This window comes from Hemitrygon akajei, chromosome 6, assembly GCF_048418815.1.
Source record: "Hemitrygon akajei chromosome 6, sHemAka1.3, whole genome shotgun sequence".
Classification (NCBI taxonomy): Eukaryota; Metazoa; Chordata; class Chondrichthyes; order Myliobatiformes; family Dasyatidae; genus Hemitrygon; species Hemitrygon akajei.
The window spans coordinates 102,409,362-102,697,719 of NC_133129.1; the positions used below are offsets into that span (position 1 = coordinate 102,409,362).

The 288,358-nt window shown below is 43.1% G+C and overlaps 2 protein-coding genes across 4 annotated transcripts; one reads left to right on the forward strand and one right to left on the reverse strand.

The window, feature by feature from the left end:
- Positions 1 to 1,673: 1,673 nt before the first annotated feature.
- LOC140729363 (profilin-1-like) lies at positions 1,674 to 15,481 on the forward strand. Its single transcript, XM_073049021.1, has 3 exons — positions 1,674 to 1,886; positions 10,108 to 10,294; positions 15,144 to 15,481. The coding sequence occupies exons 1-3, from the start codon at positions 1,755 to 1,757 to the stop codon at positions 15,242 to 15,244; spliced, it is 420 nt and encodes a 139-aa protein (XP_072905122.1). The 5' UTR covers positions 1,674 to 1,754; the 3' UTR covers positions 15,245 to 15,481.
- Positions 15,482 to 27,325: 11,844 nt separating this feature from the next.
- Positions 27,326 to 230,717, reverse strand: LOC140729367 (E3 ubiquitin-protein ligase RNF167-like). Of its 3 annotated transcripts, XM_073049027.1 has the most exons (12): positions 230,582 to 230,689; positions 212,310 to 212,354; positions 191,050 to 191,125; positions 190,071 to 190,186; positions 177,096 to 177,182; positions 171,011 to 171,133; positions 159,810 to 159,897; positions 155,904 to 155,994; positions 146,386 to 146,491; positions 115,248 to 115,341; positions 49,928 to 50,008; positions 27,326 to 35,173 (listed from the first exon to the last, which is right to left on the reverse strand). In XM_073049027.1, the coding sequence occupies exons 4-12, from the start codon at positions 190,167 to 190,169 to the stop codon at positions 34,791 to 34,793; spliced, it is 1,152 nt and encodes a 383-aa protein (XP_072905128.1). In that variant the 5' UTR covers positions 190,170 to 190,186; positions 191,050 to 191,125; positions 212,310 to 212,354; positions 230,582 to 230,689; the 3' UTR covers positions 27,326 to 34,790. The 3 variants fall into 3 exon arrangements, with proteins under 3 accessions (XP_072905128.1, XP_072905127.1, XP_072905129.1); XM_073049026.1 differs by lacking the exon at positions 212,310 to 212,354 and having other exon boundaries at positions 230,582 to 230,717; XM_073049028.1 differs by lacking the exons at positions 190,071 to 190,186; positions 191,050 to 191,125; positions 212,310 to 212,354 and having other exon boundaries at positions 230,582 to 230,685.
- Positions 230,718 to 288,358: the final 57,641 nt, after the last annotated feature.

Below are 288,358 nucleotides of genomic sequence, written 5' to 3' on the forward strand. Positions count from 1 at the left end.
TCACACTAAATTGCAAGTACCTGAAGAGTATTGTTGATTAAGGATACAGGTACATAGCCCTGAGAATACTGATACAGCAAGACAGGGTGGAGACACGGGTAGAGGGGGTGGTGAAGAAGACCCTCATCAGGTTTGCTTACATTTATCCAGGCACTGAGTATACAGAATCAGGGATGTCACGTTGCAACTGAATAAGTATTTGAAGTATTGTGGACAGTTCTGGTTGACCAGCTACACAAAGGATTGTTTTAACCTGAAAAAAGTGTTGAAAAGATTCACAATGGTGTTACTGGGACTAGAGAAATGTCTTAGAGACATACAACACAGGAACATGTCCTTCAGCTCCTCTTGTTCATGCCAAACTACTATTGTGCCTAGTCCCATTGCCCTGCACCTGGGGCACAGCCCTCTGTACCCCTCCCATCATGTACCTACTTAATGAAGTTTCCCTTGAATGTTGTAATTGAACCTGTGTCCACCACTTCAGCTGGCAACCCGTAGCACACTTGCACCAGCCTGGGTGAAGAAGTTCCCCCTCAGATTACCTTAAATATTTCACCCTTAACTTATGACCTCCAGCTTCAATCTCATCCAACCACAATGAAAAAAATAACTGCTTGCATTTATCCTATCTATAGCCCTCATAATTTTGTATTCCTCTTTCAAACCTCCCCTTATTCTCCTACACTCCAGCAAATACAGTCCTAATCTATTCAATCTTTCCCTGTAACTTGGACCCTCAAGACCCAGCAACATCTTTAGAAGAGGTCCTTAGAAGGCTAAGGGGTGACCTTACAGAGGTTTATAAAGTCATGAGGGTCATATATAATGTGAATGGACGCATGTTTTCCCCTGACTAAGGGCGTGTATAACTAGAAGGGTAAATTTTGAGAAGGGACAGATTTAAGAGGGCCTGAGGGGCAACCTTTTCACACAGAGAGTGGAATAAGCTGTTAGAGAAAGTTCAAAGCATTATCGTGTATGTGCTACCATTTACTACCCCGAGATTTTACAGGGGGAGAAAAAGAAATGCAATAGAATTTACGAAAGAACTATACATAAACCAAGCCAGGCAAACACTCAATATGTAGCAGCCAAACTACAAATAATAGACTACGAGTTGTAAAATGATACAGGTAGAAGTGGTAGAGATATATTAGACGGATACGCGGATTGAAAATGATTAAGAGGGAAAGGGATAAACGTGCCCAAATAGAATTAGTTTACACATCTTGGACAGCGCGCACTAGTTGGGCCGAAGAGCCTGTTTCTGAGCTGTATTACTGTCTGACTCTGTCATTAACGGGCTCCTCCCCCACCAAAAAATCAAACAATAGGAAGAATTTGGAGGGAGTTTATTGGAAGTTGAAAAAAGTCAAATTCCCTTTTAAGGTAAAACAAACAGGAACTTTTACAGCGAAAAAAGTTGTCTGCAAACTCTTCCGCATCACTACATGTGCCTCCGCCTTGGCAAATAGTGCGCCGATGTGTGAGCTGTGGGAGAGCGGACGGGGGCAGGAGCCGCTGAGCCGGGGGGTGTAGGGGAGATAGTAAGCCCCGGGGAAGGTGTGTGGGGTCGGCGGTGCGGTGTGCAGGGGGCAGGGTGTGGGTGCCGTCCCGCGGTGGATGGATACAGGCGGGGTGCGAGGCCCTTCCTGTGTGCAGTCTCCTTTAAGTAGGCGCGGCGGGCGGGCTGCAGTCGCGACGCCGCTTCAGAGTAGTTGCACGCAGAACGCTCGTCGGGTCTCCACACAATGGCTTCCGGCTGGGACATGTACATTAACGAACTCATGCAGGCTGAGGGCGCCAAGGATGCCGTTATCGTGGGCACCGACCCTTTCAAAGTGTGGGGCGCGTATGAGGGCGGCAACCTCAAAAACATCCAGGTGCGAACCGTAGCGCGCCGCGCGACTTCCGCCGTGCTCTCGTTAACCGGCCCGGGACTCTGAATTGGTTCATGCGGTCGCTAGAGTCCCCGGCCCGGCGCAACGGCGGCTGAGTGAGTTAGGCATGGTTTGGGGAGGGGTGGCCGCTGGCTGGCGGGGAGGCGCTTCCTCCCCCGGTTAACGCTACCTGCCCGGATCCACTTCCGCATCTCGACCCACGTCCTGACGAAGGGTCTCGGCCCGAAACGTCAGCGGCGCTTCTCCTTTACAGATGCTGCCTGGCCTGCTGCGTTCCACCAGCATTTTGTGTGTGTTTCTCGACCCACGTGTCGGCCGAGGTTAGGTGAGTAGGAGGGTAGTGGTGCGGAGTGGAGATGATTGAGAAGGTCTGGGGAAGCCGTGCGGCTTGGGGGGTGAATGTTGGGCCCGAGGGAGATGGTGAATCGGCTTGGGGCATGGGTGTGGCCCAGCTTCCGGTTGGGCGCCGGGGAAGAAGTGGGGGTGGGCGGGTGTGGGTGACACGGCTTCGGGTTCACGCGGGTCCCAGTCTCTTCCCTCTCCCCGGTCCCGCGGAGGAAGGTCGAGCTCCGGTAGGGTGGGCGAGCCACTGCTGTTGGACAAGAGCTGGCCGCACCCTGCCTGCGTGTAGAGATGTGTGGTTTGGGGTGGTGGGGGGAGAGACAGAGAAGGAATTCCGCTGTAGCTCTCAACAACTGATCGAATGCTACGGTGGCACACGAGTGAATCTGCAGATGCTGGAAATAAATAAAAACACAAAATGCTGGCAGAGCTCAGCAGGTCAGACAGCATCTATGGGAGGAGGTAGTGACGACCTGGGCGGAAACCCTTCATCAGGAGTGAAGTAACATGGGATGGTGGAGAAGTGGGGGGAGGGATGAAGTAGAGAGCTAGGAAGTGATAGGCTGGAGGGAAATGGGCTGGGGGAAGGTGTAGAATTATGGGAAATAAAAGAGAAAGAAAGGTAGGGCTGGGGGGAGATTATAGTGAGGGGGGAAAGAGAGAGAAAGAAAACCAGACTAAAATAATAGATGGGGGGGGGGGCAGCGGTATCTGACAGGCATTTGCTATCTTTTTCTGATTTGCGGACCAAAGACCGTTGGGTTGGTTTGGTTAGAGATCTATATTAAAATATTGTGAACATTTGGGTGTAGTCATAGAGTACTACAGCATGGAAACGGGTGCTTCTGTCCATTTGGAGTTTATATATTTTATTACAGTGCGGAACGGGCCCTTCCGGCCCAACCAGCCACACCGCCTGGCAGTCCACTGAATTAGCTCTAGGTTAATCACGGGACAATTTGCAACGACCAATTTAGACCTTAAAAAAAAAAGGAGCAGAATTAGACCATTTGGCCCATCGAGTTGAGTGTACATGGTGATCGATCTATTTTCCCTCTTGGCCCCAATCCCTGTATCCTGTCATGCCCTGAATAAACAAGAATCTTATCAGCCTCTGTCTTAATGACCTGATCCCCACAGCTGCTTTGTGGCAACAAATTCCACAGATTCACTGCTCCCTGGCTAAAGAAATTCCTCCTCATCTCTGTTCTAAATGGACATCTCTCTAGTCTGAGACTCTGCTCTCTGGTCCAAAAATCCCTTACTACTCTATCTAGGCCTTTCCCTATTTGATGTGTTTCAATGAGGACCCCCACCCCCTCATTCTCCTGAATTCCAGTGAGTACAAGCCCAGAGCCATTCAACATATCTCATATGATAAGCCTTTCAATCCCAGAATTAACCTAGTAACAGATATGTCTTTGGACTGTGGGAGGAAACTGGAGCACCTGAGGGAGATCCACTTGATGAACACACAAGCTTCCTTGCAGAGGGTGCTGGTATTGAACTCGAAACTCTGTCCCATCCTGTGGTAGCGTTGCACTAACTGCTATGGTACCATGCAGGTTTTGTGTTGAAGTGAGTTTTCAGCTGGACTAAATGCAGGCAAATGGGTCTGGCTTGTTAGGTCAACATGAATAAAGTGGGCTGAAGGGCCTGTTTCAATATTGTAAATACCAAAACTTGTCCCTCAAATCTTGTTAATGCTACGCTGTGTCCTGGTCTGAAAATCACACGCTGATTCGGTTACTAACGACTGAATATCTCCAAAAAAGGAAATAGTGTGCCAATGCTGCTGAGCAAATTAAGGTCTGAACTTTGACAAGGTTGTTGGGTGGAAGCAGTGTCAAACTGTCACAGTGAGACTGTCCCTCCCCTTCCCCAATGCAGTGAACATACCACTTTATGGTAGGAGGGTTGAATGTGCTTCCTCTATTTGCAGAATTGCTGCACAAGAAAAGCCCGTTTAAGATGGAAGCTTCATTTTGCAGATCTTTGAGAGCAGCAGGTATCTGGCAGAAAGATTTCTGTGGATATTGGGGCCCTCTATCCCCTTCTGAAAGACCTCCCTTAACTGAGGATATCCATCCTGCTGACCATAGTCTGTAGATTTAAACATTGCAGATTTTATTAACATCATTTTGTTCTGCTTGATTGAGTTAGGTGATCAGTCTCTGAACGTTTCCTGTCTGCATCCTGCACTGCCGTAAATCTGATCTTGAACCAAAGAAAGCAGCGCTTGAAGTTACGCTGTGCATGTCTGTATTCTCGATCAGTGATGTATTAGCTGATGGAATGGTCCCTAAAACATTCCCAGACTTGCCTGCTTGGGCAAGGCAAACTAACCCCTATTAATGTTGTAATTTCTCTGCCCAGATCAAATTTGCCAATACTGAGAATTTATTGAAAGCTGAACTAGAGCTTGTCTTCCTGCATAATCTACAACACAATAGTATGGGCACTGAATTCTCCAATTCCAGGTAATCTCCTCCCTGTTCTCCAGCTCTTCTCATATACGTCCTTCTCTCCGCACATTGGTATTTCCTTCTCTTCCTGCTTACATCTCAAAGGTTCAAAAGTTAATTTTATTGTCAAAGTATGACTCTGATATTTGTCTTCTAGGTAGCCATGAAATACTACGGAACTATTGATAGAAAAGGCATCAACGCCTCCCCATGGCATGACAGAAACAAAACTTGCAAACCCCAAACCCACCCCCTCCCTCGCAGGAAAATTAAGGGGACAATAGCATCAAGACCTTCAATACCACCCACCCCCAAGACAAAAAAAATCAACAGTTCACCCATCTATTTGGTTCCATGTTTCTGTCATCTGTAACCCTGGGCCCCTACTCATCAGCTACCTCAGTTCTTGTTGTTTCCACTCATCCTTTCTCTACTTGAATCCATGTCTCAACCAACCCCTCCTTACTTGGATCCGTAAGTCTGATCCTGCCCTGCCCATTTCCCTCAACTCTTTATATACTCTTTAACTCTGAAGTGTCTCAATCCAAAATATCAGTCAACCATTTCCCTCAGCAGATGCTGCAAGGCTTCTGAGTTCTTACACTGTGTGCTTTTTGCTTGGTTTGTCTTGTGGTCCTTTGAACAAACATGGCTGAATTAATGTGTGAACTAATGGCCATAAAATGGAGGTGCCAATTTTAAAATTTGCTTGCTCATTGGGCGGAAAGAGAAAATCTGTAAGAAGTTGTTTCAAGTATTGGCAATTTTAGATTTCTTAATTCTATAAGATTTCAATTACTGGGATAAAGATGTGGCTTTTGCTCATCCAGTTTGAGTTGTTCTGCCTGATTCCTGATCATGGCAGAGGAGCACATGCCCAGTGTTTCTTGGGAAGGTAAAGTGGACACCCAGGATTTTAGCAGCTTAAATTTGAGAATAACATCTATCTCCTGTCAGTGTGTCTGCACAGCTGGGTGTTGGCATTCAGTGAAGATGCTGAGGCAGAGCTAGGTGTGGGTAAATATTTGCAAAACAAGGTAAGTTTGTGCAGGGAGGGAACAGTTCCATTCAGATTTCAAAGTCCAGCCAGGAGAGTGTTATCCAGTGAATGGCTATACAGAAGACTTGTCTGCAAACTTCTCCATGAAGTGCTCTCTTCTGATGGCAAGAACCAGTTGCCAGCAAGATTGGAGAGTGTGATCATGCTTTGCAGGATGGTGCCTCAGTTATCCCAAGTGCTCCCAAAGCATCATAGTGGGATGTTGCAGTTTGGGTGTGGTCAAGTTAAGTTTTTTGTATGTTGGCTGAAACATCAAAGGTGAATCCTAATTGACCTATTTGCAACAGAGCAGTGCCATAGGAAAGTGCCAGACATTAATGAGGATCCCCACCACACCCAGGACATGCCCTGTTCACACTGTTACCATCGGGAAGAAGGTACATGCTCAGCAATTCAGGAACAGCTTCTTCCCCTCTGCCATCTGCTTTCTAAATGCATATACCTCATTGCATTTTTTGCACTACTTATTTAACTTGTTTGATAGACATGTATACTTTCTGTATACAAGTTTCTGTATAAATATCATGTATTTCCTTGTGCTGCTGCCATAAAGTTAACAAATTTCACAACGTATGCGAGTGATATTAAACCTGATTCTGAGCTGGACAGAGAATGCTCAGGGTAGGCGGGCGCTCATCTTGAGTGCGGCCAGAAATGTATTTAGCAGTTTGGTTCAAGAACCTGCCAATGATGTTTCACCATCTTGTCCGGGTGAAAGTATGTGTTGTTGGGTGTGGGGATTTGGATACAATCAGGGCTGGTGTTGGACTTTCAGCTGTTGGTGTCATTTGTGCTATGGGATACCGTTGGCATGCCTTGTGTAACTGCACTGTTTTCTGGGCTTCTGACTTTAAAGTTAGTCACCTAAAGCAAGTGAAGGTGGCTGGAGCTGAGATGACAGGCCTCCAACACCCCCAGTCATCTTCCTTTGGTGGTGGTGTACTGATTGGAATGCATTTCAGTTTTACTGGAGCTGCTTGATGTTGATTATGATCTTGCCTCTGGAATGTAGCTCTAGTCTGCAGTGGGACTGGGGCTGTTGCACTAAGCAGGTTATTAGTGCCCCATCCCTCGTGTTCAATCACTATGCTGCCTGTGAGCAGACAATTGCATTTTTCCTGTTTTATTTTAATGGTCGCGACATAATCTGGGCATTTTCCCACATCTGGCTTGAAGCCAGTGTTGTAAGTACACCAGCTAGGCTAGAGACAGCTAGTTCTAAAGAGCACATCTTCAGTAGCTGGCATGTGTTGGCTTTGCTATACCTGGTGACTTCAGTTCTTTGATCTTGTATGGAGTGAATGGTACTGGCTGAAGGCTAGCTTCTGCAATTGCAATTCCGTATGACCTCCAGCTGAGTCACTAATACTGACACCCTGCTCAGTTGTCCATCACCAGGTCTGGTAGAGCTGTTCCACAGATTGAGTTCAGTTAGTACCATTCTCTGTAGATCTGTGAACCACTGCTGACCACTTGGCATCTTTAAAGTTATGATTCACAATACAAAATGCTGGAGCAACTCAGTAAGTCAGGCAGCATCTGTGGAGGGCAATAAACAGTTGATGTTTTGGGCTGGGACTTTCATCAGGACTGGAGAGGAAGGGGACATGAGAAGTACAAGCTGGCAGGTGATAAGGTGAGGGGGGGGGGGGGGTCCCCAAGCAGTCCTTCCAGGTGAGGTTGTACTTCACCTGTGAGCCTGTTGGGGTGGTCATCTGCTTCTAGCACTTGTGGTGTAGGCTCGGTGAGACATGACATAGATTGGGAAACAGCTTTGTTGAACACGTTTGCTCAGACTACCACAAACTGCAAGATTTCCCAGAGGCTACCCATTTTATTTCTACTTCCAAATCCCATTCCTGCATGTCAGTTTTGGTCTCCTCTATTGCAAAGATGAGGCCGCTCTCAGGTTGGAGGCGCAGTACCTCATACTTCATCTGCGTGGTTTCCAACCTGATGAAGTGAATGTGGATTTCTCCCCTTCCACCTTCTTGCTTTCTATTCCCCATTCTGGTTCCCCTCACCCCTTCTCATCTGCCTGTCAATTTCCTCCTGTTCCCCTCCTATCCTATCTTCCACAGTCCTCTCTCCTCTCCTATATAGATTCCTTCTTTAGCCTGCTACCCCTCTTATCGCCTCCTAGCTTCTGAAGCAAGAAGCTGGGAGGTATTAGATGGAAGAGGTAAAGAGCTGAAGAAGGAAGCCCTTTCCATCTCCCACCAACCACCTTGTACTTTTCCCCCCGCCTCTGGCTTCTTTCTCCTTCCCATCTCCCACCAACCACCTTGTACTTTTCCCCCCGCCTCTGGCTTCTTTCTCCTTCCCATCTCCCACCAACCACCTTGTACTTTTCCCCTGCCTCTGGTTTCTTTCTCCTTTCCCATGCTGGTGAAAGGTTTGACCTGAAATATTGACTGTTTATTACCCTCCCTAGATGCTGTCTGACGTGCTGTTGTTGGTCAGTATTTCCAGCATCTGCAGAATCTTTCTTGTTTGTTACTGGATTTGTCTCCTTTAAGAGTAGACTGAGTGGGGATAGAGGCCCAGCAGCACTTTCTTGTAACAATGAAATGCTTCTGAAGAGCTCCTCATTAAGAGAAGATTTAATATTACTCAAGCTTGTGGAGAGTTTAAAGGAGATTTGCAAAGGAAGCTAGAACATGGCTGGTACATGCTTATGTGGAGTTGATGGAAGCGAATGCAATAGGATTGCACAAGGCATTTAGACACGTGAACAGTTGGGGAATGGAGGGATGTACAGAAGATGCCTCCTGTCAAGGGAGAGTCTGATTCATAGGAGAGGGCTTGGCCTCAAAGGGATGGTGCTTTAAAAGAGATGAGTAATTCATCACCACAGATGGCTGTGGAGGCTGTCATTGGGACTTAGAGCTGAGATTAGTAAGAGGGTTAAGGTTTATGGGGGAGAAAGCAGGAGAATGGGATTGAGAATAATCAGCTAGAAATGAAGGGCAGAGCAGACTCAATGGGCTGAATTTTGCTCTTGTATTTGGTCTTGTGGAGACGGCCAGGTGGGATCATGGTCAGTGTAGTCTCAGTAGGCTGATGAACCTGTTCATGTAATGCTCTGGATCTATGACCAACCTGTCTGAGCTGTGGCTCGGTGTGCAGGTTTCAACTGTGAGACTGTCTCAGAAAGTTGGCCTTTAGTAAGTGGAGTTCTGGTTGCTGCGAAAATAGTGGCAGAATCGTCTAAGTGGATCAAGTATACAGGCAGTTCCTGGGTTACGAACGAATTCCGTTCCTGAGTCCGTCTTTAAGTCGGATTTGTACGTAAGTCGGAATAAGTACATCCTGTATTATTTAGCGTCAGTTAGTCAAACGTTTGTCTTAGTATATATAAAACACTTAAAAAAGGTATGTATTCCAATAATTAAACCACTGCATTGCTTAGTAATAATTGTAGTTTTCATTGGGGCAGGGCCTTTCACATGCTCCATTATTCTCACTTTATCCTTTAAAATTGTTCCAATTGTTGACTGACTGTAGCCTAACACTTTTCCAATGACCAATGGCGTTTCAACTTTAGCTTTATTTCCACTTTATTTTCAATTGTGATGGCTTCCCATCAATGGAACAGAAACACTGCAGGCGGCGGGTCCCGACCTCCGCCGGCTCCCGAGGTCCACTGGGTCCTAAGGACCACCTCTCTGAATTCCCTGGGTCTGAAAGTCCACCGCACTGAGACAGGTTAAATGGGACAAGTGGGGCTGTGCTGTGTTTGGGTACTGTATTTGATCCTCCACAATATTCCGTGTGGGAATTTAAACTGGAAGTGGCAGTGTTTTTTTTTAACAGTGTTGAGTTGCGCACTCGACATCATCCGAGGCACGGGAGTCACTGGATTGACATCGACCCGGCGCAGGAGCGATCTGTCACTGGATTGAACTCGGGAAACTCGGTTCTCCAGCCTGGTGCTGATCTCACTGCGCTACCAGCTGACCGGAATGGTGGGGGTGGGGGGGTGTATCCAGGGTGAATCTTGCTAAGAAAAATTTAAGCCAAATACAAAGTTACACACTCCACACAGTGTCAGCGGCAGTGACGTAAAATGGTGGATGGCGTTCTCCTTCCTTGGTTCGTAAGTACGAGTTGTCTGTAAGTCGGACGTTTGTAAATCGGGGACTTCCTGTAGTGTATATTTTAATTGGCCTTCGGTATACAGACACTTAAAATGTATATTTCCTTAGTTGTATCCACATTTATTTTGCAGCTTTTTTATAACTAGAGAAATTAAGATCAAATGCTTATTAACCTAAAGTTCTAACAGGATTTTGGCTTTGCTCAAATCTTTATAACTGTTGCATTTGTTTTGCAGCAAGAACAGGTCAAAGCACTGCTGGCAGACGATACAACCAGCGTTTTCACTCATGGATTAACCTTAGGAACCAAGAAGTGTGCCGTCATAAGAAGTGATCTCTGTCACACTGGCTATGCAGATTTAAAGGTCAAGTCCACATGCGATGACGAAAAACATTGTATTGCTGTGGCCAAGACTCATAAGGGTCAGTTTTAACCACATGCATGGCCTAATTCTGCTCCTATATCTTATGGCCCAAAGTTTTGAAAAGGACTGGTATTGCAGCATTTGTAACTATCATTGTTCTGTGCAGAGACAGGGCAGAGGTGTGTGTCGGGTGGGGAATGCACTAAAAATGTTTTGGGCAAAGTAATTATCTAATTAGTGTTGGGCTTCCACAAACTACTGTTGACTAACAACTACAGTTAGTGGGTGTACAATGGCTATTGGTCATGAACTAGTCTTTGAAGGAAATGTGTCCAATGTGGACCATGTGAGTGCAGGGACGAATGTGTGGCCGAAACAATAAACGTGGAGTTCTATATGCATGCAGGAAGCAGTATGGGAGAGTTCAGGTAGGAGGCTGGGTTAGTGACTATTGTATGTATCTGACATTCTGAGTTGCCAGTTACCCCTGAGTAGAAGTTCAGTAGGAGAATGGGTTGAGCTGTGTGAAGGAGACAGGTGGAGACAAATTGGTTTCTGTTCAAGGAAGATGTGAAGGGCCCTCAGATTGCAGGCGGGCTCTTGGTGAAGATGACTGATTGGAACCAGCAAAGAGTCAGTGGTGTAGGGTCTGAAGGGTTTAACAGATCCAAGAAAAAAAAGTAGAATCAGGTTCATTATCATTGATGTACGTTGTGAAATTTGTTGCTTTGCAGGACAGTGCAATACATCGATTACAGTAAATTACAAGCTAAAAGCGAGTTGGTGTCCGTGGTGCATTCAGGAATCTGATGGCGAGGGGGAGAAGCTGTTTATAAAACTAAGTGTGTTTCTTCAGATTCCTACACCTCTTCCCTAATGGTCATAATGAGGAGAGAACATGTCCTGGATGGTCCTTTGAGGCATGGCCATTTGAAGTCTTGTGATTATAGTCATGATTGGAAATTGAGCAAAATCACATGAAAAATTCTTCTGGTTGGTCATACTTTTGAATCTTGGGGATTGGGTAGAAGTTGATTGTGTGGGTCTGGCTGCTGAAAGCTGCAAAAGGAAGATTTAATGAAATGATCTGTGGGGTGATGACCTGAGATCATGATCCATAGGGAAGGAGGAGGTAGACATCAGTTTGCTAATCCTTGCAGTCCTTGTCAGCAGGATCAGTGACTAGTGTTTGTCCTCGTGAATGAAGTGCTGCGTGTTTGGGTGTGGGTAAGTTTGAGTTGAGGTGTTGGGAAGCAGACTGCTGTCAGCAGCTACAAGAGAAGGTACAAGTACAGAAGACATGGAGATGGTGAGGACAGAGAATTCATTATAGGTTTGCAATCCATTAGATCAGGCCATGGGGATAAAGTTGATGGTTCAAAATAGAAGGGAAGGAAAGATCCAGTGAAACATTAGAGTTGTGGAAATTTGATGTCTGAATGTTTTTAGAGGTCAGAATGTGTTTGTGCTAAAATATAGATCTTGTGGATGTTCATTGTGTTCTTGGTTTCCTCACTGGGTTGTGTCAAAAATCCAACTTGCAAAGGTGCCCAGCTACCTCACATGCTTAATTGTTGAAATGACGTGTGATTTGGCAGTGAACCTATAGGGCTTTGACTTCACAAGTAACTGACCTGTAGTTCATTTTGGGGAGGGGGGGGGGTGGAGGAAAATATTACAACCAGTTCAAAACATTGCAAATCTGTTGTACAGAAGTGATGTGTAAATGCAGCTGCCAAATTAGATTATTGTGCTTGAGAAACTTGAGCTGTGTTCACAAAAACTGAGATGAAAGTGGGCCAGTGCAGACTATAGAGCTGTTAAGTTTGAACTCTCAGTACTTTCCAGTGCCTGCTTTTCTGAAGATCATTACCAGATCATCTTGGCTAAGGGGCAAGGTGTAAAGTTGTGTGATGGATTAATTGAACAGTCTGGTCATGAGACCATAGGCATTCAAGCAAAACTAGGCCACTTGGCCCATTGAGTGCTCTGCCATTCCATCATGGCTTATTAATTATCCCTCTCAGCCCCAATCTTTTGCTTTCTCCCTGTAACCTTTGCCCTGATTAATCAGAACCTAACAACCTCTGCCTCAAATATGTCCAATGAACTGGCCTGTGCAGCTGTCAATGGCAGTGAGTTCCAGATTCACTAACCCAGGCTTAAAACTTTTTTGTAAAGTTCCCCAGTCCTCTACCTTTTTTTTTAAGGTGCTCTTTTTACTTTTTGTTCTCTTCGACTTGTTAGCCACACTGGCCTAATCCTTCCTTCATCCCTTCACCTTTGGGATGTATCACTTCAGTTCAAGTTTAATTGTTGTTTAACCATACACGAATACAACCAAACAAAATGATGTTACTCAATACAGTCACACAGCACAAGGCACATGACACATAAAATAGTTACCAAAAATAAATAGACCAAGACTCTTGAGTCCATGAACTGCAGTCTGCAGTTGAACACAATACAACTTGTCTTCTGTGTGAACACTGGAGGGCAGAATTAACTCCAACTTGGATGCTGTGCCAAACCGCCTCCTGCGCTTCTGTCCTGGGCAGCTGAAAACAGGAGGCTCTGGCTTGAGGCCTAGTCCTCGCTACAACAGGCCTTACAGCTTTCCCACTGTCCACCAATGAATCAGATCTGCATTGTGTCCGACAGGGTCTTGCAATCACATGAAAAGTGACCAAGGCAATCACTCACTGTTAGAGTGTACACCACCTTTGGGCATCGTCGCCTCTGATAATCTGCAGAAGTCCAGCTCCAGTTTCTCTACCAAAGAGCAACTGGACGATGGGGTAGATCTGTAGTACAAGTAGTAATGTACTGGTAAACAACCAGGTCTTGTTTCTTTCCCTGTGCCTTCCAAATTCTTAATCAAATCTGTGTCATTACACAACACCCAATCCAAAATTGCCATTCCCCTGGTGGGCTCAACCACAAGCTGCTCTAAGGCGGCTTTCTATAAATTCCCTTTCTTGGGATTCACTCTATCCACAAGAGTCACCTCTTTCTAAGGATTTAATTTTTATTTATTACCAGTAGAGCCATGCCATCCTCTGTCTGCCTGTCCTTTTGATCCAATGTGTGTCCTTGGATGTTAAGCTCTCATCTATGATCTTTTTTCAGTCATATCTCAGATGTCCACAGCATCTACTTCATTCTGTATACTGTGTCAGTGGCAAGGTTTGTGAAAAGAGATCAAAGGGTTTTAAATGTGGATAGTGTCTATAACCCTAAGGCTAAAGGATGTCCAGGGTTGCCACTGAATTTCTTGTCTGGATGAATTTAGAGCATTTCAAATGTAACTCCCCTTTTTGTAAAGAAAGAAGGCAGAGTTTTGTGTTGTTGGTTTCAGGCTGGGAAGTACTGACACAAGTGTATTTGGTGTGGGAAGGGAACTCGGCTGGTGAAGGGGAACTGATGGATGTGCTTGTTAGGTGGCACACAATGACAGCACGTGTTTTCACCACATTGAGTATACTAGCATGGATGAAGAGTTAATAACTTCAAAGCAATTGTGTTAAGTCATCATTAGGTACAACTGATGTGATGGTTAGTCTGAGTATACTGTAGCCAGACCTGCTGATACAGAGGCAGGCACACGAGCAATGAAGGAAAGTGGTATCTCGAGTTGGTGCCATTTCTCATCCCTTTCCTGCAGGACATTAGATTAAATGGGGGTGGGGGGGAGCACTTACATAAATTGGAGAACTGTATGGACTGACCAGGGTGCTAGCAATTAGACAGGAGTGTTCAGAACAAGTCCTGGATTGCAACAGTTTATTGAAGATGGTCTATTCTGGGTCACTTGATCAGTTTAAACTTGGTGTTAAGGATCATGGAATTAAAGTGCTTTGATTTGAAAGGGTTGGAGTATTTCCCAATGACAACAGTGCTTAGGTTGTTGATCTTGCTTGTATAACACAAACAGGTTCTGTGACTTGCCCTGTAGGGACAGATGGTTTTATAACCAGGCCCAGCACAAATGATGGTGCGATATCTGCCTGGCCTAGCCTTGCTGATTGAGTGCCAGCCCTGCCAGTCTTTAGTGATTTGGGTGAGACTGACTTTCAATTCCTGCAAATGAGATTGAGGCTCTGGCTGTCCTAACTTTCTCTATTTTAGAGTCATGGTTGGGCCAGAGGGCCTTTTCACACACTGGGTAACTAAGCTGCCTAGCTGAGCTAGTCCCATCTGCCTGTGTTTTGCCCACATCCCTCTAAATTTACTCCCATCTACGTACTTGTCCAAATGCCATTTAGACATTGTAACTGTACTTGCCTTAGACACTTCTGGCAACTTATTTCATATCTCCAGAACCAGCTGTTTTGGGGAAACTCGATCACTAAGGTCTTTCCCCTTTTGCCAACAATCTTTACCCTTTAGTTTTAAACCACCCAAGGTATCATCAACCTTCATTCCAGAGAAATGTCCCAGCTTGTCCATTCTCACCTTAATTCAATCGTAACAGCTTCCTTTGAAATCTTTTGTTTCCTCTCCTGTTTAATGATATCCTTTCTATGGTATGGTGACCAGTGCTACAAATGTAGTCTAACTAACAACTTGTTTGGGTGTAATGTCCCAATTCCTGTACACAGTGTCCTGACTGATGGTGAATGTGCTGCCTTGCACTTGTAGTTGAATAATGCTGGTTGCTGCCAGAGTTCGACATGTTTATCTTGCATATAGACTGTAAACAGCTGCACCCTACAAATGATTATCCTACCAGTGTATCTAATAGTGAATTGACCCAATTGTTTGTTATTAACCCCCCATCCATACTTGTACCTTGTTTTTGTGCTCTTCGGCATGTAATCTGTGACTCTCTTACTGACATTTGCTTTGCAATGGTGGATGCTATCAGGGCTGTTATTAACCTGTTTTCTCTTTTTTTTCTCCCCCAGCAATAATTATACTGGAGGGCTCAAGTGGGCCAAGTTCAGGTGGCAAAGTAAATATGAAGACATTCAAGTTGGCTGAGTACTTGAAGGAGACTGGTTTCTGATGGCTTTGCTACAACCTGACTCTGCTGCTTGTATCTTCATGAGCTTGTCTACTGCAGTTACCCTTTTTATACTACACTGAAATGAAAGCAACATCTTGTTCAGCTTTAATGCAATGTTACTCAATGATTCCTGGAGTTTATTTCCAATGATTGCAAATCTAATGAGAACCACAAGTCAAATGATCTTTTATGCCAAGTGCAGCTAGTGTCAATAAATCTCTTATCACCCACAGACAACTGGTTTAATTTTTCTTTTGCCAAGAAAATGCCCAATGTCGACTGCACCCATGATTGCTGGGGTTGAGCCACTAGTAACCAACATAATGTTTGCAGGCCATGATCTGTAGAAATTGGGGAATGAGTTCAAGGGCTGAGTGGTAATGTTGCCACTTCGATGGGGCCACTTGCAGACTATTGTGTTCAGTTCTGGTTGCCTCATTACGTGAAGGATGTTGAAGGTTTGAGAGAATGCAGAGGAGATTTACTGAGATACTGCCTGCATTAGAGAACAAGTTTACTGAAGATGGGTTGAATTGGCTAGGGCATTTTCTCATTGGGCAAGAGAGGATGAAAGGTGGTCTGATGGGGGTGTGGAAGATCAGAAATAGGTTTAATATCACAGGCATATGTCAAGAAATTCAACTTTATGACAGCAGTACAATGCAATACATGATAGAGAAATAGAAACAATTGCAGTAAGTATTACAGTACCTATAAAAAGTGTTCACCTCAAGTTTTCATTTTTTATTTTACAACTTTGAATCAAAGTGCATTTAATTTGACTTTTTTGATGCCAATCAACAGAAAAGACTCATTTCAAGGTGAAAATGATTTCTACAAATTGGTAAATTTATTACAATTAGTAAACAAAATAACTGATTTGCATAATTACTTGCCCCTTTCAAGTTAGTATTTAGTAGATGCACCTTTGCTAGCAATTACAGCCTGAATCTGTGGAGAGGTCTTTACCAACTTTGCACATCTGGACACTGTAATTTTTCTTGAATTCTACACAAAACTGCTCAAGCTCTATTAGATTACATGGGGATTGTGAGTGAATAGCCCTCTTCAAATCCAGCCTCAAATTCTCAATTGGATTGAGTTTTGGACCCTTGACTTGGCCACTCCAGGATATTCACTTTGTTTTCAAACCATTCCTGTGTGGCTTTGGCTTCATGCTTGGGGTCATTGTCTTTCTGGAAAACAAATCTCTACTCCCAAGTAGTAGTTCTCTTGCAGACTGCATCAGGTTTACCTCCAGGATTTCCCTGTATGTTGCTGCATTCATTTTGCCTTCCAGAGCCTGCTGCAGTGAAACATCCTCATGGCATGATGCAGCCGCCACCACCGTGCTTCACAGTAGGGATGGTGTATTTTTGATGATATGCAGTGTTTTGCTTATGCCAAGCATAGTGTTTAGTTTGATGGCCAAAAAGCTCAATTTTGGTTTCATCAGACCATAGAATCTTCTGGCAGACTAGTTGAGATTTCATGTGAGTAGTTTCTCTTCAACAGTGGCTTTCTCTTGAAACACTTAAATTTGTGACTGGTTAAGTACCCAGGCAACAGATGTATGTGCACTCTCCCATTCTAGCCACTGAAGCTTGTAACTCAGTAGTCGGGTTTCTTGGTGGCCTCCCTCAGTAATCCCCTTTTTGCACAGTTTTTTAGGATAGCCTGCTTGATGCAGATTCACAGGGTGCCATATTCTTTCCCTTTCTGGATGGTTGACTTAACTATTCCAAGGGATATTCAGAGACTTGGACACTTTCTTGTATCCACCTCCTGATTTGTGCTTATCAATAACCTTTTCACAATTGCTTGGAGTATTCTTTTCATGGTATGTTTTTGCCAGGATACTGACTCACCAGCAGTTGAACCTTCCAGACACAGGTGCATACTTGTGCGATCAATTTATTTTCGTTTGATATTTGTAATTCATTTATATCACTGTAGAGATCTGTTTTCACTTTGACACAGGTTTTTTTTCTGTTGATTAGTGCCAAAAAAGCCAAATTGAATCACACTGGATTTAATGTTGTAAAGCAATTTAAAGAAAAAAAAACTTGAACTTCTGAGGGTGTGGGTAGGCACTATGTTAAATAGTAGTGCAAAAAATATAAATTAGTGAAGTGTTCATGGGTTCAATGTTCATTCAGAAATTGGATACAGAGGGCAAGCTGTTCCTGAAGTGTTGAGTGTGTGTCTTTACTTGTGTCTCCTTTGCTGATGATAGCATTGAGACGGGTGTGGTGGGGGTCTGGATACTACAGAGGCTAGTGCCCATGATGGAGCTAACTACTTTTAAGATTCTTTAGCTTACTTTCTTCCTGTGCAATAGACCGCCCTACCCCATAACAGATGGTGATGCAGCTAGTTAGAATGCTCCACTGAAGATGCCAGCAAACAATTGCTGAAGTGTCATCTTGTAGATAGTCAATCATTTCAGCTTTTGTCATCTTATTCTTTTTATATTTGGTTTTGTAAGTCTGTAGTTTGATCAAGTGAGCATAGGCTGAGACAAGACGAGGAGCCATGAGCAACTACATTTCTTGACATTTAAAGCATTGTAGTAGATTGAAATATGGAGGCAAATGTGGGGAGTGAATGGTTCTGGGAGAGGCTGCTGTTTCATTTCACTTCCTGAGGGGCCACTGATTTGAGTTGCTGCCTTGGGGGGGGGGGGGGGGGGTTGCTGCAGGGTCCTGATGCTTTCAGATGTTATCAAAATTCTTAGATTTATGGGTTGAAATGCAGTTCACATTGGCCTCTTTCAGTTCTGTTCCTTGTGTTCTTGCTCATTCTTGCTGATTTGGGGGTTGGGGGTGTTTGACTTTTTTTTTCTGTGGGGAGATTAATTCTTAGAACTGCTTGTATGGTTTTCTGTATGGCTACCTGGAGGAGACATATTTCAGAGTTGTATTCTGCATATATACTTTGATAATAAAATAAACCTTGAACCCCTCACGATACATCTGTAGAAATTTGCAAGTTTTTTAGGTCACATATCAAATCTCAGACCAATGATCTACAGTCGCTGTCTTTGTAGCTGCATTGGTATGTCTAGGTTGGGTCCTGACACCCAGGAACCTGAAATTGCTCGCTCACTCACTTCTGATCCCTTTAGGAGAACTGGTGGGTATTCCTCGAATTACCCTTCCTGAAGTCCACAATCAGTTTTTTTGGTCGTACTGATGTTAGTGCAAAGTTGTTGCTGTAACACCACTTATCGCAGGTATATCTTGCTCTTCTATTCCCTCTCATCACTATCTGAGGTTTTGTCAGTTTTATAGATGGCACTGATCAAGTCAGTCACTAGGACTTTCTCTCGGCAGAAATGACTAACACAAATAGGCATGATTTTAAGGTAATTGGAAGAAAGTATAAGGAGGATGTCAAGAGTTAAGTTCTTACCATGGAGTGCTGGGTGATGGAACACCCTGCCAGGGGCGGTGGTAGAGGCAGATACATTGAGACATTTAAGAGACTTGAATAGGCACATGGGTGAGAGAAAAACATGGTTCTGTTTGAGCGAAGGGTTAGATTGAGTAGGTTAAAAGGATAGTACATCTTGTGCCGCACCATTTTGTTTTAAGTTCACTTGTAATTTCTACAATTTAGCCTTTTAGAAACGCCTTGTAATGTTGCATTAATTTACTGGGGGAGGGGGGACAGAGATCCTAATGTTAGTGCAGAAAGGAAATGTTTAGGATTACTGTATTCCTGAGTTGCTCCTTCACAGCACTGGCTACTTGGTATTACTGAATGTCCCTGCTATTAACTATTGCCAGTAGGTTAAAACTTGTTCTGACTTGCAAAAGTAGTGAATTAGGAAACAACATCAAACCAACTCATTTCAAAATAAGTTCAAAGATTCAAAGTACATTTATTATCAAAGAATGTATAAATTATACAACCTTGAGATTTGTTTGCTTACAGGCAAAAAAAAAGCTAAAATATTGTACTAAGTGATTGTAAATTTCCACTTCCCTGTTACGTAGAAAGAAACATAGAAAATAGGTTCAGGAGTAGGCCATTCGGCCCTTCGAGCCTGCACCGCCATTCAGTATGATCATGGCTGATCATCCAACTCAGAACCCTGTACCTGCTTTCACTCCATACCCCCTGATCCCTTTAGCCACAAGGGCCATATCTAACTTCCTCTTAAATATAGCCAATGAACCGGCCTCAACTGTTTCCTGTGGCAGAGAATTCCACAGATTCACCACTCTCTGTGTGAAGAAGTTTTTCCTCATCTCGGTCCTAAAAGGCTTCCCCTTTATCCTCAAACTGTGACCCCTCACTCTGGACTTTACCAACATCGGAAACAATCTTTCTGCATCCAGCCTGTCCAATCCCTTTAGAATTTTATACGTTTCAATAAGATTCCCCCCTCAATATTCTAAATTCCAGTGAGTATAAGCCTAGTCGATCCAGTCTTTCTTCATATGAAAGTCCTGCCATCCCAGGAATCAATCTGACGAACCTTCTCTGTACTCCCTCTAAGGCAAGAATGTCTTTCCTCAGATTAGGGGACCAAAACTGCACACAATATTCTAGGTGCGGTCTCACCAAGGCCTTGTACAACTGCAGTAGAACCTTCCTGCTCCTGTACTCAAATCCTTTTGCTATGAATGCCAACATACCATTTGCCTTTTTCACCGCCTGCTGTACCTGCATGCCCACCTTCAATGACTGGTGTACAATGACACCCAGGTCTTGTTGCATCTCCCCTTTTCCTAATCGGCCACCGTTCAGATAATAATCTGTTTCCCTGTTCTTGCAACCAAAGTGGATAACCTCACATTTATCCACATTAAATTGCATCTGCCATGAATTTGCCCACTCAACTAACCTATCCAAGTCACCCTGCATCCTCCTCACAGTTAACACCGCCGCCCAGCTTCATGTCATCCGCAAACTTGGAGATGCTGCATTTAATTCCCTCGTCTAAATCATTAATATATATTGTAAACAACTGGGGTCCCAGCACCGAGCCTTGCGGTACCCCACTAGTCACTGCCTGCCATTCTGAAAAGGTCCCATTTACTCCCACTCTTTGCTTCCTGTCTGCCAACCAATTCTCTATCCACATCAATACCATACCCCCAATACCGTGTGCTTTAAGTTTGCACACTAATCTCCTGTGTGGGACCTTGTCAAAAGCCTTTTGAAAAACCTAAATATACCACATCCACTGGCTCTCCCCTATCCACTCTACTAGTTACATCTTCAAAAAATTCTATAAGATTCGTCAGACATGATTTTCCTTTCACAAATCCATGCTGACTTTGTCCGATGATTTCACCTCTTTCCAAATGTGCTGTTATCACATCTTTGATAACCGACTCTAGCATCTTCCCCACCACCGATGTCGGACTAACCAGTCTATAATTCCCCGGTTTCTCTCTCCCTCTTTTTTTAAAAAGTGGGGTTACATTAGCCACCCTCCAATCCTCAGGAACTAATCCAGAATCTAAGGAGTTTTGAAAAATTATCACTAATGCATCCACTATTTCTTGGGCTACTTCCTTAAGCACTCTGGGATGCAGACTATCTGGCCCTGGGGATTTATCTGCCTTTAATCCCTTCAATTTACCCAACACCACTTCCCTACTAACATGTATTTCCCTCAGTTCCTCCATCTCACTAGACCCTCGGTCCCTTACTATTTCCGGAAGATTATTTATGTCCTCCTTAGTGAAGACAGAACCAAAGTAGTTATTCAATTGGTCTGCCATGCCTTTGTTACTTACGATGTTCTTGGCTGGAAGCTCTAAATTGCAAACTTGGGTAAGGAATTCTTTTCTCATAATCCTACCTGTTGCCATTCAATATCATAACAACTGCAAATAATAATAATATTAGTTTCAATATAATTATGGAGAAGGATAGGTCTGGACCCAGGGTTGAGATTTTTGATTGAAGAAAAGCTAACTTTGAGGAGATGCGAAAGGATTTAGAAGGAGTGGATTGGGACAATTTGTTTTATGGGAAGGATGTAATAGAGAAATGGAGGTCATTTAAAGGTGAAATTTTGAGGGTGCAGTATCTTTATGTTCCTGTTAGGTTGAAAGGAAAGGTTAAAAGTTTAAGAGAGCCATAGTTTTCAAGGGATATTCGAAACTTGGTTCAGAAAAAGAGAGATCTACAATAAATAATAGGCAGCATGGAGTAAATGAGGTGCTCAAGGAATATAAAGAATGTAAAAAGAATCTTAAAAAAGAAAATAGAAAAGCTATAAGAAGATATGAGGTTGCTTTTGCAAGTAAGGTGAAAATAAATCCAAAGGGTTTATACAGTTATATTAATAGCAAAAGGATAGTGAGGAATAAAATTGGTCCCTTAGAGAATCAAAGTGGACAGCTATATGTGGAGCCAAAAGAGATGGGGGAGATTTTGAACAATTTCTTCAGTATTCACTAAGGAGAAGGATATTGAATTGTGTAAGATAAGGGAAACGAGTAGGGTAGTTATGGAAACTATGATGATTAAAGAAGTGGAAGTACTGGTGTTTTTGAAGAATATAAAAGAGGATAATTCTCCGGGTCCTGACAGGGTATTCCCTAGGACCTTCAGGGAAGTTAGTGTAGAAATAGTGGGGGCTCTTGACAGAAATATTTTAAATGTCATTAGAAACGGGGATGGTGCCGGAGGATTGGTGTATTGCTCATGTAGTTCCATTGTTTAAAAAGGGCTCTAAGAGTAAACCTAGCAATCATTGGCCTGTAAGTTTGACATCAGTGGTGGGTAAATTAATGGAAAGTATTCTTAGAGATGGTATATATAATTATCCAGATAGACAGGGTCTGATTAGGATTTATGCGTGGAAGGTCACATTTGACAAATCTTACTGAATTTTTTGAAGAGGTTACTGGGAAAGTTGACAAGGGTAAAGCAGTGGATATTCTCTATATGGACTTCAGTAAGGCCTTTGTCAAGGTTCCACACGGAAGGTTAGTTAGGAAGGTTCAATCATTAGGTATTAATATTGAAGTAGTAAAATGGATTCAACTGTGGCTGGATGGGAGATGCCAGAGAGTAGTGGTGGATAACTGTTTGTCAGGTTGGAGGTCGGTGACTAGAGGTGTGCCTCAGGGATCTGTACTGGGTCCAGTGTTGTTTGTCATATACATTAATGATCTGGATGATGGGGTGGTAAATTGGATTAGTAAGTATGCAGGTGATACTAAGATAGGTGGTGTTGTGGATAATGAAGTAGGTTTTCAAAGCTTGCAGAGATTTAGGCCAGTTAGAAGAGTGGGCTGAAAGATGGCAGATGGAGTTTAATGCTGATAAGTGTGAGGTGCTACATTTTGGTAGGACTAATCAAAATAGGACATACATGGTAAATGGTAGGGCATTGAGGAATGCAGAAGAACAGAGTTATCTAGGAATAATGGTGCATAGTTCCCTGAAGGTGGAATCTCATGTGGATAGGGTGGTGAAGAAAGCTTTTGGTATGCTGGCCTTTATAAATCAGAGCATTGAGTATAGGAGTTGGGATGATGTTAAAATTGTACAAGGCATTGGTGAGGCCAGATTTGGAGTATTGTGTACAGTTCTGGTCACCAAATTATAGGAAAGATGTCAACAAAATACAGAGGAGATTTACTAGAATGTTACCTGGGTTTCAGCACCTAATTTACAGAGAAAGGTTGAACAAATTAGGTCTTTATTCTTTGGCGCGTAGAAGGTTGAGGGGGGACTTGAAAGAGGTATTTAAAATTATGACTGGGATAGATAGAATTGACGTGGATAGGCTTTTTCCATTGAGTAGGGGAGATTCAAACAAGAGGACATGATTTGAGAGTTAGGGGGCAAAAGTTTAGGGGTAACATGAGGGGGAACTTCTTTACTCAGAGAGTGGTAGCTGTGTGGAATGACCTTCCAGTAGAAGTGGTAGAGGCAAGTTTGATATTGTCATTAAAAAAAAAATCGGATAGGTATATGGACAGGAAAGGAATGGAGGGTTATGGGCTGAGTGCAGGTCGGTGGGACTAGGTGAGAGTAAGTGTTCGGCACGGACTAGAAGGGCTGAGATGGCCTGTTCTCGTGCTGTAATTGTTATATGGTTATAATGGCACTGGGGTTGGGTACAACATTGTCTACTGCTGAAGATGTCTCCTTTGCATCTTAATGTATGAATGCAGATAACCATCCTACCTTAAATATTGCTTCATCTACCACCAACCTTGTTGGTTAGTCTACCTTCTACAGAACACTGCATCTGCTCCCAAGTAAGGATTTATTTGTGAGGGTCATCCAGAGTCAGGTAATATGGTAGTAGTGAGATTACTCAAGTATGATGTTTTCATAAAAGACCTATGCATGACTTTGTTTAATGTGGGGAGGCTGACGCATAGGCAATCACCACATGGTCTTTGACATATTGTAGTTAGGGTCCAGTGGCATAGAATCCAAGATGACCAGGGATCCTTCGCTGCCATTTTGAGGTCTTGGGTGGATCGTTTGGTTCTTCTCTCTTGACCTCACCACCATGGGTGAGTTTCAGACAGCATCACTCTTACTATCTCAGGAACTCCCAGGCCTCTCCAGCATAACAAGGTGACAATCCTCAGAGAAAAGTAATACGCTAACCTGGATCTGTAACCCTCTCAGCTCCAATTTCCTGCCATCTCCCTAACCAAGAATCTCTCAACTTCTGCTTGAATTCCACAGATCTACCACTCTGGCTAAAGAAATTCCTCATCTCTGTTCTAAAAAGGAAACCCCTCCATTCAGAGGCTGTCCCCTCTGATCTTCAGACTCTCCCACCATGGGAAGCATCCCCTCCACATTCACTCTATCTAGAGCTTTCAATATTTGATCAGTCTATCAGGAGAAGTGAGTGTCTGAAGTTGGCTCATTGGTCAAGACTTAAGTGACCAGCAGATGAGAGGCAGTACTCGTATATAAACCTCAGCCCCACCAACCTCCTTCCCACCACCCCCCAACACACACACACACACAAGTTCCTGGGTGTCAATATCTCTGAGTACCTAGCCTAGACCCAAATATCGATGCAGCTATAAAGGAGGCAGGACTGCAGCTGTATTTCATTGGCAGTTTGAGGAGAATTGGTATGTGACCTAAAACACTTGCAAATTTCTACAGATTTATCATGGAGAACATACTGCACAGGACTGAAGCAAGCTGCACAGTTGTAAAGTTAGTTAGCTTGATCATGGGCACTAGTCTCCAAAGTATCTTCGAGAAGCAATGCCTCAAAAAGTCAGCGTCCGTCTTTAAGGACCTCCACCGCCCAGGTGTTCTTGCCATCATCCCATCATTACCACCAGGAAGGAGATACAGGAGCCTGAAGACACACACTCAACGATTCAGGAACAGCTTCTTCCCCTCTGCCATCCGATTTCTGAATGGACAATGAACCCATGACTTCTTATTTCTGATTTTTTGCATTAATCTAATTATGTAATATATACTGTAAATCAGATTTTTTCTATATGCAATGTGCTACCACAAAGTTAGCATATTTTTTGATATATGCCAATGATATTAAACCTGATTCTGATTCAGATTTTTCCAATGATTGGAACTACTATAAACTTCCTGTAGTTTATTCTGACAGGAAGATATGGGGTTTGGGTGGTGAATGAAAATTATACTCATCTGAAGTTTACATTTAAAAGAATTGAATTGTCATCATTGTGGCCATCCCTCGAGGTCGAGGATGATGGTCTTCATTCTGTTGATCTATTTATGGGTTCTCAAGTGAATTATGAGTCCAATCTTGGCTTTGAAGGAATTGAATAGTAATTAAAGGTGTACAAGAGGCATAGATCGAGTGGATATTCAAAGACTTTTCCAGGGTAGAAATAGTCAATACAAGGCCACATCATTTTCAGGTGATTGACATCTCCCTATGGCTTCCAGCAGAGGTAAGTTCTTTACAGGTAGTGGTGGATATTTGGAAGCGCTGCCAGGTATGGTGTAGAATCAGATATATTAGGTACATTTAAGAAACTCTTAGGCAGATGGATAGAAAAATGGAGGGTTATGAATGGTTAAATAATTGAGTAGGTTGAAAGCTTGGCACAACAATGTGGGCTGTAGGGCCTGTACTGTGCTGTAATGTTCTTGTTCTTGTTTGTAAGTGCTTTGTAGAAATTTCAGATCAGAAATATCACCAGCATATGTTGTGAAATTTGTTAACTTTGCAGCAGCTGTATCCAGCAACTGATAGAGAAATAAACCTGAATTACAGTACAGTAAATATATAAAATACTTAAATTAAGTAAGTAGTGCAGAAAAATAGGAAATACAAAAGTAGTGAGGCAGTCTCAGGATTCAATGTCCATTCAGAAATAAGATGGCAGAGGGGAAGAAGCTGTTTCTGAACCATTGAGTGTGTGCCTTCAGGCTCCTGCACCTCCTTCCTAATGGTAGCAATGAAAAGAAGACACATCCTGGGTAGTGGGATGGGTACCTTTTTGAGGCATTGCTCCTTGAAGATGACCTGGATACTACGGAGGCTAGTGCCCATAACCAAGTTTACAACTCTTTGCAACTTGCTTTAATCCTGTGCAGCAGCCTGCCCCCCATACCAAACGGTGATGCAGCCAGTTAGAATGCTCTCCATAGTACATCTGTAGAAATTTGTTAAGTGTTTTTGGTGATATACACGATCTCCTCAGACTCCTGATGCAATGTAGCCACTGTCTTGTCTTTATAAGCTGCATCAATATGTTGGGTCCAGGTCAGGTTCTGAGATATTGACACCCAGGAACTTGAAACTCCTCACTCTCTCCACTTCTGATCCCTTTCAGTCCATTCCCACAGATGGAGGTGGCACATTGTACCTTAAAAAATTTTTTTCCACTTGTAGTGAATAATCTCCATCCCAGATGGCTGCAGCAGTTAAGTAATTGAGGCAGATCAAGAGATTACTGAATATTAAGGAGACTGGAAAATGAGGGCAGTCTTAAAAGAGATGGTACTATGTTGAACTTAGTGGTGAAGACTCATGGATGTGTTGAATCGCCTTCTCTGATGTATGCTTTGAATAGAAAATAGAAATAGAGTTTGATCCAAATGTTGAAATCTCTAATACCAGAAGGCACGTATTGAAGGTGAGAGGGGTTAGGTTCAAGGGGGATGTGAGGGGTTCCTTTGACTTAAGAGAGTGGCAGATGCCTGGTTTGGTGGTAAAGGCAAATACATTAGAGGCTTTTAAGAGACATTTGGATGGGCACATGGATGTAAGGAAGATGGAGGAATATGGACATGGTGTAAATAGGAGGGATTAGTGTTTGGGTGTTTTTGATTTGCTTTTTAGCTGGCTCAGCTAATTGTGAGCTAAATAGCCTGTTGCTGTGCTATACCGTTCTATGTCTTCACTGAAGAGACAGACACACGTAATCAGGAGGATGAACTGAAAACTGGGTTCACTACAAAACGGATAAATGACGAGAGATCCCTTGCTGCAGGAATTTATTGAAATCACTGCTGGTAGGTACAATGCATACGGTTTTGATCAGTTTAAGGAGGGTATTACTCGCACTGAATGTTCACTATTAGTTGACCCTGGATTGAAGGAAGTTGTTGATGAAATGGTGAGGTTAGTCAGTCACTGGGGGTTTGAACCAGAGGTATTTCACCAGAACATACGAGTTAAAGGGCTTGATATGGAGAAACTGTTAAGTGGGAAAATCAAAAATAGGCAGCATCATTTTAGAATATAAGCTTATAAATAGAGATGCAGGCTCTTTTTTTTCTCTATAGACAGGAGTTAAAGATATATCAATAACCATGAAGACTGGCTGAGGAACTACATAGCTAATGGTGACCCCTTCCCCCCACCCAGCACTTCCTCAGCACCACATTCACCATCAAAGTCGGTGGCATCACCCTTAAACTCCCTCCATACTTCCCATAGTGCACAATCTTCCCAATAATGTGGTGGTTCTTTTGCCCGGTCCCTGCCACTGAAAGCCCTCTGGAACTAGTCATCCTCCATGCTAGGATCCATACACTGTACAATGGGATCCAGAATGCAAGGGTTAAGTGACAGATTACCAGCTGGAAAATTCTAACACCCAAATAAATGATCAGGCTAGGTCCTTATCCAGTCTTTTATTTGAAGTTAAAGATCCCTTAAAAATTACACGATAGAAAATGAAGTTAAGCATTTCATGGCATGCATTTAAATTTAAGAAAATGAGTGAACAGAGATCATTAGAATTCAGAACTACTTCAGCAGCAACATTACCCTAATGTGCAGCTTCCGGCAGCATTCCTTTCAGATGTAATGGGGTAAATCCACACAAGGTATGAAAGCAAATGTCCAACTGAATGTTCTGCATCCATGGGGAGCGCTACTCACTCCTACGGAATGGCTCCATCCTTGTTCAATGTTACTAGTGTTGGCAGACAACACTCAGTGGCCACTTCATGAGACACACCTGTACACCTGTTTGTTAATGCAAATATCTAATCAGCCAATTACTCAATGCATAAAAGCAGGCAGGTTTCAGTTGTTGTTCAGACCAAACATCAGAATGGGAAAGAAATGTGACCGTGGAATGATTGTTGGTGCCAGACAGGGTGATTTGAGTACCTCAGAAACTGCTGATCTCCTGGGATTTTCACACACAACAGTCTTAGGAGTTTTCAGAAAATGGTGTGAAAAAACAAAAAAAAACAGACTAAGCGGCAGTTCTGCAGGTGAAAACATCTTATTAATGGGAGAGGTCAGAGGAGAATGATCAAGTTGACTTAGGAGACTGGTTCAAGTTGACAGGAAGGTGACAGTAACTCAAATAACTACGCGTTACAACAATGGTGTGCAGAAGAGCATCTCTGAATGAACAACACATCGAACCTTGAAGTGGATGGGCTGCAGCAGCAGAAGACCATGAGCATACACACAGTGGCCAATTTATGAGGTAAATAAAGTGGCCACTGTGTGTATTTCACCCCCAAGCCATCACCCACTGTCCCCCTGGAGATGATTGTTTTTCTAACTGGAGAAAGACCATTGAAATCCAATCACTGTTTTAGGAGTGGCCTCTCAGTAAATCTTTGGAAATGGATAGAGCCAGTATTGGAGGGAGAGGATGTTATCTTTAGTAGGTGATTCCTACTCTAAAAAGAGAGTGCTACATTACCTTTCCCCCAAGTCATGGTAAGTGTGTTTTCCTGACAACCAGTTTCAATACACAGCCATGTCTCAGCAAACCAGTTCTGTGAGTTCTGGGCATATCGGTTACTTAGATACAACAGATTACCTTTTCTAAATTTCTATGAATACTAACAAAACAATTCTCGACAAGTTTTTATCTTTCTATTCCAACAGGTATGTAGAGTACATACACATCCTTAAACAATGCAGTCAGAGGTGTGCAGAGTCATGCAGCGTCAATCTTCAACATGAACCCCTTGCCCCAGAGAATATATACAGTATTACAGTACAAGGGTGATAATGACGCTTTCTATGTATCACAAGTCAAACTCCACCACATTTTATCAACACGCGTCTGCTTTAGCTATTACACTAACACGAGACAATCTGTGGATGTTGGAAATCCAAAGCAACAACACAAAATGCTGAAGGAACTCAGCAGGCCAGGCAGCATCGATGGAAAAGAGTAAACAGTTGACATTTTAGACTGAGACCCTTCACCAGGACTCTGACTGCATTGTTTAAGGATGGATGTGTATGTACTCTACATATCCATTGGAACAGAACTTGTCAAGAATTGTTTTGTTCATGTTAATAAAAGGATAATAAATTTGAATGCGTTGTTAGGGATGAAAAGAGAGGAGGAGGTGGAGAGTATCTTAAATGTATCTATTTTAATGTTAGGAGCATTGTAAGAAAGGTGGATGAGCTTAAAGCGTGGATTGATACCTGGAATTAGTTGCTTCAGGTGTGATAGAGTAGGAGGGGCCAGAGGAGGAGGTGTTGCATTGCTTGTCCGAGAAAATCTTATGGTGGTGCTTTGGAAGGATAGATTAGAGAGCTCCTCTAGGGAGGCTATTTGGGTGGAATTGAGGAATGGGAAAGGTGTAGTAACACTGATAGGAGTGTATTATAGGCCACCTAATGGGGAGCGTGAGTTGGAAGAGCAAATGTGTAAGGAGATAGCAGATATTTGTAGTAAACACAAGGTGGTGATTGTGGGAGATTTTAATTTTCCACACATAGATCGGGAAGCTCATTCTGTAAAAGGGCTGGATGGTTTAGAGTTTGTGAAATGTGTGCAGGATAGTTTTTTGCAACAATACATAGAAGTACCGACTAGAGATGGGGCAGTGTTGGATCCCCTGTTAGGGAATGCGATAGGTCAGCTGACAGATGTATGTGTTGGGGAGCACTTCGGGTCCAGTGATCACAATAGCATTAGCTTCAATATAATTATGGAGAAGGACAGGACTGGACCTAGAGTTGAGATTTTTGATTGGAGAAAGGCTAACTTTGAGGAGATACGAAGGGATTTAGAGAGAGTGGATTGGGTCAAGTTGTTTTATGGGAAGGATGTCATAGAGAAATGGAGGTTATTTAAGGGTGAAATTATGAGGGTACAGAATCTTTATGTTCCTGTTAGGTTGAAAGGAAAGGTTAAAGGTTTGAAAGCGCTATGGTTTTCAAGGGATATTAGAAACTTGGTTCGGAAAAAGAGGGATGTCTACAATAGATATAGGCAGCATGGAGTAAAGGAATTGCTCGAGGAATATAAAGAATGTAAAAGGAATCTTAAGAAAGAGATTAGAAAAGCTAAAAGAAGATATGAGTTTGGTTTGGCAAATAAGGTGGAAGTAAATCCGAAAGGTTTCTACAGTTATATTAAAAGCAAGAAGATAGTGAGGGATAAAATTGGTCCCTTAGAGAATCAGGGTGGTCAGCTATGTGTGGAGCCGAGGGAGATGGGAGAGATTTTGAACGATTTCTTCTCTTCGGTATTCACTAAGGAGAAGGATATTGAATTGTGTAAGGTGTGGGAAACAAGTAAGGAAGTTATGGAACCTGTGACAATTAAAGAGGTGGAAGTACTGGCGCTTTTAAGAAATTTAAAAGTGGATAAATCTCCGGGTCCTGACAGGATATTCCCCAGGACCTTGAGGGAAGTTTGTGTAGAGATAGCAGGAGCTCTGACGGAGATCTTTCAGATGTCATTAGAAACGGGGATTGTGCCGGAGGATTGGCGTATTGCTCATGTGGTTCCATTGTTTAAAAAGGGTTCTAGAAGTAAGCCTAGCAATTATAGACCTGTCAGTTTGACATCAGTGGTGGGTAAATTAATGGAAAGTATTCTTAGAGATAGTATTTATAATTATCTGGATAGACAAGATCTGATTAGGAGTAGCCAGCATAGATTTGTGCGTGGAAGGTCATGTTTGACAAACCTTATTGAATTTTTTGAAGAAGTTACGAGGAATGTTGACGAGGGTAAGGCAGTGGATGTAGTCTATATGGACTTCAGCAAGGCCTTTGACAAAGTTCCACATGGAAGGTTAGTTAAGAAGGTTCAGTCGTCAGGTATTAATGCTGGAGTAATAAAATGGATTCAACAGTAGCTAGATGGGAGATGCCAGAGAGTAGTGGTGGATAATTGTTTATCGGGATGGAGGCCGGTGACTAGCGGGGTGCCTCAGGGATCTGTTTTGGGCCCAATATTGTTTGTAATATACATAAATGATCTGGATGATGGGATGGTAAATTGGATTAGTAAGTATGCCGATGATACTAAGGTAGGAGGTGTTGTGGATAATGAGGTGGGTTTTCAAAGCTTGCAGGGAGATTTATGCCGGTTAGAAGAATGGGCTGAACGTTGGCAGATGGAGTTTAATGCTGAGAAGTGTGAGGTTCTACATTTTGGCGGGAATAATCCAAACAGAACATACAGGGTAAATGGTAGGGCATTGAGGAATGCAGTGGAACAGAGAGATCTAGGAATAACAGTGCATAGTTCCCTGAAGGTGGAGTCTCATGTAGATAGGGTGGTGAAGAAGGCTTTTGGAACGCTGGCCTTTATAAATCAGAGCATTGAGTACAGAAGTTGGGATGTAATGTTAAAATTGTACAAGGCATTGGTAAGGCCAAATTTGGAATATTGTGTACAGTTCTGGTCACCGAATTATAGGAAAGATATCAATAAATTAGAGAAAGTGCAGAGACGATTTACTAGGATGTTACCTGGGTTTCAGCACTTAAGTTACAGAGAAAGGTTGAACAAGTTAGGTCTCTATTCATTGGAGCGTAGAAGGTTGAGGGGGGATTTGATCGAGGTATTTAAAACTTTGAGAAGGATAGATAGAGTTGACGTGAATAGGCTGTTTCCATTGAGAGTAGGGGAGATTCAAACGAGAGGACATGATTTGAGAGTTAGGGGGCAAAAGTTTAAGGGAAACACGAGGGGGTATTTCTTTACTCAGAGAGTGATAGCTGTGTGGAATGAGCTTCCTGTAGAAGTAGTAGAGGCCAGTTCAGTTGTGTCATTTAAGGTAAAATTGGATAGGTATATGGACAGGAAAGGAGTGGAGGGTTATGGGCTGAGTGCGGGTAGGTGGGACTAGGTGAGATTAAGAGTTCGGCACGGACTAGGAGGGCCGAGATGGCCTGTTTCCGTGCTGTGATTGTTATATGGTTATTTACTCTAAATCTATCAATGCAGGTATTTATATTTATGTTCAGGTAGAAATTTAAGATCCTATTTACTCTTTTCCATAGAAGCGAACTGATCTGCTGAGTTGCTCCAGCATTTTGTGTGTGTTACACTGCTGCTATTCTTATTTTGTTGATTTCAGATGCAGCACGGTACAAACCCTTCAAGCCACACCACCCAGCAACCCGATTTAACACTAGCCTAATTACAGGACAATTAACCTCCTAACTAGTTTATCTTCAGACTGTGGGAGGAAACCTATGAGGAGCACATAGAAATTCCTCACAGACAGTAGCGGGAAGTGAACCCAGGCCATTGGTACTGTAAGGTGTTATGCTAACCACTATGCTACCATGCCGCCCCAATGTTTAGCTATTTATCCAAAAATGACATTCCAGTTTTATTCTTTCTGAACCTTTTACAGACCATTTGCGTCCACCTTCAGGCCTTTTTGTAACTTTGCACAATGCTCTGGGATTGTTTCAGCAGCTGGTTAATGCTGTTTGGAGGTTGTTGGAAGGTGAGCATCACAGGACGGACAAGGCTGTTCGTACCTTCACATTCAGATTTTGACAGGTCTAGCTTTGTAGTGCTCAAAGGGCAAAGCTAATGCTACAGTTCAACATATTAACAAGGAAAAGTTAGTGTTTTCTGACTGAGCCAACAGTTTTTGGCAGGTGGTAGGCTCCCAATTCTGCATGCTCAAACAGTACAAGAGCCAACCCGTTGTGTTAAACTTCCTCTGTTTAAATCACTAATCAAAAAGATTCATGATTTCACTGTGACAGTGACCAGTGTGTGTCAGCATTAATTGGATGGAGGGTAATTGGAGAGTGATTTACAGCAGCTGATCCCACCAGCTTCACTGCGTTTAAATTACCAGACAGCTGAGTTCATCAAACGCTCAGAATTAAACACATTTTGTTGTATTATAATTTAGGTAGTAGAAGGGAAGGGAACAAACCAGAGATCAACAAGGTAAGAAACAAAGTTAATCAGAATACCAGTGATAATAATAACCGAGTGAGTGCCAATGAACAATCAGCGAGACATTACTTTCTCAGCACAATCTCTAGTGAAACTTGCTGCCCATAGTAAATTCCTGTTAGGAATACTCCTGCGTTTTATGTGTTTTGAACAGGTATGAAATGAGGAGACAGATTGAAAAGTAATCTTGTAAATAGATGTTATTCAATATTAAGTCTTAAGGCTCATTAACAAAAAGGGCTTCAGAATTTGTCTGACTGAGCGAAGCCTCCATCTGAAGCCCCTTTGCAGACAATGAAACACAAAGGAGCAGCAGCAATTTCAGTTCTGATCAGAAGCTCAGTCAGTCTCACAAGAGCTGTAGCTGACAAGGACAATGTTGTAACATGGGCCAGGGTGCAGATATTCCCCAGCTATCTGTACTCTGGCATGGTACAGTCCAACAGTTGAGCAAACACAGGTACAGGTTCAGGTATAGGTATCGGTGTAGGTACAAACACAGATGTAGGTGTAGGTACAAACACAGACACAGGCGTGGGTGCAAACACAGGTACAGGTGAAGTTGCGGGTGTAAACACAGATACACTAGAGCAAAGAGCCAGGTTCGTCCATCTCCATCAACATCTACATCATTTATTTTTATACTGAAATTTGTCCTCTACTGTGCCTATTGTCTTGCTTATTATTTATTTATTAATTTATTAATTGTTATACTGCCCTGCACTGTTTTCTGCACTTTATGTAGTCCTATAGTCTAGTGTGGTTTTTATGTTGTTTTACGTAGTCTAGTGTAGCCTTGTGCTGTCTCACAGAGTCTAGTGTAGTTTTGTGTTGTTTCATGTAGCACCAGGGTCCTGGAGGAGTGTTGTTTGGTTTTTACTGTGTACTGTACCAGCAGTTTATGGTCGAAATGACAATAAAAAGCCACTTGACTTGACAACATACAATCAAATGGCCCCTGAACTGGCATTAGCATAAAGCCAAGCTCTTCCTGCAGCTGGTCACAATTGCCAGGAATTGAGACAAATTCTCCAATCACTGATCTATTTCTGCACATCAAGTGCTTGTGAAGCAGGGTGAAAGAACAGGAATTAGTTACACTCCCAGGACTTACTGCTATTACACACCCACGTTACACAACATGATTCATGTTACACACCCATGACTCATTACTGTTATTACTCATTGACACTCTGAACTGGGCCAAGAGAGATAGTACCAGGCCACACCTCAGGCTGGTTTTCCTGCCCCCTGTACCTCTAGCTTTCCTTTCATAACTCACACTTAATGCTATCATCAATTCTAACAGCTACCTTCTCAATTAGATGCCTATAACAAACAAGGAAATTTTGGTGAATGTGCTTTTAAAATGTAGTATAAAAGTGAGGGAGCTTATTAAGCAGAGATATCAGTAGGCATAGAGAGATCAGTTGGGGGCTCCAGTTCACAGGCCTCAGACACTTGGAGCCTCGCGGTTCCCTTTGTTTCAGCCCCTTTCTGTGAGCTCTAGCAGCAGCCCACAGTGCAAAGGCTACACCCATTAAGCTGTCGTCTCTAGAACAGCAAGGGGCTGGGTCCTTGTTTGCTACGGTGCTGGGGGGAAGAGGAAATTCACACTAATCAGGAATCCCCAGCCCCATTCAATATCCTTCTCTCAGAAATTTGGTTCATTTTGTATTGTTGGCACTGAGTGAGATTTCTGTAAAGCTGCAGAAGCAGTTGGGTGATGGACTATCGCTGTTGGGTGACAACTAATCCAGACCACTGCCAACTGCCAATGCACCAACAGCACAACCAACTATATACACACACATGCATTTCTTCAAAAGGAGTCTGAAACAAATTCTAAGTACAGTCCCATCAGAGGTTGAGTCGGAAGTGAATGATTGCAGGATAACAGAAGAAAGGTCAGTATAAAGTCAGACTGCTGTTTATACGTTGAAAACATTTCCAGAATAGAGGTTTGACTCAGACCCAGGTGAGGTACTGTTTGAAGTATTACTCTGTCCCTCCTGTTTGTGGTCCTCTGCTGGGTTTTCCTCAGAGTGAGCCCCCCTGGAATCGGACTCAAACCTGTCGTCGGTGCCCTGATGGCCAAGGGAGTGAGCCATGGCGCCGAAGGACTGCGGGCTGGTAGATGATGACGCCTGGAGAAGTGGCGTCCGCTCCGACTGCTGCTCCCCCTCCTCTGTCTGAAATTCCCCCTCGGAATCTGACTCAGAGTCATTGGCTGAGCGAAGAACTCGTTGCTTGCACACTGGGCATGTCTTCCGGGTTTGCGTCAGCCACGTGTCCACACATTTACAATGGTAAGCTGGAGAAGCAACACAGCTCATTAACAAAACAATGTCTCCAATTAAATCCCAAGGTACACAGCATTCATAAACCACAAAGCCTTGACTTTCGCTGTACTTTTTAAGAAAACCATTGGGCAATTCTTTAGAAATAATAAAACAAATAAATTTGCATTAATTAAAGAAAAAACATTCTCTGAACAGGAAGAATCGACTGCTTTGCATGTGTTTTAAGAATGGCCTGAACATACAGACCCAGCAATGCCAGTAAACTTTGGTTTAAGGTGGCTTTGGTAAGACACAAACAAATCTACAACTCTATTAATCATGCTCTTTCTGAACAACGATCACTGCAATCAATAGCCTGTAACTTCCCTTCTGGTGCTGTGCCTTTGAACCGACTGTACAACCTGGTATTTTTGTGGTGTTCTGGGGGATTTGTTGAACTGAAGACTCAAATCCTGTGGTGACGTAGCAAAGGTGATGGTGCCCAGGCCTGAGAGTGAGGAAACAGTCGATGTTTGGCCATTACTTGAGGCTGAAACAAAACAGCGGTGCCTGGGCTGAAGAGCAAGCAACAAGCCAATGCTTGGCTCATTTAAGCACTGGACCAGATCGAAAGGATCAGGTATGGGGCAAATTGAAGAGGCAGGGCCGGATTCAAGAGCAAGGAACTAGCCAGTATTTGGCTGATTTAAGTGCAAGGCCAGGTTAAAAAGGTTGAGGTGTTTAGAATGGAGGTGAGGGACAGGCCAATTCTGTGTGAAGTTTACTGAGGCTGGCAACTAACAGCTGCAGCGCTGAAATGACTTTGTGGCTGTGAGCTCACTTTCGTGAACATTACCGTAGTTCTGAGTGTTATGTGTTTACTTTTTATTGTTTGCATGGTCTGTTCTTTTTTCTGCACACTGGAGTCGATAGGATTTCTTTGTTTTTGTGGCTGCCTGTAAGAAAACAAATTTCAAGGTTGTATATAGCATACATGCTTTGATAATAAATGGGATCAACCTGAAATGTTAACCTGGCTTCTTGCTCTCTTCACAGATGTTGCCAGACCTGCTATACATTCAGCTATTTTCAACCATAAAGCCATTAGACATAGGAGCAGAATTAGGCCATTTGGCCCATCAAGTCTGCTCTGCCATTTCATCATGGCTAATCCATTCCCCTGCCTTAAATACACCCAATCACATCTTTAAAGAAATCCTTCCTCATCTTCACTCCAAATGGACGCCCTCTACTTTGAGGGTGTCCTCTGGTCTTAAGACTTCCCCACCAAAAGAAACCTCCTTTCCACGTCCACTCTATCAAGGCCTTTCAAAATGCAACATCCTCCCTCATTGTTCAAAATTCCAGTAAGTACAACCCCAGAGCCATTAAATGCCCCTCATGTTAACTCTTTCAATCCCAAAATCATGTTTGCGAATCTCCTTTGATCCCTCTCCAATGTCAGCACATCCATTCTTAGACCAAAACTGCTTGCAATACTCCAAGTCAGGCCTCACCATAGCCTTAAAAAACCTCAACATTACATCCTTGCTAATTATTCTAGTCATTCTGTTGCTCTTTATCTTAGCATCATCTATACAGCTGTGGGGAACTGTCTCCAATGCTGCCGAATCTGAACTCTGCCCTCCTGACCTCCAGGCAAACTGACTGAGGCACAGGGCACTGATTACAAGATGCAATCCCGTCTGTGAAGAATCTATCAACCTCTGCCTTAAAAATACATAAAGACTTGGCCTCCACAGCTGCCCGTGGCAACAAGCTCCACAGATTCACCACACTCTGGCTAAAGTTGTTCCTCCTCTCTATTCTAAAAGGATGCCCCTTTATTTTGAGGCTGTGTCCTCTAGTCTTATACACTCCCACCATAGCAAACATCCTCTCCATATCTATTCTATCAATGCCTTTCACCATTCCATAGTTTCAATTAGGTCACCCCTCAATCTTCTAAATTCCAGTGAATACAGGTCCAAAGCCATATGACAAACCATTTAATCCTGGAATCATTTTTATGAGCCTTCTCTGAATGATCTCCAGTTTCAGCACATCATTTCTAAGATAAGGGGACCAACACTGCACACAGAACTCCAAGTGAGGCCTCACCAGTGCTTTATAAAGTCTCAACATTACATCTTTGCTTTTATATTCTCATCCTCTTGAAATTAATTGCACTTTGGTCTTCCTCACCACAGACTCAACCTGCAAATTAATATTTAATTTGCACAAGCACTCCTAAACAAATCTCTTTTGGCCTCAGATATTTGTATTTTCTCTCCATTTAGAAAATACTCAACTCTTTCAATTATTCTACCTAAGTGCATGGCCATACACTTCCCAACACTGTATTCCATCTGCCATTTTGTTGCCCAATCTCCTAAGTCCTTCTGTAACCTACCTGCCCCTCCACCTATCTTCACATCATTGGCATATGATGTAAAAAGAATCAGTCCCAGCACAGACCCCTGTGGAACACCACTAGTCACCAGCAGCCAACCAGAAAAGGCTCCCTTTATTCCCACTCTTTGTCTCCTGCCAATAAGCCATTGCTTTATCTCTGCTAGACTGTTTCTTGTAATACCACAGACCCCAAGATCCCTCTGATCCTCCACACTGCAAAGAGTCTTACCATCATTCTGCCATCATAGCTGACCTACCAAAATGACCCACCTCACACTTTAACTCCATCTGCCACTTCTCAGTCCAGTTTTGCATCCTATCAATGTCCCGCTGTAACCTCTGACAGCCCTCCACACTATCCACAATACCCCCAACCTTTGTGTCATCAGCAAATTAACTAACCTATCCCTCCACTCCTTCATCCAGGTCATTTATAAAAATCACAAAGAGTAGGGGTCCTAGAACAGATCCCTGAGGCACACCACTGGTGACCAACATCCATGCAGAATATGACCCGTCTACAACGACTCTTTGCCTTCTGTGGGCAAGCCAGTTCTGGATCCACAAAGCAAGGTCCCCTTGGATCCCATGACTCCTTACTTTCTCAATAAGCCTTATCAAATGCCTTGCTGAAATCCATATACACTGCTCTACCTTCATCAATGTGTTTAGTCACATCCTCAAAAAATTCCAATCAGGCTCATAGATACGACCTACCTTTCAAAAAGCCATGCCGACTATTCCTAATCATATTATACCTCTCCATATGTTCATAAACCTTGCCTCTCAGGATCTTCTCCATCAACTTACCAACCACTGAAGTAAGACTCACCGGTCTATAATTTCCTGGGCTATCTCTAACTCCCTTTTTTTTGTAATTTATTTTTTATTGAAGTTCATCATCGAACAAACATTTCAATGGAACAACCTCTGCAACCCTTCAATCCTCTGGAACCTTTCCCGTCCCCATTGATGATGAAAGAATTATCGCCAGAGGCTCAGCAATCTTCTCCCTCACCTCCTGGGGTACATCTCGTCTGGTCCCGGCGACTTATCCAACTTGATGCTTTCTAAAAGCTCTTTCTTAATATCTAAATGCTTAAGCCTTTCAGTCCGCTCTAAGTCATCCCTACAATCGCCAAGATCCTATTCGTAGTGAATACTGAAGCAATGTACTCATTAAGTACCACACACAAAATGCTGGTGGAACGCAGCAGGCCAGGCAGCATCTATAGGGAGAAGCGCTGTCGATGTTTTGGGCCAAGACCCTTCGTCAGGACTAACTGAAAGGAAAGATAGTAAGAGATTTGAAAGTAGGAGGGAGAGGGGAAAATGCATAATGATAGGAGAAGACCAGAGGGGATGGGGTGAAGCTGAGAGCCAGACAGGTGATTGGCAAAAGGGATACAGAGCTGGAGAAGGGAAAGGATCATGGGACGGGAGGCCTAGGGAGAAAGAAAGGGGGAGGGGAGCACCAGAGGAAGATGGAGAACAGGCAGAGTGATGAGCAGTGAGAGAGGAAAAAAAAACAAATTAAATATATCAGGGATGGGGTAAGAAGGGGAGGGGCATTAACAGAAGTTAGAGAAGTCAATGTTCATGCCATCAGGTTGGAGGCTACCCAGCCAGTATATAAGGTGTTGTTCCTCCAACCTGAGTGTGGCTTCATCTTGACAGTAGAGGAGGCCATGGATAGACATATCAGAATGGAAATGGGATGTGGAATTAAAATGTGTGGCTACTGGGAGATCCTGCTTTCTCTGATGGACAGAGCGTAGGTGTTCAGCGGAAACGAGGTACTCATTAAGTACCTCTGCTGTCTCCTCTAGTTCCATACACACTTTTCCACTGTCACACTGGCCTTATTCTCTCATGTCTTATCCTCTTGCTCTTCACATACTTGTAGAATGCCTTGAGGTTTTCCTTAATCCTGTCTGCCAAGGCCTTCTCATGGCCCCTTCTGGCTCTCCTAATTTCTTTCTTGAGCTCCTTCCTGCTAGCCTTATAATCTTCTAGATCTCTATCACTGCCTAGTTTTTTTGAACCTTTTGAAAGTTCTTCTTGACTAGATTTACAAGTCTTTGTACACCATGGTTCCTGTACCCCACCATCCTTTCCGTCTCGTTGGAACGTACCCATGCAGAGCTCCACGCAAATATCCCCTGAACATTTGCCACATTTCTTCTGTACATTTCCCTGAGAACATCTGTTCCCAATTTATGCTTCCAAGTTCCTGCCTGATAGCTTCATATTTCCCCTTACTCCAATTAAACGCTTTCCTAACTTGTCTGTTCCTATCCCTCGCCAATGCTATTGTAAAGGAGATAGAATTATGATCACTATCTCCAAAATGCTCTCTCACTGACAGATCTGACACCTGACCAGGTTCATTTCCCAATACCAGATCAAGTACAGCCTCTCCTCTTGTAGACTTATCTATATATTGTGTCAAGAAACCTTCCTGAACACACCTAACAAACTCCACCCCATCTAAACCTCTTGCTCTAGGGACATGCCAATCAATAGTTGGGAAATGACAACCCTGTTGTTATTACACCTTTCCAGAATCTGTCTCCCTATCTGCTCCTCGATGCCCCTGTTACTATTGGGTGGTCTATAAAAAATACCCAGTAGAGTTATCGACGCCTTCCTGTTCCTAACTTCCACCCTCAGAGACTCCATGGACAATCCCTTGATGTCTTCCTCTTTTTCTGCAGCTGTGACACTATCTCTGATCAACAGTGCCAAACCCCCACCTCTTTTGCCTCCCTCCCTGTCCTTTCTGAAACATCTAAAGCCTGGCACTCGAAGTAACCATTCCTGCCCCTGAGCCATCTAAGTCTCTGTAATAGCCACAACATCATAGTTCCAAGTATTGATCGACGCTCTAAGCTCATCCGGTTTGTTCATAATACTCCTTGCATTAAAATAGACATCGCAAACCATTGGTCTGAGTTCGTCCCTTCCCTATCGCGTGCCTATCCTCCCTCTTGCACTTGTCTCCAAGCTTTCTCTCTTAGTGAGCCAACTGCCTCTTCCTCCATCTCTTCAGTTTGGTTCCCACCCCCACCTCCAGCAATCATAGCTTAAACTCTCCCCAAAAGCCTTAGCAAACTTCTCCGCCAGGATATTGGTCCCCCTGGGATTCAAGTGCAACCCGTTGTTTTTGTATAGGCCACTCCTGCTTCAAAAGAGGTCCCAATGATCCAGAAATCTAAATCCCTGCCCCCTGCTCCAATCCCTCAGCCACGCATTTATTTTCCACCTCACTCCATTCCTATACTCACTATCATGTGGCACAGGCAGTAATCTCAAGGTCACTACCTTTGTGGTCCTGCTTCTCAACTTCCTTCCTAACTCCCTGTAGTCTGCTTTCAGGACCTCTTCCCTTTTCCTGCCTATGTTGTTGATACCAATATGTGCCACGACCTCTGGCTGTTCTCCTTCCCACAGCAGGATATCTTGGACACGATCCTGGCACCTGGGAAGCAAACTACCATCTGAGTTTCTTTCCTGCGTCTACAGAATCACCTGTCTGACCCCCTAACTAGAGTCCCCTATCACTACTGCCTTCCTCTTCCCTTCCCAACCCTTCTGAGCCACAGGGCCAGACTCTGTGCCAGAGGCATGGCCACTGTTGCTTCTCCCAGGAAGGCTGTCCCCCCCCAACAGTACTCAAGCAGGAGTACTTATTGTTAAGGGGTACAACCACAGGGGTTCTCTCTAGCGTCTGACTCCTGCCCTTCCCTCTCCGACTGTTACCCACTTAACTGACTCCTCAGGCCCTGGTGTGACTACCTGCCTATAGCTCGTCTCTCTCACCTCCTCGCTCTCCCTGACCAGATGAAAGTCATCGAGCTGCAACTCCAGTTCCCTAACCAGATCCCTAATGAGCTGCAGCTCGACCCACCTGGCACAGATGTGGCCTTCCGGGAGGCTGAGAGTCTCCCGGACTTCCCACATCTGACACCGAGTACAGAACACAGGCCTCACACATATACTTCCCTATCTGTAATTTACACAGATAACCTACCTCGCCTTGACCCATTATTGCCTAAGCCCCATTGAGCCAAAGCCTTCCTACTCTGTCTCCCTCTACTCCAACGTCTGCTCCCCTTACACCCACTCTATAAAGCTGTCTCCTTTTAAATTCCTCGGCGAAATCTCACATCTATCCAGTACTGAATGCTGACAATTTTTTGGCTCAGTCAGTAGGTTTCAAAACTGTGTGTAGACATTTCTCCTTCCCCCGACTGTTCATTCATTATGTGCCATGTCATACGACCAGGGCCATCATGGTCTTTCCATGATCATGATTATTCTTGGCAATCTTTTTTCTACAGAAATGATTTGTCATTGCCTTCTTCTGGGCAATGTTCTTACAAGGCAGGTGACCCCTGCCATTATCAATTCAATTCAGAGATTGTCTGTCTGGCGTAACCAGGGCTTGTGATATGCAGCAGCTGCTCATCTGACCATCCACCACCTACTCCTATGAGTTCACGTGATCCTGATCGGGGTCTAAGCAGTGCTACGCCTTGCCCAAGGGTGACCTGCAGGCTAGCAGAGGGAAGGAGCACCTGACACCTCCTTTGGTAGAGACTTGTCCACACCCTGCCATCCCCAATAACCCTATTATGAGATTATTACTAGTTTTCCTTTAGTTTTGAATACCAGCATATCACCTGCAGTCTGTATTGTGTGAATATAATAGTCATTACAGCTTTTCTTTGAGGAGAAGGTTCCTTGGACGTGTAAGGAACCTCATGAATGCGAGTTGCACCCTCTGTAAAGATCCAATACCTTTCTACTCCAATTAAAAGCTATTGTCCAAAAGGGAGAGGCACAAATAAAGCATTTAATTAAAAGGAGAGCGTAAATGGACTGCATTACATGTTGCACTGCCTTCTCAAATTCCAGTCCGCTGGGACGTGTCTATTTTTCTCATTAACCAATCCTAGGCATGTTTATGCTGATTCCATGGATCCAGTTCTCTTTTACACTAGTGTACTGGAAATGACATCAAACAATCAGGAATCTTGAATCTTAATCCCAGTGCTGCTCACTCACAGTCACTTAATGTTATTAGCTGTTAAAGTTCTCAGGGTAATCTGAGCCTCCACTTTCAATGTGGCAAGAAAACAACTTCATGACTACCAAGAGAAGGAAGTAATACTAAATGTTTCCAAAGCAGAGACAGTTAAGAGGTTGTTTAACAGGGTTGCTCAAAACCCTGAGAGGTTTAAAGAAAATGAGGGTTACTGACAGAGAACAAGGTTGAAAGGAATCGGTGAGGAATCACAGAGGGATTGCCACAGGTGCATGTGGAGGACAAGTTAGTGGGTATATTTAAGGTAGAGGTTGATAGATTAGTCAGGGCATGCAGGGATATGGGTAGAAGGCATGAGATTGGGGCTGAGAGGTGAATGGATCAGCCATGACTTAATGATGGAGCAGACTCGAGGGTCCAAATAGGCTAATTCTGTTCCTATCTTTAAAGGTCTTAAGGAAGAGGAGTTTCTTTATGCGCAGCTGTGATCTGCAATGCCCTGAAAGTTGGAAAGAAGGAGATTGAACAGGTGTGTTCAGAAGAGAATTGGATAACAAGTACACAGGGGTGTGGGGCGAGGGTCCAGTTGAAGAGCACACTCAGAGCCATAACATAGACATGAAGAATGAAATGCACTCTATCCTTGGACAATCGATGATTTTCTAAGTCAGTTCCTTGATTCTCACGAGCTCAAGTGAATACAGTTGTTGCCTTTTAATGATACCATCACCCATCTTCAACATTTCATCAGAACTCATTCAGAACAAGCATACAAAGACACTATCATGGAACTGTTTTTTAAATCATATTAACATGTGCACGTCTCCCAAGATACAGTCGTTGAACTTGGGCCACATGCTTGCTCAAAGCCAAAACACTAAAACTCATCTGCGATGTGGCACCATCTCTGGCCACTCACAAAGTCACAACTAAGCGATGTACCATCACTGCTACTTTTACTTGATGTACAGACTAAGCTAATGGATGCAAGAATGCATTCTTCATCCTGGGTTAGTGATCAGGAGCTGTAAACCAAATCCCATTATAGTAAGTTTCTAAGGACAACTACCATGTCGCAACTAGCTAACAAGAATGTTTCAACGAGTCCTCAGTATTCGTAAATGAGAGGCTGACAGCCAGAGGTTGTGGTCAATGTATAGTGTCTATAAAAAGTATTAATCCCACTCCCCGGAAGTTATCATGTTTTATTCTTTCACAACATTGAATCACAGTGGATTTAATTTGGCTTTTTTGACACTTATCAAAGTATTGAGTGTAAGAGTTGGAATGTTATGGTGAGGTTGTATAAGGCATTGGTGAGGCCGAATTTGGAGTACTGTGTGCAGTTTTGGTCACCAAATTACAGGAAGGATATTAATAAGGTTGAAAGAGTGCAGAGAAGATTTACGAGGATGTTGCCAGGACTTGCGAAACGAAGTTACAGAGAAAGGTTGAATAGGTTAGGACTTTATTCCCTGGAGCGTAGAAGAATGAGGGGAGATTTGATAGAGGTATATAAAATTATGATGGGTATAGATAGAGTGAATGCAAGCAGGCTTTTTCCACTGAGGCTAGGGGAGAAATAAACCAGAGGACATGGGTTAAGGGTGAAAAGTTTAAAGGGAACATGGGGAGGGGGCTTCTTCACACAGAGTGGTGGGAGTGTGGAATGAGTTGCCAGATGAAGTGGTAAATGCAGGCTCACTTTTAACATTTAAGAAAAACTTGGACATGGATGAGAGGGGTATAGAGGGACAGAGAGAGAGATCTAGGTGCAGGTCAGTGGGACTAGGCAGAAAAATGGTTCGGCACAGCCAAGAAGGGCCAAAAGGCCTGTTTCTGTGCTGTAATGTTCTATAGTGCTATGATCAACAGAAAAAGACTCTTTCATGTCAGTGAAAACATTTCTACAAAGTGATCGAAAATAATTACATAAATTGAAATTCACCCCCTTTAATTTCAATTGGTTCTAGTGAAAATACACCTGTATCTGGAAGGTCCAACAGCTGGTGAGTCAGTATCCTGGCAAAAACTACACCATGAAGACAAAAGAACACCACAAGCAACTCTGCCAAAAGGTTATTGAAAAGCACAAGTCAGGAGATGGATACAAGAAAAATTTCCAAGTCACTGAACATCCCTTGGAGTACAGTTAAGTCAATCATCAGGAAATGGAAAGAATATGGAAGTTGTAAATCTGCCCTGAGCAGGCCATCCTCAAAAACTGAGTGACTGTGCATAGACTAATGAGAGAGACCACCAACAGGTTTTAATGGCTAAGATGGGAGAGACTGTGCATACAAGAACTGCTGCTTCACCAGTCACAGCTTTATGGGAGAGAGGCAAAGAGAAAGCCACTGTTGAAAAGAACTCGCATGAAATCTTGGCTAGAGTTTGCCAGAAGGCAAGTGGGAGACTCTGAAGTCAGCTGGAAGAAGGCTCTATGCTCTGATGAAACCAAAATTGAGTTTTTTGGCCATCAGACTATGTTAGACAGAAGCCAAACATCACACATCCTCAAAAACACCCTGTCCCTACCAAGAAGAATGGTGGTGGCTGCATCATTCTGTGGGGATGCTTCACTGCAGTGGGCCTGGAAGGTTTGTGAAGGTAGAGGGTAAAATGAATGCAGCAAAATACAGGGAAATCCTGGAGGAAAACCTGATGAAGTCTGCAAGAGAACTGCAATTTGGCAGAAGATTTGTTTCCTAGCAAGACAATGACCCCAAGCATAAAGCCAAAGCTACACAGAAATGGCTCAAAAACAACAAAGTTAATGTCCTGGAGTGGCCAAGTCAGAGTCCAGACCTCAATCCAATTGAGAATTTGTGGCTAGACTTGAAAAGTGCTGTTCACTCACAATCCCCTTCAATCTGACAGAGCTTGAGCAGTTTTGTAAAGAATGTGGAAAAATTGCAGTGTCCAGATGTGCTAAGCTTTTAGAGACTTGTCCCCACAAACTCAAACTGTAATTGCTGCCAAAGGTGCATCTACTAAACACTAATGTGAAAGGGGTGAATACTTATGCAATCAATTATTCTGTGTTTTATATTTGTGATTAATTTAGATTATTTTGTAGAGATCTGTTTTTTGTAGAGACACAAAAGATTTTTTTGTCAAAAAAGCCAAATTAAATCTACTTTGATTCAATGGAGGTGTGCCATTTAGGTACAGGCAGGAAGGTTGTGCAAAGGGAGTTCAGGGAGTTAGGTGCTAAGTTAAGGGGCAGGACCTCCAGGGTTGCTATATACATGCAATGTGCTAGTGAGGTCAGAAGTAAAAACACTATACAGTTTAACACGTGGCTAAGGTGTTGGTGAAGGAAGGACAAATTTATGGATCACTGGCCCTCTTCCAGAGAAGGCTTGCACCTGAACTGGAAGGGGACAAAGATCCTAGCAGGAAGGTTTGATAATGCTGCACAGTGGGTTTAAACTAGAGTTGCAGGGAAAGGGAGCCAGAGTACCAGAACAGATAGTGGAGAGGTTTTGGAGACAGATATTGGTAAGATCTCAAAGTCACAAATCAAAAGGTTAAGCATGGTGTGAGCTACATATATTTCAATGCATGATGTATTGTAGGAAAGGCAGATAAGCTTGACATTGATCAATAATTGGAATTAAGAAGAGGGACGCCTCACGTCTTAATAAGCTGGTAAGGAAGGCGGGCTCTGTCGTGGGCAAAGTACTGGAGAGTTTAACATCGGTAGCTGAGCGAAGGGCGCTGAGTAGGCTACGGTCAATTATGGATAACTCTGAACATCCTCTACATAGCACCATCCTGAGACAGAGAAGCAGTTTCAGCGACAGGTTACTATCGATGCAATGCTCCTCAGACAGGATGAAGAGGTCAATACTCCCCAATGCCATTAGGCTTTACAATTCTACCGCCAGGACTTAAGAACTTTTTAAAGCTATTATTAATGCTTTTTGAGATGGTGATTTAGATGCATATCACTTTTTTTTTTACTGAGTTAAGTATTGTATGTAATTAGTTTTGCTACAACAAGTGTATGGGACATTGGAAAAAAGTTGAATTTCCCCATGGGGATGAATAAAGTATCTATCTATCTATCTTATGGTATTGTGATTAGTGAGACTTGATTGCAGGAGGAGCAGAACTGGCAACTCAATATTCCATTGTTTTAAACACAGCAGAGAGGTAAAGATTAAAGGCAGAGGAGTGGCACTACTAGTCAGAGAAAATGCCACAGCAGTGCTCAGTCAGGACAGACTGGAGAACTCATTTAGTGAGGCATAATGGGTGGAACTGAGAAATAAGAAAGGTATGATTTCATTAATGGGGCTATATTACAGGCTACTGAACAGTCTGCAGGAATTATAGGAACAAATTTGTAGAGATATAGCAGACTGTTGCAAGGAACATAAGGTTGTTATAGTAGGTGATTTTAAACTTTGCGCATATTGACTAGGTCTCCCATACTGTAAAAGGACTAGATGGAATAGAGTCTGTCAAACTTGTTCAGCAACGTTTCCTTAATCAGTACGTAGAAGTCCCAGTGAGAGAGTTTGCGATACTTGTTCAGCTATTAGGGAATGAGGAAGGGCAGGGGACAGATGGGAACACTTTGCATTTTGTGATCACAATGCCAATAATTTCAAAATATATATGCAAAAAGATAGGTCTGGTCTGCGGGTTGAGATGCTAAATTGGAGAAAGGCCAATTTTGATGCTATCACAAATAATCTGGCAAGTACGGATTGGGACAAGCTGTTTCCTGCCAAAGGTGTACTTGGTAAGTGGGAGGTCTTCAAAAGTGGAATTTTGAGAGTACAAAACTTGCATGTGCATGTCAGAAGAAAAGGTAAAGATAATAAGTGTAAGGAACCTTAGTTTTCAAGATATTGAGGCCCTGTTTAAGAGAAAAGAGGTGCACCGAGGGTATTGGCAGGTAGGAACAAATTAGGTACTTCGAGAACACTTAAGAAAGAAATCAGGAGGGCTAAAAGAAGGCATGAGGTTACCCTAGCAAACAAGGTGAAGGAGAATCCTAAGGGATTGTACAGATATGTTAAAAGCAAAAGGACTGTAAGGGCCAAAATTGTTCCTCTGGAAGATTAGAATGGTAATCTACGTGTAGAGCCAAAAGAGATGGGGGAGATCTTCAATAATTATTTTGCATCTATAATCAGGAAGTGGACACAGAGTCCATACGAGTGAGGCAAAGCAGCATCAACTTCATGGAGCTTATACAGTTTACAGAGGAGTAAGTGTTTGCTGTCCTGGCAAATCAGGGTGGATAAATCTCCAGGGCCCAACAAGGTGTTACCTTGCACCCTACAGGAGGCAAGCGCAGAAATTGCCAGGGCCCTAGCAGAGATACTTAAATCATCCTTAGCAACAGAAGTACCAGAGAATTGGAGGATAGCCGAAGTTGTTCCACTGTTTAAGAAAGACTCTAGACAAAGAACAGGAAATTATGGGCCAGAGAGTCTGAAATCAATAGTGGGAAAATTATTGGAAGGTATTCTAAGGGACTGAATATGTAAGTACTTGGATAGACATGGACTGATTAAGAAGAGTCACCATGGCTTTGTGAGTGGTAGGTCATGTCTAACCAATCTTACACAATTTTTTGAAGAAGTTAGCAAGAAAGTGGATGTTGTCTACATGGACTTTAGTATGTCATTTCACAAGGTCCTGCATGGGAGGTTGGTCAAGAAGGTTCGGTCGTTTGGCATTCAAAATGAGATAGTTAATTGGATTAGACAATGGCTTTGAGGGAGAAGCCAGAGAGTGGTAGTAGAGGGTTGCTTCTCTGACTACAGACCTGTGACCAGTGGAGTACTGCAGGGTTTAGTGTTGGGTCCTTTGTTGCTTGTTACCCATATCAACAATCGGGATGATAATGTAGTTAACTGGATAAGCAATATGTGGGTAACATCAACATTGAGAGTGCAGTGGACAGCAAGGAAAATTATTATGGCTTGCAGAAGGATCAGAATCAGCTGGAAAAATGAGCAGAAAAATGACAAACAGAATAAAATTCAGACAAGTGCAAGGTGTTGCACTTCGGTGGGACCAACCAGACAAGGTCTTACACTGGATACTGAAGATAATAAAAAAACACAAAATGCTGGCAGAACTCAGCAGGCCAGACAGCATCTATGGGAGGAGGTAGTGACGACGTTTCGGGCCGAAACCCTTCATTAGGAGGATACTGAAGATTGTGGTAGAACAAAGAGATCTGGGAATACATCTCTATAATTCGTTATATGTGGTGTCACGGGTAGCTAGGGTCATAAAGAAAGCTTCTGGCCCACTGACGTTCATAAATCCAAGTATAAGTACAGGAGATGGGGTGTTATGTTGAAGTTATATAAGACATTGGTAGGGCCTAATTTGGAGTATTGGGTGCAGTTTTGGTCACCGGAAAAATGTAAATAAGGTTGAAAGAGTACAGAGAAATTTTACAAGGATGTTGCTGGGTCTGGAGGAGAGTTATAAGGAAAGATTGAACAGGTTAGGTCTTTATTCCTTAGAATGTAGAAGGTTGAGAGGAGATTTGACAGAGATATACAAAATTATGAGGGGTATAGATCGGGTAAATGTAAACAGGCTTTTTTCCACTGAGGTTGGGTGGGACTACAAACAAAGGTCATGGGTTAAGGCTAAAAAGTGAAAATTTTAAGGGGAACACGAGGGGGAACTTCTTCACTCAGAGGGTCAACAAAAGCGGTACATGCAAGCTCGATTTCAGCGTTTAAGTGAGATTTGTACAGATACATGGATAGTAGTGTTATGGAGGACTATGGTCCCGATACAGGTTGATGGAAGTAGTCAGTGTACATTGTTTTGGCATGGACTAGATGGGCTGAAAGGCCCGTTTCTGTTCTGTACTTTTTTATGGCTCTACAATGTTTCAAATTTAGTGCCTTCCATATAAACATGGGATTTGTTAACCCAGAATTCTTTCTGCTGGAAGTCCATTAGCAATAGCAGAAGGGGAAAGTGGAGAAGAGAACATCTATTCCTTTTAGTAAGAGAACAAAAGACTGTTGTAACCACGACAGCGTCTCCCATGGTGTGACGGTGGCCGCCAAGGACAGCGGTGCAGATACTCACTCCTCAGTGACCTACTGCACTCTTGAAACTGCATGACTTTCGCTTTCACCAGTTCCAACCAAAATCCAAACATGTCACTTTGGATAACAGACAACCGACCCCGAAAAACAGCTTATCTCCCATGCAACTGCTTCCACGTCCTGTGCTCATGATCTCGTGTACATCTCTATAACCCCTGCTTCACAGTCTCTGGGTAGAAATCACCCTCTGCCTTGGATAGATTAGAATGACTTACCATGCGAGCAGGGCAGTATTCGAAGTTTGTCGCCCTCTTCGTACTCGTCAAGACAGATTGCACAAACATCATAACCATCTCCTGCATTGAAACAAAATGTTTACATTCTGTAACAAGACACCAGCACCCAACACAATATAAAAGAAAACAACAACTAAAACCAGGTCCCCATTGCTGACAAACCCATGCCTCCAATTACCAGCTCTCAGGGGGTTGTGAAAAAAAATAATTCAGGGAGATTTGGATGTGACTTGCTCTTTCAATGTGCTGGTGCGTTGATCAAAATGCAGCGTGTAACCATTTTTTGGGATGAGGTGAACACTGGCAAGGGGACAGCAGGAGGATAAATAACAATATTTCAAGAGTATGGTAATACTTGGTATACAGTGACACCTCAACCATTAAGGGGGATACAGTGACCTCCGTCACACGTTACTGGGTATACAGTGAAACCCTCACTGAATTACTGGGTGTACGGTGAACACCTCACCAGTGACTGGGGATACAGTGAACTCCTCACCCATGACTATGGGTGCAGTGACCCCCTCACCGGTTGCTGGGTGTACAATGAACCGCTCAGTTGTTGGTGGGTGTGTCGTGAACACTTAATTCACAGGAAGTGGTTTTAGGTTCTCAGTAAGTAGCTGTTTTCAGAAGAATGAGACTGCACACAAGTGATAATACCTTTTTTAATCTCTCAGAGCAGCCTCATCCAAATGGGGCTTTGGTTGAGAACAGCAATGTCCACTTTTTAAACATTCATTTAAAACTAAAAGCTATTTTAGTTTTAGGTGCAAGTCAAGGTGCAATTATTGTATAAACGTGTAAAAGTGCAGAACAGATGACAGATCAGAGGTGGGGTACTGCGTCGTGAGTGACGCATCTCCTGACGCACCACCCCATTCAACCGTCTATAAGTCGCAACTGAAGAATAGGATGGTTTACTCTACCACAATTCGGGGCAAAGCAGCCTGCTCGCTGACACACTGAGCATTACCCCTCCACCACCAGTACACAGTGACTGCATGTATAACATTGACAAACTCGCTGCAAAAAACAATGAGGCTCCTTCGACAAAAGCAACAATGGCATTTCTTTGAAGAGTGCTGCTGAGCCACCATCTTGATCTGCTATGGACTGCTATGTTCTCACAGTCCTATGACTTGACCTAGTGTTGATGAAATTAGAAGGAAGACTGCAGAGGGTGAGGTTGCATTCTGACATTAGCCCTTCCTGACATCAGCTCTGAAATTCACATCCTGTAATACTCTACTACCATTCCATTCACCAAGGCCTTGACGTTTGTTTTTTCACAACAGTGGCAACTAATTCCCCGCTCAGAGCAGGAAATTATTACATGGCCTGAAAACTGCACAGCACTTTAAATGCTTTTTTTAAAAAAAAAAAACAATATGCATATGGTCAATATTTAGAGTGAAAATTGAAAAAAAATCACATACTTTTGATTTTATTTATCAATTGAAGTTTACAATGAAATACAGTACACTCTGACCCTGCATACTACTGACTTGTTTCAACATGGTTATTCAATTCTTTTATTGAAATTTTTAAAAATGACAAAAATTAATTCTAAACAACACTGAAAACTTCTCAAGACTGGCCGCCATTACAGTAAACATTCAATTAGATAATGAGAGTGTTCTACATACTCTCTGAGCCACTCACTGCCAATCACACATTAGTTCACATTCTGTCTCCCCCATGTGTGTAAGTTTTTGCTTCCTCACTAATTTATTCCATTTTCCCCCCACCCATAATGCCTGGAAAATGGCCTGCAAATTCCAGTGAGGGTGGTACGTCTAAGATGACTAGGAAAAGCTTTAGTATGGCTGTGAAACTGCAAGTGACACAGCGTTCGAAAGCTGCTGAACAGAGTGTGGAAGAAGCCATGGCCAGAAGCATGCAACAATATCCTAGGATTATCCAGTCATCCAAAACATCGTTGAACTGGCCAATGAAGTGGGATCAGAGGCGATGTTGAAGAGTTACAGTATTCTCATGATGAGGGCCTTAATAACAAGGAGCTTCAAGAATTGGCAGAGCAACACATAGAGGTGTACAAGATGAGAGACATTGATCGTGTGGGTCATCAGAGGCTTTTTCACAGGGCTGAAATGGTTGCCGCAAGAGGACACAGGTTTAAGATGCTGGGGAGTAGGTACAGAGGAAATGTCAGGGGTAAGTTTTTTACTCAGAGTGGTGAGTGTGTAGAATGGGCTGCCGGCAATGGTGCTGGAGGTGGATAAGAGGCTTTTAGATAGGTACATGGAGCTTAGAGAAATAGAGGGCTATAGGTAAGCCTAGTAATTTTTGAGGTAGGGACATGTTCGGCACAACTTTGTGGGCCAAAGGGCCTGTACTGTGCTGTAGGTTTTCTATGTTTTGAACACATCCTGGGTGAATTTGAGGACATGATGGAGAAAAGGAAACACCAGCAAGAAACCTCACCACAAAATTCTTCAGCACTACTATCACCATGATCACACAGATCATGGACCAGTTCGATAGTGACTCTGACAGGGAGCAAAGCAACAAGGCAAAGAGAGGTGTTCTCAACATGATTTCCTGCTACCAAGGACTGCTGCATAAGAGGAAACTTAAGAAAAGGCACACATGTCCATTTACGCAATGTTACACTGACCCGGCATAGTACTGATTTACACAGCACTCCCATCTCTGAGGAACACGTCCTCAGCATTAAGCAGGGTCTGAGTGTACGAAGAAAATCTTTTACATTTGTAAAATTTTTCTTGTGTCTTTATTACAAATCCATGTTGCTAAGTACTTTTCAGGTTAATCTTGCATCCAGATAAAAGATGCATCTTAATACACATTAGATGATCCATATGTTCCACTTCTAGTCTGTTTCTGGGTTTAAATTTGACGGAATTCATAAGATTAAATCCATATTTCCAGTCAGCACTAGGAGCTTGAAATGTTCCAACAATGTGAACAAGAATTCTTCTAAGCACGTAGTTCAATATATCAATGAACATCTTAATTGAACCAATCTTAAACACAAACCACATCTCACAACACAAGCAAATGATGTAATGCAGCCAAAACAACTGACAGGCACAGCGGCAAAAGTAAAATGTTTTGACTAGATGGCGTCGCTGTTCAGCAGGTCTTTGGTTTAACAATGAAGTACTGATTTCCATTCAGTGTTTATTGTTACAATTTGTAACTCTGTTGTAACGTGAAACACTGACAGTGTAAATACGTTAAAGCTCTAAAATGTTCCAAAGTCAAAGTTGTGGTATATGTATTTTGAAAATTTATGGATTATATTCATTAAAATAATTAATTACAGGGTATTTCACAATTCTATTACCGTAGATTCCGGACTACAGAGCGCACCTGATTAAAAGCCGCTGGCTCTAATTTTAGAAATAAAATCAATTTTTTAATTGTACAGGCCGCACCGGATTTTCGGCCGCAGGTGTCCCACGTTGTAATATGAGATATTTACACAGAAAGATATTACACGTGAGGATTTTTTTAACTTTTAATTAAATCCATATGGTAACAAAAACAAATACATATTGCAAATGCTTTTTTTCGAACCGTGCCCGTAACGCGGCTACTTTTAAATATATGTTGCGTATACTTCTTTACTGAACAACATTCCAATATCTCCTAACGACTGGTAAAAAATATATATACTGCAGCCTACCAGGAAAAGTTATTGATCGCCTTTAACTTAAAAGCAGCGTTCGCGCAGATCCAAAGCCGCTCGCGTAATGCGCTCCCTCCCTCCGTCCCGTTTTATCGCAAACGGCATTTTTCCCACAAGACGCGACGAAACCGGGTGTGACGTCATAGCATCCCGCGATGTAGTACAGAAAACAAATATAGTTAAAACTCTTCTAACTTTAACTAGAAAATGAATTACTAAGCGAAAATATTATAAACTAAATAACTGCCATAAAGGCAGCACAATGCTTTTCTTCGAGTGTTTTCCATGTTGATGAGGGTGAGTACAAATGACTGATTTACAATAATTTAATTGTGAAAGTGCGCTTGATTTATCGTACAATTTCATTGGACCTCTGTGAACTACTCATCAATTTTATTGGTCTACTGTTACGAGGCAAAATGTTTACGAGGCGGCATGAAAAAAAATCATGTATTAGCCGCTCTGGATTATAGGCCGCAAAGTTCAAAGCTGTTCAAAATGTGGGAAAAAAGTAGCGGCTTAAAATCCGGAATCTACGGTAATATAGATTTCAAGATCATATTTGCATAATTTCAAAATTATATTAACATTATATATAAGAAAATTACAGCTGTGTGGCAACAAAGGATATGTTCATGGGAGCATTTCAGTTACTCTGTGGCCTTGCACCTGCACAGCTTACAGGGAACAGCAGCCCTTTACTTTCTTCCAAATGTCTAAAATTTGCTCTTTTCCCCCTGCCCACTATTTGGAGGTCATTCAAATCCACTCAGCAGTATTGTGGCTTCTGGTGTTTATTTAATGCTCTTTTTCCAATAATCCAGCCTGGAGGAAACAACTCTGAAGCTGTAGAACTCAAATGTTCTCCTACAGTTCCTACACTGCTCAATTTAACAAGATTTCCAGCACTTTCTCAATGTTTCGCAGATTTTCAGCATCCATTATTACTGACGGCTTTGTGGACAAAGTTGTGGATAATGCAGAGCTAGGCAGAAAAGCAAATAGGGTTGAGGAGGCAGAGGTCTGCAGAAGGACTTGGACAGATTAGGAGAATGGGCAAATAAGTGTCGTCATCGTGGGAATCCCTCAAGGTCGAGGATGATGGTTTTCGTTCTGTTGATCTATTTATGGGCTTTCAAGTGGCTTATGAGTCCAACCTTGCTTTGAAAGTTCTGCTGCATTCAGGACAGGTAGTTCCAGATGGCAGATCGGGCTCTGGTTGTTGCTGCCTCTCTTTCCGTTTTCTTCTCTTTTCTCCTAATTCTCCACATCAATTGGCTTTGAAAGTTGCTGTTCCTTTTCGGATGATGGTCTGCCAGAGTTTCCTGTCCTTGGCATTGGTTTCCCAATTGTTGATGTCAACATTACATTTCTTCATGTTGGCTTTTAAGACATCTTTGAATCTCTTCTGTTGTCTGCCTCTTTTACGGTTGCCCTCTTTAAGCTGGGAATAGAAGATTTGTTTCGGCAGACGTTTGTCTTTCATCCGAACAACATGACCGTTCCATCTTAGTTGGTTCTTGATGACGAAAGCTTCAACGCTTGTTGTTTTTGCTCCATTCAGCACACTGATGTTGGTTCTTCTATCTTGCCAGCTGATATTTAAGATGTTTTGAAGACAGCGTTGATGGAACTTTTCAAGTGCCTTCAGATGTTGTCGGTATGTTGTCCAGGTTTCTGATGCATACAGGAGTGTTGGGATCACCACTGTTTGTACACTAACATTTTGGTGTCTGTTCGGAAGTCACGATCATGAAAGACTCTTGTTTGGAGACGTCCAAAAGCTGTTCCAGCGCATTTAAGACAATGTTGGATTTCGTCATTAAGGTCAACATCGGAGGAGAGGTGACTTCCAAGATACGGAAAGTGGTCCACGTTTTCTAGGGTTATTTTGCCAAGTTGAATTGATGGTTCTATCCGATTTGTCTCAGTTGGTGAAGGTTGGTAGATGATCTGAGTCCCCTTGGAATTGATGGTAGGTCCAAGTTTTGTGTATGTACAGTTTTTTAAATATATTTTTTAAATTAAAATTTTAAGAGAATTTTACATAGAATGAATAGAATAATAGAGTAATGAAAATTAATATTAGCCCTCCCCCCCTCAACATCCCTGTCTAAAGGGGGGGGGAGAGGGAAGGAGGGAAGGAAGGAAGGAAGGAAGAATTGGATATCAGAGGATCCCCACATGCTCCATGGAGTTCAAAATAACTTTAGTATATATCTTTATTTTTTTCCCCCAAATAACTAATAATTTTATCTTCAAAGGACCTATATATTTAATCCTATCTTTTGTAGATAAGGGTGCCAAATTTTCAAAAATATATCATATTCATTTCTTAAATTATAAGTAATTTTTTCAAGTGGAATGCAGCTATATATTTCATTATTCCAACAATCCATAGTTAAATATGAATCTGATTTCCAAGTAACTGCAATAGCTTTTTTGGCTACTGCCAATGCAATTTTTATAAATTTTTTCTGATATTTATTCAATTTAGTGTATGTACAGTTGAAGGCAGTCAGAATCTGAAAGAGCTGCAACACTGTTGTCATCTGCATATTGGAACTCGATGACGGAACTCGTGGATGTCTTGTTTTTGGTCTTGAGACGGTCATGCACTTCGGTAAAAGGAATAAAGGTGTAGACTATTTCCTAAACAGGGAGCAAATTCAGAAATCAGAGGTACAAAGGGACTTGAGAGTCAGCATTCAGGATTCCCTAATTATTTTGCAAGTTGACTCAGTGGTAATAAAGGGAAATGAAGTGTTAGCATTCATTTTGAGGGAACTGTAATATAAATGGAAGGATGTAATCTTGAGGCTTTAAAAGGCAGTGGTCAGACCACATGTAGAGTATTGGAAATATTTTGGCCACCATATCTAATAAAGGATACGCTAGCATTGGAGAGAGTCCAGAGGAGGTTTATAAGGATGATCCCGGAAATGAAAATGTTAACATCTGAGGAGCGTTTGATAGCTCAGGGCATATATGTCCTAGATTTAGAAGAATGAGGGGGAAACTCATTGAAACATATCTATTGTAGGAAGGCCTAGGTAGAGAGGACATGGTGAGGATGTTTCCTAAACTAGGGGAGTATAGGACCAGAGGACACAACCTCAAAATAGAAGGACGTCCCTTTAGTACAGAGATGAGGAGAAATTCCTTCAGCCAGATGTTGGTGAATTGATGGAATTTGTTACCACAGACTGCTCCCAAGGTCAAGTCATTGGGTAGATTAAAGTGGAGGCTGATAGGTTCTTGATTAGTAAGGGCATCAAAGGTTACAGAGAGCAGGCAGGAGAATGTGTTTGAGATGGATAATGAATCCACTATGAGGGAATGGAACAAATGGCCTAATTCTGCTCCTATGTCTCATGGTCTTATGGTCTAACAAATCTCTGAGCATGAAGGCATCTTTAGAGTTAGTGCTAGATGCCAACTGGGGACAACATATGGAATGTAATATGTAAAGGGCACCTGTCTGAAACATGAAGATCGATGTGTAAATGAATCTGATACTGTGTGGGCTGATGGTTGCTGTGCTCATGCAGCAGCAGAAGAAAGAGCCTGTCATACCAAACATCAACGTCCTGGGCACGTGCTGCTCAGTCAGCGGATGAGTGTTAGTGAGAGCAGGTGAAGCAAGTCCATGAAATCATGTGCATTGTCCAATCTGTCACTTCACACAAGCAAAAGGGCAAATAGGGAGAACGAGCAGATCAGGAAACAGTAAAGGGCATTTCTCGGATGAAATGAAAATATTATACATTATCGGCCGATTGCTCTCCTGGGAAAACAATGGATAGAAGAGACTTGAAAGAGAAAAGCACAAAATGATGCACTGGATGTTTGGAATGTAGAAGTTAATTCAAGAGAAGAATAACGATGTAAAACTTTGCTGAGGCCATATTAGGACTACTGTGAGTAGTTCTGACCATAAGACCATAAGCCATAGGAACAGAATTGGGGCATTTGGCCCATTGAGTTTGCTTCACCATTTCATCATGGCTGATCCATTTTTAATCTCCGCCTCAATCTCCTGCCTTCCCCCCTTGCCCAAACATGCCCTAGATTCTACCAACCTCTGCCTCCAATATACATAAAGACTTCACAACGAAGTCCACAGATTCACCACTCTCTGGCTAAAGAAATTTTCCCTCATCTCCAACCTAAAAGAAGGCCCCTCTATTCTGAGGCTGTGTCCTTTGGTCTTAGACACCCCCACCTTAGGAAACGTCCTATCCACATCCACTCTATCAGGGCCTTTCACCATTCCATAGGTTTCAATGAGGACACCCCTCATTCATCTGAATTCCAGTGAATGCAGGCCCACAGCCGTCAAACGCTCTTCATATGACAAGCTATTCAAACCTGGAATCGTTTTCTTGAACCTCCTTTGAACCCTCTTTAGTTTCAGCACATCCTTTCTAAGATAAGGGGACTAAAACTGCACACCATACTCTAAGTGATGCCTCACCAGTGCTTTATAAACACTCAACATTACACCCTTGCTGTTATAATTTAGTCCTCTGGAAATGAATGCTATCATTTCATTTGCCTTCCTCGCCACAGACTCAACCTGCAAATTAACGTTTACAGAATCCTGCACGGAGTTTTTTGTATTTTCTCTCCATTTAGAAAACAGCCAACCCTTTCATTTCTTCTACCAAAGTGTATGACCATACACTGTATTCCATCTGCCATTACTTTGCCCATTTTCCTAAACTGTCTAGGTCATTCTGTAGCCTCTCTACTTCCCGAAAACTACCTGTCCCTCCACTTATCTTCATACCATCTGCAAACATTGCAACAAGGCCATCAATTGCATCAACCAAATCATTAACAGATAACAGATAACTGGTCCCAAAACACTCTCCTATGAAGCACCACTGGTCACTGGCAACCAACCAGAAAAGGCTCCCCTTATTCCCACTCTTTGCCTCCTGCCAATCAGCCAAAGCCCTACCCATGCTAGAAATTTCCCTGTAATACCATGGGCTCATAGCTTGTAAAGCAGCCTCATGTGTGACACCTTGTCAAAGGCCTTCTGAAAATCCAAACACCCAGCATCAATTGATTCTCCTTTGTGCATCCCGCTTGTTATTTATTCAAAGTATTCAAAAAGATTTGTCAGGCAAGATTTTCCCTTGAGAAAATTATGCTGACTACGGCCTATTTTATCATGTGCCTCCAAGTACACCAAAACCACAACCTTAAGAATCGACTCCAACATCTTCCCAACTACTGAGGTCAGTCTCTCAGATAGCCACATCTGTGCCAGGTGCACTGAGATGCAACTCCTGAGTGACCACGTTAGGGATCTGGAGCTGCGGCTCGATGACCTACTGTTTATTAGGGAGAGTGAACAGGAGATAGAGAGGAGCTACAGGGAGTTAGACACCCCGAGACTGCAGGAGTTAGATAAGTGGGTGGTAAGTTAGGAAAGCAAAGGAGAAAGCTCAGATAGTAGAGAGCACCCTTGTGGCCATCACCGTCAGTAATCATGATCTCATTGGGAGCAGAGTATTCTGAAGGAAGAGGAAGTCTTGGTACACGTTAGTACCAATGACATAGGTAGAAAAACGGAGGAGGTCCTGAAGAGAGAATTCAGAGAGTAAGGTAGGAGGACCTCTAGTGCTAGCGAGTGCAAGAATAGCATGATCAGGTATATTAATGTCTGGCTGAAAGACTGGTGTAGGAGGCAAGGCTTCAGATTCCTGGATCACTGGGGCCTCTTCTGGGGGAGGTACGACCTGTACAAAAAGGATGGGTTACACCTGAACCCAAAAGGGTCCAATATCCTAGCGTGCACATTTAATACAGCTGTTAGGGAGGGTTTAAACTAATTTGGCAGGGGGATGGGAACTGGAGTGATAGGGTTGAGGAAGGGGAAAACAGAAATAAATCAAAGATAGCGTGCAAGAGAAATTATAGAAAAAACAGGCAGGAGATGAGGCTTAATCAAAGCCAGTGACATGAGTTACAGGGCAATAGAGGCGTGGTGCAGTTAAAACAGAAAGCAACAAATACTGGACTGAAAGTGTTATACTTGAATGCACACAGCATAAAAAATAAATTGGACAATCTTGAAATACAGCTACAGATTGGCAAGTATGACGTTGTGGTCATCTCTGAAACTTGGCTAATCGGGGTGGGGGGGGGGGGGTTGAATGTCCAAGGATATACGGTGTATCAGAAGGATAGGTTAGTAGGTGGGGGGGGGGGGGGGGTGGTGCTATATTTGAATGCACGCAGCATGAGGAATAATATGGACTATTTCAGAATTCAGCTACAGATTGGCAAATATGACATTGTGGCCATCTCTGAAACTTGGCTGAAGGATGGCTGCCATTGGGAGCTGAACATCCAAAGATATAGAGTGTATCAGAAAGATAGGTTAGTAGGCAGATGGGGTGGTTTGGCTCTGTGTATACAAAATAATATTAAATCATTAGAAAGGGATGACATAGGATTGGAAGGTGTAGCGTCTCTATGGGTTGAGTTAAGAAATGGCAAGGGTAAAGGGATCCTAATGGATCCTGTATACAGGCCTCCAAACAGCAGCCGGGATGTGGATTCCAAATTACAGCAGGAGATAGAAAAGGTGTGTCAGAAAGGCAATGTCACAATAATCGTTGGGGTTTTAACATGAAAGTGGTTTGGGAAATCCAGGTCAGTACTGGACCTCAAGAGAGAGAATTTGTAGAATGTCTAAGGGATGGCTTTTTAGAACAGCTTGTTGTTGAGCCCACTAGGGGATTGGGTGTGCTGGATTGGGTGTTGTGCAATAATCTGGAGATAATTATAGAGAGTTTAAGGTTAAGGAACCCTTAGGGAACAGTGATCACAATATGATCGAGTTCACTTTGAAATTTGAGAAGGAGAAACTAAATTCAAATCTGTCGGTATTTCAGTGGAATAAAGGAAATTACAATGGTATGAGAGGGGAACTGGCCAAAGTTGACTAGAAAGGGACATTTACAGGAAGGACAGCAGAGCAGCAATGGCCGGAGTTTCTGTGAAAAATGGAGGAAGTACAAGACAGATATATTTCAAAAAAGAAGAAATTTTCAAAGGGAAGAAGGACAGTACGGTGGCTGACAAGTGAAGTCAGAGCCAAAGTAAAAGCAAAAGGGAGGGCATACAAGGAAGCCAGAGCTAGTGGGAAGATAGAGGATTGGAAGCTTTTAAAAACTTGCAGTAGGAAACTAAGAAGGTTATTAGGAAGGAAAAGATGAATTATGAAAGGAAGCTGGCGACTAATATCAAAAAAGATACGAGCTTTTTTAAGTGTATAACGGGTAAATGAGAGTTGAGGGTAGATATAGGACCAATACAAAACGACTCTGGAGATATTGTAATGAGAGATGCAGAGATGGCAGAGGAACTGAATGCGTATTTTGCACCAGTCTTCACAGTGGAAGATGTCTGCAGTATACCGGACATTCAAGACTGTCAGGGAGTGAAGTTTGTGCAGTGAAAATCACAACTGAGAAGATGCCCAAGAAGCTTAATGGTCTGAGGGTGGATAAATCTCCTGGACCTGATGGAATGCACCCTCGGGTCCTGAAGGAAATAGCTGGAGAGATTGTGGGGGCATTAACAATGACCTTTCAAGAATCGATAGATTCTGGCATTGTACCAGATGACTGGAAAATTGCAAATGTTACTCCACTATTTAAAAAGGGTGGGAGGCAGCAGAAAGTAAACTATAGAGCTGTTAGCCTGACATCAGTGGTTGGGAAGTTGTTGGAATCGATTGTTAGGAATGAGATTACGGAGTAGCTGGAGGCACATGACAAGATGGGCCAAAGCCAGCATGGCTTCCTGAAAGGAAAACCCTGCCTGACAAACCTACTGCAATTCTTTGAGGAAATTACAAGCAGGGTAAACAAAAGAGGTGCAGTAGACGTGGTGTACTTGGATTTTCAGAAGGCCTTTAACAAGGTACCGCACATGAGGTTGTTTAGCAAGACAAGAGTCCATGGAATTACAGGGAAGTTACCAGCATGGGTGGAGTATTGGCCAATCGGCAGAAAACAGAGAGTGGGAATAAAGGGATCCTATTCTGGCTGGCTGCCGGTTACCAATGGAGGGTTCCACAGTGGTCAGTATTGGGACTGCTGCTTTTTATGTTTGCCAATGATTTGGGCTATGGGATTAAGGGATTTGTGGCTAAATTCAGCGATGATACAAAGATAGGTGGAGGAGCAGGTAGTGTTGAGGAAACAGAGAGCCTGCGGAGAGACTTAGGTACTGTAATTTAGAGGAATGGGCAATAAAGTGGCAAATGAAATACAATGTTGGAAAGTGTATCGTCATGCACTTTGGTGGAAGTAGTAAACGGGTAGACTATTATTTAGATGGGGAAAGAATTCAAAATGCAGAGATGCAAAGGGACTTGTGAGTCCTTGTACAAGATACCCTAAAGGTTAACCTCCAGGTTGAGTCAGTTGTGAAGAAGGCAAATGCAATGTTGGCATTCATTTCTTGAGGTATAGAATATAAGAGCAGGAATGTAAAGTTGAGGTTCTATAAGGCACTCGTGAGACAAGAGCATTGTCTGTAGTTTTGGGCTCCTTGTTTTAGGAAGAATGTACTGACATTGGAGAGGGTTCAGAGAAGATTCACAAGAATGATTCCAGGAATGAAAGAGTTACTGTATGAGGAACATCTAGCAGCTCTTGGACTGCATTCCCTGGAGTTCAGGAGAACGAGGGGAATCTCAGAGAAACAGTCCGAATGTTACAAGGCCTGAACAGATTAGATATGGCAAAGTTATTTCCCATGGTAGGGGATTCTAGGACAAGAGGGCACAACTTTAGGATTGAAGGATGTCCATTTAGAACTGAGATGTGGAGAAATTACTTTAGTCAGAGGGTGGTAAATCTGTGGAATTTGTTGCCACGAATGGCTGTGGAGGCCAAGTCATTGGGTATATTTAAGGCAGAGATAGATAGGTTCTTGATTAGCCAGGGCATCAAAGGGTATAGGGCGAAAGAAGGGGAGTGGGAATGACTGGATGAAGTGGATCAGCCCATGATTCATTGGCGGAGCAGATTCGATGGGCCGAATGGCCTACTCCTGCTCCTATATCATGGTCTTATGGACTAACTAGCCTATAATTTCCTTTCTTCTGCCTCTCTCCATTCTTGAAGAATGGTGTAACATTTGCAATTTTCCAGTATTCCGGAACCATTCCAGAATCTAATGATCCGTGAAAGATCATTACTAATGCCTCCAAGATCCCTTCAGCCACCTCTTTCAGAACCTTGAGGTGTATACCATCCAGTTCAAGTGATTTATCTACCTTCAGACCTTTCAGTTTCCCAAGAACCTCCTCTCTAGTAATTGTAACTTCACACACGTCATGACCCGACACCTGGAGCTTCCACCAGACTGCTAGTGTCTTCCACAGTGAAGACTGATGTAAAATACTTATTCAATTAGCCCACCATTTCCTTGGCCCCTATTCCTACCTCTCCAGCATTGTTTTCCAGCAGTCCAATACCCACTCTTGCTTCTCTTTTACACTTTATGTATCTCAAAAAACATTTGGTATCCTCTTCAATATTATTGGCTAGCTTACTTTTCATCTTTACCTTCTTAATGACTTTTTTATTTGCCTTCTATTGGTATTTGAAAGCTTCCCAATCTTCTAACTTTCCAACGAATTTTTGCTCTATTATTTGCCCTCTCTTTGACTTCTGTTTTTAGTCATGGCTGTGTCATCTTGCCTTTAGAACTCTGGTTGCTCCATCACAAGAAAAACATGGGAAGTTTTGGAGAAGGTACAGAAGAGGTTCACCTGGATGACATCTGGATTAGAGAGTATTAGTTGGAAGGAGAGGTTGGACAAATTTGCATGGCTTTTTCTGGAGCACTGGAGGGTAAGAGAAGACCTGACAGAATTAAATACAAATTATGATGGTTATATATTGGGTAGGTAAAGTGTTATTCCCAGTGTTCAAATGTTAAATACTGGAGGGTTCAGTTTTAAGCAAGAGAAGGTTTCTAAAAAATTAAAAAGGCAAGTGCATTTTTAACACAGGTGGGTGCCCAGAACACACTGCCTGGGGAGGTGGAGGAAGCCCACACAATAGCAACATTTAACAGGCATTTAAATTTAAGTTCAAGTTCAGTGTCATTCAACCGTACACGTGTATACCACCAAGCATTCCTCCAGTACATTTAACTCACGCACAACCCGTAAAGTAATATTCTCACACGTAAATTGTTGCTGTTCCTTTTCGGTGCATTGTTTTTGCCGCTTCCTTAGCATTTGTCTGTGTATTATGAGGCCAAGTTGCTAGCTTGATGCTCAACCCAGCACAGATGGAAAGCGTCCAGTGCTGATGCCACTACAGCTCTGGCTGGCTATTATCACAAATAATTTAACAAAATATGTGAATATACAATGCAAGTTTAAAAAGTAAACAGTATAATGCTACTGGTGCTTTATACATGACGAGACCAGGTGATGGTAGGCAGTTCAGTAGTCTTGCACCTTGGGGGAAGAAGCCGTTTTCCATCCTAATATTTCTTACCCTAATGCTACAGTACCTCCTGCCTGATGGTAGGGGGTCAAAGAGATTGATGAACAAATGGGAGAGATTACTGATATGCCAAGGGCCCTGTGTACGCAGTGCTCCAAATAAATACCTCTAATGGATGAGAAAGAGATGCTGATCATCCTCTCAACAGTCCTCAAAAAGTTTTGTAGGGTCTTATGGTCAGATGCCTTGCAATTCCCATACCAGACGGTGGTGTGACTTGTCAGGTAACTCTCGATGGTGCTGATTAAAATGGCCTTGCCACAATCTCCTCAGGGAACAGCGTCAGTGCTGTGTGTCCTTGACCAGAGAGGTGATGTTGAGGGGCGAGGTGAGATAATCCATTATGTGCACTCCCAGAAACCTCACTCCACAGAGGAGCCATATAAGTGTAGTGAGGAGTGGTCAGGTTGCATCTTCCTAAAGTCCAGAATAACCTCTTTGGTCTTGTTGTGCTCTCACCTTTACAGGCACATGAACGGCAGCGAATGGAGGGACATAGACCATGTGCAGACAGGTTGAATTACTTAGGTTGGAATCATAGCCGGAACAGACATGGTGGGCCAAAGGGCTTGTTCCCTTGTTGAACCTGTTCCTATGGTCTAAACACATCAGTCACTTTCAATAATCTGCTACAGACAGAAGCTCTCATGACAAGAAGAGTGAATGACAGTAATGTTCAGGAGAATGGGCAAGTTATGCTCCCCACCAGCAATGTGAAACTATACAAATGCAGGGAGTTCACATTTTTATCCAGTGACATCCTTCTTCAGAAACTTAGAAAACATACAGCACAATACAGGCCCTTCGGCCCACAAAGTTGTGCCGAACATGTCCTAATCTTAGAAATTACTAGGCATACCCATAGCCCTCTATTTTTCTGAGCTCCATGTACCTATCCAAAAGTCTCTTAAAAGACCCTATCATATCTGCCTCCACCACCGTTGCTGGCAGCCCATTCCACGCACTCACCACTCTCTGCGTAAAAAACTTACCCCTGACATTTCCTCTGTACCTGCTCCCCATCATCTTAAACCTGTGTCCTCTTGTGGCAACCATTTCAGCCCTGGGAAAAAGCCTCTGACTATCCACACAATTAATGCCTCTCATCATCTTGTACACCTCCATCAGGTCACCTCTCATCCTCCATCGCTCCAAGGAGAAAAGGCCGAGTTCACGCAACCTATTCTCATAAGGCATGCTCCCCAATCCGGGCAACATCCTTGTAAATCTCCTCTGTACCCTTTCTATGGCTTCCACATCCTTCTTTCTATCACACAAGATGGTGGGCACACAGTGAACCACCGTATCTACTTCAGAAAAGTGGATAGTTATTTTTCTCATCTGGTACGGTCTACCCACCTCCTACCTACTGCCTGTTATGCCATTGGCATTCAGTGTAGCAACTAGACAGAGGGTGAAGCTTACGATGATGGCACCTAATGGCAACTCCTTTACTTACATCTTTGGAAACTGCTCTATTTCTATTTTTAATATCTCTTTTTTTCCTTCTCAGGGTTCTTTTGAAGACCCTAACCTGGAGTTACATGCAGACTTTGGTTCTTTGCGAGAATGGGACCCGCTCTTAGGGCCTCATGACCGGCCACTTTTCAATATGCCAAAGTCGCGGCCTGGGAGACTAGTGTGCCCTTCGGGGTGCTGGATTTTTGTGGCTCTGGAGGCACGTGGATTCGAGGTTGGCGCCGCTGCAGAAAACAAGTGTGTCGTGGGAGACGGAAGATCAAAAGCAGCGAGCTGGCTGCATGCCCAGAGACCCGAGATCTTTGGGCACAGAGCTCGGAAAAAGCGACCCAACAGACTTTTAACACTTTTAATTGGTGTTATGGGGGGGGGGGGGGGGGGGGGAGAGGAGAGAGGAGGAAGAGACTGTGGTCTGTCTACTACCGGGCGAACAAGTGGTTTTTGGGGTAGTCTGTGTCTTTACTGATGCTTTGCTATATGCTTGAATGCTCGGTGGAGGGTGCAGATGCTTTTTTGCTGGTGGGGGAGTCATCGCTTTGCTGCTGCTTATATGTGGGAGGGGGGAGTTTGGGGGGGCTTCGGGGTTCCAACATTTAACTGTCATTCATTCTTTGGGGCACCCCTCTGTTTTTGTGCATGTTTATGAAGAAAAAGAATTTCAGGGTGTATATTGTATACATTTCTCTGACATTAAATGTACCTATTGAATTAAGGCCCTCCATCTCTGGCTGTGTTCAGGGCGTCCCACATCATGTCAGTAGCTTGGTTTTCACTACAGTCAGCCATGCAAGTTCCAGGTGGAGACTCAGGAATACCATCACACTCAGATGTAGAAAGATTCTTCATTGCTGTTTCCATTACAGTTTTGTTTTATCAGTCAGAATTGTCAACCCTGAGCTGAACCCCCAAAGCTGGAGGACCAGTGGAGCACTCTGAGTCTGGCCTCCACCCTTTGACCTGTTTGGCATGGGTGACCCTACCAAGAGCCAAAGCATAATGCCCTGACTTCAGCCAACATAAGTGCTCCAGGTCATTGAGGCACACAAGCCTCCAAACCCCATAACAAGGTTGTGATCCTCTTGGAGGATCTGGTACCTCCTGAGCTGAGCTATCTCAGGACAACTGAGAGGGTCATTTGGGAATGGCTCTGCATTGCTCTGTCAACCTGTGCTTGTGTAACAACCCTTTCAGATACTGCTCCACAGGGGTTTTGATGTTCATAAGGTTATGTCCACACAAACCTAATGAACTATGTTTCCATAGATACTGGAAGTTCCCATTGTAAAGTATCTCAGTTAGGTTTCAAATGGGATATGTTCTTTTCCCACAGACTGACATTCATCTCAGTCTCTGTAGACAACATTATATTAACTGCACAAGGCATGGTTAACCAAGCTGTATAAATTCAGATAAGAGCCTTTGCACTGACATAGTTTCAGTACAATTGCTGTGATGGTAAACATTACAAAATGCAGCAGGTAATGTGGAATTGGCTTGGCCTTACCCAACAGAGCTTGCTTGCCTAAAAGCTGCCTCATTACCACATAACTCACTGAAACTTTCAAACAGAAGACTCCCTGGCACACTGCAAACTCTGGGCTGGGTCACAGACTAGCCACAGCACCAGGGAACATTGATCAAGGACAGTACTCTGTTCTGCACCTGTAATTACATTTTTCCCAGTGACACACCACAGCTCGACAAAACTATGCACTTCAACAATCAAAGGAATCGACCTTGGCACACCGGCTGATGAAAAGGCATGTCCATGAATTGTGCCAAGTTAATATTATTTCTAGATTAGAACTGGCACTAATCAGATTGATGATTAAGACACTCTAACCCACAGGAAAAGGTAAAGAAATATAGTTCATGAGTGCTGTTTGAATATAATCATGGTTAGCATCAGAAGTGTAGATAACCGCACCTGAAGAGGTCATGCTCACAGCCACCATTTCATGCATAAACTGACAAGCAGCCACAAAATTTCAATTCTGTTTCAGCCTCCACAGATGCTTGCCAAACTCGCCAATCAATATCTGCTTCTGACTCAAATAGCCCTCTTTGGAGCAGAGAGAAAATGATAAATAAACCCCGGGAGAGAGGGGGGGGGGGGGGGGGAGAGAGAGGAGGGGAGAGGGAGGGGGAGAGAGGAGAGGAAGGGAATGGGTATAGAGAAAGAGGGATAAGGAGAGAAACAGACGGTGTTCAGAGGGAGAGGGAGAACTGAAAGAAAGAAGGTGGTAAGAAGAGAAAGGGAGAAACGGAGAGAGAAGGACAGAAGGAAAGAGGGGGAGGGCAGAGGGTGAGAGAAGGGGTTCAGGGGGAGAGGGGAATCAAACAGAAAGAAGGAGGGCAGAAAGGGGGAGACAAAAGGGGAGAGAGGGGACATGGAAAGGGGGAGCTAGAAAGGGGGGGGGGTAAAAGAGAGGGGTAGAAAGAGGGGGGCCAGAAGGAGGGTTTGGAAGGGGGGTGTGCTTGGAAGGGGGAAATTGAAGGGTGGTTTGGAACGGGGTGAATTGGAAGGGGGGTGTTTGGAAGGTGGGTGTGTGGAAGGGGGGTGTGTGGAAGGGGGTGTGTGTAAGGGGGTGTGTGTAAGGGGGTGTGTGTAAGGGTGTGTGTGGAAGGGATGTGCTTGGAAGGGGGAAATTGAAAGGTGATTTGGACGGGGGGTGTTTGGACGGGGGTGTTTGGACGGGGGTGCTGGGACGGGGGTGCTGGGACGGGGGTGCTGGGACGGGGGTGCTGGGACGGGGGTGCTGGGAAGGGGGTGCTGGGAAGGGGGTGCTGGGAAGGGGGTGCTGGGAAGGGGGTGCTGGGAAGGGGTGCTGTTCGGAAGGGGGGCTGTTCGGAAGGGGGGCTGTTCGGAAGGGGGGCTGTTCGGAAGGGGGGCTGTTCGGAAGGGGGGCTGTTCGGAAGGGAGAAATTGAAGGGTAGTTTTGGAAGGGGGTGATTTTAGAAGCGGGGGTTTAGAATGGAGTGGTGTTAGAAAGGGGTATTAAAAAGGAGGGTTATAGAGAGGGAGATTGGTATGTAGCGGGTGGGAAGCAGAGGATTATGGGAGGGACAGAGGAGGAGTAGAGAGATGGGGTGACAGGGAAGGTGGAGGGGCTGGAAGAGTGGAGTGTGTTTAAGTATTGGAGGGTTGGTGGGGCAAAAGGGTGCAGGGAGCGGGAAAGGACATGTTGTTGGGGTAGCTAACTGCAGCAAAACAATGAAACTTAAATCCTTGCCCTGTGAAGCATTGTTCAGCAGTGACTAGAGGGGAATAAAATTGTTTGTAACGGAAGGGCTGAGAAAACCAATACTAACCATGGACAGAGGCCACGTGTGAAACAAGGCTCATTTCACTGCTAAAATCAGCATTCACTAACTGCAAGAAATGTTTCTGAAGATCAGATCAACACTGACCTACAAAAGCTTTTTTTGTTTTAAAGTACTGCTGCTGTCTGGAACCACAGAGGAAGTGGAATGAAGAGCAAAAATTCACAGACAGTGCAACTTGAAAGGCTTGTCATATCCTGTTCAACTTGCGCAAACTATTCATACCTTTCAGGGACATAAACTGTAAAAACAAGTTAAAATATGCAAAACATGCAAAAAGATGACAAGTAACACATCCTGACTCCAAGGTGTGTCTTCCTCATGGTATGTCTTAAGGATTAGTGAATATATATTCTCAAATCTTTCTTTCCAACAGGTTAATCACCAACACACTGGCCCATCTGTGACCGCATGCAGCCTGAAATCCACACACAACAGTTACATTATCAGTCAGGGATCGCCATTTGTGCAAAACTCTTGTATTGGGGGTGGAAATTGCTGCTATTTCCAGACCCAATACACGAGTTTTGCACAAATGCACTGGTTAAAGATTTTAAAGATAAATATTAGTTTTATTTGTCACATGTAAATTGAAATATACAGTGTAATGCATGGTTTGCATTGATGACCAACACAGTCCAAGGATGTGCTGGGGCAGCACAGAAGTGTCGCCATGCTTCTGGAGTCAACTTGGCACGCCCACAACTCACTAACAATAACCCTCATGTCTTTGGAATGTGGCAGGAGATCCGAGCATCCAAAGGAAACCCACGCAGTCATGGTAAGGAAGTACAAACGTCTTAGAGAGAGCAGCAGAAATTGAACCCTGACCACTGGCGCTGTAGAGCGCTGCAGTAACCACTACGCTACCGTGCTGCCCCAACAGCCAGCTAAGGATCATGCAACTCAAATGTAGGCCATAAATTTACCCTTATTCAATCTGGCCAAGGTTCTGGATGGCCACTTCTATTTGTCAGCATAAAGCATGTTAAAGTGAAGCGCAGTAAAGATAATCATCACTGGGTTCATTTTCATAAACCGTGCAGGCAACATATACACCAGATGGTACTGTTGAGCTGGTCTCTGTCATGCCTGTTCCTAGAGGGTCTTGTATCATTACTGCTGACCCAACTCCATCCTCCTCCCCAGCAATGCTTTCTATAGCTGCTGGAGCAGGCTTGATGCACCACTACATCCACTTAGCACTTCTGACAATGTCCAAGCTACCTCAGCAGGTTTGAAACATGTGCCAAAATCACCAGAAAGTTAACAAGTTGAACAGCAAATTCAGCAAAGTTTGAGCAAACATCAGTGGGTGGTACAGATACAACAGACAGAAATGAAGTAGACAGAACTGTTCCAGAAATAAAAACTCAGTCTATTCATCTTTGTCAGATGAATATATCGTCAATTCTAATATCACCTTTGGAAACACTAAGGCACCTTCTCGAATGCTTCCATATTCCCTTCAGATTACAACGAGTCGGATCATGCAGGTCACTCAGTTCACTGCGGCTGAACTAAGCTTATCCTAACTTTTCATAGTCATACAGGAGTACAGCACAGAAACAGGCCCTTCAGCCCATCCATTCCTAACCTATTCAATCTTTCCTTATAACTCAGGTCCTCCAGACCCAGCAACATCCTTGTAGATTTTGTCTGTACTCTTTCTATCTTTCCTGTAGGTAGGTGACCAAAACTGCACACAATACTCCAAATTAGGCCTCACCAACGCCTTATAGAACTTCAACATAACCTCGCATCTCCTGCACTCATTTTCTCTTTTTAATGGCTGAGAATTTTGTGATGGGTACTGAAGACGATGGCTTTGGTCTTTTCCACTGGAAAACTTCTGCCCATGCGGTGTGATGTCTTGGAGATATTGTCTGTTTAGATATACTGGATTTGGATAAATCACCAAATGCGAATAAATCAGGTGAAGAAATTTAAGTGCCTTTGTCAGAACTTTCCAAAGATCTCTAGAATCAGGAATTGTTATTCCTATGGATTGGTAAAGTATAAATAAGACCATAAGATATAGGAGCAGAATTAGGCCACTTGGCCCATCTAGTCTGCTCCACCATTTCATCATGGCTGATCCATTTCCCTCTCAGCTCCAACCTCTTGACTTCTCCCCGTATCCTTTCATGCCTTGACCAATCAAGGATCTATTAACTTCTGCATTATATATATCCAATACTCCACAGCCACCTGTGGCAACGAATTCCACAGATTCGCCACTCTCTGGCTAAAGAAATTCCTCCTTATCTCTGTTCTAAATGCCCATCCCTCTATTCCGAGGCTGTGTTCTCCGGCCTTAGACTCCTCCACCATAGGAAGCTTCCTTACATCGAGGCCTTTCAACATCAATGAGATCCCACCATCATTCTTCTGAATTCCATTTAGTATAGGCCTTCAGCCACCTCATATGATGCCTTTCAATCCTGGAATTGTTTTCATGAACCTCCTCTATTCATAAAAGGAGGGAGCTCGATCAGGTCCTAGCATGAGGCATGATAGTAATTTAAATACCTGCTGATAAAAGAATTGGCTGATTATTTATGAAGTTCACTCTCCTCTAACTAACCAAATTGAAAATTTTAAACACTTCACCAAGATAATGAGCAGGGAAATGCCTATTGCTGTATATATCAACATCCAAAGAAATTCAGTAATATTTTGTGTGAGAGGGTATGCAAGTAGATAGAAATGGAGGCAGGCTTGTGAATTCTATCAGTGAAGGACTGCCAGTATGAGTCAGGGAGTAAGATAAAGAGGATATAGAGACTGGTACAATAACAAATAGCATCTCCAGAAAACATTTTGTTGACTTTTTGTCGGATACCTTCGTAAACTGAATGAACAAGCAAGACTCTAGATCCAAATCTACAGACGATCCGAAATAAGGCAGCAAATTTGAGCACACATAGGCAAGGGGGCAGATCAGGCAATCATTCCATCCTCCCACAGTAGAAGGAGGTTCCCACCATTTTATTGTCAGAGACACAACTCAGAAGACGACTCTTCAGGTCAATGAGCCTGAGCAACCTCTGCAGGGCAATCCAGTCAGTTTCATTACCTCAGTGTACATCTACAACACTACAGATTTATGTCCCATTTATTTTCCTCATTATTGTTAATCTTCATGTCCACAACTTGTGGTAGTAACTCCTGGTTAGTTTCATTTGGCACATAAAAGATCCTTTAAATCCTCGTCACATCTCGTCCCAAACCTAAAATGCCTCTCCTCGTCTCTGTACCATAACAAATGGAAAGCCACTGTGCCATATCTAACCCTACTTAATATTGTACACCTCTCCCTCAATTTCCTCAAAGGCAGGCGGAAACCATAGATTCAAGAGTTTGTACCTAAGGTTGTACTAAGGTTCAGCATAAACTGACTTTCTTTTGTGTTTTAAATACCTGTTAATGAAGTCTTTACATTTTCCTACCTGTTCTCAAAACAGGTCCTATTGTGAGAGATGGAGAGGGTTAACAACTTTAAATTCCTAGCTATTTTCATTTTGGAGGTCCTGTCCTGGGAACAGCAAATAAGTACAATTACAAAGGAAATACAAAAGCCCCTCTACTTCCTTAGGATTTTGCAGAGACTCAGCATGACATATGAAACTTTGACAAACTTCCACAGATGTGTAGTGGAGAGTATATTGACTGGCTGCATCAAAAATACCAATACCCTTGAATAGAAAATCCTACAAGTAGTATTGGCTACAGCCCAATGCATCATGGGTAAACCCCTCCTAACTACTGAGCAGACATACATGAAACGCTGTCGCAGAAAAGCAGCAACCATCATCAGGAACCCCCAACACACAGGCCATGCTCTCTTCTTACTGCTGCCATCAGGAAGGTGGTAGAGGAGCATAAGGACTCACACCACCAGGTTCAGGAACAGTTACTACTTCTCTACCATCAGGCTCTTGAAACAAAGGGAATAACTTCACTTGCCCCATCACTGAACTGGTTCCACAACCAATGGCCTCACTTTCAAGGACACTTCATTTTGTGTTCTTGATACTTACTGCTTATTTATTTATTACCATTATTTCTATTTTTTGTATTTATAACTTATTGTCTTCTGCACTCTGGGTGAACACCCTAGTTGGACGCTCTTTTATTCATGCTGTTATGGTTATTAATTTATAGATTTATTGAATACGCACACAAGAAAATGAATCTCTGCTTGTATATGGTGACATACATGCACTTCGACAATAAAGTTACTTTGAACTTTGAGGTCCTGACAGCTTCAATGACTTAAGTACATATATCCCAGGTTTCCCTACTCCTGCACAATTTCAAAAATATTTCACAACCTTTACTGCATCCTCCCAGGCTTTCTGCCAAAACACACCACCCCAGATTACTCCACATTAAATTCATATTTTGTTTATGGTTTAATCCAGAGACCTTATTCTGATGTCCTACCTGAACTCACAAGAGTCAATATGGCTTTGTGACTGGGGAGGTCTTCCCTTACAAACCTGAGTGAGTTGAGGAGGTGATGAAGGTGATAGCTGAGGGTAGGGTAGTAGATGTTGTATACATGAAAAAGCCTCCCACAGTTGCATGATCCAGGAGATTAAGAGACATGGAATCCATGGTGACTTGGTAAACAGAATCAAAGATATGCATGGTGAGGAGTGGGTGCTTTTGCTGCTGATTGTGTGTAGGAGGGAGGCATTGGGGTTCCATTGTTTCTGACATTCATTCTTTGGGGTTTTTTTGTTTCGTGGATGTCTGTGTTCTGGTTGCATACTGTACGCATTCTCTGATATTAAACTGAATTCTTGACATAAAATTCATGAGATGGTAGATAGTGAGGAAGTTTTGTAAAGGATACTTCCAGAATATCACCATCAGTTACAAATATGGACAGAGAAATAGCAGATGGAGTTTAAGCAGGACAAGTGTGAGGTGTTGCACTTTGGAAAGTCAAGTGCAAGAGGTAAAAGCACGATAAATGGCAAGACCTTTAGGAGCAATGATATACAGAGGGATATTGGTGAATTGTAAATCAATAACTTCACGAAAGTGGCAACATAATTGGATCTGTCTGTTGGTCTAGGTACCATATCCATTGCGGACATTGGTGACCATGGTTTTCCATATAGATCTATCCTTCGTTCTTTGGATGACTTCCATTTCCTCGATGTGTAGCCACCTGGCTAGGCTTTTGACGCACATAAGCCAAGGTCTTCCTCTAGGTTTGCTCCCCTCGATCTTTCCAGAGAGAGAATATGAGTTTTTCTAGTTCATCTTTCCACATGATGTGTCCTAGGAATCTGAGTTGGCTTTCTCTTATTGTTGGTATGAGTGACCTAACTGCTTGGGCTCTTCTGAGAAATTCTTTATTTGATGTGTTTACAATCTTCATTTGATGATATTTTTAACATTCTCCTACAGAACCATAATTCAGATGCTTCTAGTCTCTTTTCCATTGCTGGGGAAATGGTCCAGCATTCACTTCCATAAGTCAGGGTAGAATAAATGTAGCACTGCAGTATTCTGTTTTTAGTGTACATGCTCATCTTTCTGTCTGTTAATATGGTCTTCATTTTTTCACCAGAGTTATTCAACCTGTATAGTGAAAATATCTTGAGAAGTATCAAAGACATCAAAGGATTCACAATTGGAGGCCATAATATAAACAACATCAGATATGCTGATGACATCGTGCTAATAGCTGACTCAGAAACAAAACTTCAAGAACTACTCACCATAGTGGCAGCAGAAAGTAATCACAGAGGCCTCTCAATCAACACCAAGAAGACAGGAAGCATGGTCATCTCCAGAAAGACAAACATCCCACAATGTATGATCAAGATCGGAAATACAAATATCAAACAATTCAACAAATTCAGATATCTTGGCAGCCCGATAACAAGTGATGGCAGGTGCGACACAGATATCAAAAACAGAATAGCAATGACGAAAGAAGCTTTCCAAAAAAAATGAAGACAATAATTGGATAAGGTAGTAAATTAGGCAAATGGCAAAACTGCCTTCATAGGTTCTGGTGTTAAGTAATAAAGTCAGGAAGTATCAGCTATACAGACAGTTGGACAAGTTCTGATCATTTTGTCTGTACCACTGAAGGCTGAGTGGAGGCCACCTGATATAATTCTGGAGGCTCTTGAACAAAAGGGGACAACCACACTCATTTGCCCATCAATTGAGATGTTCCCACACCGATCATCTATTTTTAAGCACATTTCATCCTGTTATTCCATGTTCTTGTTCTTTATTGCTATTTATTTATATGTGCATTTGCACAGTTTGTTGCCTTCTGCACTCAAGTTGATCTTACATTGATCATGATATAGTTAATATTCTACAGATTTGCTGAGTATGGGCAATGAAACTCAGGTTGTATGTGGTGACATATACTAACTCTGATAATAAAATTGACTTTGAAGATTGAACTGTGGAAATTATCAGAGACATCAGTCTGGTAGATATTCAGATACTTTTCCCAGGATGGAAATGTCAAATACTAGGGGACATAGATATAAGGGGAAAGGGGGAAAGAGTAAAGGAGAATTACACAGAGTGGTAGGTGCCTGCTACGCACTACCAGGGGAGGGGTGAAAGCAGACTTGACAGTAACACGGAAGAGGCATTTTAACAGACACATTCAGGCAGGGAATGGGGTATGGACCATGTTCAGGCAATTGGGATTAGTTTTAATTGCATCTTGGTTGCAGAGACCAAGGGCTGAAGTGGCTATTCTATGTTCTCTGTTCAAATGTGAGGCAATGCACTTTGGGTCATCTAATATGGCCAGACATATACATAGATGACAAGAACTTCAGAAACGTTGGTGTACAGAGGGAGCTTGGGCTTCAACTTCATAGTTCCCTGAAAATGATGACACAGGTGGAAAAGGTAGTGAGGAAGCTGTTTAGCTTGCTTGAGTTCATAGGGGAGAGGTATTGAGAATTTTGAGTTGGGACATCATGTTGCAGTTGTAGAAGACTCTCTTGAGGCCACTCTTGGAATACTGTGTTGAGTTCTGGTCACCACACTACATGAAGGATGGGGTAATGTTAGAAAGTGTGGGGAAGAGATTCACCAGGATGTTACCTGGAAAGTGGGACTTAAGCTAGAAAGACAGACTGGATGGATTGGGTTTGCTTGCACTAGTGTTTATAAATTTATGAGGTGCAGAAGGGTTGATAATCGCAGTCCTTTTCCGAGAATAAGAAGTTCAAATCTAAAGGACATAGGTTTAAGGTGAGAGCAAAAATATTTAAAGGAAACCCGAGGGGCAGATTTCCCATGAAGAGGATGTTGCGGGTATCGAATAAACAGGCGATAGAAGCAGATACAATGATGGTGTTTAAGAAGCACTTGGACAGGTACATGACAGGAATTCTCCTCCGACCCTTCTTAATAACAAGACGTTATCGCCCACAGAACTGCCACTCATTGGATATTTTTGTTTTTTGCACCATTCTCTGTAAACAGTTGTGTGTGAAAATCCCAGATCAGCAGTTTCTGAAATACTGAAACCACCCTGTTTGACACTAACAATCGTTCTACGGTCAAAGGCACTTGGGTCACATTTCTCCTTTATTGTAATGTTTGGTCTGAACAACAAATGAACCTCTGGATGATGCCTGAATTCTATTATGCATTGAGCTGCTGCCACACGATTGGCTGATTGGATATTTGCATTAACCAGCAGGTGTGCAGGTTTTTATTTATCCATCTAACCATTTACCTATTTCTTTCAAGATACAGAGTGGAACAGGCCCTCCCGGACTGTGAGCCACACCACCCAGCAACCCACCTATTTAACCCCAGCCTGATTCACCATGACCAGTTATGCTACTAACCATAATGGCTTTGGAATCTGGGAGCAAATGGAAACGACCGGAGGAAACCCTGTACTCACAGGAAGGGTGTACGCTCGTCTTCAAGTCGCTTTTAATTGTCATTTCGACCATGAACTGCTGGTACAGTACACAGTAAAAACAAAACAACACTCCTCCAGGACCATGGTGCTACATGAAACAACACAAAACTACACTAGACTATGTCAGACAACTCAAGGCTACACGAGACTACGTAAAACAACACAACGGGCTACATGAAGTGCACAAAACAGTGCAGAATAGGCACAGTAGAGGACAAATTTCAATATAATAATAAATTATGTAAATGTCAGTCTAGACTCTGGGTAGTTCTGAGCTGTTCAGGATGCTCTTGACATATCCTCTGTAGAATGCGATGAGGATGGGGTGTGGGAGATGGACTTTTCTCAGCCTTCGCAGAAAGTAGAGATGCTGCTGGGCTTTCAGGGCTATGGAGCTGGTGTTGAGGGACCAGGTGAAATTCTCCACCAGGTGAACACCAAGAAATTGGTGCTCTTAACGATCTCAACGGAAGAGCCGTCATTCTTACAGATAGCAACGGAATTGAACACTGAACTCCAACTGCAATAGCATTGCACTAACTGTTACACCACCAAGATATCCTAATGAAGTGTTCACTGAGTGCACATCACCTTCCGTCTCTATTCACAGAATGCTTTTTATCTCCCCACCACCAGATCAACGGGCACTTGGATGACCTTTCGTCTGCACCTATAAGACATGAACTCTGCAGGAATCTCAGCTGTGTCCTAACCCATTGTTAAAAAAGTGCAGATGATCTAGTTAACCTGGCTACTAGAGCTGAAAACATGCTCAGCGTTGCAATTTCAATGCAGCAGCCAAGAATTTTTGCATGATTGAGTAAGATGCAAAGAGGTAGTTGCATCCTTGCAGATAGGGATAATTAACCAACATCACTTTTTCAGTGCACCCAAGATGAACTCCCAGAGAACACAATCAATTGCTGAAGGTCCCAGGTTGGGTGCTTTCAGTGATATACTGGTGAATTCTGGTTCGGTCTTCCATTTTACTGAGGAAGGCCATGAGGGAAGAGTTCTGTGATATCTCTCCCTCTTCAGTAAAATAAACATCCCACAAAAGCTGGTGATAAAGTTGTGGCTGCCATCAGGAGACAGGGAGGTTAAAAAACAGCTTGGACGACACCATCACCATTTAATTCTGTCTTTGTAGAGATTTCCAGTCTAACTTTGTCATGAAGTAGTGAGGAACTAAAAGACCTTCAAGCTAAACAGCCTCCCTGCACTGCACATGCAAACAGAGAGACGACCCAACCACTTCCTGACCGCCAGTAGCTACAGCACAGGAAGCAGAAGTAAGCACTTCCTGATTTTCCAAATTCAAGAGGAAGCTCATCTAAAAAAAAGTAAGTCAAAGTTTTGAAATAGCATTCCACTGGAAACTAGAAAAGAACTGAAATGCAGCAGTTCTTCAAAATTCCTCTGTTTGACCTGTATGCATCAAACTGCATGCTGAGTCCCAGTGGGATATCCAACTGCATCATTATTGAAAATATACTGAGCATCTGCTGAGTGGGTCCATTCTACTACCCCCAACCGGATGTGGTAAAGCTGTGAACACAAGCTCTTATTTGTTGGGTCATTTCAGTCAGTAACTGAATGAACTGTGTTACTCAAGCCCCAAAATGGAACACTGACTCAGACCAAGAGTAGATGTGGCCTAAAGGCCACAAAATCATAAGACATAGGAGCAGGATTAGGACATTTGGCCCATCAAGTATGTTCTGCCATTTATTATTCCTCTCAACTCCATTCCTCTGCCCCCTCCCCATAACCTGAGATCCCCAACCCGACTAAACAAGAACTGATCTACCTCTACTTTAAATATACCCAATGACTCAGCCGTCACAGCTGTCTGTGCCAATTAATTCTGCTGATTCACCACACTCTGGCTAAACAAACTCCTCCTCATCTGTCTTAAAAGGACGTCCCTGTGCCCTCTGCTCCAAGTCTCCCCCACGACAGGAAACATCCTTTCCCCATTTATTCTTTTGGGCCTTTTTAATATTTGATGAGTTTCATTGAGATCCCCCACAGTTTTCTAAACCACTGTGAGTACAGGCCCCATCAACCAAATGCTCCTCAAATGTTAATGCTTTCATTTCCCTAGATTATTCTTGTGAACCTCCTCTGAAGCCTCTCCAATGTCAGCACAGCTCTTCTTCGATAAGGGTCCCAACACTGCTCACAATGCTCCAGGTAAGGTCTGACTAATGCCTGCTAAAGCCTCAGCATTACATTCTTGCTTTTATATTCCAGTCTTCTTAAAATGAATGCTAACATTGTATTTGCCCTCCTCACCACCGACTCAACCTGCAAGATAGCCTTGAGGGAATCCTGCTCAAGGTCTCTCAAGTCCTTTTGCACCCCTGCTTTCTGAACTTTCTCCACATTTAGAAAATAAATTACACCTTTATTCCTTCTACCAAAGGAAGAAATACCTCCGTACACTGTATTCCATCTGCCACTTTGTCCCTTTTCCTAAGCTGTCTAAATCCTTCTGCAGACATCCTGCTTCCTCAATGCTACCTGCCCCTTCACCTATCTTTTTGCTGTCCGCAGACTTGGCTGCAAAGCCATCAATTCTGTCATCCAAATCACTGACATATAACGTGAAGAGTAGCAGGGTCCCAACAGCGATGATGAACTAGGTAACATTAAACTACAGCCTACATATGCTCTGTAATCACCATTTGAGAGTTGTTCAGAAATGGTAACACAAGGGAACATGAATCAATCCTCATAGAGAGATCAGAAATGGAGAGAGTGAGCAATTTTAAGTTCCTGGATGTCAATATCTCTGAGGATCTAACCTAGTCCCAACATATTGATACAGCTATAAAGAAGGCAAGACAGCAGCCATATTTCATGAGATGTTTGAGGAGATTTGGTTTGTCACCTAAGACACCTGATACCCACCACTGAGGACATGCCCTCTTCTCATTGTTACCATCAAGTAGGAGGTACAGAACCCTGAAGGCACGCACTCAGAGATTCAGGAACAACTCCTTTTCCTCCGCCATCTCATTTCTGAATGGACATTGAACCAATGAACACGACCTCACTTATTTATATTATTTCTGGTTTTGCACTATTTTTAATTTAACTATTTAATATACATACACTTACTGTAATTGATTTTTTTAATATTTATTATGTATTGCAATGTACTGCTGCAGTAAGTTAATAAATTTCATGACACATGCCAGTGATATTAAATCTGATTCTGATTTATTTGTTTGTAACAGCTTTAACAACCTCAGCTATTACCGAAGGTCTGGTTGGATAATCACAGTTCTGGCCTCTGAATCTCCCTGTTCCGTACTCACAAGCAAAAAAGCAATGACAGTGCAACAGAGAAACTTCTCAACACCTTCTCGAATGAACTACCCCTGCCTTCCCCTCCAAAGATGCCAACAGGTCAGTACCAGTTACCTTTAATTATAAACACATCTAAAGGGCCAGAAATAGGGTGGAGACTTTCTTGCATTTGGATGGCACTGTGAGGTTTCTAAGTCTAGAAGAGAGAAGTACTGCTGCGGTCAGACACATAGATTAATAGTATTTCAGCTGGCACATGAGAGATGGTGCATTAGCTGCTTTATACAGTCTGTATCTTTGAACTACTTTGCTAATTCCTGGGATAAGAGGGTTGCCCATGGCATGGGCTAATGAAATTAGAACTACGTTGATTTCAGAAGAATGAGGGTTGATCTAATTGTCACGTATGAGACCCTGGGGAGGCTTCACAGGATAGATGACAAGATGTTTCCACCAGTGCAGGGGTTCCCAACCTTTTTTATGCCATGAAGCCTTACCATTAACCAAGGGGTCCACAGACCCCAGGTTGGGAACCTTTGCACTAGTGGAAGAGTCTCATAGTCGCATGGTAAGGGAATGGTCCTTTAAAACAAAACTGAGAAGGAACTTCTTGGCTGCACAGAGAAGGGGTGAATTGCTGGAATTCTCTAGCCTGGAGGGTTGTGGAGGATGTACCTTTAAGGGTAGCTAAAGAGGAAGTAGATTATTTTTTAAAAGATCAGGAACTTGAAAGTTCTGGGGAACTAGAACAAAGAGATGAGGCCTGGGGCAGATGAAACATCATCATACTGGAAGGGAGAACAAGTCACTGGCGCCTCTCCCCTCTAATGCAGGCAGCATCTTGGTGATTCTCTTCCCCACTCTTTCCACAGCCTCATATATCTGTAATGAGATGACTAGAACTGCACACAGTACTCAAAAGTGCAGCCTAACCATGACTTTACACAGCTACAACATAACTTCCTGACTCTAAAATGCCCCGATCATACCAAATGCTTTCTTTACCACCTCCAGGGAGCTATGGACTTGGACTCCAGGATCCCTCTACATCAATGCTGTTAAGGGACATGCCTTCAGCTATATATTTACCCCATTTGGCTCCCCAGAGTGAAACACCTCAAGCTTGCCCGTATATCTGCCAGATCTGGAACTCTTTTCACACCTTTTCACCGTACCCTTTTCACTGCTCCATCAGTCTGTGTATCTACAAGCTTACTAACCTACCCAGCTACATTTTCTCTGAAGTTATTTATACATATCACAAACAACAGTGGTCCCATCACTGATCCCTGCAGAACACTGCCGGTAGTAGAGCTCCCACCAGAATATTACACTTCTGCCAGTTTTAGATGGTGCTATTGAAAGCATGCGACAAATCTCAGCTAGTTCAAAAGGCAAGGACTTCAACTAAAAACATTACTAATAACACCTTTTCTGAAGAAAATTGTTGTAAATTATCACCACTAACAATGAGGAGGCAAGTGAAGGTGAAGTGAATTCGAGGGATGAACTATGCCGGTACATTGCAGAATTGATACAGATGGAGTGAACCATTCGGAGAGGAGAAGTTGGGGCAGTTGGGATTTCCAATGCTCATGCAACTGGCCAGGATGTGAGGCTGGATCGCCCTGGGCACTGAGCCCAATTGGAATAATTGAGGACGGCTTTGGGTTTGGTGACGTGTTCGGCACCCAGCGCGAGTTGCTGGCAGCATGTTCTAGGCCCAGAGACTTTACTTGCAGCAGTGCCTGGGTCCTAGTGCAAGGTACAACACACCATTTGGACTACTTAAACAATATACTGGAAAGACAGCACATTAGGATTGGAGGTGTTAGCCGATTTTGCTCACTCTTTCTCAATGTTCACTCCTCTCTCTCTATGGCGCTCTATGAAGACTACCCTGCCTGCTGTGCTCCATGCCTGCTAACATGATGGACTGATGCACAGGCTTTGGGCCTACTTCAGGCTGCTTTGGGGTTTGGATCTAAGGACCCATTCTGGTTCAGATTATTTTTGCTCACTGCCATTGTTCGTATGATTTAAGATTTTTTTCCCTCTTTCTCTGCATATCAGGTGTTGGTCTTTCTTTTATATTTTTAATTTGGTTCTTTCGGGTTGCTTGCTTTGTGGCTGCCTGTAAGCAAACAAGTCTTAAAATTGTATAAACTCTTTGACAAGAAAAGTACTTTGAAATTCCACAGGCAAGCCAATTCTGAATCCAAACTTGCATATCACCATGGATCCCTATGAGGGACGTTGTCAAACACCGAACTAATGTTCATGTAGACAACATCCATTAACATGTCTACATCAATCATCTTCTTCAGTCTATTTTATCTGCTGAGGTTCTATCCAGGTAGTGGTGTACATTCCACCTCAGGCCAACATCAGGCAGCCGCTGGAGGAGCTGCGCGCCGTTATCAGCAGCCACAAAGCAGCCTGATTCCTTCCCAATCATTGCAGGGGATTTCAACCAGGCCAGCTTGAAGCCGTCTCTGACCAATGACCCCCAACATGTCACCTATGGATCCAGAGGAGCCAGCACACTGGGTCACTGTCACACCACCATCAAGAATGCTCACCATCCTACACCCGCACTTTGGAAAATGCATTTAGCTACCGTAGATGTCGGATTATAAGCCGCTACTTTTTTCCCACATTTTGAACAGCTTTGAACACTGCGGCTTTTAATACGGAGCGGCTAATACATGATTTTTTTCATGCCGCCAAAAACATTTTGCCTCGTAACAGTAGACCAATAAAATTGATGAGTAGTTCACAGAGGTCCAATGAAATTGTACGATAAATCAAGCGCACTTTCACAATTAAATCATTGTAAATCAGTCATTTGTACTCACCCTCATCAACATGGAAAACACTCGAAGAAAAGCATTGTGCTGCCTTTATGGCAGTTATTTAGTTTATAATATTTTCGCTTAGTAATTCATTTTCTAGTTAAAGTTAGAAGTGTTTTAACTATATTTGTTTTCTGTACTACATCGCGGGATGCTATGACGTCACACCCGGTTTCGTCGCGTCTTGTGGGAAAAATGCAGTTTGCGATAAACGGGACGGCGGGGGGCGAGCGGCGGAGTGGCATTAGATCTGAGCGAACGCTGTTTTTTAAGTTAAAGGCGATCAATAACTTTTCCTGGTAGGCTGCAGTATATATATTTTTTACCAGTCGTTAGGAGATATTGGAATGTTGTTCAGTAAAAAAGTATACACAACGTATATTTAAAAGTAGCCGCGTTACAGGCACGGTTCGAAAAAAAGCATTTGCAATATGTATTTGTTTATGTTACCATATGGATTTAATTAAAAGTTAAAAAATCCTCACGTGTAATATCTTTCTGTGTAAATATCTCATATTACAACGTGGGACACCTACAGCTGAAAATCCGGTGCGGCCTGTACAAGTAAAAAATTGATTTTCTTTCTAAAATTAGAGCCAGCGGCTTTTAATCAGGTGCACTCTGTAGTCCGGAATCTACGGTAATTGCACTTCTACTTGTGGCAGCACCAATGATGAGAGGCATGTCAAGGGAGGCAGAGGAGCTCTAACAGGGCTGCATCAGAACATCTTTCATGAGGGTGTTCTCAAGTTGCAACTAGTCAGGCCCTGATGGTGTACCTGGTAGGGCACTGAAAACCTGTACCAACCAACTAGCATGAGCTTTCAAGGACATCTTCAGTCTCTTACAACTACAGTTAGAGTACTACAGTTACCTGCTTCAAAAGGGCAACAATCATGCCAGTACCTGAGAAGAGCAAGGTGAATTGTCTTAATGACTATTGCCCAGTTGCACTCACATCTACTGTGAATGAGTGCTTTGAGAGGTTGGTCATGGTCGTAATAAACTCAATAGGTCAATAGAGGATGCAATCACACTGGCTTCCACTCAGCTATGATCACCTGGACAATACTTAACATCAGGCTACTATTTACTGATTACAGCTCACCGTTCAACAATATCATACCCTCAGTACTACTCAATAAGCTCCAAAAACTGAGCCTCTATATCTCCCTCTGCAACTAGGTCCAAGATTTCCTCTACAGGAGACCACAATCTGTGCAGATCAGAAATAACATCTCTTCCTCACTGACAATCAACACTGGTGCACCTCAAGTATGTGTACTTAGCCCACTGCTCTACACTCTCTATACCCACAACTGTATGGCTAGACACAGCTCAAATGCTATCTATAAATTTGCCAATGACATAACTATTGTTGGCAGAATTTCAGATGGCAACGAGGAAGCACAGAGGAGTGAGATAGATCAGCTGGTTGAGTGGTGTAACAGCAACAACCCTGCACTCAACATCAGTAAGATCAAGGAATTGATTGTGGACTTCAGGAAGGGGAAGTCAACGGAACACACAGTCCTCAATGAAGGCTCAGCAGTGGAAAGAGTGAGAAGTTTCAAGTTCCTGGATGACAACATCTCTGAAGATCTATCCTGGGCAGAACAGATTGATGCCATTGCAAAGAAGGCACGACAGCAGCATTAGGAGTTTGAGGAGATTTGGTTTGTCACCAAAGACTCTCACAAATTGCTACAGATGTACTGTGGAGAGCATTCTAATTGGCTGTATCACTGTCTGCTATGGAAGGGTAGCTGCACAGGATCAGAAAAGGCTACTGGAAGTTGCAAACACAACCAGCTCCATCATGGGCACTAGCTTGCCCAGCAACATGAACATCTTCAGAAGGGATGCCTCAAAAAGGTGGCATCTGTCATTAAGGACCACCATCATTCAGGGCATGGCTTCTTAACATTATCATCAAGGAGGTGGTACAGGAACTTGAAGACACACATTCAACATTTTAGGAACAGCTTCTTACCCTCTGCCCTCAGTTTCCTGAATGGACCCATGTACAGTACCTCACTATTTTCCCCATTTTTTGCTTTCTTTTTGTCCTACTTAATTTAATTATATATATATTTTTAAATTTCTTATTGTAATTTAGTTTTTTATTATGTATTACAATGCACTGCTTCTGCAAAACAACATTTTTCAGTGATGTTAAACCTGATTCTGATTCCATTTGTATAAATGACCTGCCCAATTCAAAGCCATGCTGATTGTTCCTGATCGGTGGTTAAGAAGGCGTACAGTGCATTAGCCTTCATCAATTGTGGGATTGAGTTTAAGAGCCGAGAGGTAATGTTGCAGCTATATAGGACCCTGGTCAGACCCAACTTGGGACTACTGTACTCAGTTCTGGATGCCTCACTATAGGAAGGATGTGGAAACTATAGAAAGGGTGCAGAGGAGACTTATAAGGATGCGCACTGGATTGGGGAGCATGCCTTATGAGAGTAGACTGAGTGAACTTGGCCTTTACTCCTTGGAGCAACGGAGGATGACAGATGACTTGATAAAGGTGTACAAAATAATGAGAGGCATCGATCATGTGGATAGTCAGAGACTTTTCCCCAGGGCTAAAATGGCTAGCACGAGAGGGCATAGTTTTAAGGGGCTTGGAAGTAGGTACAGAGGAGATGTCAGGAGTTAGTTTTTTTTACTCAGAGAGTGGTGAATGCGGGGAATGGGCTGCCAGTGGCGGCGGCGGTGGTGGAGGTGGAAACGATAGGGTCTTTTAAGAGACTCCTGAATGGGTACATGGAGTTTAGAAAAATAGAGGGCTATGGGTAAAGCCTAGGTAGTTCTAAGGTAGGGACATGTTCGGCACAGCTTTGTGGGCTGAAGGGCCTGTATTGTGCTGTATGTTTTCTATGTTTAAAATACACACAAATCCTACCCTAAGAGTCCTCTCCAATAGGTTTTCTACCACTAATGTGACGCTCACTAGTCTATAATTTCTTAGATTATCCCCATTTCCCTACTTAAACAAAGGAACCACACTGGCTACTCTCCAGTTTGAGACGTTGCCTGTACTGGTGAGCATACAAAGATCTTGGTCTCCTGTCTCGCCTCTATTAATAACATGGGATATGTCCCATCTACCTTGATGATCTTGAAGAAACCCAGCACCACCTCCTTTCTTCATTTCAAAATGTCCTATTCCTTCTGTTCACTTCTCTCAGAAGCCAAGCTTATGACTGCACATTAACATTAACACTGGTACAACTTTGGTCCATCATGTCTGTGTTGAACACAAAGCCAAATCACACTAAATGTCTTCTGCTAGCACATGATCCATCTCTCTCCGTTGCCCGAAGTCATATGCCTGTTGCACCATGTTCTTGATATTTATTGCTTATTAATTGATTATTATTATTTCTTTCTTCTTTTGTATTTGCACAGTTTGTAGTCATCTGCACTCTGGTTGAACGCCCAAGTTAGGTGGTCTTTCATTGATTCTGGTATGATAATTATTCTATAGATTTATTGAGTATGTCCACAAGAAAATGAACAAGTTTTATGTGGTGACATATCAGTATGTACTTTGATAATAAATTTACTTTGAATTTTGCTTCACCACCACCCCAAGCAGCTCATTTTAGGTATTACAACTCTCTGTAAATATATATTTTTAAAAAACAGCCCCCACACATCTTTAAATTATGCCCCATCACCTTAAGGCAGTGGTTCCCAGCCTGGGGTCTACGGACCTTTTGCTTAATGGTATTGGTCCATGGCATAAAGAAGTTTGCCTTATGGCCATGTCCTCTAGCATTTGACAATTGTACCTTGGCAAAAATGCTCTGACACCTATCCTATCAATGTCCCTCTCAATTTTATAAATTCCTCTCAGCCTCCAAAAGAAAACAACCCAAGTTAGTCCAAGCCTCTCCTCATAGCTCATACGCTGTAATCCAGACTGCACCCTGAACCTCTTGTCTACCCTTTCCAAAGTTTCTATTCCCTTCCTATAATGGGGTGACCAGAAATGCACGCTATACTTTTACTCCCCCTTTGCCTCTACATAAAGCATTTGATTCCTTCATCATTCACAAAGCTGTGTTTAAAAATGTAAGAAAAAAGTTCTGAGGCCAAGTGAGGAGAGAATGAGCAGAAACCAATTAGCCAAAGACGATAACAAGACGACTAGCTGGATCAATCATACATGTTGAACTCACATACTGCTTGTAAGTTAGTAGAGTTCTCCATATATATGACTTAGAATTATAAATGGTGGAAAATGAACAGTCAAACATTCACTGCTGAGCCAAAGGAGAAGCAGCGAAGATGCTTTGCAATGGCCTGGCAGTAAGTAGCAATGCTTTTGGTTTCCACATGATAACTGACCATCCTCCACCGGGAGCAGTTTCATCACAGTTTATGTTGCAAAGGGAAATTCAAACAGAACTCAGACTTGGTTACACTGGCCCTCTGATCAGAAGAGGATTAGAAAGACGCTGACAACATTTTTTCGAAAGGGGTAGGGAAGTTTCATGACCGTTCTGAAGGCAAGGTGAAGCCAGTTACAGAGACATGAATGGGCTGACAAGCAAATTCTAACCCTGGTGTTAGTTATACCTCTTTGTACAGATCACAGTTGTTGTATCTAACTACTCAAATGGATTGGTGAATGACTATCTCCTCTTTTCCCAATGTACCCTTTGACATTTGAAACATACCTGATGTAACTGTACAGCAATCTCGAAAAGACACCAAATCCAACGTGACAGGGAATGAAGAACTCCAGTAAGTACAGTGCCTATAAAAAGTATTCATTCCCCCCAGAAGTTTTCATGTTTTAATGTTTTATAACATTGAATCACAGTGGATTTAATTTGGCTTTTTTTTGACAACAAAGAATCTTTCCTGTCAAAGTGAAAACAAATCTCTACAAAGTGATCTAAATTAATTACAAATTTAAAACATAAAATAATTGATTGCATAACTATTAACCACCTTTAACGTGACACAGCAAATCATCACTGGTGCAGCCAATTGGTTTTAGAGGTCTCATCATTAGTTAAATGGAGATCACCGTGTGCAGTCAAGGTGTTTCAACTGAATGTAGTAAAAATACGCCTGTATCTGGACGGTCCAACTGCTGGTGAGTCAGTATCCTGGCAAAAACTACACCATGAAAAGCATACTCCAAGCAATTCTGCAGGGATATTGAAGAACACAAGTCAAGAGATGGATACAAGAAAATATCCAAGTCACTGAATATCAATCATCAAGAAATGGAAAGAATATGGCACAGCTGTAAATCTGCCTCGAGCAGGCTGGCTCAAAAACTGAGTGACTGTGCATGAAGACTAGTAAGGGAGGCCACCAAGAGACCTATGATAACACTGGAGTCACAAGCTTCAATAGCTGAGATGGGAGAGACTGCACATGCAAAAACTATTGCCCGGGTACTTCACCAGTCTCAGCTTTATGGGAAAGTGGCAGAGAGAAAGCCACTGTTGGGAAAATAAACTCACATGAAATCTCAGCTAGAGTTTGCCGGAAGCCATGAGGGAGACTCTGAACTCAGCTGGAAGAAGGTTCTATGGTCTGATGAAACCAAGATTAAGCTTTCTGGCCATCAGACTAAAAGCTATGTTAGGCGTAAGCCAAACACAGCACATAATCATAAACACACCATCCCTACTGTGAAGCATGGTTGTGGCTGCACTATGCTGTGAGGATGCTTTACTGCAGCAGGCTCTGGAAGGCTTGAGAAGCCTTCAAAGTACAGGGAAATCCTGGAGGGAAACTTGATGCAGTAACAGCAGCAGCAGCAGCTACTGCTACTACAACTACTGCTGCTGTTAACGCTGCTACTACAGAGGAGGAGGAGATGATGATGAAAAAGATTTTTTTCCCCAGCAAGACAATGACCTCATGCATAAAGCCAAAACTACACAAGAATGACTTAACAACAACCAAGTTAATATCCTGGAGTGGCCAAGTCAGAGCCCAGACCTCAATCCAATTGAGAATTTGTGGCTGAATTTGAAAAGAACTGTTGTTACGCCCGTGGCCCCCTCCTTTTTGAGAATGGCAGGATCGCTATTAATTCGAGTCAGGAGACCCAGGAAATGAGAGAAAGACATGCAGAATCCACAAAGAGTTTGGAATGTGTCCAGGCCTCCGAAAGGCGGAACCATTGATAACGGCTATTGTCTCTTGGAGACGGACTTGTGTATTGAATCCTGTATGATGCATCGAAGCCCCCGGGCAATGAACCGGGGGGGGGGGGGGGGGGTTGGTGGAGGAATTGCATCATCCCACCCTGATTGACATCTGAGACCCTGTGAGTCAGGATAAAAGAGGGTCTGAGGAACAGCCCCTTCAGACGCACCAGAAGAAATGCTAGAACTCCTGTAACAGCGAAAGCCAGAGGAACCAGCCCACGTGCGTCCTTTTCCATTTGCCTCGGAATTGGTGGGTCTTGCCACGGAAGCACGGCTTTAGCTAACCTCGAAGGGGAAATCAGTCCCCCAACGACTCTCGAAGGATTGACATCATAAAAGGAATGGGCAAGTTAAACCTCCGTCTTTCTCTCCAACCAAAAAGGCTGCAGCCTACAGCTTGGCTGAACTAAAGTGACTTTTATATTTCCATCGGACAATACATTATCCCCTAGACGATAGAGCTATTTCTTATTGATTATTATTATACCTGCGCTTTTAGATTTAGTATTGATGACGTATATTATCTGTGTGTGCATTGATATTATTTTTGTGTATTTTTATCAATAAATACTGTTAAAAATAGTACCATCAGACTTCAACGGACCTCTCTATCTTTGCTGGTAAGTGACCCAGTTACGGGGTACGTAACAGTGTTAACTCACAATCTCCAAATAATCTGATAAAGCTTGAGCAGTTTTGTAAAGAAGAATGGGGAAAAAAAATTGCAGAATCCAGATGTGCAGAGCTGATAGACCTATCCACACAGACTCCAAGCTATAATGCTACCGAAGGTGCATCTACTAAATACTGACTTGACATGGTGAATAATTATGAAATAAATTATTTTGTGTTTAATAATTATAATAAATTTAGACCAATTTGTAGAAATTTGTTTTCATTTTGACATGAAAGAGTCTCTTCTGTTCATTGTGTCAAAAATGCCAAATTAAATCCATCGTGATTTAATGTTGTAAAACAATTAAACATGGAAACATTCGGGGGGGGGGGGAATACTTTTTATAGGCACTGTATGTAACCCAAATCTTAGAATGGTGTCCTTCACACATCTTGAGTAGAATGCAGTGAAATGCCCTAACAATAAACAGATCCTTTAAAGAGCCATCAGTTCAATAGCACAGTGAATGCCACCAACACCAGCCTTCCTTCCGCTCCGGGGTGTGGATCAGACAAATAAATAGACTTACATTCTAAATCCCTTCATGCACACTCACACCCTAATCTGCACTTTTATCCTTCCTTCTTTGGCCATCCTAGTACCCTATTCCTGTTTATCCATCATATCCTATAAAAACCTGTATCCCTTAAGACAGCTAAAAATACCCTGACCTGTGTTCTCTCACCCATGCCCAGCAACCCTTTTAATGTGAATTCCTGCACCCCCAATTCCCTTAGATTAATTCTCATCATCTCTCTCTGTATCCCATACTTCCTGCAACTCAAAATTACATGTTCTACTGACTCCTCTTCCTGACCTTCCTCACACAATCCTGTCTGGTGTTTCCCTATCATTGTCAATGTTTGGTTTAGTGCACAGTGCTCCAGCCTTAACCTAGTCCACACAGTTTCCTCTCTTCTGTATCCACTGCCTACCCTAGTACCTATAACACTCTTTCGTATTTGATATAAATGCCTCCCTTTCTCCTCTCTGTCCCAACAACAACATCAGCCTTACTGACAGTCTTGGTCTGGATTTGTGTGTCTTTCACCAATCCATCCTTTTCCAGACAGTACAACTGCAAAGGTTGGTGCCATACCACATCTCACCAAACAGGAAACATCAGTAGTAAGACACCAAGATTTATAGACAAGCTTCTGACATCTGAAGATTTAAATAATTTTATTTGGATGTTTGGACTCCTGTTTAAGGAGGCCCCAGTGGCAAAACTAAAGTATGGTTGGTGATGATGGAAAGAAACTCAAAAAAAATCTTATTAAATGTAATAAAACAACTGCACACTATTGTGTACAGGTTAGGTCAAACTACTGCAGGACAGATGTAGTTAAATTGGAAAGAATTCAAAGAAGATTTACAAGGATGTTGATAGGACTAGAGGGCCTGAGTTTTAGCGAGAGGTTGACCCGCCTCGTCTTTATTCCTTGGGATGTAGGAAAATGAAGGGTGGCCTTACAGAAATGTTTAAAATTATCAGAGGCATAGATAAGGAGGATGATAACAGCCTTTCCCCAGGATACAGGAATCCAAAACTAGGGGCATTGTTTTAGGGTGAGGGGGTAAGATTTGAAAAGAACCTGAGAAACAACTTTTTTTTTCCACAGAAGATAGTGAGTACATGGAACGAGTGCACCAGAGGAAGTGGTTGGGCCAGTATTCTTTAAGACGAACAGGTACGGGGAGGGGGTGTTAGGATGTTGTAGAAAAGTACAGACAGAAGCAGGCTTTAGTCCATGCTGAAATCATTTAAAATACCTAGTAACTGAGACTAGCTGGGTGTGCACTGTGGATGGCTTGCACTGGTAGGGCCAGAGGACCTGTACCCGTGCTGCATTATTTTATGACTCTATTCTATTAGTAGCTATGGAATGATAAATCATTTCAATTCAGCAAGTGATCTTCACATTTCCGTGATCCATGTTTCTTAACAATGCCATTGAATCTGGATGGCTAAAGGGTGGTAAGCTCTCAAGTACATTTTGTTCTTAAGTGCTTTTAAAATTGTGCTGCAAGATCTTTGTGGGTGGATTCACCTCATCCCCAGCCATTTCAACAGAGCATTAACTAATTTAGTTTTGCTGAGAGGAACTGGAAATACTCTGCTCACATTACAGGAAATCCACTGATGGCCCTTGTCAGTGAGGGAGGCTGTTGGGGTGGGGGGGGGGGGGGTGATCAAGTCCCATTCTAATTAAAGCTGCAATTGACCATCTCATTCTCCTGACCCTTTAGGTAGAGTGCACTTAGGAATTAATTTCACACCACACACTGAAGTGCAAAGCCTCTAAAACAGATGCTGACAGAGTGCGAAAAAGCCTGAGCTGATAACTACCTTCACCACAATCACACTGATACTTCGGTTTCAAAATTACACTTTACACATCAGAAGCTGAGACTTTGAGTCAAATATGTATCAAGAAGTTTCCATGCCGGTAAAGTTTCCATTCCAAGGCCTTCTCTCCACTTCCTCTCAATTTAAATAATACTGGTCAGACATCCTTTCACAGCACCCAATATATCACTATTTCAAGTTCAAAGTGAAATACATTATTAAAGTATTTGAATGTCACCATATACCACCTTGAGATTAATTTTCTTGCAGTCATTTGCAGTAGAACAGAAAAATACAACAAAATCAATGAAAAACAACATACAAGGACTGAGAAACAACTAGTGTTCAAAAGAAGACAAACTGTGCAAACCCCTAAACAATAAATAAATAAATACTGAGGACATCAAATGTAGAGTTCGTGAAAGTTGAGGTGAGTGAAGTTACCACACCAGTTGAGGAGTCTGATGGTTGAAGAGTGATAACTGATCCTGAAACTGGTGGTGTGGGACCTAAGGCTCCTGTACCTCTTTCGCGATGGCAGCAGCAGGATGAGAGGATGGCCTGGATGGTGGACATTTAATCGATGATTCAACAAGCTTCTTTAAAAACAAAAAACACTTCTAAAGGCCATGGTATACTGGTTCTATTGAATATGTGGCATATAACTGTTGTAGCACGGGAGCCCATTCAGCTCATCAAGGCTGTGCCAGCCCTTGGTAGAACTATCCAGGTAATCCCATTCACTGTTTCTGTCATTTTCTGCAAAATATCTTCTCCAAATCTGTCCAATCTCATTTTAAAAATCAAAATTGAATTTTCACCCATCACACTTCCAAGCATTACATTCCAAACTAAACTACTTGCTGCATTTCAAAAGATTTTCTTCAATTTATCTCTTGATCTTTTGCCAGCGCTTTTAAAAACAAACCTGAACCTTCTGCTCATTAAACCATGTACTATTGAGAACAGCCGATTACTATTTATCTAAATCTGTTAAAATTTCAGCCACCTCTACCACGCAAGTGCTATTACAAAGAAGGCATGGCAGCACCTCTCCTTCTTAGAAGTGTGTGCAGATTCAGCATCTCATCTAAAACTCTGACAAACTTGCACAGCAGAGAGTATCCTGACTGGTTGCATCACGCCCGGGTATGGAAACGCCAAGAACGAAAAAGCCTACAAAAAGTAGATACAGCCCAGTCCATCACAGGAAAAGCCCTCCCCACTATGAGCACATCTACAAGGAGCATTGTCAAAAGAAAGCAGCATCCATCATCAAGCACCCCACTATCTGGGCTTGCTCTCTTCTTGCAGCTCCCATTGGGAAGGCGGTACAGGAGCCTTAGGCCCCCAGCCACTAGGTTTAGGTACAGTTATTACCCTATAATCATCTATGTTTTCATCCAGGGTGGCACGGTAGTGAAGTAGTTAGCACAACGCTTTATAGTCCAGGCAACCCGGGTTCAATTCCTGCTGCTCCCTGTAAAGAGTTTGTATGTTCTCCCCATGACTGCGTGGGTTTCCTCTGGGTGCTCTGGTTTCCTCCCACGCTCATTGTACATTGTCCCATGATTAGGCTAGGATTAAATCCAAGGGATTGCTGGGAGGCACAACTCTAAGGGTCTATTCTGCACTGTGCCCCAATAAATAAATAAATATACTTTATTTACACCACAAACAGCAGAAGTCCCAGTACAGATCTCTGTGGAACACTTAGTTACAGACCTCCAGACAGAATAAGTCCCATCAACCACTACCCTCTATCTTCCAAGTCCCAGTAGATACCATCTACAGCTTCCACCTTCATCAAGCACCCTCACCAACTGCTTGAAAACTCAATCAAGATAGCAGACAGGACTTGCCCCACACAAGACAATGCTGACTGTCCCTAATTAGTCCATAGTTTTCCAACTGCACATAAATCCTACCCCTAAGAATCCTCTCCAGTAAGTTCCCCACCACTGCTGTGAGAGTCACCAGCTTATAGTTTCATGATTATTCCTTGTTGAATAAAGGAACAACATTAGAGGAACATCTTCAAAAGAAGCACCTCAAGAAGATGGTGTCTTTCATTAAGGACCCTCAGCATCTGAGTTATGCCCGCTTCTTGTTACTACCATCACTGAGATTGTACATGAGCCTGAAGACCCACGTTCAATATCATAGGAACTGAGACTGTGCGGCTTCCTGGCCATTCGCCAATGAAACAATGAATTAGACTATTTATTTTTTGAGATTTAGCACAGAATAGGCCCTTCTGGCCCTTTGAGCTGCAGCAACCAGCAACTCCGATTTAACCACAGACTAATGAAAGGACAATTTACAACAACCAATTAACCTACTAACCTGTACGTTTTTGGACTATGGAAGGAGACTAGAGCACCCGGAGAAAACCCATGGGCTCACTGGAAGGATGTACAAACTCCTTACAGATGATGTCTAAACTCAAATGCCCCAAGATGTAATAGTGTTGTGCTAATCACAATGCTACCACAGTGCCCACACCACTCCATACCACCAATGTCCAACAGGGTCGTGCAATCACAAGAAAAGTGACTAAGACGATCACTTGCTGTTAGACTGCACACTGCCTTCGTGCACCGACACCTTTCTGTCACAAGCAGCATCACTGTGCTCACCAAGTCCAGCTCCTTCACTTTCTCCGCCAATAAGCAACTCGTGATGGGATAGGCCTACAGTATTTTCACGTTCTTAATGTCCAGTTGAGATCATAAAATATACATTTACAAAAGAAAATAACACCTTTAGTTGATCCTGCAGAAGCCACTCCATCCGAGCTTGCCACCATCTTACCATTAACCCAGTTCCGATGTAGGTCTGCAAACTGAAAGATCACCTGCTATTTATCTTTCTATAGGTTTACCTGACTTATTGACAGCCTCTCACATTTTTCATTTCTATTTCGATTTCCAGCAAATCGATTTTTAAAAATTTTCATTTGGACCCTCAGATCTTAAGGATAAGAAGGCATATAAGGCATATAATTATTACCACAAAGGTAATAATCTCTGGATTACTACCAGTGCCACATGCTAGTCAGAGTAGAAATAGGAGGATATTTCAGATGAATACGTGGCTTGAAAAATGGTGCAAGGGGGAGGGATTCAAATTTCTGGGGCATTGGAACCAGTTCTGGGGGAGGTGGGACCGGTATAAACAGGACGGTCTGCACCTGGGCTGGACTGGAACCAATGTCCTAGGGGGAGTGTTTGCTACTGCTGTTCAGGAGGCTTTAAACTAATGTGGCAGGGGGATGGGAACAAGTGCAGAGAGACAGAGGGGTGTAAAATGAGGGTAGAAGCAAAAAGTAGTAAGGTGAAAAGTAAAAGTGGCAGGCAGGCAAATCCAGGGCAAAAAACAAAGAGAGCCACTTTTCAACATAATTGTATAAGGACTAAGCGTGTTGTAAAAACAAGCCTGAAGGCTTTGTGTGTCAATGCGAGGAGCATTCGTAACAAGGTGGATGAATTGAATGTGCAGATAGTTATTAATGAATATGATATAGTTGGGATCACAGAGACATGGCTCCAGGCTGACCAAGGATGGGAGCTCAACATCCAGGGATATTCAATATTCAAGAGGGATAGACAGGAAAGAAAAGGAGGTGGGGTAGCATTGCTGGTTACAGAGGAGATTAATGCAATAGAAAGGAAGGACGTTAGCCTGGAGAATGTGGAATCGATATGGGTAGAGCTGCATAACACTAAGGGGCAGAAAACGCTGGTGGGAGTTGTGTACAGGCCACCTAACAGTAGTAGTGAGGTTGGGGATGGCATTAAACAAAAAAATTAGAAATGCGTGCAATAAAGGAACAGTAGTTATAATGGTAGCTTCAATCTACATATTGATTGGGTGAACCAAATTGGTAAGGGTGCTGAGGAAAAGGATTTCTTGGAATGTATGTGGGATGGTTTTCTGAACCAACATGTCGAGGAACCAACTAGAGAGCAGGCCATTCTAGATTTGAGTATTGAGCAATGAGGAAGGGTTAGTTAGCAATCTTGTTGTGCGAGGCCCCTTGGGTAAGAGTGACCATAATATGGTGGAATTCTTCATTAAGATGGAGAGTGACATAGTTAATTCAGAAACAAAGGTCGTGCAATCACAAGAAAAGTGACTAAGACGATCACTTGCTGTTAGACTGCACACTGCCTTCGTGCACCGACACCTTTCTGTCACAAGCAGCATCACTGTGCTTGGCATCACTTTGAAGGTATGAGACATGAATTGGTTAAGATAGACTGGCAAATGATATTTAAAGGGTTGACGGTGGATATGCAATGGCAAACAGTTAAAGATCGCATGGATGAACTACAACAATTGTTCATCCCAGTTTGGCAAAAGAATAAACCAGGGAAGGTAGTGCACCCGTGGCTGACAAGGAAATTACGGATAGTATCAAGTCCAAAGAAGAAACATATAAATTAGCAAAAAAAAGCGGCACACCCGAGGACTGGGAGAAATCCAGAGACCAGCAGAGGAGGACAAAGGGCTTAATTAGGAAAGAGAAAAAAGATTATGAGAGAAAGCTGGCAGAGAACATAAAAACTGACTGTAAAAGCTTTTATAGATACGTGAAAAGAAAAAAATTGGTCAAGACAAATGTAGGTCCTTTACAGTCAGAAACAGGTGAATTGATCATAGGGAACAAAGACACGGCAGACTAATTGAATAACTACTTTGGTTCTGTCTTCACTAAGGAGGACATAAATAATCTTCCGGAAATAGTAAGGGACCGAGGGTCTAGTGAGATGGAGGAACCGAGGGAAATACATGTTAGTAGGGAAGTGGTGTTAGGTAAATTGAAGGGATTAAAGGCAGATAAATCCCCGGGGCCAGATGGTCTGCATCCCAGAGTGCTTAAGGAAGTAGCCCAAGAAATAGTGGATGCACTAGTGATAATTTTTCAAAACTCCTTAGATTCTGGATTAGTTCCTGAGGATTGGAAGGTGGCTAATGTAACCCCACTTTTTAAAAAAGGAGGGAGAGAGAAACCGGGGAATTATAGACCAGTTAGTCTGACATCGGTGGTGGGGAAAATGCTAGAGTCGGTTATCAAAGATGTGATAACAGCACATTTGGAAAGAGGTGAAATCATCGGACAAAGTCAGCATGGATTTGTGAAAGGAAAATCATGTCTGACGAATCTTATAGAATTTTTTGAAGACGTAACTAGTAGAGTGGATAGGGGAGAGCCAGTGGATGTGGTATATTTAGATTTTTCAAAAGGCTTTTGACAAGGTCCCACACAGGAGATTAGTGTGCAAACTTAAAGCACACGGTATTGGGGGTATGGTATTGATGTGGATAGAGAATTGGTTGGCAGACAGGAAGCAAAGAGTGGGAGTAAATGGGACCTTTTCAGAATGGCAGGCAGTGACTAGTGGGGTACCGCAAGGCTCAGTGCTGGGACTCCAGTTGTTTACAATATATATTAATGATTTAGACGAGAGAATTAAATGCAGCATCTCCAAGTTTGCAGATGACACGAAGCTGGGCGGCGGTGTTAGCTGTGAGGAGGATGCTAAGAGGATGTAGGATGACTTGGATAGGTTAGGTGAGTGGGCAAATTCATGGCAGATGCAATTTAATGTGGATAAATGTAAGGTTATCCACTTTGGTTGCAAGAACAGGGAAACAGATTATTATCTGAACGGTGGCCGATTAGGAAAAGGGGAGATGCAACAAGACCTGGGTGTCATTGTACACCAGTCATTGAAGGTGGGCATGCAGGTACAGCAGGCGGTGAAAAAGGCAAATGGCATGTTGGCATTCATAGCAAAAGGATTTGAGTACAGGAGCAGGGAGGTTCTACTGCAGTTGTACAAGGCCTTGGTGAGACCGCATCTAGAATATTGTGTGCAGTTTTGGTCCCCTAATCTGAGGAAAGACATTCTTGCCATAGAGAGAGTACAGAGAAGGTTCACCAGATTGATTCCTGGGATGGCAGGACTTTCATATGAAGAAAGACTGGATCGACTAGGCTTATACTCACTGGAATTTAGAAGATTGAGGGGGGATCTTATTGAAACGTATAAAATTCTAAAGGGATTAGACAGGCTAGATGCAGGAAGATTGTTTCCGATGTTGGGGGAAGTCCAGAACGAGGGGTCACAGTTTAAGGATAAAGGGGAAGCCTTTTAGGACCGAGATGAGGAAAAACTTCTTCACACAGAGAGTGGTGAATCTGTGGAATTCTCTGCCACAGGAAACAGTTGAGACCGGTTCATTAGCTATATTTAAGAGGAAGTTAGATATGGCCCTTGTGGCTAAAGGGATCAGGGGGTATGGAGAGAAAGGAGGTACCATGATCACACTGAATGGCGGTGCAGGCTCGAAGGGCCGAATGGCCTACTCCTGGACCTATTTTCTATGTTTCTAATGTTAGTGCAGAAAAATGGCAGAGGTTGCAAACAGGGAGGGAGGTTGTCCAAGGCTACAATACGATATAGATCAGGTGAAAAGTAGGGCGGAGCATCAGCAGATGAAATTTATTCCTGTCAAATGTAAACTGATTCATTTTGGAGGGTCAGGCTCTGTGCCATAAACAGGAGGGCACCAGTAATACTGCTGAACAGAGACCCATCAGGGTCCAAGTCCATATTTCCTTGAACATGATAACCCAAATCAATGGGTCCAGGTTCGAAGTTCAAAGTAGTTATTTCAAAGTATGCATACATTATACAATCTTGAGACTCAACTCCTTACAGGCAACAACAAAACAAGAAACCCAAAAGAGCGACACACACAAAATGTTGGAGGAACTCAGCAGGCCAGGCAGCATCTATGGGAAAAAAGTACAGTCAACATTTTGGGCCGAGATCCTTCAGCAGGACCGGAGGAAAAAATGCTGAGGAGTAGATTTAAAAGATGGGGGGCAGGGGGAGGAGAGAGGTAACACAGGTGATGGATGAAACCTGGAGGGGGAGGGATAAAGTAAAGAACTGGGAAGTAAATTGGTGAAAGAGAAGGCCATGGAAGAAAGAAAAGTGGGGAGAGGGAGGCAATGGGTGGGCAAGGAGATAAGGTGAGAGAGGAAAAGGTGAAGGGAAATGGGGAGGGGGTGGGTTCAGGGCAAATTACCAGAAGTTTAAGAAATCGATGTTCATGTCATCAGTTTGGAGTCTACCCAGACGGAATACAAGGTGTTATTCCTCCAACCTAAGTGTGGCCTCATCATGACAGTGCAGGAAGCCATGGATGGACATATTGGAATGGGAATGTGAAGTGGAATAAAAATGAGTGGCCACTGGGAGATTCCGCTTGTTCTGGCGGACGGAGCGAAGATGCTGGGCGAAGTGGTCTCCCAATCTATGTCGGGTCTCACCAATGCACAGGAGGCCACACTGGGAGCCCAGCAGGCCAGGCAGCATCTATGGAAAAAAGTTCAGTTGACATTCCAGCCCGAATCCTTCGGCAGGATGTGTGTTCCTTGGATTTCTAGCATCTGCAGATTTTCTCGTTTGTGAAGAAACCCATTTTTTAAGAAAAGATAAATACCCAATGTGTAGAGTGAAAAAGAAACAAATCAAGCAAACAATTAAAGCAAGAAAATAGCATTTAGAACGAAGCGAGTCCTCAGACACGAAGCCCAGAGCAGATGGAGCAGGCCCACAGTCTCAGTTCATCACACAGCAGAGTAAAACATCACGGAGCCCTCAGACACAAAGCCCAGAGCAGATGGAGCAGGCCCACAGTCTCAGTTCATCACACAGCAGAGTAAAACATCACGGAGCCTTCAGACACAAAGCCCAGAGCAGATGGAGCAGGCCCACAGCCTCAGTTCATCACACAGCGAGGTAAAACATCACGGAGCCTTCAGACACAAAGCCCAGAGCAGATGGAGCAGGCCCACAGTCTCAGTTCATCACACAGCAGAGTAAAACATCACGGAGCCTTCAGACACAAAGCCCAGAGCAGATGGAGCAGGCCCACAGTCTCAGTTCATCACACAGCAGAGTAAAACATCACGGAGCCTTCAGACACAAAGCCCAGAGCAGATGGAGCAGGCCCACAGCCTCAGTTCATCACACAGCGAGGTAAAACATCTCGGAGCCTTCAGACACAAAGCCGAGAGCAGATGGAGCAGGCCCACAGTCTCAAGTCTCAGTTCATCACACTGCGGAGCCCTCAGACATAAAGCCCAGAGCAGGCCCACAGCTTTAGCCACAGTGTAGCATAGAGCAGAATAAATGTTGCGGAGCTGCGAGCAGAACCAGACCAATTTTCAACTTTTCAATCCATCTGGCCTGACATTTAAATCGTCCAAACATCAGATCGTTCCTCACACTAGGACCTGAGCCCTGTTGCATCAATATGTTCTGGGCCTGGACTCTGTCGCCACACTTTGGCCTATTCCCAACCTTTCCAAATCGGCTTGGTGCTTAGATCAATCAAACCTCGCCTTCAGTTTCGGTGAATAAGCTCCAAATCTACCTCTTCTCCACTCTACCTAACCCGACTCCATGGCCTCACCTGGAAGGACTGTTTGGGGCCCTGAATAGAGTTGAGGGAAGTGGTGTATCAATGATGTAATGTGGATTCATCACAATCAAAGTGGAGTTAAAAGGGATAATCTGTGAAGAATGGTTGTACTCTATTGTGTTTGCATTTACTGTTGTGGAAGTGCTTCTATCAATATTGTTTTAATGCTAAAAATAACTCAATGAATAGAAATATTTGTGGGAAAACCCAGAAAAAGAGAGAACCAACTCAAAACAATACACACAAAATGCTGGAGGAACTCAGCTGGCCGGACAGCATCTATGCAGAAGAGTAAACAGTCGACGTTTCATGCGGAGACCCCACGCCAGGGCTGGAAAGAAAGAGAAGTCAGGTAAGAAGGTGGGGTGGGGGGGGGGGGGGGGGGGAGGAGAGGAAGATGAGACACAGAGAGGGGAGGGGTGAAATTAGGAGCTGAGAAGTTGATTGGTGAAAGAGATACAGGGCTTGAGGAGGGGAAATCTGATACGACAGGATAGAAGACCACGGAAGGAAGAGAAGCAGGAGGAGCACCAGAGGGAGATGATGGGCAAGTAAGGAGATAAAGTGATCAAGTAAGGAGATCAAACCTGGCTGGGTCATCTGGGTTAGAGTGTCTGATGTTGAAAGGCTCAAAACACTCAATGACCCCGGTTTACGTCACTGATGATGTGTCCCAGTGCATCCTAGGATGCATCTCAGCATCGTAGTTTTCATAAATTCTATTGGATTTTTAAAACATTTTACTTAAATGCCTGCAAAATATGTATCTCATGTGTATATTCAATTACAAACATTGAAAAGCCTGATAAAACAACTAATAAACACAAGAGATTCTGCAGATGCTGGAGATCCAGAGTAAAACACACAAAGACTGGAGGAACTCAGCGGCTCAGACAGCATCGTTAGAGGGGAATAAATAGTTAATGTTTCAGGCTGTTAATTGGATTCATAGTTATACAGCATGGGAACAGTCCCTTCAGCCTAATTCATCCATCTCAATCAAGATACCTATCTAAGTTAATCCTATTTCTCTGTGTTTGGCCCATATCCTTCTAAACCAGGGGTTCCCAACCTGGGGTCCATGGACTCCTCAGTGATGTTCAAAGTTCAAAGTACACTTATTGTCAAAGTATGCATCAATTATATAACCTTGAGGTTTGTCTCCTTAGTCATAAAACAAGAAACCTGAAAAAAAAATTTTTTTAAAAACCAACAAACATCCCATGCGCAGAGAGAAAAAAATACAAATCACGCAAACAATAAAAGCAAGTAACAGCACAATCAGAATGAAGTGAGTCCAGAGACACGAAGCCCAGGGCAGATGGAGCAGGCCCACAGTCTCAGTTCATCACACAGCAGAGTAAAACATCACGGAGCCCTCAGACACGAAGCCCAGAGCAGCCGGAGCAGGCCCACAGTCTCAGTTCATCACACAGCAGAGTAAAACATCACGGAGCCCTCAGACACGAAGCCCAGAGCAGATGGAGCAGGCCCACAGTCTCTGTTCATCACACAGCAGAGTAAAACATCACTGAGCCTTCAGACACGAAGCCCGGGGCAGATGGAGCAGGCCCACAGTCTCAGTTCATCACACAGCAGAGTAAAACATCACGGAGCCTTCAGACACGAAGCCCAGAGCAGATGGAGCAGGCCCACAGTCTCAGTTCATCACACAGCAGAGTAAAACATCACGGAGCCCTCAGACACGAAGCCCAGAGCAGATGGAGCAGGCCCACAGCCTCAGTTCATCACACAGCAGAGTAAAACATCACGGAGCCTTCAGACACAAAGCCCAGAGCAGATGGAGCAGGCCCACAGCCTCAGTTCATCACACAGCAGAGTAAAACATCACGGAGCCCTCAGACACGAAGCCCAGAGCAGATGGAGCAGGCCCACAGTCTCAGTTCATCACACAGCAGAGTAAAACATCACTGAGCCTTCAGACACAAAGCCCAGAGCAGATGGAGCAGGCCCACAGTCTCAGTTCATCACACAGCAGAGTAAAACATCACGGAGCCTTCAGACACAAAGCCGAGAGCAGATGGAGCAGGCCCACAGTCTCAAGTCTCAGTTCATCACATTGCGGAGCCCTCAGACATAAAGCCCAGAGCAGATGGAGCAGGCCCACAGCCTCAGTTTATCACACAGCGAGGTAAAACATCTCGGAGCCTTCAGACACAAAGCCGAGAGCAGATGGAGCAGGCCCACAATCTCAAGTCTCAGTTCATCACATTGCGGAGCCCTCAGACATAAAGCCCAGAGCAGGCCCACAGCTTTAGCCACAGTGTAGCATAGAGCAGAATAAATGTTGCGGAGCTGCGAGCAGAACCAGACCAATTTTCAACTTTTCAATCCATCTGGCCTGACGTTTAAATCGTCCAAACGTCAGATCGTTCCTCACACTAGGACCTGAGCCCTGTTGCATCAATATGTTCTGGGCCTGGACTCTGTCGCCACACTTTGGCCTATTCCCAACCTTTCCAAATCGGCTTGATGCTTAGATCAATCAAACCTCGCCTTCAGTTTCGGTGAATAAGCTCCAAATCTACCTCTTCTCCACTCCACCTAACCCGACTCCATGGCCTCACCTGGAAGGACTGTTTGGGGCCCTGAATAGAGTTGAGGGAAGTGGTGTATCAATGATGTAATGTGGATTCATCACAATCAAAGTGGAGTTAAAAGGGATAATCTGTGAAGAATGGTTGTACTCTATTGTGTTTGCATTTACTGTTGTGGAAGTGCTTCTATCAATATTGTTTTAATGCTAAAAATAACTCAATGAATAGAAATATTTGTGGGAAAACCCAGAAAAAGAGAGAACCAACTCAAAACAATACACACAAAATGCTGGAGGAACTCAGCTGGCCGGACAGCATCTATGCAGAAGAGTAAACAGTCGACGTTTCATGCGGAGACCCCACGCCAGGGCTGGAAAGAAAGAGAAGTCAGGTAAGAAGGTGGGGTGGGGGGGGGGGGGGGGAGGAGAGGAAGATGAGACACAGAGAGGGGAGGGGTGAAATTAGGAGCTGAGAAGTTGATTGGTGAAAGAGATACAGGGCTTGAGGAGGGGAAATCTGATACGACAGGATAGAAGACCACGGAAGGAAGAGAAGCAGGAGGAGCACCAGAGGGAGATGATGGGCAAGTAAGGAGATAAAGTGATCAAGTAAGGAGATCAAACCTGGCTGGGTCATCTGGGTTAGAGTGTCTGATGTTGAAAGGCTCAAAACACTCAATGACCCCGGTTTACGTCACTGATGATGTGTCCCAGTGCATCCTAGGATGCATCTCAGCATCGTAGTTTTCATAAATTCTATTGGATTTTTAAAACATTTTACTTAAATGCCTGCAAAATATGTATCTCAAATGTATATTCAATTACAAACATTGAAAAGCCTGATAAAACAACTAATAAACACAAGAGATTCTGCAGATGCTGGAGATCCAGAGTAAAACACACAAAGACTGGAGGAACTCAGCAGCTCAGACAGCATCGTTAGAGGGGAATAAATAGTTAATGTTTCAGGCTGTTAATTGGATTCATAGTTATACAGCATGGGAACAGTCCCTTCAGCCTAATTCATCCATCTCAATCAAGATACCTATCTAAGTTAATCCTATTTCTCTGTGTTTGGCCCATATCCTTCTAAACCAGGGGTTCCCAACCTGGGGTCCATGGACTCCTCAGTGATGTTCAAAGTTCAAAGTACACTTATTGTCAAAGTATGCATCAATTATATAACCTTGAGGTTTGTCTCCTTAGTCATAAAACAAGAAACCTGAAAAAAAAATTTTTTAAAACCAACAAACATCCCATGTGCAGAGAGAAAAAAATACAAATCACGCAAACAATAAAAGCAAGTAACAGCACAATCAGAATGAAGTGAGTCCAGAGACACGAAGCCCAGAGCAGATGGAGCAGGCCCACAGTCTCAGTTCATCACACAGCAGAGTAAAACATCACGGAGCCTTCAGACACAAAGCCCAGTGCAGATGGAGCAGGCCCACAGTCTCAGTTCATCACACAGCAGAGTAAAACATCACGGAGCCTTCAGACACAAAGCCCAGAGCAGCCGGAGCAGGCCCACAGTCTCAGTTCATCACACAGCAGAGTAAAACATCACGGAGCCCTCAGACACGAAGCCCAGTGCGGGGCCACAGCTTCAGCCTTAGTGTAGCAAAGAGCGTAGCAAACATCACAGAGCAGCAAATAGGGATGGTAGGGATGCATGGTATAAAAAAAGGTTGGGAAATTCTGCTCTAAACCTTTTCCATGCATGTGCCTGTCCAAATGTCATTTATACATTGTAACTGTACCCACCTCTACTGCTTCCTCTAGCAGCTCGTTCCACATACCCACCATCCTCTTCCTCAAATCCCCTTTAAACCTTTCCCCTCTCACCTGAAATCTATACCCTCTAGTTTTAGATTTTCCTATCCTGAGGATTAGACTGGTTATCTATCCTATCTCTGCCCCTTCATGAGTTTAGAAACCTCTTTAAGGCCACGCGCAGCCTCCTTCATTCCAGGGGAAAATGTCCCAGTTTATCCAGTCCCTTCTTATAACTCTTCAGATCACTTTAGAGTTACTTGCAAGTCTTTTCTGCGCCCGTTCTAAATTACTGAGCTAGCTGTACAACACACGATATTCCAAGCACTGTCTCGCTAACATTTAGTACAACTGTTACACGGTACCCCAAATGTTCTAACCAATGCTAAGCAGACGAAGGCAAGCATGGTATTTGCCTTCTTCATCACCCTGTCTATTCATGCTGTCACTTTCAAGGAACTACGCTCTTGTACTCGTCTCTTTAGATGTTCAGCACTCAGTGCTGAAGAGCAGAGGGATCTTTGGGTCCAAGCTCATAGCTCACTGAAAGTGGTTACACAGTTTGATAAAGAAGACACACAGCATGCTTGCCCTTATTAGGCAAGTCACTGAGTTCAAAATTCAGGAAGTTATGTTGCTGCTTTATAAAACTCTGGTTAGGCTGCTTCTGGAGTACTGCATACAGTTCTGGTTGCCCTGTATAGGAAGGATGTCAAGGCTTTGGAGAGGGTGCTGAACAGGTTTACCAGGATGCTGCCTGGATTGGAGGGCATGTGCTATAACAAAAGGTTTGACAAGATTAGACAAAGTTTTCTCTAGAGCAGCGGAGATGAGGGGAGATCTGATAGAGGTTTATAGGATTATGAGAGGCACAGATAGAGCAGGCAGCATCTTTCTCCCAGGGTTGAAATGTCATACCAGAGGGCATCCATTGAAGATAAGAGGGCGTAATTTCAAAGGAGATGTGAGAGACAAGTTTTTGTACACAGAGAGTGGTGGTTTCCCCAGAGATGTTGTTGATTTTTTCTGCTTCAGTAATGGGCAAATGGACAGGCAAATACTTTACCCAAGAACTGGGACTTAATTTGTACATGCATTAGTTTCCCTCACTTGTTTAAATTAGAACCAGTGCAATTACTGCATGAGATTAGGTTTTGGACTCTGGCCATGTAGCTGGAACTAGACTTATAATGTTCAGCACACCGGCAAAGAGAAAACTAATGCTTTTTGGTAAATCAATAATAATTTTAAAATAATAAACAATATCACATTCCGTAGGATGCTTTAAATGAAGATATGATTAATAACCTAAATGTTTATTCCATATTCAGTCCTTTGCCACAAGATGTTAATCAGTGGGTAACAGAAGTGCTATGTGTGGGGACAGGCTTGGAAGAGCCCTGGGTGAAAACAGGCTCAGCTACAATTTTCCCATTGCTGAACAACATGCTGACATTCATCTCGTGAGTTTCATACACAAATTTCCACTGGGCTTAGATACCAAAACTAGCATGTTCAGGATGACTAGAAAAAAGGACATCAAGAAAAACATGCCAGTGTTTTCTCTACAGGTCTATGAGGAGGACAAAGTTACTTCAAACTCAGCGGACAAAGTTACTTCAAACTCAGCGGGTGTGAAGGTGGATGAAGGCTGCAAGAAATCCATCAGCTCCAATAATCGTGGTTTCCATGCCTTTGGAATCATTTGGTTGATTTGTGAAGTATCGTGTGCTTCTTGGAGTGCAACATCAAGTACATGTTAAACAAATACACGCACAGGTGTCTTCACTCTGTGGAAACGGAACGAAGACCATCATCCTCGACCTCGAGGGATAGCCATGACAACGACGATGATGAGGAATATTTACCGTATGGTAAAGTAAAGCTGTGGACTACAAGAAGTTCTAACATGGCTGATTGGGTTGCCTTACTCAGGATGGGAGCTCCACCTACTGACAGCTCTAATAGCATTCTCTCACGACAGTGGGTAAATTTAAACCCTTATACACAAAATGCTGGAGGAGACCAGCAGCTCAGGCAGCATCTATGGAGGGAAAAGGACAGTCAAAGTTTCTGGTTATGACCTACAACCAGAAGTCAGACAGATGAATTTATTTTCTAAATTTCACTCTGTACAGGAGAAAAGTCAAACTGAAATACCCAGTGCAGACTAAGTATTCAACTCTGCCACCCCAGGTGGAAAACATTCTGACTGGTTCCATCACAGTTGGTATGGAAAATCCAAAGTGCAGGAAGCAGCAGCTGACAGAGTGGTGGACCCAGCCAGTTCCACCATGGGTACAGCTCTCCCCACCCAGCAAGAATGTGCACAAGATGTGATGTCTCAGGAAAGGGACATCCATCAACAAGGACCCAACCCTCTTATCATCCGGGCTGTGCCCTCTTCTCGCTGCTGCCATCAGGCAGGAGGTATAGGAAACTGAAGATCCAACCTCAAGGTTCAACAACATCTTCTTCCACACTGCCAGCAAGTCTTGAACTAACCCAAAAAAATCCTAATTCAACCTAGGACCTCAGTTCTTTGTATTTAAATTAAAACTGCAATGTTTATTTTCTCCTGTAAGTTGCATAATTTATATTCATTTAAGTTTGCTAACTTATGTTTGCCATACTTGTAATTTATTTTCTTTACTTACATATTTAGAAATACAGCACAGAACAGACCCCTCCACCCCAACGAGCTGTGTCATCTTGCAACCTACTGTTTAACCCTACCCTAACCACAGGACAATTTACAATGACCAGTTAACCTAACCAGTACATCTTTGGACTGTGGAAGGAAATCCATGCACTCAAAAGGCTGTGTGCCTCGGCCCCTGACCTAACTGCTTTATAGTTATAACTGTGATGACAACTGTGGCTCCAAAGCCTTATTTAAGTTTGCTGATGACACCAGTGTCATTGGCTGAATCAAAGGTTGTGACCGATCAGCATTGAGAAAGGAGACTGAAAATCTGGCTGAATGGTGCCACAATAACATTCTCTCACTGAATGTCAGCAAGACCAAAGAGCTGATTATTAACTTCAGGAGGAGGAAACCAGAGGTCCATCAGCCAGTCCTCTTCATGAGATGAGAGGTGGAGAGAGTCAGCAACTTTAAATTCCTTAGTGTTATTATTTCAGATTATTTATCCTGGATCCAGCCATTATTAAGCATGGTAGTGTCTCTACTTTGAAGTTTGTGAAGATTCGGCATGTCACTTAGAACTTTGACAAATATCTATAGTTGTGTGATGCAGAATATATTGACCAGTTGCATCATGGCCAAGTATGGAAACAACAATGCTTTTGAATGGAAAAACCTACAAAAAGTAGTAGATACAGCCCAGTCCATCACAGATAAAGGCTCTGCACATCTACAAGCAGTGCTGTCACAGGAAAGATCTATCATCAAGCACACCCCTCCCCCCCACCATCCAGGCAACACTCTCTTCTCGCTGCCACCATCAGGAAGAAGGTACAGGAGCCTCAGGACTCACACCACCAGGCTTTTGAACTAGAGGGGATAACTCCACTCAAGTTCACTCATCCCATTAATAACTGTTCCCACAATCTATGGATTTACTTTCCAGGACTCTTCATCTCATGTTCCCAATATCTATTGCTTATTTATTATTATTTCTTCTTGTATTTTCAGTTTATTGTCTTTTGCACACTGGTTATCTGTCCATCCTGTTGGGTGTGGTCTTTCGTTGATCCTATTGTGTTTCTTGTCTGCACTGTGAATGCCCAAAGAAGATGAATCTTGTGGCGGCACAGTAGCTAAATGGTTTGCACAACGCTTTGCAGTACTAGCAATCCACATTTAATTCCTGCCTCTGCCTGTAAGGAGTTTGCACATTCTCCTGTAACCATGTGGGTTTCCTCAGGGTGCTCCAGTTTCCTCCCACAGTCCAAAGACATACCTGTTGGTAGGTTAATTGGTCACTGTAGATTGTCCCGTGATTAGGCTATTAAATAGAAGGACTGCTAGTCAACATGGTTCGAAGAGCTGGAAGGGCCTGTTCTGCGCTGTATCTCAGTAAACAGATCTCAGAGCTGTACGTGGCGACATATATGTACCGTGAGTGATATAAATAAACTTACTCTGAATAGGGAGAATGCACAAACTCCTTACAGAAGGCTGGCCCTGAGTTGTAATAGCACAGCTCTAACACTACGTTACCATGGTGCCCCATAATACATTATGCTGCAAAGAACAATCTGAGGTTCCCACCTGCATTAAGAAGACCGCTATCATGCCAGTACCCAAGAAAAACAAGTAATATGCCTTAATAACTACTGCCCAATGGTTCTGACATCCACCATCACGGAGTGCCTCATGGCATGCATCATCTCCAGCTTTCCAGACAACCTCAACTCACTGCAATTCACCCACCTCTACAGCAGACACCATTTCCATGGCCCTATATTCCTCTCTGGAAGATCTGGATAGTAAAGGCACCTATAATCAGGCTAGTTTTTAATTGACTCCAGGTCTGCCTTTAATACAATAATTCCAAGCAAACTCATCTCCAAACACTAGGAGCTGGGAGTTAACATTTCCCTTTGCAACTGGATTCTTGACTTTCTGGCCTACCAACTTCAAACAGTAAAGACAGGCAGCGGCAACTTCACACAATTATTCTCAACACTAGTGCTGCACAAGGCTTTGTCCTCAGCCCCCTACTCTACTCCCTGTACACCCGTGAATTTGTGGCCAGACTCTTCTGTAATTCCATCTACAAGTTTGCAGATGATACCACTGCAACGGGCCATCTCAAATAATAAGTCAGAGTACAGAAAGGCGATAGTGAAATAGTGTTATGACAACAACCTTTCCTTCAATGTCACCAAAGAATGGCTGGACACTGACTTCAAGAAGGGGGTGATGCACATACTGCTGATTACATCAATGGTACTGAAGTTGAGGGCATCAAGTTCCTCAGAGTGGCTATCTCCAACAGTATGTCCTGGTCCAATCATATTGATGCCATGGCCAAAAAAGCTCACCAACGCCTCTACTTCCTCGGGAGGCTAAAGAAATTAGGTACGTCCCCATCAACTCTTACCAATTTTTCTTAATTAATTTTTAATGAGTTTCTACAATGCAACAAAACAAAAAAAGGCCAAAAAAGAACTTTATACAGTGTAAAACAAACATATCAAATGTACAGTTCATAACAATCAAGAAAAAGCACCCATAGTAGAATCGCATAAAGTTAGTTACCACCCCACCCTCCCACTACCCAACTCCAAGCCAACCTTACGGTATATAAAAAAGTTAATCAGAACTTTTATCACCACAGAGCTATATTTATAAAAGGAAGGTATATTGCCTACTACCTAGAATATAATATGCTTACACATAAAAAAAAATCTGAACCGTAAGAAGCTGGAAGTAAGGGATTTAAATGCAAAAGAAAAAAGGGAGGTATGCACCCTTAATCTAAACAGGAATTAAGAAAATATTTAAGAAACGTTCCCCACACCTTTTGGAACTTTATGTCCGAATTAAGAAGTGAATAATGAATCTTTTCAAGGTCTAAACAGGACATAATGTCTCTGAGCCATTGAGCATGAGTGGGTGGGGCGTTACCAATTTTTATCGATGCACCACAGAAAGCATCCTGGATGCATCCCGGTTTGGTATGACGACTGCTCAGCCTGTGACAAGAAACTGAAGAGAGTTAAGGGGTCAGCTCAGTGTATCACAGAAACCAACCTCCCCTCTATAGACTCTGTCTACACTTCTCACTACTTCCAAAATGGAATCAGTACAATTAAAGACCCTTCCAATGCCAACCTTCTCTCTTCCACCCCCACCACAAGATGGGGGTGGAGTATGTACCTCCAGGTTGAAGGACAGCTGCTATCCTGCTATTATAAGACTATTTAATGGTTCTTTATTCGGTTCAATTCACTTTGTGCAGCAGTAAGGGCAACATCACAGAGCTTAAGATACACAACACCACACTACATATACGTAGTTAAACACAATACTAGATACTCACAATAGATAATAAATACTAAGACTTAATGCATGTAATTTAAACTACAAATACACATAATAGAACTGACTGTTTTTACTGTCAAATGTGCTATGCATACTATATATTCAAAGTTGGGTATTGAGGAGGTGAATGGAGAAAGGCACTAAACTGGATAAGGCTCTCCTGGTGCTGATGGATAGGGGCCTGTAGCGGTGTCCAGATGGCATGAAAGTGTAGTGTGTGTGAAGTGTATGTGTAATGTCCTCTACTATTTGTTGAGCCTTCTTTATTGTCCGTCTCTTATGGATGCTGCTGAGTGATTCTTGCTCCTGGCCAATGATTTCACTACTTATTCTTCATTGGTCTTAAAGGTAATTTTATTATCTACAGTTGTGCTGAGGTACTTGTATCCTCCAACACGCTCTATCCAGGGTTGGGATAGTGTGCTGTTGTTTTCTAAAGTCCACTACTATTTCTTTAGTTTTAATGGGGTTCAAGTCCAGATAGTTGTTTGTGCACCATTCAGCAAATGTATTGATTTCCTCATTGAAGCTGTCATCTGAGTTGGTAGTGTCAATGATGTGTGCGTCATCTGAGTACTTGATGTACTGCATGCCTGAGTGTGAGCTTCTGCAGCTGTCTGTGCACAATGTGAAGAAGACCGGTGAGATCACTGAGCCCTTTAGTACTCAAGTTGATATTTGCCTGTTGGTGCTCATATAACCACTATATCTCACCTTTTGATGTCTGTCTATGAGGTAAGGATTTACATTCATTTGCTGGAGCTTGTAGCCCATGAGATGGGGTTGCATGGTGTTAAATGTACTGGAGAAGTCCACAAAAAACATCCTAACAAATGATCTGGGCCTCTCCTGGTGTGCACAGGTATGCTGTAGTAATGTTAGTACTGCATCATCCACATTTCTTTTCAACCTATAAGCAAACTGGAGTGGGTCAGTGAGCACACTTACCATCACCTGTAGCTGTGGTAGGAGGACTTATTACCAGCGATGTTAGAGCTACAGGACGGTAGGCACAATTGCAGGTGGGATTGGTTTTCTTCGGAATTGGTCGTTTTCCAAATGGTTGGTATGGAATGTTCAGATAGAGCGGTTGAAGAGTCGACAGAAAACCTCTGACAGTTGTCTACAGCAGAGTTTCAGTAGCCATCCACTGATGTTGTCTGGACCTGGCGCTTTACTGGGGTTTGTTCTGCTGAGTACCCTCTCCACCTCTCTCGGATGAAACTCTAAATCGGTGCTGCTTATGATAGAAGAATGGAGCACTCTTCCATCTCCAGTGTGAAGCTGTACTGATCAAACCTGCAGTAAAGTCTGTTCAGTCTCTCTGCAAACTCTACATATTCCTCCCAACTTAGGTAGGATGGAGGCCAGTGATTACCAGAGACCAGCCATTGTTTTGACACCTATCTGGGTATCTCTAGCTTTGTCCTCTTGGAAAAGCTTTTCCACTTTCTCTTTATAGACCCTTTCTTTGTACAGCCTCACCTGAATGAGTTAAACCTCAGTCCTGTTGCCAGAGGTAAAGGCTCTTTTCTTCAGGTTAAGTGTGTTTTTCAGATTCTTTGTCATTCAAGATTTTTTTTAATTAGAAATACTTTGACAGTTTTTTTGGGTATGATTATGTCTTCACAGAAAAGTATATAGTCAGTGACGATGTCAGTAGCCTCCTCTAGGCTGCTTCTGCTCAGTGCATTGATAGCAGTCCAGCAGGGTTTCCACAGATTCTTTATTCTATAGTTTTGTAGCCGTGCCCTCCCTTTGAAGTACTGTTCGGTAGGCGGGCACTGGATGAATGATGTTGTGGTCAGCTGTGCTTAGTGGGGGTTTACTGTATGCTAGATAACTGTTATTTAAATTCATGCCTTGTCGCCTCTTGTGGCACATGATATATATTGTTGATATGTGGGCAGAACTTTATTTAATTCAGCAGCTGTTAAAATCTCCCAGAGTTAAGGCCGGGGGGGTGGGGTAGGGAGTATTATTCTCTATGTATTGCATGCATGTAGCAACTTCCTCTGCCACGCGAACGGTTTTGCGGAAGGTGGAATATAAACCATAACACAATTCAGCTGGCCAAATTCTCTATTCTTGGTCTAAAAGTAGTGGCCAGCAGTGCAACATCTGGTGAGCAGTGTGTCTCTCTGACTTTTACAGTTTTGCGCCAAGCTTCCTCTATATGTACACATAAACCACCTCTGTGATTTTTACCGCTTTTGTCATAATCACAGTCTAATCAAAGTGGTACTCCAAAACCATCCAGAAAAAGTTCTGAGTTCGCAGCCATACCATCAAGCCAGGTCTCTGAGATACACATGAGATTAGCTTCATTAAATGCCCACTGATATTTAATGTTCCCTAGTACAATAAGATGGATTCTTGGCCTCACGATCTACTTTATGATATTTCACCTTATTGTCCACACACAGTGTGCTTTCTCTGTAGTTGTTACACTTTGTTCTGCATTCTGTTTTCGTTTTACCTTGCAATATCTCAAATGTCTGTATTAAAGTATACAAGACAAACTTTTCACTGTACCTTGCTACATGTGACAGTAATAAGCCAATTCTAACTTTTCACGCCATTTATGACTTGGGTATGTGTACCCTTGACAACAAACTTGAACTTGAGTTGCAAAATGGTATCACGATATTCGTCAATGGTGACATGATTTTGGAAAGGCATAAAGCACAAAGCCGAGGCTTGAGAAGAAACAATGAATCAGAGGACAAGGACTTAGTTCTGCCGCCAGCCTGCAGTCTATCTGCAGAAATTCCACACTGAGTGCAGGAACTGGCCTCACAGCTCACAACCCAGCCTGTACATGTGGACCATCAAGTATATCTTTTTTTGTAGCATTTGACCTGTTGCCTTCTATATCACAGCAATTCATGTTTTACCCAAGTATTTAAATGTTGTGAAAGCCTTTGCCTTCATCGCTCACTTCCAGGATTCAGCCACCCAATTCCTTCTCAAGTTGCCTCTGAATCTTTCCCTTACTGTCAGCAAACAAAGGAGTTGGGTCTTTTGACTTCAGGGAGGATAGGGATGACACGCTCCTGTCTACATCAACATTGTTGAGGTTGAGAGGTTTGAGAGCTTCAAGCTCCTAGGAGTGAACATCTATCCTGGTCTAATTATGGCCTTCTAAAGTACCAGCGGATTTAGCTTCAACATGCTCTGGGGAGGCTGGCACCAAATATCCCCTTGAACTTAAGAGATGCTAGTCATTAGTGGAATCTTTCCCACCTGCAAGAAAGGTGGGTGACCCACTGGAGATAGATGTGGCTGGATGTGGGTAGAATGTTGTCGAAGTGTTACAGTATTATAGAGGCACATAGCTCATTTATTCTAACACAAGGGCATGGGGACTGCAAGTGGACCTGCTAGAGAGTAGTATACACAATCTGTAACCTCTTCCAGGAGGCTTACACTGCCCAGTCTTATGCAACACCTTTAAAATGATTTGATCAGCCTTTTAAATGTTCAGTGGCATTTAAAACCAAAGTCTGGGGAACAACTGAGTAGCCCATTCTTATACTGATTCTGTATGGTTTATTAAGATTAACTGGACGATCACAAGAAGGTGCTCAAGTGGAATCAAGCAAACAGATTTACAAACAAGACCTTCAACTTTCATCCATTTTAAGATTTTTCTTCTCTGAAAATGATGCGGGCTTGGATACCGACTAAGCAAACTAGCCATGATCTAACACACGTACACACAGTACTGACGTTAACAGAATTGTGCTGGGATACGCAACTCTTGCACTGTAATGTACGAATTGACCAGCTCCATGGAGACAGGCCCAAAGCCAGAGTGAGCAAAAAGAAAAGGAATCTTCAGGGTGGAAAGGGGCCATAGATCAATCGGCCACACCCTCCACCATTCTGGCTCCAAGGTCGTCTTGCCCTTCCTTACAAAGGTCATGGTCATTATGTCTGGGATTAATAAAGATGTGTTTCCTCATTCATAAATGAAACAAGCACAAGTTCCTCTCCTCTGATCAGTTACTAAGCTGTTTCCTCTATTGTATTTCTCCATTCTGAGGAATGCCATTTCAGACAGTGTCCCTACCTTTGCTGAATTTATGGACTGGAATCTTCCTGAGCTGGTCCTTAGAGAGACGGTTCCTCCGGATCCTACGTTGATACTGTACGCATCTCACTATCTGCAATGCAAAGAACAGAGGAAGATCTCATACTACAGAGTCTCATTGTTCAACAAAATGCTTCCCCTGAAAATCCACTAACAAAGTTCCCTTAAAACATTGATTTCTCTAACCCAGTAATTTTTACCTCCCTTCCTTTCTTACTTTTTCTATTCCCATTCTAATTCCCCTCTTTACCCCTTCTCTTCTCAAGCAAGCCCTTCAGCCCAATTGGTCATGCCAGCCAAGATATCCTTTTAAGGTAGTCCTATTTGCCCATTTTTGACTCATATCCTTCTAAACCTTTCCTTACTGGTGTCTAATATTGTTATTGTACTTGCCTCAACCACTTCCTCTGGCAGATTGTTCCATATAAGTCTGCCCTCCGGATGACCAATTAAAACTTTCTCCTCTCAGCTGAAACATGTTCCCTCTAGTAATCGTTTCCCCATCTCCGAGAAAACAACTGTATAGATTCAGGGTCTCGGCCCAAAACGTCCACAGTGCTTCTCCTTACAGATGCTGCCTGGCCTGCTGTGTCCCACCAGCACTTTGTGTGTGTTGTATACATTCATGCTCTCTATGCCCCTTGTGATCCTATACTGTGTAGTATGGGGGAGGGAGGGGTTGCTGCTCCACAGGATTGTCGCAAGCTGCAGAGTTTTAAAATTAGTCAACTCCATCACGAGTACTAACCTCCATAGTATCCAAGGAATGGTGCCTCAGAAAAGTGGCTTCCCACCACCCAGAATATGCCCCTTTTCTCATTGCTACTATCAGGAAGGAGTTATAGAATCCTGAAGGCAAACACTCAGTGATCCAAAAACAGCTTCTTCCCCTCTGCCACCTGATTTCTGAATGGGCATTGAACCCATGAATATTACCTCACTAATTCTTTAAAAATTTATGTTTTTTGCACTACTTACCTTAATTTAACAATTTTATTTATATATATATATATATATATATATGTATATGTATATATATATATATATGTATATATATATGTATATATGTATATATATATATATATACATATATATATAATCACTTACTGTAATTCAGGTTTATTTTGTTTATTTACCACATATTCATTGTACTGCTGTCACAAAGTTAACAAATTTCATGATACATGCTGGTGATAATAAACCAGATTCTGACACACCCGTAATAAATTCCTCCTCATTACCCTGCACAACAGTGAATAGTCTCTTGGTCAGCCTCTTTCCACAGCCAGTCCCACAAATCCCAGCATCTTTTTTGCACCCTTATACAGATTATTGGCACCTTTCTTATAATAGGATAACCAAAATTGAACACAATATTCCAAATATAGTATCAGCAATGTATTGTATAAATGTAACATTTATAATGGCGTGACCAAAGAGGACAGGCTGACAGTATATTTTTCTGCTATTGTAACTATATGTGCTATGTGTGACTATTGGTACTGTTTTGCACTTGGCCCCAGAGGAATGCTGTTTCATTCAGCTGTATACATGCATATGGTTGAATGACAATTGAACTTAAACTTGAGCTTCTGGCGATGGAAACACTGATGAGTTGATATGACAGACAAAGGAATAGCAAAATGGGATTCATCCTGTAAAATATGAGAAAAAGTGTTTTGGGAGAACTAATAAGGTTAAGACACTGATGAATAGAAGGGACCTGATGAAGGGTCTCGTCCCAAAACATTGACTTTTTAATTCCTCTCCATCAGGGGTTTTCAACCTGGGGTTCACAGCTCTCTCGGTTAATGGTAAGGATCCATGTCATAAAAAAGGTTGGGAACCCCTGCTCCATATAGATGCTGCCTGACCGGCTGAGTACCTTCAGTAGTTTGTGTGTTAGTCTGGATTTCCACCATTTGCAGAAGCTCTTGTGTTAATGGAAACATAGAAAACCTATAGCACAATACAGGTCCTTCGGTCCACAATGCTGTGCCGAACATGTACTTACTTTAGAAATTACCTAGGATTATCCATAGCCCTCTATTTTTCTAAGCTCCATGTACCTGTCCAAGAGTCTCTTAAAAGACCCTATCGTATCCGCCTCCAATTAATAGTAGGGACCTTGGAAGTACTGAAGAAGACAACAGCACTCTGCATTCACTGAGCAATTCTGTTATACAAATCCAGCGGCCTTCTAACACGGATAATAACAAGTATCCCTGATAATCCTGGAATGAGTAAGAGAGTGCAAGGCTTGCCTTAGTGTAACATGCTAACCCTACTACAGTGAATCAGATTTCAGAAAAATCCTGGGTGTCAGTACCTCTGAGGACCTAACCTGGTCCCAACATATTGATGCAGCTATAAAGAAGGCAAGACAGAGGATATATTTCATTGGGAGTTTCAGGATATTTGTTATGTCATCCAGAACAGTCATAAAATTGTACATGTAAAATTCTAAAATGTATCGTGGAGAGCATCCTGGCTGGCTTCATCACTGTCTGGGAGGGGGGAGGGGGCTACTACACAGTATTAAAGTAAACTGCAGAGTTGTAAACTTAAGACAGTTCTATCACAGGCACTAGCCTCCATAGTATCCAAGACATCCTTTATTAAGGATGCTCTTCAGCCAGGACACGCCTTATTCTCATTGTTACCATCAGGTAGGAGTACAGGAGCCTGAAAAGAGAAAGAAGGAAAAAGAGAGAGGGAGAGGGAGGGGGAGGGGGAGGGGGAGAGGGAGAGGGAGAGAGAGATGCTTCTACACAGACACATATAAACACACACACACACGATTCAGGAACAGCTTCTTCCCCTCTGCCATCTGATTTATAAATGGACATTGAACCCATGAATACTATCTCTACCGCTACAATTTTATTTGATTTTGGACTACTTACTTAACATAATTATCTAATATATAGTTACTGTAATTTAGTTTTTTTTCTCCTATATTTTCATGTAGTGCATTGTACTGCTGCCACAAAATTAACAAATTTCATGACCTATGCCATGATTCTGATTCTGAAAGGTCCATGAACCTATCAACACCATCTCTCTTTTGGCAATAGTTATTTTTTATATATTCTTATTACAAACTACAATGAATTTACAAATTACAAACACAAGGTGGTGATTGTGGGAGATTTTAATTTTCCACACATAGATTGGGAAGCTCATTCTGTAAAAGGGCTGGATGGTTTAGAGTTTGTGAAATGTGTGCAGGATAGTTTTTTGCAACAATACATAGAAGTACCGACTAGAGATGGGGCAGTGTTGGATCTCCTGTTAGGGAATGCGATAGGTCAGCTGACAGATGTATGTGTTGGGGAGCACTTCGGGTCCAGTGATCACAATAGCATTAGCTTCAATATAATTATGGAGAAGGACAGGACTGGACCTAGAGTTGAGATTTTTGATTGGAGAAAGGCTAACTTTGAGGAGATGCGCAGGGATTTAGAGAGTGGATTGGGTCAAGTTGTTTTATGGGAAGGATGTAATAGGGAAATGGAGGTCATTTAAGGGTGAAATTATGAGGGTACAGAATCTTTATGTTCCTGTTAGGTTGAAAGGAAAGGTTAAAGGTTTGAAAGCGCCATGGTTTTCAAGGGATATTAGAAACTTGGTTCGGAAAAAGAGGGATGTCTACAATAGATATAGGCAGCATGGAGTAAAGGAATTGCTCGAGGAATATAAAGAATGTAAAAGGAATCTTAGAAAGAGATTAGAAAAGCTAAAAGAAGTTACGAGTTTGGTTTGGCAAATAAGGTGGAAGTAAATCCGAAAGGTTTCTACAGTTATATTAAAAGCAAGAAGATAGTGAGGGATAAAATTGGTCCCTTAGAGAATCAGGGTGGTCAGCTATGTGTGGAGCCGAGGGAGATGGGAGAGATTTTGAACGATTTCTTCTCTTTGGTATTCACTAAGGAGAAGGATATTGAATTGTGTAAGGTGTGGGAAACAAGTAAGGAAGTTATGGAACCTATGACAATTAAAGAGGTGGAAGTACTGGCGCTTTTAAGAAATTTAAAAGTGGATAAATCTCCGAGTCCTGACAGGATATTCCCCAGGACCTTGAGGGAAGTTTGTGTAGAGATAGCAGGAGCTCTGACGGAGATCTTTCAGATGTCATTAGAAACGGGGATTGTGCCGGAGGATTGGCGTATTGCTCATGTGGTTCCATTGTTTAAAAAGGGTTCTAGAAGTAAGCCTGGCAATTATAGACCTGTCGGTTTGACACCAGTGGTGGGTAAATTAATGGAAAGTATTCTTAGAGATAGTATTTATAATTATCTGGATAGACAGGGTCTGATTAGGAGTAGCCAGCATGGATTTGTGCGTGGAAGGTCATATTTGACAAACCTTATTGAATTTTTTGAAGAAGTTACGAGGAATGTTGACGAGGGTAAGGCAGTGGATGTAGTCTATATGGACTTCAGCAAGGCCTTTGACAAAGTTCCACATGGAAGGTTAGTTAAGAAGGTTCAGTCGTTAGGTATTAATGCTGGAGTAATAAAATGGATTCAACAGTAGCTAGATGGGAGATGCCAGAGAGTAGTGGTGGATAATTGTTTATCGGGATGGAGGCCGGTGACTAGCGGGGTGCCTCAGGGATCTGTTTTGGGCCCAATGTTGTTTGTAATATACATAAATGATCTGGATGATGGGGTGGTAAATTGGATTAGTAAGTATGCTGATGATACTAAGGTAGGAGGTGGTGTGGATAATGAGGTGGGTTTTCAAAGCTTGCAGGGAGATTTATGCCGGTTAGAAGAATGGGCTGAACGTTGGCAGATGGAGTTTAATGCTGAGAAGTGTGAGGTTCTACATTTTGGCAGGAATAATCCAAATAGAACATACAGGGTAAATGGTAGGGCATTGAGGAATGCAGTGGAACAGAGAGATCTAGGAATAACAGTGCATAGTTCCCTGAAGGTGGAGTCTCATGTGGATAGGGTGGTGAAGAAGGCTTTTGGAACGCTGGCCTTTATAAATCAGAGCATTGAGTACAGAAGTTGGGATGTAATGTTAAAATTGTACAAGGCATTGGTAAGGCCAAATTTGGAATATTGTGTACAGTTCTGGTCACCGAATTATAGGAAAGATATCAATAAATTAGAGAGAGTGCAGAGACGATTTACTAGGATGTTACCTGGGTTTCAGCACTTAAGTTACAGAGAAAGGTTGAACAAGTTAGGTCTCTATTCATTGGAGCATAGAAGGTTGAGGGGGGATTTGATCGAGGTATTTAAAATGTTGAGAGGGATAGATAGAGTTGACGTGAATAGGCTGTTTCCATTGAGAGTAGGGGAGATTCAAACGAGAGGACATGATTTGAGAGTTAGGGGGCAAAAGTTTAAGGAAAACACCAGGGGGTATTTCTTTACTCAGAGAGTGATAGCTGTGTGGAATGAGCTTCCTGTAGAAGTAGTAGAGGCCAGTTCAGTTGTGTCATTTAAGGTAAAATTGGATAGGTATATGGACAGGAGAGGAGTGGAGGGTTAGGGGCTGAGTGCGGGTAGGTGGGACTAGGTGAGATTAAGAGTTCGGCACGGACTAGGAGGGCCGGAATGGCCTGTTTCCATGCTGTGATTGTTATATGGTTATATGGAATTTTATGTATTGCACTGTAATGAAGCTGCAAAACATCAAATTTCACAACACATGTCAGTGATAATAAACCTGATCCTGACCTGTAATAGCACATGCACACAGAAAAGCATAGGTCTCAGATTTATGCCAAAGACATCCAACTCTAGCCCAGAACCTCCCTTGTCTCTACATTGTCAAAGGTGATTGTTGTAGGGCAGTAGATGCTGTCTATTTACAAGGTCCACATGGTAACCCTGGGAGAGAAGGCTGTTATTCTGACTGGATATCTGTGACCAGTCATGTCCCGACAGGATCAGTGTTGTGACATCGGTTGATATATAATAGTGACTTGGATGAAAATGAAGTTGGGTTGGTTAGTAAACTCCTCCCTGGACAGTCGCAAGCCCGGCTGTGATAGGAGAAGGTTCAACATGGGGCTAGCAACCTCACCCTTTAAAAAAAGAGCTACAGGAATGTCAACCCCGGGAGAGAAGAATCTTTGCCTAGAAGACACAATGGAAGATTATATCTGTGTTAGAAGGCCACTGGATTTGTATAACAGAATTGCTCAGTGGATGCAGACAGCTGTTGTTGTCTTCAGTACTTCCAAGGTCCCTACTATTCATTAACACAAGAATGCTCTCCCAGGGTAATAAAAGCTACAAGTTTGCAGAATCCACAGGGCTGATAAGGCAGCCAAAGAACACCTGCTGGCAGTGGCCCAGTAAAGGTAATGGGCTCTAGTAAGTAAATTTGCAGATTACAGGAAAAAAATGGCAAACAATGAAAAAGGTTGTCAAAGATTATGGCAGAGTATAGATTAGACAGACATTGATGAGAAATAATAGATGGAACTTAATCCAAACAAGTGTGAAATTATGTACTTTGAGAGGTCAAATGTAAGGAGAAAGTATTCAGTTAATGACAGGGCCCTAAACAGCACTGATGTAGAGAGGGATCTGGGAGTGTAAGTCAAGCAAATGAAGTGGTAAAAAAGGCATATGGTATGCTTGCCTTCATCAGTTGCGGTTTTGAGTAGAAGCGTCAGGAAGTCATGTTGCAGCTGTATAACATTTTGGTTAGGTCATATTTAGAGTTTTTTATGCAGTTCAGCATCCCAACACAGGAAGGATGTGGAGTCTTTGGAAAAAGTGCAAGAAAGTCAGTGGGATGTGTCTCGATTAGAGGGTATTAGATATAAGGAGAAGCTGGACAACTTTGCTTATTCTGGGGCATCAGAAGTTGAGGGGAGACCTAAGCAACACATACACACACAAAATGCTGGAGGAACTCAGCAGGTCAAGTAGCATTTATGGAAATGAATAAACAGTCAACAGCTCAGGCCGAGACCCTTCTTCAGGACTGAGAAGGAAGTGGGAAGATGCCAGAATAAAAAGGTGGGGGAGGGGAAGGAGGCTATCGAGAAGGTGATAGGGTGAAGCCAGGAGGATGAGAAAGGTAAGGGGCTAGAGAAGAAGGAATCTGATAGGAGAGGTTAGTGGTCTGTACAAGAAAGGGAATGAGGAGAGGACCCAGGGGTAGTGATAGGCAGGTGAGAAGAGGTAAAGACCAGTGTGGGAAATAGAAGAGCGGAGAAGGACAGAATTTTTTTTTTAAACCAGAACGAGAAATTGATATTCATGCCATCAGGTTGGACAGAATACGTATACGATGTTGCACCTTCACCCTCAAGTGACAGGAGATGTGCAGGGCAAGTTTTTTTTAAACTTCCAGGAAGTGGTGGGTATCTGCAATGGGCTGCCAGGGGAGGAGGTACGAGCAGATACAACAATGGTGCTTAAGGGGCTTTTAGACAAAGAAATGAATATGTAGGGGGGGGGGGGCTGTTTGTTGGTATGGATCTTATGCAGCCAGAAGGGATTAGTTTAATTTTACATCGTGTTCAGCACAGACATACTGGGCCAAAGGGCCTGTGCTATACCCTATATTCTATGTACTGTATAAAATCCTTTGATGTGATTATCAGGAAGATCGGAACTGAGTCTTTCGTCTCAGTCCGAATCTCCTGATTTCATTTCTCTCTGGTATGTGCCTGAGGCTAAATCCACACTGAGCCGGTGAATTTTGAAAATGGCGGTGCTGCGAAAAAACAATAGGCATCCACACCAGGCATTTCTGAAAATATCTCCCTCTACATTAAAACGGGTATTTGGGCGAATCTCCTCCTACTGGACACGCGCGCAGGATACAGCTACAGAAAACAAGTGAAGAAGAAAGGGTATACTATTTCCGTTTCCTCCTCTTAGTTCAAGAAAACAATGAAATGCCACGTTGCTGCCACCATCTGCTTCAGCACATCATGACAGCATTTTTAAAAAGCTCTGATTACCCCGTACACACTACACCACTCAGCCGGCATTTTCAGATTTACACACTCTGGAGAGTGTTTTAGAAAAGCTCCATTTTCAGGGGAGGAAAACGCTGTTTCAGTGTGGACGGAGGGTCAAAACGAAGAGAAAAAGCTTCGGAAACACGAGGAAATTTGCAGATGCTGGAAATTCAAGTGATACATACAAAATGCTGGTGAAACGCAGCAGGCCAGGCAGCATCTCTAGGAAGAAGCACTGCCGACGTTTCGGGCCGAGACCCTTCGTCAGACAGAAAAAGCTTCGGTTACAGATTTATCCGGTCTAGTGTGGGCGAGGCCTGAGAATGAAACAGACTACTTGAAACTTTAGCAGCAGATTTGTATCACTACAAGCACCTCCTTAACAACATTCAACTCTGTCTGTTTCAATCCATCTCTTAATAAGCCTCATTGTGCCTTTAAATTCTAGACAAGTATTTTAATGCCATTCAGTTCAGTCCCTTTGATTCCTCTTTCTATAAACACCAGTTTAATCAAATATCTACAGCCTGTGCTCTCAGTCACATCTGATTCCCTCACACTCATCATCACAAAAATCTCAATGGCTTCCAATTAATTTTACTCTTATTTCCGGTCGCATCGCTACTTCTACAATTCCCGCCAGCCCTACAATTCTTCAAGATCTATAGTAACTTCTACAGATGTGTAGTACAGAAAACTGACTGCATCACGCCTAGGTATGGAAACACCAATGCCTTTGAACAGAAAATCCTCTTTCAATATTTTTATTAGCTTCTGCATAGAGGAATACAGAGTACAGGAAGATATACAGTGACATGCAAAAGTTTCAAAATTTCTGTTATTGTGAATAGCTAAGTGAGTAAGAGATTATCTGATTTCCAAAAGTTAAAGATTACACATTTATTTAATATTTTAAGCAAGATTACTTTATTTCCATCTTTTACAGTTCCAAAATACCAATAAAGGAAAAGGGCACGAAGCAAAAGTTTGGGCACCCTGTATGGTCAGTACTTAGTAACACCTGCTTTGGCAAGTATCACAGCTTGTTAACGCTTTCTGTAGCCAGCTAAGAGTCTTTCAATCTTGTTTGGGGGATTTTCGCCCATTCTTCCTTGCAAAAAGGCTTCTAGTTCTGTGAGATTCTTGGGCCGTCTTGCAGGCACTGCTGTTATGAGGTCTATCGACAGATTTTCAATGATGTTTAGGTCGGGGGACCATGAGGGCCATGGAAAAACCTTCAGCCTGCGCCTCTTGAGGTAGTCCATTGTGGATTTTGAGGTGTGTTTAGGATCACTATCCTGTTGTAGAAGCCATCCTCTTTTCATCTTCAGCTTCTTTACAGATGGTATGATGTTTGCTTCCAGAATTTGCTGGTATTTAATTGAATTCATTCTTCCCTCTACCAGTGAAGTGTTCCCCGTGCCACTGGCTGCAACACAAGCCCAAAGCATAATTGATCCACCCCGTGCTTAACAGTTGGAGAGGCATTCTTTTCATGAAATTCTGCACCCTCTTTTCTCCCAACATACCTTTGCTCATTTTGGCCAAAAGGTTCTATTTTAACTTCATCAGTCCACAGGTCTTGTTTCCAAAATGCATCAGGCTTGTTTAGCTGTTCCTTTGCAAACTTCTGATGCTGGATTTTGTGGTGAGGATGCAGGAAAGGTTTTCTTCTGATGACTCTTCCATGAAGGTTATATTTGTGAAGGTGTCACTTCACAGTAGAACAGTGCACCACCACTCCAGAGTCTGCTAAATATTCCAGAAGGACTTTTGTAGTGTTACGTACCCCGTAACTGGGTCACTTACCAGCAAAGATAGAGAGGTCCATTGAAGTCTGATGGTACTATTTTTAAAAGTCTTTATTTATAAAGGGGCACAAAAATAAGATTAATACAAACATTCAGATAATATATGTCGTCAATACTCAATCTAAAAGCGCGGGTATAATCATAATCATCAATAAGAAATAACTATCGTTTGTCTAGGGGATACTGTATTGTCCATTGAACCAATAAAAGTCAATTGTCATTAAAGATGCAGCTTTCTTGGGTTGTAGAGAGAGACAGTCTTAAACTTGCCCGTGTCTTTTATGAGGCCGATCCGTTGAGTCGGGGGAGTTGGTTCCCCGTTGTTAGTTCAAAAATCGTTTTCCGTGGTACTAGCCACCGGTCCCCCCAGGCAAGGGAACCGAACGCACGTGGCTTTCTTCAAATGGCTTCCCGCTATTATGGGATCGCTAGCGTTTCTTCTGGTGCGTCTCAGGGGCCGTCTCTACAGCCCCTCTTTTATCTTGACTCGCAGGGTAGTAGATGTCAATCAGGTTGGGGGTGATGCAATCTCTCTCTTAACCAGCCCACTTTGCCCGAGGGCTTGCACGTAGCATAGTCCCCAATCCACAAATGTGTCTCCAAGAGACAATGGCCAATGTCGCATTATTTCGCATCACCGGGGAACGAGGCATCCTGCACGTCTCTCTCCCATTTCCTAGGTCCTCTGACCCAACCCACTAGGGCCCTTGCGATTCTCACAAAGGAGGGGGCAGCGGGCATAACAGCAGTCAAACAGGGGTTTTGAATTGCCTTTCTAACAATCCTATGAGCAGTTCTCTCGGAAAGTTTTCTTGGTCTTCCAAACCTCAACTTGACCTCCACCGTTCCTGTTAACTGCCATTTCTTAATTACATTATGAACTGAGGAAATAGCTACCTGAAAACGCTTCGCTATCTTCTTATAGCCTTCTCCTGTCTTGTGGGCATCATTTATTTTAATTTTCAGAGTGCTAGGCAGCTACTTAGAGGAGCCCATAGCTGCTGATTGTTGGGACAAGATTTAAGGAGTCAGGGTATTTATAAAGCTTTGAAATTTGCATCACCTGGCCTTTCCTAGCGATGACTGTGACAAGCCATAGCCCTAACAAGCTAATTAAGGTCTGAGACCTTGGCAAAAGTTATCTGAGAGCTCAGATCTCTTGGGGTGCCTGAAATTTTGCATGATGCACCTTTCCTTTTTTTCACTCTAAAATTGTACAGGACAAAAATAATACACTAATCTTGCTTAAAATGTTGAAAAGAATGTTTCATCTTTAAAATATGACTTTTGGAGATCAGTTCATCTTCTACTCACTTAGCTTTTCACAGTAACAGAAATCTTGACCAAGGGTGCCCAAACTTTTGCATGCCTCTGTATAAGTCAAAAAACAAATAAAAGGTTTTGAAAATAACTCAAAAATGGTCCCCACAAATGTCTTGGCTAAATTCAAAAATTTAGAGAAAGTCCGTTGTTCAGTTTAAGCATGACATAACATCCCATAACCATTGAGCATGAGTAGGTGCAACAGCATCCTTCCATTTAAGCAAGAGCACCCTCCTAGCTATACGAGAAGTAAAAGCCAAAATATGCAAATTAGGTGTCTCCAAAATAATGTCTTTTCCTCCAACAATACCAAATAATGCGGTCAAAGAGTTAGGCTTAAAATTTACCTTGAAAAGTACCGGGAAAGTTTGGAATACTTCCTTCCAGTATCTTTCAAGGCTCGGACACGTCCAAAACATGTGAATTAATGAAGCTTCTCCATTATTACATCTATCATTTTATTCGGAGATAAATCCGAATAAAAACGAGATAGCTTATCTTTAGACATGTGAACTCTATGAATCACTTTAAATTGTAAGATGGAATGACGGGCACATAACAATGAAGAGTTAACCAATTTAAAAATTTAATTCCAAGTTTCCTCAGAAATTGAAGTCTGTAAATCTTGTTCCCAAAGATTTTTAATTTTGTCCATAGGAGCATTTCTCATTCCTAGCAACCTATCATAAATATTGGATATTGAACCATTATAAAAAGGTTTCAAATTAAAAATTACATCTAATAAGTCCTTATCAGAATTTAATGGAAATGTATATAGTTGAGAATGCAGAAAGTCTCTAATTTGCAAATAACAGAAAAAATGAGTTTTGGGTAAATTATATTTAGCTGACATTTGCTCAAACAAAAGAAGACTTCCTCCAACAAACGAATCCTGGAAGCATTTAATACCCAATCTAACCCATTCTTTAAAAACTGAATCTGTCATTAAGGTTTTAAAAAATAGTTAAAACAAATGGGACTAGACAAAGTAAATCTGAATAGACCAAAGAATTTCCAAAATTGCACCCAGATCCTCAAAGTATGTTTAACTATCAAATTTTCAGTTAAAGGGAGTGAGGATCCGAGAAGAGAAATAATAGAAAATTTATTAACAGAGTTAGCTTCTACAGAAACCCATACCGGACAGTCCTCACGGTTAATATGTCCAAAACATAAGATTCCGTATATTGACTGCCCAGTAATAAAACCTAAAATTTGGTAAAGCTAAACCTCCATTCTTCTTGGATTTTTAAAGATGAACTTTATTTAGTCAAGAATGTTTGTTTATCCATATATAAGACGATATATTAGAATCCAGAGAATTAAAAAAAGATTTAGGAATGAAAACAGGTAATGCCTGAAAAAGGTATATAAATTTAGGTAAAACGTTAATTTTAATAGAGTTGATTCAGCCAATCAAGGATAACGAAAAAGGCGACCAGTTTGACAGTGTCCTTTTTTACAAAATTCAGTAAGATAATTTTTATTAAATAGGTATTTATAATTCTTGGTAATTGTTACACCCAAATAGGTAAATTGATTTCTTACAATTTTAAAAGGAAGGTTAGTATTAATTGATAACAAAATAATTCAGAGGAAAGCATTCACTCTTATGTAAATTCAGTTTGTATCCTGAAAACTGGATAAAACAAGAAAGTAGAGAAAGCACAGGAGGTAATGAAGTCTCGACATCAGATATAAAAAGCAATAGGTTATCAGCTTGTAAATCGAAGCAAGAGACCAAGAGGGAAGAAGTAAAGGCATCTTGGAGAGAAGCCGTTTTTTTTAACTGATCAGGGAAAACAGGCGAGACTGCGGAGGCACGTGACGTAGCGCGCCAAAGGTTTTAAAAAAGACTGCCATATACAGCGGCCATCATCGGAGTGGACTGAGGCAGAGTGGGATGGTTTTGGCTCAATCAGGCTTCGGCAAGGACAGACAGAGGCGAGGTTTGGACGGGGCCATGACTGCGCAAACACGTGAAAGTCGGCCTCTGAGATCAGTGGGAGAATTTAAAAAGCGAGCAGAGGCTCAGGACTAGCTTCACTCCAAGCTTCACTTCACATCACTTCTACTCCAATCTAATTAGCTTAGGAGTAGGTAATGGAGGCAGCAGTTAGGGTAGTCGAGTGCTCCGTTTGCAGTATGTGGGAAGTCAAGGCGAGCACAATTGTCCCCGATGACTACACCTGCAAAAGGTGCATCCAGCTGCAGCTCCTGACAAACCGTGTTAGGGAGCTGGAGCTGGAGCTGGATGAACTTCTGATCATTCGGGAGGTAGAGGCAGAAATAAAGAGGAGTTACAGGGAGATAGTCACCCCTAAGAGTCAGGAGACAGGTAGCTGGGTGACTGTCAGGAGAGGGAAGGGGATTAGACAGAATGAGCAGAGCACCCCTGTGGCCGTTACCATCAACAATAAGTATACCGGTTTGGATACTGTTGGTGGGGACGACCTACCAGGGACAAGTTGCAGTGGTTGCGTCTCTGACACTGAGACTGGACCCTCAGCTCAGAAGGGAAGGAGGGAAAAGAGGAGAGCAGTAGTGATAGGGGATTCGGTAGTTAGGGGGACAGATAGGAGGTTCTGTGGAAGAGATCGAGAATCCCGGATGGTCTGTTGCCTCCCTGGTGCCAGGGTCCGCGATATCTCAGATCGAGTTCTCAGTATTCTCAAGAGGGAGGGTGAGCAGCCGGATGTCGTGGTCCATGTAGGGACCAATGATGTGGGTAGGAAGAGTGAGGAGGTCCTGATAGGTGAGTTTAGGGAGTAAGGCGCCAAGTTAAAGGACAGTACCTCCAGGATAGTAATTTCAAGATTGATACCAGTGGCACATGCAGGTGGGTTTAGAAATAGTAAGATAGCGCAGATCAACACGTGGCTGAAGACATGGTGCAGGAGGGAGGGCTTCAGATTTATTGATAAATGGGCAGTTTTCCAGGGAAGATGGGACCTGTTCCTGCGGGACGGTTTACATCTGAACTGGAAGGGAACAAATATTCTTGCAGGTAGGTTTGCTAGAGAGCCTCCAGTGGATTTAAACTAGATACGGGGGGGGGGGGAGGGTAACCAGAATGTAGGAACAGATGTATGGGAGAAGGAAGTAAAAGAAGATAGTGAAGTTGTTTGCACCGTTAGAGAAAAACAGAGAGGAAGATGTGGAGAATTTCTTAAATGCATTTATTTTAATGCTAGGAGCATTGTAAGAAAGGTGGATGAGCTTAGAGCATGGATTGATACCTGGAAATATGATGTTGTAGCTATTAGTGAAACATGTTTGCAGCAGCAGTGTGATTGGCAACTAAATATTCCTAGATTTTGTTGCTTCAGGTGTGATAGAATTGGAGGGACAAGAGGGGGAGGTGTTGCATTGCTTGTCAGAGAAAATATTACAGCGGTGCTCTGGCAGGATAGATTAGAGGGTTCGTCTTGGGAGACCATTTGTGTGGAATTGAGGAACGGGAAAGGTGTAGTAACACTTATAGGGGTGTATTATAGACCACCTAATGGGGAGCGAGAATTGGAGGAGCCAATTTGTAAGGAGATAGCAGATATTTGTAGTAAGCACAGGGTTGTGATTGTGGGAGATTTTAATTTTCCACACATAGACTGGGAAGCCCATACTGTAAAAGGGATGGATGGTTTGGAGTTTGTGAAATGTGTGCAGGATAGTTTTTTGCAGCAATACATAGAGGTACCAATTAGAGAAGGGGCAGTGTTGGATCTCCCGTTAGGGAATGAAATAGGTCAGGTGACGGAGGTATGTGTTGGGGAACACTTCGGGTCTAGTGATCACAATGCCATTAGTTTCAATATAATTATGGAGAAAGAGCAGAATGGACCCAGGGTTGAGATTTTTGATTGGCGAAAGGCTAACTTTGAGGAGATGCGAAAGGATTTAGAAGGAGTGTATTGAGACAATTTGTTTTATGGGAAGGATGTAATAGAGAAATGGAGGTCATTTAAAGGTGAAATTTTGAGGGTACTGAATCTTTATGTTCCTGTTAGGTTGAAAGAAAAGGTTAAAAGTTTGAGAGAGCCATGGTTTTTAAGAGATATTGGAAACTTGGTTCGGAAAAAGAGAGAGATCTACAATAAATATAGGCAGCATGGAGTAAATGAGGTGCTCGAGGAATATAAAGAATGTAAAAAGAATCTTAAGAAAGAAATTAGAAAAGCTAAAAGAAGGTGGAATCTCATGTGGATAGGGTAGTGAAGAAAGCTTTTGGTATGCTGGCCTTTATAAATCACAGCATTGAGTATAGGAGTTGGGATGTAATATTAAAATTGTACAAGGCATTGGTAAGGCCAAATTTGGAGTATTGTGTACAGTTCTGGTCATGGAATTATAGGAAAGATGTCAACAAAATAGAGAGAGTACAGAGGAGATTTACTAGAATGTTACCTGGGTTTCAGCACCTACGTTACAGAGAAAGGTTTAACAAGTTAGGTCTTTATTCTTTGGAGCGTAGAAGGTTGAGGGGGGGACTTGATGGAGGTATTTAGAATTATGAGGGGGATAGATAGAGTTGACTTGGATAGACTTTTTCCATTGAGAGTAGGGGAGATTCAGAAAAGAGGACATGAGTTGAGAGTTAAGAGGCAAAAGTTCAGGGGTAACACGAAGGGGAACTTCTTTACTCAGAGACTGGTAGCTGTGTGGAATGAGCTTCCAGTAGAAGTGGTAGAGGCAGGTTCGATATTGCCATTTGAAGTAAAATCAGATAGGTATATGGACAGGAAAGGAATGGAGGGTTATGGGCTGAGTGCAGGTCAGTGGGATTAGGTGAGAGTAAGCGTTCGGCACGGACTACAAGGGCCGAGATGGCCTGTTTCCATGCTGTAATTGTTATATGGTTATAGCATAAAGCAAAACTTTATGAACAGTCCCTCTCCTTCGAATACCAGTAATATCATTAGATTCTTGAAAAACAATGGCTAAGGGTTCTAAAGCTAAATCACAACCTTGTCTAGTTTCACGTTGAAGTTTAAAAGGTTTGGAATACTGAAAATTAGTAAGGACCCTAGCAGAAGCAGATAGATACAGCAATTTAATCTACTGAATAAAATCGGGTCCAAAATTAAATTTAGAAAGTTTTAAATAAATAATTCCATTCAACCCAATCAAAAGCCTTCTCAGCATCCAAAGAAATCACACATTCCGATATCTCCTTAGAAGTGGAATAAATAATGTTTAATAAATGACAAATATTAACGTGGGAATATCGATTTTTGATAAATCCTGTCTGATCATCAGAAATGATGGATGGTAAAATATTTTCAATTCTACGGGCCAGAACTTGAGATAGGATTTTAGTATCCACATTTAGTAAAGAAATTGGTCAGTATGAAGAGCATTCAGTTGGGTTCTTATTCTTTTTAAAAATAAGCGAAATAGAAGCTTCATAAAAGATTGTGGCAACCTAACTAACTTAAAGGAGTCCAAAAAAACTGCACATGAATGAGGTATAAACAGTGAGGAAAAAGCCTTATAACATTCTGCAGAAAATCCATCCCGATCCGGAGCCTTCCCCGAGTGCAAGGAACGTACAGCCTCAGCAACTTCCTCATACGAAATTGGTTGAAGCAACTGTTTTCAGTTATCAACAGAAAGTGTAGGAATACTTAGTTGATCTAAAAAATTATTCATTACAGTGTTATCTTTGACAGGGTCAGAACTATAAAGCTAAGAATAAAATTCTTTAAAAATATTGTTTATTTCTAAATGGTCAGTTGTCCTATCACCATTGGCTTTACAAATTTCTTTAATTTGCTGTTTAACTATAAAGATTTTTAATTGACACACACAAAATGCTGGTGGAATGCAGCAGGCCAGACAGCATCTATAGGAAGAAGTACAGTTGACGATTCGGGCCAAGGCCCTTCGTCAAGACTAACTGAAAGCTGAGATAGTAAGAGATTTGAAAGGGGGAGGGGGAAATCCAAAATGATAGGAGAAAAAAGGAGGGGGAGGGATAAAGCTAAGAGCTGGAAAGTTGACTGGCAAAAGGGATACAGAGCTGGAGAAGGGAAAGGATCATGGGACAGGAGGCTGAGGGAGAAAGAAAGGGGGAGGGGAGCACCAGAGGGAGATGGAGAGCAGGCAAGGAGTGATTGTGAGAGGGACAGAGAGAAAAAAGAGAGAAAAGGAAAAAAGGGGAAAATAATAGATAAATAAATAAATAGGGTGTGGGGTAAGAAGGGGAGGGGGCATTAATGGAAGTTAGAGAAATCAATGTTCATGCCATCAGGTTGAAGGCTACCCAGACGGAATATAAGTGTTGTTCTTCCAACCTGAGTGTGGCTTCATCTTGACAGGAGAGGAGGCCATGGATTGACATATCAGAATGGGAATGGGACGTGGAATTAAAATGTGTGGCCACTGGGAGATCCTGCTTTCTCTGGCAGACAGAGCGTAGGTGTTTAGCTAAATGATCTCCCAGTCTGCGTCGCGTCTCACCAATATATAGAAGGCTGCACCAGGAGCACCGGACGCAGTATACCACACCAGCCGACTCACAGGTGAAGTGTCGCCTCACCTGGAAGGACTGTCTGGGGCCCTGAATGGTGGTGAGGGAGGAAGTGTAAGGGCAGGTGTAACACTTGTTCCGTTTACAAGGATAAGTGCCAGGAGGGAGATCGGTGGGAAGGGATGGGGGGGACGAATGGACAAGGGAGTTGCATAGGGAGCAATCCCTGCCGAAAGCAGAAAGGTGGGGGGGGGAGGGAAAGATGTGCTTGGTAGTGGGATCCCGTTGGAGGTGGCAGAAGTTAGAGAATTATATGTTGGACCTGGAGGCTGGTGGGGTGGTAGGTGAGGACAAGGGGAACCCTATCTCTAGTGGGGTGGCAGGAGGATGGGGTGAAAGCAGATGTGTGTGAAATGGGACAGATGCCTTTGAGAGCAGAGTTGATGGTGAAGGAAGGGAACCCCCTTTCTTTAAAAAAGGAAGACATCTCCTTTATTTTGGAATGAAAAGCCTCATCTTGAGAGCAGATGAGGTGGAGACGGAGGAATTGCGAGAAGGGGATGGCATTTTTACGAGAGACAGGGTGGGAAGAGGAATAGTCCAGGTAGCTGTGAGAGTCTGTAGGCTTATAGTAGCATCAGTAGATAAGCTGTCTCCAGAGATAGACACAGAAAGATCAAGAATGGGGAGGGAGGTGTCAGAAATGGAGCAGGTAAATTTGAGGGCAAGGTAAAAGTTGGAGGCAAAGTTAATGAATTCAAAGAGCTCAGCATGCGTGCAGCAAGCAGCGCCAATGCAGTCGTCGATGTAGTGAAGGAGAAGTGGGGGACAGATATCAGTGTAGGCTTGGAACATGGACTGTTCCACAAAGCCAACAAAAAGGCAGGCATAACTGGGACCCATACGGGTGCCCATGGCTACACCTTTGGTTTGGAGGAAGTGGGAGGAGCCAAAGGAGAAATTATTGAGAGTAAGGACTAATTCCGCTAGACAGAGGACAGTGGTGGTAGAGGGGAACTGGTTAGGTCTGGAATCCAAAAAGATGCTTTGAGACCTTCCTGGTGGGGGATGGAGGTATATAAGGACTCGACATCCATGGTGAAAATAAGGCAGTGGGGGCCAGGGAACTTAAAATCATTGAAAAAATTCAAAGCGTAAGGTGTCACAAACACAGGTGGGAAGGGATGGAACAAGGGGGGAGGGGATAAAACAGTGTTGAGGTATGCAGAACTGAGTTCGGTGGGGTAGGAGCAAGTTGAGACAATAGGTCTACCTGTACAGGCAGGTTTGTGGATCATGGATAGGAGGTAGAAACAGGAAGTGCAGGGTGTGGGAACTATGAGGTTGGTGGCAGTGGATGGGAGATCCCCAAATCTGATAAGGTTGGTGATGGTGTGGGAGACAATAGCCTGGTGCTCCTTTGTGGGGTCATGATCGAGGGGTAAATAAGAGGAGGTATCAGTGAGTTGTCGCTGTGCCTCGGCAAGGTAGAGGTTAGTACACCAGACTACAACAGCACCCCCAGCAGGTTTTACAGTAAGGTTGGGATTGGTGCGGAGGGAGTGGAGAGCAGAGAGTTCGGAAGGAGTGAGGTTGGAATTGGAACAAGATGTGGTGAAGTTGAGACAGTTGATGTCCCGTCGACAGTTAGCAATAAAGAGAGCAATAAAGAGGTTGGTCGAGCCAGTGAAATCGACGACAATCCGAAATTCATGCCTGCTAATGGCAGAGTCAGCAGGCTCTGGGGTCTGCAGATGGAAGATCTTATGATCCCTGCCTAACATGACAAAGTCAAAGAAATGGCGTCTGCAGGCATGGATCCGACAGAGGATGGAATAACGGGCCGGTCCATTACAAACAGCGAAGCAAGAGTCCCGAGGGCGTGGAAGGGACTGTGATAGGGACGCCAGGTACCTCCTCATGACGGAGAGTGTCGCCCTCAGAGCTCGACAGGAGAAACAACGGGAGGCAGAGTCAATTAAATGTGAGTACCTGGGAACCTCAAAAGGTCCAAATGGAGAGGTTCGAAAACAAATTCTGAAGCCATCTGGAGTAAGTTGGCGGTGGAGACACGTTCCAAGGAACGTGGAACCAGGAATATGGCTGTAGTAACGGGTCTGGGTCAAAATGTGGTCGAAAAGTTGAAAGGCCGAAGAAATTATAAATGGGGAGCAGTGAGAGAGGGTTTCACTAAACTCCCGTCGAAGAGAAGATTTAAACTTCTTCAGTGTAGGCATCACTGGAAGTGGCTTCGCAGTAGTGAATTTAAAAGCGCAAGCACGAGAAAATCTGCAGATGCTCGAAATTCAAACAACACACACAAAATGCTGGTGGAACACAGCAGGCCAGGCAGCATCTATAGGAAGAAATACAGACGACGTTTCGGGCCAAGACCCTTCGTCGGGACTAACTGAAAGAATAGATGGTAAAGAGATTTGAAAGTGGGGGGGGGGGGAGGGATGAAGCTAAGAGCTGGAAAGTTGATTGGCAAAAGGGATACACAGCTGGAGAAGGAAGAAGATAGACAGATAGATATATACTTTATTCATCCCCATGGGGAAATTCAACATTTTTTCCAATGTCCCATACACTTATTGTAGCAAAACTAATTACATACAATACTTAACTCAGTAAAAATATGATATGCATCTAAAATCACCCTCTCAAAAAGCATTAATAAATAGCTTTTAAAAAGTTCTTAAGTAGTTTACTTAAATACATTGAGTCCTAACCCCAGCACTTTAACATATCTTATTCCTGGCGGTTGAATTGTAAAGTCAAATGGCATTGGGGAGTATTGATCTCTTCATCCTGTCTGAGGAGCATTGCATCAATAGCAATCTGTCGCTGAAACTGCTTCTCTGTCTCTGGATGGTGCTATGTAGAGGATGTTCAGGGTTTTCCATAATTGACCGTAGCCTACTTAGCGCCCTTCGCTCTGCTACCGATGTTATACTCTCCAGTACTTTGCCCATGACAGAGCCCGCCTTCCTTACCAGCTTATTAAGACGTGAGGCGTCCCTCTTCTTAATGCTACCTCCCCAACACGCCACCACAAAGAAGAGGGCGCTCTCCACAACTGACCTATAGAACATCTTCAGCATCTCACTACACACAATGAATGACGCCAACCTTCTAAGGAAGTACAGTCGACTCTGTGCCTTCCTGCACAAGGCATCTGTGTTGGCAGTCCAGTCTAGCTTCTCGTCTATCTGTACTCCCAGATACTTGTAGGTCTTAACCTGCTCCACACATTCTCCATTAATGATCACTGGCTCCATATGAGGCCTAGATCTCCTAAAGTCCACCACCATCTCCTTGGTCTTGGTGATATTGAGACGCAGGTAGTTTGAGTTGCACCATATCACAAAGTCCTGTATCAGTTTCCTATACTCTTCCTCCTGTCCATTCCTGACACACCCCACTATGGCCGTGTCATCAGCGAACTTCTGCACATGGCAGGACTCCGAGTTATATTGGAAGTCTGATGTGTACAGGGTGAACAGGGATGGAGACCATGGGATGGGAGACAAGGGAGAAAGAAAGGGGGAGGGGAGCACCAGTGGGAGATGGAGAGCAGGCAAGGAGTGATTGTGAGAGGGACAGAGAGAGAAAAAAGAGAGCAAAGAAAAAAGGGGGGGGGAAATAATAAATAAATAGATAGATAGATAAATAAGGTTTTTAATTGGTTAGCCAATAATTTACCTGTTTTGTCTCCGTGGATTTAAAATTGACTTTTATCTTTTAAAAGTTGAGTTTCAATTGGATATGTTAAAAGAAGATCATATTTAGTTTGAATTTGAACACGCGTTTTATATAAAGCAGGATCTGGAGCCAAAGCATATTTTTGGTCTAATTGTTTTAACTGACTAGCTAACTCCATTCTCTCTTTACTAGCTTTTTTCTTGACATGCAGTATAGGAAACAATTTGACCTCTAATAAAAGCCTTAAAGGCATCCCAACTAATAAGACTAGAAGTCTCTTCCAAAGTATTCTCTACAAAAAAAAAGAATAATTTGTCTCTGCAGAAATTTTAAGAAATCTTTATCAGATAACAAAGTTAAATTAAAACACCAAGATCTATTTATTTGAGGAAGACGAGGAAGATTTAAAGATAAAAGCACCAGAGCATGATCTGAAACAGCAATTTCTTTGTATTCACAGGATCTAACTAAAGGAATCATTTGACTATCAATAAAAAAGTAATCAATCCTGGAATATGTATGATGGACATGAGAAAAAAACAAATACTCCCTATCTAGTGGATGTAAGAAATACCATACATCAACAATACCGCATTTTATTTTAAAAAATTGAATAAACAAAGCTGATTTATTGTGTCGCTGTTTTAAAGGATGACCTATCTAAAACTGGATCTAACCAACAATTAAAATCTCCTCCCATTACCAATAAGTAAAGGCTCAAATCTGGCAGAAACAACAAAAAAAAACGCTTTAAAAATCCTGGATCATCTGTATTCGGAGCATACAGATTTATTATCTAATTTTCCTGACACTATGTCAAAATGCCCATTAGTATCAGACACTACTTTATGTTGGACAAAGGGAACTGTGTTATCCATAAAAATAGAAACTCCTCTAGACTTAGCCTGGAAAGAGGAGTGACAATGTAGTACTTTCTATCTACTGAAAAGATGTAAGTTGTCACAATTATGTACATGTGTTTCTTGTAAAAAAAAAATTAGGGTCTTAAGTTTTTTAATATAGGCAAAAATCTTATTCCGCTTCACAGGATGACTTAATCCTTTCATGTTAAGACTGAGTAAGTTAATACCATGACCCATTATTAATACTATTTAATAGATAAATTAAGTAATAACTAGTAAAATGAACATTAAAAAAAAACAATAAGCCTTGAAATAGGGTAATCAAACAACAGATTTGGCTAACATCCCAAAACAGCTCCCAGAAAAAGACACCCCCCTCTCCCAAATTCTGAAGGCCAGCCAAAAGAAGGCTGTCAGCTACACCTAATGGCATCACCCTCCCAAATCAACATGCAGATTGACTCCTAATTAATTCCAAGGTCAACGGTATTCCAGGCCAGAATAAATAACAGCCAAAATAAACTTAACCCTCATAACAAGAACACAAATAGATTAATTATTACAGTTGCAAAAGAATAGAATGAAAAACACCCAAACTAAGCCATATTGATTAAAAAAACCTCGAGTTTAAAAGTGAGGTTTCAAAACAGATTGGAAACAGTAAAGTACCGTAGATTCCGGACTACACAGCGCACCTGATTATTAGCCGCAGGCTCTAATTTTAGAAATAAAATCAATTTTTTAATTGTAAAGGCCGCACCGGATTTTAGGCCGCACCGCTACTTTTAAATATACATACGTATCGGTAACACAAATTACGTTGCATATACTTTTTTACTGAACAGCACGAACAACATTCCAATATCTCCTAGCGACTGGTAAAAATATATATATTGCAGCCTACCAGGAAAAGTTATTGATCGACTTTAACTTAAAAGCAGCGTTTTCGATCGGGTCTGACGCTTGCGCAATGCGATCGGGTCTAATCGGGTCTGACGCTTGCGCATTGCGATCGGGTCTAATCGGGTCTGACACGCTTGCGCAATGCGATCGGGTCTAATCGGGTCTGACGCTTGCGCAATGCGATCGGGTCTAATCGGGTCTGACGCTTGCGCATTGCGATCGGGTCTAATCGGGTCTGACACGCTTGCGCAATGCGATCGGGTCTAATCGGGTCTGACACGCTTGCGCAATGCGATCGGGTCTAATCGGGTCTGACGCTTGCGCATTGCGATCGGGTCTAATCGGGTCTGACACGCTTGCGCAATGCGATCGGGTCTAATCGGGTCTGATGCTTGCGCAATGCGATCGGGTCTAATCGGGTCTGACGCTTGCGCATTGCGATCGGGTCTAATCGGGTCTGACACGCTTGCGCAATGCGATCGGGTCTAATCGGGTCTGACACGCTTGCGCAATGCGATCGGGTCTAATCGGGTCTGACGCTTGCGCATTGCGATCGGGTCTAATCGGGTCTGACGCTTGCGCATTGCGATCGGGTCTAATCGGGTCTGACGCTTGCGCAATGCGCTCGGGTCTAATCGGGTCTGACGCTTGCGCATTGCGATCGGGTCTAATCGGGTCTGACGCTTGCGCATTGCGATCGGGTCTAATCGGGTCTGACGCTTGCGCAATGCGCTCGGGTCTAATCGGGTCTGACGCTTGCGCATTGCGATCGGGTCTAATCGGGTCTGACGCGCTCGGGTCTTGCTTCGAGTATTTTCCATGTTGATGAGGGTGAGTACAAATGACTGATTTACAATAATTTAATTGTGAAAGTGCGCTTGATTTATCGTACAATTTCATTGGACCTCTGTGAACTACTCATCAATTTTATTGGTCTACTGTTACGAGGCAAAATGTTTACGAGGCGGCATGAAAAAAAAACCATGTATTAGCCGCTCTGGGTTATAGGCCGCAGAGTTCAAAGCTGTTCAAAATGTGGGAAAAAAGTAGCGGCTTATAATCCGGAATCTACGGTAAGTGAGATAGGAGTGACTGCAAGAAGCTGTTACTCCATTCACAACCAGCAGAAGAATCCCGGAAAATCCTACACAAGGTAGTAGATTCAGTCCAACACATCGTGGGTAAAGCCCTCCCGAACAGAGCACAGCACATGATACACTGTCGTAGGAAAGCAGCATCCATCATCAGGGATGCCCACCCAGGCCAAAGTGTCTTCTCTCTGCTGCAATCAGGTAAAAGGTACAAGAGCCTCAGGACTCATACCAGCAGGTTCAGGAACAGTTACTACCCCTCAACCATCAGGCTCTTGAATAAAAGAGGATAACTGCACTCACTTGCCTCACCTTGAGTTGTTTCCCATAACCAATGATCTCTTCAAGGATTCTTTGTCTCATGTTCTTGTTATTTATTGCTATTTGTTTATATTTGCATTTGCACAGTGTTATGACCTCGGCCCCCTCCTTTGTGAGAATCGCAAGAGCCCTAGTCAAGGGGGGGGTCAACTGACCCAAGAGGGGGAGAGATGTGCTGAATAGACACAGGAAATGGGAGAGAGAGAGGGAGACGTGCGGAAGACCACGTTCTCCCGAGAAGCAGAATAAAGGCGACATTGACTATTGTCTCATGGAGACCACGTGAAAAGCCCTCGGGCAAAGTGGGCTGGTTGAGAGAGAGATCGCATCACCTGCAACCTGATTGACACCTGCAATCCCGTGAAGAAGTATAATGGAGGGTCTGAGGGGGGGGACAACCCTCAGACGCACCAAGGAGACACCAAGGAAGCACGATACCGATTCCCGTGGGAGCGGGAAGCCATTTTGAAGGAAGCCACGTGCGTTAGATTCCGACTTTTGAATCTGTGGCTGGAACCATCGGAAGATTGCTTTTAACTAACAACGGGGAAGCCTGCTCCCCTGATTCCAAGGATTTGCTCTGTAAAGACAACGGGCAAGTGTTTATCCTTTCTCAACCATCTCTCGCTCTCCACAACGTGAAACCCCAGCGGTTCCCAAAAGGGAAAAGCCTGCAGACTTCTGAGTGACTCTTTATATTTCAATTGGACTCAGTATTATCCCCTAGACAACTATAGAGCTTATTTCTGATTGATTATTATTACACCGGTGTTTTAGATTGAGTTTTGACGATGTATATGAGCTGAATGTTTTGTATTAACCATACGTTTGCGCCCCTTTTTGAATAAAACGTTTGAAAATAGTAGCATCTGACTCAGCTGATCCCGCTATCTTTGCTGGTAAGTTACCTGGTTACGAGGTTACGTAACAAGTGGGGTTCTCGTCCCGGATTTGAAACCAAAGGGGAGGGTCAGTGAATCGGGCTGTAAGTCCAAACTTAAATCTGGTTACGCAGGTAGCCAGACAGGAAACCAGCAAAGATAGATGTGGATGAATTTACGAGAAACCCGACGGTAGAGGCGCTAGGGAAGGCTACAAAATCAGACTTGATAAATGTGGCGCAGGCGTTAGACCTCACAGCGGTGAAGCCAACAATGAAAAAGCAGGAAGTGCGAAGGGTCATACAACAGTATTACGTTGGGAAGAAGGTGTTTGCAGCTGAGGATTTGGAAAATATCCCCGAAAAGAGATTAGCGAGTGGGACAGATCAGGCAGAGTTGGAGAAAGCAAGGTTGGACCATGATCTTAAAGTAAAGCAGCTAGAAGCAGCTGCAAAGGAAAAGGCTGAGGAACAGGCTGAAAAGGAAAAGGAAAGGGAGCAGGCGTTCAAACTAAAGGAATTAGAGATGAAACGGGGTCATGAGCTCCAGCTAAAGCAGCTAGAAGCAGCTGAAAAGGCTGAGGAAAGAGCTGCAAAGAAAAAGGAAAAGGCTGAGGAAAGAGCTGCAAAGAAAAAGGAAAAGGCTGAGGAAAGAGCTGCAAAGGAAAAGGCTGTGTAAAGTATGCGCCTTAGCAAAAGAAAACCTTAAAGCCTCCCAGGAAAAAATGGGTCAGTGGTATAACCGGAGAGCGAGAGAACGAGAGTTTCACGTGGGCGACCGGGTCTTGGTCCTATTCCCGGTAGCTACCCACCCCCTGGGGGCGAGGTTTCAAGGACCATATACAGTGCGTAAGAAAATAGACTCGCTGAATTACGTGATCGAAACCCCCGACTGGCGAAAGCCGACCCAGTTAGTTCACGTGAACATGATAAAAGGGTATCATGAACCCACCCCCGCGGTGGTTGGTGCGGACATGAAAGCCGATGAGGTAGAGGGGGATGGTAAGGAGGGACCAGAACGGTTTGACAAGATAGGTATAGTCCCCACCAGATTAGAGAACTCTATCGTATTGGCGAACCTTGTGGATAAAGTTGGCCACTTAAAGCCTGAACAGCGGGAGCAGGTAATACAGCTCGTTAACCGGCACGCAGACTTATGCCCAGATGTTCCCCGAAGGTGTAGTGGGACGCAACATGATATGATAGTTACCTCAACCCAACCTATTAAACAAGCCCCTTATCGGATGAATCCTGAAAAGAGCCAGCTAGTAGAGAAGGAGATAGAACATAGGCTAGCTGCTGGGATAATCCGCGAATCCTCTTCCGCATGGGCTTCTCCTTGCGTGGTTGTCCCAAAGCCGGATGGGACCATAAGATTCTGTACCGATTACCGGAAGGTCAACGTGGTTACCCAGACCGATGCTTACCCTCTTCCCCGGGTGGATGATTGCATTGATCAACTGGGGAAGGCAAGGTACATCACAAAAATTGACTTGTTAAAGGGGTACTGGTACGTTCCGTTAACGGATAGGGCTCGAGAGATTTCAGCCTTTGTCACCCCGTCCGGGTTGTACGAGTACAACGTTATGCCGTATGGGATGAAAAATGCCCTAGGGACATTTCAGCGGATGATAGACGCTGTGATAAAGGGGTTAACCCACACCAAGGCTTATCTTGACGATGTGGTAGTTTGGAATGACACCTGGGAGGAGCATCTGGGGGCTGTAGAAAGTTTGTTTACCCGAATGTTGGCAGCCCACCTTACAGTAAACCTCGCCAAGAGTGAGTTTGGTCATGCCACGATCACCTATCTGGGGTATGTGGTGGGAGACGGGCATTTGGCCCCTGTGCAGGCGAAGGTCCGGGCTATTTCCGAGGTCCCTGTACCCTACAATAAAAGGGCCCTGAGGAGGTTTCTGGGCATGGTGGGATACTATCGGAAATTCTGTAAAAATTTCACGGACATTGCGCTCCCCCTTACAAAATTACTGCAGAAGGAGGAAAAATTTGAGTGGGGTCATTCTTGTCAGAATGCCTTTGAAAAGTTAAAAGCCATATTGTGCCATGACCCTGTGTTAAAAGCGCCCGATCTGTTAACCCCCTTCTCCTTGGCCACGGACGCCAGCGATGAGGCGGCAGGAGCAGTCCTATTGCAGCAAGCGGGGGATGGAGTGGAGCACCCGGTAGCATATTTCTCTCGGAAGTTCAATAGACACCAGAGGAATTACTCTACCGTGGAAAAGGAATTGTTAGCGCTTGTGTTGGCGATACAACATTTCGAAGTGTACATTTGTCCGGCGCAAAGACCCCTAGTGGTCTATACCGATCACAACCCGCTGGTATTCTTGGACAATATGAAAAATAAAAACAGGAGGTTATTAAGCTGGAGTCTGATGCTGCAGGAATTCGATATTAAGATCCAGCACATAAAGGGGAGTGATAAAGTGCTAGCGAATTGTTTATCCAGGTGCTGAATTAAATGTAAGATGTATGGCTCTGTAGTTCAAACGAAAAGCTTGTGTGTTGTATTAGATAAAAAAAAACCCTATAAGACTCATTGAGCTGAAGTTTGATGCTACCAGACTTTAGTATGGCACGTGAGGTTAAGGTATTAAAGAAAGGGGCACTGTACTTGTTACCTGTTTAGATACTGAATTGAATGTATAACGGTAGTACTCTGTGAAGAGAAAAGCTTGTGTAGTATGTAGATTCAAAAAAAAAAGTCCTGTACCAACCTGTTTTTAACCGCTGGTAAAAAACCTGCTATGGGGGGAGGTGTTATGACCTCGGCCCCCTCCTTTGTGAGAATCGCAAGAGCCCTAGTCAAGGGGGGGGTCAACTGACCCAAGAGGGGGAGAGATGTGCTGAATAGACACAGGAAATGGGAGAGAGAGAGGGAGACGTGCGGAAGACCACGTTCTCCCGAGAAGCAGAATAAAGGTGACATTGACTATTGTCTCATGGAGACCACGTGAAAAGCCCTCGGGCAAAGTGGGCTGGTTGAGAGAGAGATCGCATCACCTGCAACCTGATTGACACCTGCGATCCCGTGAAGAAGTATAAAGGAGGGTCTGAGGGGGGGACAACCCTCAGACGCACCAAGGAGACACCAAGGAAGCACGATACCGATTCCCGTGGGAGCGGGAAGCCATTTTGAAGGAAGCCACGTGCGTTAGATTCCGACTTTTGAATCTGTGGCTGGAACCATCGGAAGATTGCTTTTAACTAACAACGGGGAAGCCTGCTCCCCTGATTCCAAGGATTTGCTCTGTAAAGACAACGGGCAAGTATTTATCCTTTCTCAACCATCTCTCGCTCTCCACAACGTGAAACCCCAGCGGTTCCCAAAAGGGAAAAGCCTGCAGACTTCTGAGTGACTCTTTATATTTCAATTGGACTCAGTATTATCCCCTAGACAACTATAGAGCTTATTTCTGATTGATTATTATTACACCGGTGTTTTAGATTGAGTTTTGACGATGTATATGATCTGAATGTTTTGTATTAACCATACGTTTGTGCCCCTTTTTGAATAAAACGTTTGAAAATAGTAGCATCCGACTCAGCTGATCCCGCTATCTTTGCTGGTAAGTTACTTGTTGTCTTTCGCATTCTGGTTGCTCTTTCATTGATCCTGTTATAGTTACTATTCTACACATCTGCTGAGTATGCCTGCAGGAAAATGAATCTCGGGCTTGTAATGTGACATATCATATATGTACTTTGATCATAAAGCAACACACACAAACTGCTGGAGGTTGGCAGCAGGGTCAGGCAGCATCTATGGAAAAGAATAAACAGTCGACATTTCGGGCTGAGGCCACTGTTGTATCAGGCCAGATAGTCTCAGAAAAGCCTAAGAGAGCTTGTAAGGGTGTTCTGCTTAGCATGAAACTGGATGTAATTAAGCGTTTTGATCATGGTGAATGAAATAAAGACATTGTGCATGCATTGAACTTGCCTGCGTCCACCATTCGTACTATTTACATGCAGAGAGAAAGAATTTTGAAAGCTGCCGATGTTACTATTGGTTCTGCTAGTAGCAAAGTGGTCTCTTTTAGTCAGCGTCCAAAAATGGATAAAATGGAAAGTCTATTGCTTGAGTGGATTGACGGGTGTAATAGTTATAGCGAACAGCAAACGGCCTAAAAGTGAAGTCGTAAGTGAAACTACACTGTACATATTATTTCTACTGTATATAGGCTGTGTATTTATCATATCATTCCTGTTTTTACTATATGTTAGTTATTCTAGGTTTTATGTGTTATTTGGTACGATTTGGTAGGTTATTTGTCAGGTCTGGGAACGCTCATTGCTTCTTCACTTTACACCATTTCGGCTTATGAAAGGTTTCATAGGAACGCTCTACTTTCGGATAGCGGGGGAAACCTATATTGTATTTTGTGTTGCACGCTTATTATGGGCAATTTGTTACATGGGTTGGGGTGTGGTAGAAGTGAAGAGAATAGTTACGATTTCATGCTGTCTTGTGTTCAGTTTTTAGTCTGTTTAGAGTTTGAGGCAGCCAGGAATGATATTTTTTCGTTGATTGCTTTTACTAAGTTACACTTTGCTTTGTTTATCATTTAAATACTTTTATACTTTGTTTAAACAGTGTTTTTGTACACTTATACTGTTTATTTCATTATTTTGCTATTTTAGTTTCATTAGTTTTATCATTACAAGAGAGTTTGTCTTTGCTAGTTTCTCAATAACGGATCAAATTGCCCTTGAGAACTCTGTCATTGTGGAAGGAGTGTCATACGTGTCAATGTCTCAGTGGGTTTGGTTTGTTTTAAAGTAACCACTATAACTTTGCTTATTATCCTTTGCTGAGTTGTTTCAAAGCTTAAAACAGAGGGCAAGGTTTGGTTTTGCAGACCAATGATTCAATTCTCAGAATATACTGTATGTACTAAAATGGGCACTGGAAGGACCTGACTGTTGTATCCCACCAGTGAACTCTGACCTGTGACCTGGAGCTAGTTTCCATCTCCTTCAATACAGCACTGAAATTTATGCCTGTCTGAGGGGAGGGGAGGGAAGTGATGTGGGCTCAGAGAAGGGTCAGAGGTCATGAAGAAGGATAGATTGATGGATGATCAGAAAGAAGAGATTTTTAACAGTAACGTGCAGATTTTTAACATCATCATCATCCAGGCCATGCTCTCTTGTCACTGCTGCCATCGGGGTGGTAGTACAGGAGCCTCAGGACTCAAACCAACAGGTTCAGGAACAATTACCCCTCAACCATCAAGTTCGTAAACCAAAGGGAATAACTTCACTTGCACAATCACTGAACTGTTCCCACAGTCAAAGGTCTCTTCATCTTATGTTCTCGATATTTATTTCTTATTTATTATTATTAGTTCTTTTTTTTGCGTTTGCATAACTTGTTGTGTTTTGCACACTGGTTAAACACACAGGTTGCTGTGGGCTTTCATTGACTCTGTTATGGTTACTATAGTATTATGGATTTATTGAGTATGCCCAAAAGAAAATGAATCTCAGCACTGTAGGCGGTGACTCTGATCATAAGTTTAATCTGAACTTTCAATCTTCCACTGCACAGACTCCAGTATTCACAGGTTATGGCTGCTTGTTCCCTTCGCTTCCAGAGTCACTCTGGACCCTAACTAGCAACACCCACAAACTGCTAGAGGAACTCAGCAAGTCAGGCAGTATCTGATTATTAGGGTTAACAATATTTCAACCGACGGGGTGAAAATTGAAAGACAATGATGCTGAAATAATTTTGATATGCAGAACTCTAACAATGACATGACCTGCATCATGCACTTACCATGACAGTGATCATGACGACAATCACAATTCCAACCACACCAGTAAATGGAATGAGGTAATATCCCAGCGGGAAGCTGAAGTCCGGCATCAATAGAACATACGCACTGTGAACAAACACAAGAAGGAACATTTGGAGGTGGAAAGACTGATGCTGGCAGATCTGAGGAAAACACACCACACCATGACAGGGACAAATGGAGCCACCATATAAAATACCATAACAGTAAAGTGGTGCAAATGATTTCTGCAACATATAAAAAATGCCGGAGTATAGTCAACATTTTGGGCCAAGACCCTTCCAGTCCTGAGGAAGGGTCTAGGCCCGAAATGTCGACTGTACTCCTTTCTATAGATGTTGCCTGGCCTGCTGAGTTCCTCCAACATTTTGTGTGTGTTGCTTGGATTTCCAGCATCTGCAGATTTTCTTGTTTGTAAATGATTTTGGCAATGCAATCAGACTAATGCACCTAAGGGAGCCAAGGGAATCTGCTGCCTCATAAAAGCAGGAGACAGGCATAACTCTGATGTCTTCTTCTGAACTATAGACAGATCATCTCTTCCTTCCTGCTCTTTCTTACAGTTAGCACCCCACCACCCAGGACATGCCCTCTTCCTATTGGTACCATCAGGAAGGAGGTACAGAAGCCTGAAAGCGCACACTCAATGATTCAGGAACAGCTTCTTCCCTTCTGCCATCCAAATAGACATTTAACCCATGAACATCACTCCACTTTTTTTTATTATTTTTGTTTTTGCCAACTTATTTTAACTGTTTAATATACAGTCAGCCCTCCTTATCCGCAAAGGACTGGTTCCAGGACCTCCTGCAGATACTAAAAAACGTGGATGCTCAAGTCCCTTACATAAAATGGCGCAGTATTTGCATATAACCTACACACATCCTTCCATATACTTTAGATCATCTCTAGATTACTTATAATACCTAATACAATGTAAATGTTATGTAAATAGTTGTTATACTGTAATGTTTAGGGAATATTGAAAAGAAAAAAAACTGTACATGTTCCTCTCGCTCACAAGTAAAACTTGTAATACCTGTACAGTAGTTGTTACACTGTCTTGTTTAGGGAATAAGGATGCTGTGGAGGAGGCTCAATAATACTAAAGTCAGGAACTGTGGAGGTTGCGGGCCGAGGATCTTCAAGCGTTGAACGTCGAGACTTCAGAATTACAGATGCTTTAGTTAGAAACATTGTTATAGGAAGCTGTCTCCTCTTTTTCTTTGCATCATCAAACAAATCTTGCAGTGGTTGTAGGCATGTTGTTATCCCTCGGGTGACACAGAGGCTTCATTCCACCGAAGGATCATAGTCGAGGATCATATCCTTTAACACTTGCACCTGGTGAAAAACATCTTCGTCCAGAACAAGTCCACTTCATCACAGTTGACGACTTGCTTTGGAAGGTAGCTTTTCTCTTCTATGAGTTTCTTGAGCTCCTCTGGGAACACTGCTGCAGACTCGGCTTTTCTCCCATGATCTTTACGTTCCTGAGGCTGTAGCACTTTACATTGCCAGCCAACCATCTTTTACTAGCCTTAAACTCTTTTCTCTCGCTCTCATCAACCCCGTCACAGTAGTGCTCATGGAGACTAACAGCTTTTTCACGTATAATTTGGCCATCGACAAGGATATGCTTCTGTGACATGTCCTCTAGCCACAAACCGAATGCTTTCTCAGTCTTCGTAAGCTCTTTATCACAAACCAGAGAGACCATTTTTGCCGTTGTAGGGGCAGCACTAACACTTGCACGAATCTCAGCTTCTTTCTGCTTTATTGTGCGAATGCTCGATTCGTTCTTACCGACCTTACAGTCCACTTCGGAAAGCGACATGCCACTTTTCAAAAGATCTAATACTTCTACTTCCTTGGCGAGAGATAGCACTTTACTCAGTGGAAACTCACTGAGGAAAACTCACAAAAAGGAAACTCAGTTGGCGTGACATCTGGGAGATGGAGGGATCTCGGCTAAGTTTTGTCATCAGAGCCACTTATGACCTCCTACCAACACCTCAAAACCTGAACCATTGGTGGGGAGAAGACCCCTCTTAGCCTTTGAGGAATTGCTTTTCAGGAGCCATTTTTTCCACAGGAACAAAGCAGCAAACGAACAAGATGCGAGGCGAACAATGCTCGAGCAACGAGTGCTGGAAGAACACTTCCAGGTTTTCTCGATTCGCAGTTGGTTGAACTCATGCATGCGGAACTCGCAGATAAGGAGGGCCGACTGTACATACACTTACAGTAATTCAGGTTTTTTCTATATTTATCAGAGTGCTAGATCTGCTCTTTACTTCAGGGATGTGGTTGGCCAAGTCCAACATGGGAGAGCCAGTCTCAGGCTCGTTCCAAAGGCTCCTCAATGGCACAAGGCAACATCAGTGCAGAAGAGACGGCTCGTGGTGGAGGAGGTGAGGAGACAGGAGGAGGCAGAGCGACATGCCAGAGCCATTTCAATGGCCAAGTAGGGCCAATGGACTAATTGGGAGAGCCTGGATAAAAGGAAACTCAGTTGGCGTGACATCTGGGAGATGGAGGGATCTCGGCTAAGTTTTGTCATCAGAGCCACTTATGACCTCCTACCAACACCTCAAAACCTGAACCAGTGGTGGGGAGAAGCCCCCACTTGCTCTCTTTGTCAAGCACCTGGATCACCAAGGCACATTTTAACAGGATGCACCATGAGCCTCAGCCAGGGGCGGTATACTTGGCGGCATAACCAAGTTCTCAGACAGTTGGCATCAATCTTGGAACAGAGGCAAACCACCGTAAACACTCTCCCACAAACATCAGCAGGAAATATCCACATTACACGATTTGTACCAGCAGGCCAACCTCCAGAGCACCAAGTAACGTCAAAAGATATAAGCATTCTGCAGGTTGCTTGTGATTGGAAAATGGACGTAGACTTGGAGGAAAAGCTTGTGTTTCCCCCAGACATTGCGGCTACAACACTCCGGCCAGACATAGTCCTGTGGTCCACAACAGCCAAGCTGGTATATGTTGTGGAATTGACGGTACCATGGGAAGATGGAGTTGAAGAAGCTTATGAGAGGAAAACGACCAAGTACTCTGAACTGGCAACTGAAGCTGCTCAGAATGGCTGGAAGACCAAGATTTTCCCTGTAGAAGTGGGATGCAGGGGATTCATTGCTATATCTACGACCAGTCTATTGAAGAAGCTGGGGGTGAGGGGTATCTCCCTCCAACAAGCAATCAAGTCCTTGTCAAATGCAGCAGAAGAAAGCAGCAATTGGATTTGGATTAAAAGGAAAGACAACAACTGGGCTGCAAGATAAAGACAGGAGGGTATGGAACTAGAGGGGGGTGTATCTGGGACACCAGGTAGCACCGTTGAGCCCTCTGGAGACGTCGTGAGTTTATCAACGAAACGTCAAAGAAAGAGGATGCCCACGTGATGACCCCGATGAAGTAGCTACCCTCCTCGTCACCACTCCAAGCCTACTGCCAACATCGAGAGCGCCGACTTTATCATTGGGATTGAAACATCAAGTCCTAGTAGCTCTACTATACATTTCTTGTTAACAAATTTCATAACATATGCCAGTGATATTAAACATGATTCTGAATCTCAACCCTTCCTGAAGTTGTGTGTTTGAATTGGAACAGGCTTCCATGCCCTACAACAGAGTTCTGAAGCCTCTGCCTGGCTAGGGGGAGAATGTGCTTTTTGAAGAAGGATATAATGGCATAATGTGCATGGTCCCAGAGAAGAGAAGATTATTATACCTGACAACAACTCCCAAACCAGGGGAACTTCAACATGTGTCAGGTCTCTTCCAAGCTGCTCACTATTTTGACCTGGAAGTATAGGTCTATGTCATCAGCATTGGAGAGTCTCAATCTTGGAATTTCTAGCAGCACTGGGAGACTATTTTACAACCAAAGGAGGAATCTGCAGAGATAGTGCTCTCATTGGGTGAAGGCTTCCAAAACTGACTGAGCTCCACAAAGGTATCAGCAAATTGGAAAATAGTGACCCTTCAAGAACAGAGGCAAACAAAAAGCACTTAACCACAGGTTAGTTGGTAAAATATCTATTGATGGCAAGTGTTAAATTCAATAGTTTAAAAACAATGTTGTGCTAAAAAGCAAATAAAACACCCAAATACTAATCCCTCCTACCTACACAATGTCCATATCCCTCCATCTTCCTTACATTCATGTGCCTATCTAACATCTTTTTAAAACCCCTCATGTATTTGGCTCTACCACCATACCAGGCATCCACAACTGTCTAAGTTTTTTGAAAAAATTATCCTCACACCCTCCTTGAATCTTCAATGCATGCCCTCTGCTATTAAGCAGTTCAACCCTAGGGGAACAGATACTCTCTGTCCACTTTATCTATGCCTTTCATAATCATGTAAACATCTATTAGATTCCCCCTCAGCCTCCGATGCGCCAGAAAAAAACAACCCAAGTTTAACCAGCCTCTCGTCATAGCACATGCCCTTTAAACCAGACAGCATCCTTTTCTGCAGCCTCAAAATCCTTCCTATAGTGGGGCGACCAGAACTGTATGCAATACTCCAGGTGTGCTCTAACCAGAACTTTATAAAGTTGTAATATAATCTCTAGTTGGTCCAAAATGTTTGTTTTTTTGCTGTAGTATTCTATGACTCTAATTAAAGTGTAAAATTTTATATATTGCTTTGCTCTACTGTGAACATCTGCATGAAGCTGAATCTCCAGTTGGTATCTGGTAACACATATGTTATTTGAGAACATATTTAATTAGAACTTTGAAGTTAGTATGAACACAAAGGCCTGACAGGATCTATTGAGAGAAACAGCACAGGAGATTGCTGGGGCTTTGGTAGAGATCTTTGTATCCTCTTCACAGGTGAGGTCCCAGACTGGAGAATAGACAGAAGGGCAATAGAAACAAACCACAAAATTATAAGCAGCTGAGCCTTACATCAGTTGTAGAGAAATTATTGGAAAATATTCTTAAAGATAGGATCTACTCAGATCTGGGAAAGCATAGACGTCTATCAGGCTTTGAGGAGGGGACGTCATGTCTCTCAAACTTGATTGTGTATTTTGACAGGATAACTGATGAGGGCATGACAAAGCTTTTGACAAGGTTCCTCATAGAAGATTAACATACATGGGATCAATGGAGACTTGTCCAGGAATGGAAAAAGCTCCTGAAAGGTGGTGAATACAGCCCAGACTATCACAAGAAAATCCCTCCCTACCATTGAGTACATGGAGCGCTGCTACAAGAAGGAAGCATCCAAATCAAGGACCTCCATCATCCAGTCTATGCCCTGTTCTCTCTCCCACTATCAGGAAAAAGGTTCAGGAGCCTTAGGTCCCACACCACCTCGCTCAGAAACAGCTACTACTTTACAACCATCAAGATCCTGAACTGGCAAGGATAGCTTCGATCAGCAGTACCCTGAACTGATAGGAACCTGTCATAACCTGGGAGGATCTTATTGAAACCCATTAAGATCCTAGGGAGTCAAGACGAGGCACATGTTGTGATGTTTTCACATGTGTTGGAATTTTCAATGAGGGAATGTAGATGCAAAATAAGCAGCCAGTCATTGGAGACTGAAGGATTTAAGAATTTCTTTTTGCAGAGGGTGTCGAAAAAGAATTTCAGGGTTGAATGTGGTGACGTGTATGTACACTGATACTAAATTTTACTTTGAGCTTAGAATTCTGATGAATCTCTATAAATTTCTTCCCCAGAGGGTTATAGAGACTGGATCACTGAAGGTATTTTAAGAAGCATACATAGTAGAGAAAGGACTTTCTTCTGATTGGAAGTCTGTGACTACTGGTGACATCGAGGACATAAGTTCTGAGACCTTTGCTGTTGGTGATATACATTAACAACCTGGTACAGATGTAGGAAAAAAGATGAGCAATGATATGGACGGCATGGAAATTGGTGGTAGTGTGGAATGCACGAGAGCTCACCCAAGCCTACATCTAGATATAAAGCGGATGAGAAGTTTGATAGACCATTGGTAGGCAGTTAATATTCATTTTATTGATGAATAGAGAGGCCTAGGAGTCAAAATCCACAGCTCCCTGAAAGTGACATGATGGATGATGAATATGACATGCTCCTATTAGAGACTGGAACACAATGTGGCTTGAGACAAAGGAGAAACAAGAGAAAATCTCCAGATGCTGGAAATCCAAGCAACACATACAAAACTCAGCAGGTAAGGGAATAAAAGGAGCCTTTTCTGGTTGGCTGCTAGTGACTAGTTGTGTTCCACAGGGGTCTGTGTTGGAACTGATGCTTTTTACATTATATGTCAATGATCTGGATGATGGAATTAATGGCTTTGTTGCAAAGTTTGTAGACAAATCAGAGATAGGTGGAGGGGCAGGTAATTTTGAGGAAGTAGAGAGGCTACAGGCTAAACCCAGAGGACACAGCCTTAGAATAGAGGGGTGTCCCTTTAGAACGAAGATGGGAGGTATTTCTTTAGACAGAGAGTGGTGGATCTGTGGAATTCATTGCCACAGGCAGCTATGGAGGCCAAATCATTATGTATATTTAAGGCAGAGATTGATGGATCCTAGGTTGGTCACAGCATGAAGGGATATTGGGGGGGGGGAGGTGGAGGCAATAGATTGGGGCTGAGAGGAAAATTGCATCAGACACGATGAAATGGCGGAACAGACTTGATGGGTCAAATGGCTTAATTCTGCTCCTATATCTATGGCCTTATTAAGTTTGCTGCTGACACAGCAGTGGTTGGCCTCATCAATAACAATGATGAGTCAGCGTACAGAGAGGAGGTAGAACAGCTTATTGATAGGTGCAAACACAACAATATGGACAAGACTGAAGAGATGATTGTGGATGTCAGGAAGGTGCAGGCTGACCACTCCCTACTGCACGTCAACAGCTCCTCTGTGGAATGAGGCAGGAGCAACAAGTGAGATCATCTGGGATGTGAACTCTATGATCTCACTTGATTCCTCAACACTACCTTTCCAGCCTAGAAAGCACAGCAGTTCTTCCACTCCCTGAGGAGAGCAAAGCTCTCCAGCCCCATTCTAAGCACATTCTACTTGAGCATCAATGCATGTCGTGACCAGCTGTATCACTGTCTGGTATAGGAATAACAAGGTATATCTGACCACAAAACCCTACAACTGATCGTGAGGACTGCTTAGGGAATCACTGAGGCCTCTCTCCCCCACATCCAGAAAAGTACTATGTGATCTCAGGCAGAAGGTACCACAGTATAAGAACAAAGACTGTTAGGCTGGGAAACAGCTTCTTCCCCCAGGCTGTGAGACTTCTGAACCCCCTGCTACCACTATTTATCACAGCACCAGTAGCATTATACCTTTGTATATTTAACTGTATGTTACATATGCACTTTATGCGAATCATATGTACATCTACAGAATTTTTTAACATCTGTTAATATTATAGTTTAAATATTATCTTATATGTTGCATGCACTGCGTTTTGCACCTTGGTTCCAGAGCAATGCTGTTTCGCTTAGCTGTATACATGTGTACAGTTGAGTGACAGTAAACTTGAACTTGAATATAAGAGCTGGGATATAGCAACTTTGTATGACACTGGTTAGGTGTCTGTCTGTCTATCAATTGAGATGCTGTACGGAATAGGCCCTTCTGGTCCTTTGAACTACATTGCACCCAGCAACCCCAAACTAACCCTAGCCTTATCATAAAACAATTTAGAATGACCAATTAACCTACTCACTGGCACATCTTTGAATGTGGAGGAAACCAGAGCACCCAGAGGAACCCATGCATTCCAGAGGAGGACGTACAGACTCCTTAAGAGACATCGCCAGAACTGAACTCCGAATTCCGGCACCCCGAGCAGTAATAGCGCAGCGTTAACCATGATACTACTGTGGCTTCAGAGTATTGTCTGTAGAATTTATCACACAATCATTGCAAGAATGTGGTTGTGCTACCAAGAGTATGCAGAGGAGATTTATCAAGGTGGTGACTGGTTTGGAGGAATTGGATAGGCCGAGGTAATTTTCCCTGTAATGAAGGAGGCTGAGGGGTGACCAGACAGAAGTCTACAAGATGGGATAAGTAGTCAGAATATTAGGCATATCAAAAACAAGATTATATCTAAGACATCTTCAAAGACAATGCCTCAAAATGGCAGCATCCATCACTAAGAACCCCCATCACCCAGGTCATGCCCTCTTCTCGTTGCAACCATCAGGAAGGATGTACACGAGCCTGAAAACACCCAATGATTTAGGAACAGCTTCCCCTCTGCCATCCGATTTCTGAATGGACATTGAACCCATGAACATTACCTCACTACTGTTTTATATATATTTTTGCACTACTTATTTAACTAATCTCAGATTATCTGAGATCCTCAAATCTCAGACCTAGATCTCAGATGTTGTTCCCAGGATTTGTTGGAGCCACTCTCCCTGTCCAGGTGTTACAACTCCAAGTGCTTCTATCACCACTGGGATTACTCTGACTTTAACCTTCCACATCCTATCTGCTCTTTCAAGCCCTGCTATTTCTCCAGCTTCTCATATTCTTTCTTCCTGATGTTACTGTCATTTGGAATTGCCGTATCTTTTACTATTGCTTTCTTCTGTTCCGTGTCCATAATTACTATGTCTAGTTGGTCAGCCAGTACCTACTCGTCAGTCTGTATTTGGAAGTCCCACAGGATCTTAGCTCTGTCCTTCTCTGCTACCTTTTCAGGTGTTTCCCATTTGGACTTGGGAGTGTCCAATCCATACTCAGCACAGATGTTCCTGTATACAATTCCCGCAACTTGGTTCAGTCATAAACAAAGGGAAATCTGCAGATGCTGGAAATCCAAGCAACACACACAAAATGCTGGAGCAACTCAGCAGGGCAGGCAACATCTATGGAAAAGAGTGAACAAACAATGTTTTGGGCCACACTATAGATCGTCTTTACCCAAGGGTAGGGGAGTCGAATGTTAGAGGGCATAGATTTAAGGTGAGAGGAAAGATTTAAAAAGGATCTGTGGCCTGGTATGGCAATGCCAATGCCCATGATCAGAAAAGCCTGGATACAGCTCAGTCCATCTTGGGTAAAGCCCTCCCCAGCACTGAGCACATCTACATGGAGTGCTGTCACAGGAAGACTCACTTCTCACTTCTGCCATCACGGAGGAAGTACGGAAGTCTCAGGACCCACACCACAAGGTTCAGGAACAGCCATCCTCAGCCATCAGGCTCCTGAACCCGACAGGATAACTTCACTCACCCCAACACTATCCCGCTATCTATGAACTCACTTTCAAGGACTCTTCATCCCATGTTCTTGTTACTTATTGCTCATTTATCATTATTATTATTATTTTGTTTTTATTTACAGTGAATGCCACAAGAAAATTAATCTCAAGGGTTGTTTATGGTGATATACATGTACTTATAATAAATTTATTTGGATTTATTCAGTGTGTGAAGTATGTTGTTAAACAAACACAATATGCACTTACCCCTTGTCGTAAGTGAACAAAGACCTCAGGTACTGAGAGGCATGGGTCCCTATGAACACCGATGGGATTGTGATCTGACGTTTGATTTCCTCTGCAAAATTAAAAACATCAGCAATGGATTCTTTAAGTTTCTTCCACAGACAGAGCTTAAGGAAACATACTTTAAGGCAGGGATTACCAACCTTTATTATGCCATGGACCCTTACCATTAATCAAGGGGTCTATGGACCACGGGTTAAGAATCCCTCCTTTAAGGCTACTTTAATTGGCATCATACCAACCAGCATCAGCTTTTGGCTGCAAAGCCGTTCCCAAACCCTGACATCATCGATTCCTGGAGTTACAAATCAATGCAAACAGGCTCTTCGGCCCATCTAGTCCATGCCAACCAAAATATCTATCTCTGCTGATCCCATTTGCTTGCATTTGGCTTATATCCCTCATTCCTATCCATGTTTCTGTCCCATTGGCTTTTAAACATTGTCTCTTCCACTTCCTCTATCAGTGCTTTCCACATAAACACCATATGTGTGTGGAAAAAAAAATTGTCCCTCAGATCCCTTTTAAATCTTTCTTCTGTCACCTTAAATTTAAACCCTCTTATACTGGATTTCCCTACCCTGAGATAAAGATCTATGCCCCTCATAACTCTATAAACTGTCATAAAGTTAACTCTCAGCCTCTGATGCTCCAGGGAAAATAGTCTCAGCCTATACAATCCAATCTTTCCTTGCAACTCAAACCCTCCAGTGCAGGCAACATTCCTGTGAACCTGTTCTGCTTCCTTTTGAGCTTAATCACATCCTCCCTATAGTGTGGTAACCTGAATTGCACACAATGGCCCAGATGATTTGCACAGCTGTCACGTGACATCTCAACTACCATACTCAATGCCTCAGCCACTGAAGGAAGAATACCAGAGTTCTTCTTCACCATACCCTCTACCCAAGTCACCACTCTTAAGGAACTATGTACTTGTCCACTCCGAGGATCGTCACCTTGTCATGGTGGAGAGGCTTGTGAGTTCCTGAGACCCCAAGGGTGATGCTGACTGGAGCTTCGCTTCAGGAGGGTCATTCATGGTGGCAAGGTCAAGGGAAAGGAATCAGACAAAGAGCAATTCAACCAAGACCTCAGCAGCGGAGGTGGCAAAAGATATTGACACATCACAATGGGAGCAAAGAAAGGCTGCAACAGTGAAGGGTCCTCAGTAGTCTTGCACTCCATGTCACTGGACCCTGACCTTGATCTGTCAAGGACAATGTAGTGGCTGCCTGAGCATCAACCTCCCCGAGCATCAACCTCCCCATGCTAAACAAAGTCATGCAGTGGCATTCTCCTTTAAGGGAATAACCCCGTATAGGAGAGCATCATACTCAATTTGAGAGATTGCACTACTTCAATGCACAGTTGCACAGTTCAATAAAACTCCACAGGAATCTTGTCAGTCAGTCTAGTTTAACTTTCCAAATGCACTATTTGGACAAGTCTGAGTTAAATTCCTTGACCCACTTTCTCAATTCATTTAGATCCTGTTGCACCCTGAAATAACCTTCACTGTCACTTTGCCACCAATTTTGGTGTCATCTGTAAAGTTTCTAATTGCACCACCTACTTTCTCTACCAACAAACAATAAAGGATTCAGCACTGATCCCCATGGCACATCACTGGTTAAAGTCTCTAATCTGAAAAGCACCCTGCTACCAAATGCTGCCTCCTGATACCAAACTAATTTGCTCTCCATCCTGGATCCCATGTATGCTAACCTCCTGTCCACCCTACCAAACTGGGCTTTATCACACAACTTGTTAAAGTCTTTGTACTACTTGAACCTTAAAGATTGAATCACAGCTCAGATTTAGTTGTTTGATAACTGTTTAATTCTTAATTATTTTTTAGCTTTGTAAAGATAGTTTTGGGGACAGAGAGGGGAGTAGTTTTAAGGTTAGGGTTTTAAGGACTGGGATGTGGGGGGATTAGAGGTCAGGCAGAGTCCAAGTCTCTGATCTGCATTTGAAGGCCAGCAACACAGACATTGGACATCTGTGGTCGGATATTGGATGCCTGGCACCCCCGGATCAGTGAGTCGTCAGCAAGTAGTTCCAGAGTTGGCGTTCCATGCGGGCAGGAGGAACCCCTGGGTTTGTGAAAAGGTGAGACTGGAGTTCAAGGCCTAGTGCTTGGGTCCCTGCCATCCGCAATTTTGGATTTTGGGGTCTGGTGTTTAGTGTGTCCTAGGACCAGCCCGTGGACGAATAACAAGTCCGGAAGTCAAGGCCCACTGGCGAGAGCTGAGCCTACGAATCTCCATGAGTCTGCTGGGAAATCAAAGCCCAATGACTGCAGGCTGAATCTGTGTTTACTGGAAGCATGTCCTGGAGCTAAAGGACTGAGTATATGTAAGGCTGGGAAGGAGGAACAGGGCTTGTTTTTTTACTGTTGCTTGCTGCATTCTGTGTTGTCTGCAGAACAATGTATGGTGATACTTACAGGGTATCCTCAGCCCATCTCCAGATGTGTTGGCTGTTCATGCAAACAATGCATTTCACTGGATGTTGCAATGTACAGTGACAAATAAATTTCAACCATGAACAATGTTCACTGGCCTCGGTAATCCTTTTCGAAAAAACTCAGTCTAATTCATTGGGCTTGATCTCCCATGAACAAAGCCAGCTGACTATCCTTAATCAGTCCCTGCCTTTTTAAATGCAAATATATCCCATCCCTCACAATCGATTCCAGTAACTTTCCCACCACAAGGCATATAGTTCTCTGTCTTGTTCTTGCAGCTCTTCCTACATAAAGTACAACATAAGCCACTCACCAGTCTTCTAGTATTGTGTGCAATTCAGATCAACACAATAATGAAAGGATATGATCAAGCTCGTGAGGATGCAGAACAGATTTGCAGGAATGTTGTCTGCACTGGAGGGTTTGAGTTACAAGAAAAGATTGCATGGAGTTCAAGGCCTCTGCCAGGGCCTCACCAATCTCCAATTTCCACAACAGATTATAGCACATGGATGAAAGAAAAATGGTGGGACATGTGGGAGGGAAGGAAGAGATTGATGTTGGAGTAGGTTAAAGGGTCAGCACAACATTGTGGGCTGAAGGGCCTGTACTGTGCTGCACTGTCCTATGCTTTAGAAGTGCTTTATCTATAGGTCAAGTCAAAAGTCCTGAGGATCTGGTGCTGAACAGCAGTGTGCAGGTGGCCACAGCTTGGGAGCTCATTGCCAGTGAGACGGCTTTATTGCCATGCAGTGATGCAGCAAGTTAGGATGCTCTTATTGGAAAATATATTATGCATTAGCAGCATTCTATATAACCACAACTACTGAGTATTTACTATGCACTTAGCTGAAATGTACTCTATATACTATACAATAGAATGGCTTATGAAGAGATAACGGTGGCAGACAGGATGATACGAACCGGCAATGGAATGTTGAGGGAGGCTAAGGGAGGCTGACTGAGAAACAACCGTGGCCAGGAATGAGGCCCAGGATGTGAACTGGAAAGAAATAATGGTGGCGAATTAAGAGCTAGTCAAGAGCGATTGATTAGTTAATGTATAGGTGATATGCAGCTATAGAATGATTGGATATGTTCATGCAATTAAGAAGATTGCTATAAAAATGCTATGTACAATGATCGGCAGGCAATCAGTGACTAGCTCAGTGATTGTCTCAGCTTGGGTTTGCAAATTAAAGCTTAAAACTTCTTGAAGAATCTTCTGCATCTCCTGGTCGTTTGCTAGAAATGGAAAACCACGACACTCTCTACTGCATGTCTGTAGAATGACATGAGTCAAAGCTATCTCCCACTCATTATGTACGTCAGTGATCATTCACTAGAAGCGGTAGTATCAGCAACATCTTGTTTCAGTTAGTGTTGAAACTCACCACTGCTCCAGCGCATGCTGAGTAGTTCATCTGAGTCCACATTGTGCACAATTGCAGCCTTGTATCCTGCCAGTTGTGCCTGCAATACCTGCAATGAAGATCCACATCGTATTTCTAAGATCGTAGATGCTTTAAAGTACAGTCCCTTATTCTTTTTTCCCCTATTTTATATTTAAATATGAAGCAGAAGTCAACTGACAGTGAAATCCCCCAAGGCCTCATAGGTCAGGAATCTCTGGAATTTGACCTGCAAAGCCATGGGTTCCCACACCCTGCGATAGTGCTGAGTCAGACAACCATTGGCATTTATTTTGCGAGGGCCAGAATACAAAACCAAAGATGTAATGCTGAAGCTTTATAAGGCATAGGCCTGGCCACACTTGGAGTATTGTGAGCAATTTTGGGCACCTTAGGATGTTCTAGCATTGGAGAGGGTCCAGAGGAAGTTCACGAGAATGATTCTGGGAATCAAACTGTTAATGTACGAGAAGCATTTGATGGCCTGTACTCACTGGAATTTAGAAAAATGAATATCGAATATTGAAAGGCCTAGATAGAGTGGATGTGGAGAGGACGTTTCCTATAGTGGGGGGGGTCTAGGACCAGAGGACACAGTCTCAGAATGGGGGATGTCCCTTTAGAACAGAGTTAAGGAAGAATTCCTTTAGCCAGAGAGTGGTGAATCTGTGGAACTCATTGCCAAAGACAACCGTGGAGGCCAAGTCATTGGATATATTTGAAGCAAAGATGGTAGATTCTTGATTAGTCAATGGTTATGGGAAGAATACAGGAGGATGGGGTGAGAGAGAAATGGATCAGCCATGATGAAATGGGAGAGCAGACTCGATGGGCCAAATGGACTATTTCTGCTCCTATGTCTTACGGTCTAAACCAAGGATCTGAGGATAATGCACCCGTTATAGGTAGTGCTCAAAGACCCAAAGAAACATCCACGCAGCACAGGAACTTTGGTTTTGCACTTAGTCCCCAGCATTTGGGAAGGTGGAAGGATTAAAGACCCATGATCCAAGTCACCTTGTGACCACTACCATGAAGTTACCTGTTTGGACAGATAAGTACATTGGCAAATCAGCTTATTATCGTACCGAGATATAGTGAAAAACTTTCCCGAGAGATCATTCCACCATAGCAGTACACTAAGGTGGCACAAGGGAAAACTATAACTGAATGCAGAATAAAGTTCATACATTTACAGAGGAAGTGCAGTGCAGGCAAGCAATAAAGTGCAAGGCCATAATGACGTAGATTCTGAGGTCAAGAGTTCACCTTATGGTACAAGGAGACCATTCAGTTCTTTTTTAACAGTAGGGCAGAAGTTGTCCTTGAGCCTGGTGGTTTTGTATCTTCAGTCCAATGGGAACAGAGAGGAGAGAGAATGTCTATGATGACTGGGGATTTAGATTATGTGTGAAACTAAGGGTTGAAATCAGAGAAAGATGTGTGCACTGGATGGTGCAGTAAATGGAACACAACCCTTTCCGTTCAGATCTCCCCAAGCAAGCAAACCTCTTCAGCTTTTCGGTGCACGAACTTCTGTGAAATGACTTCTGACAAGCTCAACTGATTAAGAGATAATTGTTACAGTCAATAGCAGAACTTTTTGGAAAGTCTTAACCTGATGAAGCAAGGTTAGAATAGTTTCATGATGGGGAAATTATGTCTGTCAAATTTGTTAGGAATTCTTTATTTATTTGTTTGTTTATTTATTGAGATTCTCCGCAGAAAAGGTCCTCCAAGCCGCCAGCAATCCCTGATTTAATCCCAGCCTAATCAGAGGACAATTTACAATGACCAGTTAACCTACCATCTGGTATGTTTTTTGACTGTAGGAGGAAACTGGAGCACCTGATGAAACTCACAGTCACAGGCAAAACGTATAAGCTCATCATAGGCAGCAATGGGAATTGAACCCAGGTCGTCAATATTGTACAGCATTGTGCTAACCTCTAGGCTACTGTGCTGCCCCACAATATGTATGGGGAATACTTTTCCCCTGAGCGGCGGACCAGTTAATTCACAGACAGACAGAGCTTTGCACAGGTTGGGGAGAAGAGTTTAAAAAAGGAACGTTTCGCGGACTTGGCGCATTAGTGACAGACCAATCAATTCATGATTCATTAGCAGGAGAAAATAAAAGTAAAGCAGAGTCAAAGCGGATTGGCCATTGAGTGAGTCGACCAGTGTAGGAGTGGGAACTTGAGAGGCTTTGGCTCAAGAGGCTTCGTTGAGGAGGCACAGGTAAGTAGCAGATAAGGCTTTAAGTGGTTCAAGTGTTTGAATAAAAAGTCACCAGATTACAGCTAACTAAATAAAGTAGGGATGATGCAGGATCAGGTGATGTGCTGTAGCTGCATGACGTGGGAGCTAGCAGACCCCACTGTGGTTCCTGGTGACCACATCTGCAGCAAGTGTTGGCCGCTCAAGGAACTCCGGCTCAAAGTTGATGACCTGGAATCTCAGCTTCAAACACTGCGGCACATCAGGAAGGGGGGAGAGTTACCCGGATTCTCTGTCTCAGGAGGTCGTCACACCCTTAGATTAGCTGTCTGAAATTCGGCCTGTGGTCAGGGTGTGACGGCAAGTGAGTTGGGTAGTGGGATCCAAGAGACAATGCTGGAGGAGCTTCAGCCCTTGAGCTTGTCCAACAGGTCTGTGATTCTTGCTCCCTGTGTGGATGAGAGTGGGGTCTGTAGGAAGGATGAGCAACCTAACTGTGGCACCGTAGTTCAGGGAGCCATTCAAGAGGGGGGAAAGAAGAGAAATGTGGAGGTAATTGGGGATAGCATAGCCAGGGGAAGAGACAGAGTTCTCTGTCGTGAGGATAGAGTGTCTTGAAGGTTGTTGCCTACCTGGTGCCCATGTTAATGACATCTTATCTGACCTGCAGAGGAATTTGCAGTGGGAGGGGAAAGATCCAGTTGTTGTGATCCATATGGGTAGAATGAGGAAAAAAGTTCTGCTGAGGGAATTTGAGCAGCTAGGAACCAAATTAAAAAGCAGAACCTAAAAGGTGGTAATCTCTGGATTACTAGCTGAGTCATGTGCAGATTGGCATAGGGTCAAGAAGATTAGAGAGTTAAATATGTGGCTCAAAGATTGGTGTGGGAGAAGTGGGTTTGAATTCATGGGAAACTGGCACCAGTACTATGGAAGGACGGAGCTGTTCCAATGGGATGGGCTCTACCTGAAACGTAATGGGACCTGGATCCTAGTGAATCGCATAACTAGGGGTGTGGATAGGGCTTTAAACTGAATAGTAGGGAGGTGGGTTCTACACATTGGAGAAGTATGGATAAAGAAAAAGAGAAAAGTGTGGATAAAGATAAAGTAAAAGATTAAAAACGAGAGTAAGAGTAAAGAAAAGTCAAGTGCAAAAGAAAAAAAAATTTACAAGATTTTAAAGGCACAATGAATGTAAGGGCACTTTATGTGAATGCCCGTTGTATTCGAAATAACTTGTGGCATAAGTCAGTACAAGGGGGTGTGATTTAGTGGCTATAACAGAAACATGATTTCAGGGTGGGCAGGATTGGGAATAGATCCAAGGATATCAGGTTATTTAGAAGGATAGGCAGGAAGGTAAGGGAGGTGGTGTGAGATCAGGATGATAGTGAGAGACGATATAAGATCTAAGGAGCAGAATGTTGAATAGAGATTAGAAAAAGCAAAGGGAAAAAAAAATCACTGGTGAGAGTTGTCTATCAGCCACCAAAGAATAACATTGCAGTGGCACAGGCAATAAGCAGAGAAAAGTTTGAGGCATGTAAGAATGGAACAGCCGTTATCATGGGCACTTTAACTTGCTCATGGATTGGGTAAATAAAGTTGGTCAAGGTAGTCGTGAGGAGGACTCATGGAATGCATCATTGATAGCTTTCTTGAACAGCATGTTCCTGAACCTACAAGGGAATGTGCTGTCTTAGTTCTGGTCCTGTGAAATGAGACAGGTAAAGTTAGTGATCTTGTAGTTAGGGATCCTCTTCGAAAGAGTGATCACAGTATGATTGAGTCTCTCATACAAATGGAGGATGCAATAGTTCAATCTAAAACCAGTGTATTATGCCTAAACAATAAAGACTACAATGGGATGAGGGAAGATTTGGCTGGTGCAGGCTGGGAACACAACCTATATGGTGGGATGGTTGAGGAACAGTGGAAGACTTTCAAAGAGATTTTTCCAAGGTGCTCAACAAAGTTAAAAGCAAGGACAGTAAGTAGTGAGAGCCAGCCTTGGCTAACTAAGGAAATAAAAGAAGGCATCAAACTAAAAGCTCATGTGTACAAGGTCACAAGAGTAGTGGGAAACTGGAAGATTGAGAAAACTTCAAAAAGCAACAAAGAACCACTAAGTGAACAATAAAGAAAGGGAAGAGAGATTATGAAAGTAAACTAGCACAAACTATAAAAATGGATAGCAAAAGCTTTTATAATTATATAAAGCGGAAAAGGGTGGCTAAAGGGAACATAGGTCTCTTGAAGGATGAGTTGGGAGAATTAATATTGAGTAATAAGGAACTGGCTGAGGCTTTGAATGACTATTTGGTGTCGGTCTTTACGATGGAGAACATGTCTAACATGCCAAAGAGAGACGTTATGGATGAGATGAGAAGTAAGGACCTCAATATAATGGCCATCACTAAAGAGCTAGTACTGAGCAAACTTGTGGGCCTGAAGATAGATAGGGCCCCTGGTCCTGATGGAATGCCTCCCAGGGTACTGAAGGAAATGGCAGAAGTTATAGCAAGACACTTTGGTGATAATTTACCAAAATTCTCTGGACTCTGAGCAAGTCCTGGTGGACTGGAAGATGCCAAATGTCATGCCACTGTTTAAAAAAGGATGTAGGTAAAAGGTAGGTAACTATTGGCAAGTTAGTTTAACATCTGTATTTGGGAAAACGCTTGAAGTTATCATTAAAGAAAAATATCTGGAAAGAAATGGATTCATTGGGCAGACGCAGCATGGATTCAGCAAAGGCAGGTCCTGTTTGACAAATTTACTGGAGTTATTTATATAAGTGCGGTGGACAGAAGGGAACAGACGGACAAGGATTTACTTGGATTTCCAGAAGGCATTCGACAAGGTGCTGCATAAAAGACTTAACCATAAGTGAAGGATGCATAGAGTTGGGGGATGAAGTATTAACATGGATAGAGGATTCGTTAACTCATGGAAAGCAAAGAGTTGGGATACATGGGTGTTACTCTGGTTGGCAATCAGTGGTGAGTGGTATGCTGCAGAGTTCGGTGCTGGGTCCGCAACTGTTCACAATATACATTAACGAACAGGAAGAGGGGACCAAGTGTAGTGTATCTAAGTTTGCTGATGACACTAAATTGGGTGGAAAAGCAAATTGTGCGGGAGCCTGCAGAGAGATATAGATAGGTTAAGAAAGTGGGCAAGGGTCTGGCTGATGGAGTACAATGTTGGTAAATGTGAAGTTATCCACTTTGGCAGGAAAACTGGATGTGCTTGTGCATGAATCACAAAAGGTTGGTTTGCAGGTGCAGCGGGCTATCAAGAAAACCAATGGAATGTTGGCCTTCATTGCTAGAGGGATTGAATTTAAGAGCAGAGAGGATATGTACAGGGTACTGGTGAGGTCGCACCTGGAGTACTGTGTGCAGTTCTGGTCTCCTTACTTGAGGAAGAATATACTCGCTTTGGAAGAGGTGCAGAGGAGGTTCACCAGGTTGATTCCAGCAATAAGGAAGTTAGACTATGAGGAGAGATTGTGTCACCTGGAACTGTACTCACTGAAATTCATAAAAATCAGAGGAGATTTGATGGAAACATATAAAATTATGAAAAGGATAGATGAAATAGAGGCAGGAAAGTTGTTTCCACTGATAGACGAGACTAGAACTAGGGGACATAGCCTCAAGATTTGGGGGAGTAGATTTAGGATGGAGATGAGGAGGAACTACTTTTCCCAGAAAGTGGTGAATGCAATGAAGTGGTGGTGGCTACATCAGTAAATATATTTAAGACAAGTTGGATAGATTTTTTCCAGTTGGGTAATTAAGGGTTCTGGGAAAAATTTATGTAGGTGGAGATGAGTCCATGGCCAGATTAGCCATGATCTTACTGAATAGCAGAGCAAGCTCGTTGGGCCAGATGGTCTACATATTTCTTATGTTCTTATATTTTTTAAAACACGGGGAGTAATGGGTAACACATAAAATGCTGGAGGAACGCAGCAAGCCATGCAGCATCTATAGGAAGAAGTACAATCGATGTTTCCGGCCGAGACCCTTCGTCAGGACTAACTGAAAGAAGAGATAGTAAGAGATTTGAAAGTAGGATGGGGAGGGGGAAATCCAAAATGATAGAAGAAGACAGGGGGGGGGGGGAGGAGAATGAAGCTAAGAGCTGGAAAATTGATTGGCAAAAGCTGGAGAAGGGAAAGGATCATGGGATGGGAGGCCTAGGGAGAAAGAACGGGGGAGAGGAGCACCAGTGGGAGATGGAGAGCAGGCAAGGAGTGATTGTGAGAGGGACAGAGAGAAAAGAGAGAGAAAAAAAGGAGGGAATTAATTAATAAAGGTTGAGATAAGATGGGGAGGAAGGGCATTAATGGAAGTCAGAGAAATCAATGTTCATGCCATCAGGTTGGAGGCTATCCAGACGGAATATAAGGTGTTGTTCCTCCAACCTGAGTGTGGCCTCATCTTGACAGTAATGGAGGCCATGGATTGACATATCAGAATGGGAACGGGACATGGAATTAAAATGTGTGGCCACCGGGAGATCCTGCTTTCTCTGGCGGACAGGGCATAGGTGTTCAGCGAAACCAGTCTGCGACCAGTTTCACCAATATACAGAAGGCCACACCGGGAGCACCAGATGCAGTATATCACACCAGCTGACTCACAGGTGAAGTGTCGCCTCACCTGGAAGGACTGTCTGAGGCCCTGAATGGTGGTGAGGAAGGAAGTGTAAGGGCAGGTGTAGCACTTGTTCCGCTTACAAGGATAAGTGCCAGGAGGGAGATCGGTGGGAAGGGATGGGGGGGGGGGGGGGAACAAGTGGACAAGGGAGTCGCATAGGGAACGATCCCTGCGGAAAGCAGAGGGGGGGGGGGGGGGAGATGTGCTTGGTAGTGGGATCCCGTTGGAGGTGACGGAAGTTATGGAGAATTACACATTGGACCCGGAGGCTGGTGGGGTGGTAGGTAAGGACAAGGGGAACCCTATCCCTAGTGGGGTGCCAGGAGGATGAGGTGAGAGCAGATGTGTGTGAAATGGGAGAGATGCGTTTGAGAGCAGAGTTGATGGTGGAGGAAGGGAAGCCCCTTTCTTTAAAAAAAGGAAGACATCTCCTTCGTCCTGGAATGAAAAGCCTCACCCTGACAGCAGATGCGGTGGAGACGGAGGAATTGTGAGAAGGGGATGTCATTTTTGCAAGAGACAGGGTGGGAAGAGGAATAGTCCAGGAAGCTGTGAGAGTCCGTGGGCTTATAGTAGACATCAGTAGATAAGCTGTTTCTAGAGATAGAGACTGAAAGATCAAGAAAGGGGAGGCAGGTGTCAGAAATGGACCAGGTAAATGTGAGGGCAGGGTAAAAGCTGGAGGCAAAGTTAATGAAGTCAACAAGCTCAGCATCCGTGCAGGAAGCAGCGCCAATGCAGTCATCGATGTAGCGAAGGAAAAGTGGGGGACCAATACCAATATAGGCTCAGAACATGGACTGTTTCACAAAGCCAACAAAAAGGCAGACATAGCTAGGACCCATATGGGTGCCCTTGGATACACCTTTGGTTTGGAGGAAGTGGGAGGAGCCAAAGGAGAAATTATTAAGAGTAAGGACTAATTCCACTAGACAGAGGAGAGTGGTGGTAGAGGGGAATTGGTTAGTTCTGGAATCCAAAAGGAAGCGGAGAGCTTTGAGACCTCCCTGGTGGGGGTTGGAGGTATACAGGGACTCCATGGTGAAAATAAGGCGCTGGGAACCAGGGTGCTTAAAATCATTGAAAAAATTCAAAGCATTAGAAGTGTCACAAACATAGGTGGGAAGGGATGGAACAAGGGGGGATAAAACAGTGTCGAGGTATGCAGAAATGAGTTTGATGGGGCAGGAGCAAGCTGAGACAATGGGTCAACCTGGACAGGCAGGTTTGTGGAGTATTGGGTGTCTGGAATACACTGCCAGGGATGGTGGTACAGAGAGATATGATAGAGGCATTTAAAAAGCTTTTGAATAGGTGATAGAATGTGTGGGAAATGGAAGAATATGGACATTGTGTAGGCAGAAGGGATAAGTTTAGTTTCAAGAGACATCAGCCAGAATGGAAATAAAGAACAGTTTGAAAAGCTAACAGTGCTTGAGTGGGCAAATCACCAGCCTGGATAGTGAGAGATATGCATTTAGAAGCTGTGGTAGTACTGCAAACAATCCTCAAGCTCACCTCAGTACAGCATGATGTCAGAACTATGGCAAATTTTAAACCATCTTGTTTGTTAATGGGAATAATGATAACCCTGGAGATTACAGGTCAGTCAGTTTAATATTGGCAGGTGAGTTTTAAAAACAATAATCCAGAGTAACTAACACCCAGTTCTACAAGGGTGGCCTGATCAAGACTCAGCACAGAGTTAAGGCACAACACTGAACTGATGCTGAGATATGTATACAAAACAACTTCAATAGAGCACTAGACAAGTGGCTTGCCAACAACAATTCAACCCAGCCCTTGGGACAAAATCATCAGTGACAGCGTATTAAGAGATAAAAATGGCAATTGTGCACTGGCTACTGTTCTGAGTTGGGTGAGAAGACAGAGCACCGCTGCTTATGACGTACATTAGAAATTTGGAGCTGAGCCTATAATCTCAAACTCTGCAAGCCAATGAAAATGAAGGAAACAATGAGGAAGAGAAAGAGAGCAAAAGACCAGGAGGGCATTACAGGCTGGTGCAATGAAATCCTGGATGCAAACGGTGAGAAAGCCAGAGTAAAGCTGTATATGTCTTGGAAATGGGCGCCACAGTAACACAGCGGTTAGCATGGCGCTATTACAGCTCAGGGCATTCCGGAGTTCAGATTTCAATTCCAGCGCTGTCTGTAAGGAGTTTGTACATTTGCCCCATGACCTGTGTGGATCTCCTCCAAGTGAGCTGGCTTCTACCCACATTCCAAAGTCATACTGGTTAGTAGGTTAATTGGTCATTATAAACTGTCCTGTGATTAGGCTAAGGTTAAATAGGTGGGTAGCTGGACGGTGTGACTCTTTGGGCGTCTTCCGCACTATATCTCCAAATAAAATAAATGGTAGCATAGGTTAACAAAGCAGCTAAAATAAATTAATAAATCATACAGTCCATGAAGTTTATGAACAGAGCCACAGATTTCAAAAGAGAGAAAAACTTGCCAGATCTACCTCAAACATTAGATTGGCCTCAGCTACGGGAATGCGTGTAAATTCAGAACTAGCTTCTGCATAGAAGTCAGAGGGTAGTGGTTGAAGGGACTGATTTGAACTGGAGGTCTGTAGTTAGTGGTATTCTGCAGAGATCTGTGCTGGGAGCTCTGCTGTTTGTGGTGTATGAAATGACCTGAATGGGTTAATAATTTTGCGGATGATACCGAGATTGGTGGAGTTGTGGATAGTGTAGAAGACTGGCAAGGAGTACAGCACGCAGATATGCACAGTGAAATGGCATATGGAGTTTAACCCAGACAAATTTGAGGTGTTGTACCTTGGTAGGGCAAATGCAAGGAGGCAGTACACATAAGAGCAAGATCCAGAGGTCTGAGCAGAGAGATGTTGGGATTCAGATTCATAGTTTCTTGAAAGTGGCTACACAGGTCAATAGGGTGATTAAGAAGCCTTATGGACTGCTTGCTTTTATTAGTCAAGGCAGTGAGTCCGTCCCCCCCCCCCACTCTGTCCAGGCAATGAAAGTCAAGTAAAGTCAGTAAAAGTCAAGACCATATGTTGCAACTTCATGAAACTCTACTTAGGCCACATCTGGAGTACCGCATACAGTTCTGGTTGTCCCACTATAGGAAGGATGTTAAGGCTTTGGAGAGGGTGCAGAAAGGTTTACCAGGATACTGCCTGGGTTAGAAGGCAGATGTTATCATAAGAAGTTGGATAAACTTGGGTTGTTTGCTCTGAAGCAACACAGGCTAAGGGGAGATCTGACAGAGGTTTATAAAGGCATAGATAGAGTACACGGTGTATCTGCTACCCAGGGTAGAAATGTCTTAATACCAGAGGACATGCATTGAAGGGTAGGTTCAAGGGGGATGTGAAGGGTAAGTTTTTTTACTCAGAGAGTGGTGGACGCCTAGAATGTGGTACCTGGAATGGTGGCAGAGGCAAATACATTAGAAGCTTTTAAGAGTTATTTCCATAGGCACCTGAACATGAGAAAGATGGAGGGAAATGGACCTCCTACGTAGCGTAGGTGGGAGGGATTAGTGTTTGGGTGTTTTTGTTTTACTCTTTACCTGGTTCGGCACAACACTGTTTGCCGAATCGCCTGTTCCTTTGCTGTATTGTTCTATGTTCTACATTCAAAGCAGAGAATATATGGGAAAGTGAAAAAAGAAAAGAATGAATTATGATCTCAAGAATAAAGGATTACAGTTAAATGGGCAAACTTGAATTACTCCCTTTAGATCAGAGAGACAACTCTTAAAGAACAAAAACTAATCAAGAAAATAGCAGGGATTCCCTGTGTTTATTTGGGACACCAGGAGACTGTTCCTATCTAGTGTCAGTTGCATGCACTTACAGTGGTAGTTAACCACTGCACCTTTCTTAGAGCAAACAGTTTTTAAACAACGTATGTTGCGTGTGCTTGTGTTATGCTATCTATATGGGCCAACAGAGGCGGATTCAAAAAGCAGAAGATGACAGTGTAAATCTGATGAATTCTCTGTTGATAATTATTAGGAACTAATACAATTTTATAGTACTTTGTGATAGTGTTCTAATTTGTTCTGTATTTCATTTAAATGCATAATTTTTTACTCAGTTAATGGTAGTCTATTTTATACCATTTTAACTATTTCCACAAAACTTCAGCTAACTGGGAGAGCCATTCATTTGGGCCAAAATGTACTGGTCCCCATGTGTCATAATTAACCAGATTCCACTGTATTCCAACTACCAGAATATATAGAAGTTTAATTAGGAAACAGTCTGAATCCAGCTTGATGTGTTATATACCTTGACATCAAAATTGCATCCATATCGGCGAATCACAACAATAAAATCCAAAATGGTGGTGTTTGAAGGAGGTGGGGCGATGGGCTCACAAGCATTCTCTGGCTTTGCAAATACCAAGTATCCCTAGAAGGGGTTAAAAAAAAACATTAAATTCACATGGGAAACTTTTATTTCCTAATCAGAAAGCTATTCATGAGAGCCAACCATGTTCACATAATTAAGGGTTAATTTTGATCAGTCTTGTAGCTTCTGATTGGAGGAAGCTCTAGATCTAGTGAACCCAGAGTCCCTGAGTTTCGCTGCACTTCATCGATTTTTTTGTCTGGCTTTCGATAATTCCATTTTACATTGACCCATTTCAGACTAACCCATGGGCACTTGTACTTGTGAGTTCATTTGCAAATGCTGTAACAGTACGGCGTGTTACGTACCCCGTAACTGGGTCACTTACCAGCAAAGATAGAGAGGTCCGTTGAAGTCTGATGGTACTATTTTTAACAGTATTTATTGATAGAAATACACAAAAATAATATCAATGCAAACACACAGATAATATACATCGTCAATACTAAATCTAAAAGCGCGGGTATAATAATAATCAATAAGAAATAAGCTGTATTGTTGTCTAGGGGATAATGAATTGTCCGATGGAAATATATAGTTTGTTCAGTTCATACAGGTTGCCGCCATTGGGGACCCTGTGTGGCAATTGTTGGAGAGAGAGAGAGAGAGACGGGTTAAAACTTGCCCATTCTGTTTATGATGTCAATCCTTCGAGAGTCCTTGAGAGTTGAGTTCCCCGTTGTTAGCTAAAAACCGTTTTTCCGTGGCAAAGGTCACCGATTCTGGGCAAATGGAAGCAGACGCACGTGGCCTTCCACCGGCTTTCGCTATTACGGGATCGCTAACATTTCTTCTGGTGCATCTGAGGGGCTGTTCCCACAGACCCTCTTTTTATCCTGACTCACAGGGTCTCAGGTGTCAATCAGGTTGGGGATGATGCAATCCCTCCACCAACCTCCCCCTCAGTTCATTGCCTGGGGCTTTGATTGCATCGTACAGGATGCAATACAGAAGTCCGTCTCCAAGAGACAATAGCCGGCATCAATGGGTCCGCCTCTCGGAGGCCAAGGCACATTCCAACGCCTTGTGGATTCTATATGTCTTTCATTTCCTGGGTCTCCTGAATTGACTCAATAGTGATCTTGCGATTCTCACAAAGGAGGGGGCTACCCCGCACCCTTCGGCCCCTTAGAGCTGTGGTACATTCATAACACCCCCTTTCTTCAAAGCGTTTTCACCAGCGGTGAAAACGGAGTAGTACAGAGTCTTACAGGATTGTAGAATCTAACACAATACAAAAGTTTTTCTTTTACAGAGTAATACAGTTATACGTTCAATTCAGTATCCAGATGGTTACCGATTACAATTGTCACTTCCTTTAATATCTTAACATCTTGTACCCTACTAAAGTCTTGTAGCATCAGACTCCAATTTAGTAACCACCTATTTTTTTTCTTCAGCAAACAAAACTAAAGAGTGGTGATCTTAAGCTTACGTGTATACTACAAAAGTTCATGCAAATACCAATCGTTATGTTGCTTTCAAACTTAACAGGCAGGCTTCCATGGGGGTTGTCCCTTAAAACTGGTTTCTGCTATTTAAAAATGGCATCCCCATTAAGCCTCGTCTCTTTTCCGGTTAGTTCCCACGTGGGGAACTCGGGTAACCTGGCAAAATAGGCTTTTGCCTGCTTCTTTCATAGGAGTTATTTTATCAACACTGTGTCCCAAACTTAGACCATCTTCTGAATTTCCACCCAATTCTTTAATTTTACGTAAGTTGCTAGCTTTCCCTTCAGGACCCTTCAGGCTATTAGTTTTCAGTTCGAACTCTTTGTTCAAGCAGCATTTCAAATTCTGCCTTTTCACACCACACTCTGGAATAACAATAGCATGGGGGGCCCCGTCATCTTCCAACTCAACCTGTAAGTGATCCGCGGGTTTTAAATTTTCTTCATTCGATTTGGGAACTACATATTTCCCGTTTTCTTCAATGATAATATTCATCTCCCCATGTTTGATCTCCGCATTAACTTTTAACACCCCTTCGAGCACAAACACCTGGGAACTCTCACTTCCCACTATTACCAAGGTTAACCCTTTCTTCACTGAACCAAGTCTATCTGACCCACAAGGACTGCATTCCTTTTCAACTGAATCAAATACCTCAGACTTTTTCTGAGCTCCATTACTAGGTTCAGTACCACGTGCATCCACATCTTGGACACACTCAAACCGGACATTTGCCTCTTCCAGGCTTTCAATACCCGTACCCAGTCCAAATTCTAAATTCCCCTGATTCTCCCAGCTGCTCTCTGGGCAACTCCCTTCTGGAGAAAATTCAACCCCGCTGGCTGCAACAACCTCATCTGCCAACCCAGCAGACTTCTTCAAAGTAAGGGCATCCTTTTCATCTAGGACTGCCCTCATTTCATTATCGGGAACACCTTTAGAATTTTCAATTTCTTCAAACAGTTCTGCCAAACCAGACAGATCATCCATGTCCACCTCTGGACCTTTTAACAGCTTTACCTGTTTCTCATCTCCATTTCGTGCCTCTAGCACTTCATTCCTCGCTAAGGGCAGGTCTATCTCCTCTCCCTTACTCTCTTTCACTTTACTACCCTCTGTTTTACCAACCTCCAAACCCTCGTGGTACAGAGTCGGTAAAAACGTCTCGGCCAAATCGATACTGGCCAGATTTAAACTGCTCTCGTTCTCAGCTGCCTTTCTCGACATGCTGCGAGTGACCGCGCATGCGGGATAGATCTTGGACTCTGGGGCGGAGCCTCAACACTCACAGGCTGTTTTGTCAGCATTATTGCCTACCAAACCTTACCACCGGCTAAATCGTTACCCAGAAGGACGTCTGCGTCAGTTCTCGGGAATTCTGATCGCACCCCCATTTCAACTGGTCCAGAGACTAGCTCACAATTCATAACGATCTTATGCAAGGGCACCATTTCCGTCCCTTTGCCTATGCCTTTCACATCTACCATTCCCGTCTTGCAACCAAAATCTAGTACCTTACTGCTGATCAATGATAGTTTCGCCCCTGTGTCTCTCCAGATCCGTACTGGAACTGGGGTGCCTCCCTCCCTCACAGACACGGTTCCGTTTGACATACAAGTCTCAGACCCTTATCATACTCTGTCTACCCGGGGCTCTCTTGTCGATTTACTGATTACCACAGAACATCCGATAGGGACTGCTGCTTTCCCTTTTCCCGTCTCTTTCCTCGGAGCAAAGCACCTAGATGCAATATGCCCCCCCTTTCCACAATTAAAACAGGTCAAGCCCGGAAATCTCTGGCCGTCTTGCCTTTCCCCCTCAACCTTACCACTAGCTCCCGGCGGGACCTCTGCCTCAGCCGGCGGGCTTTCTCGATCATTCCCACGGTCTCTCTGGGAACTTTTATTCGAGGAAAACTTTGTCTTGTGGGTTAGGGCATATTCATCTGTGAACCTAGCAAATTCTGAGATGGATTTATTCGGCTTCTCATTCAAATACATCCGGATATCCTCCGAAACACAACCTTTAAATTCCTCAATCAGAATTAACTCCGAGACGCCAATAATCCTCGTCCACTATTTCTGTGGTGCACCAACGAGCACACCCTTCTCATAGGCAAACTCGGTATACGTCTGATTCCACCCTTTCTTTAAATTTCTGAACTTTTGTCTATACACTTCAGGTACTAGCTCATAACTCCGGAGAATGGCCGCCTTTGTCATAACTCTCCTCCTCTTCCTCCTCCATGGACAACGTCGTATATGCCCGCTGTGCCTTCCCTTTTAACACACTTTGTAACAACGCCACCCACTGTTCTCTGGGCCACTTCTGATTCACTGCCACCTTTTCAAAAAGCAAGAAATAACTATCAACATCCGTCTCCTCGAACGGAGGTACTAACCTCAACTCCCGACTAACATTAAACCGCTCCTCTTGGTCTGACCCCTGAACTTGTTGTTCTTGCCTTAACTTCTCCATCTCCAAGTCATGTTTCCTCTGTTTCCCTGCCTCCCTCTCCTTCTCGGCCCTTTCCTTCTCTTTCTCAGCTGCTTCCAGCTGTTTTAACTGAAGTTCATGCTCTCTTTGCTTCTCAGCTCTGTCCCGCTCTAACTCCTTTAGCTGGAGCTCATGCTCCCTTTGTTTCTCGGCTCTTTCTTTATCCTTCTCAGCTGCTTCCAGCTGCTTTAACTTAATTGCATGTTCCAACCTTAATTTCTCCAACTCTAACTGAGCCGTCCCACTAGCTGGTACCTTTTCAGGGATATTTTCCAATACCTCAGCTGTAAACACATTCTTCACAATATAATACTGAGTTATTGCCCTTCGCACCTCCCGCTTTTTCAATGACAACCTCACCTCTGCGAGGTTTAACCCCTTCGCCAAATTTATCAAGTCTGATTTGGTGGCTGCCTCCAGCGCCTCCAGAGTCGGGTTTTCTATAAATTCCCCCACGTCCATCTTTGCTGGTTTCCCGTCTGGCTACCCGCGTAACCAGATCCAAGTTTGGACTTACAAGCCCGATTCACTGGCTCCCCAATTTGGTATCAAATCTCAAGACGAGAACCCCAATTGTTACATTCATAACAGGCGGCACAGTGGCGTAGTGGTTAGCACAATGTTTTACAGTACCAATGACCCGGGATCAATTCCCACCACTACCTGTTCTCCCGGTCAGCCCATGAGTTTCCTCCGGGTGCTCCAGTTTCCTCCCACATTCCGAAGACGTACGTACCGGTTGTTAGGTTAATTGGTCATTGTAAACTGTCCTGTGATTACGCTAGGGCTAAATCAGGGGTTGCTGGGCGGTATGGCTCGGAGGGCTGGAAGGGCCTATTCCTTACCGTTTCATCAGCTCAAGTAAGTCAGGTGCAACACCATTTATTATTACTTTCACTTAAAGACAATTAGTAAAGCAATTCTCTTGAAGCATGCAGATACTGATTAGATTTAAACAGCAGTACTTATAAGCCCCAGACTTTCCAAGGTACTTCGGTGTTAACCACATACTGTTGAAATACACTTCTCTAACAAAGGGAATGCAATCAATTTACAATGACTGGATAAGATAGATTTGGACTGACTGAGATCCAAGTATTAAGCATTATTCTAAGGAGAATGCACCTGCTCCTTTCTGAACAGTAGGACTATTTTCATTTTGAATTTGCATTAAAAGAAAGGCATCCGCTGCAGTGCAGCAGTCTATTAGCTGCCAAGCTGCTCCAGTGTCTGGAGATGAACCCGAACCCTCCATCTATTATCATTTATTGCATTGTACTGTTAATGCAAAGTTAACAAATTTCACCACATATGCCAGTGATATTAAACCTGATTCTGATCTTGTGATCCAAATGCATGCACGTTACTGTGGGCACCACTGTAGCAATGAGTCAGAGCTCAGAGTTCAACTCCAGCACTGTCTGCAAGGAGTTTGCACGTCCACCCCCCCCCCCCCCCCCGTGAATCCATGGGATTTCTTTGGGTGCTCCAATCCAAGTAAGGTGCAAGTTAGTAGGTTAATTGGTCATTGTAAATTGTCCTGTGATGAGGCTAGGGTTAAACAGGTGGGTTGCTGGATGGTGTGGCTCATTGGGCTGGAAAGGACTGTTTCATAATTTATATCTAAATAATAAAAGAAAATTAAATACATCCCATTACAATATTTTCCCACAGTGAATGTGACAGTATGCAACTTTTGAAGTAATCATAAACCAGTATCTCAGTAGTGACCTTATTTGGGAAGGGAAAAAAAAATTGAATAAGTCAGGTGATCAAAACGCTCACATTTGCCTTCTGTTCAGAATCAGGCTTATTATCACCAGCATGTGACGAGAAATTTGTTAGCTTTAGCTCAGACCCTTTTCTATGTTCTGCATACCAGCTTCTTTATTTGATCTCTCCTCTTCACTTATCGTTGGCTATGAAGTGTTTGGGGTTCCTCAAGATAGTGAAGTCACTATGAAAATACACACTTGCCCTTTGCATTCCTTTCTTCAGTAAAAGAATAAACCTACCAGCAATCCATCCTTTTGAAGCTCGTAGCCAAACATGGATGGTAGGTCATCGAAGATCATGCTGGTGTTGGGGGTGCTGTTTGTGTACTGTGGAAGCAAACATATCCATTATTCCTAACCTTTCATATTATGCTGCTGTTTCTTGTACTGGGTAATAAAACTCCATGCAGAGATGACATGGAACAAATACCAGAACAAAGTTCTTACTATTGTGACAACCCAATAGAGTTGATGGATTACAATAAAAGAGGAAACCAAAATACTATAATTTGAAAAAACAGTAAATGAAAAAGTACTCAACAGTGTAGATTAGACAGTTTTTGCTTCAACACACAATTGGAGCTTACATATCCAGGAAAATGCAGGTCTTTTAAAGGAAAAGGACCATTAGACCATTGAATTATTTATTCCCAACCAATATGGGAGGAGTTGTGTAATTTGCACATTGGTTATATTGGACATAGGACTCAATGACAACACTTGGGCAGGTTCATGGATAGAATACAAAATGTAGAGCTCAGGAACAGGCTCTTCAGCCAACAATGTTGGGGCTGAAAACATTACCAATTACATTAGAAACCAAATGGCCAACTAAACTAATACTTTCTGCCTTCAGAATGTCCATATCCTTCTATTTTCCTCACATTCAGGTGCCTATCAAAACACTTGTTCAAAGTCTATAATGTATCTGCCTCTACCACCACTCTAGGCAGCACATTCCAGGCACCCACCACTCTGTTTTAAAGAGTTTACTCCTCAAATCTCCTTTGAATTTAGCCCCTCTGGTATTAGACATTTCAATCCTGGGAAAAGATACTTTGTACACTATCAGATCTCCCCTCAACCTTATATGGATAGGAAAGGCTTAGAGCGGGGGTTCCCAATCTTGATTAATGGTATTGGTCCATGGTATAAAAAAGGCTGGGAACTCCAAGGGATACGAGCCACGCACAGGCAAATGCAACTAGCTCAGGCTAACACCTTGATCAGCATGGACAAGTTCAATTAAATGACCTGTCTCCATGAGACTATGATTCTAACTTGCCCAATGTAAACTTCCATTACTTTTTTTTTGGTCAATTATAGGATTTACCATTCCAGAATCAGAATCAGGTTTAATATCACCTGCATATGTTGTGAAATATGCTGTATTTGTGGAGCCCATAAGACCATTAGATAGAGAAGCAGAATTAGGCTGATCCAAATTTCCTCTCAGACCCAATCTTCCACCTTCTCTCCCGTATCCCTTCATGCTCTGACTAATCAAGAATCCATCATACTCTGCCTTAAATATACATAAAGACTCGGTCTCCACAGCTGGCTGTGGCAATGAATTCCACAGATTCACCACTCTCTGATTAAAGAAATTTCTCCTCATCTCCTTTCTAAACAGATGCCCCTCAATTCTGAGGCTGTGTCCTCTAGACTTAGACATTCCCACCATAGGAAACAACCTGTCCACCTCCACTCTATCATGGCCTTTCACCTTTCGATAGGTTTCAATGAAGTCACCCCTCATTCTTCTGAATTCCAGTGAATATAGGCCCAGAACCATCAATTGCTCTTCAATCCTGGAACAATTTTTTGTGAACCTCCTTTGAACCCTCTCCAGTTTCAGCACAGCCTTTCTAAGATAAAGGGCCCAAAACTGCTCACAATACTCCAAGTGAGGCCTCACCAGTGCTTAACAAATTCTCAACATTACATCCTTGCTTTTATAATCTAGTCCTCTTGAAATGAATGCTAACATTGCATTTGCCTTCCGCACTACAGACTCAACCCGCAAATTAACTTCTGGGGAATCATGCACAAGGACTCCTTAGTCCCTTTGCACCTCAGTTTTTTGTACTTTCTTTCCATTTAGGAAATAGTCAACCCTTCTATTTCTTCTACCAAAGTGTAGGACCATACACTTGCATCGTGTTGCCTGTTCTCCTAACCTGACCAAGCCCTTCTGTAGCTTCTCTACTCCCTCAAAACTACCTGCCCCTCAACCAATCTTTGTAGCGTCTGCAGACTTTGCAACAAAGCCACCAATTCTGTCATCGAAATCACTGACATACAACATAAAAAGAATTAGTCCCAACACAGAACCCTGTAGATCACCACTATTCATTGACAGCTAACCAGAAAAGGCTCCCTTTATTCCACTCTTTGCCTCCTGCCAGTCACCCACTGCTTTATCCATGCTGGAATCATTTCTGTAATACCATGGGCTTGTAGCTTCATGAAACAATGCTGACTATGGCCTATTTTATCAAGTGCCTTCAAGTATCCTGAGTCCTCATCCTTGCTGATCAACTCCAACATCTTCCCAACCACTGAGGTCAGACTAATTAGCCTGTAGTTTCCTTTCTTCTGCCTCTCTCATTTCTTGAAGAGTGGAATGGCATGTACAATTTTCCAGTCTTCCAGAACCATTCCAGAACCCAGAGATTCTTGAAAGATAATTACAATTGCCTCCACAATCTCTTCAGCCACCTCTGTTGGAACTCTGGGGTGTACTATCTGGTCCAAGTGACTTATCTACCTTCAGACCTTTCAGTTTCCCAAGAACCATCTCTCTAGTTCTGGTAACTTCACACACTTCATGACACTTGACAACTGGACCTTCCACCACAATGTCTTCCACAGTGAAGACTGATGCAAAATACTTATCAGTTCGTCCGCCATTTCCTTGTCCTCCATTGCTACCTCTCCAGCATTGCTTTCCAGTGGACCGATATCCACTCTCACCCCTCTTTTACACTTTATGTATCTGAAGAAACTTTTGGTATCCTCTTTAATATTACCGGCTAGTTTACTTTTGTATTCCATCTTTACCTCCTTAATGACGTTTTTAGTTGTATTCTGTAGGTTTTTAAAAGCTTCCCAATCCTCTAACTTCCCACTAATTTTTGCTCTATTATATGCCCTCTCTTTGGCTTTTATGTTAGTTTTGACTTCTCCTGTTAGCCATACTGTGTCATCTTTCCTTTAGAATACTTATTTGGGATGTATACAGTTGCAAGAACAAGACTGTGAACCCTTTGCAATTACCTGGGCTTTCTGCATTAATTACTCATAAAATGTGGTCTGATCTTCATCTAAGTCACAATAATAGATAAACACAGACTGCCTAACCTGATAACACACAGACAATTGCACTTTTTATGTCTTCATTGAACATATTGTTTAATCATTCACAGTCCAGGCTAGTAAACATGTGTGTATCTTTGTATTTAATAACTGGTAGAACCTCCTTTAGCAGCCATGACCTCTACCAAATGTTTCCTGCAGCTGCTGATCAGACATGCACAGTAGCGAGGAGGAATTTTAGACCATTCTTCCATATAAACTGTTTCAGTTCATCAATATCTCTGGGGTACCTTGCATAAACAGCCCTCTCCAGGTCATGCCACAGCATCTCTGTTGGGATAAAGTCTGCACTGACTTGGCCATTCTAAACCATGAATTTTCTCCATTTTAAACCATTCTGTGTTGATTTACTCCTGTTTCAGATCATTGCATCATCCAACTTCAATTAAGGTTCAGGTGACAGACTGCTACCCTGACATTCCCCTGTAAAATGTCATGATACAATTCTGAATTCATTGTTCCCTCAACTCTCTGTATACACATGACTGTATGGCTAGGCATGGCTCAAATACCATTTACAAATTTGCTGACAATACAACCATTGTTGGTAGAATCTCAGGTGGTGACGACAGGGCGTACGTACTGGAGTGAGATATGCCAACTAGTGGAGTGGTGCCGCAGCAACAACCTGGCATACAATGTCAGTAAGACGAAAGGGCTGATTGTGGACTGCAAGAAAGGTAAGACGAAGAAACACATAGCGGGATCAGAAGTAGAGAGTAAGCAGCTTCAAGTTCCTGGGCGTCAAGATCTCTGAGGATCTAACCTGGTCCCAAAATATTGATGTAGTCATAAAGGCGGCAAGACAGGGGCTATACTTTATTAGGAGTTTGAAGAGATTTGGCATGTCAACAAATACACTCAAACACTTCTATAGGTGCACCGTGGAGATCATGCTGACAGGCTGCATCACTGTCTGGTATGGAGGGGCTAATGCACAGTACCGAAAGAAGTTGCAGAAGGTTGTAAATCTAGTCAGCTCCATCTTGGGCACTAGCCTACAAAGTACCCAGGACATCTTCAGGGAGTAGTGTCTCAGAAAGGCAGCATCCATTATTAAGGGCCTCCAGCACCCAGGGCATGCCCTTTTCTCACTGTTACCATCAGGTAGGAAATACAGAAGTCTGAAGGCACACACTCAGCGATTTAGGAACAGCTTCTTCCCCTCTGCCATCCAATTCCTAAATGGACATTGAAGCTTTGGACACTACCTCACTTTGTTTAATATACAGTATTTCTGTTTTTGCACATTTTTTGAAACCATTCAATACACGTAATTGATTTACTTGTTTATTTATTATGTTTTATTTTATTTTTCTCTCTGTCTGCTAGATTATGTATTGCATTGAACTGTTGCTGCCGGTGATAATAAACCTGATTCTGATTGCAAGCTGTCCAGGCCCTGAGGCAGCAAAGCAGCCCCAAGCCATAATGCTCCTTCCATCATACTTCACAGTTGGGATGAGGTTTTGGTGTTGGTGTGCAGTGGCCTTTTTCCTCCAAACATAGCTGTGTGCATTTCTGCCAAAAAGTTCCAACTTTTGTCTCATCTGTCGATAGAAGACTGTCCCAGAAGCATTGTGGAACATCCAGGTAGTCTTTTACAAACTTGAACCTTGGACAGCACAGGTTTCCTCCTTGGTGTCCTTCCATGAACACCATTCTTGTTCGTGTTTTTCTTATAGTGGATACTTCAGCAAGTTCCAGATTTCTGCAGGTCCTTTGCTTACAATTCCAAATTGTATCAAGGCTTTTTACAGAAGAATGTCAAGGTAGTGGTCCATAAACTGAAGTTTAATAGAAGTTGGATGATACAACATGACAATGATCTGTAAAATAAAAATAAGTCAACAAAGAATGGTTAACAAAGAAGAAAATTCATGTTTTGGGATGGCCAAGTCAGAGTCCAGATGTTAAACCAATTGAGGTGTTGTGGCCTGACCTGAAGAGGGTTGTTCATGTAAAGTATCCCAGAAATATTAATGAACTGGAACAGTTTTATATGGAGGAATGGTCTTTTTCTTTCCAATATTTTTATTAATTTACATAGAATACAGAGTACAAGATAAAATATGTATATCAATACATTATACTAAATTGTATATAAAGGTTCCTTACCTTATATTCATATAGATTAATTAATTTGTAACATTGAAATATAGTAATTTTATTATATAAAAAAACTAACCCACTACCAAGACCGAAGCTGGTTAGTAAAGAGAAAAAGGAAGAAAAAAATATGTCATCATCTGTGCTTTAACAGCAAATCAAAGGTTTTGAAAATAATTCAGAAAAGGTCCCCACAATGTTTGAAAGTCTTGACTAGATTCAGAGATTGAACATCAAAATTTCTCTAAATTTAAACAAGACATCACATCACGTAACCATTGGGGGTGAATAGGAGGGGCCGCATCTTTCCACTTAAGCAAGAGCCTCCTTCCAGCCATAAGAGAAATAAAAGCCAAAATGTGCAAGTCTAAAATAATATCCTTTCCTCCAACAATACCAAATAACCTGGTCAAAGGATTAGGCTTAAAGTTTACTTTAAAAAGTATCCAGAAAGTTTGAAATATTTCTTTCCAATATTTTCCAAGACTTGAGCATGTCCAAAACACATGAATGAGTGAAGCTTCTCCATTATTACATCTATCACAATATGGAGATATATCTAAATAAAAACGAGACAACTATCCTTGGTCATATGGGCCCTATGGACCACTTTAAATTGTAGGAGAGAGTGGCGGCACATAATGATGAAGTGTTAACCAATTTAAAAATTTGATTCCAAGTTTCCTCAAAAATTGAAGTCTGTAAATGTTGATCCCAGAGATTTTTAATTTTATATAAAGGAACACTTCTCATTCCCAACAGTATATTATAAATATTAGATATAGATCCATTATAAAAAGGTTTCAAATTAAAAATTACACCTAGTAGATTCTTATCAGGACTTTTAGGAAATGTACTTATTTGAGACCATAAGAAATCTCTTAATTGCAGGTATTGAAAAAAGTGAGTTTTGGGTAAACTATATTTAGTTGACAGTTGTTCAAACAAAAAGAGACTTCCCTCTACAAAAAAGTCCTGAAAGCATTTAATACCTAATCTATCCCATTCTTTAAAAGCCACATCAATCATAGATGGTTTAAAAAAATAATTAGAAGAAATGGGATTCGAAAGAGAAAATCTCAATAAGTCAAAGTATTTTTGGAATTGTATCCAAATTCTCATCCTCACGCTGGGGCTATACGGCGTTGAGGCGCGTCCCCCGGGTGGTGGATGGGGGATCCCTCGTGTGAGGGGTGCACCGGATAATATGGAAGAAGGTGCCGCAAACCAACATAGCCTAGGAGAAGGAACTCCGATTCCAAACCCGGGTAGATAGGACTCGTTAGCCTTGGATGGCAGCCTACCTAGGAGAGGGTAAACTCTGATTTCAAAGCCGGGCAGGTGGAGCTCGTTAGCATGGAAATGCCATCGCCTGGGGAAGGTGACCCCGACAGAAAACCCCTGGTCCTCCAGGTCGGGGGTTGTGCAATGGGCTAACAACCCGTTCACGTAAAACAAGCAATTGTTACAGAAACCGTCAAGAGATTGTCAACCACTAACCCAGATCTCGGGAAAAGCAGGGCCCCATTCAGGAGGCTGATGACGCGCTGCAACCAAACTCGTCAGGAAGCTGCACGGCTGACAACCCTCCTTCACCCGAGGAAAACCATAATGGAGGTTCCAAAGCTGCTCTCACAGAAGAAATCTATCCTAATCGGAACATGGAATGTGAGATCGCTTTGGGAGACAGGTAGGTGCGCACAGGCAGTGAAGAAAATGAACCGATACCACCTCACACTCCTGGGCATGTGCGAAGCAAGGTGGAATACTTTTGGTGATACCAAACTGCAGACAGGAGAAACTCTGCTCTATTCCAGCAAAGAAAAAGAGGAAGACCTGCATGAGGCTGGTGTGGCCCTGATGTTGTCCAAAGAAGCAGCCAGAAGTTTGATAGAATGGGAACCAGTGTCCGACCGTATCATCACAGCCAGGTTCGAGTCCAAATTCCAGAAGGTATCCATTATCCTGTGCTACGCCCCAACTAACAACGCAGAGGAAGAAGAAAAAGATCTCTTCTACACCCAGCTTCAAGCAGTAGTTGGAAAGGTACCTAAGCAAGATATGTTGATCATCATGGGAGATCTGAATGCCAAAGTAGGCAGCGATAACACTGGCAGGGAGAGAGAGATGGGCCAGAATGGTTTGGGGAATATGAATGAAAATGGAGAACTCCTTACCGACTTCTGTGCCTTCAACGAACTGACCACTGGAGGTACCCTCTTTCCCCACCGACGCTGCCACAAGATAACCTGGGTCTCACCTGACCATCAAACAGAGAACCAGATTGATCATGTCATAGTCCGCCAGCGCTGGAGAAGTTCATTGCAAGATGTGAGAGCCAAAAGAGGAGCAGATATTGGATCTGACCACCATTTGGTTGTTGCAAAGCTGAAGATGAAGCTGTCAGCCAAGAAGAAGCAACAGAACACGCGAATAAAGTTTGATGTTAGAAAACTACAGACGGAAGAGAACAAGAAAGATTTCCACATCGCCTTGCAAAACCGCTTTGGGGCTCTTCAAATAGAGGAACAAGATGACAGAACAGCGGAACACACCTGGATTACCTTCAAGCAGGCCACTGTAGGAGCTTGCGAAGAAGTACTGGGAAGACCACCAGTCAACAGTAAACCTTGGATCAGGGACGAGACATGGCAGAAGGTGGAGAAGAGGAAAAAGCTCAAACAGGAGTTGAATCGGGCCAAAACCCGGCAACAGAAACAAATCATCGCCAACAGGTACAGCGTGATGGCCAAGGAGGTGAAGAAACAGCTCAGAAAGGACAAGAGGTCATACTTCAATGAAATAGCAGAGCAAGCAGAAACAGCAGCCAGTAAAGGGGACCTCAAAGCACTCTACACGACAACTAAACTTTTGAGAGGGAAGAAAAGCAATTTCAACAGACCTGTTAGAGACAAAACAGGCCATCTGCTCACTTCTGTTGAAGATCAGCTGGCGAGATGGAAGGAACACTTCCAGGAAGTATTGAATAGACCACCACCACAGAACCCACCTAACCTGGAGCCTGGAGACCCACTCAACATCAATATAGGTAAAATCACCAGGCAAGAAATTCGAAAAGCCCTGAAAAGCCTGAAGAATGGCAAGGCTGCTGGAGAAGACAACATTCCTGCAGAAGCATTGAAAGAGGGTGGAGAGGTTATGGTGGACCATTTGCACATACTGCTGAATTTGATATGGAGAACAGGAGAGATCCCATCAGATTGGAAGAAGGGCCTCCTTGTGAAGCTGCCAAAATCTGGAGATCTTTCACTGTGTAGCAAGTGGAGGGGGATCACCTTGTTGTTCATTCCTAGCAAAGTTCTCACCAGGGTCATCTTGGAGCGGATGAAAGACGCCATTGACCAGAGACTTGGAAATGAGCAGGCAGGGTTCAGGAAAGAGAGATCATGCATTGACCAGATAGCTACACTTAGAGTCATTGTGGAGCAGACAATAGAATGGCAAACTCCACTATATGTGTGTTTTATTGATTTTGAGAAGGCATTTGACAGCCTGGACAGAAAGTCAATGTGGAGCATCTTACGACACTATGGTGTACCGGAAGAGATGGTGAATATCATCAAGCAGCTTTATGATGGCCTCTCATGCAGGGTCATCCATGATGTGAGACTGTCCGAAGAGTTCCTGGTCACTACTGGAGTCAGACAGGGATGCCTGCTGTCGCCTCTACTTTTTCTTGTGGTACTCGACTGGGCTACAAGAACAGCCTATGCTGGCTCAGAGAGAGGCATCCAGTGGACGTTAATAGGGAAATTGGAAGACCTGGCATTTGCAGATGATCTCGCTCTTCTCTCACACCGGCTTCAAGATATGCAGAAGAAAGTAGATTCCTTGGGAGAGACCTCACAGCGAGTAGGCCTTAAGATCAGTCAGGAGAAGACCAAAGTTCTACGCATTAATAACACACAAGAGGAGCCATTACGGATTGAAGGACAAATAGTTGAAGATGTAGACAAATTCACCTATCTCGGAAGCAAAATCAGTAAATCAGGAGGTACAGATGAGGACATCAGAGCAAGGATCGGAAAAGCCCAACATGCCTTCACAACCCTGAGACTTGTTTGGAGATCTACGGCCATCTCTGTCAAAACTAAGCTCCGTATATTCAGCTCCAATGTGAAAGCCATCCTGCTATATGGATCCGAAACATGGAGAATCACTAACACCAGCTGCAACAAGATCCAGACCTTTCTCAACAAATGCCTCCGGCAGATCCTCCACCTCAAATGGTACGACAGAGTGTCAAACCTAGACCTATGGAAGAGAGCAAACCAAGAGCCCATTGTATTCCAGATAAGGAGGAGGAAGTGGAGATGGGTTGGCCACACCTTGAGGAAGAGCCAGTCGAATGTCACTCGACAATCACTCGAATGGAATCCACAAGGGAAGAGAAGAAGAGGTCGCCCAAAGCAAACCTGGAGGCGTAGGCTTTTGGATGAACTGAAAGCCGCTGGCCAAACTTGGGAGACTGCAAAAACATCTGTTGGAGATCGCAGAAAGTGGAGGATTTTTGTTGAGGCCCTATACTCCAAATTCTCATAGTGTGTTTAACTACCAGATTATCAGTTAACTTACTCAAAGACAAAAGAAGTGAGGATTCAAGAGGAGAAATAATAGAAAATTTATTAACAGAGTTAGCTTCTAAAAAAAAACCCCACATCAGGCAATCCTCATGATTGATGTAATATTGTGGTGACCCACTTTCCAGCGCATTCGAACTGGCTCACAAAAGGGCACCAGGCCTTCTTCACCAGCAAGGGGAAAAGCCCGCACGCGGGAAGGAACTGTGAATATGCGCCCCCCCTATAGCATTCCCGCCTGGGGAGGGCGGAAACGGGAAGGCTTATAAGCGAGGCCGCGAAGTTTGAATAAATCTTTTACACAACTGTAACTCATCGTCTGCGTGTCGTTATTCCAGCGCTGTGTGTAGCACACCACTACAATATAACCAAAATGTAAGATTTCTTATATTAACTGCCCAATAATAAAATCTAAAGTTTGGTAAGGCTAATCCTCCATTCTTTTTATCTTCCTGAAGATGAATTTTATTTAATCTAGAACGCTTATTCTTCCATATATAAGAAGATATAATACAGTCAAGAGAATCAAAAAAAGATTTAGGAATAAAAACAGGCAATGCCTGAAAAAGATATATAAATTTAGGTAATATATTCATTTTGACAGAGTTAATTCAGCCGGTCAATATTAACGAAAGAGGCAACCAATTTGATAGTATCCTTTTTACGTGATTCAATAGAGTAAGAAAGTTTTCTTTAAATAGACACTTATAGTATTTAGTGATTGTTAAACCTAAGTAGGTAAATTGGTTTCTCACAATTTTAAAAAGGAAGGTTAGAATTTGTTGGTATCAAATTATTCAAAGGGAAAAGTTCACTTTTATGTAGGTTTAATTTATAACCTGAGAACTGGCTAAAACAGGAGAGTAAAGAAAGCACATGGGGTAACGAAGTCTCAACATTAGAAATAAATAGCAGCAGATCATCAGCCTACAGCGAGACTTGGTGAATAGTGTCTCTTCTTAAAATACCAGTGATATCATTAAATTCTCGAAAGGCAATGGCTAAGGGTTCTAAGGCCAGATCAAAAAGCAAAGGGCTCAACGGACAGCCTTGCCTCGTGCCACGTTGAAGCTTAAATGGTTTGAAATTATGAGAATTAGTGATAACCTAGTGGAAAGAGCTAAATAAAGTAATTTAATCCATTGAATGAAAACGAGTCCAAATTTTGTAAAGTTTTTGTTAAAGTTTTAAATAAATAATTCCATTCAACTCTGTCGAAAGCTTTCTCAGCATCTAGGGATACCACACATTCTCTTATCATGTTAGGAGAATAAATAACATTTAATAACTGACAAATATTAAAGTGAGAATATCAATTTTTAATAAATCCAGTTTGGTTATCGGAAATAACAGATGGTAAAATATTTTCAATCCTATGGGCCAAAACTTCAGATAGGATTTTAGTATCAACAGTAAATAAAGAAATTGGTCTATAAAAAGAGCATTTAGTTGTATCCGTATTCTTTTTAAGGAAAAGGAAGCCTCATAAAAAGATTGAGGGAAATATTGATGAACTGGAACAGTTTTATATGGAGGAATGGTCTAAAATTCCTTCTTGCCATCGTGTGTGCCTGATCAGCAGCTGCAGGAGACATTTGGTGGAGGTTATTACTGCTTAAGGAGGTTCTACCAGTTATTAAATACAAAGGTTCACATTTTTTTCCAGCCTGGAATGTGAATGGTTAAACAATGTGTTCAATAAAGAAATGAAAAGTACAATTGTTTGTGTGTTATTAATTTAGGCAGACAGTAATTGTCTATTATTGTGACTTAGATCAAGATGTCCTATAAAAATTGGATGGCAGAGGGGAAGAAGCTGTTCCTCAATTGTTGAGTATGTGACTTCAGGCTTTTGTACCTCCTTCTTCATGGCAGCAATGAGGACAAGTCATGACCTGGGTGATGGGAGTCTTTAATGATAGATGTCGTCTTTTTGAGGCATCGCTCCTCAATGATGTCCTGGATACTACAGAGGCTAGTGCCTATGCTGGAGTTGACTAAGTTTACAACTCTGTGCAGCTTATTTCAAGCCTGTGCAGTAACCGGCCCTTCCATACCAGATGGTGATGCAACCAAACAGGGATCCACACCTGAGATTGGACATCCATCAGCTACTACTTTACCACTGCCTTGCTGATAATTTAGGCCCTCACAATTACCAATCAGACCTTCTATTGACTGGCTGTATCAACAGGGTTAGTAGAGACCTGAAGCTGAAAACACTCAGTTCTTACTGTACCAATAGATTGGTTTGAGGTCAGCATTGAGTTGGGTGGCATGGTAATGCAGTGGTTAGCATAATCCTATTAAAAGCGCCAACAACCCGGGTTTAATTTCTACCGAAGAAGTTAGTACAATCTTCTCAAGACTATGTGAGTTTCCTTCAGGTTCTCCAGTTTCCTCCCAAGCTCCAAAGAAGTATGGGTTAGTAGATTAATTGGTCACGTGCATCTAATTCTGTGGTGCAGGCTCGTTGGGCTGGAAGGGCCTGTTACCATGTTGTGTCTCTAAATAAACAAATAAAATGATGTATACAGTACTGTGCAATCATTGGGCACACAGGGTGCCTAAGACCTCTGCACATTACTGTGGTTATTTTATGTATTGTACTGTACTACTGAAAAATAAACAAGTTTCATGACATATGTGAGTGACGATAAACCTGATTCTAATATGGGTTTATTTTGTGGACTGAGAGTGGAAAAAGGGCAGGGAAAGGGTTGAAGTAAGGGGAAGAGAGATGGAAAGAACAGGAAGCACCAGAGACACATTCTGTAATGATCAATAAATTAACTGTTTGGAATCAAATGATGTTGCCTGATGTCTAGGGCTGGGTGTGTCTGAACCCACACCAATAACAAACACCCCTAGCACTCCTTCTCTGACACCTGTCCCTCAGCCCTACTGTGACACTCCACCCTCACCATTCCCAACATCCTTAGCTCCCTCCAGAGTTACAAACTTTCTCGCCACTTCACGTTGACCAATATAGTACCATGCAAAAGTTTTAGGCACCCTTGCTATACATGTGTGCCGAAAACCTTTGCACAGTACTGTCCATATATTCTCACCCAGTGAGGGAAGGGAAGACTTCAAAGTGCTCCTTTTTTTTTTAGGCTAGACTTACAGCGCACAAATATCCCTCCACAGCTGGGACATCCATTAGGAGGACTGGCAGAACAAAGATGGCACAGTACGGCACTGAATAGTACACCCCTGCAGGCATCTTCCACAGCAATTGCCCTGAAAAGTGAACAGATTGAGTGTTAAACATTGGACAGACTGTAGTGTGCCCAAACACAGATGGGATGCTGTTCCTCAAACTTAAGGTGGGAATGAATTGGTCATCATGAGAATGTAATGGAGGCCAGGCAATCCCACATGGTCTGCACTGTATCCCATCTGACCTTCACCATTGCCCCATCATCATTCTTGCTGTCACCATTGTCTGTCACACAATGCAAGGATGTACTGGTCGGTAGGTTAATTGTCATTGTATATTGTCCCAAGATTAGGCTAGGGTTAAATTGGGGGAGTGCTGGGCAGAAGGGCCTATTCCTTGTGGTATCTTAACATTTTTAAAAAAAATAAATGATAAAGTAGGGTTGGTTGGGGGTGTGGAGGGGTGGGCTAGTGGGTGGAGGTGTTGATCAGTCTTACTACTTGGGGGAAGTAACTGTTTTTGAGTCTGGCGGTCCTGGCATGGACGATATGTAGCCTCCTCCCTGACGGGAAATGACATTAAACAATCTTGATAGAGATTACAAACAGTCCACGAGCAGAGTGGGTGGTCATGATATCGCTGGCCTTTTTCTGGCACCTTTTATCATTATCTAAGCTCTGTGTTCATCTCTCACACTTACTCCTGCTATGCATTCTCCTTCTTCCCTCCTATGTACCCTTCTGAGCTCTCTGCTCCATGTAACATTTACCCCAATCTGCACTCTCTCTCATTCCTCCTCTGTTATCACTCTGACCAGGTCAACGTCCCCTGCTCTCAGTTACTCTTCATTGCCTCTTTTCAGTGGGCAGCTGTCATTCACCTTACAGCCTGTGTAGAACCTCACCGCCAACCCACCATGTAAGCGATCAATCCAAACACTCACCTTAGAGCGTTGCAGCTTCAGAGCACAGGAACTGAAGAGTTGTCCTTCACACCACAGATCAGGCACATGACCAGAGCTGATGGAGAAAAGGATTCAGTAGAATACTATTGCAGAATATGTGCACAAATTAGATTCGTAAAATTAAGTGAGAAGTGGAAATCACCCAAAATTCCAGATTGCACTTCTAACTGCCTAATGAAAACTCGCAAATAACATTGCAAATTTTCTCTTCTGTTAAAATGCAACCTTAGGAACTTCTGAGCTTCAAGGCCATTGTTTTATGTAATAGGTGACAAGTCAGCCTACTCTTCCTGTCCCATGCCAGCCAGGTCCCACAGCAAATGATCCTGTTACAGGTATTAACCAGTTCTCTTCCACCATTGGAAACAGTTTTTCCTTCTTGCCATATCAAAGCACACAGAAACAGAAACAGCTCCATCTTCACTAATAGTGTAATTGTTCTTAACTTTAGCTACAAAACTTTTCCCTGGGGGTTCCCATAATCCCCGATTCTTCTGTAACTCAAATATCTCACCTTTAAAAGCACTTAGTGACTCAGCATCCCAACTCAGCAGCATATTAGCATAAAGGTTAGCACAACACTTTACAGTATAGGTGACACCGGTTCAATTCCTGCTGCTGTCTCTAAGGAGTTTATACCTTCTCCCTATGTCCACACGGGTATCCTCCAGGTGCACCGGGTGGTAGGTTAGTTGGTCACTGTAAATTATCCTGTGATTAGGCTAGGATTAAATCAGGCAACTGATAGGCAGCACAGCCTGAAGCATTCCGTGCAGTATCTCAATAAAATAAAATAAAACCAATAAACCAGAGTCTTACACCAACTGTCCAAAGTACAGGTCAAATCCTCCAGAGCAGCTATGAAATTTACATTCACTCATGAGGAATACCAAGTAACTAGCCTCAGTGACAGTGAGCCAACCCCACCAGGTGGTACAGGGCCGGGACAGAACACCTGGTTGAGTCATGCCACAAAAACAACCTCATGCTGAATATTAACAAAGCCAAGGACTAACCATTCACTTTAAAAAGGGGAAGCTGAGAGACCACGTGCCAGTTCTCAGAGGTGGATCATCCTGAGTATTAAAACTTCAGATGGTCAGTCCTGGGCCCAACATCGATGCATTCATAAAGGCAGTGCACCAATGCATTTATTCTCATAAAAGATCTGCCATGTGATCAAACACCCTAGCAAACGTCTACAAATGCACTGTAGAAAATATCCAGCCTGGTACGCATTTCCAATGCACAGCAGCACAAGATATTGCAAAGAGCGGTGGACCCAGCCCAGTCCATCATGGGTGCAGTCCTCCCAGCACTCAAAGTATTTACATCAAGGATCTCCACCACCCAGGTCATGCCCACTTCTCACAGCTAGCATTGGGCAGAACAGACAGAGACCTTAAGTCCACCCTTCCATTCCTGCAAGGATTTTAGAAGTAAAGGGTTTAGGCATCAGATGAGTAAATCAAAGATAAAAGAAAATGAATGTCTAACTTTTGGATAGTAACAATGAGCCAATTGGTTGGAGAATAACCACCAAACTAATCAAGCAAGTAGGAATACTGCAAAGGTTTCCTCCATAGATAATTAAAGGGTACAAAAATGAGATGTGGAAATGATTCACTTCCTCCACATATTAACCACCCTTCAAAAATATTTCCTGTTACATCCTCTCCGCACCTTGTGGCACATTGTGCAGCAATTGCTGATTCTTTAGGATTTTTAGTCTGCTTTTTACCAAGGCCAAGTTGCTACCTCGACGCTCAACCCAGCACAGATGAAAAGCATACAAAGAGACGGCCGGATCTAAACCCAGTACTACTCACCTCAAAGTCTAGTGCTGATGCCACTACGCCACCAGCAGGCTATTGGATTTATTAGCACTTGTGAATTTGTGGCTCCTAACTATATTTCTAAGGAAACTCTCTCTCTAAATCTACTCTCTCTAACTTATTCAGAATTTTAAATTTATCAGATCATCCTGAAGTATAGATCGTAACACCTTGACTAACCAGAAAAACAAATTCTAAGTTCATTGAAAATCTTCTTTCTGCACTTTTCCAGTCTCAATATTCGCTCTGTTGCTTTCCCTCCACAGTGACAGAAAAGGGGAAGTCCACTGCTGAATGTAGACTTGAAAAAAAAGTGTACAGTACTATGCAAAAGGCTTAGATATATATATATACTCTCTCTCTCTATATATATATATATATATATATATATATATAGTGCCCAAGACTATTAAACAGTACTGTATTTGTCAATATGGAGCGGAGAGCGAGTTTGTAAATCTGGTGGGAGCAAGTGATGTTGAGAATGGCGAGGATGAAGTGCAACAGAAGGGGTGTGGAATAGCTGGCAGAGAGGTAGTTCTGGGGCAGAAGGATCGCATGGGTGCAGACATGTCTAGCCCTGAGAAACCAGGAAGGAATCATTTGATTCCAAACAACTGGTTTACTGATCATTACAGAACCTCCATCTGGTGCTTCCTGCTCCCTCCCCTCCTCTTCCTGAACATGACTTCCCCTCTCCCTGTCCACCCCTACGCTCAGTCCACAATAGTGACCCATACCAGAATCAGGTTTGTCATCGTGCACGTCATAAAATTTCTTTTTTGCAGCAGCAGTACAGTGCAATGCATAAAATTAATAGTCCAGTACTATCAAAAGTCTTAAACACCCTAGTTTTATAATAGCTTATGTGTACTTGTGTAGATGACAATAAACTTCATAAAATCAGAACTTTTCACATTGCATTCTTACTTTGCTCTGACTCAATATCAAGCAGGGGATTCTATTCTTGCAGCTCTCCCATATATTCTGTATTTCCAATTCTTCCCTAATTTCCTTTATTTCCATTATTTCCCTTTAATTTCCAGTATTTTCTGACTGCTTAGTCATGGTGGAGTCAAAATTAGCCATGATTATTCTGAATCTGCCACCCACCTTGCAGACATCTCCAATTTCTTCTGTCTTTTGATGGTTTATAGTGTTCCCCCAGTTAGGTGATCTGTTCTTCCCTTAATTTAATCCATGCACGTTCTATACATAATACTGAGCTACTCACTACTGTGTCAAGTGCTTTCCACAAAATGTGCTACATCCAGAAATTGTTCACTGCCCATCCTGCTCTCCATGTTGCCCTGTTTCAGTCATTTCTACTAAAACCTGAACCTGATCCGTAGGTAAGGGAAAAGAAGGAAGCATATATTACCTACGGAGACCCTTGTAAAGATATTTGCTTTGTTGTACCAGTACCAGTGACCCGGGTTCAATTCCCACATCTGTAAGGGGTTTGTACATTTGCCCTCTGACCATGCTCTGGGTGCTCCAGTTTCCTCCCACATTCCAAGGACAGCTGGTAGGCTCACTGGTCATTGCAAATTGCCCCATGATTAAACTCAGAGTAACTGGGAGGATTGACGGCCAGCACTGCAAAAAGAGCTGTATGTCAATAGGAAGATGGGTGGATAGGTGAGTAGGTGGATGGGTAGACAGATACTTGGGCAGCTGGATACAAATGAATCTCTTGATAAATATAAAATGTTTAAGAGTAGGCATACAAAAGAAAACAGGAGAGTCAAAAGTGGTAATGAAATGGATTTGGCAGGCAGGGTTAACAATAATCCCATGAGGCTCTTCAGTTATATTATCAGTCAAAAGGTGACTAAGTCCTCTTAAGTACCATCAGGGACACATAGATGTTGTCTCAGAGAGATGGCAGAGATTCATAATGTCTATTTCGCTTCGGAGTTTACTAAGGAGAATACCATGGAAACATGAAATGTGGGTTATAAGCAGTAAGGTTTTTGGGTCATATGAATATTATGAGGAAGAGGGCATTTGCAGCCTTGAAGGTATTAAGGTGGGTAAATCCCCAGGACTTGACTAAGTGCAGTCCCAGACCTTGTGAGAGGCCAGGGAAGAAACTGCAGAGACCCTTGTAAAGATTTGCTTTGTTGTTAGCCACTGGTGAAGTTCCAGAAGGCTAGTGCTGTATTATTGGGTGCCACCATAGCATCACAGTTAGTAGGATGCTGCTACAATTCAGGGCATTTCAGAGTTCAGTTCCTGTGCCTTTCTGTTAGAAGTCTCTATATGCCCTCCCTGTGGAACGTGTGGGTTTTCTCCGGGTGCTCCAGTTTCCTCCCACAGTCCAAAGACGTACCAGGTAATTGGTCATCATAAACGTTTTTGCGATTAGGTTAGGATTAAATCAGGATTGTTGGTAGCTGGAGTGGCATGGCAAAGGGTCAGAAAGTCCTACTCTGTGCTGTATCATAAAATAAAATTACATTGAAAAAATACTGTTCAAGAGGGTAGCAAGGACAGGCCAGGGAACTACAGGCTGGTGAGCCTGACTTCAATTATAGGGAAGTTACTGGAGGGAATTCTGAAGGATAACATGGCCCATCACTTGGATGGTTAAGACCCGATTAGAAATAATCAGTATGGTTTTATGCGTGAGAGGTCATGTCTGAAGAACCTTTTGGAGATTTTCAAAGAGGTAACTAAGGGAATAGTGAAGTTGGGACAGTAAATATGGTCTATGTGGATTTTAGTAAAGCTTTTTAAAAGGCTGATCTGGAAAGTTAGGTCATAGGGATTCAGTGGGAGCTAGCGAGGCAGATTCAGAATTGGCTCAGCAAGGGGAAGCAGAGGGTGATAACTGAAGGTTGATTCTCTGATTGGAGGCCTGTGATTAGTGGGGTCCCCCAGGGTTCGGTGTTGGGACCTCGTATATTGTAAATAATTTAGGTGTGAATATAGATGTCACAATTAGCAAGTTTGCTGATAATACTAAATTAGGAGGTCTTGTTAATAGAAAAACAGGTTATAATGAATGTCTAATAGATTTTGATCAGTCAATGACCATGGGTAAATGGACTTCAACTTAGTTAAATGATGCACTCAGAACAGTCAAAGCAGGGTTGGACCTATCATTAAATGCCAGGACACTGCTAAGTGCAGTGGAACACAGGACCAGGGAGTTCAAGTGCATAGTTTGCTGAAAGCAACCACACAAGACAGAGTGGTGAAGAATACATTAATCACCTGGCTTTCATCAGTCAGGACATCAAGTTTAGGAGTAGGGACATGATGCTGCATTTATACAAGTCATTAGTGAGGCTGCACTTGGAATATTATGTATAGTTTTATTAAAACTCTTATTGGAAAGACTTTTTCAAGCTGGAGAGGGTGTGGAACAGATTTACAAGCTACTTGGACTAGAGGGCCTGAGTTAGAGAAAGAAGTTGGCCATGCTGAATCTTTATTCTTGGGAGTGCATCAGAATTAGGGTGACTACATAGAAGTTTATAAAATCACAAAAAGTATGAATAAGGTGGCAACTCTTTTTCTCAGGGTTGGTGAAACACAAATACAAAAGGGGAGAGATTTCAGAGAGACCCGAGATGTAATTTCTTTACTCAGAGGATAATGAGGACCTGGAAAGAGCATCCAGAGGAAGTGGTCAAGGTGGGTACAAATGCAACATTTAAAAGGCATTTGGATAGGTACATTGAGGGTTATGGGCCGTATGCGGGCAACTGGGACTAGCAGGGAGGATGCTGTGGCAGCATGGGCTGGTTGGGCAAAGGGCCTGTTTCCATGCTATATTACTCTGTTACTGCTTCAATTCATTCACTGTGCTGTGTACCCAGTTTGCAGTATGCATCCAATTCAGGCACAAACTTTCTGCACATTAGCAAACTCTATAAATCTGCTTCGTACACCAATGGGTTACAGAAGTTACATTCTAGGCAGGAATGTCAAGATAGCCAAAATCTACAGATAGACTGCTGTCAAAATCCGGGGATCATCAAGATTCATTCAAATAGGTACCAGCCCTCTCAAAGCCTACCAGCTACAGAACGTTCTCTTGCAATGCAAATTTGCAATTTTTTCTGGAAAGGTTGCAAAGAAATGCTCACATTGATATAGACTTTTCACCTTGTGGGTCCTGAAAATGCTAGTCGGGCTGTGATTGATGAGGCAACCAGGAAAGGGATAGTTTTTTTTAGAAAATCACCACACTTGTTATAACCACCTACACCCATAGCTTATAAAAATACAACATAATGTCCCAACAGTCAACTTAGTTCCCTGACTGAAGAAGGCCTGTAATCTGGTCTACCTGTGACACCCCTTTCAATGTTCTATGCCAGGGGTGTCAAACTCATTTTAGGTCACGGGCTGGATTGAGCAAAATGCAGCTTCGTGCGGGCCGGATCAGTCGGACGCGTGTGAACGCAGCTTTCGTTGCCTCCGTTTTTTCAGCCTGCTCTCATGTGTCTCAGTCTCTGCTATAACTACAAAGTGTTTCACTTTACAAATTCCGTTTCTTATGAAGAAGACTGCCGAATAAACACTAAAAACCCTGAAAACCTGGTACCTGAATAAACTCAGCATTAGCCATATCATACACCATAGGCGCTTCGATTACTGGGGCCAGCTTTAATTTCCCTGCATTGAAATCCATTTTCCACTCCTCCATCCACTTCTCTAACTGATGAAAACCATGATATCTTTCTTTACTCCTGATTTTGTATCATCTGTGTGTCCTTTCTTTTATCAATCTTTTTATTAGTTAAATAAAAAAAGTACATTATACACACACACACACACACACACGAGGAGAATTATCACAAATATCTAAATCAATAACAGTTTGAATAAAAGTAAAGATAACCATTATTAAGATCATAGTATTAATCTAATAGTATATAATAGGGAAAAGTAATTGATTCTCCTCTTATCCACAAAAAGAAAAAAAGATAAAGAAACTTTTATAATTGAAAAACCCCAAAACACAAAAAAAAAATTTTTAAAAGAAAGTAGAACTAGGCAGCTCAAACTGAGAGTAACAGCAAAAAAAAGAGGGAAAACTTTCTGATCAAATCCAAAACTTCAAAAAGGTAACTGGAAGGGCCATACGTCAAAGCACATGAAAATATTGAATAAAAGGTCTCCAAGTTTCCTCAAATTTAGAGGATGTATCAAATGTCCGACTTCTTATTTTCTCTACACTTAAACAGGACATAATGGAGGTAAGCCAATGAATAACAGTAGGTGGATTAGAGTCCTTCCATTTAAGCAAAATGGCTCTCCTAGCCAATAAAGTTGTAAAAGCTATCGTCCATTGAGCAGAAACAGGAATATCTCCTGCTTCCGAAGGAATGATCCCAAAGATTGCTGTAAGTAAATTCGGTTGTAGATCCAAATTCAGAACCTTTGATAAAGTTTTAAAGACTTCTTTCCAAAAATTACCTAACTTGATTCAAGACCAGAACATACGAGTTAAAGTAGCCACCTCAATATTACATCTATCACTAATAGGATTAATATTAGAAAAATATGGGCTAATTTGTCCTTTGATATATGCGCCCAATGCACTATCTTGAACTGTATCAAGGAGTGACAGGCACAAATAGAAGAGGTATTTACCAAATGAAAGTTTTTATCCCATTGATTATCTGAAAGTGACTTTCGAAACTCGAATTCCCACGCAGCTTTAATTTTATCATTAGATAACATATGCAAATTCAATAACCATTTATAAATTATAGCTATCAGTCCTTTTTGAAATGGTTTGACCTGAAAAGGAGTATCAATAATATTTGGTGAATAAGCCGAGGGAAAATCTGGCAGTAAATTATGTAGAAAATTCCTAATTTGTAAATATCTAAAGAAGTGTATATTAGATAGGTCATATTTATCCACTAACTGAGTGAAAGACATTAGACAATTACCCATGAACAAATCTAAGGAAGTTACTATTCCTTTGGTTTTCCAAATTGAAAAGGTCTGATCAAAAATTGAAGGTTTAAAAATATTAGGATGGATTTTACTAGAAAGAACAAAGTTATTAAAGTCAAAGGATCTACGAAATTGAAACCAAATTCTTAATGTATGTTTAATAATAGGATTAAAATCTCAACTACAAATTAAAATGGCCTGGGAGCAGGATTTAAATATCTCCTTATCCGAGGAGAGCTGGGACTCAGTTCTCAAATCGGTTAACTCAACCTTTCTTTGTGCTCGCCATTGTCTCTTACAGTTTAAGATTGTTCATAGAGCCCATATGTCTAAATCTAAACTACCGTAGATTCCGGACTACAGAGCGCACCTGATTAAAAGCCGCTGGCTCTAATTTTAGAAATAAAATCAATTTTTTAATTGTAAAGGCCGCACCGGATTTTAGGCCGCACCGGATTTTCGGCCGCAGGTGTCCCACGTTGTAATATGAGATATTTACACAGAAAGATATTACACGTGAGGATTTTTTTAACTTTTAATTAAATCCATATAGTAACAAAAACAAATACATATTGCAAATGCTTTTTTTCGAACCGTGCCCGTAACGCGGCTACTTTTAAATATACGTTGCGTATACTTCTTTACTGAACAACATTCCAATATCTCCTAACGACTGGTAAAAAATATATATACTACAGCCTACCAGGAAAAGTTATTGATCACCTTTAACTTAAAAGCAGCGTTCGCTCAGATCCAAAGCCGCTCGCGTAATGCGCTCCCTCCCTCCGTCCCGTTACATCGCAAACCGGCATTTTCCCACAAGACACCGCGAAACCGGGTGTGACGTCATAGCATCCCGCGATGTAGTACAGAAAACAAATATAGTTAAAACTCTTCTAACTTTAACTAGAAAATGAATTACTAAGCGAAAATATTATAAACTAAGTAACTGCCATAAGGCAGCACAATGCTTCGAGTGTTTTCCATGTTGATGAGGGTGAGTACAAATGACTGATTTACAATAATTTAATTGTGAAAGTGCGCTTGATTTATCGTACAATTTCATTGGACCTCTGTGAACTACTCATCAATTTTATTGGTCTACTGTTATGAGGCAAAATGTTTACGAGGCGGCATGAAAAAAAACCATGTATTAGCCGCTCTGGATAATAGGCCGCAAAGTTCAAAGCTGTTCAAAATGTGGGAAAAAAGTAGCGGCTTAAAATCCGGAATCTACGGTATCTCGATTCTACCCTGGCATTAGTCCGCTCTGTGATAAATGCAAGAGGGGCGTGGCCTCTCTCATCCATATGTACTGGCTCTGTCCTAGCTTAGAGAAATTCTGGAAAGATGTCTTCACTACACTATCGGGTATTCTGAATCAGCACCTAGAACCTAACCCCTTAATTGCTCTGTTCGGTTTTTGGGGCGAGACAGATTTATGTCTGGGTCCGACCAAATGCCGAATACTATCCTTTGCCTCTCTCCTGGCGAGACGCTTGATCCTCCTTAGATGGAGAGATGTTGCCCCGCCCACTCATGCGCAATGGCTTAACGACATTATGGCCTGCTTGGACCTCGAAAAAAATCATTATTCAGTTCTCAATTCGGATTTAAAGTTCCATAAGATCTGGGGGCCTTTTATCGAGTACTTTCATAACCTTCCTCTTGACTAGGGTTTTTTTTTTCCTTTTCAGTCCCTTGCTTTCAGCTCCCTTTTTTTTTCTGGTAGTAGGCATTATTATCCTCTGTTGCTAAGTGTATTTACAGTCTGGGAGTTTGACTGTCCGGACTTATACTCTCTATATTGTGTGGTGGTTGGTCTGGAATTGTTTTTTTTTCTTGTGTTGTGGGGTTTGGGGAGGACACTAAGCTCACTTGTCTTTAATTTAGGTGCTTTTTTGTTAAATTCTCTTCCTGTGTAGCATATTGTTATTGTATGCTTAACCTTGCTCTGTATTAATGCTCCTCATTGGGATTTGGGGTTTTTAATTTTGTAAAATGTTTTGAAAAACTAATAAAAAAAATTTTTAAAAAAAATCTCAACTACAAATCTTAGAAAACAAAAAAGGAAGAGGAGCTCCCAATAAAGAGGCCAAAGAATACCCCTTCACCGAGTTTTTCTCCAAATCCACCCATAAGGGACAAACATGTATATCTGAAAAATGAATCCAAAAAGTGATATAACGAATGTTAATTGCCCAGTAGTACAATCTAAAGTTTGGCAAAGCAATACCACCATACTTGTTTTAATTTCTGCAATAAAAGTTTACTCAATCTAGGATTTTTATTATTCCAAATAAAAGACAAAATTTTAGAGTCTATTCTATCAAAAAACAGTTTAGGAACTAAAGAGGGGATTGCTTGGAATACATATAAAAACTTCGGTAACACTACCATTTTAATAGTATTAATACGGCCAATTAATGATAATGTTATAGGAGACCATTTAGAAATTACTGTACTTGCTGCGTATAATCAATTAATGGAAGAAAGTTATAGTATCATCTGTATGTCATGGTAACAAATCCAAGGGACCTGATGACTTTCATGACAGAGTTTCAAACAAGTGGTCTGGAAAAGTGCTCATGTTTTAGTTAGTTTTTCAAAGGCCTCTCAATTTAGTAACTGTAACTTCTGATTTGTTTTACTTATTCAGTTTCTGGGATTTCAGCATCACTAGCAAGGCCAGTGTGTTTTTACCCAAAAGTAACTTTGTGATTTGGTGGTGCCGTGGGGGGGTTCAGCAATGAGTGTAAGTAAGTAGGCCAGATGGACTGAACAGGCAGGGTGTTGTACTCTGGCTGCTCTGGGCTTAGTGTCTGCGTGCTTCGTGGCTACTGCCCCGCTGTTTGATGAACTGAGACTATAGGCCTGCTCCAGCTGCTCTGGGCTTCAGGTTCATGGACTCTAATTTCATTCTCAACTGATGCTTGCTTTATTGCTTGCATGATTTGTTTATTTTTCCTCTCTCTATGCATTGGGTGTTTGTCTTTTTTCTGCTTTTCTTGTTTTGTGGCTGCCTGTAGCCAGATATATCTCAAGGTTGCATAATTTATACACTCTTTGACAATAAATGTACTTCGAACTTAGACTTGACTTAGTAGTGCAAACATTATGTTCCACTGATCAGCCTATGCCCAAATGTGGCCTTGGATTTATTGCACACCAGCACAATCTGCAGTCTGAAGTCTGCTGAGCGAACACTGGGGGCAGCACCAACTCCAGCTTGGATGTTGTGCCACAGCACCTCCGGTGGAGCGCAATGCCTCCTTCCTAGGCGGCTGTAAACAGGCGGCACTGTGACTTGAAGCCTAGATCTTGCTATGACTGAGGCCACACAGTTCCCCCACCGTTCACCTATAAATCAGTGAAGTAGACTTGCAACATTCCACATTAATAACATCCAACAGGTCTTGCAATCGTAAGAAAAGCAACTAAGGCGATCACTTGCTGTTAGACTGCACACCACCTTTGCACACAGACTCCTCCAATGCCTCTCTGACACCAGCAGCAGCATGATCTACCTCAAGTCCAGCTCCGTCACTTTGTCCGCCAATGAGCAACTCAACAGCGGGATACTGCAGACCTGCAGTATCCTCATGTTCAGCAGGGTTTTGCTATTGTAAAAAATACATTTAAAAAGGACACCACCACCTTTTGTTGACCCAGTAGAAGCGGCTAATATCAAAAGCATCAGCACCTTACCAGTTGCCGAACTGTCTGCCAATTCTCACGGCTATGTAGTACGATGCAGAGCTTTGATGAAATCTGTTGGTTGAGCATGATGTTTTTTACTCCTGTGTCACCCTTTCATTGAACTGAAACCTCCATGCAAGTATGCCTGTAAGTGGTCCTTCTGCAACTTATTTGATTTTATTTTGAGATACAGTGCAGAACAATCCCCCTTCCAGCTCAATGAGCCACACTGCCCAGCAACCCACCTACTTAACCTTAGCCTAATTACAAGGCAATTTACAATGACCAATTAACCTACTAACCAGCACAGCATAGGACTATGGGAGGAAACCAGGGCACCTGCAAGAAACCTCTGCATTCACAGGCAGATCGTGCCAACTCGTTACAGATGGCGTTGAAATTGAACTCTGAACTCCAACACCCCAAGCTGTAATAACACACTCACCACTAAGCTACCATGACACCCCATGACTCTCTGAACCAGGGGGATCCCATAGTTGAACATCAGAGTGAGCATACACAAAGTTAGAGGTGGCACGATAGCATAGTGGCTGCACAACACTTTACAGTACAGGTGACTGGGGTTCAATTCCTGCCACTACCCGTAAGGAGTTAGAACGTTCTCCCCATGACTGCGTGGGTTTCTTCCAGGTGCTCCAGTTTCCTCCCACACTCCAAGATTACTTGGACATTGTAAATTGTCTCTTGATTAGGCTAGGGTTAAATCTTGGTTTGCTGGGTGGCTCGGCCAGAAGGGCCTATGTCCCACTATACCTTAATACAGAGATAAAGATTGAGCCAACCTGTGGGTTCACCTGTTGATAGGGTGGTAAAGGTGGTGCATGGTGCACTTATCTTTATTAGTCTTTATTTATCTTTCTTGACTTTAATGAGTTCAGGTCAAGAAGTTGTGTTGCAGCTTTATGTAAGTTTATTTAGATTGCACCTGGAGTATTGCATTCAGTAACGGTCACTCTATTAGACTCAGACTTAATTTATTACAGGTACAACGAAACATACAACACAACCTAAGGATATGCTAGGGGCAGCCAGCAAATGTCGCCATGCTTTCTGGCACCAACACACCAATGTTCAGCAAAACAACAAAACAAAACCAGCAAAAGAAACCACTTTGCTCCTTCCCTCACCTGCCTATCACCTCCCTCTGGTGCCCTTCATCCTTCCCTTTCTCCCATGGTCTCCCACTCTCCTCTCCTATCAGATTTGTTCTTCTCCAGTCCTTCATCATCTATCACATCCCCCTCCCCTACAAACTGGCTTCACCCATCACCTTCTAGCTTGTACTCATTCCCTCCCTCACTTTCTTACTGTGGCTACTCCTCCCTTCCTTTCCAGCCCCGATGAAGGGTCAACTGTTCATTCCCCACCGCAGACGCTGCCTGACCTGCTGACTTCCTCCAGCAGTGTGTGTGTGTGTTGCTCTGGATTTCCAACATCTGCAGAATCCCTTGTGTGTTTGTGTTCAATATTGCCACAGTTCAGTTATCTCAGATGTATCAGGAATGTATCAAGTATTCATGCAAAATACTTTTGGAAATATTTTTGGAAGCTGCAGTAGGTTGCGGCACAAACACAACAAGATCAGACCACAGAAGTGTCAGGCAAATAGGAAGCCTGAAGGGTAAGACTAACTGAAAAACAAGTTAAAGAGGCACGGAGTATTAATACTATTAAAATGAGATTAATTGCCTGTATCTTGATCCAATCCAACACTTCTATTTTTTGAAAGAGATTTGAGGAAAGCTCTGGTTAAAGATTTTGCTGTTTTGAACAGACCTGTTATTTTTGCTTCAGAGAAGCAAAGACAAAAACACTATGTAATCCAGTGAACAGTCAACGCAAGTTTATTACTTAAAGCTTTGGGAGATATTTGTGATTTGACCAAAACCCTTTTCAAACTCATGACACTCAATTTAATGGTTGTCAGCTGATTTTGCATCATTCGGGATTATAATCAAACAACCAAGCAGTTTTCCTCCTGAATCCTTCCTAATTATTCTCATGTCTTAACAGTGTCATGCGCCTTTAAAAACAAGTGCCAGAGAATGCACAAAGCAAAATCTCAATACCACAGAGGATTTAAAAGATGTTATTCAACGAACACAGGGTACTTACATGCCGATCATTTACTGCGATCAGCTGAAATATCCCACCTGATGGATCACATGCTTTGTACTTGACACAAAGTCATTGTGAACGTTTCTCCTGGCATTCTGTAGCCAAGATTCAACCACTGATACAACATTCTCATCTCATAACATTGTAATTGTAACACACTGTAGTACTGATTGAAACTAGAATACCTTCAGAAACAAGCTTCTCATCCCTAAGGCAATCTATGGCTACAAAGAGAGGGGTAGAGTCAAACATAGGTACATTCATCAAGGGTGGAATGGTTAACTTTATCATAGACAAGATTCTGCAGAAGCTGGAAATCCCAGGGTCTTGGCCAACTGTTTATTCATTTCCATAGATCCTGTCTGACTTGCTGAGATCCCCCAGCATTTTGAGTGCATTGCTCCGGTTAATTTGAGGACTACAATGCAGAAATCATGGAGGGTTACCAATCTAGGAGAGGTTTCAGACATAGATAGGCGGGACCATAATGAGGTATGAAAGCAAGGGTGAAATTCAAGGCATTACATGGCCAAAAGTCAGTCAGTGTAGGTCAGTAAGCAATAGTTCAGATTAGGACATATATTGAGACTGACCTCATGTTTATAGAGGTATTTCACCACAATAATCAAATACATGGATTAGACTTTCAACAGCAGCTGAGCTGAGACAGAAGGGTAGTTGGTGCATTCAGGATAATTAGTCAGGTTTCCACTCAGACTTTCCACTACATACCCTCAAGGGAGGGAGAGGGCGAGGGAGAGACTGTCTGTCAGGGAAAGAGGTACAGCAGGTCCCGACTCAGCAGGTGAGATTGGGCTTCAATGAAACAGCAGTGAAAGGCAGATGTAAACAAATGACTGTAATGGAGAATTAAAGTGATAGGCAACTGAAAGGTCTGGGTCACCTTGCATTCTCTATTTGGTTTCTCCAGTGTATTGGAAACCACCTGTGGCTATTGAGGGTAGTAGTGAAGAGTATTTAAACTGGTACCAATGAAAAACAAGGTAACATGCCTGAATGACTACCACCCAGTGGCTCTGACATCCACCACCATGAATGCATGAAGGGCTGATAATGCCATATCAACTCCAGCCTCCCGGAAAACCCTAACCCATGCAATTGGCCTCCAGCTAAGTCAGTTCCACAGTGGCCAAGCACTCATCTCTAGAACGCATGTATCATAAAGACACCTACATCAGACCTATCAATTGTCCAGAGCTCTGCCTTCAGTACCATAATTCTAAACGTGGCATAGATGGCTCAGCCAAGGAAGCGGCGATGTGACAGGAAGCAGAAACACGGCAAGAGAGCTGGGCACTAGTTAGGCTGAGGGCTAACCCAACCAGGCCAGCATTTTCCCTGGCTCTCTAGAAAATGGACTCACTGACACAGAGAATGAATGAACAGAAAGAGGTGAGAAACTATTGCATTCTGGTTTTCACTGAAACAAGGCTAAACAACAACATGCCAGACTTGGCATCTCAGTTCGATGCAATGACTATTCCGTAAGAACAGAAATTCTATGTCATGGAAATCCAAAGGAGGTGGACTCTCTCTCAGGTGCACAAACTCATCTGTAGTTAGCAATCAATATTCTGTGGCAATTGAACATCTTACAATTAAATGATAGCCATATTACTTGCTCAGGGAGTTTACTGCTGACTGCATCCCCCTACTCTGAGGGTCCAAACCCTAAAGATGCACTGGAAAAGCATCCCACTTTCAGGAGATTCAGTTTGGTCTGTCATCAAAAACACTCGAAAACTTCGACAGATGGAGGGCATTCTGACAGGTTACATCACTGTCTGGTAATGGGGGGGGAGGGGGGAACCGCAGCACAGGATCAAAAGAAGCTAAAGAAAGTTGTAAAATTAGTCAGCTTCATCTTGGCTACTAGTCCCTTCAAGGAGCAGTACTTCAGAAAGGTGGTGTCCACTATGAAGGATCCCCATCACCCAGGACATGCCCTCTTCACATTGTTTCCATCAGAAAGGAGGCACAGAAGCTTGAAGGCACACACTCAGTGATGTCTATACATACAATACACAGTGTAATTCATTCATTTTTCCCAAAATTTATCACTTATGACTGCTGCTGCTAAGTTACCAAACTTCATCACACGCAGGTGATATTAAACCTGTTTCTGATTCTGGAAGCTTTACAGTATCATAAGCTCTCTACAAAACAAAGATCCAGACAGTCTCTCCATAATCGTAATACAGCTTAATCATGTTATCTTGCAAGACATTTTACCCAAATTCCACCAACATATCATCATGACCACTAGGGGAACAAACAGACCAGATGACGTTTATACAAAGAGATGCTTTATTTACAAAGCCATCCCACACCTTCATTGTGGTCTCTCTGACCATATCTCCATGACGTTCAAAGTTCAAAAAAGTTCAAAGTAAAATTTATTATCAGAGTACATATATGTCACCACATACAACCCTGAGATTCTTTTTCTGCGGGCATACTCAGCAAATCTACAGAACAGTAACTATACTGTAAACATCACAAACTATAAAGACTATGCAAATGCAGATATAAATAAATAGCAATAAATAATGAGCATGAAACCACAATATAACAGAGTCCTTAAATGAGTGGTTATCGGCTTTTGTCCAACAGCCTGATGGTTGAGGGGTAGTAACTCTTCTTGAACCTGGAGATACAAGTCGTGAGGCACCTGTACCTTCTACCTGATGGCAGCAGCGAGGAAAGAGCATGGCCTGGGTGGTGAGGATCTCTGATGATGGATGCTGCTCAGTGGTTGAGAGTGTTTTACTCATGATGTACTGGGCCAAATCCATGATCTTTCATAGGATTTGCCCACTCAAAGGCATTGGTGCTCCCATACCAGACCATAATGCAGCCAGTCAGCACACTTTTCACCACACATCTACAGAAGGTTTTCATGACATGCTAAATCATGACCAAGTAGAGGCGCTGTCGTGCTTTCTTTGCAAATATATTTATATGATGGGTCCAGAACGGGTTCTCCGAGATAGTGACCCAGGAATTTAAAGTTACTAATCCTCTCCACCTCAGATCCTCCAATGATTACTGGCTCATGGACCTCTGATTTCCCTCTTCTGAAATTCACAATCAATTCCTTGTTCTTATATGACATTGAGTGAGAGGTTGTTGTTATTACACCACTCAGCCAAGTTTTCAATCTCCCTCCTGTTTTCTGATTCATCACCCCCTTTGATACAGCCCACATCAGTGCAGCCAGAGGCAAACTTGTAAACGGTGTTGGAGCTGTACTTAGCCACACAATCATAAGTGTAAAGGTAAGTACATCTCTGTGGTGCTCCTGTGCTGATGGAGAGATGAAGAGATGGAGTTGATGGAGAGATAATGAAGATGATGTTTTCCCCACTCCCAATTGACTGGGGTCTACAAGTGAGGAAATCCAGGATCCAATTGCACAAGGGGGTATTGAGGCCCAAGTCTTGGAGTTTATTGATTAGTTTTGAGGGGATAATGGTGTTAACTACTGAGCTGAATTCGATAAAGAGAATCCTGATGTATGCATCTTTGCTGTCCAGATGTTCCAGAGTTGTGTGAAGAGCCAATGAGATAGCATCTGCTGTAAACCTGTCACTTCAGTAAGTGAACTGGAGCCAATCTAAGTCACCATTCAGACAGGACTAGATATGCTTTATCACCAGCCTTTCAAAACACTTCATGTAAGTTCCACTGGGACAATAGTAATTTAAACAGGTTGCCACACAATTCTTGGGCACTGGTACGATCGAAACCTGCCGGAGTGAGAGGTTGAAGATATCCATGAATATACCAGCCAGTTGGTCAGCACAGGTCTTCAGTACTCCATCCAGACCGGATGCTTTCCTTGGATTCATTCTCTTGTAGGCAGCCTGCACATTACCTTCAGATACCAAGACCAAAGAATCAAAGGATCATCGGGAGACATGAGGGTGCATGGTGGTTCCTCCCTATTCTGGTGGTCAAAGCGAGCATAGAAGGCATTGAGCTCATCTGGAGTGAAACTTTGCTGTCCTCTATGTTGCAAGATTAAGCTTTGTTGGTTATGACATTCAAACCCTACCGCAAGTGTTGAGCATCCCTCGTTGATTTTAGTCTCATCCAGAATCTCCATCTGGCTTTCTGGAGATCATACCTACACCTCTTGTAGCATTCTTGAATCCTTCTGATCTAGATCTCAGCAGGTTCTAGATTTCATTGTTCATCCACAGCTGTTTTAATGAAGTCTGTAATGGCCCTGGTGTAGTTATTCAGGTCCCAAGACGAGTTCTTGAACACGGCCCAGTCCACTGACTCAAGACAATCCTTTAACCATTCCTCAGCCTCCCGCAAACACCTTGATCGTTGTCTTGATCCCTGAGCCTTGCACTTTAGGCTCTGTCTGCATGTGGATAGTAGAGGTACAGGTGTCCCAAAATGCGGTCTCGGGAAGGAACGATAGGCATTCCTTATCACAATGTAGCAGTAGTCTAGTGTGTTGGGACCTCTAGTGTCACAAGTTACATTATGGTGATAATTGGGCAAGGTTTTCTTCAAACAAGCTTGGTTAAAGTCACTGACTATAATTTGAAATGCTTTGGGATGGGCTGTTTCTTGTTTATAGACAGCACTGTGCAATTTTGTGAGTGCTTGCTTATAATTGGCAGCTGATGGTATGTAAATTGCAGTCAAGAACATAATGAGAACTCCCAAGGAAGTAGAATGGTCTACATCTAATCATTAGTTGTTCTAAGTCAGGAGAACAAAAAGTCAACATCTGTGTACCAACAAGAATTGACTAAAAAGCACACGCCACCACCTTTTTCCTTACCAGAATTTGCAGTTCGATTCATTCTGAAAATCGTAAAACCTTCCAGTCAGATAGCTGAATCCGGTGTTAACCAACTCTCGATGCAACAATCAATTGAGATTTGCCTCATCTGCTTCTGACACAGTATCCTTGACCTGAGATTGTCAGTCTTATACTCAAGTTTTTGGCCTTCGCCTTGGTGTTGACCCTTAAAGGCACTGCACTTAACTGCTCCATATTTAGCCATCTAACATGAGATCTGAAGTTCATTGATGCAAGTCCATAGTCCATTGCTAAGAGGAAATTTACATGCTACAGATTGCAGCAAAAATAGTTTGAAAGGAGTATATTTAAGAGGAAAACTGGTACAGAGCCCACAGAGACACACTGATGTATATGGGTGCCATCTTCCTTTTAATCCCAGTTTACCAACTGCTGCTCAAAATGGAGAAACTATTCAATGGGACCATCACTGTATGGCCAAATAAGATAATCTATAATGCTTCAGGATTGTTTTGAACACCAACTGCCAGATGTTCAACAAGACTAGCACAAATGGAGAAGACACAAACCTCAAGAAATATGCCTCATCTCTCACCGGCTCCTTTTCTAAGTGTGTAGACAATGTTAGTACCTAAAGATCAGTCACCTTACAGCTCAACCAAAGCCCTGGCTGAATGCAGAGGAGTGCTTCCTACTGAAATCCAAGGATGCTGCCTTCAAGCCTGGAGAGAGAGAATATCTCTCAGAGCAGCCAGTAGAAATCTCATCTCTGGCATCAAGAGGGCGAAGACTGACTTAACCAAAACACTCAAGAGCAAATATCCAATAACAATCCCCAGCATTTGTGACTGGGCATCAGGGGCATTACTGACTATGTAAGGAAAAACAGCATCGACTGTACTAGTGACACCCTGCTCCTTGACACTCTGAACAGCCTCAAGGCATGCAACACAGCACTAGCCATGAATCTATCCCCCTTCCAGGTGAGCAGTATTTGTCTGGTATAGCAGCATACACAAGAACGAATCTTCAACTCTTACAGGGACATTACGGGGGCAGAGATTCAACCCCTATAAGTCTATCAGGGTGAACAACATCCCAAGGCAAGTACTCAGGGAGTGCGCACACCAGCTCACTGACATGTTTCACACTACATTCATCCAGGCTGCAGTCCCCACATGCTTCAAATCAGCCACCATCATCCCTGTACCGAAGAATTCTAAATGACTACAACCCAGTGCTTTGAACAGCTGGTACGGCGTACATCACCAACTGATTCCTGCCACACTGCACACTCACCAATATACTTACCAACAGAACGGCTCCACATAGCATCTGCTATGCACCTGGCCCTGACACACTTATGTCAGAATATTGTTTCTTAATTTCAGTTCAGCATTCATAGGTCCCCTAGACCTTTGTGAACAAACCATCCAACTACACCACTGTGCAACTGGGTGTTGGACTTCCTAAACAACAGGCCTCAGACAGTCAGGATGCACAACTGCTCCTCTGTACCCCCCCCCCCAATCATCATGCTCAAAAGGGGTACTCCCCAGGACTGTGTGCACCCAATGCTGTACACCCAGCCTACACTTGACTACACAGTCAGACACCTGAGTAATCACACTGTCAAGTTTGCCAATGGCACGACAATGGTGGGGCTCACCAGCAACAACGATGAGATGTCCTACAGAGAGGAGATGGAAGAGCTCAAGGCCTGGTGCCAGGCAAATAACCTCTTTCGCAATGTCAACAAGGCAAAAGAGATAATTATCAACCTCAGGAGAATTTGCACTATTCACACCTCTCCTTACATGAGTGGAATAGCAGTGGAAAATGTGAGCACCTTCAAATTCCTGAGAGTGCACATCTCACACAACTTCTCCTTGTCACAGAACACATCCTACACAATCAAGAAAGCTCACCAATGCCTCTGCTTTCTGAGAAAGCTAAAAAGATCTGGACTACACACATCAGACCTCTACAGATATGCCGCAGACAACATCCTAAAATGCTGTATCACTGCATGGCACAGAGGCTGCACTGCTGCAAACAGGAAAGGGTAGTCAAAACTGCCCAATGGATCATCAGTAACAAGCCTACCCGCCACCAAAGGACATATATACAGAAAGGTACAAAAAAAGGCCTGCAATTTCATGAAGGATCCCGCCCACCAATCTCATGCACCGTTTGTCCCACTCCCATCAGGAAGGAGGCTATGAAGTATCCACACCAGGACCACCAGACTCAAAACCAGATACTTCCCCCAAGCAGCAAGGCTGATCAATGTCTCCACCCACTAACCCACCACACCCCCCACTACCTCCAGTTTATTTCCTGTCGGAGTCACCTTATGTACAGACACTCCTGTGCTTAGTGTCCCTTTACGTACATAAAATCTACATATAAGCTATCATATGTATTTATATTTACTATAATTTTATTATTGTATTTTTTTTGTGCTGCATCTGATCTGGTGCAACAATTATTTTGTTCTCCTTTACACTTGTGTACTGTAAATCACATTATACAATCTTGAAACAAATTCATCTACAATTTCCAACCCCCTAGGCAACACCTCCCTCTGCAACTGGATATTTAACTTCCTGACCAGTAAACATTGGCACTTTGCAGGCTGCATTCTCAGCTTCTTCCTTTACTCCCTATACACTCTGACTGTGAGGTCAGATTCTGCTCCAACCCCAAGTGCACGCTTTTAGGTTGTGATGATTACTCGCTTCCTTTTGGTTTTTTTTTTGCCAAGCTCACTTTCCAAAACAACAGCTGCCATTTGTACAATCAAGACAGTTGTAAGTAAGCTTTCAACATACATAGTTTAGCTTCTGGTCTCGCAAAGGAAGGCGAGTCTTCAGCTCCTAAAATGTAAGTGGAAAACAGTAATCAGCTTGAAGTTGAAAACACAGTTTTGCAAACAAACTCTATATGGAGCCATAGACTTACTGGCTCAAAGAAACCTGTTATATTGCTGTTTGAGAGGTGCAGTATAAGACAATGGGTTATTTAATTTGGCTTGCTTCAAAACAGACAAGCTGATCAAGTTACAAACAACAACACACACAAAATGCTGGTGGAACACAGCAGGCCAGGCAGCATCTACAAGGAGAAGTGCTGTCGACGTGTCTCGGCCTGAAACATCGACAGCGCTTCTCCCTATAGATGCTGCCTGGCCTGCTGTGTTCCACCAGTATTTTGTGTTGTTGTTTGAATTTCCAGCATCTGCAGATTTCCTCGTGTTAGCTGATCATGTTGTTTAGTTCAAGGAAGCTTGCAAAGCAGATGGATAATATCATTTAGCATATCAATTAACAATCTTATTAATGTTGGGAGTTAGATTTACATAATTAATTATAGGTAATTGAGAACTATGTCTCTAAAAAAACTTCAGACCTTTTGTGTAAAAACAGGGCAACTGAGGAAATATATGCATGTGAAGTCATCAAATTGGCAGAGAAAGGGTATAAATATAGACAGCATTTCAGGCTTCTAAGGAATGGGACAAGGAACATCAAGAAGCATGAAAGAAACACGGGGTGAACTAGAATCCATCCTCTGGCTTCAATTTCTACGACAGACAATCTGTTTGTCTGCATCATTGGTATGTCTTTTTAGTTTATAGGATTTGTACCTGTGATTTTGAAATCCTTTGAGATTTAGAAATGCTTTGTGTATTAAATGTTAGTAATTTGGAAATTTTAAGATAGAAATCCATGCATTTGAAGAATGTTGTTTGGATTTAAATGTGTATCACTGAAAGTAATGAACTGTGCTTTAAACTGCTTTTGTCAGCTGGAAATACTTGGTAAGGAGAAGGGACTCACTGTTCAAATAGTGGGTATTGGAAGCGAAGCTTTTTGTGGAGTGCCTCTACTTTGCCAGATGGCTAAGGAAATTCAACAAGTCCAATTTGTATAGATACATGATTGATCCATCCTAACCAGATGCTTTACAACTTGCTATGGTAACTGCTCCACACGAGACCACACAAAACTGTAGAGTTGTGGATACAACTCAGTCATGATGAAAACCAGACACTCCTCTATTGACTTTTCTACAATTCTGACTGCCTCAGGAAAACAGCCAACATAACCCCAGACCATATCGACCCTGGTCATTCTCCCTACTTCTCCCTTCCAGCAGGCAGATGTTACAACAGATGATCCCAACCTTTTTTATGACATGGACCAAATACTATCAAGCAAGGGGTCCATGGGGAACCCTGTGCTACATGGAAAACTTGAAAACACTTACCAATAAGCATAGGGACAGCTTCTATCCCATCATATCAAGTTCTTGAACATAGCTCTTGCACAATAAAGATGAACTCTTGATATCACAATCTACCTCATCATGACCTGCACTGTACCTTCTCTGTAACTCAACACTATATTCTGCATTCTGTTATTGCATTTCCGTTTGTACTACCTTGATGTTCTTATGCTTCTCAATCAACACAGGAATACCTCAAGGATCCGTGCTTAGTCCAGTGCTCTAGTCTCTCTACACCCATGGCTGTGTGACCAAACACAGCCTAAATACAAACAATAAATTTATCAATATAACAACTGCTGTTGGCAGAATCTCAGATAGTGATAAGGAGCCATACAGGAGTGAAATACTGTAGATCGGCTGATTGAGTAGCATCACAAAAACCCTGCACTTAATGTCAGGAAGACCAAGTAATCTGTTGCAGACTTCAGGGAGGGGAAGTCAGGATATCTTACTCCAGTCTATTGAGAGGTCAGTAGTGGAAAGGGTGAGCTCTTTGAAAGAGGAGAACATCTCATTAATTCTGAAATGAAAAGCCTCACCCTGAGAGTAGATGTGGCAAAGATGGAGGAACTGAGAGAAGGGGATGGCATTTTTACAAGTGACAGGGTGGGAAGAGGTAAAGTCCAGGTAGTTGTGAGAAACAATGGGTTTGTAAAAGATATCAGGAGATAAACTGTCTCCAGAGACAGTGACAGAGAGATCGAGAAAGGGGAGGGAGATGTTGAAAATGGACCATGTAGATTTGAGGGCAGCTGGAAGTTGAATGCAAAGTTGATGAGCTCAACATGGGTGCAGGAAGCAGCCCCAATGCAGTCGTCAATGTAGCACAGGAAAAGTTGAGGGGTGATACCGGTGTAAGCTTGGAACATAGACTGTTCCACATAGCCAACAAAAAGGCAGGCTTATCTGGGTCCCATGTGAGGAAGGGGTTGGAGGTGTATAGAAACTGGACATCCATGGTGAAAATGAGACAATCGGGGCCATGGAACTTTAAGTCATTGAAAAGATCCAGAGCATGTGAAAAGTACTTCACACTTCACAAGTTAAATTTCATCTGCCATTCCTTGGGCCCAATTTTTCAGTTGGTCTGATCCCCGATTCCTGTTGTGGGGGAAACTAAAGGTAGAGAAAGTCCTCATGGAAAGTTTCTACCCAAAATCCCAACAATTCCTTTCCTCCCAGATGTTCTTTGGCTGATTGCATTCCTCCAGCAGAACACCCATAACCAGTCCTTGCCTTTCCAAACAAGAGAAAGTCACAGATGTTGGAAATCCAAGCAACACATACAAAATCCTGGGGAGAACTCAGCAAGGCCAAGCAGCATCTATGGAAATGTTTCCACAGAGGTGGTGGTGTGTTGGCAAATAGAGAGGTTGAGAAGGATCTTAGGTAGCCACATGAATGTGCAAAGAATGAAAGAATGTGGACTATGCGCAAGCAGAAGATAACAATTTACTAGATAAACTACGACTGTGCAGTCAGACACAGCTCAAGGGCCTCCTATAAATTTGCCAATGATATTCAGATGGTGACAAAAGGGTGTGCAGGAGTGAGATGTACCAGTTAGATAACTGGTGTCACAGCAACAACCTTGCATTCGACATCAGCAAGACCAAAGCGCTGACTGTGGACTTCGGAAAGGGTAAGACAAGGAGCACAAACCAATCCTCATAGAGGGATCAGAAATGGAAAGAGTGAGCAACTTCTTGAGTATTAATATCTCCAAGGATCTAACCCAGACACAACATATTGATGCAGCTGTAAAGAAAACAAGAAATCGGCTATATTTCATTAGGAGTTTGAGGATAGTGGGTAGTGTAGAAGGTAACTTACATCGGGACACTGATAGAATGTAAAGCTGGGCTGAGAAGTGGCAGATAGAGTTCAACCCAGAAACACTGTGAAGCGATTCACTTTGGAAGATCAAATATGAAGGCAGAATACAGGGTTAATGACAAGATTCTTAGCAGCGTGGAGGACCACATCTATAAATCCCTCAAAAGTTGCCGTGCAAGTTGATAGTGTTGTTAAGAAGGCACATGATGTGTTGGCCTTCATTAGATGGGAGACTGAGTTCAAGAGCCGTGAGTATACAATCACTCTATAAAACTCTTGGAGTGTTGTATTCAGTTCTGCTTACCGCATTATAAGAAGCTTTAGTGCAGAGGAGATTAACCACGATGATACTTGGATTGGAGAGCATGCCTTATGACAGGGGTCACCAACCTTTTTTGCACCGCAGACCAGTTTAATATTGACAATATTCTTGCAGACCGGCTGACCCCGGGGGGGGGGGGGGGGCTGTTAATCACAACCAGAGTATAGGTGATAAGTCAACTATGAGTCATTTATAAGTGGCTAATACACTCAATTTTGTTTCTAAAAGGGTTTATCTAACGAATTTAATATTAAACGCACAGTGCATATTTTCCTCGTATGAATATACAGGTTGCCCCTGCTATCTGAAGGTACAGCGCTCCTATGAAACCATTTGTAAGCTGAAATGTCGTAAAGCGAAGAAGCAATTACCATTAATTTATATGGGAAAATTTTTTGAGCGCTCCCAGACCCAAAAAATAACTTACCAAATCATACCAAATAGCACATAAAGCCGAAAATAACTCGAACATATAGTAAGAGCAAGAATGATATGATAAAGACACAGCTATATAAAGTAGAAATATTTTATGTACGGTGTAGCTCATAGGTGTCAAACACAAGGCCCGCGGGCCATATCCGGCCTGGCGTACAATTATATCCGGCCCACGAGATCATTTTAGATAGATCTATTATTTTAATTATTAATGGCCCGGCGATATGAAGCGCTGATAACACACAAACTACAGATCCCATAATGCAGCGCAACAGCTGCCGATAGGCTACCCGGGAACATTCCCGCGTCAAGCGTCTGTTGCTGTATACAACGCTATTCTGAAGTCAAAGCTAACCCCTAACAATGGCGAAGAGAAAAGTTGATTCTAAAAAAAAGTCTTTCAAAACCGATGAGTATATGTTTACTGACATTGCCGGTAAACCCATGTGTCTTATTTGTGGAGCTAATGTGGTTGACATAACAACACATCTCAGCGTCTTAAACCTTCAGCTCCAGGGACGTGACCGCATGATCACTGACATGTATGATGCAGTGAAGGCATTTCAAGTGAAGCTGCTCTTATGGGAGACACAAATGCACCAGTGCAACTTGCCTCATTTTCCCTGTTGCCAAGTAATGTTGAACCAGGTCGGCGCAATGATGTTCCCAAATGCGCACTTTGCTAATAAACTGAGCGCACTTCGCACTGAGTTCGCACGGCGCTTTGGTGACTTCGAAGCACAAAAAATTAATTTCGAGCTGCTTCGCAACCCATTTGCCGTCGACGTGGAAACTGCACCTGTACAGATTCAGATGGAGCTGATAGAGCTGCAGTGTAATGGGACACTAAAGGCAAAGTACGACACTGCAGGGCCCGTACAGTTTATTCGCTCCATTCCTGAAGCAATGCCTCAGCTCCGTCTACATGCGGATCGAACCTTGTGCATGTTTGGTAGCACATATCTGTGTGAGAAGCTTTTCTCAGTGATGAAGATTAACAAAACATCACACAGGAGTCGTCTCACTGATGAACACCTGCAGTCCATCCTGAGAATCTCCACAACACAGAACCTTACACCAAACCTAAATGAACTTATTGCCAAGATGCCAAGCATCCAGCTCTGACAAAACGGCAGAAGAGCAAAGAAAACTGAGTGTTTTGATTTGTTGTTGTTTCAACTTTTGCTGAAAAGCACAAATTTTATTTATATTTTCAGGGTTTTTTTGCAGCATGCTCATATTTCTAACTTGTATAATACTGACAGATATTTTTATGGAGAGCAAAATATTTAAGTTATTTAAAGTTTTAGTTTATTTTTTCTGGAATAATATTCCTGTCTGTTTTTATTCATATTTATGTTCAAAAAATGTTTAGTTTTAGTGTGTTCAATAAATGTTTATCCTGTTCAGCCCGCGACCTAAAGTGTGCTTTGAGTTTTGGCCCCATGTGCAATTGAGTTCGACACCTCTGGTGTAGCTTCACTTATCAAAATCGGGAAGACAGCGAGCCAAAAATTGATTTGGAGGAAAAAGAATCTGCCTGCACAAGGATTCACGGTCATGGTAGTCTTTCTCGGGGTAAACACACGTATAAAGCGGGCATCTTTTATTCGTAAAAGTGAAAATCCTCTCTGGTTAGCGAAAACAGGTACTAATGTAGGTCTTTCGTAACAGCAAGCTGTCGCAAAGCGAACGTTCGAAAAACGGGGGCCACCTGTAATGATAAGTCAATTATAACTCACTTATAAGTCAATAGCATCATAACATTTTAAGTAACATTTGGATATTAAACACACAGCGCATATTTTCCTCGTATGAACACATAAAATCATTGCATCAGTAAGAGGACAAGGTAAGGGCCAGAGGTCCCTGTACCGGGGTCGCAGCAGTCGCAGTCCGGAGAGCGTGGCCGATGAAAGTTTGGCTCGAGGGATGACTTTCAGTAGATCAAGATACCTGCTCTGCTACTTATGAAACCCTGATCCCAAATTAGGTTGTCTGCAAATATTTTAGCACCAGGTTCCCCACTAACATTCGGTGCGCTAAACAGGTTTATCTGTCCGCGGTCCAGGCTATTATCAACAGCATTTCTCGCCAGCTGGTTACCCGAGGCCAACGAGTGATCCCTGGCGCAAGGGTATCACCGTGTTTAGGTGACTGATGACCTTGTGTACGTAATGACCTCGCATGCGTTCAAGTTGAACAGTGAGTGTGACAGGGAATGAGGAAAGGTGGAGCTGACTCATATCGTTTCATTCACCAAATCATACCATTTCCTCGTGGCCCAATAGCACATGCTTTGCGGCCCGGTACCGGTCCGTGGCCTGGTGGTTGGGGACCACTGCCTTATGAGGACAGGCTAAGGGCTTTTCTCTTTGGACAGAAGGATAAGAGATGACTTGATAGGGGTGTTTATGATGATAAGAGGCATAGATAGCCTGAAACATTTTTTCCCCCAGGGTGGAAATGGCTAACACAAAGGAGCATAATTTTAAGGTGTTGGCAGAAAGTATAGGGGAGGATGTCACAGCTAGTTTTTTTTGTAACTGCCGAGGGTGGTGGTAGAGGCAGATACATTAGGGACATATAAGAACTTCTTAGAAAGGTATATGGATTACAGGAAAATGAAAGGCTACGTGGGAGGGAAGGGTGAAATTGATCTTGGAGTAGGTTTAGAGGTTGGCACAACATCGTGGGCTGAAGGGTCTGTACTATGCTGCATTGGTCTTATACAGGTCACCCCTGTTCTCCGAAAAGATCCTTATCGTCCAAGAAAATTAATCTCTCCTTCTTGCACCTTCTCCAGCCAGACATTTATCTATCCATACTTTCACTAACACAGTAAAATAGAGGCTAGCATGGCACTATTACAGCTCAGGGCCTTTCGGAGTTCAGGGTTCAATTCTGGTGTCACCTGTGAGGAATTTGTTGTTCTCCTCACATCCCTGTGGGTTTCCTCCAGATGCTCCAGTTTCCTCTCACAGATCAAAGATGTACCGATTAGCAGGTTAATTATCCTGTGATTAGGCTGGGGTTAAATAGGTAGGTTGTTGGGCTGTGTGACTTGTTGGACTCTCTCGCCCTGAATCTCTAAATAAATAAAATGACACTGGGAATAATCCAAAGATTACAACAAAGATCCTGCTTTGTAACCTTCTGAATAAATTCACCCTCAGGACCTCACCTCTTTGCCTACCTTTAATAGGTTAGATCACTGGTTAGATGGGTAATGGAAAAAGAGCCTCAGGGATTACTACTTGAGCTCAGGTGGATAAACACCAACATACGACTACTTTAAACAGCTTGAGGCATGATGCAATTAGTGTGCATGTGGGCTAGCTTGAGGTCTAGTCAAACAAGGATGAGAGTCAGATGGTAAATGATCATATGGGATAACAGCACAATTTCTAGTCAAATACTCTGCAATGAGGTGTATGGGGTGTCCAAGGAGGGGTAGCACCTCTGGTTAAAGGGCTTGTCATGTTCATTCTGGGGCACCTCACTCACCTTTGGTCCCCACCAGACACTCAGCTCTCACCTGGGGCTTCAAGTAGCTGTTTGCATATGACAGCAGCCACATCCTAATATACCGCTTCAACAGGTGGGCTAAACCAGGTGAAGGAAACCACAGCCCTCATACCCCGGTGAGACAGGGACATGCCCGACCTAGCATGTAAAGTCAGTTCTAGCACACTGGACAGATGAAATCTACGGTGAGATCCAACAGCCAGGAAGGTGGTACTGCAACAGTCCATTGAAAGCAAAGGGCATGACAAGGCAAAGAAGACGCCACGGTCTTCCAAGGAACCAAGGAAGACACCAGTTTGTGACGCTTGTTCGTACCACTGGACCTGGACTTCTGAGGTCAAGAGAGTGGAACTGCCCCAGTGCAACAGCTTTTCCACTTTAAAAACTCTCCCACACAGTTTTCCTGTCATCATCGGACACGACAGACAACCACCACCGTTTTGCATTACTGCTATGCAGATTCCCTTACAGTTAAACAACTGCTATCACACTGAGTGCGTGTACACATCTGACCAAAGCTTACAATAACCTAGAAAGAGAAGGTTGGAACTTGAAGCTCAACATGTACTCCAGAATCACTTCTTACCACTTCAGAACCATTCCAGCAAGAATCATATGGCACATAAAACCCGCAAGGTTCAATATCCAGTCAGGGAAGACACTGACTGCAACGTGTTGCAAGTACTTTTCAATTAAACTTGCTCAAACGATTAGAGATCCATGGCAGAATTGGAAGGGCCACAAACTCAGCCAGCTCCATCATATGCACTGGCCTTCCCCAGCATCAAGGACCTCTTCAAAAGGTGATGCATCCAACATTAAGAACCTCCCATCACCCAGGACATGCCCTAATCTCATCACTACCACCAGGGAAATGGTACAGGAATGTGAAGACACACACTCAATGTTTTAGGAACACCTTTTTCCCCTCCATCATCAAATTTCTGAACGGACAAAGAACGCACCCTACTTACTGCTCGTTATGCTGCTTGTGTTCAGGGCAGCAATGAAGGTCCTCCATCTCTGTCTATATAGAAGGATTCTTTATTAATGTTTCTGCAACAATTTTAATTAACCAGTCAGGGTTGTTAGCTGAAACCCTGTACCTGAAGGACCAATGCACTACTCTTCAGTATGGACTCTACCCTTTGACCTGTTTGGCATGGGTGACCCTATCAAGAGCCAAAGCACAAGACCTGACTCCAGCCAACGTAGCTCTCATTGAGGCATGCAAACCTCTAAACCACAGAAAGGCTGTGGTCCTCTTGTACCCTAGCACACTATTTTCTTGTTGCAGTATTGCTGCCACAAAACAACACATATCACAACATATGCCAGTGATATTAAACCTGACTTGGATTTTAATTCTGAAATACTCCACCAACGCCCCACTGGCCCTTGTTCACCCATCCAGATTAATCTACAAATTTATGGAACTTCATTTAACTCCCCAAGTGAGGCAGAGGTAGAAAAAGTATGGACGGTACCGATCTCCACAACTGTGCAGAGCAAATGAGAAGGATGCCTGCAGGCCTGGACCAGGAGATCACTGAGCTGTCGCCTGATGAAATACTGAGGATATGCTTCTGTAAAGCAAAGATGCTTTCAAAAATAATAAATATCAAACAATTTACTATAAAGAGCAATGAACAGTAAAAAGCTAAATCAAATCAATATTTGGCATGACACCATTTGTCTATAAAATGCATCAATTCTCTGTTGTGCAGTTTTATAAGAAAATCGATTGGTAGATTGTTACAAGTATCTTGAAGAACTTGCCACAGTTCTTCTGCAGACCTTGGCAGTCCTCCTTTCAAACAGACATAGTGTGTAGACGCTATTGGAAAGGTGTGAGATCAAAGGAATGGCACATACCAGGCTGCAATTGAAGGTGACGGATTGGTGTGGCCCTAATGAATATAATTATACCTTAGCTGGCCACAAGTGAGATATCAGATGATTGGGAGACAACAAAAGTGATCCCTTTATTTAAGAAGGCCAGGAGGGATAGGTCAGTTAATCTAATGTCAGTGGTAAAGAAATTATTGGAAAAAAATCATGAGGGAAAGTTTAATCAACACTTGGAAAATCATGAGTTCATCAGAGATCAGCTCTAATTCTGCAGGAGGGGCTTGGTCCAAAGTTTCATTTCCATAGATGCTGCCAGACCTACTGAGCCCCCCTAGCATTTTGTGTGTGTTGCTCTGGATTTCCAACATCTGCAGAATCTTGTGTTTAGCTCTAATTTGTTAGTGGGAGATCCCGTCCAACTAATTTAATTGAATAGTTTGAAGAAATAACTGAATACAAGTAGTTGAGTTTATTGTCATGTAGACAAGTACGGTAAGGTACCAGTATAATGAAAAACATGTTCATAGCACGAGGAGATAGTTTACATGGACTTCAGTACGGCCTTTGACAAGGCCACATATGGAAAACTGATCCAAAAGGTTAGTCCATGGGAACAAAGCAAGTTGGCAAAATGTATCCAATACTATCCCAGTACAGGTATGCATCGCTTAACGTCCACGTTACGTTCTGTGAAATCGGACGTTATGTCATTTGGACATTGTGTGAACACCATATGATATACTCAGCAAGCCTATATGGAGTACTGTAGTGTACCTGTTTTGACTAAATCCATGTTATTAGCCATTTCCCCATATCCAATATAGGTCCCTCTCGCATTTTCGTGAGCCTTGTAGTTTTCAGTGAAGCCAATCCTTTAACAGCTACGAGAATTCTTTCATTGTTTGTCAGGATCGTCGTGATTGTCAAGTGCAACATGCCTAAATCCCGAGCAATAGCATTCACTGGTTTTCCACTTTCATATTGTTTAATAACCTTTTGTTTCACTTCTAAATCAATGCTTTTCCTTTGCCTCTTGCTGCTGCTATCACTAGGAGTGGCTTTGGTTTTGCTGTGTTTGGAAGCCATGATGCAATTTACGGTAAATATTTTCAAAAGAAAATTAAACAGAGAGATAACGCTACTACACTCAAGAGACGCGCGATACACGAGATCAGTAACGTCCGCTACGTCACGTTCTCCAATCAGGACTACAGACGTATATGCGAGCGGACGTTGTCCGAATGGACGTTAAGCAGCGCACACCTATAATAGGAAAATAAGGGTGATAGCTAGGGTGGGGGTGCCACTGTGATTAGAAGCCAGCAACTAGTAGTGTACCATTGAGGTCACTAACAGGACTCCTGCTGTTTGGCACATACTTTAACACATTAGATGCAAGATGTACAATACTATGCAAAATAATCCGAATCAGGTTGAATATCACTGGCATGTGGTGTGAAATTTGTTAACTTTCCAGTAGTACAATGCAATACGTAATAATAGAAAAAAAACTGTTTTCCTGAAAGGAAAATCCTGCCTGACTAACCTACTGCAATTTTTTGAGGAAATTACAAGCAGGGCAGACAAAGGAGATGCAGTGGATGTGGTGTACTTGGATTTTCAGAAGGCCTTTGACAAGGTGCCGCACATGAGGCCGCTTAGCAAGGTAAGAGCCCATGGAATTACAGGGAAGTTACTAGCATGGGTGGAGCATTGGCTGATCGGCAGAAAACAGAGTGGGAATAAAGGGATCCTATTCTGCTGGCTGCTGGTTACCAGTGGAGTTCCACAGGGGTCGGTGTTGGGACCGCTGCTTTTTACAATGTTTGCCAATGATTTGGACTGTGGGATTACTGGATTTGTACCTAAATTTGCCAATGATACAAAGATAGGTGGAGGAGCGTTAGTATTGAGGAAACAGAGAGCCAACAGAGAGACTTTAGGCAAAGAAGTGACAAATGAAATACAATGTTGGAAAGTGCATGGTCATTTACATTGCTGGAAGAAATAAACGGGCAGACTATTATTTAGATGGGGAGAGAATTCAAAATGCAGAAATGCAAAGGGACTTGGGAGTCCTTGTGCAGGATACCTGAAAGGTTAACCTCCAGGTAGAGTCAGCGGTTAAAAAAAAAAGGCGAATGCAATGTTGGCATTCATTTCTAGAGGCATAGAATATAAGAGCAGGGCTGTGATGTTGAGGCTCTATAAGGCACTTGTGAGACCACACAGAGTATTGTGTGCAGTTTTGGGCTCTTTATTTTAGAAAGGATATACTGACATTGGAGAGGGTTCAGAGAAGATTCACGAGAATGATTCCAGGAATGAAAGGGTTACCATATGAGGAACATCTGCCAGCTCTTGGGCTGTATTCCCTGGAGTTCAGGAGAATGAGGGCAGAATCTCATAGAAATGTTCCAAATGTTTAAAGGCCTCAACAGATTAGATATGGCAAAGTTATTTCCCATGGTAGGGGAGTCTAGGACAAGAGGGCATGACTTCAGGATTGAAGGATGTCCATTTAGAACAGAGATGCGGAGAAATTACTTTAGTCTGAGGGTGGTAAATCTGTGAAATTTGTTGCCACAAGCAGATGTGGAGGCCAAGTTATCGGGTGTAATTAAGGCAGAGATAGATAGGTTCTTGATTAGCCAGGGCAACAAAGGGTTTGGGGAGAAGGCAAGGGAGTGGGGATGACTGGAAGAATTGGATCAGCCCATGAGTGAATGGGATGAGTGCCTATTCTGCTCCTATATCTTATGGTCTTACCTCAATAAGTATATATACATATACGTTGCTGCTGTTGAGTGCCATTGAGTCATCATTGACTCATGGCAACCCTATGGACAGTGCAGTTGTCCAGAGGGTTTTTGTGGCAAGATATGGAAGTAGATTGCCAGGCCTTTCTTCTGCCCAGATACTGCTGCTGCCCAGGTTGGGACCTGGCTGGATTTGAATGCAGCCTCAAAGTCCAGTGCTGATCTCATAGATAGTACAAAAAAACAGAAATAAAAAGTAGTGAGGTAGTGTTCATAGGTTCAATGTCCATTCAGAAATCTGATGGCAGAAGGGAAGAAGCTGTTCCTGAATCATTGAGTGTGTGCCTTCAGGCTTCTGTACCTCCTTCCAAATGGTAGCAATGAGAAGAGGGGTGCTAGGGTCCTGAACGACAGATGCTGCTTTTCTGAGGCACTTCTCCTTGAAGAAGCCTTGGATACTACGAAGGCTAGTGCCCATGGTGCAGCTTACTTCAATCCTGTGCAGTAGCCCCACTCCCTCCCCTCTGGAGAGCGATGCAGCCAGTTAGAAAGCTCTCCATGGTACATCTGTAGAATTTTGCAAGCCTTTCGCACAAGTAAAGAAACTCTGTAAAGCAAAGAGGTTCTCAAAAGTAATGAAAAGTTTCTAAATATCAAAAAATGTACCATAAAGAGCAGTAAAAAGCTAAATCAAATCACTATCTGATGTGAGCACACTTTGCTTTAAAATTGCATCAATTCTCTTAAGTACACTGCTGTGCAGTTATATTAGAAAATCAACTGGTAGGTTGTTCCAAGCATCTTGGAGAACTAACCAGAGCTGTTCTGCAGACTTTGGCTGTCTAGCTTGCTTCTGACTCTCCTGGCAATCCCAGACAGGCTCGATAATGTTGAGATTAGGGCACTGTGGAGGCCAAACCACCTGCTGCAGAACTCCTTGTTCTTTTGTGCTAAAGCTTTTGTTTTTTGTTTAGCTTTTTTTCTGACCTTGGAAATGTGTCCAGGATCATTGTCTTGCTGCAGAATGCCTCCCTGATGTATTTCATGATGGATGAAAATCTGTTTGTACATTTTCAATGTTGACAGTGACTAAATCACTAACTCCATTTGCATAAATGAGGTCCCAAACCTGCAGGGAACCTCTGCCATGCTTCACTGTTGGCTGCATTCATCAAGTAGTGCTCTCCAGCTCTTCTACAGACAAACTGCCTCCTGTTTTCAGCAAAACATTTCAAATTTTGATTCCTCAGACCAGAGCCTTTGCTGCCATTGTTTAGCACCCCAGTCCTCATGTATTTTTTTGTGGGTGGGTGAGTCTCTTGGCTTTGCTTCCACTTCAGAGAAATGGTTTTTTGGCAAAAACTCTTCCACGAAGACCACTCTGGCAAGACTTCTCCAGACTACAGTGGGGTGTACTTGGGTTCTAGAGGTTCAGAGCTGATAGCACTGCAGGATTTCTTCCAATTTCAAAGTGATGTCAGTTTGATGTATCTCTCATTGGCAGCACCCAGTTTCCATGACTGATCACTGAATTTTTGGTCATCAAACTTGCCAGTTTCTTTGTGCATCTTCAGTAAAGCTTGGACAGCACATCTCAAACCTCCTGTCTCCTGCAAAATTTCTGCTTGGGAGAAACCTTGCTGATACAGGATCTTGTGTATTGTTGCTATGCTCACTCTTGCCATGGTGTAAGAGTTGATGATACGAAGGTTAAACTGCCGAATCTGTCGCATCCTCACCTTTTAGCTTGGTTGTCCTTCACACAGTTTGATTCCTTCTACAGCAGTTTGTTTCAATTAATCAATTTAGTTCATTCAACTTCATTATGTCATTGATCATTAATATCCCTGCTTGTTATCTTTGTTTAATCATGCACTGGGCTGTATACCTCCAAAGTTATCAAGATTTTATTTGAAAAGAGGTCTATTATTTAAGATGTTATTTTCTTTAATGAAACACAAACGTTCATCTGTAACATTTAATTTTTTTGGAAAATAAATGTTTAAAAATCTAAATTTTGCTCTTTTCTACTGACACTAATGCAGAAGACAGAAAAAACATCTAAAACAAAATTTATTTTAAAAGACTAGGGTGCCTAAGACTTCTGCACATTACTGTATGATCAGTTTGACGTGAAAATTGGTGATGTTGAAAGTGAGAATACTTGTGTTAAACTATAGAATGGCATTGAGCAACTGCAGCATGTTATAGGAGCACTATTAAGAGCATCCTGACAAATTACACCTCCATCTGGTATAGGAGCAGCTGAGCATCAGGCCAGAAATCCCTACAAAAGCCTATGAGAATAGCTGAGAGGATCCTAGGGGTCCCTGTACTATCTATCGAGGACACTTATCAGAGCGCTGCGTACACATGGATTATTAAGGATCCCACCCACCCATCCAGCATCCTCTTTGACTTTCTACCATCAAGCAGGAGACTCCGATGCACAAAGACAAGAATAGTCATGATGGGAAACAGCTTCTTCCGTCAGGCCATTAGGCTTCTGAACTTCTTGCCACATCACAAAGTGTCACTGGTTAACCTGTACTTTCAATGTTTAATTTATGCCTCTTACTTTATTTATTGATGTATAATCCATCTGTAGATTCCATCTTCACTGTCATGTTATTATGTGTTCTGTATACTGCATCGCTTGACCCCCCCCCCCACCCCGCTTTAGAGAAACTTTGTCTTGTTTGACAGTATACATGTATATAGTTAAATGACTATAAACTTGGCTTGATTTAGTAACTTGGGCAGATGGAATTTAATCCAGGTAAGTGAGGCTTTTTGGGGGTGGGGGAATTAAATAAGGACGGAGTATGTATCATGAACAATAGGAAGCACGAAGGAACAAAGGGACCCTGAAGGTAACAATACAAATAGTGAATGAATCCATTTGCCCCTTTTTATACCCTTCAAAACTGCTACTTTTCCATGCACTTGGTACCTACACCTGCACAATGACCTCATCTTTCCATGAAAAATGTTTTTCACCATTTTCCAGTTATGGCTATAGATGTACTCTTAACTTTCTCAAAACATCGTGTTGTGGACTGGTTCCTTTTTTTTCCCTCAGAACAATCACTCAGCACTTTGTCTTACAGACTTCTGTTTTAGTTAAGAATATACCCAAAAAGGAACCATGTTGGAACTTTTTCCTTACAGTGAAGAAGGCATACGGATAAGAGCAGAGAGGTCTCAGTTCAACTTTTTAAATACTGATTAGACCACAGCTAATTTCAATTCTGGTTGCGGACCTACAGTGGGATATCAGTGCATTCAAGATTCACCAGGATATTGCCGAGGATGGAATGGTGCAGTTTTGAGGACAGACTGGGCTTGTTTTCCTTGAAGAAGAGGAGAGGAGGAGGAGGAGATCTGATAGAATTATGAGAGGCAAATTCCTCTGTATTCCACATTCAAATTCTGAGAGGTAGATAGAAAAAGAGTAGAAGCTCATAAATTTCTACAGAGAGCATTCTAACTGGTTGCATCACTACCTGGTGGGAGGGCAGAGGCTACTGCACAGGATTGTAATAAGCTGTAGAGACTTGTAAGCAATCAGCTCCATCATTGGCACTAGCCTACATAGTATCCAGGACATCTCCAAGGAGTGATTAATCAAAAAGGCGGTGTCCGTCATTAAAGGCCCCCATCACCCAGGACATGCCCTGTTCTCATTGCTAACATTGCAAAGGAGGTTAAGAAGCCTGAAGCCACACACTCAACGTTTCAGGAACAGCTTCCTTCCCTCTATCATCCAATTTCTAAATGGACATTAAGTCCAAGAACACTACTTCACTACTTTTTTTTTAAATCTCTATTTTTGCACTATTTATTTAATTTAACTGCAGTCGGCCCTCCTTATCCGCAGGTTCCATATGCACAGATTCAACCAACCACGGATCAGGAAAACTCAGAAGTTCTCTCTCCAGCAATTGTTGTTTGAGCATGTACAGACTTTTTTTCTTGTCATTATTCCCTAAACTATACAGTACAACAACTACTTACATAGCATTTACATTGTATTAGGTATTATAAGTAATCTAGAGGAGATGATTTAAGTATACGGGAGGAAGTGCATAGGTTACCACGGATCGGGAATCAAAGAAATCCAGAAGTTCTCTAAGTCAGAACTGGTTCATCGGGTATTATTTAGCCTCAGTTAGTCAAACGTTTGTCTTAGTATATAGTGCATATTTTGCCTTTCTATGCATATAAAACACTAAAGAAACATATGTATTTCAATAATTAAACCACTGCATTGCTTAGTATAATTGTAGCATTGGGGCAGGGCTTTCACATGCTCCACTGTTCTCACTTTATCCTTTAAAATTGTTCTGATCGTTGACCAACTGTAGCCTAACACTTTTCCAATGACCAAAGGTGTTTCACCTCTTTCTGATCACTTTATTATTTCCACTTTATTTTTAATCGTGATCATTTCCGGAACAGAAACACTGCAGGCAGCGAGTCCCAAGCTCCGCCAGGTCCTAAACTCCACCGCACTGAGACCAGTTAAATAAGCTCCAGAGCTCCGCTGGATCCTAAAGTCCACCAATTTGAAAATCCGCATTGTTTGGTATCCACGGGTGGGGGGGGGTCCCGGAACCAATCCCCCGCAGATAAGGGGCGACTGTATTTAATATATATATATCTATATATATACATACTGTAATTACATTGTACTGCTGCCAAAAAGATAACAAAGTTCACAATATGTACCAGTAGTATTAAACCTGATTCTGATCTTGAGTTCTCCCAGTAGCAGGGAAGGTCACAGCGGGGGGATAATAAACCTCCTCACACAAGGCTGTGCTTACATCATTTGATTCAACGACTCAGGAATAGAGAAAGCTACAGAAGGACAAGTGTAAGCGTCTGAGCTCCTCCACAAAGGCACGCAACTTCACTCCACTGGGCTGGCAAACCTTTACTGTATGAACATATCTGCCACACATCTTCATCCTTTGTCACTTTAACCATCCTGTTTCCATTTCTCTCCAAAGTCACCCCAACCACAATCTATTCCAGCTGCTACCATCCAGGAAATGGTACCACAGCATAAAAGCCAGGACCAACAGGCTCCAGCCCAGTTTCTTCCATCAGGGTATCAGACTGATTAACTCACGCTGATTTTGAGTGTACTCTATATTACATTGACTGTTCTATTTATTATGTTATTATAAATTACTATGATTGCACATTGCACACTTAGACGGAGATGTAACATAAAGATTTTTACTCATGTTGGTGAAGGGTTTAAGAAATAAAGTCAATTCAAGTGAGCAATGCACCCCTCTAGTCCATCTACCCAAACCCATCTCTTCCCCAAGCTTCTTTCTGTCATTCAGCTGTGACTCTGCTCTACACGCACTTCACCCATGCACTCACCTCCAACTTGACCCGAGTCCCACAGGCACCCCACCCTACAATCAGGACCAGCCTCACTGTGCCCTCCCCTCCTTTCCCAGTCCTCCTCGCCACACATCCACCTTTAACAGGCCCTCACTTCACTCTGCCTCCTCCCAGACCCATGCCCACCCCGACTGACCCTGCCCCATCCACATCCCCATTCCTTCACTCCACTTCTCACATCCCCATCCTCACCCTAACCCCTCACCTCAAAACAACCGCCCATCTCCTGAACGGCCTGCCTCCAAGTCATTCCCACCCCCAAAACTGTCTTCCAAGTGGTCACTCTTCCCTGCTTCCTCACCCGATCAGCTTCCAATCACCCTGTCCCCACAACAGATCACCCCCGCCCTCCTGGCGCAACCTCCCTCCCATCCCAACTTCTCCCTCCTTCCCATCCCGTTCAGACCCTACCCCACCAAATCACCCCTCCCACCCCATGCCACTTTCTCTCCCCCTACTCGACCTCCCCATTCTGTAAACCCTCAGCCCTGCCCGATCTCCCCTATCCGTGACTTGCTCTCTCTCTCTCTCTTCATCATCGCTGCACAATAACGCCCCCTCCTCTCCGGCCAATGAACACCTTAACTGCCCCTGTTCACCCCCTCCACTCCCCCCTACCACCTCCATGTCTGTGGCCACAGGCGGGAGCTGGACTCACCGAGAAGCGCCGGCTCTGGCTAGGACTAGAGAATCACCGACTAGGCCAGCCCTCCGTCGCTGGCGTATCTGCTGAACTCCATAGTGCAGGAAAATGGCGACGCCTGCTTGCTCCGCCCCTTGTCGGTCAACAACAGTATCCCCTGTCCGTCATCCAAGGTGCCCCGCCCCCTGTCTGTCACCGACGTAGACCCGCCCTTACATAGGCGTCAATACACCGAATGAAATTAACCACCCCTCCTTTTCTGTCAACGCAAGCGGTGGGTTTCCTGTCAGTCACATCCGCGCCCCGCCCACTCTATACGCTATTACTCTACCACCATTGTCTGTCATAAACTAAGCCCCGCCCTATTTACCTAATCCGCCTGGCCGCTGAGGGGTTGCGGGTTCGCTCCTAACATGTGTTCCTGCCATTCTAATGTATATCGTATGTTCTCCCTGTGAGACGTTTCGAAAACGTGTGAATTTTATAAACGAAAGAGAAACTGCAAATCCAAGCAGCGCACACAAAATGCTGGAGGGACTCAGCATTGGTTTTTAAAAGCTTCCTAATCCTCTGACATCTCTATTTTTTTCCTCTCTTTGGCTTTTAAGTTGGCTTTTGCTTCTCTTGTCAGTCACGTTGTGTCATTTGCCCTTACAATACTTCATCTTCGTTAGGATCTACATATATCATGCGCCTTCCAAATTGCTTCCAGAAATTCCAGCCATTGCTGCTCCACTGTCATCCCTGAAAGTGTCCTTTTCCAGTCAATTCTGAACACATCCTCTCTTGTGCCTCCGTAATTCCTCTTACTCCACTGTAATATCGATACATCTGACTTTAGCTTCTCTTATTCAAATTTCAGGGTAAATTCAAACATATTATGATCTCTCTCTCTCTCTCTCTCTCTCCCAAGGGTTCTTTATAACCATATAACAATCACAGCACGGAAACAGGCCATCTCGGCCCTCCTAGTCCGTGCCGAACTCTTAATCTCACCTAGTCCCACCTACCCGCACTCAGCCCCTAACCCTCCACTCCTCTCCTGTCCATATACCTATCCAATTTTACCTTAAATGACACAACTGAACTGGCCTCTACTACTTCTACAAGAAGCTCATTCCACACAGCTATCACTCTCTGAGTAAAGAAATACCCCCTCGTGTTTCCCTTAAACTTTTGCCCCCTAACTCTCAAATCATGTCCTCTCGTTTGAATCTCCCCTACTCTCAATGGAAACAGCCTATTCATGTCAACTCTATCTATCCCTCTCAAAATTTTAAATACCTCGATCAAATCACCCCTCAACCTTCTACGCTCCAATGAATAGAGACCTAACTTGTTCAACCTTTCTCTGTAACTTAAGTGCTGAAACCCAGGTAACATCCTAGTAAATCCTCTCTGCACTCTCTCAATTTATTGATATCTTTCCTATAATTCGGTGACCAGAACTGTACACAATATTCTAAATTTGGCCTTACCAATGCCTTGTACAATTTTAACATTACATCTCAACTTCTGTACTCAATGCTCTGATTTATAAAGGCCAGCGTTCCAAAAGCCTTCTTCACCACCTACATGAGACTCCACCTTCTAAATCTCCCTGCAAGCTTTGAAAACCCACCTCATTATTCACAACACCTCCTACCTTAGTATCATCGGCATACTTACTAATCCAATTTACCACCCCATCATCCAGATCATTTATGTATATTACAAACAACATTGGGCCCAAAACAGATCCCTGAGGCACCCCGCTAGTCACCGGCCTCCATCCCGATAAACAATTATCCACCACTACTCTCTGGCATCTCCCATCTAGCCACTGTTGAATCCATTTTATTACTCCAGCATTAATACCTAACGACTGAACCTTCTTAACTAACCTTCCATGTGGAACTTTGTGGAACTTTACCTTAAGCTCGCTAATCAATTCTGGTTCTTTGCACAACACCTATTCCAGAACAGCTGATCCCTGGTGGGCTCAATCATGAGCTACTCTAAAAAGTGTAGGCATTCTAGAAATTCAACCTAATCTTCCCAATCTACCTGCATATTGAAATCCCTCATGACTATTGTAACATTGCCATTTTCACATGCATTTTCTATCTCCCATTGTGTTTGTAGACCACATCAGAATCAGAATCAGACTTTAATCGCCAAGTACCTATGCACATACAAGAAATTTACTTCCGGCAGATGTTGTCTCTCTGCTCATAACAATAATAATGATAAATATAAATGAAAATATAGATTATACACACAGGTAGTGCAATCCAAGTAATAGTTAGCCGACAGTTAACCGGCAGTTAACTGTTCAGCAAAGTGACCGCAGTAGGGAAAAAACTTCTCCAGTGCCTATTAGTCTTAGTCTGGAGGGATCTGAAGCGCCTACCATCTTTACTACTGTTTGGGGATATGTATGTACCACTCCTCGGGGTCTTTTTACTCTTGCAGTTCCTTAGCTCTACCCACAATAATTCAACACCTGATTCTGTATCACTTCTTCCTAATGATTCGACTTCATTTTTTTTAACCAACAGAGCCATGTCACCCCCCCCCCCACCAGCCTACCTGCCTGTCCTTTCGATGCAATGTGTATCCTTAAGCGCTCATCTATAATCTTCTTTCAGCCATGATTCAGTGATGCCTACATCATACCTGCCAATCTGAAACTGTGCTTAAGTTCATCTACCTTATTCCGTATACTGCTCACATTCAATCATAACACCTTCAGACCTCCACTCACATTTTTCAATTATGTCCGCCTTTTACATTGCAACTCGTTCTGTTGAACTGCAGTTTTGCCCCATCAACTTGCTAGCAGTCTCACGACATATTCCCTCTGTTTGTAAACCAACTATCTCATCTCCAGCTCCCATCCCCCTGCCAAATTAGTTTAAACCCTCCTGAACAGCTCTAGCAAACTTGCCCAGAAGGATATTGGTTTCCCTCGGGTTCAGCTGTAGCCCATCCCTTTTGTACAGGTTGTACCTCCCCCCGAAGAGATCCGAAAGATCCATAAACCTAAACCCTGATCCCTGCACCAGTTCCTCGGCCACACATTCACTTACAAATTCAAAAAGAGAAAAAAATAAAATAACAACAAATGTATACAATAAATATCAAAAACATGAGTTGTAAAGTCCTTGCAAGTGAGTCCGTTGGTTGTGGAATCAGTTCAGTGTTGAGATGAATGAAGTTGAGTGGAGTTATCCCCACTGGTTCAAGAGCCTGATGGTTGAGGGGGAATAACTGTTTGTGAGTCCTGAGGCTTCTGTGCCTCCTTCCTGCTGGCAGTAGCAAGAAGAGAGCATGGCGTGGATGGTGCAAATCCTTCATGATGGAAGGTGTTTTCCTGTGACAGCATGCCTTGTAGCTACGTTCAGTGACAGTCCTGGCATATTCATTCAGCACCAGCAGGCAGAATAGCAAATTCATTTCTTCATACTCATTGTCTTGAGTGTGTGCATCATCAGAAACGCAGCAATTAATCATCATCATCGTTATGTGCTGTGTCGTACATTGTAGGCGATCATGGTGACCATGATTGTTCTGGGCAAATTTTTTCTGCAGAAGTGGTTTGCCATTGCCTTCCTCTGGGCAGTGTCTTCACAAGACGGGTGATCCCAGCCATTATCAATACTCTTCTGAGATTGTCAGTGGTTGCATAAGCAGGATTTGTGATATGCACCAACTGCTCCCATGGTTTCACGTGACCCTGATCATGGAGGAAGGGGGTAGGGTGATGCTAAGGAGGTGTAACAATTTGCCCAGCGGTGACCTGCTGGTTAGCAGAGAGAAGGTGCTTTACGTCTCCTTTGCTGGTGACTCATCTCCAGTCCACCACCCTGTAGCAATTAATACTGATCCTTAACTGAGAGGGTGGGAGTGAGCCTCTGCAGTCCTCATGAGCTCAGAAAGCTACTGGGGCGGGAGTTCCGGAGTCTAGGCTGGTAGTGATGAAAAGGTGTGGGGTATTTGCATCAGATGATGGATCCTGTTCTTCTCTTTATCTAGGACACATGTCTAGCATTGATACTACAGCCCGAGCTTCGCACAAACCATATTTTCATTGGGTGCATGTCTGACTCAGTGTGTTAAGTGGCTTGGCCTTGTTCATTGCAGGCATTTACATTACCCACACCAACTTTTGAAGTCTACAAACTTGAAAACTCAGCACCTTTGTACCTCTACAGACATGATGAGGCTTCTGTCAGGTTGGAGGAGCACCACCTCATATTCTGTCTGAGTAGCCTGGTGGCATGAACATCAACTTGTCCAACTTCTGGTAATATTTCTCCCTCCCCTTCCCGCTTTAATTTCCCATTCTGCCCCCCATTACCCCTTCTCTTCTACTCACCTGCCTACTATCATCCACCCCTAGTGCCCCTCCTCCTTTCCTTTAGAACCATAGAACATTACAGCACAGAAACAGGCCCTTTTGGCCCTTCTTGGCTGTGCCGAACCATTTTTCTGTCAAGTCCCACTGACCTGCACCTGGACCATATCCCTCCAAACCCCTCTCATCCATGTACCTGTCCAAGTTTTTCTTAAATGTTAAAAGTGAGCCTGCATTCACCACTTCATCTGGCAGCTCATTCCACACTCCCACCACTCTCTGTGTGAAGAAGCTCCCCCTAATGTTCCCTTTTAAACGTTTCCCTTTTCACTCTTAACTCATGTCCTCTGGTTTATTTCTCCCCTAGCCTCAGTGGAAAAAGCTTGCTTGCATTCACTCTATCTATACCCATCATAATTTTATACACCTCTATCAAATCTCCCCTCATTCTTCTACGCTCCAGGGAATAAAGTCCTAACCTATTCAACCTTTCTCTGTAACTCAGTTTCTCAAGTCCCGGCAACATTCTTGTAAACCTTCTCTGCACTCTTTCAACCTTACTAATATTCTTTGTGTAATTAGGTGACCAAAATTGCACACAGTACTCCAAATTTGGCCTCACCAATGTCTTATATAACCTCACCATGACATTCCAACTCTTATACTCAATACTTTGATTTATAAAGGCCAATGTACCAAAAGCCCTCTTTACTACCCTATCTACCTGTGACATCACTTTTAAGGAATTTTGTATCTGTATTCCCAGATCCCTCTGTCCTACTGCACTCCTCAGTGCCCTACCAGTTACCTTGTATGTTCTACCTTGGTTTGTCCTTCCAAAGTGCAATACCTCACACTTGTCTCTATTAAACTCCATCTGCCATTTTTCAGCCCATTTTTCAGCTGGTCCAAATCCCTCTGCAAACTTTGAAAACCTTCCTCACTGTTCACCACACCTCCAATCTTTGTATCAACAGCAAATTTGCTGATCCAATTTAACACATTATCATCCAGATCATTGATATAGATGACAAATAACAATGGACCCAGCACTGATCCCTGTGGCACACCACTAGTCACAGGCCTCCACTCAGGGAAGCAATCCTCCACTACCACTCTCTGGCTTCTCCCATTGAGCCAATGTCTAATCTGATTTACTACCTCAGCATATATACCTAGATTTGTTAAACATGACCCACCATGCACAAAGCCATGTTGACTCTCCCTAATAAGTCCCTGGACTGGTCAAAGAACACTGAGGCTGTCTACAAGAAGGGTCAGAGCCGTCTCTATTTTCTGAGGAGACTGAGGTCCTTTAACATCTGCCGGACAATGCTAAGGATGTTCTACAAGGCTGTGGTGGCCAGTGCTATCATGTTTGCTGTTGTGTGCTGGGGCAGCAGGCTGAGGGTAGCAGACACCAACAGAATCAACAAACTTGTTCGTAAGGCCAGTGATGTTGTGGGGGTGGAACTGGACTCTCTGACGGTGGTGTCTGAAAAGAGGATGCTGTCCAAGTTGCATGCCATCTTGGACAATGACTCCCATCCACTCCATAATGTACTGGTTAGGCACAGGAGTACATTCAGCCAGAGACTCATTCAACCGAGATGTAACACTGAGCGTCATAGGAAGTCATTCTTGCCTGTGGCCATCAAACTTTACAACTCCTCCCTTGGAGTGTCAGACACCCTGAGCCAATAGGCTGGTCCTGGACTTATTTCCACTCGGCATGATTAACTTATTATTATTTAATTATTTACGGTTTTATATTGCTATATTTCTACACTATTCTTGGTTGGTGCGGCTGTAACGAAACCCAATTTCCCTCGGGATCAATAAAGTATGTCTGTCTGTCTCCCAGCTTCCTATTTTATAACCCTCCCCCACCCACCTGGTTTCACCCATCAGCTTCTTGCTTGTACACCTTCCTCACCCCTCCCTCTTATTCTGCCTTCTTCCCCTTTCCCTCCCAGTCCTGATGAAGAGTCTTGGCCTGAAACATTGACTGTTTATTCATTTCCTTAGATTACGCCCAAGTTCCTGCAGCACTTTCTGTATATTGCTCTACATTTTCAGCATTTGCAATATCTCTTGTGTTTATGACCTCTGCAAATGGATTTGTGACTTCCTTAATGGGAGACCACAGTCAGTGTGGATTGGTAATTATACCTCCTCCTCACTGACCATCAACTCGGGCATTTTTCAAGGATGTATGCTTAACCCACTGCTCTATGCTCTCTCTACACACATGGCTGTGTGGCTAAGCACAGCTCTAACAGCATCATCACCTGATGGCACAATTTCAAATTGTGACAGGGAGGCATACAGGAGTGAGACAGATGAGCCAGGTGAATGGCATAGCGACAACAACTTTGCACTCAGTGTCAGTAAGACCAAGGAATTGAAGGTGGGCTTCAGCAAGGAGACACTGGGAGAACACATCAGTCTTCATCGGGGGCTCAGCAGTGGAAAGGACGAGCAGCTTCAAATTCCTGGGTGTCAGAGAATCTATCCTGGGTCAAACATATATTTCCACAAATGCTGTGAGCAGTACTCTGACTGGTAGGACTCCATACCGCCTGGGATGGAGTCAGCAATGCACAGGATAGCAAGAGACTACAGAGACACAGCAAGCTCCATCACTGGCCCGGCACAAGCCTGTGCTGCCTCAAGAAGGCAGTATCCATCACTAGGACCCTCACCATCCATCAGATGCCCTCTTCTCATTACTACCATCAGAGACGAGGTACAGGAGCCTGAAGACCCACACTGACCATTTTAGGGAAATTTTCTTCCCCCCGCCATTAGATTTCTGAACAGTCCATGAACACTGCCTCACTAGTCCTTTTTGGCACAGATTTATTTATTGTTGTGACTCAAGTTCCTTTTTAATCTGGTGCTGTACTGCTGCCACAAAACAAGAGGTTTCACGTCGATGATAATAACGTTGGTTCTGATTCTTCTCTCTTTTCTTTTGTTGTCTATTATCATCCTGTAGGCTACTTTATCATTGGATATGTTTAAACTGGAGGTTGATAGGTTCTTGATTAGTAAGAGTGTCAAAGTTTATGAGGAGAAGGCAGGAGAATTGGACTGAGAAGGATAATACGAGGGGTGATTGATAAGTTCATGGCCTAAGATAGAGGGTGTCAATTTTAGAAAACCTAGCACATTTATTTTTCAACATAGTCCTCTCCTACATTTACACACTTAGTCCAGTGGTCTTGGAGTATACGGATCCTGGACCTCCAGAGAGTGCCCACAGCAGGGGTGAATGATAAGTTTGTGGCCTAAGGTAGAAGGAGATGAGTTATTAACTTCAAACTTTCTGCATAATCACTCAAAGAGTTGAAGTGCATGTGCATGTAACGAGAGCTGTAAACTCATCTCCTTCTACCTTAGGCCATGAAAGTATCAATCACCCATGCTGTGGACACTTTCTGGAGGTCCAAGATCCGTATGCTCCATGACCGCTGGACTAAGTGTATAACTGTAGGAGGGGACTATGTTGAAAAATAAATGTGCTAGGTTTTCTAAAATTGACTCCTTCTACCTTAGGCCATGAACTTGTCAATCACCCCTCGTAAATCAGCCACAGTTGAAAGGCTTCACCCAGTGAGACTCAAGAACCCACAGTTTGATTGTAGACAGCAAAGAAGATCCTCCAATATTCATGGCAAATATTTATCCCAAATTCAAATATTACTGAAAACAGAATACTATCCAGTTACAATACACCTGTGCGAGCTTCCTGTGGTGTCTTCCCACAGTGATCATACCACAAAAAAATTCTTATAAATCTCCTTGAAAATTTTGGACATTTAAAAAAAAATTTAATTAAATTTTTAAATAGGTTACATAGAGTAGAATAGAATAATATCAACCATCCCCCCTCCCCTTAACCCCTCCTCCTAACATATCCCTATGTATAAAAAAAAGAGAGAAAAAAAGAAAGAAGAAAAAAAAGAAAGACTGCCTGGATATCGGAAGATCCCCACATGCTCCATGGAATTCAAAATAGCTTTAATATATGTATTTATTTCTTTCCCCAGATGACCAATAACTTTATCTTTGGAGCACCTATATACTTAATCCCATCTTTTGTAAATAAGGGCACCAAATTTTCAGAAATATGTCATATTTATTTCTTAAATTATAAGTAATTTTTTTCAAATGGAATGCAGCTAAAAATTTCATTCTTCCAACGATCCATACTTAAGTATGAATCCAATTTCCAAGTAATTGCAATAACCTTTTTGGCTACTGCCAATGCAATTTTTATGAATTCTTTCTGATACTTGTTCAATTTAGGTTTCGGTTTTATCCCTTCAATATCACCTCGTAAAAATAATATTGGGTTATGTGGAAGTTGTGTTCCAATAAAACTCTTAAATTTGTCCAGAAAGGTTGAATTTTAAAACAAGACCAAGTAGAGTGTAAAAAAGTACCAATGTCTTGATTACATCGAAAAAAATTGATCAGATAAATTTGGGGTTTAATCTATTTATTTTTTGTGGTGTAATATATAATTGATGTAAAAAATTGTATTGTACTAATCTAAGTCGGATATTTGTTATATTTGTCATACTGTCAAGACATAATCTTGACCAACTTGTTTCATCAATTTTAATATTCAAATCAGTTTCCCATTTTTGTTTTGACTTATGAATTCCTTGTTTAATTGTCTGTTTTTGAATCAAATTATAAATACAAGAAGTAATTTTTAAATTTTTTTCTTTTTGAATTAAAGTTTCTATTTCATTAGGTTTCGGCATTAACATTGTTTGACCCAGTTTATCTCTTAAATAAGCCCTTAATTGGAAATAACAGAAAAGAGTGTTATTTGATATTTTATATTTATTCTTTAATTGATCAAATGATATTAATATACCTCCTTCAAAACATATCTAAACCCTTTTTGAAACCAGCTATATAAGAGTTGGTTATCCATGGTAAAAGGAATAAATCTATTCTGAATTAGAGGTCTCTTTGCTAATAAAGATTTCTTTATCTCATCATCAACATTTGTCTTATTCCATAGATCAATCAAATGTTTTAATATAAGGGATTCTTTCTTCCAATCTAAAAGATAATTCAGGCAACGAATATAATGGGTTTGTTAGATAAATCAGAACATCATCAGCAAATAGGTTAATCTGAAATCCATAATATCTGAGTCAGTTCTAATTAATTCAGCTAATGGTTCTATCGCCAATACAAATAAAGCAGGTGATAATGGACAACCTTGTCTAGTTGACCTTGTTAACTGAAATGGTGTTGAAATTTGGCCGTTTGTCACTACTTTAGCTTTGGGATTAGTATTTAAGGTTTTAATCCAATTTATAAAAGATACTCCTAATCCATATTTTTCCAATACCTTAAATAAAAAATCCCATTCCAATCTATCAAATGCTTTTTCTGCATCTAAAGCAACTGCCACACTCATTTCCTCCCTCTTTTGTGCCAGATGAATTATGCTAAGTAACCGAGTTACATTATCTGCCGATTGTCTGTTTTTAATAAATCCTGTTTGATCCATATGTATGAATTTTGGTAAGTATTTAGATAATCTATTAGATAAAATCTTTGCTATTATTTTATAGTCCATGTTCAACAAAGAAATAGGCCTATATGATGTTGGCTTTAAAAGATCTCTATCTTTTTTTGGTAATACTATTAAAATCGCTGTCGAAAAAGATTCTGGAAGTTTATGCGTTCTTTCCGCTTGACGTATTAACTCCATAAAAGGAGGAATTAATAAATCTTTAAACTTTTTATAAAATTCAGGTGGAAAACCATCTTCTCCTGGAGATTTATTACTCTGAAGTGATCCTAAAGCTTCTTCGACCTCTTTTAATGTAAAAGGCATATCTAATCCCTTCTGTTCTTCCGAATTCAATTTTGGAAGAGTTATTTGTGATAAAAACCTTTCTATCTGAACAATATCATTTTCTGATTCTGATTGATATAATTCAGAATAAAAACTTTTAAAAGTTTCATTAATTTCTAAAGGTTTATAAGTAATTTTATTTACACTTGTTCTAATTGCATTTATCGTTTTGGAAGCCTGGTCTGTTTTTAACTGCCAAGCAAGAATCTTATGTGATCTTTCACCTAGTTCGTAATATTTCTTTTTAGTTCTCATAATTGCTTTTTCTGTTCGGTATGTTTGGAGCATATTATATTGTAGCTTCTTATTAACAAGTTGTCTTCGTTTTTCTTCTGTCATATATTTTTGAGATTCTTTTTCTAATTTTGTAATCTCTTTTTCCAATTAATCTGTTTCTACCATATATTCCTTCTAAATTTTAGAAGTATAACTTATTATCTGGCCCCTCAAATATGCCTTTATCGCTTCCCATAATACAAGTTTATCATCAACTGAATGTAAATTTGTATCTAAAAAAAACTGAATCTGTTTTTTCATAAAATCACAAAAATCTTGACGTTATTGAATTAAATCTCCATCTGTAAATCGGTTCCTCTTTATCCATCATTATCATTGTCATTATCAAGGGGGAATGATCTGACAATATTCTTGCTTTATATTCCATATTTTTCACTCTATCTTGAATATTCGTTGATAATAGGAAAAAAATCTATCCTTGAGTAAGTTTTATGTCTATTTGAATAAAATGAATAATCTCTTTCTCTTGGGTTAATTTTTCTCCATATATCAATCAAATTTAAATCTTTCATCAATGATAAAGTTAATTTTACTACTTTTGATTTTGTAACAACCTTTGTTGACCTGTCTAATACTGGGTATAGACAAAAGTTAAAGTCTCCACCTATTAATATTTTATCATGTGCGTCAGCCAAATTCAAAAGGGCCTCTTGTATAAATTTTACATCATTTTCATTTGGTGCATAAATATTCATAAGAGTCCATAATTCTGAAAAGATTTGACAATGTATAATCACATATCTCCCCGCAGAATCAATTAATACATTTTATATTTTAATTGGTAAAGTTGTATTAACCAAGATTGCAACTCCCCTTGCCTTTGAATTAAATGAAACTGTAATAACATTTCCAACCCAATCACTCTTTAATTTCTGATGTTCTATCTCTGTTAAATGGGTTTCCTGTAAAAAGGCTATATCTATTTTCATTTTCTTAATGTATGTTAAAATTCTTTTTCTTTTCACCGGATCATTAAGCCCATTAACATTAAAACTTAAAAGTTCAGTAAATTAGTCATTATTTTTAACAAGGTTAGTCCAATCTATAACTATACATAATATTTCAGCTCTCGTAGTACCTTGGGGAATCTTTTTAAAATTCTCCATGTTGCTATGTGTCTCCCACCACCCCCCCCCCCCCCCGATCATCCAGGCAAAGAAGGAAAGATAGAAGAAAGGTAGATTATAAAGAAAAAGATAACAAAATATCCCCCTACTAATGCTGTGAATGAAAAAACCCACAACATTACCCCCCTTCGTTGTACGGGTCATGGCAATCGCCATGATTACACATGTGAATCCCAGAGCGATCGATCAGAAGTTCCCCCAGCTCCCCCGTAATGAAAAAAAGGTATATGTAAGAGAAGAAAAAATAATACCACTACTCTCGATTAATATTCCTCAAATTTTTACTTTTCTCCCCCTCTATCATATAATTAAGAGTATATTTGTATATTCTTCTGTCCTTAAATATCCATCAAATCCAGTCACTATCTCAGTCTTCATTTTTAATCCATTTCGCTTCCATAAATTCTTAGCTGTGTCTAGCGAATATTTGGGAGTTCTTGTGTAAACTCCTTTGCTTTCCGATAATCAGTAAAAAATCTTCTTTTCTCATCATCCAAAAAAATTATCAGTGTTGCCGGGTGGCGCAGTATAAATTTATAACCCTTTTCCCATAAGACTTTTTTCACTGGGTTAAATTCTTTCTTTCTCTTCAAAAGGTCATAACTTATGTCAGGATAGAAAAGAACTGTTTTCCCTTCTAACTTCAATGGCCCGTTTCTCTTTCTGGCACGTTGGGCAGCTGCCTTCAGGATCCTTTCTTTATCTTGATATATTAAGCATTTTATCAAGATTGGTCGTGGGTCTTGATCATGTTGAGGTTTTGGTCTTAAGGGTCTATGATCCCTTTCGATTTCAATTAACTGATTTCCCTCTTCCATTTCCAAATTTTCCAGGATCCATTTTTGAAAAAATTTTATTGGATCATGTCCCTCTATACCTTCTTTAAGACCAAAAATCTTAATATTATTTCGTCTGCTAAAATTTTCAAGCATGTCCACTTTTTCCAACAACCGCTTTCTTTCTGATGTCCAGGCAAGGATATTATCTTCCATTTTGTTCACTCTATCAATGGTGTCTCCGTTATTTCTTCCAACTTTTTAACTTCCTTATCCATTTTCTCCTGTTTTTTCACAACTTTATCAAACATAATCTTCATATTTTTAATATTTGTTTTTATTACTTTTAATGTTTTTAATTCTTTTAATTTATGCATTATTTGCAGCAAGGCTTTTCTTATGTCTCCAGGAGATCTTCCACTTCCAACCTCTTCCTGCTGTTCTTCTTCTTTTCCCTCCTCATCTTCAACTGTGTTGTCCAGAGAATCCGACTCCACTTCCGATTCACTTTCACTTTCAGTTGTAGCTGGGATTTGTAGTTTGGTTTGCCCATTTGCGCATGCCCATTTCTTCACGCATGTACAGTTCCTGCTGCTCCTTCTTAGAGACTGTTAATGTTGCCACAGTTTCCTGTTCTGCACCACCAGAGGCGAAGTGCACCTCACCAAGAAGAGGTCCAACCTGAGTACGAGGCTCCGTCATAATGGTCGGCCTTGTTTCCTTCCCAACTCGTACTGTCTTCAAAGTAGTAGTTTTCTTCTGTTTCTGTTTAGGAGACATATCTAAAGACAATCCTGAGTAGTTTATAAGTAATTTTTAGAAAGTATTTACTAACTTTTCTTCACTTAAATGTACAATGTCCTGTGTATGTTACTAAAAAGGGCTTCTTTGGTTTGTTACGAGTAGGAATGCTTCTTTGTCTGTTAAAAGTTTCTCTCACCGTTGTTTCGCTTTAGCATGGCTGATATGGTAATTGTATTCATTTGTTAATCAATGGGGAATGTTATTGTGTTTTGTGAGGCTGGGAACTTGGGGGAGGGGTTGCGCGGGCTTGGGGTGTGAGGAGTCCGGAGGGAGACGCCGAGGAAGGAGGATGTGCGCTCGGACGACCACCGGGGAGTCCGAAGTGGAAGTCGGGAGGACGACCACCGAGGAGTCGAATGGTTCGATGGTTGAGCTCCAACGAGTGCACTAAACTGACTGAACTTTGATAAGTTGGCGCCTTTTGTTTTTTTCTTGTATATATATATATATTGTATTGCCTAATACTCTTTTAATCCTAGTAAACTCTTTAAAGTGTATTTCATACCGGTATTTGTTGTGGGTTTGATACTGTTGGCGGGCGCGAGGCATAAACGCGATTCTCACAGCACCTGTGTGTACAGGAGGTGGGTTGGTGTGTGGCTGGACCTCCTTTTCCCCTCGCCATATACCAGCCTGTTGGGTAAGTGTTACATAAACATTATTTTACTGTTTTTTTACGGGAGAGCTGGATTTCCACGTCTCGATCCTACATCATCACGTGACGGCCCCCCCAAATTTTGGATATTTTTATAAAAATGGCAGAGAAATTTTGGATCTCATGGTGAAAGTTTAGTTCATGTGGCTTGTTAACTATCTCATTGAAATCTATTGAATATTATTCAAAGTTCAAAGTAAATTTATTATCAAAGTACATATATAGTATGTCACCATATACAACCCTGAGATTCATTTTCACATGGGCATATTCAGCAAATCTATAGAATAATAACCATAATAGAATCAATGAAAGAGCATCCAACTTGGATGTTCAACAGGAGAGCAGAAGACAACAAACTGTGCAAATACAAAAAGCAAGAAATAATTATAATAAATAAGCAATGAATATCAAGAATATGAGATGAAGAGTCCTTGAAAGTGAATCCATTGGTTGTGGAAATATTTCAAAGATGGGGCAAGTGAAGTTATCCTCTTTGGTTCAAGAGCCTGATGGTGGAGGGGTAATAACTGTTCCTGAACCTGGTGCTTGGGTCCTGAGGCTCCTATACCTTCTCCCTGATGGCAGAAGTGAGAAAAGAGTAGTGGGATGGTCGGGTTCCCCAATGATGGATGCTGCTTTCCTATGACAGTATTTCACATAGTGTTTCAATGCTGGGGAGGGCTTTACACATGATAGACTGGGCCATATCCACTACTTTTTTGTAGGATTTTCCATTCAATGGAATTATTGTTCCCATACCAGGCTGTGATGCAGGCAATCAATATACTCTTCACTACATCTAAAGAAGTTTGTTGAAGTTTTCGATGTTACGCTGAATTGAAAGGCTTAGACAGAGTGGACGTGGAGAGATGTTTCTTATAGTGGGAGAGTCTAAGACCATAAGGCACAGCATCAGAATAGAAGGACATCCAAATAGAGATGAAGAGAAATTTCTTTAGCCAGAGGATGGTGAATCTGTGGAATTCATTGCCACAAACAGCTGTGGAGGCCAAGTCATTGGATCTTTTTAAACTGGAGGTTGATAGGTTCTTGAATAGTAAGGGTGTCAAAGTTTATGAGGAGAGGGCAGGGGAAAATAAATCAGTCACATCTGAATGATGGAGCAGAACTCATGGGCCAAATGGCCTGATTTTCAAAGGTTCAAATATTCATTTATTATCAAAACATGCACCCATATATGACTCTGAAATTTGTCTTCTCCAGATAGCCACGGAACAAAGAAAGGACATAAAAGTCGTTTAGAGAGAAACATCAAACCCACTCCCGGCTGTACAAGAAAGAACAGTATCCCAATCATCAAACCCTCCCACGCAAAACAGAACAGGAAAAATGACCCCCAAAAATCAACCCTTCCCCTGCACAAAAAAATTAACAGAACATCAACCCCCAAAACCCCTCCCTTGCACAACAAAACGGAAAAGGAACAGGTGGCAAAAGAACACTGAATATACAAACCATCAATCTGAAAAGGTCCACAGTCCAATCCATAACCGCAGAACCACGATACCACCGACATTCATCGGAAGAGAGGGACACCACCCGAGGCAGAGAGGCCTACCCGCCTGCCACAGCGAGCCACACATCGATAGGCCACTCACAGACTCCTTCTCTGGCAGCAATCAACAGGCAGGCAGTTGGCTCTGAAACTCTCCCTTGCCTTCCTCATTCGCCTCAAAGTCTCAATCTTCCTGAACAGCTGAAATGAAAAGATGGGGAGACAGAGAGAGAAAGGACCGGAGAGAATGAGAGGAGAGAAAAGAGAGAGATGGGAATGATAAGCTCCCAGCTTTAGTCTTCTTTCAGCCACAGGAGAGCCCAAATGAAAGGGTTACTTTGTCCTGACTATTGCCAATCACTATCCAGGCAGGCCGAGGAGGCTCCAACACACTCCTGACATATCTGATAGATGCTAGAAATGTCTAGGGATGCCAGGAGGTGGGTCATTTACTGCTGGATCCATAGCCACTGACCTGGTCTCATGGTGGGTCAGTTAAGTTTCTGGTCAATGAGGACCCCAAGGATATTGATGGTGAAGGCTGAGCAATGTTGATAATATGTTATGCTGGGGGGGGGGGGGAACAGATTCCCAAATGGTGTGAATGAAAATAGGGTCAGTGTAGGATTAGTGCCAATGGTTAGTTGAGGGTCAGTACAGACTTGATGGGCTGAAGGTCCTGTTTCCCCACAAAAGCTCTTGATTATGTGAAAGATGAGAAAAGGTGTAAAAGGGATTATCAAGATGTTGGCTGGATTTGAGACTGTGAGGATCATATATGCACAAAGCCAAAACAGAAATTTAATCTGAGTTTCCCAACCTGGAGGCCGAAGGCCTCTTCATTCATCGTATTGGCTCATGTCATAAAAAAGGCTGGGAGCCTCTGTATTAAATTATTTTTTTGCTTCTGTATTTGCTCTGCCATGTATGGTCCCAAGGCCCAGCTGTGAAAGGTGGAGGGTTGGGTATGGGGGAAACCCAGATCTACAGAATCAAGCTCCAAATACCTCATCTGCGGGAGAGCAAGGATCTTCAACTAAAATGGGCTACACCTGGGGACAACTTGAAAGATATGCCCAGGACTCTGCTGAGACAGACACAGAGACTGTAGAAAAGAGTCATGAGGTCATGGATCAGATTGGGATTATGAAAGATAATCTTGATGTCTTGAGGTGAATTAAAGAGGAGAAATCTCTTGGGCCTGATAAGGTGTCCCCTCAGACCTTATCATTCCTTCAATAGAAATATATTAAAATGTCCTTCGCCATGGTGAGGAGCCAGAGGACTGGAGGATAGCAAATATCATTCAATTGTTTAAGAAAGGCTCTAAGAATAAGCCTGGAAGTTAAAGGCTAGTAAGCCAGACATCAGTTGTGGGAAATTTATCGGAAGGTGTTCCAAGGACTGGACATATAAGTATTTGGATAGACAGGGACTGATTAGGAAGTCAGCATGGCTTTACGTGTGGTAGGTCGTGCCTAACTTTCCTTTCCAAGGATGTTACCAGAAAAGTTGATGAAGGAAAGGCAGTGGACGTTGTCTACATAGACTTTAGCAAGACCTTTGACGAGTCCAACATGGGAGGATGGTCAAGAAGGTTCAGTCACTTGGCATTCCGGTTGAAGTAGCAGATTGGATTTGATACTGGCTTTGCAGGAGAAGGCAGAAAATAGTAGTAGATGATTGCCTCTCTGACCAGAGGAGTGACACAAGTACCGGTGCTGGGTCTATTGTTGTTTGTCATGTAGTGGTAAACTGGATCAGCAACTTTTGTGGATGACACCAAGCCTGGGTTGTAATGGACAGTGTGGAAGACTATCAAAGCTTGCAGCACAATCTGAACCAAATGGAAAAATAGACTGGAAAAAATGGTGTGAGGTTTTGCACTTTGGAAGGATGAACCTAGGGATATAGACAGTGAATAACAGGGCACTGATGAGTGCAGTAGAACAATGGGATCTGGAAGTGCAGAAGTGATAGTGGTATACAAAAGTATGAGGGGTATAGATAGGGTAAAAGCAAGGAGGCATTTTCCAAGATTATCATTCTTCAATACACAAGTGTGAAGAACAATGAATTGATTATTGCTCCGGATTCAATGCAGTATATAAAAACACAGAAGAAACATACAGAACACAATAAACAAAACAAATAAAATACAATAAATATAAAAACAATACTATAGGAAACCTACAGCACAATACAGGCCCTTCGGCCCACAAAGCAGTGCTGAACATGTCTTTATCTTAGAAATTACCTAGGGTTACCCATAGCCCTCTAATTTTCTGAGCTCCATATACCTGTCCAGGAGTCTCTTTAAAAAAAACCCTATGGTATCCGCCTCCACCACTGTTGCCAGCAGCCCATTCCACACACTCACTATTCTCTGCATATACACAGATTGCCAGAAAACTCCAATCCATTTCCAACTACACAATAATATCCCCTGCTCCAATCCAGTTATTCATCCCAATCCCAATAGCCAGATAAAATCTGCAGATGCTGGAAATTCAAACAACACACACAAAATGCTGGTGGAACACAGCAGGCCAGGCAGCATCAGATGCTGTTTGTTTGTTGTGTGTGTTGTCTGAATTTCCAGCATCTGCAGATTTCCTTGTGTTTGCTCTTTAAATTCACTGCTGTGAAGCCTCTGCCAGTGATGCCTACACTGAAGAAGTTTAAATCTTCTCTTCGACGGGAGTTCTCGCTGCTCCCCATCTATAATTCCTTCGGCCCTTCAACTTTTCGATCATATTTTGACCCAGACCCGTTATTACAGCCACATATCCTTCCTTGGAACGTGTCTCCACTGCCATCTGACTCCAGTTGGCTTCAGGATCTGTTTTTGAGCTTCTCAATTTGGACCTGAGATGCTGCCTGGCCTGCTGTGTTCCAGCAGCATTTTGTGTGTGTCCCAGATAAAACCCTACCTACCCACACACCCAATAATTAACCTCCAACAACTCCTCCTTTGTACCCCATAATCATCCAATTTCTCTGAAGTCTTGAGCTAGGAATGGCCCTCTACTAGTCCCTCTTCTGTTCCCCCAGCTCCAAATCCGATTCTCCTTCAAGTGTCCAGCCTTCAGCCACCCAATTGGATGGTCTGACGTCCAGGGAACACGTGCCCCGGTCTGTATAAATCCCTGATTAGCACCTTTTGACCCGGTGTTGGATGGTAGCGTAGTCAAGGGGAATTGGGCTGCTCTTTCCGGGATCTGTGTGAAAACTTTTGATTGGACAACAAGTTGATTTCCATTGCAATCGCATCAATTAGCACCCATTTCTCACCGGGTTCCCTCCCGGAAGCGTCCCTGAGGATTGCTCCCTTTAAGCTGTGAGCGGCCTGCAGCCTTCCCGATCTCGGTGTGATCCCATGGCGCAACGTTTCCTGGAATTCCAGCAGCAGATGGATCCCGGACCTCGAAAGGAAGATTACTGTTTCCCACAGCAAGAAGCTGATTCTACCAACGGTGGGCTCTGCGCCTTTCCACCCTATCACTCGGCTGCAGAGCAGCGGCAGGTCCCGGGACAACACGTGGAGGCCGAGGCTTGGCGAGCAGGTACGGCGCACCTGGGGTTAGCGGGATGGGCTACCGCTCCAACAACCTGAAGCTTGGTCTTCGTTCCCATAGGAACCTCGGTCGGGATGGAGTCCCCTACTGTTACTGTTGGAAAGGTATCATAGTTGTCTCTGGGCATCTAGACATCCAATTCTGTCACAGTCCGGGGTGATCGGCAATACTCCGAAGCCTGTGTGGTGTGGCCGTTTTGGGTACCGGAGGTGATCTTGACTGGCCGTCCGGCACAGGGGATCTACCTTTCTGTAACTTCAGTCTCCGTTTCGGAGCTGCCGCCGAATCCGATTTGACACTCGGGGAGCCGGGGGTGGGTGGCGGGGTTGGTGTGAAGACAAACTCAGGCAAAACGGAGGCCTTTCAGCCCGCCAATTCCATACTGGCAAAGGAAAGCCATCCATTCGGATTCGTCTTTCCGGGTCTTAGTCCGGATACTTTGCAAATGGGCTCCTAGTTATGGAGCACAAGAAAAGGGCCTTTGTACATGCTGACCAATGTGTCGAGGAATTGTGCCTCCAGCCTTTTACCATTGCTTGTCCTTGGTAAATAATCTCTCTGCAGAGGGTCCTGTCCGAGGCCCTCCATATTTCATATACCATTAGGTGAAATTTACCGTCTGTTGAGGTAGGACAAGATAACGTGTAATGGTTACAAGGAAAGTGCAGATAAATAAGTACAAGGACTCAGATATAAAAGCAATAAGGCTTTTTAATGCTGAGGCTTTATAAGGCACTGCTGAGGCTTTATAAGGCACTGGCGAGGCTTTGTGAGGCACTGGCGAGGCTTTGTGAGGCACTGGCGAGGCTTTGTGAGGCACTGGCGAGGCTTTGTGAGGCACTGGCGAGGCTTTGCCTGGAGTATAATGAGCAGGTTTTGCCCCCTTATTTTAGAAAGGATGTGCTGAAATTGGAGAGGGTTCAGAGGAGGGTCATGAGAATGATTCTGGGAATGAAAGGGGTTTTGAATGAGGAGTTTTTGATGGCTCTGGCTGGAATTTGGAAAATTAAGGGGTGATCTCATTGAAACCTATCAAATGTTGAAAATCCTAGACAGTGGATGTGCAGAGGATGTTTCCTAAGGCGGGTGAGTCTAGGACCAGGGGCAAAGTCTCATCCATTTAGAATAGATGAGGAATTCAGAAAGGCACTGGCCATTATTAAGGACCTCCAGCACCCAGGGGATGCCCTTTTCTCACTAGGAGGTACAATAGCCTAAAGGCACTCACTCAGTGATTCAGGAACAGCTTCTTCCCCTCTGTCATCCGATTCCTAAATGGACATTGAACCCTGGACACTACCTCACTTTTAAAAATGTATATTATTTCTGTTTTTGCACAATTTTTAATCTATTCAATATATGATTATTATAATTATTATTATTTTGCTGTTTTTTCTTCAATGGTATGTTACTGAACTGCTGCTGCTAAGTTAACAAATTTCAAGTCACATGCCAGTGATAATAAACCTGATTCTGATTCTGGAACTTGTTTAGCCAGAGAGTGGTGAATCTATGAAATTCACTGTAATAGGCAGTTGCGGAGGCTGCGTCATTAGGTGTCTTTAATGCAGAGGTTGATAGGTTCTTGATTAGTCAGGGCTTGATAGGTTATGGGGAGAAGGCAGGAGAATGTTGAGAGGGAAATAGAGCAGACTTGATGGGCTGAATAGCCTAATTCTGCTCCTACAGCTTGTGGCCTAGGATCTTTAGAGGTGAATCGTATGGACGAAAGTCCATCTTGCCATGCTAGGGGACTATATAGTAGCATTATAACAGTGGGATAGAAGCTGACCTTGAGCATGGTCTGTCTGTCTAGGTACCATGTCCGATGTGGACGTTGGTGACTATGGTTGTTGGTGACTATGGTTTTCCATATAGATCTATCCCTTGTTCTTTGGATGACTTCCATTTCCTCAATGTGTAGCCACCTGGCTAGGCTTTTGATGTACATAAGCCGAAGTCTTCCTCTAAGTTTGCTCCCCTCGATCTTTCCAGAGAGAGAATATGAGTTTTTCTAGTTCATCTTTCTGCACGATGTGTCCTAGGAATCTGAGTTGTCTTATTGTTGGTATGAGTGATCTAACTGCTCGGGCTCTTCTGAGAATTTCTTCATTTGATGTGTATGTGGTCCATGATATTTTTAACATTCTGTAGAACCACAATTCAGCTGCTTCTAGTCTCTTTTCCATTGCTGGGGAAATAGTCCAGCATTCACTTCCATAACTCCAGATAGAATAAACGTAGCACTGTTTTTGGTGTACATGGTCATCTTTCTGTCTGTTAATATGGTCGTCATTTTCTGGAAAGCTTCTTTCGCCATTGCTGTTCTGTTTTTGATATCTGTGTCGCACCTGCCATCACTTGTTATCGGGCTGCCAAGATATCTGAATTTGTTGACTTGTTTGATGTTTGTATTTCCAATCTTGATCATACATTGTGGGATGTTTGTCTTTCTGGAGATGACCATGCTTCCTGTCTTGTTTGTGTTGATTGAGAGGCCTCTGTGATTACTTTCTGCTGCCACTATAGTGAGTAGTCATCCAATTTCCCTCGGGATCAATGAAGTATGTCTGTCTGTCTAGTTCTTGAAGTTTTGTTTCTGAGTCGGCTATTAGCACGATGTCATCAGCATATCTGATGTTGTTTATATTATGGCCTCCAATTGTGAATCCTTTAATGTCTTTGATACTTAAGATATCTTCACTATACAGGTTGAATAAGTCTGGTGAAAAGACACAACCTTGCCTGACTCATCTCATGATGTTCACGTATTCACTCGCTTCTCCTTCTGTTCTGATGGATGCTATCTGGTCCCAGTATAAGTTTCTTAGGAATGTATGTCTTTCCCATCTATGTCAAGATCTTAGATAGATAGATAGATACTTTATTCATCCCCATGGGGAAATTCAACATTTTTTCCAATGTCCCATACACTTGTTGTAGCAAAAACTCATTACATACAATACTTAACTCAGTAATAATATGATATGCATCTAAATCACTAACTCAAAAAGCATTAATAATAGCTTTAAAAAAAGTTCTTAAGTCCTGGCAGTTGAATTGTAAAGCCTAATGGCATTGGGGAGTATTGACCTCTTCATCCTGTCTGAGGAGCATTGCATCGACAGTAACCTGTCGCTGAAACTGCTTCTCTGTCTCTGGATGGTGCTATGTAGAGGATGTTCAGGGTTTTCCATAATTGACCGTAGCCTACTCAGCGCCCTTCGCTCAGCTACCGATGTTAAACTCTCCAGTACTTTGCCCACGACAGAGCCCGCCTTCCTTATCAGCTTATTAAGACGTGAGGCGTCCTTCTTCTTAATGCTTCCTCCCCAACACGCCACCACAAAGAAGAGGGCGCTCTCAACAACTGACCTTGAAGCATTTCCAAAAGATCCTGGTGTCTGACAGTATCAAAAGCTTTTGTACAGTCGATGAAACATGGGTAGATGTCTTTTTGTACCTGGATGGCTTGATCACAAATCATCCGTAGCATGAAAATTGCATTTCTGGTTCCAGTGTTTTCCAAAAAGCCGCATAGTTCTTTACTGATTTCTGGTTTTATACAGCGTCTTGCTTTCATCATGATTACTCTGAGAATAATTTTTGCCACGTGGCTCATCAGGCTTATTTTACGATGTAACTCACACTAATTTACTTAAATCATCAGGTATCTCCCCATGATCATAGATTTCATTTGCTATTTCTGTTTTCTCTATTCCAAAATCTTCTATGGCCAGTATCATATCAACAGCGATGATGTCTGGACCAGTTGCTCTGTTATGTTTTGTTTTATTTATGGCTGCTTGAATTTCTGATTTTAGAATGCTAGGCCCTTCAAGATTCTTCTTTATGTTGTTTTTTCTCCTCTTTAGTCTTCAAAACGTTCTTTTATATATTCTGTCCATCTGTTTAGGATTTCCTCTTTGCTGATAATTAAGTTGCCATCTTTTGCCTTGATGCATCCACTTGCTGAGCAAGATAATTTCTCTGTTAGTTCTTTAATCTTACTGTGCATCAACTTTGTTCCAGAGTTATGGGTTTGTAGCTTTTCTATCTCTGAGCATTTCTCATTTAGCATCTGTCTTTAGCTTCTCTGCATTTTCTTTGTATTGTCTTATCAAAGTTGTTTGTATTCTTCACTGTCTCTTGGTTTGATGGTCTGTTTTTGTTGCATCAATTGTATTGTATCTTCAATTATCCATTTCTTACTTTTCCGCTCTTGTCGTGGTATAGTTCCTTTTGCAGCTTCAACTATGAATTCCTTCAGTATGTCCCAGGAAGATTTGCCTCCTTCATCCTGCGGCAAGTAAAAACTGTTTTTCACCTTGATTGTGTATTCTGTTTTCAGACGGGGGTTGTTTTGTAGTTGATAATCCAGTGGTTGTGATCTTTTTGGTTTCTTTGATTTTCTCATCTTTATTTTCATTTTGCAAATGACTGGTATGTGGTCGCTTCCACAGTCTGCTCCAGGGTAGCTTTAGGATTGAGTTATTGAGTTTTTGAATCTGTTATTGATATGTAACTGATTTGATTTTTGTTGTTCCCATCTGGGCTTCTCCATGTCCATTTCCTCCTTGGATGTTGTTTAAACCAAATGTTGGTGACTATCTGATTGATTGTTTTACACCATGATATAAGCTTTTCTCCTCTTTCATTTTGTTCTCCCAATCCCTGGTCTCCGACAATATAGTCTTCTCTTCCCTCACCAACTTTTACATTGAAGTCGCCCATGTCAATAGCTTCTTGTGATTTACGTTGTTCTAGTGCTTTGTCTAGGGACTGGTAGAAGGCATCAGTTTCTTCCTCTGAGCTTGCCATTGTGGGTGAATATAGAGATAGAGATCATCCAAGTATATTGAGCCTGGTTGTACATGCTTTCAGGGTTTTGTATCTTCTGCCCAATGGAAGGGTGGGGAGGGGAGAGAAGAGACAATATCTGGGATCTTTAATTATGTGGCTGCTTTGCTGAGGTACCAAAGTATAAACAGCGAAAAGTGAATAAAGAGGTGAAGAAGGAATTCAGCATGCTGGCCTTTATTGTTTGTTGCATTGAGAACGACAGATGGGGGTGTTGTGCTGCGACTGTACAAAACATTTCAAACTGTCCTTGGTGTGTTGTATGCAGTTCTAGTCACCACACTACAGGTAGATGTGGTAGCATTAGTGAAAATCACCGGGACGTAGCCTGGCACGGTGGGCTCTTGATATAGGAGAATTATGAAGAGGTACAGCACAGTGACAAGCCCTTGTGGCCCAATGGTCCTCAGCACCTGATTGCTCCTGTGTGACCAATTAACCCATGAGAGGAAAACCATGTGCTCACAGGGAGAACATATGAATTCCTTGCAACAGCTGCAAGAATAGAACCTGGGTCACTTCCGCTGTCTTGGCTTTGTGCTAACTGCTATGCGACTCTGCCGCCCCCAGTTGGGCAGACTAGATTGGATGGGCTAGGTTTTTTTCCCACTTAACTTCCTGGGGATTTTCAGAAGGCTTTTGACTAGGTGCCACACATGAGGCTTCTTAGCAAGGTGAGATCTCAGGGTATTAAAGGAAAGATAGTAACGTGGAAAGATGACTGGCAGGAGGCAAAGAGTGAGAAAAAAGGGGACCTTTTCTGGTTGAATGCCAATGACCAGTGGTGGACTGCAGGGTTTTTTCAAAGATTTGGATGAAGGAATTCATGGCTTTGTGGCCAAGTTTATAGACAATATGAAGATGGGTGAAAGGGTAGGTATTGTTGAGGAGGCAGTGTCTGCAGAAGGACTGGTGAATGGGATTAATTCAGGGCAGTTGCTGATGGTGTGGACCTAATCCAAAGCACAAATGTGCATCCCAGTGAGACTGGGCTGCTTCCCCAGTCATCTTCCAGCCTTTGTTCTGTGAATCGTGCATTATTTTTCTCAGGTAGTTGTCCAATTACCCCTTTGAAAACCGTGACTGATACAATTTCCGCCACCCTTCCTTCCAGTTCTGTGAAGACAATGGGGAAAAATTGGGTTCCTTGTCCTCAAAGATATGTTCAGGGGAGTTTTAAATGAGTTTGAGTAAATGGTGAAGGTGCTTCCAGAAATTGAGTCTGTGACTACGACAACTTGAAAGGATTCAATGAAAGGGTGGGGGGGGGGGGGTAAGAGAAATATTTTGGCACAAACCTCTTACACTCTCACCTCCAGCCACTAGTTAGTAGATAGATAGATAGATACTTTATTCATCCCCATGGGGAAATTCAACTTTTTTCCAATGTCCCATACACTTGTTGTAGCAAAACTAATTACATACAATACTTAACTCAGTAAAAAAAAATATGATATGCATCTAAATCACCATCTCAAAAAGCATTAATAATAGCTTTAAAAAGTTCTTAAGTCCTGGCGGTAGAATTGTAAAGCCTAATGGCATTGGGGAGTATTGACCTCTTCATCCTGTCTGAGGAGCATTGCATCGATAGTAACCTGTCGCTGAAACTGCTTCTCTGTCTCTGGATGGTGCTATGTAGAGGATGTTCAGAGTTATCCATAATTGACCGTAGCCTACTCAGCGCCCTTCGCTCAGCTACCGATGTTAAACTCTCCAGTACTTTGCCCACGACAGAGCCCGCCTTCCTTACCAGCTTATTAAGACGTGAGGCGTCCCTCTTCTTAATGCTTCCTCCCCAACAGTAGTGAAGTACAAACAGGCCATTACCAATCCACTGAAACTGCAGACCCACCTCACTTCCAGGAGGTTAGACTGAGTTATCAGAATCAGGTTTATTATCACCAGCATGTGACATGAAGTTTGTAAACTTAGCAGCAGCAGTTCAATGCAATACATAATATAGAAGAGAAAAAATAATAATAACATAATAATAAGTAAATAATTACTATCTTGAATAGATTTTTAAAAACATGCAAAAAACAGAAATATTGTATTTTTTTTATGCTAACAGTGAGAAAAGGGCATGCCCTGGGTTCTGTCGGTCCTTAATAATGGACGTTGCCTTTCTGAGACATCACTCTCTGAGGATGTTCTGGGTAGTACCCAAGATGGAGCTGACTAAATTTACAATCCTCTGCAGCTTCTTTCGGCCCTGTGCAGTAGCCCCCTCCCTCCCCCCCATACCAGTTATCTAGAATATTCTGCCTGAAAGTAGGTTTCATACTGTGTGGGGGAGGGAGGAGAATGCTGATCTGTGGGGGGAGAACAGCCGGAGGTAATGCAGAGAGCTCTTTTAAAGAGATGCCAAGGCCCAATTGATCAAATGATCACTTTGCCTTGTGCATCCCAGATTCATTGCTGACTAGTCTGATTCTGGAACTGGGGTACATTTTTCCCCCTTTTGGGCACAGCTTTACCTAGAACAGATTTATGGTACAGCTAGTGTTATGTGGACTGCTCTCTGTGATGTTCTTCATATCCCACCATCCCTTCCCCATCAACTTTATTTTTTCTCCCCATAGTTCCAGTGAAGTTTAATTGTTGTTCTCTGGCTGTGTCTAGCATTTTTGTTTCACTTTTTAAATTTCGAATGATTTCTTTCCTGGCTGGTGGTGTTTGTGACTTCACCATTTATTCTCTCAGCAGATCCGACCTTGCTGAACCCTGCTGTGGAATCCTGGCCTGAACCATACCAGAGACAACCGTCCTGTCAGGTGCTCAAGGCTGTAGTGGACCAGGCAGAGAATGGACCAGGCACCTCCTGCTCCCTGGAGAGTAAGTATGGGACTACATGAAATCCTTCAACTCAAGGGATGCAATGCCAAGAGACTGTTCAGCCCATCGTGCCTGTGACCAAAAAGCCAAGTACATCCTTCTTTGTAAAACCAGCACTTTGCTTGGATGGACTGAACTTTGAGCAAGTGTTCCCGGGGAGGGGGTGTGTGTGTGTGTGTGTGTATGTGTGTGTCTCCCCACAATCTTGTTCTGTCTTGTGTAACTACAGCAGAAAAATGGTATTAATTCCAATAGTCCTGAGGGGCCTCCTGGTACCCTGCAAAAAGTGCCTATGGCTTTGCTGGTAACATTTAAGGATTATTCTTGTGAGTGGGGTGGATAATGATCACTACTGTGTGGTGGGGCTGAATTTTTTTTTATTAATTTAAATAAACAAACAAACAAATAAATAAATAAAAGATCAGTGCTACCGTCCTCCTATCAACATTTCACTGGCTGCTTCTGTGACCATCCAAGAAGTCACTGGAAACGATGCCAACAGCTGAGTTGACCTTGGAGATGGTAAAACAAGCAAGACACATTCTCACAGTGAGCAGTTGTAGTGGTGTCATAAGGTCTGCTTGTCTCGAATGGATCTCTCATCTTACTGCCCAGCCTCATTTACTAAGTGACAGACCCACTCGAGTATGGTGGCAGTTTAGGATCCTCTAAATAAGAACATTGTTCTCTGCTGCCACTGCAAGCGATTCTGTTGGAACCAAGACCAATGCTGATCGTAATGTCAAGGTTCATACCTGCCACAACTCCTGGTATGCAGTTACAGCACAGTTAAATAAATCTCAGTTGACTGGTGAGCAAACGCTGTGGAATTAGAAGGGAAGTGTTGGCCTCAATGCAGAGGAGTGGCAAATGGTGGTCGTGCAGCCGGAGAATGGGTGAACATTCATATTTCCTTGCTGTTGATTAAGGTGTATGGATGGTTCGAATCTTAAGAGATGATGAACTGGCCAAGAGGTAATAAAGCAGCTAATCAGACAGACTAGCAGAGAGGTGTAAAGCAATTGAAAACGGTGGATATAAACTAAGTGCAGTGACAGAAACACCAGTAGCATTATACTGCTTGCTTTTAAACTTGTGTTATAAATGGACTTATTACTTGTAAACGTGTGTCCGTGTGTGTGTGTGTGTGTCCCCAATTAAGGATGTTTGCACCCCCACGATCTCGATATTAATGTTCATAATGGCCCTGCCATTTACTGTACACTTTCCTGTTTGCCCTCCTAAAGTGTAACACCTCAGTTATAGAGCCTGCATCTGTGTTGTAGTGCTCTTCAGCTCATCTAGTCAGTGCCGAACTGTTACTCTGCTGAGTCGCATTGACCTGTACCTGGACCACAGCCCTCCATATCCCTCCCACCCATGTACTTGTCTAAACTTCTCTTAAACATTCCAATTAAACCCACATCCACTACTTCCACTGGCAGCTCGTTCCACATTTGCACCATTCTGAGTGTAGAAGTTCTCTCTGGTGTTGCTCTTAAATGTTTCACCTTTCACACTTAACCTACGACCTCTAGTTCTAGTGTTACCCAACCTCTGAGAAAAAAGCCAGCTTGCATTTACTCTGTCTATGCCTGCCTCACAATTGTGTATACTTCCTGCAGCGTAGGATAAATGCAAGGATAAATCCTAACCTAGTCAATCTTTCCCGATAATTCCGACCTTCAAGTCCCAGCAACATCTTTGTAAAATTTTTTTTCTGCACTTATTTAATCTTATCTTTCCCATAGACAGGTGATCAGAACTGCACACAATGCCCTAAGTTTGGTCTCACCAACATGTAATGCAACTTCAACATAACGTCCTATCTTCTGTATTCAATACTTTGATTTATGAAGACCTCACTTCCCAATTAAACTCCACCTGCCATTTCTGACTATATTTTCAGATGATCTATACCCTGCTGCTGTCCTTTGTCAATCTTCCTCACTATCCACAATTCCACATCTTCTTTCCCTGTTTTTCCTGCAAACTTGCCAATTGGCCCACTATTGCCCGTGGAACACCATTGATCAGTAATCTCAGCGAGAATGAAACCTCTCTGTCACTGCCCTGTCTTCTAACACTAAACTAATTTTGAATCCTTTCTACTCTGTCACCATGAGTCCCATGTGCCTTAGCCTTGTGGGTCAGCCTGTCAAAGTTGAATGGTTTACTAATATCTATATAATGATCATCCATTGCCCTACCCTCAGTCAGCTTTGTCACCACCTCAAAATACAACCCAATTTTTAATGCATGAGCAGACAATTCCTAAAGTCTGTGCTTTTCCAAATTTGAATAGATCCTATTACTAAGAATCTACTCCAAAACTTGCTATTAATGTAAGGCTGACATATTAAGGACAGTTTAAAAGCTCTTGTATAGACAAAAGTATGAAAAAAATGGAACTATGTTCCATTTAAAAATTGGGCTGTGGAGGAGGGAAGGGTTAGATTGATCATGGAGTAGGATTATACATTGTAGGCTCAAGGACCTCTACTGTTCTATGTTCTAAACAGAGGAATGGTGTTGGCTGTTCTCCATTCTACCGGGAAATCACAAATGACAAAAAGATACAAAGGAGCAAAAAAGCTTTAAGTCTGCTGAGAGAAGGGCACAGTCGTGGGGTGTACAGACAAGGGAAATGGAAGGAACCTGTATCCATAGGTGGTTGGGACAAGGACTGAGGAGTACAGATTTAAAACTTTGTGCAAAAGACAGAAGGTTTTCACTTGGATAGGGTTTGGGATTAGCTGTCTGAAAGGCTGGTGGAAATGCAGACAATGGGATGGATGCTTAGGAATGGTTTGTGATCTTTGGAGAGACACAATGTTTGTTCTACTGAGAGTTGGCATGATCAATGGTCCAACTGGTGCTTCCTCAGCTGATTCTAAACTCTGATCGTTAGCCACAGTAGTGCTTCATGGCAAAACTCTTTCTGTAGCTGCGATCACTGTTTTCCCTGGAGTTTACAGCCAGGATGCCGGTGTGTAGGTGTGGGGGTCTTTCTGCAAACTAACCCTGTTGATACACCCAACACCAACTAGTCCTTGGTTCCACCCCATTCACAAGAAAGAAAGGAGATCCCTATGGAGAAAACTAAACTGTTGAGGAGCTGAGGTGCCAAAGGCAGAATTAGGCTATTTGGCCCATTGAGTCTACTCCACCACTTCATTATCTTTGATCCATTTTCCTTTGCAGTCTAAATCTCCTGCCTTCTCCCTGTATCCCTTCATGCCCCGACTAATCAAAAATATATTTACCTCTGCCTTAAACATACCCAATGACTTGGCCTCCACAGCCACCTGTGGCAATGAAGTCCACAGATACACCTCTCTGGCTAAAGGAATTGCTCCTCATCTTCATTTAAAAGGATGCCGCCTTATCCTGAGACTGCGTCCTCTGATCTTAGACTCCCCCACCACAGGAAACATCCTCCTCAAATCCACTCTATCAAGGCCTTTCAAAATTGCAAACACGAGGAAATCTGCAGATGCTGGAAATTCAAACAACAACACACACAAAATGCTGGTGGAACACAGCAGGCCAGGCAGCATCTATAGGGAGAAGCGCTGTCAACGTTTCGGGCCGAGACCCTTCATCAGGACTAACTGAAAGGAAAGATAGTAAGAGATTTGAAAGTAAGAGGGGGACGGGGAAATGCAAAGTGATAGGAGAAGACCGGAGGGGGTGGGATGAAGCTAAGAGCTGGAAAGGTGATTGGCAAAGGTGATACAGAGGTGGAGAAGGGAAAGGATCATGGGACGGGAGGCCTCAGGAGAAAGAAAGGAGTTGGGGGTAAGCACCAGAGGGAGATGGAGAACAGGCAAACAACTAAATATGTCAGGGATGGGGTAAGAAGGGGAGGAGGGGCATTAACGGAAGTTAGAGAAGTCAATGTTCATACCATCAGGTTGGAGGCTACCCATCAGGTGATGTTCCTCCAACCTGAGTTTGGATTCATTTTGACAATAGAGGAGGCCATGGATAGACATATCAGAATGGGAATGGGACGTGGAATTAAAATGTGTGGCCACTGGGAGATCCTGCTTTTTCTGGCGGACCGAGCGTAGGTGTTCCGTGAAACGGTCTCCCAGTCTGCGTCGGGTCTCACCAATATATAAAAGGCCACACCAGGAGCACCGGACGCAGTATACCACACCAGCCGACTCACAGGTGAAGTGTCGCCTCACCTGGAAGGACTGTCTGGGGCCCTGAATGGTGGTGAGGGAGGAAGTGTAAGGGCAGGTGTAGCACTTGTTCCGCTTACAAGGATAAGTGCCAGGAGGGAGATCGGTGGGAAGGGATGGGGGGGACGAGTGGACAAGGGAGTCGCGTAGGGAGCGATCCCTGCGAAAAGCAGAAGGGGGGGGGGAGGGAAAAATGGTAGTGGGATCCCGTTGGAGGTGGTGGAAGTTACGGAGAATTATATGTTGGACCTGGAGGCTGGTGGGGTGGTAGGTAAGGACAAGGGGAACCCTATCCCGAGTGGGGTGGTGGGTGGATGGGGTGAGGGCAGATGTGCGGGAAATGGGAGAGATGCCTTTGAGAGCAGAGTTGATAGTGGTCGAAGGGAAGCCCCTTTGTTTAAAAAAGGAAGACATCTCCTTCGTCCTGGAAAGAAAAGCCTCATCTTGAGAGCAGATGTGGCGGAGATGGAGGAATTGTGAGAAGGGGATAGTCTTTTTGCAAGAGACAGTGTGGGAAGAGGAATAGTCCAGGTAGCTGTGAGAGTCTGTAGGCTTACAGTAGATATCAGTAGATAGGCCGTCTCCAGAGATGGAGACAGAAAGATCAAGAAAGGGGAGGGAGGTGTCGGAAATGGACCAGGTAAATTTGAGGGCAGGGTGAAAGTTGGAGGCAAAGTTAATGAAGTCGACGAGCTCAGCACACGTGCAAGAGGCAGCGCCAATGCAGTCGTCGATGTAGCGAAGGAAAAGAGGGTTCCGGTATAGCCTTGGAACATGGACTGTTCCACAAAGCCAACAAAAAGGCAGGCATAACTGGGACCCATACGGGTGCCCATGGCTACACCCTTGGTTTGGAGGAAGTGGGAGGAGCCAAAGGAGAAATTATTGAGAGTAAGAACTAATTCCGCTAGACGGAGGAGAGTGGTGGTAGAGGGGATTTGGTTAGGTCTGGAATTCAAAAAAAACCAAAGAGCTTCAAGACCATCTCAGTGGTCAATGGAGGTATATAGGGACTGGACGTCCATGGTGAAAATAAGACGGAGGGGGCCAGGGAACTTAAAATCATTGAAAAAATTCAAAGCATGAGAAGTGTCACGAACATAGGTGGGAAAAGATTGAACAAGGGGGGATAAAACAGTGTCAAGTTATGCAGAAATGAGTTCAGTGGGGCAGGAGCAAGCTGAGACAATGGGTCTACCTGGACAGGCAGGTTTGTGGATCTTGGGTGGAGGTAGAAACGGGAAGTGCGGGGTGTGGGAACTATGAGGTTGGTGGCAGTGGATGGGAGATCCCTAGAGCTAATAAGGTTGGTGATGGTATAGGAGACAATGGCCTGGTGCTCCTTAGTGGGATCATGATCAAGGGGTAAATAGGAGGAGGTAACAGAGAGTTGTCGCTGTGCCTCGGCCAGGTAGAGGTCAGTACGCCAGACAACAACAGCTCCCCCCTTATCAGCAGGTTTTATAGTGAGGTTGGGATTGGTGCGGAGAGCAGAGCGTTCGGAAGGAGTGAGGTTGGAATTGGAACAGGGTGTGGTGAAGTCAAGACTGTTGATGTCCCGTCGGCAATTGGCAATAAAGAGATCCAGAGCAGGTACAAGACCAGAGTGGGGTGTCTATGAAGAGGAGGAGGGTTGAAGACGGGAGAAGGGGTCATCGGTGGGTGTAGGAGAGTCCTTGTCAAAGAAGTAAGCTCGGAGACAGAGCCGGCGGAAGAAGAGTTCAGCGTCATGGCGTACGCAGAACTCACTGAGGTGTGGGCGAAGGGGGACAAAGCTGAGGCCCTTACTGAGGACAGAGCGCTCTGTCTCAGAGTTGAAGGTCGGAGGGAATGGTAAAGACCCGGCACGGATGAGAGATGGGATCAGAGGGGGGAGGGAGGCTGGTGGTGTCAGTGGAGATGGAAGGGTTGGGGTGAGAGGAAGATGGAGCCTCTGAGGGCCCAGGAGCTGACAATGGGATCTGAGGGAGAGGGGATTGCATAGTGGTGGTGGGGGAAGGGGAGACGGGAGTTACAATCGCAGCATGTGAAGACCCAGCCTGGAGCTCAAGGCTGGAGTCGCAGTTGGAGGCTGCGCAATCGCTTTGAAGCTGTCCATGGTCGTTGGAACCCGCAGTGATGGTGCTGGAGTCCGGATTTTCAAAATCCCCTGGGTCGCTGGGGCAGCCGAGATCGACGGCCGAGGCCAATCCATGGCTGTTGGAACCCGCGGTGTTGGCGCTGGAGTCCGGGCTTTCAATATGCCCTGGGTCACTGAGGCAGCCGAGATCGACTACCAGGGCTGGGGACGTGATACGAAGACCATGTTCTGGGGTCTGCAGATGGAAGATCTTGCGATCCTTGCAGGACGTGATAAAGTCACTGACATCTACCTGGCCGAGGCACAGTGACAGCTCTCTGATACCTATTTACCCCTTGATCATGATCGCACTAAGGAGCACCAGGCCATTGTCTCCTATACCATCACCAACCTTATTAGCTCTGGGGATCTCCCATCCACTGCCACCAACCTCATAGTTCCCACACCCCGCACTTCCCGTTTCTACCTCCTACCCAAGATCCACAAACCTGCCTGTCCAGGTAGACCCATTGTCTCAGCTTGCTCCTGTCCCACTGAACTCATTTCTGCATACCTTGACACTGTCTTATCCCCCCTTGTTCAATCTCTTCCCACCTATGTTCGTGACACTTCTTATGCTTTGAATTTTTTCCAATGATTTTAAGTTCCCTGGCCCCCACTGTCTTATTTTCACCATGGACGTCCAGTCCCTATATACCTCCATTGACCACCGAGATGGTCTTGAAGCTCTTTGGTTTTTTTTGAATTCCAGACCTAACCAAATCCCCTCTACCACCACTCTCCTCCGTCTAGCGGAATTAGTTCTTACACTCAATAATTTCTCCTTTGGCTCTTCCCACTTCCTCCAAACCAAGGGTGTAGCCATGGGCACCCGTATGGGTCCCAGTTATGCCTGCCTTTTTGTTGGCTTTGTGGAACAGTCCATGTTCCAAGGCTATACCGGAACCCTCTTTTCCTTCGCTACATTGGCGCTGCCTCTTGCACGCATGCTGAGCTCGTCGACTTCATTAACTTTGCCTCCAACTTTCACCCTGCCCTCAAATTTACCTGGTCCATTTCCGACACCTCCCTCCCCTTTCTTGATCTTTCTGTCTCCATCTCTGGAAACGGCTTATCTACTGATATCTACTATAAGCCTACAGACTCTCACAGCTACTTGGACTATTCCTCTTCCCACCCTGTCTCTTGCAAAAAGGCTATCCCCTTCTCACAATTCCTCCGTCTCCGCCGCATCTGCTCTCAGGATGAGGCTTTTCTTTCCAGGATGAAGGAGATTTCTTCCTTTTTTAAACAAAGGGGCTTCCCTTCGTCCACCATCAACTCTGCTGTCAAACACATCTCTCCCATTTCCCGCACATCTGCCCTCACCCCATCCACCCGCCACCCCACTCGGGATAGGGTTCCCCTTGTCCTTACCTACCACCCCAGCAGCCTCCAGGTCCAACATATAATTCTCCGTAACTTCCGCCACCTCCAACGGGATCCCACTACCATTTTTCCCTCCCCCCCCTTCTGCTTTTCGCAGGGATCGCTCCCTACGCGACTCCCTTGTCCACTCGTCCCCCCCATCCCTTCCCACCGATCTCCCTCCTGGCATTTATCCTTGTAAACGGAACAAGTGCTACACCTGCCCTTACACTTCCTCCCTCACCACCATTCAGGGCTCCAGACAGTCCTTCCAGGTGAGGCGACACTTCACCTGTGAGTCGGCTGGTGTGGTATACTGCGTCCGGTGCTCCTGGTGTTGCCTTTTATATATTGGTGAGACCCGACGCAGACTGGGAGACCGTTTCGCGGAACACCTACGCTCGGTCCGCCAGAAAAAGCATGATCTCCCAGTGGCCACACATTTTAATTCCACGTCTCATTCCCATTCTGATATGTCTATCCATGGCCTCCTCTATTGTCAAAATGAATCCAAACTCAGGTTGGAGGAACAACACCTTATAGGCTGGGTAGCCTCCAACCTGATGGCATGAACATTGACTTCTCTAACTTCCGTTAATGCCCCTCCTCCCCTTCTTACCCCATCCCTGACATATTTAGTTGTTTGCCTGTTCTCCAACTCCCTCTGGTGCTTCCCTCCCAACTCCTTTCTTTCTCCTGAGGCCTCCCGTCCCATGATCCTTTCCCTTCTCCAGCTCTGTATCACTTTCGCCAATCACCTTTCCAGCTCTTAGCTTCATCCCACCCTCTCCGGTCTTCTCCTATCATTTTGCATTTCCCCCTCCCCCCACTACTTTCAAATCTCTTACTACCTTTCCTTTCGGTTAGTCCTGACGAAGGGTCTCGGCCCGAAACGTCGACAGCGCTTCTCCCTATAGATGCTGCCTAGCCTGTTGTGTTCTTTCAAAATTGGATAGGTTTCAATGAGGTCACCCTTCATTCTTATGAATTCCAGTGAGTAGAAGCCCAGAGCCATCAAAAGCTCCTCCAAGCCACTCAATAATGAACATTTTCATGAACCTCCTTTGAGCCCTCTCCAATGACAGCACATCCTTGGATAAAGGGCCCAAAACTGCTCAATAATCCAAGTGAGGCCTTTATATTTTAATCCCCTCAATGAATACTAACATTGCATTTGCCTTCCTCATCACCAACTCAACTTGCAAATTAACCTATAGGGAATCCTATAAAAGGCCTCCCAAGTCCTTTTGCGCCTCAGTTTTGAATTTCCTCACCATTTAGAACAAAGACTACACTCTTATTTCTTCTATCAAGGTGCATGACCATACACTTCCCTACACATCTGCAACTTTGCTCATTCTCCTAATCTAAGTCCTTCTGTAGCCTGTCTGCTTCCTCAAAACCACCTACCCCTCCACCTTTCTTCATATCATCCACAAAGCCATCCATTCCATCATCCAAGTCATTAACGTAATCTAAAAAGAAGCAGTCACAACGCAGACCCCTGTGGAACACCTAGTCAGCAGCAGCCAACCAGAAAAGGCTCAGTTTATTCCCACTCCCGTCTCCAGTCAACCTGCCACTGCTTCCTCTGTGCTAGAATCTTTCCTGTAATACATGGGCTCATAAGCAGCCTCGTGTGTGGCACCTTGCAAAAGGTCTTCTGAAAATCCAAATACACAGTATCCACTGATTCTTCTTTGCCTCTCCTGTTTGCTATTTCTTCAAAGAATTCCAACAGATTTGTCAGTTAAGATTATCCCCATGAGGAAACCATATTGACTATGGCCTATTTTTGTCATACGTCTCAGAGTACCCTGAAACCACATCCTTGATCAACTCCAATGTCTTCCCAACAGCTGGGGTCAGACTAACTGGCCTAAATTTCTTTCCTGAGTGGAGTGACATTTGCAATCTTCCATTCCTCTGGAAGTGTGCTGGAGTCAACTGATTCTGAAAGACCATTTCTAATACCTCAAATCTCTCCAGCAACTTCTCTCAGAACTCTGAGCTTTACACTATCTGATCCGAGTGATTTATCTGCTTTCAAACATTTGCTTCTCATGAACATTCCTCCCAGCAGTGGCAACTTCAGACTTCTGCCCCCTCGAATGTCTTGCATACTGCTCGCGTCTTCCACCGTGAAGACTAATCCAAAATCTAGGGATTGAATCCCAAATCATTAGCTACACCAGTTAACCAAGGTAAAACAGATTGCTCTAGAGGAGGGAATTGAAGAAACAAAGAGTTTTTAAGCCTCTTTGTCCAGGTAGGCTTGTGTGGTGTGTTCCTGTATCGTTAGATTCTCCAACTCTGGAAATGGTGCAGAAACTTCCCTGAATCCAGAGCTCTTGTTCTGAAGCCATCACTCATGAGTGAGTGTGTCCCTGAGGTGGGTCAGTGGAGCTCCGGCAGGGACAGGCTGGAAAAAGTATAGATGTGACACAGGTCTTGACGTGCTGATGAGCTGGATTCAGGAATATGGTATCTCAGTGACTGAGTCAGGGTCTCAGAGCAGCCACCAGGGAGAGGGGTGCAGTCAGCAGGTGGAGAGAGGAGCTTGCAGGTGATGACTGCTGCTGGTGTGAGGGTGAATATCTTTGCACTCTGGTTCTACTGGATGCGTATTAACTGCTAGTGGGGATGAGTGGGTCAGAAGTTTAATGTACTTGTGCTTTGCTGCTTACCGTTTCACTACAGTTTGACTTAGTCTCTTATTTCCTCAGCTCCCCGTGTTCTGCTGTCTGGGGCAGTCTCCCAGGGTGGTCTGGATGGGAGAGAAACCACGTGGCTGGGTCCTTTGAAGGAAGGCAGCTCGAACACATGGTCTGTGCCGAAGATGTGCAAGGGTCGCACGACTTTCACTCCAGAGCAGCTCCGGGTTTTGCTACACCGCTTCCAGCTGCAGAGATATGTGTCTGCATCAGAGCGGCAGGACCTAGCGAATGCGCTGGGGCTGAGCAGTCAACAGGTATAGGGTACGGGATTAAAGGGGATCTGCAGGGCAAGCTATTGGGTGTATATGGGATAAGCTGCCGCAGGAAGTTGTAGCAGCAGGTACAATCACAAGTTTCAAAAGGATATTTGTGTAGTTGGGTTTGGAGGGTGCTGGTCCAAATGGGATTAGTTTAGATCAGGCATCTCCAACCTGGAGTCCACGGATCCCTTGGTCCATGATAAAACTCCATGGCTTTTTAAAAAGAAAGGTTGGGAACCCCGGTTTAGTTGGCATAGACAAGTTGGGCTGAATGGCCTATTTTCCTGCTGTATGACTCCATGAATCGGGAGTAGTGTGGAGAGAAGGATTTGACCTACCCCTGAAGTACTCTGGGTATATCTCCGCTGGGTGGTGAAGGCACATGTCTTGCAGCTCAGTAGAACTGTTGCATGAGCTGTCCTTGTCCAATTCCTGACGTAGCTGGCAGATAAAACTAGTTGCATGAACCCAAAGAGCAAATCTAAAGTCTGGAAGCCAGTGAGGGTCCAGCAGTGCCAGAACTGTTACTGGAATGCTCTGCTTCCCGGGGCCTCTTGTCCTTGGCCCTTCTTGCATTCTTGGTCAGCCTTCTGTATCTGTCACTCTAGCCTTGTTCAGTAACATTGGGCACGGACCCACAGTTTGATTCTCATCCTTCACTCCAGTCCCTTCCTCTTTGTGACTCCCTTTGTAATCAAAGTTGACAATCTGGGAGTCTTCCTGGGCCACCTGGGTTACAGTTTGGCCTGGAGTCGAGAAGCTGTGGTCTTTATTCTTTGACAGATGGCACTGTATGGTCAGTTGTTCGACATCACCTCTCTATGTTCTTCATGATCGCTGAAGGTCGTGCATGTCTTCCCTGCTGTTCTGGGTCCAAGGGCAAGCATTGTGCAGTGTTCTGATCAGTCAGGAAGATAGAGTTAATTGAGAGTCCAGAGCAGACGCACAAAGTTTGGTCTGGAAGACTTTAGTAATGGGCGAGAGATTGGATGTGCTAGGCTTATTGACCTTCAGAAGGACAGTGAGGGAGAGGCACAATGAGCAGTGTATAAATGTTATAAACTCCTTTTGGGGCAATCCAAGTTGGCACTGAGCCGAAGGCTCTATTATGATAAGGACATAAGAAATAGGAGCAGGAGTTGGCCATCTGGTCAGTCGAGCCTGCTCAGCATTCAATATGATCGTGGCTGATTTGACCATGGACTCATCTCCATCTACCTGCCTTTTTCCCCCCCATAAACCTTAATTCCCCTACTCTGCACAAATATATCCAACCTTGTCTTGAAGATATCTACTGAGGTAGCCTCCATTGCTTCATTGGGGTAGAGAATTCCACAGCTTCACCACTCTTTGGGGGAAAAGCAGTTCCTCATCTTCATCCTAAATTTACTCCCCTAAATCTTGAGGCTATGTCCCCGAGTTCTAGTCTCACCTACCAGTGGAAACAATTTTCCTGCCTCTATCTTATCTATCCCTTTCATAATTTTATGTTTCTATAAGATCTCCTTTCATCTTTCTGAATTCCAGCGTGTATAGTTCCAGGCAACTCAATCTCTTTGCAGTCTAACCCCTTCAAGTTGGAGTTTTGAGTCTGATTTGTCTTTGAAGACCAGTGGTCAGAAGTCGGGCCTGCAGAAAGTAGATGAGGGCCCCTCCCCCCAGGTCAGTGAGTTGTCGGCAGGTTCCAGAGTCGAAGTTCCATGTGGTCAAGAGGAACAAATTCCAATGACCTCCTGGGCTCAAATCGGCAAGTCCAGAGTTCAAGGCCTAGTGTTTGGTGATCGATGAGACCCGCGTGCCAAATCGGAAGTCAAGGCTGGTCGGCTGGAGCCAAGTCTGCTGGGAGAGTGGAATCCCAATGTCTGGAAGTTCAGGTCCACTAGAGACCTATCTTGCGGTCAAAGGACTTTGGATGGGAGGGAAGAGTGGGGCTTGCCTTGCTGTTGTTGCTGCTTGTATTCCGCTGGACAATGTGAGCATGTTATATTGGTGCTGAAGTATGGCGACTCTTGCAGACTGCCCTCAGAACTCCGCTGTTCACACAAACAACAATGCAGCGCATCCATCATGACGACGACCAGGAGAGAAAGATTCTTACTACCCCATCTCAAGATTCAAGGTCGATTCTAATTGGTCACATGTACATCAAAACACAGTGAAATGCGTTGTCATGGTCTTTCCATGATAGCTCTTGGAAATTTCTTTTCTACAGACTCAGTTTGTCATTGCTGCCTTCTGGGCAGTGTCTTTTCAAGACGGGTGAACCCAGCCATTCACAATACTCTTCAGACATTGTTTGCTTGGTTGCATAACCAGGACTGCACAGACGACTATCCACCACCTGCTCCCGTGGCTTCACGGGACCCTGATCGGGGGGTTGGTGGGGGGCTAGGCGGATGCTATATCTTACCCAAGGGAGAACTGTAGGCTAGTGGAGGGAAGGAGCAGCTTACACTACTTTTGGCAGAGACGCATCTCCACCCTGCTACCGACATATCTCCCTGCTAGGGCTATCAAAAACAAATGGACACAAATTTAAGGTGAGACCGGAGTTTTGGTGATGAGTAAATTTCATACAGGGTGATATCTGGACCTGGCTGCCAGAAGAGGTGGTGGAAGCAGATACAGTTTAAGACACGCGCATGAATTGGCAAGGTGTTTGAACCCAACATGGGCAAAAAAGGTCAATATGGCTGGGATGGGCTGCAAGGCCTGCAGCTAGGCTGTATAATTCTAACTGTGACCCAGTGATGTTCATCTTGAAATCATCTTCACTAAACCAGACGATCTGGCTCAGAGGAGCTTTCACTCGACAACTAGCTTGCAAACTTGCAACGTTACAGCCTGGACTACATACTGGCAGGTGCAGAACTGTGGATTTGGGTGGAAGTATTTATTATCTCTGAAGGCTCTACAGATCAGTGTTGTTAGGAGAGCAGACACGAGATTCTGTAGGTGTGGAAGGCACCCAGATGATACGTTGCCTCCCAGGTGCTGGGGTCAGGGATATCTCGGTTCGGGTCCATGTGTTCTAAAGGTGGAGGGGAAAGCTGGAAGTTGTGGTACATATTGGTACCAGTGATTTGGGTAGGAAAAAAGTTAGAGGTCCTGCAGAGAGGATGTAGAGGATTGAGTAGAAAGCTGAAAAGCAGGACTTCAAGTGTAGTAATCTCTGGATTGCTGCGTGTGCCATGTGAGAATGATGAAAGATGATTTGGCAGGAGAATTTGTGGCTGAAAAATCACAGGTAGCAGTGTTTCAGATTAGTGGATAATTGGGATTGATTGTAAAGTGAAGTTTGATTAAATTATTGATCAGCAAAGGTGTTGACCGTTGCAGGGAGGAGATGAGAATGGGGTTGAGAGGGGTGGCAAATCAGCCATGGTGGAGCAGTCTTGGTGGGCCAAATGGCCTAATTCTGCTCCATGTCTTAAGTGCCACCTATCCCTGTTCATTCCCATGGTGAATACCCAACACTCCCCAACTCCCCATCCAGCTTTGATTCCATTCTTGATTCTCCCACCTGCTGAAGAATATTGTTCCTGTAATGAGTTGTAGTTGAGGCTGCAGCAGTGAAGAGTCCTCAGTAATCTTGCTCTCCATGCCACTGGACCCTGACCTTGATCTGTCAAGATCAGCCTGAGCATCAGCCTCCCCAAGTTAAATGAAGTCGCACACAAATGATGTGATTGCCTATTACACCACTGGTGTTCAGGGCAGCAATGGAAGTCCTCCATCTCTTACAGTGCTCAGGGCTTCCTTTGTCATGTCAGCAGCTTCACTGCTGTCAGTCATGGGGTGGAGACTCGGGAATTCCATCTCTCTCAGATGTGGAAGGAATCCTCATTGCTGTTTCCGTAACAATTTTGCTTTGCCAGTCAAAGAGTTGTTAGCCTTGAGCTGAACCTTCAAACCTGGTGGCCTGGTGGACCACTTGTAGGCTGGCCTCTACCCTTTGACCTATTTGGCATGGGTGACCCTACCAAGAGCCAAAGCGCAAAGCCCTGTCGCAGCCCAACATAGCTCTCTGGGTCATTGAAGCACGCAAGCCTCCAAACCCAAATACAAAGTTGTGGTTCTCTTGGAGGGCACAGATGTTATCCACTAAAGAAATCCACCCTTTACATTGTGGATTAAGTCCTGTGGTGGTCTTGGATTGGCCTGTACAGCCAGCTGAAGACCCACCAATAGAAAACCAGGTTTGGAGATCCTCATACTTGACTCGAGTGTTCGCACCTCTAATGAGTCACAATTAAAACTTGCTGCTGGTAATTCTTTATGAATTCACACAGCTCCTAGTAGCATCAGATAGAAGCATGTGAGATGCAGGAGAGCTCATCAATGCCTCTGATTCATGATAAAAGGTGGACAACGTGATTGGTTTATTTTAGGTAACCCCTCCCTCTCCTCCTCTTCCACCCCCCCCCCCCCCCCAATCCAGGGGTGGAGGACTCTTGGGATATAAGTGATAGACAGTCCTGAGCTGATGGACCAACCCCAGGTTATGGGTTTGTGTTTATAGAGAACAACAGCAGTTAAATAAAAGGGATTCTCAACACCCCTGGACATGAAAGATAGTTTGCAGTGACAGATGTATAATAAAAGACCACAGATTCTGGAATCTGGAGCAAGAAACAAGCTGCTGGAGGAACTCGGCTGGTCAGGTATCTTGTGAAGGGAATGCGAACATATCTGGGGTGCTGAATGAATGTGGAATCAAACAGGCACTTGGTCTACCGCAGGGGTTCCCAATCCCTGGTCCACAAACCCCTTGCTTAATGGTATTGGTCCATGACGGTGGGAACTCCTGGTCTAAAGGCTTCCCTGCCTTGGTGATTCCCATTCACATTCCATTGCTTCTCTGCCTCCAGAGAGTTAGCACAATGCTTTACAACAGGGATCACCGACCTTTTTTGCACTACGGACCAGTTTGATATTGACAATATTCTTGCGGACCAGCCGACTGGGGGGTGGGGGGGTGTTAATCATACTGGAATATAGGTGATAAGTCAACTCTAAGTCATTTATAAGTGGCTAATACACTCAATATCGTTTCTAAAAGGGTTTATCTAACGAATTTAATATTAAACATACAGCGCATATTTTCCTCGCATGAATATAGTGATAAGTTAATTATAAGTCAATAGCATCATAACATTTAAAGTAACGTTTGGATATTAAACACACTGCGCATATTTTCCTCGTATGAACATATAAAATCATTGCAACACACCAATATCGCTGAATCAGTGGGAGCCCTGGGCTTGTTTCCCTGCAACAAGACGGTCCCATCGAGGGGTGATGGGAGACAGTGATACTCGAAGGGGGTTCCTTATGTCCAGTCTATTCTGCAATTTAGTTTTCGTTGCATTCATTGCAGAAAACCCCGCTTCGCAGAGATGATGTTGGAAATGGAAGCAACGTTTTCAGTGCTTTCGTGACTGTCTCAGGATATTCAGCCTTGACTTTGATTCAGAATGCCGCCAAAGATGTTATGTCAAACATACTTTTCAGCCCACCGTCATTTGCAAGCTCCAGGAGTTGATCTTCTTCCCGCGCTGACATGGATGATTCACTGGGGACATTCACAAATGGGTCACGGACCCATTCCTTTGCGGTTGGGAAGTAACGCTCGAATTCTGTCGACAGCGAAGATAGGTGATCGTGCACCAGCTGTGAGAAGGACAGTGCAGCCTCAGTCGCTCCCAAAATCCCAGCTGATGTTGGGAACATGTCAAATATGCCTCTGTCCACTCGCCGTCCCCCCACAGTTCCAGTTTGGCTTTGAAAGCAGACACTTTATCTGCCAACTTGAAGACAGTTGTCATTCTCCCCTGAAGTGGCAAATTGAGTTCATTGAGCAGGTTGAAGATGTCACACAGATAAGCGAGTTTTGCTGTCCATTCCTTATCACTGAAGTGTACTGCCAGTGGTGACTTTTCCTGAAAGAAATCTCTGTAGCGGCTCTCTTAACTCAAAAACCCTGGCCAGGACTCTCCCCCTTGATAGTCACTTGACTTCAGTGTGTAAGAGAAGGTGTTTGTGCTCTGCATTTATTTCCTCGCAAAGCTGCTCAAACAAACGTGAGTAAAGGGCTTTTACTTTGATGTGATAGATAATTTCAACAACGTCACTCAATAAGCTGTTAAGATCAGGTGGCATTTTTCGGTTAACCAGCATTTCCCTGTGTATGACACAGTGTGTAGACTGGCATTCAGGAGCAACCTCTTTGACTCGGGTAGTGAAACCAGACAGCCGTCCAGTCATAGCTGCAGCCCCGTCCGTTCATATTCCAACACAGAATGACCAGTCCAGTTTGCCTGACATGTAGTCATTCAAAGACTTGAATAGTTCTGCCCCAGTTGTGTTAGTTGGCAGCGGCAGTGCACACAACATATCCTTGTGCATTTCCTCATGCACGTCGTCTTGAAATATATATCACACATAAACCAGCAGAATTGCCTTGTTAACATCGGTAGACTCGTCGACCTGGATGGCATACCATGGTGACTCGTTAAGCTGTTCCAACAGCTGTGCTTCAATGTCCTCCGTCATGTCATCGATTCTCCTTGAAACTGTGGTAGCTAAAAGAGAAACCTGTACCATCTTGTTAGCTGCAGCTTCTCCCAACAGTTCACGGCACATGTCCTTGGCAGCAGGCAGAATCAATTCTTCACCAATGGTGAAAGGCTTCTTGGCCTTAGCGATACGGCTAGCCACTAAGTACGACGCTCTCAGAGCAGCAGCATTTGTGGAGGTGGTGACTCTCAGCACTTGCTTCTGTCCCACTTGCTCACGTTTTTTTCCGCTCAAAAAAACTCAATGTGTTTGTCTTTAAGTGCAGGGTGCTTGGACTCAAGGTGCCGAAGCAGTTTTGAGGGCTTCATTGCCTCATTAGACATCTTGTCTCCACATATCACACACAGGGGGCTTGGAACGTGTGAGTCACCGGTCGCATTAAAGCCATATTTTATGTACGACTCGTATTTTCTGTTGAAGGAAGCTTCCTCGGCCTCAGCTGTCTCTGCGTTATCATCATCGATAGGCCTTTTATGTCCCCTACCACCTCTTCCAAAGAAACTCTCAAGTGACGTTTGTTTTTTACTCGAGTAGTTGTAGGTTAATGACCAACTGATGACCTCGCATGCGTTCAAGTTCAACAGTGGGCGTGACAGGGAATGAGGAAAGGTGCAGCTGACTCGTTTCGTTTCATATCGCCAAATCATATTGTTTCCTCGCGGCCTGGTAGCACGTGCTTTGCGGCCTGGTGGTTGGGGACCACTCCTTTACAATACAGGTGACCCGGGTGAATTTCCTGCTGCTGCTGCTGCCGGCTGTAAAGAGTTTGCACGTTCTCCCCATGACCGTGTATCACCCTTGGGTGCTCCAGTTTCTTCATGCAGTCCAAAGAGGTAGGTTGGTAGGTTAATTGGTCATTGTAAATTGTCCTGTGATTGGGCTGAGATTAAAATGAGGGTTGCTACTGGTGGGTCTTCAGGTGGCTGTAGAGATTGATCCGGGATCACCTCGCTGCTTAATCCAGGATTTTTGGGTGGGTTTCTTCAATAGAGAATGTCTGTGTGTGACTGTTTTAATATGGGGAAGCTGATGCACGGGCAGCCACTACGCGATCTTTGACAGATCAGGGTCAGCAGAGGAAATAAGAGACTCAGTGAAACCTTTACACAGGTCACCGAGTCACAAGTAAACTGGACATCTAACCCACTGATCCCCTCTGGCCAGTTAATGTTTTCTGACCCCCAAAGCAGTGTGCTCCACATTACAGGCTCCCTCCTTGGATCCTCTCTGAACTACTTGCTCTTTGCCCTAAACCTGTAACTTAGTTTCAGGCAGCTCAACTCTTGTGAAGACTTTTCTACTACTTACCTGATCGTGACACTCAAACCTATTTCCTCATACAATATATAGAAGAACCTACTTGGAAGGAGCAATACTGAATTTCCTCTAGTGGGACAAGGTGGGCCAAGTAACTGAATTGACAGCTGAGGAGCACTTTGGGTCCAGTGAACAGAATTCCGGCAGATTTTGGGGGGAAAAGTAGGACAGGTCTACTGGTTAATATGCTGAACTGGAGCAAAACCAACTTTGAGGGCATTAGGCAAGATCAAGCTGGGATGAACTGGTTGGTTCTACTTCAGTGCAAAGGAACGGTTGGCAAGTGGGAGGCTTTTAAAAGGGTTGTATCCAGAGCTCAGGGGCAGCCATCTTAGAGTAAAGTGTAGATGCACCAAATTCAGTGAACCCTGCTGGATTTTGGGGGGTGTTGAGAGGAATCTGGATGCTCTGGACAGGAAAAAAAGAAAGTGTACATTGTTTTGGGGCAGCTGGGTAAAAACATGTCAAAGTATATATAAAGTTTTTAAGAGAAATGAGGACAAAGAGAAGGTATGAGATGGATTTGACAGGCAAGGTTAAAGATAATTCCAAGATATTCTTCAGTTGTATTAAATTAATAAAGTGACTAGGGAGAGACTAGATCAGTGGTTCCCAAACTTTTCTATGCCCCACACCCCTAGGAAATGTTTGATTCATGTTCACACCCCCTACAAAAGTAATATCACATTTGAAGGTGAAAAAGTCTAATTTCTAATTATTGAACCACATACAATACTGTGGGTGAACAAATTGAACTTAAAAAAATAAGCTTTTAACTCAGTGCATAAAATGCAAATATAAATTGAGCAATTAGATTCTAATTTATTCAGAAAAAATTGTAAACAGTAAATTGATGAGACTCTTCAACTCTGAGGTGTAACTCCCAGGTAACACTGATGAGAATCCTCAACGCTGACTCGGGCAGCGGGAGACTGGAGTGTGCTTGGGACAAACGTTACTACCACTTCTCAAGGCACACTGGCAGCTGGCTGAGTGATGACTCGTGACTTGTCACTCAAGCACACAAGCCACTCTTTGTCGCACCCCCTGAAATTCCAGGGTGCGGGCACCCCAGGTTGGGAACCCCTGGACTAGATGCTCTTTTAAAGACAGTCAGAGATGCCGATCTATGAAGCTGCAAGAGATGTCTGAAATTTTTAATGTCTACTTCTCCTTGCTGTTTAACATGGAGACCAATGAAATGAAGGCAATAAGTAGTGAGGTCTTGGATCATGTGCATATTGCAGAGAAGTATCTGCAGCCTCAACACATGAAGGTTGGAAAATCTCCGGGGTCTGACCCAGTGCACACCCAGACCTCAAGGGAGGCCAAGGGAAAAAAATTGTGGAGACCCTGGTAGAGGTATTTGCTTTGTTGTTGGCCTCTGAAGTTCCAGAAGACTGGATGGTGACTAGTGTTCTATTGTTCGAGAAGGGTAGCAAGAACATGCCAGGGACCTACAGGCTGGCGAGTCTGACTTCAGTTGTAGGGAAGTTACTGGAGGGAATTCTGAGGGACAAGATTGACCATCACTTGGATAGTCGAGGCCTGATCAGGAATAATCAGTATGGTTTTATGCTTGGGAGATTGACAAATCTGAGGGTTTTTGAAGAGGTAACTAAGAAGATAGATGAAGGTGGGGCAGTCAATATTGTTTATATGAACTTCAGTAAGACCTTTGACAGGGTTTTATGTGACAGGCTAACCTGAAAGGTTGGGTTGCAAGGTGTTCGGGGGAGCTAGTAAGATGCATTCAGAGTTGGCTTAAGTAGAGGGTGATGGTTGAAGACTGGAAGCCTGTGACTGGTTCAGTTTTCCCCAGGGTTCCACCACTGGGACCTCTTATTTACGTAACTGAATGTCACAATTGGCAAACTTACTGATGAATATAAATCAGGAGGGGGGGGGGGGGGTTCTTGTTGGCAAAGTAGGTTGTAATGAATTGCTAATAGACCTTGATCAGTTGAGAAGATGGGCTGGGGAATGGCAAATGGCTTTCAACTTAAGTGTGAGGTGATGAATTTTTGATGTTCAAAATGGGGTGGGACCTGTACGGTAAATGGCAGGGCATTGAGTGTTGCGGAACAGAAGGACCTGGAAGCACAAATGCACAGTTTGCTAATATTGGCCATGCAAGTAGACAGGCTGGTGAAGGTGTTTAGCACATTGACCGTCATTTCAGCTCTACGTTCATCAATCACTTCTGTCACCACCTCAGACATCTGAACCAAGCAGTCTATGCTGCCCAATTACATCCACTAACCCATCTTTGGGATGTGGGCGGTAAAAGCAGAGCGTCAAGAGGAAACCCACGTGGTTATGGGAGAAGTTAAACTCCTTGCAGAGTGGTGGAATTGAACCCAAATCGCTGATGCTGCAGCAGCATTATGTAAACTGCTTATGCTACTGTACCATGCTTGCCCTGCAAAGCCAAACTTCTGCCCCTAATTTGGGCATGGTTTTCCAATTGCTCATAAACCAAATCCCTAAGAATCCTCTGAAGTAACTTCCCCAACTGCTGAATTGAGAGTCTGGTCTAGTTTCCAGGATTACTCCTACTTCCTTTGAGCAATGGAACAATATTAGCTACTCACTAGTCCTCCAGGGACATGAAGATATTTATCAAGGCCCCAGCAATATTTTGCCTCTGTTACTTATTGCCCATTATGTCACTGGTATTTAGGGCAGCAATGGACGTTGTCCATCTCAGGTGTTCAGGGCTTCCTTCGTGTCAGTAGCTTCCCCTCTGTTTTCACTACTGTCAGTCACACAAGTCCCAGGTGGAGACTTGGGAATACGGTCGCACTGAGATGTAGAAGGATTCTTCATTGCTGTTTCTGTTATGGTTTGTTTTATCACTCGGGGTTGTTAGCCCTGAGCTGAATCCCTGAACCTGGAGAACTGGTGCACACTTCATTTGGCTTCTACTCTTTGACCTGTTTGGCATGGGTGATCCTACCAAGAGCCCCGTCTCCAACCAGCATAACTCTCCGGGTCATTGAGGTATGCAAGCCTCCAAACAAAATGACAAGATTGTGGTCTTCTTGGAGGGGCCTCTCAATAAGCTGGCATCAGGCCCTGGGTTCCTGTGCACCTTGATACTCTTTAAAAGTCCCAATACTACCTTTTATATTTCTTGAAATGCCCTAGCATTTTTTGGTATGCTCCACGCTGCTCTCCCTGACCTCCACAGGTTAGATGAACCAGTAAGGGCATGGTAGATGGATTATAATGTTAACAAATGGGAGGTCATCCACTTTGGTAGAAGAAAGGAGGTTCTGTAGACTGGCAGACTGGAGGAGAAGTCATACTGGGATTGGGCAGGTGACATCTCTGTGGGTGAGTACTTCAGAGAGAGTGACCACAATTCGCTGGCCTTTACCATGTCCATGGACAGGAACAGGAGCAGACAGTTTGGGGAAGTATTTATTTAGTGGATAGTGAATTGTGATGCTTTTAGGCAGGAGCTTGGAAATGTAAGTTGTGAACAATGTTAATCGGGGAAAAGCATAATGGAAATATGGAGGTTGTTTAGGGAGTATCTGCGTTGGTCCCATTGTGACAGGGAAAGGATGGTAAGGTGAAGGAACCATGGTTCCTAAGATACGAAACATTTAGTCAAGAGGAAGAAAGAAGCTTGCTTAGGGTTTAGAAATCAAGAATCAGACAGGCTGTAGAAAGTTACAAGGGAGCCAGGGAGGAGCTTAGAGGAGCTAAAAGGGAACACAGGAGAACTTGGTGAGTAGGATCAGGGAAATCACCAAGGCATTCTACATGAACATGAAGAACAGGAGGATGATTAGCGTCAGGGTATGACTGATCAAGGATAGACCAAATGTGCTTGCAGCTGGAGGTATGCTGCGTTCCACCAGCATTTTGTGTGTGTTCCTTAATGAATGCTTGGGTATTTGCTAATGAGAGAGACCTTGACAAATGTGAGGACAACATACAGTAAACAGGCTGATGTACTGCTGGTGTTAAGAAAGGAGATGTGATGGATTTGTTTGAAAAATATTAGGCTAAACAAATCCCCAGGGCTAGGTGGGGTCTACCCCAGGTTACTATGGGAACTGAAGGAAGAGATTGTTGCACCTGATTGGGGACGTTCATGGCAGGTCAAGCCTCAGAGCCTGTGGTTTTCAGGAAAGTGACAAAGCGCATTGAAAGTAAACAGTGGATCTTTTGTGTATGAATTTTAGCAAGGCATTTGATAAGGTTCCTCATGGGCTCATTCAGAAAGTCAAAAGACATGGGATCCACCAAGGATCCCCTGTGTGGATTCATAAGACCATAAGAGGCAGAATTGGATCATTTGGCCCATCGAGTCTGCTCCGCCATTTCATCAAGCCTACCCAATTTTTACTCTCAGCCCCAATGTACCTTCTTCTTCTCTGTATCCCTCCTCTGCCTTAAATATACATGAAGACATGGCCTCCACAAGCACCTGTGGCAAAGAATTACAGATTCACCACTCCGGCCAAAAAAATTCCTCCTAGTCTCCGTTCTAAAAGGACTCCCCTCTATTCTGAGGCTGTATTCTCTTGTCTTAGACTCCCACCACAGGAAACATCCTCTCCACATCCACTCTATCTGTGTCCTCTGGTCCTCGACTCCCCCCACTATAGGAAACATCCTCTCCACATCCAATCTATCTGTGTCCTCTGGTCCTAGACTCCCTCACTGTAGGAATCATCCTTTCCACATCCACTCTTATCTCTGCCCTCTGGTCCTAGACTCCCTCACTGTACGAAACATCCTCTCTACATCCACTCTATCCGTGCCCTCTGGTCCTAGACTCTCCCACTATAGGAAACATCCTCTCCACATCCACTCTATCCGTGCCCTCTGGTCCTAGACTCCCTCACTGTAGGAAACATCCTCTCCACATCCACTCTATCTGTGTCCTCTGGTCCTAGACTCCCCCACTATAGGAAACATCCCTGCCACATCCACTCTACCAAGGCCTTTCAACATTCAATAGGATTCAATGAGGTCACCCCTCCTACTGACTTCTAGTGAATACAGGACCAGAGCCATCAAATGCTCTTCATAAGCCATTCAATCCCAGAACCAGTTTTGTGTACTTCCTTTGAACCCCCTCCAGATTTAGCACACCTTTTCTAAGCTAAAGGGCCCAAAACTGCTCACAATACTCCAAGTGTGGCCTCGCCAGTCTTAACATTATACCATTGCTTTTATGTTCTCGTCCTGGCTTTCCCACACGAAAGGCAGGGGTGGTTGTAAGTGGAGCATGATCTATCTGGAGGTCAGTAACCAGTGGTGTACTGCAGGGATCTGTTTCGCTACCCTGTCTTTGATTTTTATAAATGACTTGGAGGAGGAAGTGGAAGGCTAGTTCAGTAAGTTTGCAGAAGACATGAAAGTGTAGTGGATAGTATAGAAGGTTGTCGTAGGTTACAATACAAAGCTGATTGAGAAATGGGAGATAGAATTCAATCTGGAAAAGTATGACAGGATTCTCAATGTGGAGGAAAAGAGGGATGGTGAGGTTAATGTCTAAGTCCCTCAAAAGTTGCTATGGAAGATGACCAGGTGGTTTCTACCCATAACCATATAAAAACTACAGCACAGAAACAGGCCATCTCGGCCCTTCTAGTCCATGCCGAATGCTTACTCTCACCTCGTCCCACCGACCTGCACTCAGCCCATAACCCTCCATTCCTTTCCTGTCCATATACCTATCCAATTTTTTTTTAAATGACAATATTGAACCTGCCTCTACCACTTCTACTGGAAGCTTGTTCCACACAGCTACCACTCTCTGAGTAAAGAAGTTCCCCCTCGTGTTGCCCTTAAACTTTTGCCCCCTAACTCTCAACTCATGTCCTCTTGTTTGAATCTCCCCTACTCTCAATGGAAAAAGCCTATCCACGTCAATTCTATCTATCCCCCTCATAATTTTAAATACCTCTATCAAGTCTCCCCCTCAACCTTCTACGCTCCAAAGGATAAAGACCTAACTTGTTCAACCTTTCTCTAACTTTGGTCTGAAACCCAGGTAACATTCTAGTAAATCTCCTCTGTACTCTATTTTGTTGACATCTTTCCTGTAATTTGGTGACCAGAACTGTACACAATACTCCAAATTTGGCCTCACCAATGCCTTGTACAATTTTAATATTACATCCTGACTCCTATACTCAATGCTCTGATTTATAAAGGCCAGCACACCAAAAGCTTTCTTCACCACCCTATCCACATGAGACTCCACCTTCAGGGAACTGAGGATGTTATGTTGGCCTTCATTAGGTGGGGAACTGAGTTCAAGAACTGCGAGATAATGTTGCAGCTCTCTGAAACCCTGGTTAGACCTCACTTGGAATATTGTGTTCAGTTCTGGTCTCATTATTAGAAAGGATGTGGAAATGTTAAAGAGGGTGCAGAGGAAATTTACCAGGATGCTGCCTGGACTGCACAGCATGACTGATGAGGATAAACTGAGCAAGCTGGGGCTTTTCTCTTGTGAGTAAAGGAAGATGAGAGTTGACATGAGGGGTACAACTGTGAGCTGTTTTGGGAGCCCTTGTCTAAAGGGATGTGTTGACATTGGAGAGGGTTCAAAGGAGGCTTGAAATTATGACAGGATTGAAAGGCTTGTCACATGGAGAGTGTTTGGTTTTCGGCCTCTACTCGCTAGAATTCTGAAGAATGTGGAGTGACCTCATTGGAATGTATAGAATAGTGAAAGGCATCGACAGAATGGATGTAGCGAGGATGGTTCCTATTGTGGGAGGGTCTAAGACCAGAGGACACAGCCTCAGAATACAGGGATGCACTTTTAGAATGGAGATGAGGAATTTCTTTAGCCAGAGTGCTGAATGTGTAGAATTCATTGCCACAGGTGTCTATGAAGGCAAAGTCTGTAAGTATATTTAGAAACATAGAAAATCTACAGCACAATACAGGCCCTTTGGCCCAGAAAGCTGTGCCAAACATGTCCTTACCTTAGAAATTACTTAGGGTTACCCATAGCTCTCTATTTTTCTGAGCTCCATGTACCTATAGAGGAGTCTCTTAAAAGACCCGATCATATCCGCCTCCACCGCTGTCGCTGGGAGCCCATTCTGTGTACTCATCACTCTCTGCATTTAAAAAGAACTTGCCCCTGACATCTCCACTGTACCTACTTGCAAGCACCTTTCAACTGTGCCCTCTCGTGCTAGGCACTTCAGCTCTGGGGAAAAGCCTCTGACCTATCCACAAGATCAAGGCCTCTCATCTTGTACACCTCTATCAGATCACCTCTTATCCTCTGTCACTCCAGGGTAAAAAAGCCGAGTTCACTCAACCTATTCTCATGAAGCATACTCCCCAATCCAGGTAAATTTCCTCTGCACTCTTTCTATGGTTTCCACATCCTCCTTGTAGTGAGGCGACCAGAACTGAGCACAGTACTTCAAGTGGGGTCTGACCAGGATCCTATATAGCTGCAACATTACCTCTTGGCTTTTAAACTATGCCTTCTTAACCACAGAGTCAACCTACGCAGCAGATTTGAGTGTCCTATGGACTCGGATCCCAAGATCCCTCTGATCTCCACACTGCCAAGAATCTTAGCATTAATTCAATATTCTGTCATAATATTTGACCTACTAAAATGAACCACCTCACACTTATCTGGGTTGAACTCCATCTGCCACTTCTCAGCCCAGTTTTGCATCCTATCGATGTCCCGTTGTAACCTCTGATAGCCCTCTGCACTATCCACAACACCCCGAATTTGTCATCAGCAAATTTACTAACCCATTCCTCCACTTCCTCATCCAGGTCATTTATAAAAATCACAAAGAGTAGGGGTCCCAGAACACATCCCTGAGGCACACCACTAGTCTGCAACCTCCATGCAGAATATGACCTGTCTACAACCTCTTTGCTTTCTGTGGGCAAGCCAGTTCTGGATCCACAAAGCAATGTCCCCTTGGATCCCATGCCTCCTTACTTTCTCAATAAGCCTTGCATGGGGTACCTTATCAAATGCCTTGCTGAAATCCATATACACTACATTTACTGCTGTACCTTTATCAGTGTGTTAGTCACATAGAACCATAGAACATTACAGCACAGAAACAGTCCTTGTGGCCCTTCTTGGCTGTGCCAAACCATTTTTCTGCCTAGTCCCACTGACCTGCACCTGGACTATATCCCTCCATACACTTCTCACCCATGTACCTGTCCAAGTTTCCCTGAAATGTTAAAAGTGAGCCTGCATTCACCACTTCATCTGGTAGCTCATTCCACACTCCCACCAGTCTCTGTGTGAAGAAGCCCCCCCCCCCCCAATGTTCCCTTTAAACTTTCCCCCCTTCACCCTTAACCCATGTCCTCTGGTTTTTTTTCTCCCCTAGCCTCAGTGGAAAAAGCCTGCTTGCATTCATTCTATCTATACCCATCATAATTTTATATACCTCTATCAAATGTCCCCTCATTTTTCTACACTCCAGGGAATAAAGTCCTAACCTATTCAACCTCTCTCTGTAATTCGGGTTCTCAAGTCTCGACAACATCCTTGTAAACCTTCTCTGCACTCTTTCAACCCTATTAATATCCTTCCTATAATTTAATGACCAAAACTGCACACAATACTCTAAATTTGGCTTCACCAATGCCTTATACAGCCTCACCATAACATTCCAACTCATACTCTTATACTTGATTTATAAAGGCCATTGTACCAAAAGCTCTCTTTACGATCCTATCTACCTGTAACACCACTTTTAGGGAATTTTGTATCTGTATTCCCAGATCCCTCTGTTCTACTGCACTCCTCAGTGCCCTACCATTTACCTTGTATGTTCTACCCTGGTTTGTCCTTCCAAAGTGCAATACCTCACACTTGTCTCTATTAAACTCCATCTGCATTTTTCAGCTGGTCCAAATCCCTCTGCAAACTTTGAAAACCTTCCTCACTGTCCGCTACACCTCCAGTCTTTGTATCATCAGCAAATTTGCTGATCCAATTTACCACATTATCATCCAGATCATTGATATAGATGACAAATAACAGTGGACCCAGCACTGATCCCTGTGGCACACTGCTAGTCACAGGCCTCCACTCAGAGAAACAATCCTCACCTACCACTCTCTGGCTTCTCCCATTGAGCCAATATCTAATCCAATTTACTACCTCACCATATATACCTAGCAACTGTATCTTCCTAACTAACCTCCCATGTGGGACCTTGTCAAAGGCCTAACTGAAGTCCATGTAGACAACATCCACTGCCTTCCCTTCATCCATTTTCCTGGTAACCTTGAAAAACTCCAATAGATTTGTTAAACATGACCTACCATGCACAAACCGATGTTGACTCTCCCTCATAAGTCCCTGTCTATCCAAATACTTATAGTACTCCTTCCAATAATTTACTTACTACTGACGTCAAACTTAATGGCCTATAATTTCCTGGATTACATCCTCAAAAAATTTCATCAGGTTCATAAGGCATGACCTGCCTTTCACAAAGCCATGCTGAATTCTCCTAATCATATTATACCTCTCCAAATGTTCATAAATCCTGACTCTCAGGATCTTCTCCATCAACATACCAACCACTGAAGTAAGACTGACGGGTCTATAATTTCCTGGGCTAACTCTACTCCTTTTCTTGAGCCTGGGGTACATCTTGTCCAGTTGCAGTGACTTATCCAACTTGATGCTTTCCAAAAGCTCCAGCACATCCTCTTAACTACGTGCTCAAGCTTTTCAGTCTGCTGTAAGTCATCACTAAGATGCCAAGATCCTTTTCCATAGTAAAATCTGAAGCAAAGTATTCATTAAGTACCTCGGCTCTCTCCTCCAGTTCCATTCACACTTTTCCACTTTCACACTTGATTGGTCCGATTTTCTCATGTCTGATCCTTTTGCTCTTCACATACTTGTAAAATGCCTTGAGGTATTCCTTAATTCCATCCACCAAGGCCTTCTCATGGCCCCTTCAGGCTCTCCTAATTTCATTCTTAAGATCCTTCCTGTTGGCCTTATAATCTTCCAGATCTCTATCATAGAAACATAGAAAACCTACAGCACAATATAGGCCCTTCAGCCCACTATGTTGTGCTGAACATGTCCCAACCTTAGAAATTACTAGGCTTACCCATAGCCCTCTATTTTTCTAAGCTCCATGTACCTATCCAAAAATCTCTTAAAAGACCCTATCGTATCTACCTCCACCACAGTTGCCGGCAGCCCATTCCACGCACTTACCACTCTCTGAGTAAAAAAAAAACCCAAACCCTGACATCTCCTCTGTACCTACTCCCCAGCACCTTAAACCTGTGTCTTCTTGTGGCAACCATTTCAGCCCTGGGAAAAAGCCTCTGACTATCCACATGATAAATGTCTCTCATCATCTTATACACCTCTCAGGTCACCTCTCGTCCTCCGTCGCTCCAAGGAGAAAAGGCCGAGTTCACTCACCCTATTCTTATAAGGCATGCTCTCCAATCCAGGCAACATCCTTGTAAATCTCCTCTGCACCCTTTCTGTGGTTTCCACATCCTTCCTGTAGTGAGGTGACCAGAACTGAACACAGTACTCAAAGTGGGGTCTGACCACAGTCCTGTATAGCTGCAACGTTACCTCTCGGCTCCTAAATTCAATTCCACAATTGATGGCCAATACACCATATGCCTTCTTAACCACAGAGTCAACCGATGCAGCTGCTTTGAGTGTCCTATGGACTCAAACCCCAAGATCCCTCTGATCCCTCACACTGCCAAGAGTCTTACCATTAATCCTATATTCTGCCATGATATTTGACCTACCAAAATGAACCACCTCAAATTTATCTGGGTTCAACTCCATCTGCCACTTCTCAACCCAGTTTTGCATCCTATCAATGTCCTGCTGTAACCTCTGACAGCCCTCCACACTATCCACAACACCTCCAACCTTTGTGTCATCAGCAAACTTGCTAACCCATCCCTCCACTTCCTCATCCAGGCCATTTATAAAAATCACGAAGAGTAAGGGTCCCAGAACAGATCCCTGAGGCACAACACTGGTCACCGACCTCCATGCAGAATATAACCCGTCTACAACCACTCTTTGCCTTCTGTGAGCAAGCCAGTTCTGGATCCACAAAGCAATATCCCCTTGGATCCCATGCCTCCTTACTTTCTCAATAAGCCTTGCATGGGGTACCTTATCAAATGCCTTGCTGAAATCCATATACACTACATCTACAGCTCTTCCTTCATCAATGTGTTTAGTCACATCCTCAAAAACTTCAATCAAACTCGTAAGGCATGAACACAGCAGGCTAGGCAGCATCTATAGGGAGAAGTGTTGCCGACGTTTCGGGCCGAGACCCTTCGTCAGGACTAACCGAAAGGAAAGACAGTAAGAGATTTGAAAGTAGTGGGGGGAGGGGGAAATGCAAAATGATAGGAGAAGACCGGAGGGGGTGGGATGAAGCTAAGAGCTGGAAAGGTGATTGGCGAAAGTGATACAGAGCTGGAGAAGGGAAAGGATCATGGGTTTTGAAAAAGGGGGGAGCTGTTGTTGTCTGGCGTACTGACCTCTATCTGGCCGAGGCACAGCGACAACTCTGATACCCCCTCTTATTTACCCTTTGATCATGATCCCACTAAGGAGCACCAGGCCATTGTCTCCCCTACCATCACCAACCTTATCAGCTCTGGGGATCTCCCATCCACTGCCACAAACCTCATAGTTCCCACACCCGCACTTCCCGTTTCTACCTTCTACCCAAGATCCACAAACCTGCCTGTCCAGGTAGACCCATTGTCTCAGCTTGGTCCTGCCCCACCAAACTCATTTCTGCATACCTTGACACTGTCTTATCCCCCCTTGTTCAATCTTTTCCCACCTATGTTCGTGACACTTCTCATGCTTTGAATTTTTTCAATGATTTGAAGTTCCCTGGCCCCCTCCGTCTTATTTTCACCATGGATGTCCAGTCCCTATATACCTCCATCCCCCACCGAGATGGTCTCAAAGCTCTTCGGTTTTTTTTGGATTCCAGACCTAACCAAATCCCCTCTACCACCACTCTCCTCCGTCTAGCGGAATTAGTTCTTACTCTCAATAATTTCTCCTTTGGCTCCTCCCACTTCCTCCAAACCAAGGGTGTAGCCATGGGCACCCGTATGGGTCCCAGTTATGCCTGCCTTTTTGTTGGCTTTGTGGAACAGTCCATGTTCCAAGGCTATACCGGAACCCTCTTTTCCTTCGCTACATCGACGACTGCATTGGCGCTGCCTCTTGCACGTGTGCTGAGCTCGTCGACTTCATTAACTTTGCCTCCAACTTTCAGCCTGCCCTCAAATTTACCTGGTCCATTTCCGACACCTCCCTCCCCTTTCTTGATCTTTCTGTCTCCATCTCTGGAGACGGCCTATCTACTGATATCTACTGTAAGCCTACAGACTCTCACAGCTACCTGGACTATTCCTCTTCCCACACTGTCTCTTGCAAAAAGACTATCCCCTTCTCACAATTCCTCCATCTCCGCCACATCTGCTCTCAAGATGAGGCTTTTCTTTCCAGGACGAAGGAGATGTCTTCCTT

What these genes read in the sequence shown, in the direction of transcription:
- LOC140729367 (XM_073049026.1), bottom strand. Translation starts at nt 190,169, where the DNA reads ATGCCTGCAGGGGTGTACTATTCAGTGCCGTACTGTGCCATCTTTGTT. An exon ending in CAGCATGCGCTGGAGCAGTG is followed by an intron (nt 155,995 to 159,809) that starts GTGAGTTTCAAC and finishes TTAATTTTGCAG; the next exon opens with AGGAAATCAAACGTCAGATC. An exon ending in TCGTCATGATCACTGTCATG is followed by an intron (nt 115,342 to 146,385) that starts GTAAGTGCATGA and finishes TTTGCATTGCAG; the next exon opens with ATAGTGAGATGCGTACAGTA.
- LOC140729363 (XM_073049021.1), top strand. Translation starts at nt 1,755, where the DNA reads ATGGCTTCCGGCTGGGACATGTACATTAACGAACTCATGCAGGCTGAG. An exon ending in GCAACCTCAAAAACATCCAG is followed by an intron (nt 1,887 to 10,107) that starts GTGCGAACCGTA and finishes TTTGTTTTGCAG; the next exon opens with CAAGAACAGGTCAAAGCACT. An exon ending in TGTGGCCAAGACTCATAAGG is followed by an intron (nt 10,295 to 15,143) that starts GTCAGTTTTAAC and finishes TTTCTCCCCCAG; the next exon opens with CAATAATTATACTGGAGGGC.